Raw genomic sequence first — 288358 nt, 5'->3', positions numbered from 1 at the left:
TCTTCTTATGACTGTAAAGATAATTCCAAGAGCTAAGGACAAAGCCAGATGTCTTTCATGGTGTGTGGAGTGAAATAATTTTCAAAGGAGGAAGAGTTAAAAACAGTTTGTCTCAACACATGGCAAGGGATGGGACACCTTCTTCAGAACTGAAACTAGAAAACCGAAACTGGGCAGCTCAGCTTCCAGCAAATGTTGACTTTGTACAACGGAAAGTTGCCATGGGCCCAGGGTGTCTGGATGTGCGAATAATGAGGCCGTATGCTGGACACGAGGCAGATGATGCATCGTGATTAACTAGGGACACCTTCTATCCAGACAGGGAGCAAGTTGAGCATGCAGAAATGAGGCCGGTGACATGAAGTTATACTGTAAAAATTTGTCTCAGATTGTCAGTTTTATTTTAGAGAAACAGAAGCAAAGAAAAATCAAGGCTGAAAGAAACTGTACCAATATTAAGACATCTGGGCTCTTAAGGAATGTCGTGTCCGATCCCAGTTGGACGTCCTAGCTGTGTGTGCTTTAGGACAATGACTACAGTTTCCCCAGGCCCTTACAATAAGTACTTCAGCCCTTGGCGCAGAGGGAAGATATTGGTGGTTGCAGCTAGTAGTTTGGGTCAGTGAAATGGCAACTGCTCCATGTGAAATGACCAGGGCAGGAGCAGAGACTGACTGGGCCTCAGGACACCAAGGGGAAGCTGGTGTGTGCCTATGTGTGGGACAGAGTGGTGTCTGGAGGTGATGTTTATGAAGGTGTGTGAGCTCCCTGGTCTACCTCTTCCCTACCAAGGTTATGTGTTCCTCTTTCGGTTCCCCTTGGGGACAGGGTAATACTGAATTTAAAACAGAGGGATGACATTTCTTCTTGATCTCTGTGAAAGTAAATTAAGGTTTCCAGAAAGGATGTTCTAAAGGGGCAGGGATCTACTCACATCTAAAGACCCCCAGCATGCTGGCAAAGGTCTCATCTGTGGTGTGTGGTACATGTAGAATGCATTGCTCAGACCCTGCTTGGGAGACTCTATTTGCATGCTAGAACATCGAATTCTAGTGGTTAAACCACGTTCTGTTATACAGCTTTGTAGATTTTGAAATCAAGTTTTAATAACAGCAAAACCTAGGATAGAAAGATAAGATTTATGCAAGTGATGGAAAATGAAGGATTTACTAATCCCAGTAAGCGACCAGCCAGTGGAGGTATTTATATTGATTTTCCATACTGTTTCAATAATTGCCTCTATCTTTCCAACCACCGAAGACTCATAGAAGGCAGCGGGTGAACTGGTATCTGGGTTTTGGACTGGACAATGCTGTTTAGCAGTTTCCTTCCAGGAAGGAGGAAGGAGACAGACTCAGGAGACTCAAAAAGTAAATAAACCTCCCAAGTCCTGGCAAAGCAGAAACCAACAAAGTTCACCTGCGGGGGATGGGGGGAGATGGAGAGGGTGGGGGTGGAGGGGAGGGCACGCCCCACCAATGAGAAGCAAGCAGTGAAAAGCTGCTGGGGCTTGGTGGTGGGGAGAAGGCAGGGGTGTCCAAGAGGAGAGTGGGGAGAAGGAGGCGCCTTTCTCAAGAGCCCAGCTCTTGCAGTTCCTGTGGAGAGCTCCGGGCTTGCAGCTTTGGGAGATGCCATCGGTACTGTGGGCTTCTTCACCATGAAGCTCCTTAACATCTTCTCTGTTCCTGTGAGCAGCATCTCATACACACTCCCGGAAGAAACCCCAGCTGGTTGATTCCATGTTGGAGTTTGGCGGCACTGTTTCTTTTGTCTCTTATCGGAACTGTGCTCTTTCCAGAGTGAGTGGGCATTCTTGTCACATCTTCACAGTAAAAGAATCACATAGCGGACACAAAGGAATGTATCCACACCTTTCCTTCTTAAAGCTTTTTGTTTTGAAGTGAGTCTGAGCTCTGTCGGCCTTGTTTTTTGTTTTGTTGATACAGATACTCATGGATCCTAGGCTGACTTCAAACTTAGTATGTAGCAGAAGATGACCTTGAAATTATCATCCTTTAAGTAGCAGAAGATGACCTTGAAATTATCATCCTTTAAGTAGCAGAAGATGACCTTGAAATGATCCTTTATGTAGCAGAAGATGACCTTGAAATGACCCTCCTTTAACCTCCATCCTTTAGGCCCACACCAGGGGACCGCCATGCTCACTTGTGCCATGGTGCAGGTTGAATCCGAACTTCTTGTACCTCAGACCAGACTCTACCAGCTGAGCTGCGTACTTAGCTCGCTTATGATGGATGATTCGAAGAATCCTCGTTTTACCCATTAATTACTTATTTACTTTACATCCTGATTACAGCTCCGTCTCCTCCAAGTCACCCTCTCAAACCCCTGTTGTCCCCTCCTCTTCTGCTCTGAGAATGGGGAGGTACCCCTGGGTACCAACCCACCCTGGCACCTCAAGTCAGAACTAGGCATATCCTTTCCCACTGGGGTCAGACAAGATGGCCCAGTCAGGGGAATGGAATCCATAGGCAGGCAACAAAGTCAGGGCAGGCCCCTGCTCTAGTTGTTGGGGGACCACCATGAAGACTAAACTGTGCATCTGCTACATATGTGTGTGTGTTGGGCAGGGTAGGTCTAACCCATGTATGCTGTTTTGTTGGTAGTTTGGTCTTTTGGAAGCCCCAAGGGTCCAGGTTAGTTGTCTCTGTTGGTCTTCCTGTAGAGTCTCTATCCATCTCGGGTCCCTCAATCCTCCTCCCAACTTTTCCACAAGACTCCCTGAGCTCTGTTTAATGGTTAGCTGTGGGTCTCTGCATCTGTCTTGGTTAGCTTCTGGGTGGAGCCACTAGAAAGACACTTATGCTAGGCTCTTGTCTGCAAGCCGAACAGAGCATCTTTAACAGTGTCAGGGATTGCTTCTTGCCTGTGGGATCGGTTGAACTAGGCATTGGTTGAACATTTATACAGCCTTTGCTACATCTTTGTTCCTGCACTTCTTGTAAAGAGGACATATTTTGGGCTGAAGGTTTTGTGGGTGTGTTGGTGTTCTTATCCCTACACTGGGGGTCACTTTAGCCTCCATATCCCCCAGAGCTAGGAGTCTCAGCTAGAATCATCCTTTTAGACTCCCTGGTGAAGACTTCTTATTTCTAAGGCCTGCACACACACTGTCATGGCTGTAGGGCCCTGGACACTAGAGACCTTTTCCAAAGTCAACCCTCAGGAAGAAATGGTAGAGGGATTTTGCCAGTTCCACAAGCTGGGAAACGAAATGCAAGGCAGCACCAAAGTGATTGGAAGTGATGTATCATGTATCTTTGACAGCATTGCTCCCCCCCCCCCATCTCCCCACACCTCATCTCTTCTCTGTGTCTGATCTGCCACCCGGTATACATTTGGCTTGGTCATAGTAAATAACCTTCAAAAGAGTCTTAGTGATCTTGGGACCAAAATAACATCACTGGGCTGGTTTCCATAGATTTTCTTCAAGGATATTTGATCTGGGCATCTCCTATGCAACCTAAGCAGTTTGAGACATGGCATCCGATGCTTCAGTTAGCTCTTAATTGAGATCACCATGGTAATTGGTTTGGAAGATCTGAAAGGGCTCTGTTTAAGGTCTAGTAGTGCAGTGAAGGCACAGCCTCAGGGATGGAGCATATGCTGATGTCTGCTTTTTCATAACGACGACTCTTCTGTTTCCAGTGTAAAAATAAGCAAGCCCAAATTAGAAAGGAGCTGATAAGAACAGTTAAACAATACACAAAATTTAAATAATGACTATTACTAATAATTAAACCATAAACTACACAATCCCCAATGTTTTCCTAAAAAAAAAGCATCCTGAAGATTGTATAAATACAAAATTAATAAAACAGAATTTATAAAATAAGGTTGGCTCATTCCCTACTGATAAGAAATGTATATATTTATATGAACGTTGGGAAGATGCGATCTCTCTCTCTCTCTCTCTCTCTCTCTCTCTCTCTGGATGCTTAATAAATAGATGATTATAGATAGGTAGATAGATTTGATAGAGATGATTAAATGAGATGACTTCTTGACACTGCTGCCAAAAGCTAGCTTCTTTTTAGTATATTGACATTAGTGTCATGGGAAGGGTTGGAATCCCAGTCTCAAATTTTTATAAGACCTCTTCATTACTCCCTGTGACACAGCCAGAAAGGACTGGAGACTGAGAGGAAGTGAAGGAGCACGAGGTCATCTTTCCTCCCTACAGGATCGACATGTGCTATGTATATCTAGTGTTTACCCAGAGGCCAGGCTCCTTCTCATACCCTTCCGCCTGTGTCCAGCTGGTCGCAGGACCCTAAGGAAGTTGAATTCCACACCAAGGCTCAGGATTTGAAGAAATTCTGTGACCTTTGGCATCAAGGGAAGTGTCACCCAGGTTTTGAGAACATAGATTATCAAAGTGTCAAAGTGAAAAGATAAAGGGTAACGTTTCGTGTCCTCAGGCCCTCTGCTTGGCAGTCAGAAGGGCCAAAAGGATCCACTCTTCAAATAAAAGACACAGAATGGGTAAAGAAGGAAGGAGAGACAGGGAGAGAGAGAGAGAGAGAGAGAGAGAGAGAGAGAGAGAGAGAGAGAGAGAGAGGGAGGGAGGGAGGGAGGGAGGGAGGGAGGGAGGGAGGGAGAGAGAGAGAGAGAGAGAGAGAAGAGAGAGAGAGAGTGAGAGAGAGAGAGAGAGAGAGAGAGAGAGAGAGAGAAGAGAGAGGAGAGAGAGAGAGAGGGAGAGAGAGAGAGAAAGGGAAGGAAAGAAAGAGGCACCCAGGACATGGGACTCAGAACTGGAAGATTTGGGTAAGCCCCTACCCCCATCCCTGTTGTTTTTCGACTCTGGAATGGACCCAACCTGGGGCACTGCGGTCCCCTCACCCAGAGAAGAGTTCTGAGAAAGGATAGGTAGAAAGTGATAGTGTGATAATTTTATAGTTTTATGATAAGTTAAGCTGAATCCAGTGAGACATTTATATATAAAAAGATTCTTTGTAAGCTATTGCTTAAAGAAGAAATTCACTTTGAAAAACAGCAGCTCTCTGATTTTCTCTGCTTTGTTCTGTGAGTCCTTGGTTACCTGATGAAGGGACCTTGGGTGAGGCAGCACAGAGGAGGGTAGGAAATGACATGAAAGTCTGGATCCTGGAACATAGGTATGAGGAAGGTGAAGGACAGGTTCCAGAGAATGCAGTTAGTTGTGGTTTGTGGTAAAGCAAGCACTATCCCATGCTGAAATAACGGATCTGCCCAGTTCATTAGCAGGTTCTGTTTGTAGTACAGAAAATGTAATGAAAGAAGATATTTCACTACTGTCCATGTAAACTGCTAAGAAACAAAAAACCCCACCTTTTCCCCAGTACATTGTAGAGTTAGTAGAGACTTCCTCCACCTCCTGATGATGAGGAGGGAGAAGGAGAGTCTTTAGATCCTAGAGATGAATTTGACTTAGAGGAGGAGGCAGCTAAATATCATAATCCTGACTGGGCCCCTCTTCCACAACCTCCTCCCATGCCCAAGGAAAGGAAGAAGGGAAGGAGGCCCACTCTGTCTCGTGTTCTGCAAGCAGTGCAGAAGGCTAGGGAACAAGGGGAACGTTTGATGCTTTTTCCAGCAGTAAGCACAGATGATGGAGATCCAGAATGGGACCTATCTCCTTTAAACGTGTTAAGGAATTAAACAAAAGTACCGCTAAATATGTCCCTACTTCACTTTATGTCCTTTTCCTTGTGGAAAATCTGGCAGGCATTTGGCTCCCTCCTGCTGACTGGTTTATCCTGGCCAAATCCTGTATCACAGGGGGATAATTTCTGTTGTTTAAAGCTAATTATGAGAATGAGGTTAGACTTCTTTTAGGTGGAAAAAGTATTGCTAGGAAAGAATTTGAAGACAAAGAATGCCCTACATACATGGGCTTAGAGAAGTGGGTGACTCTAGAAAAACACATCAAACTGCCCAAAGAAATTGTAAAGAAGTGATGAATTGTTCTTTGAAAGCCTGGTGACACCTTCCTCTTAATGGGGCTTGAGTAAAGTCTTGGACTGGGATTCGTCAGAGCTCTTGGACACTGGGACTGAGGTCTCCTGTATATAAGAAAAGGACTCAGTAAACATTTACAACGTTCAACTGACCCTGTAGCTGTCAAAGCAAAAAATAACAGGCTTGGGGTGGGATATACTTTTTCCCCATGGGAGGGTGGTCACCAAATTGACTGCTGATCTGATACTCTGGACCACTGATCAAAGCATCTGGGTCAATCAGTGCCCCCTCCTTTTGAGAAAAGATCCAGGCAGCTACTCAGCTTGTATAAGAACAAGGATAAAGGTCATATCACACATCCACCAGTCCTTGGAATACACCTATCTTTGTAATTAAGAAAAATAATCTGGCAAATGGAGATTGTTACAAGATTTAAGGAAGCTGAATGTAACCATGGAGTCTATGGGGGCTCTGCAACCAGGACAGCCCTCACCCACTATGATTCCCCAGGGATACTCTGATTCTGTTATTCATCTGCAAGACTGTTTCTTTACTACTCCTTTGCACTCAGATGACAGGAAGTTCTTTGCCTTTAGCTTGTCCTCAATAAACTTACAAAGGCCGGACGTATCAGTGTTTTTAATGCCAGGTACTCCCACAGGGACTAAAAAACAGTCCCACTTTGTGTCAAAAATTTGTGAATATGGCTTTGCTTCCCATTCATTAGCAGTTTCCTGAATTGTTGCTTTTTCATTATATGGATGGTATATTCAATTGCTCATTCTTTCTTAACTTTGTTGAATCAAGCTTTGGTAACCTTGTACAAAGTTTATAGAAGTATGGGTCAAAAATGGCTCCTGAAAAAATTCAAAAGGAACCCCCATATAATTATTTGGGAAGAATTATTTATTCTGATTCTATTTCACATGTAGCCTTAATATTTAGGACAGGTAAGTTGAAAACCTTAAATGGTTTCCCAAAACTCCTGGGAGAAATTAACTGGATTAGACCTCATTTAAAACTTATCACTGGCCAATTAAAACCATTTTTTGATATTTTAAAAGGAGATGGTAGTCCCAAATCTCCTCAAGTGTTAGCTTCAGAGGGACAAAAGCCCCTGCGGTTAGTTGAAGAGGCTATCCAGGCACAATTCACTGTAAGAACTGATTTATACAAGGCTTGTGAGTTTGTTATCCTGCATACTTTCCTAACACTCACTGGGGTTATTTGGCAAGAACAAGGACCTTTAGAGTGGGTCCATTTGCCTCCCTCTTCCCCAGACGTTTAGATTCCTTATTGTGATTTGCTGGCTCAGCTGACTCTGAAGAGTAGAGGAAGGATTAGGAAGATGTTGGGTAAAGATTTTGAAGTAATTAGGACATGTTATACAAATGCTCAGTTTGAGTGGCCGTTAAACTTCTCTGACTCCGTTGCATTAGCCTTTGCCTCCTTTATGGGGCAAGTGTTATATCTTCTTCCAAAAAGTCCTCTGTTACATATTTTGAATATACAACAAATTATATTTCCTCTGCCTTCTCTATGGATCCTTTAGATCAAGGCAAAACATTCTTTACAAGTGGCTCTTCAAATGGAAAGACTGTGTAGTTTCTGAAACCGACACCATGACTTTCAATACCTCCTTTACCTCAGCTCAAAAGACAGAGTTACATGCAATTGTTCAAGTTTTCATTCACTATGCCTTGATTCCTTTTAGCCTTTATACTGACTCTAAATATGTGTATAGACTTTTTTCCGTTATTGAGACAGCTGTGACTAGCACAGATAAAACAGCAATTAATTCCTTATTACAAAAATCGGGACAGTTCTTGCATCAACACTCGATTCCTTGTTTTGTGGGACATATTCTGACTCATTCTAGTCTCCCCAAACCTCTAGTCACAGGAAACTCATATGAAGATTCATTGACTCATGTTATTCTTTTAGATGATGTGAGTAGAGCAATTGCCTCCCATACTGTTTCTTATCGAAATGCTTAGGCATTGAGATACCAATTTTCTTTGACTCGTCAGATTGTAAGAAATTCTTCCTCCTGTCCTATGATACTTGCAGCTTCCCTGCCTGGAGTCAACCCCCACAGAGTCAGCCTGGAGTCCAATGGCAGATGGATTCGACACATATTTCATCTTTTGGAAAATTATTCTTTGTTCATGTTACTGTTGATACTGTCTCTGGAGTTATTTTGGCTACATCCAGGACAGGAGAGGCATTGAAAACCCTACAGCTTGCTTTGCATTTCTTGGTATGCCACTACATTCGAAAACTGAGATGGTTCCGTTGATCAATCTAAAGTCTTTGCAAACTTTTGTGTTAAATTTAATATTAAATAATATATTACAGACAGTCCCTATAATCCTCAAGGACAAGCGATTATTGGAAGATCTAATCATTTTTTAAAAACACAATTGGCTAAGTTATAGGGAGTAGAATTAAAATATGTCTCCTCCCGCTCATTTATTAAATCATGCTCTTTTTGTTCTCAATTATTTGAATAAAGATTCTCAAGGTAGATCTACAGTACGGTGCCATTGGGATCCTATGAAACAGCACCATCCATTAGTTTTGTGGAAAGATGTCGTTTCATCTACATGGAGGGAACCAGATATTCCTCTTTCCTCGGGAAGTGGGTATGTCTGTGTCTTTCCGCAGGATGCCGAGTTTCCAGTCTGGGTTCCTAACCGCCTCATCAGATCGTATAATCCCAATGCAGAAAAGCAGATGGTCTCCTCTCAGTTCTGACGGCGAAGGATGAGGGTGGAGCATGCATCACCCCTGATGATGTCAGACAACTTTGATCAGAGCATCTCTTCCAGACTTCAGCTACATGGTCGCTCATCCACCGCACTGTTGCCAGCTTGGGATCAGCTTCCAGAAGTGGTCTCTGCTGCAAGAGAGAGTGTGCTTTCTCTCCCCTACCACTTACTCCATCCAGTCTTCCTGCCCTGCTTTCACTTCTCTTCACCCAGGTAATACTTTTCCAAGATTCTTGTTGGACTTATTTACCGGATCCTCCCTTGTTTCACGTGGCCACCTGGGACTTTGGCCCTGTTAAGGTAACCACTAATAATACTTAGTTGCTTGGAGAAGAAAGTAGTTCTTATTTGAAGGAATGAATTTTGACCGGCTACAACTGTTCTGGAATCTCAGATTCCCTTCCCATATGCTTTACTGTTTACAATGACACCGAAGACTTTCCCTTTAGAGAAGAGAGAGTTGATCTTGGAGTCTCCATCTCCTCTGAAAGATGCCCATGCTGATGATTCCACCGGTCAGTGAGACATTTGGCCTTGAAAATTATTTATACCCTCTGAAGGTAGCCTTCATTATTTTTGTCCTTCCTTTTTGTCTGCTTGTCAGAATGGTGAGGGGCTGTTCTCTGTCTGGGAGAGTATTCCGGTTAATGGCTACTCTTGTGGTCTTGTGGTTTTCCCTCTGAAGCTGTGCATTTTACTCCCTTTAACTTTACAGATCAAGCTTTTAAACTCTTAGATTGGTCTGTTAGTGGTCCAGAACATGATTATACTATACCAAGGAAGAAGTTTCCTTACCTACCTCCCCTGTTAATGCCTGGTATGCCCCTGGATGGGTTTTCCTGTACCTTTTGCCAAATTTTTAATTCCCACTTACTTCCTGTTCAGCCTGATCTATATGGTCTTTTTTTTGCTGCTACTTATAAAGCAAACCTTATTAGACCTTGTTCTGAGGTTAAGAGAATTTCTGCATCAGTTTTAGCCTGTGTGGCTGCTCCTTTCTCTATTCTTTCCTCCAGAGAACATGGGGATTTTCCCTCATTTGGGATAGTTATGGTGTTTAGCAGGTTACTTGCATAAATTGTCAACTATCCAGTTGCCTTACTGTCACAAGGAAAAATGTTCTTGTCATGTTACCTCAGCCTCCTTATGTGTCTTTGCCTGTCTGCATTAATGGGACATGGTTTTCTAATCCTGACATAGAGGTCATTCATCTTTCGTCCTTTATATTCCATAGACGTGGGCGTTTTGTGGCCGCCTTAATTTAAGGTATCACTGCTCTGATTGGTGTAATTTCCTTTTTTTCCTTTGCTATATCTACCACTTCTTTGGTTAAGGAAGTCCACACTGCTCATCATATTTATCAGCTATCCAAGAATGTCAATATTGTTTTATTGATTCAAGAAGGGATAGATAAATGGCTTGAGGACAGTAGAATGCCCTAGAAGAGACAGTTCTATATATGAGACAGGAAATTCAAATTACTAAGGTCAGATTATCAGTACAGTGTCATTCTTTGTTTAGATGGAGCTGTGTCACTCCCCTGTCTTATAATGAGTCTACTCATGACTGGGGAAGTATTGAAAAGCATATTAGAGGTGTGCGGAGTCGTTCATCCACAGCTATGCACACTGATGCTTCACATAGTGAAATTTCAGATATCAGTAATTCCCACTTTGGCCCCCCTCTTTGAAGGAGGTGGCTACTGCCCTCGCCTCCTCTGTGGACTCCTCTGTACAAGATGTGAATAGGGAGTCATCTTTACAGAATGCCACCACTGCTGCTGGGCTTTTCTTACTTTGTCTTATTATTTTTCCAGCGGCCATGTCCTTAGTTCAAGGCTCACTCTCGGCCTTAACTGTGGACGTCCGTACCATACAACTTCTTAAACAAAAAGGGTAGGCATGCTTGTTACGTTGGCAATCTCCGGTTTCCTCTTCTGTTGGATGCAGTTTCAGCCCATGGCATGGTGCTACTGGACTCAGAGGGACCAGCCTGCAGGTGTGGCCTTCCAGGCGAATCCAAATCCAGTTATCTGGACAACGGCTTGTGTGCTTGAGCACCTGGTTCCCAGCTGGCAAGCACTGCCCTGGGGTGCTGTGGAGCCACTCGGACACAGAAGCTAGCTAGCAGAAGCCGGTCACCATGGGTAGGCCTTGAGCTTTATATCTGTCATTGGTTCCTGTATGAGCTCTCTGCTTCCACATCCACCGAGAAGCGAGGAACCCTCATGGTCTCCTACTACAGCCAAGACTCCTCCACCAGGTCTCACACGCCATGGCAGATCTCTCAAACTCTTTTTCCCTAAATTGTTCTGTTGGGTATCTGGCCCCAGTAACTAGAAAGCAACCAGTTGGTGTGTGTGTGTTGTGTGTGTGTGTGTGTGTGTACCACTGAGGATTTTTGACTCATTTTTAGTTCAAAAAATGCAGGAAATACTATCTCATCTATTGCAATTCAATTTTTAAAAAGTTTATTTATTTATTTATTTATTTATTTATTTATTTATTTATTTACATAAATACACTGTTGCTTTCTATGGTCACACCAGAAAAGGGCATCAGATCCCATTACAAATGGTTGTGAGCCACCATGTGATTGCTGGGAATTGAACTCTGAACTCTGGAAGTGCTCTTAACCGTGGAGCCATCTCTCTAGCCCCGTGATCAAATTTTTACTTGTGAAAGTATTTTGCTGTGTTATGAACTCCTTTGAAGAGCTATAATAACAATTCAAGAGAAAGGGGAGTCAGAGGAATATCCGTTTCCAGAGTCATTGACATTTGGATATAAGCTCACAGTTACGCTTAACTGTCAGGAAGTTATAGCCTGGATTATTGCTGATGTAATTATTGAATAATTTGTGATTCAATCAAACCATTATTTACTAAATAAATTAGATGGGCAACAGCCAGGAGAAAGCAATAGAACGGATAGCTAATAAAGCAGAAAGAGCAAGAAGAGAGAGCAGAGCAACTTAGGATGATAGTGTAGGGGAAGGCTTCTGGGAAACTGGAGGACTCCAAACCTTGCCTATGGAGGCTTAGGTGGTGAGAACTCGGGCAGTGGGTTACACTAGCAGATTAGTCTCTTAACTGAATCTCACTACAAGCACTATGAATTGCTAGAGACTTACTGCCGTCAGCAAGTCTTGATGACAGTGGTAAGAATGAAAACTTACTTTTGAGTGCAGACTGTCACAAGCATTTTACACAAGTGCCTTGCTTTCTTTGCCCTCATATGGATGAGCTATGAAAATGAATCCTGAAGAAGTTAGATAACTCACTCCAATGTGCACAGAAAGAAGCTGTGGAATTGGAGGAAGAAGCCAGGCTGCCTTTCAAGGCTAAAGCAGAGGACTTACACAGGAGCACTAGTTGGAACAGAGCATGGGCACAGGGGAGTTAGGGAAGGGCAAAGGTATCTTATGGGCTGTCTTACAGAGTCTCCGCCAACAGAGACTGGCGATGAGACTCAGAGTCTCTCCTTACCTTTAGCAGTGCTGACGTCCTAACCTGGGTAGGGTTAAGGGAAAGCCAGTCTCAATAGTTGCCTGGTTGCAGGTGGGCTCCCCTGTGGAGCCAGGAACCAGTGGGCTGGTGGGTGAAGAGGACTGTCTCCAAGAGATTGGTTACTGGAAAGGGGGAGTTCTAAGTTCTCCAGTTATAAAGGTTACTAGTTGTTGAAATAAATATTAAAATGGAGGACTTACTTCTTTATTGCCCCCCGGGGGGTTTTACTCTGTGGATGCCGCTTTAGTACGAAGCCAAACCCACGGACTCTGTCACTCCGTCCACTAGCTACACTCTCCACGAGATTCCCTTCCAAGGTGGTTCACTCCGCCTGCTCTGTTGCTTCTGCCCCAGGGTGTTTCTTTACCCCACCGCCCAACGCAAACATGACTCTAAGGCCAGATAGCTTTTCATACAGATTTATATATTACATTCTCAGAGGATCATAATTTATTAGTCAGATTTATAACAGAAAATCCTCAACCCCAAAATGCCCACACAAAGAACTCAAAACTCAATTGATATTGATACAAGCTGAACACTTAGACTAAACAGATGTGTTCTACATTATTTAATTGTTCACCTACGAAATCCCCAACTACTTATGGCTTCCAGGACCATGTGGTGCTGTTTCATCTTCCTCTCCTATAGGTTCCATCTTGTCTCCTCATCTCCATCTCTCTCTCTTCTCTGTCCTCTCTCTCTCTCTTAAAACTTTCTTTTTCTATTTCTCAATCACAGGCTCTTATATGACTAACCCAACCTCCTGAATACAGACAGCAATCTACAGAATGAGGTCATTCCTAAGGCATAAATGGAGTAGTTAAGAAAAAACAAAGCACAAACAGAGCTCCCCAAGATTACTTATTCAGGGTCTTAACAACACATTCCTCAGCTCTATTTATCTTGAGCCTACTTCCTAGTCCTAGCCCAATGTCAAATTCCTGCTTAAGCCTACTTCTGGGTCCTGGCCCAACGTCAAATCCCTGCCAAATTCCTAGAAGTGACTTCAAGAGCTTTCCACATTGGGGAATAACCTAGAAACTGGTGTTGGACACAGACCTTATTGGAGGTAACCTGGAAGTGTGAGGTACTGGCCTGTTAGATAACTCAAGTTTAACCTTAGATAAGGTTCTCTAAGATGGAGTCTGAACCCAAAGATTTGGTCTCTCAGCCCCTCGTGGCTTCTCTCCAGTGTGTACACAGATGCGTATTTCTGCCTGCATTACATTTGCACATCCACCCACAGAAAAACAGACACAGACAGTGAAAAACACTTTTGTGGGTTGCCCTGGAGCTGTGTATATTCTGATGGTTATTCTGCTTCCTCAAGACGGGCTGCCCCCAAAAGTGATTTCATGTGAACTTTCTCCCCATTCTAACTGGTCCAATAAAGGCTGGAGCTTGTGATTGGGCAGTAGATGGGAAAGGTGGGGCTGGAAGTTTTAGAAAGTGGAGGATGGGTAGGGGATGATGGAGGAGAAGGACGGAGGAGAAGACAGAAGAAAAGGTGGAAGAAAGATGGAGCAGAACCCCAGGACTTGGACAAGCTGCAAGTAGCAAGAAATTTCATAGCTTGGGAATGGATCGATGTAGTGGTAGATCTGCCCAATCTAGACATACAGCTCATAGATATAATACCCGAGTTGTATTTCTGTGCAGGGTTAGAAGTTTACTGCAACATACACACAGACATGCACACACATGCATGCATACACACACACACACACACACATACACACACACACACATGCACACGCACACGCACACGCACAAGCACATACAAAGAAAATACAAATAAATCTTTAAAAAGCATTTGAAAGCCATGGAACAGTTTAAACTACCCCTCAAGGGTCATACTCTCTGATGCTTAAACTATTGCTTCTTCCAGAACTGATATATACAGGTATAAACACCTTTATGGACTTGGCTGAAGTTGTAGGATTTGGATTATAGTCACCAATTGCCTTGTTATCAGCTCCAGGAGGTCAGAGAACCTTTGTCCATCATTGAGTAATGTGTCAATATGTTGAATATTTTTTCTGCAGTGCTATCATATCAGAACTGGCTACTGTATTTTACTTCTCCACTGATATCAACCTTTATTCTCTTTTGAAAATATTATTTATTTATATGTGTACATGGTAGCTCTCTTGAGACACACCAGAAGAGGGCATTACAGATGGCTGTGAGCCACCATGTGGTTGCTGGGAATTGAATTCAGGACCTCTGGAAGAGCAGTCAGTGCTCTAACCACTGGGCAATCTCTCCAGCACACCCCCCCCCCACCATGCCTCCCTTTTAAACCTTTAGTCTTTAGTAAATATCTATCTAGCACCAGCCATATAACCAACCTCAGTCATAAGGACATAGTGGTTATGGTCTGATTCGAAGTCCTACCCTCAAAGAGTTTAAGGTCTAATGGAAGAGTGGGGGATACATGTATTGAAGGGTCTGAAAATATGCTGTGAGATCCCCAACACAGTGTAAAACAAAGGTGTCCATGACAACAAACATACAGCCAATGGGCTAATCCTAAAAACAGGCCAGGAGGGTTCTCGCTTTGAAAGACAACTGATGTCAAGGCTGGGGACAAGGGGAGGCAGGCAGAGAAGCCCAGAGAGCATCCCAGGTAAACAGACCACAGGCTGAGAAGTACAAAGAAATGCAGGACAAAGTACTTGAATGTCCTCAAGGATTTCATTAGGTGATTAAGCCTACAGGACAGAAGGGAGACGTCCCAGACATGAAGCTTGAGAACTGCGCTGGAGCCATGTTAGAAGGGCCTTGCTGGTCTTGTTAGGACTTTATCTCTGGGCATGGAGGAAACACTGCAGCGTTTCAGACAAAACTGCTGCCTGGCAAGGATTAGTTCTCTGTAGGGAGAGGCTAAAAAGGAAAGCTTGTGCTATATGGATGGCCCAGGTGACAGACAGGGCCTTTAGGAACAAACTGTCATTTTCTGGAGCCTGGAGTCTCGTCTTCTCTAGCTGCATTACACTGACGATCTCTGAGAGGAAAATGCTTTGCTATCTTCTAACTCTAAGGTGTCCCACAGGACAGAAGAGCAGGCCCAGGGCTGGGGATACAGCAGTTGGTAGAATCCTTGCTTAGCAGGCTGGAAGCTCAGGGTGAGTTCCCCAGAACAGTGTAAACTGTCTGTGTGGCCTGTAACCTCGTACATGGGAGGCAGGAATAGGAGAATCAAAAGGTCAAGATCATCTTTGTCTACATAGAAGTTCTAGGTCAGCGGGGATATATGCTATTCTGTTTATAATATATATATATATATATATATATATATATATATATATATATATATATGTATTTATATGTTATACATACATATATACTATAATATATATTTATTTTAAGGAGACTGAAGTCTCTGTCACAGTGAGGATCAGATGGACAGCCATGTTTAACTGTCAACCAACAGTGATGGCAAGATGTGGATGGGAGGCCATGGGCTGGACTGGACTGTTATCCCAGAACTGTCTGTGGAATTGTCCGTATGACTTCTAAAAGCACAGAAAGGCCATCTTGGACCGACTGACTCATAGTATCTACAGGTGGGGTGGGGACTGTGCACTTTCAGAACCTCCATTGGTGATGCACATCCTTTATGATCTTGTATGCTAGGCGGCAAACACAGAGAACAGGATGTGCGAATTCATAAGGAAGTAGAATTTTCAGGGCTTGGCAGCCAATTGGATGCAGCCCAGAAGAGAGAGGGGAGGTACCTGTAATCAGCCTCTGACGTAGGCCCTCTGTGCTCTGAGCTGCTCTTTCCTGAAAAGACAGCATAAGGCTTAACAAGCTGAGCAAAGCTGGGTGTGGGGCCATCCTTGTCATCTCTGCCACACAGTTTGTGTGGCCAAGCTGGCTTCCCGCTCGAGCAGTGGAGGTTTCAGTTGAGTAGGTTTGTTGAGTAGCGAAGACTGGGAGTTTTAGTTAGCGTTATAGAACGTCTGTTAGCAAGGGTTAGAAGAAGGAGGCAGGGATGGCGGTGGGGTCCAGCTTATGGTCAAGGACGGAGCTGAGGGAAGTGTACAGAACTGCAAAGACTGAAAGGGAGGAAGTTGAGCAGAAAACAGAATCTTCTTCTCAAGAGTAAATGGATGGCTGGAAGATGGCTCAGTAGTTAAAAACACTGGCTGCTCGTCCAGAGGGACCTTTCCATCCCCAGCACCCACATGGCAGCTCACAATGGTCAGTAACTCCTGTTCTAGGGGATCTGACATGCTCACACAGACATTCATGCAGACCAAACACCATGAACATTAAGAGAAGGGGGAGGGGGAGTGGAGGAGGGGGAGAGGTAGGAAAGGGGAGGGAGAGAAGGAGGAGAAAGAGTAAATGGTTGCTGTGACATTAAATGCACATGGGAAATGCTGGTGAACATCTCTGTAGAAAGCAACCAGCAAAAGAATAAAAACGCTAGCCCAAACCCTCGCTTTCCTGATAGCCTCAGGACATTTCTGTTAGATTTGAGAAATATGTGACGGGTTGCAGGGAAAAGTATGGAGAGAAATTATTCTTCAGGCTAGAATTCTATTCAGGGATGTTCATGTCATGCCACAGACAGATGGGATTCTGAAGGGAGAACGAGACCTTCAGTCCTAGGGGGCTATGGTTTCTGAGGGAGGGGGAAGGTGACACCCCAGGGGACCATAGAGACCTTTGTACTCCTACAGAGAACTGTGAAAACTCAGGTTCTGCAAGGCACTCAGAGCATGTGGGGTTAGGGTTAGGGTGGGGTCCGGGTCTAGGCGTTATTTCTAATGATGGCACCAACATCCTTTGATCTTTCTAAGTGCTGAGTGTTGGGTTCCGTGTTTTACTGACATGTTCCTTGCTCTTTTGACAGCATTGCAGGACACACATTGTTATCACTGTTTTTGAGATGGAGAAAGTAGTTTAGCTTACAAAATTTGGTCAAGGACAAAGCACAGAATTGAGGTAGAATAAAAGGACAGGGAAAATAAGGAGAACATGAGAAGGTGTTCTCAGATCTGCTTTCTAAGTTGGGGAATAAAGGGTTTATTTCACCTTATAGCTTATTGTCATCGAGGGAAACCAAGTCAGGAAGTCAACAGTAGAGCTTAAAGCAGAACTGTAGAGAACACTGCTTACTGGCTTGCCCCGGCTCATGTTCATACACCTTTTGTGCATGTTGCAGGCTTTCTGCCTAAGGATAGCACCACCCACACTGGGCTGGGCTTTCCCACAACCATTATGAATCAAGAAAATGCCCTACAGGCATACCTACAGGTCAATATGGTGAGAGTAAGTCAACGCCACTGCTAAAGCCACAGTTCTCTCCAGCCATAAAGTGCATTTTCCTAAGGACACTGCAAACAAGAATATTAAAACCACAACCAAACCTGATGTTTGTGCTGATGTAGGGCTAGGATGTTTGAAGCCCCGGGTTTTATATTAGTATTCTCTCTCATCTTTCAATCTAATGGACGTGGCCCGTGAAGCTGACGCATCATTTCTGTTACAGAAGAACACTTTAAAGAGAAGTAAGTGAACCAGCACGTAAACTTTTTTCATTTTGAAAATTTACTGAAATTGTAAACTTTGCTTGACTTTTATGATTTGTTGAAAAGTACAGCCCTCTGAGAAATGTGATTTAGAAGGCTACATGTTTGCTCACACAAGAGCAAACACACAGTCACACTCACACACACACACACACACACACACACACACACACACACATACACACACTCTCTCTCACATACACACACACACTCACATACACACTATCTCTCTCTCTCACACACACACTCACACACACTCTCTCACACACACACCCCTTTGTCTTGAGACTGTTCACTGTCCTTTTCCTAAAAATCCTTCTTTGTCTGAATATTTAATAAACACTAACTTCACTTCTCTCCCTTTTTCCCATCCCTTGTTACTTCTCCCCTCTGCTGAACTGTAGTAAATTACATGTGCTATAATTGTAACAAAGTATACATTATAGAAATTTACCCTCCTAGTCCTACTTATGGTGCAATTTCTGTGACATGAAGTAGAGTTTCATGGTTTTGTGACCATCATTACCATCCATCTTCAGAACTTTTTCGTCACCCCAAACTGAAGGTCAGAATTAATGCTCGTGGAAACAGTGTGAGAGGCAGAGGCTGTGAATGACTCCAAGAAAGCACTGATTCCTGGATGTAACAGGGCAGTGGCACGTGTGAACTTGTCACAGTGGTAGTGACATCATGCAGAAGACGTGTGAAATCCAAGCCAGACAGAGTCCCAGTGGCCCATTGTCTCACACCAACCTGAGGAGCTATCTGTGATTGACAGGTGCTGGGAGGGTAGATTTAGTTTTCTTTAAGGGCATACCCTCTATAGGTGTAACACTCCAGTGGTGCCACACACCTAAAAGAATACAGGCACCACTCATGTGTCACGAAAAATAAGGACACAAAGTTGGGTGTGTTTGGAATAGGAGTGGATCTGAGGAGAGGGGGAGGGGCTGGTATATTAAAGATGCATGCTACTGTGCCTAGCTCAAATAGTATATATATGTTTTATGTACTGCATTTAGCCTATTCTCTCTATACAGTGTGTTATACATACATTGTCTATATACCTCATTTTGTTACCCAGTTATCTGCTGATAAACAATGTATTTTTTTTCTACTTCTTGGCCATATATAAATCCCTGAATATTAAGGTCACTTCACAAAGCTGAATCCCGTTGCTGATACAGAATGTGGGGCCACCGCACCAATGGTACGGCCATTCGAGTATACAGAGCATCCGCTGCAGGCTCCTTTCTGCAGAGGTCACTTGGTTCTCTTCAGGCCTTCGTCAGACGGGATGAGTCACCCTGTTATGGAGGGTGACTAGCCTCATCCCAACCCTCAAATGTGCAGTTACAGTCCAGGCGTACTGCAGAAATGCCCAGAAAAAGGCTTAGCTTAGGATCAGGACTCTTTGGCTCAGTTAAATGGACACATGCAATCAGCTATCATATCAGGGAGAGAAGAGGTGATGTCGCTTTGTTTTTAAATGAGAAAGCTTCAGCACGGACCAGATTGATTAACAATGGATCTTTCTGTGGAGATGTCCTTAGAAATGTCTCTTGTTGACAGCGGCTAGATTTCCTAGTGGAAAGGTCAACCTGGAGAGGCACCATGCAAGTCCCAGATTCGGGTGCTCATGGGATGTCCTCAGATGGAAGCCCCAGCTGAGGGAAATGAGCTCCTCAGGCATGCCCAGATGTAGCTGGTGGCTCCTCTTTGAGTCTCCAGGAGGGTTTCCCAGCCAGAGAAGCAGACTGAGGAGGCTGAGGGCTTCTGCAGCCCACTGAAGACCAGTGGGCTCTCCCTGTGCCTACCTGAAGACTTTCTACCCTTTCCAAGCCTCAACAGTAGCGTGCACTGTGGGGCTTTAGCTAGAGCCTCCAAGACTATGCTGAATTTTGGAAATAGCTAAAAGTGGATTTTCTGTGTTTCTATCACATGGTAACCATCTAAAGAAAACATATTAGTCATCAGCAAAATAATGTGCAATGTGTATGAATTTCTAAATATCATCTTGTATATATCAAATGCAGTTTTTGCTTATCAGTTACAAAGTAAACATTTGCAAAGTACTTCCCATGGAATTCGCCTAATTAAAATAAGAATTATTAGTGATAAGCGGGGTCTGGGAATTGCCACTCAAACACTAATCTCATTCAAATAGGGATGGTATGTTGAGTGCCACACTCCAAGACTGACGGATTAGAGCCACGCTCCAGGCTCAGGAGCTGAACTCTGACACTGAGTTAAGATTCTATAGGGTTTTTAAGCCTAAAATTCACAAACATCTATGCAAATTTATTCCACCAACCAGGATTTAGAGGTAGGTGACTTCTTTAGGAATGTGTCTTTGTTATGCACTTATCCTGTTCCCATTGGTTGGGATATTCAACTATGGCAGGGGACTTGCCTTGTCTAACAAATTTATGTCTTAACTTGTCAACCAGGATGTCAGTTACCCATGTACATGTCTCTTTCTGCCAAATAGAATGTCAGTTCCCATGGACATCTTGGGAACTTAAAATTTACTTGACCCCTACTCAAAATGGAAGTCTTATTCCAAATAGTTTCTTGCACTGGGGCAGGAGTCTTTCTTCTGTGAGGTTCCATCACAGGGGCAGTTTATAAAAGCAAATACCATAAAAGCACAGGCTTAGGAAGTGCTGTTGGGCTGTTGGTTTGGGTCCAAGCTCACTATAGGTAACTATACAAAGCAGTTCTGACTTCTGTTGTGATTGGATTCCAAGAGCACAGAACATAACAGAATATGCAATCTCCTTGGGCATGAGAAAGTTTCCTAGTAACAGCAGAAACAACATAGGAGACAGTTTCCTTATAATTTTACTAACAGAACAAAATGGCTAGACAGGTGCTGCGAAGAGATACCATGACCAAGGCAACTCTTATAAGGACAACATTTAATTGGACTGGCTTACACGTTCAGAGATTCAGTCCAGTATCATCATGGTGGGAGCATGGAAGCATCCAGGCAGGCGTGGTGCTGAAGACAGAGCTGAGAGTTCTACATCTTGTTCCAAAGAGAACCAGAAGATTGAATCTCTCAGGCAGCTAGGAGGAGGGTCTCAAAGCCTATCCCCACAGCAACACACTTCCTCCCACATGACCACATCTATTTCTACAAGGCCACACCTTTTTTCCCAGTTTATTTTTTACTTTAAAATTTTTTTAATTGGATATTTTCTGTATTTACATTTCAGATGTTATCTCTGTTCCCCAATCCCATCCCTCCTCCTCCTCCCATTGCCTCCATGAAGGTGCTCCCTCTTCCAGGGCCTGTGAGTGCTTAGAGGCAGCATGGAGCCGCTGAAATAAAGATGCCCTGCAAGGCATAAGTGCCATGGCCCTACAGAAGCTGCACTAGCAGGATAAAATAATACAAAATGTATAATATAAAATCACAGGATTTTATATTTACTGAAACATAGGCCTCTAAGTTCTTTCTCTTTTTTTTTTTTTTTTGTCTCTCTGTGTATGTGCTGTTAATCCCACTGGGCTAGAATAAGACAACCTTCACCACAGTTTTGAGCCAAACTTGAATCAAATTTTGGGTAAACAGTGGCCTGGATTACAGACCCAGGCCAGGTACTTTCCGGGGCTCCCAGAAAATGGTGACAAGTCGCATTTTACAGAGGCTTATAAAGGCAAACCCATATGACATCTGAACTTCCCATCAGGTCCAATCGGGGGGCAAGCCTGCATCCTGACGTACGTCCGGCCTGCATTCGTTTCCCCTACATGTGATCAGTCACACCAGGGACGGTCCGGCTGAATGTGACCAGTCACACCAGGGACGGTCCGGCTGAATACATTTGTCTAGAGGAGTGCAAACATTCAGCTTGTTATCTTTCATAAACAGCAGCTTCCAATATTTCCAAAATTGTTTGTCCTTGGGCCAGGACAACCATCTGTAATGAGGTCCAATGCCCTCTTCTGGTATGTCTGAAGACAGCTACAATGTACTAATATAAACAAAATAGCCTTTTAAAAATTAAGCCTAATAAAACATTTTGAAAATGAAATCTTGGCTATAAAGTTTTTGTTGAGAATAAGTAAAAAAGAATGTTAAAGAATATTTCTCATAAACTTATTGTAAAAATTGTCCCGTATGTTGGGGCAGCAGTCCCTCACCTGAACGTGATATGTGTCTCTTGCTGTTAGCTCCTGAGCTTTGGGATATGTGTCTCTTGCTGTTAGCTCTGCCTTTGATTCCATCCATTCAATTTTACTCTTATTTCCCTGTATACCTGCTCATGAAAAGTTTTGAATAGTCACGAAGATTTTCAGCCTCCCCTTTTCTTATGCAACTATTTCCAGGGGATTCCAGCCATTTTCAAACATGTCCTGTCTGGGGATTCATATTTCATGTTGTGCTTCTGCCAAATTTTCAGGGGCTGATAAGACATGATCACCTCCGACACTACATTTAAAATAAAGGCTGTCCACCCTGCCGCCCAGCTGCCTGGCCACCCGACCGCCCAGCGGACGTGCTCTTTGCTCTGTGATCTCATCTGAGAATGTCCAAACCTCTCAGCGAGGGGCTAAGCTGAGAGGTTAGGACACCTGTTTGCTTATGGTCCTCTCCCACTAACCATCCCCAGATGCCGACTGGTTAGCAATGCCCGTGACTTCTGATGTGGCATCCCACCTAGGATTATCCAATGGTAAGAACATTTATTTAATCATTTTAAAATATGTTAAAAGCATGTAATACTTTCAGTCCTAAGATGGAGAGGGTGTGCTTTAAGTGGGGGATTAGCTTGCAACAACCCTAAACCATCCTTTCTAACGGTTCCGTTGGCGCAGCTCTGGGCTTCACCCAGGGGCTTTTTCACCCTACCCCCAAGCCAGTTACTTCCCATTAAAGACTCTTTGAGGCTTGCTAAGGACAGGGGGAGACTGTGTAAATGCTTTGCAAGAGAGCCGGTGATCCTGTTCCAGCCAGTCTTTGCAATCCTTTCCACCTGTCTTCTATTATACAACCCCTGCTCTGACTCTTTGCCTCCTTGGCATTTTCCCAAGGGACTCTGAGTCCTACTTCTGTCTCTCTCTGTGTTCTAACTGTCACTTCCTTTGTATTTGTCTCTGACCGACACCCCGATGCACAGGATCCTCTATCTAAAAAGTCTATGGGGACACACAGCTGCCTCACAGGGTAAACAAACAGGAGTGTATAGTATCAAAGGCAGAATATTGCCTTTGGAGAGAATGCCTACACTGGGAAAAGGGGGATAGCTAATGTGAGATCTCCGAGGTTAAGGATGCCAGTGGATAGCAGGAGAAGCTGGCAAACCTAAACTTGGCCATTTTGCTCCATTTCACTTGGGCCCAGACATGCCAGCTGAAAGATGGCCGTAGAGAGCATCATTTTAGCCGACGGGGTAACACATCTCTAGATAAGACAGGGTGACATGAGATATGGCTTGCTTGAGGGTCACTAATCATTGGAAGACAAACCAATGCTGTCACAAAATAATGTACTCACACTATTCAGAGCCTTATTCTAATGCTAGGAAGATTTAATCAGACTGGTGCTGGGGCAACGGTAGGAACAAGGCCGGTTGTTTCCACCTGGCGTCAAGTGTGAGGAGGAACCCAGGAGGACAGCAATGAATTGAGATGCCTTTGTGATGATTCTGGATCCATCTGGGGATCTGGACCTTCTCGCCAGGTCCATGAACCCACACTTAAGTTTTGGGGTTGGAAGGATGACAGGCAGAGAGGAAAGTGCTTTTCTCGCACAGGTAACTTGCATGTTGTGAATCCAGGGCATGCTGGCTACATGTGTGTCAGCTTGTCGCAGACTCTAGTCATCTGAGGGGAAGGAACCTCAACTAAGATAATGCCTCTATAACACTAGGCTGTGGGCAAGCCTGTAAAGCATTCTATTAGTTAGTGATTGGAGGGAAGGTCCAACCCATTGTGGGTAGGGCCATCCTGGGCTGGTGGTCCTGGGTTCAACAAGAAAGATTATGGGGAGTAAGCCAGTAAGCATCACCCCTCCATGGCCTCTGCAGCAGTTCCAGACTCCAAGTTCCTACCCTGCTTGAGTCCCTGTCCTGACTTCCTTTGATGGTGTCAACAATATTTCAACAATAAAGAAAGTGTGAGTCAAATAAACCTTTTCCTACTCAAGTGCTTTGGCCATGGAGTTTCATTAAGTAATAGAAACCCTAGTCAAGACACAAGGTAAGTTGGCTGACAGGGTAGCAAGGGAGGGCATGCTTTCTACATACAGTACCAGGACCCATTTAAAGTCGATCTATGTAAGCTTAACCAGACCCTGGCAGCTAATTTTAGGAGTGGAGAAGGGGCATTCCGTACTGTCTACCAGCAGAATTGTGGGAAAGAGCCAGAGTATAGGGAGAGAAAAAAACATGCATTTGTGAGTGCAGTGAATGTTTGGAACATTGTCTTCCTGGGTCAGGAAAAGTGGAGGGAGCTGGCACTTGCACCCAAGTGTGAGGGGGTGAACTGGAACATTGTGTTCTGTCGATCAAATCACCAAACCGAAGTTTTCCAAACACCTTTCATTGTAAGCACAGTGCAGGCCTTGACTTCATGAAGGAGCTGGCCTGTTGATCTCCCAATTGAATTAGGAGGCTTGCAGATTTCACTTGACACAATCCTGTGAGCAGTCTCGACGAACTTCTACATGCCACTGTGACTTTACCTTTCCTCAGGAAGACTACAAAGACATCTTGTTTTCCTCCCTTCTCAAGTACTTTCTACAGACAGACAAGCTACAGACAGACCCTTCCTATTCTCTTGCTTTCCTTAATCCTGTTGCTTCTCCCCTCAGGATGCCTTTACAGTGTACAGTCTGCTGAGTGTATTTTGTCTCCACATCTGTTGTCAATGGAACATCTCACGAATCACAGCATGTAATTTCTAAGCATCTTTCCTTGCCATCACTAACAATGTCTGCATTTCTACTGCTCTTAAACTCACTTAAGTGCACTGACCTGGTGGTGCCTTAATAGTCTTGTTTGGGATTCCCAGCAAATGCCCAGGAAGAAGGAATGGTTCCTACCCAAGGTCGCAGGCATGTAGGTTTAAGCCTGCTCCACTTCCCTGTTAACATGTCTACACACGGAAGGAAGAACAAACCATGGGAAGTAAGCATTTGTTTCACAGCAAATGCTGACAATTGCACAGAAACCCTCACTGTCCATTGAGAGAGCTCCAACTGGGCTGTGGGGTAAAGGGCTTTTTTCTTTTCCCATAGCATAAATCTCCTATTTTTCTGCCATATCATTACAGGTCTAGATGGTTCTCAGTCCTAAAAGAAGGTGAGCTCTAACACCAAAGCGTACACTGCTCTGGAAGGAATCCAATTGCTCCTGCTGGTCAGGCAGGCCTAGACTAGAACTGTTATGAGGGCATATGGGTGCAGTGTCTAGAAGCCACCAGTATAAACATAGTGAGACACTCCAGTGACATCTTACAAGTCTCTGTTCTTTCAAGAATTGAACTCACTGGGGTTTTTAGTGTTCTTAGGGTGGTGGTTTGACTATGCTTGGCCCATGGAAAGTGGCACTGTTAGGAGAAATGGCCCTGTTGGAGGAAGTGTTTCACTGTGTAGGTGAGGTCCTATGCTCAAGCTCTACCTAGTGCGGAAGTGACCTTCCCCCTGGCCATCTGCACAGACAGTCTCCACTTGGCTCCTCCAATGTGCTGCCATCTTCCTGACATAACTCTAATGGACCGAACCTCTGAACCTGTGAGTCAGCCTTAATTAAATGTTGTCCTTTGTAAGAATTGCCTCAATCATGGTGTCTCTTCACAGCCATGAAACCCTAACGAAGACATAGGGGAAGCCCTGGAAAAGGGGACTGTCCCTGAGGGATAGATGTCACCTATACCTTCAAGGCTGTTGTCCACTTGTTACATCAATTTCAAGGTCTGAAGATGTGATGATGAGTCAAGAGACTCTCCTGGAGCTAACAGTGTTTTTTGAGAACCCACTCACTGGGGTGCTCCGTAGACGTGTTCCTGAGCAGTAAGCACAAACCAAAGGATCTAATAAATTTACAGGGTTCATTTGATAAACACTGATTTCGTCTTACTATGATTTCTGAAGCAGGAATCTCTGCTCCAGAAAGCTGTTCAGGGACGCAGGCTTGCTTAACATGACTTCCCCGACTCTGTTCTCTGAGTCATCCTCTACATATTCCTCCATCAGCTAGCACACACAGTAGAAGAAATGTTTTAAAAAGGAAGTGCTAACCCTGTCTAGGAGTTGGGAAAACCTCCCAGCACTGAAGTAGACTTGGAGGGATGGTGTAACTAGACATTCTGCAAAGGGAAAGTCATGACAGTGTCATAGAATTATAGGGAAACAGAGGGTGTTACAGTAGCAGCCAGAGTCACAAGATGGAACCCAGGATCCTCGAGTCACTTCTTTCCCAGGATTCTGCAGGAGCTTGAGCGGTCTCGTCATGTCTCTGATGCATCTGAAGCCACAGCCACAGTTGTCTATTTCTGTTCCATATATTAATCCATCCGCACGGAGAGCAGCTCCCAGAGGCTTGAGGACTTTACAACTTCAGTTCTAAAGCGAAGCAGAAAAACTTAGAAAAGGAAGGAGAAAAATGAAAGCAAAACCCCAAACTCTCACCTTTACTATGACAGCCTCTAGTTTGCAGTGTAGCAAGGAACACTTACTATCTACGTAACATGCGGATAGTCTACTAATTTGAGCTTCCTGAAGGTAAGTGCTGGAGCTTCTGGGGATTACCCTTGTTCAAGGCACACAGGTACAGATTGTTCTATCAGATCTTTGTCCAGTGAGCGAGGTGGAAATTGCAGACGTTCTGTAATTTATTCTAAGAAATGACACATGGCGGCTAGTTTTAATTGCCAACTTGACACCATCTATAATCACCCAAGAAGAGAGTCTCAGTGAGGGATGGTCTAGATCAGGTTGGCCTGGGAACATATTTTGCTTACCCATGCGAATTGAAATGGGAAGACACTGCCCACTGCACACAGCATCATTCCCTAATCAGGGGACCCTGCAGCTTATCAAGTGTCAAGAGGGGGCTGAATATAAGTCAACACTCATTTATCCATTTCTCTCTGCTCTTGACTGTTGATATGACTAATTGTATTATGTTTCTGCCTTGACTTCCCAGTAATGAAGAATTCCAACCTGGAATAGTGAGGTAAATACATTTTGTTCCTAAGTTACTCTTGTTTAGGGTTATTTTATTACAGTAACATGGATGAAAACAGGACACAGAGCATCATGGTTGCCACATCCAACTTGCCAGAGGCTTAGCCCACACTCAAGGGAAAAGGTGTGCAGAGAGATGTGAACACCAACAGATTTAGCCCATTGGCACCTGGTGTGACTGTAGGTACGGAATGTTACCCAGTGGGCTGGTTAATCTGGATTGCTGACCTGATGGGAACCTAGAAAATCCTCAAAGCACTCTTCTGGCCATATCCAGGATGGGGTTTCCGGAGACAGAGAGTGGACATAAGGACCAGTCATTAACGGGGGAGAACTTGCCCTGAATGTGGGTGGGACTGTCCAATAAGCTTGAGACTTGAGTGGAGCAAAGGCAGAGGGGGGAGGGAGCCAACCAGTAGGTGCAAGCTTGACCACTCTGGGGCAGGTGTGAACCTTGCTGCTGCCATCACTCCTGGGCACAGCTTTGGCTTGCGCATCCTTTCAGAGTAGATGCACCAGACACTCTCCAGGGTGCTTCCAGGCATCAAGCCCCAGACTGGGGCAGCATCATGTCCCGCTTTGTTCTGAGGCTTCCAGCTTCTAGGGCCAAGGAGTTACAGAATTCTCCATTTCTCCACTGTGCAGTCGTGTGGCACTACCCAGACTCCAATTGTGTGAGCCAATCTAATAAAGTCCTTATAGTTATAAACTGAATATACATTGTATGTGAGACCATGACATATGCAGATATCTCTAGAGCCCCGTCCCAGATAACACAGAGCAGATGCCCCAAGAACTGCTTAGGGGAAAGAGTCGAGCTGAATGGAGACACTGACATTGCATAGGGACCACCGCCTAGAGCTGCTTTCTTAAACATATCTTTGTCTCCCTTGACTTTGTTCTGGGCACCCTGATCCTAATGAACAGGGCAGGAAGGCAGAGCTCAGCCAAGCAAGTTACACAAAGTGTCCAGGATATTGCTTCCTTGTCTTGGATTTGGCTTTATTTATAAGCCAGGTGGTCAATCATGGAATAATTGAACGCATTGTACGAGCCAGGCCCAGGTAACACGGGGGAGGGTAGGAAACTGCTCGTTGGAGGATGTGTTGCAGTCATTATTTTCCACTTGGGTTTGAAACGCTTTCTCTGTTGGTCTGGAGAAAATACTACAGACCCTATACTCTGGTTGCATAGTCATGGAGGTGCTGGGGGCCTGTTAGCCCTTAGCAGGAGGTTTACTGTCCTGACAGCCATTGTCCCTGGTCTTGTCTCTGCCAACCCACTCACTCACTTGGACTGCCCCGAGGCAGTGGCGACAAATACAAATTCATTCTCACCCCTGCCTCCCAGTTTTCCTCTCTCACATTTTTGGTTTCTTTTGGCAGAGTATTGCTATATACTCCAGTGCAGGGCTGTCTTGAATTCTCTATGTAGCCCAGGTTAGCCCAAAATTGGAAACAGTCTCCCTACTTCTGCTTTCTGAGAGCTCGGGTCATAGCCATGTGTCAGCATGCCTGGCTGGTTTCATGTTTGTTTTCTGTACATTCGACTTACTGCCTGGTAATGTGTGGATAATTTACTTACCTTTATGGTGTGTGCTTCTGCTCTATCTCTAGATGTCAGTCTAGAGCTCTGTGTGGCTCATACAGTAGGTGCTCAGCTAATAGGAACTGACCAAGGAATGAAGTGAGCCCCATCAGGTCAAGCTTTCAATTCAGGTCCTATGTTGTTGATTAGGAGACATTTATATGAGCAAACTGCTGGCAGTGGGAGACCATCGTGTGTCTGTGTATATGTGAGGACAAGGTCTTGGGTGGAGAGATGACCCAGCGGTTAAGCGCATTCATTGTGTTCTTGTAGAAGATCCAATGTTCCGTTTTCAGCACCCACACGGCGGCTCACAACTGTCTCTAATTCCAGCTGCAGGGGACCTGACACCTTTCTGCATGTGGTGCACAGATATACATATGAACAAACCTATACACTTAAAATAAATACGAAATAAATCTAAAAAAAGAAGTTTCTGTTGTGTAGGCCTAGATGGCTTAGAACTTGTTACTCGTGGCAATCCTCCTGCTTCTGCCTCTAGAGTCCAGGGATTACAGGTGTATGCCACACACCAGACTGAACGATTTTCCTGAAGAAATAATGACCTAGAGAAAACTGGCAAGGCCCTTAATTGTGGCTACTGGTCCCAGAAAAGAAATTGAGTTTAATTTGTTCCTCAGACTAAGAAATGAGAAATGATTCACGAATGTCAAGTGTGTTGGTGATGAATGTAGTCATGGCTGCTTCCTGTGCCAAAGTTCTTCCTGTAGTCTGTCCACCACTTCTGTCCTAATGAGTGTCTGCAGGCAGGGTAAGCGGGCCACTGATGAAGCCTGGGTCGCCTGGGGGTCTGAGGGAGGTGAGTCTCCCTTTGTCCTCTGAAGAATGAGGAGGCCCTGGAAAGCAGCAACTGCTTTCTCCAAGCAGCCAGGGAAGTTCAGTGCTGCAAACTCTCCAGCTCTGCGAGCAATAGGAAGTGCTTCTGGGAAGGGAAGCTGCCCTGGCTGACCTCAGCTCTTGGTTCAACTTTTGTTCTCACTCGTCTTCCTCCCATTGCTCTGAATGCTCTTCTAGCTTAGCACAATCTGTTAGTTAAAGCCCTTAATGTTTAGAATGGTGGAAAACCTAAAATTTCAGGCTCTATTACTGAACTGTACACACACACACACACACACACTCGAGGATAATCAAAGCAGATCTGATTATTTTCCTCTTAAGGGTATAGTTTGGCTCAGGATAGAGGCCCATACCTGTAATCCCATAATTCTGGGGAGTGGAGGCAGGGGGATCAGGATTTCAAGGCCAGCCATGGGTACAGAGTAAGAACCAGGACACCTTTGGCATCACGGGACTCTGTTCAACTTCTTTCCCCTGGAATAAATAGACTCCACAGAAGCCCATTCTAAGGACAGAAGTTGCTGTTTCTATGGTGTGTGAAGGACTCGGGTCAGTGCGTGCTGGAGTGGTGAAGTGTACTTCAGCCTGACCACGTTGCTTTTTGTCTTGGCCTTGTTAAACATCATTTCCCTTTTCCGTTTCTGTTTTAATTTATTTTCAGTTTTATATGTATGAATGTTTTATCTGAATATATGTACTGCGTTTATGTGTGCAGTGTCCTCAGAGGTCAGGAGAAGGCATTAGCTCCCTTGAAACTGGGGTTACAAGTAGTTCTGAGCTACTATATGAGTGCTGGGAATCGAACCTGGGTCCTCTGGAAGAGCATCCAGTGCTCTGAACGACTGAGCTGTCTTTGCAACCCTTTTCTTTGGAGAATGGAGCCATTTATCTTTACAAGACAAGGGAGTGAAAGGGAGAAAGTGTCCTCCAGCCATACAGAGCTCAGAGAGGAGTGTGAGGAGTTCTCCCTGGGCAGCCAGGATTGCTTGGCAAAAACACTATAGTATGATGTGGAACCTCTCACTCTACCCAAGACCGGGGAACTCAGTGACTTTTTAATTTGTAAATTGGTACCCCCTTCATAGTTGGAAAGTATATACTGATGTAAGCCAAAGGGCAGAAAACAGACTAGTGCAATATCTCATCATTCCAATATTATTAATGCTAACATTATGTTAGGCATCCCTGCAGGTCAGTTGCTTGTCTTTACACTATCTAGGACTGAACTTCAAGAATTGCATGTGTAAGGCAAATACTGCGCCCCCATCTCTGTCCACATCCACTCGGTCCTTTCCATTGGTTTTCTTTGTCATTACAACAGTAGAGCAACAGCTGCTCTGTGTTTTCTTAGGGTCCAACAAGGTGAATTATGTTCCCATCTTTGATAAATTGGCTGAAAAATATTCAAGTAGGAGTATAGTCTCTAGCCACATTCTAAACTAAGTGGGGACACTTTTTTTTTTTTTTTTTTAAAGGGCTTTGGTCATGTTTCTTTTGCCCAACTGAGTCAACAGATGAGATTGTGTTCTAATAAAACTTTATTGACAAGCGACAAGTCCTGACTGGCACATAGGCTATGGTCTTTTAAGAGATTTATTTATCTATCATGTGTATATGGGTTCACTGTCGCTGTCTTCAGACAGATCAGAATCAGGTCCCGTTACAGATGGTCGTGAGCCACCGTGTGGTTGCTGGGAATTGAACTCAGCACCTCTGGAAGAGCAGCCAGAGCTCCTGAACACCGAGTCATTGCCCCAGCTCCCTCGTTTAGATATTCTTATTGCAGATTCTGTGATGGAAACTATGCTTCCTCATGCAGGGCCAGATTTGTTGACCGAATATTGAAGGGAAGGTCGGACACCTTTAAATTTTTGCTTCTTCATATTGCCAGTTTTGGCAGTGTAGACAACGTCACTGCACTCTCCTCAGTACGTATTTCAGTTATTTGCTATCAAGTCATGTTCTGGGAGATAAGTTGCTAACTGACAAAAGAAGCCTAGACAGTATATTTTACACAATTAAAGAAATTAAAAGAAAGCATTTTTATTATTTTGAGGGAACTGGAAATTTTGTTTTAAACTGTACCCAGCACTATGAACTGATGAGCCATCTCTCCGTCTTCTTTGAGGGTTTTCAGTCATAATTTGTAGTGCATGGTAATGTATGAAGCATGTGCACGGTCTGCTGTATGCCGTGCACCTTTATCTCCCCTGTCCCCTTTGATACGCCTCTTCCTAGGCAGGCCTGGCTCTCCTAGAGCTCAGTAAGCAGATCGGGCTGGCCTCAGATGTATAGAGCCATGTGCCTCTACCTCTCCTGCTGAGATCAAACGGGGTGACATCATGCTCAACCCATTTTGAAATGATTACAAATGGCTTCTCTTGACAGTTGAGAGCCTATTGTCCCCAAATAGAAACACGATTGGGTTTTCTACACTGGTCTCACATCTTATAATCTTACTGAACTCTTGTTTTAGTTCTCTGGTGTATGTGTGTATGTGTGTGTGTATGTGTGTGTGTGTGTGTGTGTGTGTATGTGTGTGTGTGTATATATGTGTGTATGTGTGTATATGTATGTATGTATGTATGTATGTGTGTGTGTATGTGTGTGTGTGTATGTGTATGTGTAGAGACAAGGTTTGCATGCCAAGGCAGTCCTGGAACTTGAAGCAATTCTCTTGTCTCACTCAGCCTCCCAAATGCTAGTGTTACAGCATACATGTAGATTATGTATATATAAAATGCTGTTTTTTCCTTAAATATTTCATTTAAATTATTTAAATATACTTAAATAACATAAACTCTGCATTTTATTTTAAGTTACAAGGTGAAACTATTTATAGTTTCTCTTTCTTTTTAGATGTTAGTTTCTTAGCCAAAAAGTTTGAGCACAGTGCAGTTAACTTATGTAATTCTAAGATGTAAAGTCTTTGCAGCTCTGCTCTTGAGTCTACTACAGTCTGGAATGTAATTTATAGTATCTGCTTCCTTCCATCTACCTTTGACTTAGACTTAAATTTGAAAACTTATGAGGTAAGTTTCCTGTGACCTGGTAGGAAATTAACTTATTCCTGAAAGGACTGATGATGATGATGATGATGATGATGATGATGATGATGATGATGATGATTATGATGTTTTTCAAGACAGGGTTTCTCTGTGTAGCTGTTCTGGCTGTCCTGGAACTCACTTTGTAGACTAGGCTGGCCTCAAACTCAGAGATCCACCCACTTCTTCCTCCCAAGCGATGGGATTAGAGGCGAATGTTAACCACTGCTTGTCTGATGTGACTCTTCATGAGATTTTAGTCAGCCTGTTTTCAGAACCTGCTCTCCCAGGTTCCGGATTCACACCACCAACTAAAGTGGTGAACAACTATAAAGTTGGCAATTTCATTCCATATCATTTTTTTATTTCTTCAAGATATAAGCTCTGTATCTTTATGTGTATAAAGATATAAATTTACTTTTATAAATAAATTATAATTATATAGTATAAAATAGAGTTGCATAATTAAATCACACACACACACACACACACACACACACACACACACATCCCAACCGTCTTTACAGAAAGCAGCCTGCGGTACCACAGAAGGGCGAATATCACAGACTCTCCACTCAGTCTGGCTGCCATTCCTCCAGACGAGGCCAAAGCCTCTGACTTCACTTTCACTGTGTGGTGTGGGAAGGTGTAAATCACAGAATGAGTCATCGTGGGCACTTTTGTCTCATCATTCTGTTCCTGAGACCTGTAGCTCTCATAGCCTGGACATTCAGATAGAAGAAAGAGCCTGGGCTAGACCAGGCAGGAGAGCACTGTGCATGCTAGAGGTTGAAGAGGCTGAAGAAAGTCAGTAAGTTAGAATATATGTGAAGATTGGGAAGGGGGCATAAGGTAGTTATGCACATGTCAGGGGCAAGGTGTTTCAAAACCTAAAAAGTGAGTTCCTGGTTCTGTTTTAAACTTGGACTTACTGGAGGTAATTTTTCTTGGAACAGTGTTTTTTGGGCATATGTTCAATATATGAGTGTGTGCATGAGCATTCCGGATCAGTGTTTTTGGGCATGTATGTACGTATGTGTGTGTGCATGAGCATTTTAGGTCTTTACTGCTGCATTTAGATGCAGAGGTCAAATTATAAGCAACTTTGTGAAATGCTGTGTGGAAAAGATGTTTGTGGTTGACCAGTAAGTGAAGTCCACGAACTTGCTTTCAACATCACCGTGGTGAGACACAGCTGGGCAGGTGACTCCATGGTTACTTTGTCACTTTTAATCTGGTTTTCCTATAGTTTTAGCAATATATAGGCCAAAGGACACCTTCAGAGGCTATACAGCCAACCCCCACCCTCACCCCCCATGAGCATCTTTGAACGGGCAGTTTGCTGCTGGCCGCCTTCCTTTTGGTGCTATACACATGTTACTGGGGGGCAACTTCTGGACATTACTCTTTGCCCTATAAACTTTTCAAAGTTGAATTCACATCACAAATGTTCTCCAATGACAGAACAGTATTTCCATTTAGTGGTCACCAGAGCCCCCTACTGGGAGAATCAGTTCAACCACCAAGTAGCAGCAGGAAGGGCAGATTTTAGAATCTGCTGGAAGATCTGACTGTTACTTTTGAATAACTCTGACATGATTACAGAAGGGCAGCCTCTCATTTGGCGTTTTCCCAATTACCTTGCATTGAAGACACCTAAAAATTTAATCTTAAAATTGGGCATGGAGAGGTGGCTCAGTAATTAGGAGCACTGGCTGTTCTTTCTTAGGAACTAAGTTCAATTCCCAGTGCCCACATGGTAGCTGAGAACCATCAGTAACACCATTCCTGAGGAACCAACTCCCTCTTCTGACCTCAGCGGGCACAAGGCAAACACGTGCTATACCACATACATGCAGGCAAAACAGTCATACAATGATAAGATGTATATTAAACAGCTGGAATCAATTGCCAGGAGATATTTTGCACCATTGCCTGCTGTAAGAACATCTGGACAGAGTACCATGTCTTCCGTTGCATTGCTATCATTTGTGGGAAAGGACGCTCCCCAGTGGTACCGGAAACAATCTCTGTGTTCTAGTAACTGAACAGGTATTTGATGAAGCTACTTTAAAGAAAAACACGTTTAAAAGTAATTATGGAGTTAACAAAGATTGCAAAGCCACTACAGAGAGAACCTGTGTGCTCTTACATACATCATATTTTTCCACTGTACATTTGTTCCAACTAAAGAATGGATCCACTCTGGCGTGCATCCATGAACAACTCTACACTTTATTTAGGTTTCTGTCTTTGAGTTTTCCCCCTGCCGTCCTCTTTCTCAGGATTCTAAGAAGTCTGACACATTGTACCCAATGGTCTTGGGTGTCTCTGGTCTTTTGCTAACTTCTGAAGCATCATTGAGATGATATCATCTGGCAGTGTTTAGGAGCATTTGAGCGTGTATTGTGTAGAATGTTCTGCAATGTGCATTGGCCTGATAGTTCCATCATGGCTCTAATGTGGTTATTGAAGAGAAAGATCACAGAGGCTATTATGTGATCAATTTTATCCCATTGTCTCAGGGGACCTTACTACCAGCCTGGCAGTCACTTCTGGTAACTTTGGTCACTCTGAGGAAGTATTGTTAGCTATTCTACCACAGTTACTTTTCCCCCTTCCTTTCTGTGCTAGGTTTAAGATTTTATTTTTTGTTTATGTGTATGTTATGCTTTGGTTTATGTATGGGGAGTGTTTGCCAAGTATGTGCAGTTGCCTGCAGAGGCCAGAAGAAGGTGTTTGGTTCCCTGGAGCTGGAGTCACAGACAGTTGTAAACTGTTAGACATGAGTGCTGGGAACTGGGTCCTCAGGAAGAGCAGCCAGTGCACTTAACCTCTGAGCCATGTCTCCAGTACCTTTTAATGTTATCTTAAACATCTCCTTTCTTATTTTATATGGACAGATTATTTCTTACCTTTCTTTTCAGAAGGAAGATAAGTAATAGAATGAGTGTTAATAAATTAGTCTATCATCTATTCATGTGTTTCTATCTATTGATTTATCTATATATTATGTATGTATGTATCATCTATCTATGTATATGTGTCTATCTATCTATCTATCGATATATCTATATATCATGTATGTATGTATGTATCTAGCTATCATCTATATATATTTACTCTATATATAATATATGTATATATGTATATATGTATGTATGTATATATGTATCTATCTGTCTATCTCTCTATGTATCTATCATCTATGTCTGACTGACTGTCTGTCTGTCTATCTATCTATCTATCTATCTGTCAGTCACTGATTGGGATGAAACCCAAGGTCTCCCCCATGCTGGAACTGCACTACATTACCAGCAAAGAATAAGAACCACTTCCAAGAGCCTAAAATAGGCGTGTAAGAGCTGTGGAGCCCAGTCCCAGTAGATACACCTACAAACCAACTCCCACTCCCAACACTCAGGAAATTGTGGAAGAGGGGATGGAAAGATTGTAAGAGCAGAGGATCAGGGAGTTTTCTGTGAGATTCTGTCTGCTAGTAGTTTCATTGGCTACACCCATAAGATGTCACAAACATGAATGTCTAAATGTGACCGAACAAAGACAACAACAATGGACATGCCACAGTGGGCAGGGAAAGACCACGAGGCTCCACCCCCCCCCCAAAAAAAAAACCATGGGTGACTAAGGAATCCTGAGACCGGGAAAACAGCTTTTCCCAGGCAAGAGTACACCAATCACTGAAAATGCACGTACCGGTAGCATGGTATAGACTAAGCATCTTACACTTAGGAATACATGTTTATGCATACACATATGTGCACATAGCAGCAATTAAACAGAAAGGACAACAAATTTGAAAGAGAGCAAGGTGGCCATAATGGAGGACTTAGAGGGAAGGGAAGGGGAAAATGATGTGATATAATTTTAGTAAAGAAGAAAAGGGCATGGACACACGACCAATCTTGTCCCCACTGGCTGTGTGATCAGGGCAGCACAGGGCACTTGGTACTGACAATCAAGTGTTGTTGGATGGACAGCTCCGAGGGTGTCTATAAGGCAGTGCTGATTGTGATCACCATTTTGAGGGTCCTGTTGAGGTCAGTCTTCAAGGCCAGCAGGGCAGATTTTCAATGAGGAAGGTCTATTTACTACTGTGGTGGTCTGCTTTGCTTTTCTATTGCTATGATAAAACACTGACCAGAAGCCACTGGGAGACAAAGAATTTGTTTAATCTTACAGAATTTCTTTAATAATACATTCCATCAGAAAGGGAGCCCAGGCAAGAAATCTGGGCAGGAACCTGGAAGCTGGAACTGAAGCAGGGAGCACTGAGGAACACTGCTTACAGTCTTGCTCAGCCTGCTTTTTTCATACAGTTCAGAGCCACCTGCCCAGAAGCAGTACCGTCCACAGTGGGCTGGGTCCTTGCACATCAGTTGTCAATCAAGAAAATGTCCCAGAGATGTGCCTCTAGGCTAGTCTGAAGGATACAGGCATTTTCTCAGCGGACCTTGGCGTGTGTCAGGTTGACTAAGTGCTAGCAAGCACAAAAAGCGACATGAAAGTGGTTTTGTGGCAACTGTTGGCCTTCTGGTTTCATGTTTATCAGTTTGACACTTCATGAGGTTCTTCCTACACCCTGAGATCTATGTTGGGATCAACACTGTGGCTTCAGCCTGTGCACAGAGAGAGTCAACTGGGCGGCACATCGAGGGTGAGGTTTCACGGGATCCTGCAGATAAAGTCTGAAGTGGTAATCCTTTCCTACTAAAATGTTAAATAGCTTCTAAAATCACAGAAGCAGGAATACCATTGACAAATAAGATTCAGGATTCTCTAAATCCATCATCCCAAAGTCAAAGTAACTCAACTGATGAAAGCACCACTGTATTTCCTTCTTTAATTTTTATTCCCCAAATCAGGGTCTCTGTGTGCAGCCTTGGCTGTCCTGAAACTCACTCTGTAGACCAGGGTGAGTTCAAGCTCACAGAGATGCCCCTGCCTCTGCCTCCAGAGTACTGGGATTAAAGGTGTGCACCACCACTGCCTGGCCCTGCCTTGCCTTCTTAATTGGTGTCTTTGCATCTGAAACCTTAAACAACACTCACGTGTTTTTTCTTCAGCCTTAAGGATATCTTAGGAAACTGGAGGGCTTCTTAGAACACTTATAATATATGCCTTGTCCCTGGTATTTCCCACACTGCCAGTCCTCCGCACTTCCTTCCCCAGTATATCTTGTCTTCTCTTGTATTTTGAGTTTAAAATTTTTCTTATTTTGAGAAAGATCTTGCTATATAGTCCAGGCCAACCTCAGCTTCACGATTATCTTGAAAGTTCTGAGATTACAGGCACGGCAGCTGCTTTGGGACTTTTGATTATGACTTTAGAGTCCTCAGAATCTGGCTTGCTAGCAATTTTTTGAGACCCCCTTTTAGAGCCTATAGCTCCAGTGAGGACCTGCCTTCAGCCCGCATTGTTTGTGGTGCATTACTGGTTTGCAATGATCTTCAGTAAAAGTGGAACTCGTTTGTCCTCTGACACGATGGTCACTGTGTGTGGGAACATCACCCACGTGAGCCCCGTCTATGGTGATGCCGTCCCTGTGTTCTCTAGAGCCAAGGCCAGCACTGGCGAGCAACCCACCTCTTCTAAGCATATCTCATATGGCTTACTTTGTGCCAGGGACTCTGATTCTGACCCTGTCCCCTGTAGCAGAAACACATATCTGCCTTGTTTCCATATGTGCTTTGAGCAAAGAATGATCTGGAAATAAAAAAGCTGTTGGTTCTTAAAAAGCAACAGAAAGGCAAATTCATACCTGGCCTATGAAAGTTAAAATGTTTACATTCTTTAAATTATATATGTGGGGAAAAGCTCATGGAGATGCTGGAACAGGATTGGTGGTGGTGGGTCAGGCAGGGCGGTGATTACTTCTGCGGTCTTGTTCCCTCCTGTAGTCTGCTGTGATTTATGACCAGGTTCTCCTCTCTTTGACCTTCTGCTGTAAGAGCCTCTGAGCTGCAATAGAAGCTGCTCTATGACGTGCTGGCCATGAGCCAGTTTGGAAATACAATAAAACCACTACTTTTATTTTGCAGGGCTGAGTGTAGAAAGTAATAACACACCTTGGGATTTCTAGGGCATTCTCTAGTTTGTAGAGGTAAAACCGGAGAGCACTCATTAGGGACTCACCCTGTGAAATGTGTGTGTGTGTGTGTGTGTGTATGTGTGTGTGTATGTATGTTTGTGTGTATGTGTGTATGTGTGTGTATGTGTATGTATGTTTGTGTGTATGTGTGTATGTGTGTGTATATGTATGTGTGTATATGTGTGTGTATATGTGTATGTACATGTGTGTATATGTGTGTATGTGTATGTGTGCATGTATTATGTGTGTGCATATGTGTCCCTGCTCTTGCAATGCACTTGTAATCATCCTAATTTTCTAGACCACACAGGTCTGCTTAGGCCATCTCTTGACCATACAATAATCTTCCTATCAATGCGTTAAACAGCTACTTTGGTTTTTCCCATTCCTACCCCGAGCTGTCTGAGCTGAGGAGCAACCTGACCATCTCTGGAAGTAACACAGCTCCCCACACAGCCATGACCACGGGCTCGAGACCAGGAGAAGAGTATTAGCCTCGACTCTGCTCCTATAGCAAATGCCCTTTCCCTTCTGTTCCTGCTTTAAACGAAGAAAAGACAAGAAAAGAGAGAAGGAGATAGGAAGGAAGGCCCACTGTCTACTTCTCCTGTGTAATGGAGTATCCCCCGTCCCAGGTCAAGGTCTCCTTACTTGAGGCTTATGGAAAGTTGTGCTGGCTGGAAAGCCACGGGCCCAGCCTAATAGACTGTGGGGTCTTCCCATGCTTACCTCCACTGTGTTCTTAGTCTGGAATCGGCTGCTCTAGCACTTTCATTTAAGTATGGATGTCATTTCTGAGCTCTGATTTGTTCTTAGAAATTTGAGGCTTTTGTCTCCTACAGGATCTATCCTACCAAGGACGGCTCTCCCGCACTCTCGGCTCTCATAGCAATCAATCAGATACGAAGTTTGGCAGTGAAGCTGGCCCCGGTTTCCCTCTTGATTAAGAACTGATCCTGAGGAATAAAGAAGTAGGAATGTTCAAGGAGGCACAGAGGAGGGGATGGGCTGCGGATGGGACTATCTTCAGACCCTCTACATGTCCTCACACAGAGAGGGCCAGGAATGCCTTCCCCTGTGGAAGGACCTGAGGGCTGGAGGAGCTTAAATTCCACCCTAGCATGCTGACAGATGCTGGTTTCCACTTGCTGGTGGCCTGGAGTGGCGTCAGTGGCATCCTTTCTGTGCCCGGATGCTGTGACATCACATGTTGTGGCCACGATGAGCCGAGGGCTCTCTGACAGTTGGAGCACAGTGAAAGGCTGCTGTCTCTTGCTCTTCACACAGACAAGGATTATAGTGGACCATGAGGGAGACTGCGATCAAGTGTTCACAAGTGCAATGGCTGGTTTTGTGTCAACTTGACACAAGCTGGAGTTATCACAGAGAAAAGAGCCACAGTTGAGGAAATGCCTCCATGAGATCCAGCTGTAAGGCATTTTCTCAATCTAGTGGGAAGGGCCCAGCCCATTGTGGATGGTGCCATTCCTGGGCTGGTAGTCTTGGGTTCTATGAGAAAGCAGGCTGAGCAAGCCAGGGGAAGCAAGCCAGTAGGTGACATTTCTCTATGGCCTCTGCATCAGCTCCTGCTTCCTGACCCGCCTGAGTTCCAGTCCTGACTTCCTTTGGTGATAAACAGCGATGTGGAAGTGTAAGCTGAATAAACCCTTTCCTCCCCAACTTGCTTCTTGGTCATGATGTCTGTGCAGGAATAGAGACCCTGACTAAGACAACAGGTAAAAATTAAAGTAATTTCTGTTGTTGAATCACTAAGGACAATAGAACAATTGTTTGAAAATGAATCATAAGAGCACAGCCCCTCAATCACCTGAATTTCTCATCTGGTGACACTCTGAGATGGGTAATTACCACAGAGAAAGAGAATGTAGATTTTTCCTCCACTCCTCCGACTCCTCTTCCCATTCCCCACGTCCCCTAATCTCCTATAACATGTCACACTCCTCCTCTTTTTTCCAGCCTCATCCCGACTCAATCTCACCCTCATCCCTACTCAATCCCACCCTCATCCCTACTCAATCTCATCCTCATCCCTACTCAATCCCACCCTCATCCCTACTCAATCCCACCCTCATCTCTACTCAATCCTACCCTCATCCTGACTCAGTCTCACCCTCATCCCTACTCAATCTCATCCTCATCCCTACTAAATCCCACCCGCATCCCTACTCAATCCCACCCTCATCCCTACTCAATCCCACCCTCATCCCTACTCAATCCCACCCTCATCCCTACTCAATCCCACCCTCATCCCTACTCAATCCCACCCTCATCCCTACTCAATCCCATCCTCATCCTGACTCAATCTCACCCTCATCCCTACCCTGTTTCACCCTCTCTCCAGTCCTCCACTGCCAGACTTTCCCTAGTCCTGTCCATCCCTGCCCCCTCCCAATCCTTACCCTGATGCTACCCAACCTTAGTCATCTTCGGTCCCCTCACCTACTCAGTTCTTCCTCTCACCCCATCCCCATCCCTCTCTTCCACCTCATGCCCCACAATCCTCCTTCACTCAATCCTCTCCCACACCCTATTTCCCTCTAGTCAATCTTCTTCTTGTATCATTGGAATAAGGCAAAAAAAAAAAAAAAATCCAAAAACCTAAAAAACCAACAAAAACTGAACGAACCAACCAACCAACTAAACAACAACAAAACCAAAACAAAAGAAAATAAAAACAAAAACAAAACCCAATACTAATATTGCTTTCAAATACATCAAGACTAACTAAATTTCGTGTCTTTTTCAGAACAACAGTGACAGGCCTGGCTAGCTTACATGAGGCCGTAGGATCCTTCCCTTCTTCAGAGGATGAATGTGTGTCTTTTCAAATAAAAAGCACCAGGTCTCCACTTCCTCAGGAAAATCAGGCAGCATACCACAGCCACATTGCTGTCCACTGCTTCCTGGTACTCGGGTGTTCTGTGCTTTCCCAAGGACATTCCTTGCTTGTCCTGGTAACAGTGCAACCTCAACACCTCCTGACCTGCCTGTAGAACTATGAACAGAGAATTCGATACTTCCCTTGCTGTATATGGCTCACAGTTGGAGGGGAAACTGTATCATGACAGGGAAGGTGTGGCGTGGGAGTTCTGGTTAGTCTCTCACATCTTCATGGCTCAGCAAGTGGAGAGCAGGGAATGCTGTGCTTCAGCTTGCCTACTCCTCTTTCCTCTTGTTCAGTTGGGATTCCAGCCCATGGATTGGTACCAGCCCCATGTAAAGTGTCCCCCAGTTCCGATCAAACTTCTCTGGAAACAATCTGTCTCACAGACCCATCCCAAAGTGTGCCTCATGAATGCTTTTGGTGTCTCCTAATAAAGTCAGGTTGACAATCCCAACCATAGGTAGGAGGGACAAGAGGTCAGTGGGACGTGCAAGACACATGGGTGAAACACTGTCTGGCAGGGAGTTTCAGTTTGAATGCCGATGCATGCGCACAAGAGGTCTTGTTCAGAGCAGGGGAGGACCTCATCCCCAACCCCGGGGCGGAAATATCCTACCAACATTCAGCATTAGGAAGTGCCGGTACATAAAATGGTTACCTTATGACTTTCCAGCAGTCTTTTGAAAGCCTTCCTTAGCTAATATGAACTGCATGGTCCCGTATTCCCACCCTGTTGATTCCAGAACTCTGTGCTGCAATTTTGAACATATGTCAGTGGATGCCCGTAGGAAGCCCCGGTCCACTGCAAAGATGAGAAGGTTGGAGTGATTAATGGTGCCTAGATTCTGGGCACAATAGCTTCACATGTTTATGTGCCAGAGCAAGGTCTAGTGGTCCCACACAGTCGCCATTTCCAATGACCTAGGGAAACTAAGCTGTAAAATCACTGTTACTGACTAACGTGATCCCAGAGGCCACAGCCAAGTGTTTTTGAGTTTTCGACAGTGCCATCTCTGGGGTCCACACTTCTTAGTGGGGACCTTGGGAGATAAAGCTGACCTGCTTCCCAAAAGCATGAGCTGGGGACCATGCATCAGGCTGGGGCTCTGCTGACTTCCTGTGGACGATGCAGTGCTTAGGATGCTCTTCACCTTCCTTCACTTACTGTCCACCTTCTTTCCATTTCCTTTGCCAACCCCTAGCTAATCCCAAGGCTCCGCTGTTTCCAATCATTTAGGAATGGTGGGTTGTGAAAAGGACTCAGTTCTTCAGGCAAGTGTCCTCTGAGTACAAGGGCCTGGATATTAGGTAGCCATAAGAAAAACATGTCGGAGGTGGTAACTCAATATTGTAACCCTAGCCTAAGGGAGGTGGATTCCTAGGGGTTCAAAGGCCAGCCAGCCTTCCATAACTGGTTATGTTTGGACCAGTGAGAAACCCTATTTTAAAAAATGCCTGTGCTTGACCTCTGGTCTACAGGTGTGATGCATCTATACAAACACACACACACATACACACACACACACACACACACACACACACACACTGTATAAATAGTAGTAAGCAGATGTTAATGCTGTGGCTACCACAGACTACCTGAAAGTTCCCTCCAAAGTGCAGCCCTGAATAAAAATACAAACCTGTGGGGATGGAGGTAGACGTCTGGATGACGCCCGAACCCCACCTGCTCAACAGCATCACCACTGAATTTGCTGGTCATTCTTGTGCAAAATGCTAAAACTTTTTCAGTTTTATATCATTCATTTATCTTTTATTTAGTGCACATGTATGTCTGTGCATACCCCCCCGTGTGTGTGCATGTGTGTGAGTGTGAGTGTGCATGTGTGTGCGCATGCGCTCGCATGAGTGTGTAAGGGTGCCACAGTGTGTTTGCTGCTGAGAGAAGATCTTTTAGAATTTGGTTCCTTCCTTCCTTGGCTTCTGGCTCCAGTTTGAACTTGGGTCATCAGGTATGACAGCAAACGCCTTTAATTTCTGAGCCATCTCTCCAGCCCCAGTGTTAACCCTTTCAGTCAGCTCACTTAGAGCTCTGAGGAGGTCTAGCTCCTGCCACGTGACCTACTTAAGAGAAGCGAGTCAGTTGTCCTATTTTGGTCTCTTACCATAATATGATTAACAGCAAGTACTGATGCTTTGACACCCACAGGGCTACCCTGGGGGCTCTAGGAGAGGTGACGGACTTAGGGGACATATAGATGGCACAGCACAAAATCTGTTTGTATTTTATTAAAACAACAAACCAAACAAAACAAAACTTTCCTGGAAGTCACAACCCTTGTGTTGAAATCTTTATAGTCTGATATGTCTTTTGACCATAGGTCAGAACACAGTTGTATTCATTGACATTATGATTTTTATATAGTGGAAATAGTCACATCTGATCGAGTGTCTCTAGTTCCCATCCTCACCATTTCATCACTAGCCCAGGACCAGAGAAATGGTGGTGTTCTCCAAGCACACCAAGAAGCTAAATGAAGTCTGGATTTCCTAACAGGGGATGGATTCCTTTAAAGTCACAGGGGTTTTCCTTCCAATTTTCTTTGTATTTAAAAAGATATAAAGTTCTTAAAAAGAGTAAGGTAGGCATCTGGGGTTGGGAGGAAGGAAAGAGACCTATACAGAAGCAAAGAAACCAAACAGAAAGTAACTGCTGTCCTGAGGAGGCTTGGAAAAGTTCTGGGGACTCTGCAGCAGAAGTGATGTCTTCACCGCTAGGCAGTCGAACTCACTACCACCATATCTCAGCATGAGAAGTGTGAACCAAACTTCCAGTCTAAAGTCCTCCCGTGTGAAGACCAACCAGAGCCAGTTCTTGTGACTGTGGGTCAGAGGGAAGGTCTGTCCTGTCCCGTCTCAGACTACGGGTGAGATGGCCCATCCTTCACTCCACCCACAGACCAGCCAAAATGACCTCATGAGCAAGCCCAAGGCAATACTGACTGTGGGATCATCCTCTTCCACCAGAAGCACAGAACTCCCACTGGACGTTCCCTTTGCTCCTGGGTGATGCTGCTGCTGGCTTATGACATCATGTCTGATTATTCCAGACGCGTAGATCCATTTTTTTGTGGATTTAAAAAAAAAAAAATCACAGACGATGTGTCACACAAGGAGAGTTTTAAAACAATGCTGCCCTACCCCTGCTTTTAAACAGACACTCATTGGTTACAGTCTGCAGGTTACAGACATGCATGCCACAGAAGGTCACACACACACACACACACACACACACACACACACACACACACACACACATTCTGGTTACTCTCCTGCAAATGAGATTTCTTTTTTCTTCCACCTAAGAGTTTTAAAGAACCCCACCCCCACCCCACCCTACCCCACCCCACCCCCACCCCAACCCCTGCCCTGTAATGGATGGAATGTAACTTCACAAATACAAAGTTTATTTCAAGTTTTCTAAACGTAACAGACATCCCACTATAAAAATAACACCCCTCCCCACCCTCTCCCGCCTCTAAATCTCTTCCTAATTATAAAATGGTACAATCGTTACCTATTTGTAAGCTGAAGGCAGGAACTAAACTGATTCTGCACACATATAAAATGCCTTATTTCACACCATTTACATTCACATGGAAGAAGTCCCTTTCTTTATCTTTCTTGGCGACTTCTCTGGAGGAAGTGGAGCTAAGCCAAAGTCACACAGACCTCTGCTGCGCACACCCCAGTCGGAGGGATCTTCCTGGACAGCAACAGAACACAGCAGCGTTTTTAAAAAGGCCTGCTTTGAAGTCTTCTACAGCTCCTTAGGGTTCATGACATTGTCTTCTCGTCTGATAAGTGCCAGACAAGTTCTCCATTATTGAAAGGATGGTACTTATGGAAAGGTAAGACGCTCATGTTGAAGTGGAGACCCACTGCAAATGAATTTGCTAAAAGTATCGCTCCAGCAGAGGGCGCTCTGCCCTTACAGTAGCATCCCACAGACCGGTGAGTAAGGAAGGTGCCAACACACATTTGGATTGCTAAACCCATGCACTGACCTTCAGCTGCTCTGTCCCTAACAGGCGACACTTTGGTATTTACTTCAAAGAGCAGAATACACTACAGTGAGCTAGCTCTTACATGAAAATTCTTTGGCTATTTAAAATCTTCACATTCTCAAAGAAAACTATTCCGAGTTCAGTATGAGTGCTCGATTTGTCTGGAGGTTTTTGAGAAAAGGAAGTTAAACGTGAAAGTTTAAAGATGGCGTGTCACTAAGGCCACAGTCTGCTTTTTAGATTTGTGGATTTAGCAAGGCCAACCAGTAGCCTGAAAAAAAAAAACTAAGTGCTTAAGGGATCCATCTTGATTTTTGTTTGTGGGAACATCAGGAGAAAAGTCAGCTAGCTCACAGATGAACATGTGTCCTTTTGGGTGTTGATCAGTCTTTGGTTTATTTAGCACACACAGTCCTCACATTTTCTCTGCTTCCCCAAGGTGACCACTGGCCAAAGAATGGCAAACCACAGAATTTCTACCTAGCAATGACTTTGGGTCACTAAGATGTCTTTCCTTTCTCTGTAGATTTTTCTGTCTGCCTCTTTAGAGCTTTTACAGGAAGCACATCCCCACCTTATCACCATCATCATCATCACCATCATCATCATCATCATCATCATCATCATCATCATCATCACCACTACCGAGCATCAGACAACACACATCAAGTGGCCAAAGAGCAGGTAGCTCTGCAGTGAGGAAGGGTATCTATAGTGCCACTGGGTTAGAGGATCTGGCCACTAAGATTCATGAAGAAGCCACTTGATTATGAAGGACCTAAGACAGGGGCAGAGTGGGTGGCCGAGACAGGCTCTTACAGAACAAGGAACTGCTTAAACTAAAGTCCACCTATGGGATCCACACTCACTTCCTTAGTTATGGGGTGGTAACATCATACCACCAAAAGGCTCACAGTGGAGCAAAATAGTTCCCTATCTACACGACTTTAACTACTACTGTCACTCCTGTGAATGGCCTGGTGTCAGGAGCTAAGAGGCAGAGAGAAGAGCTATATAGTGATAGAAAACTAAGACCAGAGTAAACTTATTTTTCAGGCTATTCCACTCTTCTTTCTAATCAAGAATGTTCTAACTCATGAATATTGAATTCCTTAAACACCAGCTCTCCCTGGGACTCACTGATAATGTCTGAACCCAGGGGAGCGGCATTTTTCCAGATAGACTTTCCACTTGGCCCAGTCCGCTTTGGTCTGGGATCCTGCCTTCTGGGGATGTCCTTCAGGGTACTGGTCATTTCCCTTGTGGAGTGCCACCATTAACCTGCTCCTAAGTCCCCTCCCCACAGGGACAGAGGTACTGCTCAAGAACTCAGCTAGTCTGATCTTTGAAGGGCGGTGCCTCTGTTCCTCTTTGACAGTGGTTAAGTAGCCCGTATGTCTTGTCCAAGAAGAATGTCATGCTAAGTGGTAAGGACCCTGGGAAAATGGCAGATACAGGTCACAGAAATCCTGCTTCTGTTCACAATTGACCTGTTAGAAGGGGACCAAGTAGCAGGGTTAAAGTAAATGGGATGTAAGATAGGAAAAGTGTGTCTGTCTGTGTGTGTGTGTGTGTGTGTGTGTGTGTGTGTGTGTATGTGCGTGCACAATGCAAAGGAACAGGTGGTCAAAAACACAGGGTGACACAGGAATACACACAAGAAGCCCAAGGAAGAGAAGTTAAGAATGCTATGGGAGCTGGAGAGATGGTTAAGAGCACTGACTGCTCTTCCAGAGGTTCTGAGTTCAAATCCCAGCAACCACATGGTGGCTCACAACCATCTATCATGGGATCTGATAGACCCCTCCTGCACCCTGCCCCTGTCTCTCTATGTGGGGTCCTGGAACTTGCTTCGTAGACCAGCCTGGCCTCAAACTCACTGAGATCCACCTGACTGAGTGCTGGGATCAAAGGTGTGTGTCACCGTTGCCTGACACCCTCTGAAACCTTTATCATCCACTGTCTCCTCACTGTATCCATCTTTTGGTTGTGTGACCAGAATTGACACTGAAGGCACACCAAACCCAAGGGGCTTTGTTCAAATGCTGTACTCATGAGGTTCTTTAGAGCGGTTAACCAGGAGGAAGTCATTCTGAAAGTGTCTTTGAGGGAGCTCAGCTGATCACCATTCATCAAGACAGGCTGGATGGTTTCGAGCCTCAGAGATCCTTTCTAGATGAGGCCACACAGATCGTATGTGAGATTCAGCCTGCGGTTCCCTATGCCTTTCCTGTCTCCCAGCTGTGCTGCTCTAGAACTGGGCAGCCACAAGGAGGAAGAAGTGGGGGTTGAGGTAAATTCTCTTTGGCTACATGTCACACATGAGTCTTGGGACTGGTCATGGTTTGTCCTAGAAGTGAGGGTGTAATTTTGTTTCAGCACCAAATCGACATGCTTGGTTGTCTTGTTGTTTTTAACAAACAACTGGTTAGAGAAGTAACAGTTGCCGGTGACAGTAGATACAATGCCTAGGGAGTTCATAAAGGCCATTTGAACTGCTATTAATTATGACATAAGTACATCCCTGGCCGTCTCCTTGGTAACTTGGTGAAAGCTTGGTTTTCTTTAGGGGAAAAACTGAGGTAATCTTATCCGATTTCTTCTGTCAGAGTTGGGAACATTTCTTGGGCTGTGCTATCCAGCTGGTGGCCTCTAGGCACATGTGACTATGGGAAGCTTGCACTGTGACTAGTAAACATCGAGGTGTGTTGGGTTTGTGAAAGACACAGTGGATTTAGAATAACAAAAAATAGAGAAAAATATTTCCCTAATACTTTCTCTATCATTTGCATATCAAAAACAGTAATATTAGGTTAAATAAACTACTATTAAATTATTTTCACCTGTTTGTTTTTTTGCTCCTTAAAATATGGGTAATAGAAATTGAAAAACAATGTATGTGACTTGGGCTGTATTTCTGCTGGGCAAGTTGGTACAGCATGGTATGCATGCCTGTAAACACATTTTCAGTGTGCATTCCTGGGCTGCACAGCCATGTGTGACTCACCGGGTCCTCAGGTCAGGGTCTCCTCATTGTGGAAGAAAGCAGCAAAGCCTGTAGTAAGAGCTTTTCCAGTTTATCCCAAGAGGAAAACTTTCTCATGAATCTTTCTTTTGCCATGAAGCTCACAGGGAAGCTTTTCAAAACTCTTTGGTAAGCAGACTGTCAAAGACTCAGGGTCTCCATGGAGTTAAATCCACAGGTCAAGGATGGAGCTCTTGGGTCCTTCACCATCCACTTAGCGTCCTGTAGCGTATCCGGTCAAGGGCTTGCTTATGTAACCATCGATTTACCTGACCACTACCAAGAAAACACCACCGACTGCATCTTCTCCTCTCTGGTCATGCAATGTAGTTTTGTATTTCTCTTGTTGTTGAATCATCCTAACGCCATTAGACTAAAAATCAAAATTTGCGGTGTTGTTTCCACAACACAGATCCCTGTGGAGAAGAGGAACGTGAGACTCATCTTCGAAACTTCATTTTACAGAATCTGGTTGAGTGCTCACCTGCTTCCTGCTATAGAGCATGTCAGTCCTTAGAGGCTGCATGAATTATGTGGCGTGCTAGATGGAGGTGAGTTTTCTGAAGGCTGTTATCATTTTCCTTGCCTTGTTCTCCACTCATGTACCATCGAATAGGAACACATTAAAAGTAGGAAAAAAGAAAGGAAGGAAGAAAGAAAGAAAAAAAAGAAAGGAAGGAAGGAAGGAAGAAAGGAAGGAAGAAAAAAGAACAGTGGAGAATTCCACTGCCCTGGACTCAAAATTCCACTGGGCAGCAAGGATTTACAGCCCAACCAGGTACTGTTTGAACGACATTAGTGTAATGAGCTGGAAAAGCCCTAATCAAATACATAAATACAGCTCACTGGGAAGAGCTTGCTTTCCTGGTTAATTCCTGCTCTGCATGACCTTGCCAACTACTACCAACTGCTAGGAAGATGAAGGAGAGGAAGAGGAGGATGGAGAGGAGGAGGTGGAGGAGCAGGAGGAGATTCTCCTGATTGTTCAGAGGGACACAGGTGGCTACCTATGCCTGGAATTGCTGCACGTGCCACAATACTGTCCACTTGAAGGACAGCACACTCTTATTGTTTCAGACAAGAAGAGAATAAAATCATAAACCACTTTATAGTACAGTGGGTTTTGATAGTCATGTGTTATTTTTTTCTCTTTTAATCTTATTTGATTCTCACAATCAGAAGAAACTTGATTTAGCAATTTCCCATGATGCACATTTTGATTCAGACTTTATCAGATCATACTTCATTCTTCTCTTGATATCCGGATGCTCTCGGGAAGACCCAAGATGCAAGCTGTTAAGGACTTATTTAGACGTTTCCATGTAGGCTGGTGAGGGTTAACAGGTGTAACAGCTGAAGTGAGCTTACACCTGGATGCCAGTGACCTAAAAAAAGGTTGCATTTTTTCTACACTTCGTACCCACGGAATCCACTTATGAAGGTGATAAACTGCTAAGGCCTTGGGGGAAACCAGGGAGTCGGGAATCTTCCCTACCCTGGGAAAATGGGTATCAGTATATTTTTAATTAGGCTTATAGTTCCACAAATTCTGAACTTTGTCATGGTGTCCTGTGGGGACCAAGACTCTAAAGTCAGAGGACCCACATTGCTCCCTGACAGTCCTCTCCTGTCAAGGTGCCCCTGCCAGAGTATGGCAAGAGGAAGCCTATGTGACAGAGTGGAAGATAAGGAGCAACCGAGCAACTGGCACAGCAGATCCAGAGCTTGGTGCTGATATCTGGCAGCCGGGCTTACCAAGACCCACTTAGAGGAGGGGTTTAGACACTTGATAATCTGGCCTCTCACTGTTTCAAGGTGCTGAGGCCATCCTTAAAGCCATACACACATCATACTGGTCACTCATGACCACGCATCTCAGAGACATGGTACAAACCGGAGCAGCAACCAGAACGTTTAAACTGGCTGTACACTGGCTGGAGAGAATCAAAGAGAAAACGGAGGGATCGATGTAAACTACACATCAGCTTTAAAAAGAAATTGCCAAGGGAATGAAACCATCTTTCCCAAACAAGGGCAAGAAGACAGGAGAGGCTGAACTCAGGAAGCTGTGAAGGTTTCCTTCCAGTCTGCACAGACACCAAGGAATCCAGCTTCCGACTTCCACATCAAGGCCACAGGCTGTTGCAGAGATGGGAAGCCGCAACCTGACTCAGGAGACTTTGGATATTGCTTTTGTTACCACCCTTGAACAGAGTGCCCTGGGGTTGCCATGGTGATCCAGTTCAATTCTTGGAGCATGCTTCCTTCCTGTCCCCCCTGGTTCCTATGTCTTCTTTTGTCCGTTTCTACCTCCTCAAGATTTCACCTCCTCGCAGTCTTGGTCAGTGGAAAGTTCTACATCGGACAGCCCCACTTCCAGTGCCATAATTAATGAGATGTCCGAATCACTGCTCACCGCTGGCTCTTGATCACCTGAGGGGGACAAAGCATAGTTTATGGTCAACATCAAGCTTCCTCCATGGTATTACTGCTCCTAGCAGTGTTTCTTTTCATGAGCTCTAGTTTTTGTTTTTTTAAATTAAGCGAATGATGTAGATTGTCATGTGAGTCTGAGTGTGTGTATGTGCACACGATTGCAGGTGCCTGTGGAGGCATTGGAGTGATACGCAGTTGTAAGATGCCTAATTTGGGTACTGGAAACTGAACTTGTGTCCTCTGGAAGAGCAGTTTACTGTTTAAAACACCGAGCCACCTCTCCATTCCCATTTGCTAGCATTTCCTTAAGTCTTAGAAAAAATTGGCTGTTTTGTAAAAAACTCTAATATAAATCTTGCATCAAAATAGAGCCCCAGATAGATTTTAATTGGGTCAGAAAGTTAAATGTGAGCCACCATGGCAGGAAACTAATGGAGGCCACTTATGGTGGTGAGTGCTTGTAAAGTCAGCACCGTGGACGTAGAGGCGGGAAGACTGAGTCTGATGTCAGCCTGAGCAGTGTGGTGAGGCCACATCTCAAAAGAGGAAAATCAAAATAGTAAGAATCCAACTGTCCCTTGCTGCTAATGCTCACTGACAGCTCAGTAGGATCCAGAATCACCTAAGAAACCAATCTCTGGGTGGGAGTGTCTGGACTTGGTTACAGAGGTGAGAGGAGACATAGTATATGTTGGTGACAATCTTTCCATGAGCTGGGTCTGGGCTGAATGAGGAGAGAATGTTTCCTCAGTACCTGTGTCCATCTCTCTCTCATGTGATCAGTTGCCTCAAGCTCCCGCCATAACTTTCTTGCCGTGGTGGCTGTACCTCAAACTGTGGCCAGAGTTGTCCCTTCCTTCCTGAGTTTGCTTTATCAGATATTTGATCTCAGCAAGGAGAAAGTAAGAAATACAATACCGCAACAAGACCAGTAACAACAGCAAAAACAAATAGAGTATGATAGCGTATTGTCTTAGTTGTGAAATTAATTTTTAACTGTCTATTCGACACAACTGACAATTTCCTGGAAGAGAGTCTTGGTGAGGGACTGTCTGGATCATCTTGGCCTGCGGCTGTGTCTTTGGGAGATTATCTTGATGAAGGTGATTGTTAGTAGAGGTGGGAAGACCCTGTGTGATGCTGTTCTCCTGTCAGGACTCCTGGACTATGCAGGAGTAGGGGAAGCATGAATACAGGATACCTGTTCCTGCCGCCATGTTTTCCCTGCAATGACAGACTGTAGCCAGGTCTCCCAAGCTGAACGAAGCAGTTTTCCCTCAAGCTGCCATCATCATTATATTTTATCAAGGAAACAGAAAAAAGGGACAAGGACTAAGTGTATTTCAAGAAAGGTAATCGAATAATTAATGGAACTGAGCTTAAATTTTAGGAAATGCTGAAATTATAAATTAATACTGATGGCATATATTAGATGGGGGAACTTTCAAACAAACACAGAGAGTTATTTTTTTGGTGTATGAATACACGCACAGTGTGTATACATACATGTGGAGGCAGAAGACACACAATTGTGTGAACACATGTGGAGGAAGGAGGTCAGCATCTGTTTATTTGAGACAGGATCTCTGGAGCTTGTTGATTAGGGAAGAGTGGCTGGAGAGCAGGCTCCAGGAGACCTGTCTCTGTCCCCTGCACCCCTCCCCTATGCTGAGGTTGTAAGTATATCCCACTGCACATGGCTTCTAGGTGGATATGGCTGAGGATGAAACCCAGATTCCCATGATGGCCAGCTTCTCAGACTCAGGATTGTATTCTTACCACAACAAAAGCCTTTAAGTCATTAAGAAGGATAATGTGAAGGAAGTGCCTCATTGTGGGCATGAACTTTAAGACCCTCTTCCTAGCTGCTGGATACCAGTCTTTTCTAGTCCTACATCTGATAAAGATGTAGAACTCTCAACGCCTTCTGCACTATGCCTGCCTGGGCACTGCCATGCACCTGCCTTGATGATAATGGACTAAACCACTGAACCTAATTATCATATGCCTGGATCTTCAATGATAACCCTTTGTATGCTTAAGAGGACAAGAGACAATTTATATCTCAAGACACAGGGAACTTGTACATTGCCAAAGTAGAACCATCTGATGTGGGCAGTTATACTTTGTCACAAACAAAGAGGCCCATACAAGTGTCCAAGGACCACCTATACCTTTAATGCAGCGCACTGATGTTTGTTTATATAGTGGATTACATTGATGGAGTTTTGTATATTGAGCAATGCCTACACATCCACTGGATGAAGCCTACTTGATCATGGTGAATGACTATTTTGTTGTGTTTTTGGATTCAGCTTGTGAGAATTTTATTGAGTACTGATAAATATCTAGAAGAAGGAAGACCAAAATGTGGATACATCAGTCCTTCTTAGAAGGGGGAACAAAATATTCACTGGAGGAAATATAGGGACAAATAAAGGCGATCCAGAGACTGCATCACCTGGTGAATCCATCCCATATGCAGCCACCAAACTTAGCCATTATTGCTGATGCCAAGAAGTGCTTGCTTACAGGAGCCTGATATGGATGCCTCCTGAGAGGTTCTGCCAGAGCCTTACTGATATAGATAAAGATGCTTGCAGCTAACCATCAGACTGAGTATGGGGATCCCAATGGAGGAGCTAGAGAAAGGACTGAAAGAGCTGAAGGGATTGGCTTCCCCATAGGAAGAACAAGAATATCAACTAGTCAGATGCCTCAGAACTTCCAGAAACTAAATCACCAATCAAAGAGCACATATGGGGTGACCATGACTCCAGCTGCATATGTAGCAGAGGATGGCATTGTCTGGCATCAATAAGAGGAGAAGGCCTTGGTCCTGTGAAGGCTTGTTTCCCCAGTGTAGGGGAATGCCAGGATGTTGAGGTGGGAGTGGGTAGATGGGAGAGGGAGCATCCTCACAGAAGCAGGGAAGGGGGCATCAGAGAGGGGTAACTGGGAAAGGGGATAACATTTGAACTGTAAATATATAAAGGCACAGAAGAATGCAATGCAGATACACTATAAGTAGAAGTAAAACCAAAGCGTTCCTTTTTGCAAATGTAATGGTTACTTTTTAGTAAATGATAACGTTGCAGTTAAAAGTTTATTGCGATGGGCCTGTGGAAACACTGCAAACAGAAATGTAAATCTTTTAAAACTATGAGTTATTTTTAATTTGTGGCACATGATGGTAATCTAATATATGTATGTATCGTATAATAGACAAAGGTAATAAATGTTTCCATGTCTTCAAGCATTATCCTTTTTATATCTGCAGATTTTATATCTTTACTCGTTTTGTAATGTTTTACATCTTGTTTTAACCAACACTTATCCCCGCCTATTTTAAGAAACCCAGAACTAATTTCTCCACTGTGACTATGAAGCCCTTGTTAAAATTTTTTCCATCTCCTCTCCTCCTACCCTTCCCAGTCTCCAGAGACCACTGCTCTACTACATTCTTCCATTAGCGCTATAAAATTTTCACCTTATAATTTTATTTCCAGAACGCTCTAAGGAGCAATAATTAGAAGCAAAAATATTCACTTAACCATTATTTGTGGGATCAACTCAGCAAGTAACAAAGCCCAGCAACAGAAAGTATCTCGGAAACATCACAGTCTGGAGAGATGGCTCAGGGGTTAAGAACACTGACTGCTCTTCCAGAGGTCCTGAGTTCAAATCCCAGCAACCACATGGTGACTCACAACCATCTGTAATGGGATCTGATGCCCTCTTCTGGTGTGTCTGAAGACTACAGTGTACTCACATACATAAAATAAATGCACAAAATAAAAAACAAAAAGGTCACTTTTAAAGGATGATATTCTTATACCCACGTAAGCGAAGTTTTCCAAGAGTTCAGAGTTAAATAAATGACACTTAATGCCATTTTTAGCACAACAATATACCAGAAATGAATTCAGAAGTACTCAGAGTTTGCTCGCTGCAAGGCTGATGTGAGAATGTTGTTATAATTGAAAGCCAGGGACTAAAAAGTTAATGTAAGGAGGAGGAGGAGGAGGAGGAAGAAAAGGAGAAGGAGAAGAAGGAGGAGGAGGAGGAAGAGGAGGAGAAGGAGGAGGAGGAAGAGGAAGAAGAGGAGGAGAAGGAGGAGGAGGAAGAGGTATTCATGCTTTGGGGACTTTCTTTTACCCTTCCTCCCTTTCTTCCTTTCTCCCTTCCCCTTCTCCCCCTCTCTACCCCTCCCCCTCCCCCTCTCCCTCTATGTCTTTCTTTCTTTGAGACAAGGTCTCTTTGTAGCTTGGGTTGACTGAGATTTAGGATTTATATTAATATTTATACTGATGTTTCTTTTAAGATATATTTTTTGTTTGTGTTTCAAAGCAGGGTTTCTCTGTGTCCTCCTGGCTGTTCTGTACCTTACTCTGCAGACCAGGCTGGCCTCGAACTCAGCTGATTCACCTGCCTCTGCTTCCCGAGTGCTGGATTAAAGGTGTGTGCAGTTTTTTCTCTCTTTTTTTTTTCTGGATCTATTTCCAAATACTCTAGAATGAGTACAACCCCCTAATTCTTTCTAAGTGTATGAATTGAGTCTCTGCTGTGAGCTAACAATTAAGCTATCTGCTGTGCATATGGCGGACAGGACAATTCAGAGCTTCAAGGGACTTACTGTCCAGCAGACAGACAGATAAGCAGATTACTGGCTCTGTTGGGAGATGGCTCAGGTACGTTAGGAGTAGGGGAGGAGGCTGGTGGCATATGCTGGGTCACAGGGCATGCGCGTGGGTGCTTTGTCAAAGGATAATATGTGAGTCCTAAGGATAATGTGTGAGTCCTAAGGATACCTAAGGATAATGTGTGAGTTCTAAGGATAATATGTGAGTCCTAAAGATAATGTGTGCTTTAGCCAGATGAGTAACACAGAGCGATGTATACAGATGGCTGCAAGTGATGGGCTGCTGTGGGCACACAGACATCGGACCGTATTCAAATATGACTGGAATGCAAAACCAAGCTAGGGAGTAGGCTGGGGGAGGCTGAAGATGTGCCTAAAGGCAGCTGTAATCCAGAAAGTCATATGTTTTCTATCGCTCTGCCGAAGAACTGTGCAATTAAAAGACCAGTAAAGATGTCTGTGAGAGCAAGACTGATGACAGTTACAGTCCTTCTGCTCTGCCTGTTGCCAATGTCATTTGCCACGTTGAAGACAGTTAAGGAAAATATATGTGTTTAATAAAGAGCAGTGAATCTCTAAGATACTTTAAAAAAGACAGAAATAACAGCATTGTGTCCTGAAGAACCAGTCTTAGAGAAACGAACTGCTTCACACGGGCCATCTCACGAAAGACCAAGCTCTGCTGTGTCTCAGAGTCTGGCCCACAACTCGTAAGGCTCTAGTGGGAAATGCAAGTATTAGTGTTTGAGGATAGTGGCGTTCACGGAATTCCTTACCAAACTCTCCATTCAGTGTGAAGTGAAGTTGGGCATTTGCCTCACACTTCCCAACAGACTCCCTCGGTAGCAGCTCACTGACACACATCTCCTTCCACACTTACTTCCTCTGCTCTAGAACCTTCTGCCCTGCATCGACTGGGGAAGATGAGAGGGCAGGGACTCACAGGTGCAGACTGGGATGGGCCTTCCTTTGGGGGGATGCTCCACCCCTGTTGTCTCAGCAGACATTGTCTCCTGCTGGGCGAGCCCCGTGCCTCTGCCACCACTGTGGGGAGACCACATCAGGCACAGCTGTGTCTCAGATCTACTGGTCACTTGTTGCTCGCTCTCTTTGCCCACTGGCTCTGACTTTGCTTCTGTCTTCTTTCTCCTTTACTCCGTACACGTCAGATCCCATATTTAGTTCTAAAAGCCTTTGTTATGGTTTTAGGAGAGATTGAAAACAGAGTCCCATGTTTCATCCACCCCTCCTACCTAGTGCTTTCATTAAACACGTACAGCGACAACGAGACATAGACATGTAGAATCACACCGACGAGCTGGTGTGTGGGTACCAGCCTGTGAGCTCAGCAGCTGAGTGGTGGCAACAAGAGAATCAGGAGGTCCAGGTTCTCATTGGCTACATAGTGAGTCTGAGGCGGGCCTAGCTCAAAATTGTCTGTCTGTCTGTCTATGTTTCTATCTATGAGAATTGGAAGTCTTGCTTCCTTTAGACATTATTCAAGCCTAACTATTACCAATTACTTGCTACTTGACTTACTTGTGTAAGTCACCGTCATCCTCCAGGATTGGTGTTTAATTGGCCATTAAATGAGAATTTGGGCTGGCTATATAGAGTCAATCTATATGCAGTCCTGTGTTTCACACATGTGGGTTCTCAATGAATAGAATTACTACTGAGAAGGAAGCAAGTTAAACTGTTAAATACATACTTAAACTTTCTAGTCACTTTTAGTTTTCTCAATTTGAAAGCTTACTGTTTATCTAGGAGACATGTGCACGGGTGGAGACATATGCACAGATGGAGACATGTGCACGGGTGGAGACATATGCACAGATGGAGACATGTGCACGGGTGGAGACATGTGCACAGATGGAGGCATGTGCATGGATGGAGACATGTGCATGGATGGAGACATGTGCACGGGTGGAGACATGTGCATGGATGGAGACATGTGCATGGATGGAGACATGTGCACGGGTGGAGACATGTGCATGGATGGAGACATGTGCATGGATGGAGACATGTGCACGGGTGGAGACATGTGCATGGATGGAGACATGTGCACGGGTGGAGACATGTGCATGGATGGAGACATGTGCATGGGTAGAGACATGTGCAGGAATGGAGACATGTGCATGGGTAGAGACATGTGCATGGGTGGAGACATGTGCAGGAATGGAGACATGTGCATGGATGAAGACATATGCATGGATGGAGACATGTGCATGGATGGAGACATGTGCATGGATGGAGACATGTGCACGGGTGGAGACATGTGCACGGGTGGAGACATGTGCACAGATGGAGGCATGTGCATGGATAAAGACATGTGCATGGATAAAGACATGTGCATGGATGGAGACATGTGCATGGGTAGAGACATGTGCATGGGTGGAGACATGTGCATGGATGGAGACATGTGCAGGAATGGAGACATGTGCATGGGTGGAGACATGTGTAGGAATGGAGACATGTGCATGGGTGGAGACATGTGCAGGAATGGAGACATGTGCATGGGTGGAGACATGTGCAGGAATGGAGACATGTGCATGGGTGGAGACATGTGCATGGGTAGAGACATGTGCATGGGTGGAGACATGTGCAGGAATGGAGACATGTGCATGGATGGAGACATGTGCATGGGTAGAGACATGTGCAGGAATTGAGACATGTGCATGGATGGAGACATGTGCAGGAATGGAGACATGTGCATGGGTGGAGACATGTGCATGGGTAGAGACATGTGCAGGAATGAAGACATGTGCATGGATGGAGACATGTGCAGGAATGGAGACATGTGCATGGATGGAGACATGTGCAGGAATGGAGACATGTGCATGGATGGAGACATGTGCATGGATGGAGACATGTGCATGGATGGAGACATGTGCATGGATGGAGACATGTGCATGGATGGAGACATGTTCATGATGGAGAAATCAATTCTCTTAGGTGGAGAGAAACTTGAAGACTTCTTACTCTCAGAGATGAAATTCAGAAGCAGACAGTGACGGTACACACTCAGCATTCCAGGACTTGGGAGTCTGCAAAGGAAGGTCTAGAACCTGAGGCCAGCCTGAGCTACTCTGGATCCAAAACCACCCAAACAATAGCAACAAAAGAGGGACTACACAGGGAATTGTTCCCCACCCCTGACACTCGTCTTCCTCCTCTCCTCCTTTCCTCCTTTCCTCTTTCCTTTCCTCCCTCCCTCCCTCCCTCCCTCCCTCCCTTCTTCTCTTCCTTCCTCCCTCCCTTTACTCAGAATTTCACTCTTAGGCAGCAAGGATTACAGGCAACACACCACACTCTCACGATCTTTATTCTCAATGGTGACTGATTGGCTAATTCAGCTCACATGTCTAGATTCTTAACCCACAGGTTCATGACAAATCAACCAAACAATTTTTTTTATCATAGGTTGATTTCATGATTTTTCTGACTCTAGCCAAAAAGGGGTTTCAAAGAAAGGGCCAGCCCACTATAGTGCTACTGAGTCGGACAGAACTCACCCACCCAGGGACACAACTCACCCACCCAGGGACAGAGCCCACCCACCCAGGGACAGAGCCCACCCACCCAGAGTTCCCCTACGTACAGACAGAGGCAGCTTTACTCCAGCCTCTATAGCCACCAGCACCCCAGATTTCATGGTTTCAAATGTACAGAAGTGTTTTCTAAATTGGAATATATGAGCTGGATTTTTAAAAATGCCTACAGGGTCACAGGGGCTGCTACACTTATGGGCTGCCAAAACCATGGAAATTAAATACTGTCCTTAGTAGCTCAAGGTAAAGGTGGCCAGAAATCAAAAGGGACGTTTGTGAAAAGTGGTTGGTTCAGATTTCCTGTTGTAACATTGCACGCTTCCACCATCATTTTTTTAAAACTTTTTTTTTCTTTATAAAAGAGCTGAAGACGGTGGAAATCAGTCTTTAGTATTTCTTATGTTTTAACTTGAACTTAACAATTGAGGATACACCGCTATCCACAACACAAGCGTGTATTAACTTTGCCTCCTTCCGTTGCAAAAAGCCCACAAAACCTAATGTTAAATAAAGCTTATTTCATACAAACCTCTGATGTGTCTGTTGTTTTCACTTTAGAGATGAAAAATACTTCAAATCTGCATGGCACAGAATTATATACATCTAAAGATATGGAGGGATTTCAAGCAGGGAATAATATGATCCACATAATATTTTAAGAGCTCACTATTGCTGTTAACTAAAGGCAGAAGGAGGTTAGGAGAGTATCGCAGAAAAGCCAATGAACTCGGTGTGTGCCCATGGGATAGAGGCAAGGGGAAAACCGATTTGACAGAAAGCGTTATTGAAAAAGTGATGGTCGGAATCATAGTTCTTTGAGAGGCTGTGGGACCATGTGTTGAGGCAGAGATCATGGGAGGGAACAGGTTTGGAAGCTGGAGAGTTTGGCTTTGAGCATGCTGTGGGAAGGCTTGTGGGATCTTCCAAGGAGATGTGGCAGTGGTGTGGTGCACGTGTAAACACAGGCTTGTGCTGAGGTTGGAGACCTGAGAGTGTCTAGAAAGTGACTGACCTGGAAGATCTCCCACGGGCCCTAATATCTAGGGTCAAGAACACAAACTGGTATTCCTTGAGATGTTTCCTTTGAACACACAATGCGTTTAAAAATTGAGTAACCCATCCCGTGGGCAAGTACCAGTCCCTGACACACCGGAAATGACACTTTAAATGGAGCTTTGTGACCCAATGTGCTGACGCCAATACTGGCTTAGATTTTCACATTTGATGCTATTACATCAGTGTCATAACTGTGGTCAGATAAGACATTCTTAGTGGTGGGATTTATTAATTTCATATGGTCACAAATGTTCACTGTGTTTGGCTTATTCCTTACTTGACTTGGAAAATGGAAGGCTGACTTCTGCTGTGGGTTTGATGTAATTTTCTACTAATGGTGGTGTGTTGATAGTTAAGTTCCTAGCCTCAAAATAGGAGAAAGATCAGGAGATTCCTGCCCCTCCTCCCAACGTGTTTATATTCGTATCAGGGTTCTCTGTGCTAAACCTCATGTTGAAAATTCAGTGGCCTTTTGAATGGTCTTTAGAGGCAGGACCCTCGAGTTCATTAGGTAATGAGGACCCCCCCCTTGTGAGTGAATTAGTATCATAATTGGGGGAGGGCATCCCTCATCAAAGGACATGTTGGGCTCTGCGTCTTGGGCTGAGGTCAGAGGTTGACGCTGGGTATGTTCCTTTATCTCCTCCTCAGTTTTGAGATGGGCCGTCTCTCAGGAAACCTGGCAGTAGCTGCTTCACTTGGCTGGCCAGGGCACCTTTGCGACTCATCTTTCTCTGACCCCAGTGCTGAGGTGGCAGGCATTTGCCACCACACCTGTCTTATTACTGGGTGCTGGGGACACAGTGCCAGCTCCTCCCCAGCCATCTCCCCAGTCCTCTCTGCCATAGTCTCAGTGGGGAAGTCAACTGACGGCAGTGCCATTCCAAGGGGCAGAACTTCTACATGGATTATCTACATCTACGTGGATTATATACATCTGGTCAACCTGTCCTCACAGCAATGCTCCACAACCACTGGGAATCACACACTTCCTGGCTTCTCATGCAAAGCCACCCATTGGTCACTTGATTCCTAACTTTATTCAGATATAACCGAAAGTCCCACCTTCTGAATTTCTGTTGCAGGGTCCCGAGTATGCACAGAATGAGCCCCAGTGAGCGAAACTTTTCTAGTGTTCAAACCAACAGGCTTAACACAGAGTTTCTGCTTTGCTGAACCAGGTGAGGCTAGATCCCCGACACCTAATCTAGATCATGTAGGCAGCCCTTGCCTTGCTGGTTTTCATTCTCTGTGACACTGGCCAGCAGGAGGAAGAGGTCTTCCTTTTGGAGCTTAATCATGGTGTCTTTACCACATGACTGAAGGACAGTTATAATTTTAGTTTCTTCTGTTCTTTTTAGACTTCGACAGGGCACAGAGTGAAATCTAGTGAGAATTTCTGTTGTTAGTGGCTAGTTTCTAATTTCTGGCTAGTTATCAACTGTCCAGCAACTTAAGGATTAAATGCCAGGTACTTGGTGCATGGACGTTTTCCAGGACATGTGAACGTGATTGGAACAACAACAACAACAACAACAACAACAACAAAACATAGGAAAGTTAAAGTTGTCAGAGAGGTCAGACTCATGGGCAGAATCATGTGGGTTTATTTCATATCTATATAAAAGTGTCTGTAGATCTCATTTGTGCTGCATTAACACACTTAACTACTTATTCATACATGTGGATGAGTGTGTATGAGTCTGTGTGTGAGTATGTGTATAGATGAGTGTGTGTGTTCCCACTCGTGCATGTGTGTGCAAGTGGAGATGGGTGCCGAGTGTCATCTGGGATAGCACTTTACCACTGAAGCAGGGCTGCTAACTTGAGCTCAGAGTACTCTGGTTTGGCGAGTCTAGCTAGCTAGCTTCCTCTAGTGTCCTCGTGTCTGCCTTCTAAGTGGTGGGGTACAGGTCAGTCGCCATGCTCCCTTGGCACTCATGGGTTTCGGGGATGCACACTCTGGTCTTCCTGATTGCACTTAAGCATGTCCCTCGCTAAGCTGTCTCTCTACCCTCAACATAAGAGGATTTTGAGATCTTGACTTAAGTTATTTCAGACCCAGACCCAGATATGCGATAGCTGTAATTAAAATTTTTCTAATTTAAGTTTTTAAAGAATCTCCATATACCTTTTCATATTGTAGCAATTTATATTTCAACCAACAGTGTACTATAGACAACAACAATAACAACAACAGACTTTGATAGTGGCCATCTTGATAGATTTAGGATGATTATGCTATGGTGGTTTGATGTGCATTGCCCTGATAATAAATTAATGCTGAAGATCTTTACAAATGCATGGCTGCTTGTATATCTTCTTTGCAGAGCTGCCTGTTCTGCTTGGGAATAGTGTAATTTGTTCCTATATTAGGGAATTAGATTGAATACGATTTTGAAGATTTTTGCATGAATAAACACGAGGCTGGCTCATGGTATCTCTTCCTTATGTTGCCTGTGATTTTGGTGAAGATGCCTCACTAAGTTGAAAGTGTGCTTTTCTCTCCAATTTTTATTGTGGGGGTGGGTGGGGAAAGAGAAGGAGAAGAAGAAGAAGAAGAAGAAGAAGAAGAAGAAGAAGAAGAAGAAGAAGAAGAAGAAGAAGAAGAAGAAGAAGAAGAAGAAGAAGAAGAAGAAAAAGAAGAAGAAGAAGAAGAAAAGAAGAAGAAGCAGGAGGAGGAGGAGGAGGAGGAGGGGGAGGGGGAGGAGGAGGAGGAGGAGGAGGAGGAGGAGGAGGATGAGAAGAAGAAGAAGAAGAAGAAGAAGAAGAAGAAGAAGAAGAAGAAGAAGAAGAAGAAGAAGAAGAAGAAGAAGAAGAAGAAGAAGGGGGAGAAGAAGAAGAAGTTCTATTATTTTCCCATTTTTGAAAAACCTTACAAGATATTCTGTTTTTTTTTTTTTTAGTTAATGTCAGCAATGGGAGAAAATGGGTGATCTGGGCTCAGACTGAGCAAGGATCTGAATGCTAGGTTGAAACATTACAACTTCATTTAATTTTTACAGATGACATCATGCTACTATTTACAGAAATACTTGTACAGAATGAAGAACAGTGGTAGAACATTTGCTTAGCATGCATAAAACCCTGGGTTTAATCTCCAGAGTATAACACACACACACACACACACACACACACACACACACACACATGCACACACACGCACACACACTCAGCTCTATTATTAATATATTCATTGTTGTAACATATTCATCGTGAACGAACCTGCTTTCATCTTTCATGTGCAGCCTCCTGGGCTCCTTCTTTGCTCAGTAACATGTTGGAATTGGAGTGAAGCCTCCCTTTTTAACCACAGTCCCATTGTTTTTATAATGCTGTATTTCTTTACTGTTCTTGGAGGTAGGTCAATGTACCCACATTTCATAAAGTGATCTTTATCACATGACAGTCGGGTACCCATTTCTTGAGAGTTACCCTGTTATATGATAGTACACAAAGGAGCCAGAAGAAACTGGAGAACAGGGATCTGGAGGAACACAAGGTCTGCTTTAAAGGCCCAGATCCTAGGACACAGCAAAGAAGGATCCTTTAGTTTGTACTATGAAGGGTTGAAGAGGAAGGGCCCGAAACAAGAAAATGCCCTATTATTCAGCATGTTCAAAGACAAGGAAGTATTTAAACAGAAGATTTGGGAACTACAGAATCCTTGCAAAATATATAAATAGATTACAAGCTGCAGAGCTTAAGGCAACACTTGAGACTCAGCCCTGACATGTGTGTGTTTGGCTCTGTGCGCAGGACTCACTTTACATCCACCTGCTCAACTGCCAAGGTAAACTTAAGATTGGAGGTAAATTTCTGGCTCTTCTGACAACCCACTCCCTTCAGCAAAACAGAGAAGCTTATTTAAAAGGAGACAGCAGATCTTTCGTACATTAGGAAGCTTGGTCTTATCACCACCTCTGAGGATTGATGCTAAGTTGATACATGGTTAGATAGTGCAGAGAGAGGCAGAGCAAAGGTAGGAAAAATGGAAGAGGAACAGAGATAGGGGAGAAATCAAGATAGAGGCAGAGAAAGCAGACTTAGATCCTGGTGGCCATAATTGGAAATAAGTAGATATGAATATTTTAGGGGAAGCACCCAAGGAGTCACACTCACGTCAGGCCAAAGGTTTGGAGGCTCACTGCTGGCCTTCTAATCCACCTCACAGCTCTTTGGTTTGCTTTCCCTTATGGAACACAGTTGCAAACTTTTAAAAATATGAGTTTTCTTCCTCTCCACGAAGGATTGGTTCATGTGTTTCCACCTCTCCCATCCTTAGGAAGAAATCATTACTATCTTCCCTGAACGAGTCTCCACTGGTTTCGAAGACTGTCAGACTTTATAGTTTGCACTCAAAAACAAAGATTATCATCTTGTGGGTTTTTTTTTTTTTTATATAAAATGGAGCCTTTGGTTAATGAGATGTTTTCTTGAGCATTTTCTGCCTCTTGAATCATTGTCTGGAGAGCTGCCTAAGCAGACAAAGGTTTCTGCTATACCAATCCTGACTATCTGAGTTCGATCCTCAAGATCTACATTCTTCCCTGGCCTCTAAGCATACTCTGTGTTACTCTCCCCACCTCTCCCTAAATAAATGTAAAAGATTGTGGTTCCTAAATTCTTCATCACAGTATGATGTTTTTAAAAGTCTCATGGTAACTGATTTTATTTAGGAGGGGTGTGGAGACATTATAGATCAGTGCAGGAAAGAGCATGGAACATAGTAGGTATTGCACCAATAAGCATGGGTTCTTACTGGTGTGCTCAGGCTAGCCCTTTGACAGCACCTGAGTTAAAAGGCCCTGGGCATTTTCAACCCCTTTCTTGCATGGCCTTATTTTGACTTGATTTTGGTCGTCATATCTTGACAATACAGTGTCTGCTTCTGTCCTGTTCAGTAGGATGAAGTTCCCACTAGCTGTTGGGCTCCCTTCACCGCCACAAATTCCCCAGCATGAAGAATATCCCTTTGACTAGGCTGGAAACAAGGTCCCATCAAATGATTATTCCAGGTTTCCTTTAACAAGGGGACAAGCCAGTGAAAATCCCAGAGCAGATCCCAGGGAAATTCAGCTTTGGTTGTATATCCTTCTCCAATCAAACTAAGCTTTGACATAGGTCCTTGCAGCATGTTACATATGTGCCTCTGTGTATGTGTTTACTATTCATGCAGATAAACACATCAAAGAACAGCCAGTGTTTTGTGGATTACCTATAAAATGAAAACATGTTTTTGTCTATTCTGAAGCATGTTTTCTTTTTAATCTGGTTTTATAAAACAAATCATATTAAACATTTAATTTTTATTAACTTCCGCTGACCAGCTTCTCTATCAAACAATGCAATTCTTTTGCTTTTTAATTTGCTTATGGGCAGGGGGAGGATCTCAGTTTACATCCAGCTGGCCTGGGCCTCACCCACTATGTAGCTCAGGCTGCTACCAAACACACATACAATTCTCCTGCCTCAGCCTTCCAAGTACTGAGATTACAGGCATGAGCCAACATGCCCAACTAACTTGATACATTTTTATTTGTTTCCCAACAGACATCCAAGCCATTTGTAGACAAGACAATGCACATGCTATGTACATATTCAAACTGAATATTCTGTACATGTGGAAAGAGAAAGAAAAAGTATGGGCTCCCAGAGAACCCACAAGACCAAGTTCTCAAACTAAGTTCTTAGCACAAAAGAGATTCATTTGCCCCAGAGGGACAGAGGGCAGGGATAAGGGACCAAGACAGGAGACAGAGGAAAAGGAAAAAGGAGTAAGGGAAGGGAATGGAGGAGAGGAGAGAAAAGGGGCAAGGGAGAGGAGGAAGAGTATTTGTCCCAGAGGGGGACAAAGGACTGCCTATGGATAAGGAGGATGCAGCTGTGACAGACAGGAATATGGAAGTTTAAAAAGTACAAGGGGGGACCCTGTGTTAGGATAAGGTGTTTAATTTTGATTGGGCATGTTGATTAGGTGAGTCAAAGTGGGGTTTTTTGATCGCTGGACTTCAGTACTCTGATCGCTGGACCTTGGTAGTCAGCCTCAAGAGGAGGAAGTGACCAAATAAGGGAACAGACCTTGGTGGCTTGCTTTAGGAATGTGACCTAATGGTTTTCTTTTTCTTTTGCCTTTTGTTTAGCAAGGCAGAGGGAATAATGGAGAAGGGCAAGGCCTTCCAGGGCCATTGCTCACCTTTCATGAGCTGGCTGGGGTCCCTTCACATGCTATGCACATGTTGGTATTGTTTCTCTTGTACATGTAATGTACACGGTAAAACTGTATCCCCTAGTGTGATGTACTATGAGGATGGGCCTTTAAAAGGTCATTAGACTTTGATGCAATTAGTGCCTTATAAGAAACATAAGAGGCTTGATTACACATTCTCACTCAGACATGTGAGGACACAGCAAGAAGGCCAGCCAGGAATCAGAACACGTTGACATTGGGATCTGGCTTCTAGAGTTAGGAGAAGTCAATACTCAGTGTTTAACTCACACAGCCTCTAGTATTTGGGACATTAGCCCGAGTAGACACATACAATGTGAGTTTTTAAATTGGATTATACCTAATTATTGAATGAGAGGTTGCATGCAAGCACAGCACTGTGGATTTTGAGATCAGAAGATAACCTGCAAAGGGAGTCAGCTGTCTCCCTACATGGTATTTCAGGGATCAAACTTAGCTCCTCAGGCTTGGAAGTAAGAGCCTTCACCTTCGAAGGCAGTGGGCTTCTCAAGCTTCCTAATCCTGTGACCCTTGAAAACAGTTTTTCATGTTGTGGAGACACCAATCACAAACTTCTTTTCATTGCTACTTCCTAACTGTAATTTTGCTACTTTTATGAATTAGCACATTTCTGTGTTTTCTGACAGTCTTAGGTAACCCTTGTGTAAGAGTTGTACTACCTACCAAACAGGTTGCAACCCACAGGTTGAGAACTGCTAGATTTAATTTTAATTTTTTAAAAAATAATCTTCTCTTGCTTTTAGAACTTCCTGGAAAGGGCATCTTGGGGAGTCTGGTAAAGCACCATCCAGATGCTACCATGTGGTTTATTTTCTACAAAATAAATGTCGAATTAATGAAAGAAAGAAGGATGTAAAGTACCATTCTATATCCTGGGTCCCATGAGACTAATTACAACAGCAGCTGCTCACCTGTCAGCATCTACCATAGCCTGGGCAATGCCTGGGGACAGAGAAGGAGGGATGGGCAGCTTACAGCACCTGTACAAACGGTAGAGTTGGTGGCCAATAAATAAATCATCAACTGTTCAATTTCTTAGCCACTGGGGAATGCAAATTAAAGTCGATTTAAGATTTTATCTCACCCTATTTGAAATGGCCACCATCAAGAAAGCAAATGAAAAATGCTAGACAGGACCCCGGGAGAAAGGAGCCCTTGAATCTCTGGTGGGATTGCAAGCAAAGCGTTGCAGGCACCCTGGAAGTCAGTCTGAACCAGTACATTGTGTTCTCAGCCCTGCGTGGCCATCCACGTCCACTCAGAGCAGCAGGGAAACGGAACCAGCCCAGACACCTGCCACCGGATGAGTGGATAGAGTCATGGCACGCGGATGCAAACTGGGCTTCTGCAGCTATGGGGCAAAGTGCAACTGTGACACTTGCCACGGAAAATCGTTCTGCTGGACGAAAGATAACTGCTGCTCAGCACGTGACCTCCAGGTGTAGATTTCTACATGCGTGGGCGTATCATGCGTGGGCGAGTTATGGACCTAGAGAGGGGAGGGGAGTGAGGGAGAAATTTTAAGGGAAAAATGATGGAAGAAAGGCAAAAGAGTAAACAAGGGAACAGATGCGACACAGAAGTGGAAGAGGGAATTTTGGGGGAGGAGCAGGGGCTAGCAAATGAGGGTAAGGGGACAGGGGAGGGCGAGGTAGGACAAGTGAGAACAAAGTAAAATGACAGAAACGTAGGAAAATGTCACACAGAAACCCTTACTTCCGTTGCTGTTAGTTTTTAAAGTTAACCCAAAAGAAAATAAACGGACAAAAGCAAGTTTTGGTCAGACCGTTGGAAGCCAGTTTTTCTTGGCATCAACTGTGGTCTTCCATCTTATTCTCCCCTGCCCCGCCCCTCCTTCCTCTGTTTCTCCTTTCCCTCTTCCGCTCTCCCCCACCCTTCTTCATTTCCAATATTCTCCTGCATCCTTGAGGCTGTTTCTCAGAAAAGCCAAGCCACTGTGTCTCCAAGTCTCTGTAAGAACCAAAGTGGCGGAGCTTCAAAAGAGCCAGAAGATTCGAACCCAGCTCTCCTGCGCTTGCCTGCTGTTCTCAAAGCTGTCTAGAAGGACCTAGGGGTGGTTTCTGTTTGTTTGTTGACAGTCCCGTTTGGTTCTAGCCTTACTTTCTGGGCTATTGGGGTGGGGGTGGGGCGGGGTCCCTCTCTGGGCTGGACCAACCCCTGGTTGGCCACTCCCACAACTTCTTTGCCACCTTTACCCCAGCACAGCTCTTAGACAGGACAAATTGTAGGTTGAATGTTGTGTGGCTCCGACTGGGTTGCCTTATCCAGCCTTAACACGAGCAAGCGGAGGTGCCAGATCTTACTGCAGCTTGATATGCTGTTTAGTTGACGTTTGTGGGAGCCCTGCCCTTTTCTGAATAGAAATGGAGAGATGGGGGCAGAGGGGAGGGGCAGGGGAGGGACTAGGAAGAGAGGAGGAAGGGCAAACTGAGGTTAGAATGTAAAAGAATTATAAATAAGTTAATAAAAGTATAAATACCTAGGGGCTCTTCAGAGTTACTCGGAGGGTGGATGTGAGGGAGTTAGTTGGGAAGCAAAGCACAGGCTGATGATGATGATGATGATGATGATGATGATGATGTTGATGATGATGACAGTAGCCAGAACAAATGTCTCTGAGCTGCTTCGTTGCTGACCTGTTGGCTCCCACCCCATGTCCCTCGGTATTTATCACGGTCATATGGTCATATACAGAGGCAAATGACTCATACAGTACTGAGTCTTTGTTGGGTCCATTTGTCAAACCACTTCATTTGCTTTACTAATCAGATCTTCATTTCCTTGGCTAATCTGATTTGTATTTCCTGAAGAGCCAAAACAAAACAAAGCAAACAACTCAGGGTGCCTCTTCCTCAGATGACCCAACAGGAAGGCGGGGGAGGGGGGCAGCGCTCCACCTGACTCAGGGCTGGCTGCTCTTCCCAGATGCATTAGCTTAAAAGCAGCAGCAGAGACTCCAAGCTTACTTCTTCAGTACCCAGCACCGGGGATTGATTTTAGGACTCCCCAAGGACACTGATGTCCTGAGGAATGTTATATAAAAACCCGCAGTGCTTTATAAAGAATGCACAGTCCTCTCGTGTGTTAAAACAATCTTTGGATTATGATGGCACAGTATAGGTGACAGGTAAACAGCTATTCTGCATTGTTGAGGTAATGCCAGCAACAGAAAACGCCTCTGCATGCGCAGTACAGACAGATCCTTTCCCCTTAAATACTTGCCATTCGTGTTTGGCTGAAGCCATGAACACAGAACGCAAGAAAGCAAGAGCTCATTGTGCTGGGTTTGAGTTTGCTGTACAAAACTCAAATGAGGGAATAAGGTGACGGCTCAACTGGAACAGAGCTTGCCTTGAAGGCACAGGGGCTTGGGTTTGAGCCTCAGAATGCATTTACGAGAGTGGCAGTGTGTTTTTAATTTCAGCACTAGGGAGGCAGCGGCAGGTAGAGGAGCCCTGCCTACTTAGTAAGCGCCAGGTCAGTGAAAGACTGTCTCAAAAAGCAAGGTGGACGGTTTCAGAAGAAAAGTGCCTAGGGTTTTCTTCTGGCTCCTACCCCCTCACACGCATGTGTGACACATGCACTGCTCGAAAGAATGGTTGGCTAATTCATGTCTTCCACTCCATTGCAATTGGCACTATGTTAATTCTGTCTCTACTGAATGAGTTGGGGACCCCATGTATCTTGGTTTTGGGGCCCTAACTCCTTTTTACTGAAAAGGAGTTTATAGGGAACGGTGTCCTACACTTCAAAGTCAATGGTGGTTCTTTGACTTCCTTTCCTGAAGAACCTTTGTAATCCCCAAACCCTATACATCAGATTAACAGAACTGCTTCATTTTCGATGAATATCCCAACCACTCAGAGAGCAGGAACCTGTTTGGCATCAGCAGGCAGGACTATCCATTCCAATACTACACAAATAAGAGAAAAGCAACAGTGAGCGCTTGCGTGATGGGGTAACTGAGGAAGGATATCTGGACCAGTTATGTAGACTCGTTAAAGCCCAACACTGGAAGGGGACTTGGTCTTGTAAGTCCAGTACCATGTGGTACACATAACACAAGGCACGCTGGCTAACATAGGCTAGACCCTGAGGCCCAGACACGCCTTGGACATTTATGGTTTATGGGTTTACAGGGTTTATGGGGACAGGAAGCTTCTTCTTGCTTTTTCCGCCTCTGCTGTCTTGCTACGCACTTTTCTGTGTCTCTAATGACCTCAGATTCCTGCTCCGTGCCTCCCTAAGGCGGGAGCACCTTCCTGGACTTCTGTCCTTGTAGCTGGCAGTGGTGGCTGTGAATGGGCCAAGAGTACTGCTTAAGATGGAAAAGGTGCGAAGCTGATAAGGTTCACTGACGCGTGGGCTGTGGAAGGGAAGGCGTAGGATGTACAAATGAACAGTTTCCCAATATTCTGGGAGGAAAACTCATGACAGAAGTGTGCTCTCCCAGTGTGTCTCGATGTGTGTTCACAAGGCCAACCCTCTGGACAAGCCTTCTGGGAGTCGCTGGAATTTATCACAGGGGTCTTAGTATTCCTCCCACAGCCGAGAAACTATCCGTCTTTCTTTCTCTCTTTTAAACTAATGAGGCCTCTCCAAACTCCGTATTATACAGAGCCTGTAGTAGTTCTGGAGAATGAGACCTATTTTTAAGTAACCCTGCTTGGCAGAGTGACTTCTCCTCAGTACACATCTGGGTCGCATCTGTCAGAATCTGCATTCCTTCACAGGAGTGCCCGTCTCATCCCAGATCATAAATATTAGACCAAATCACCCACATCTTGGCGAGGTGGCTTTTTACAAATTAACGGCACCAACTTCCAGATTAGCTTCCATGGAGGTGCCTTAGATATTTTAAGAGTGTCTTAATGGCTTTTCCCTCCAGACTCTTGAGAAGCCTTATGAGCTTTCTGGAACAGAAAGCTGTTTTGAGATGTGCATGGATTCTAAGCTTTAGTTCTGAAGGTCTCATTCTGCCACTCTTTGGTGGGATGACTGGTGGCCGTTGGTACCTTTCTGTTTCTTTTTCTTCTTTTGACTTCAAAATATATGGAACGCTGACATCAACAACCCCCACCTTTATCCTTGCAATTGTTTTCTGGATGCATACAATCGATGTATACTCAGACCTTGTGTTTTTGACAACTCAGCATACATAGGCAGCCCCACTGTCACCAACAGAAGCATTCAATTGCTCACAGATGTTACCCTGTAATTTTCAGGGTCTTTTATCTCTTGTGTGTGTGCTCAAGACACACACACACACACATGCTTGTACCTGGTTTATTTTGCTGTGTCACAAAGGAATGTTTGCTTGAGATTCTTTCCAGTGTTTCCTGCAAATGAAGGATGCTTTGCCAATGAGAGCAAGTACAGCACAGAGTTGGTCAAGAAGCCGCACCCACCTGGAGCTCACCCTGTGTGTGACTGGTGCCCAGCTGTGTGTGAGGTTCTGTGATACCAAGGAAGCATCTTCAGTTCAGGAGATGCTTAGACCCCTGTGTCCCCAAGAGAGTTGCTGGCCTGGAAAATGGGAGCCTGAGCCTTTGAGTATTTCACAGTATAATCAGATTTCTAAGCTAGTGGAGTGAAGGGTCAGGCTATCTTTGGCTTTCTCTCAGTGCCTCTAAGAGAAAATATCTCAGTAGCAGGTCAAAGGGCCAGCAGCATAGAGCTGATGGGACTCCTGGTGCTTCGGCCTCAGTAATTTGTGAGTCCAGCATCAGAGGTAAGGGTGGGTGGTTCCTGTCTGACAGCTGTGGAGTAGAAGATGGATTTATACATACTGTTTCTATGAGGAGGGGATTTATATTTAGACCCCCAGATGACTCTGGGACATGAGAAGTACATTTTATGCATGGGTGTGTAATAGCAGCAGATGCTAAGCTGAGTGTGAATGCATGGCAGAACAGATCCTGAGCGTGAATGTGTAAGCCCAGCGGATCTCTAGCATAGGTTCTTGGAGGGAAAGTTCCAGCCCTACCTTAGAAAAAGAACCTGCATTTGACTCTAGAGAAGATTCGTTGTATATGTTGTAGGAGCCAGAGGCCACATGTTCTTAATTACCTTTACTCAAGATAGAAAACTACAAAGAAGTAGGTCCTACCATTATGATCCCATTCTAAGTATCAAATTCTCGGAGTGGATGGAACATTTGGAGAGAAATTGGATCTTATTGTGTAGTCCAGGCTGGCCTAGGGTTTCTTATGTTGCAAGGCCTAGAGCTCACTGTGCAGCCCAGCCTGGTCTCAGACTCTTTCTGCCTCTACCTCCCAAGTGCTGGGACCCAGCATGTGTTTTCTCTCTCCTATGTTTGGTAGACTTGGAAGACCATGTTAGCAACTAGGTTAATGTTTTTAATTTTGGCTGTGTTGACTCCAAAGAAACTGGAAAGTATAGCATTGTTGCCTCTTTCTCTTTCAGTAGTTAAGTTGTTAAATTTATTGCTCCAAAGCTCCCATTTTCTTACTAAGAATATCAATTTTTTGAAAAACAATAGTTTTTTTAGTTTTATTTTATTATTTTATGTGTATGGGAATTTTGCCTGCATGTTATAATATAGCTGTGCATTGCATGTTTGCCCAGTGCCCGAGGTCAGAGAGAGCATCAGACCTACAGTGCCTGGAGTTTCAGATGGTTGTGACCATCATGTTGTTGCTGGGAATCAACCCTGGGTCCTCTGCAAGAACAGCATTTACTCTTAATCACTGAGCCATCTCTCCACCCCATTGGATATTCTTACCCACTGAGCCATCTCTCCACCTCATTGGATGCTCTTAACCACTGAGCCATCTCTCCACCTCATTGAATACTCTTAACCACTGAGCCATCTCTCCACCCCATTGGATACTCTTAACCACTGAGCCATCTCTCCACCCCATTGGATACCCTTAACCACTGAGCCATCTCTCCACCCTATAGGAGAGCTGGTTTCACTTCTTTCAATCACCTTTTGCTCTGTTGGTTCAGCAACTCATCTCGGTATCTAAGGTGTTTAACATATTTTCTCTGTTCAAAGAACTGCCCTTTTCCAGCATAGTTTAAGAATGAGTAATTGCACTCTCAGAGCAAGTGGATGAAACCACACATTCTCCGCAGCAGAGGAGCAACGACTACCATAAAGAACTGACAGCTTCCTGCTTTTCAGAGCAATGCTGTTTGCCAAAACTAACCTCCATCAGCATCAGCAGTGAGGGATGACAGGACGAAAAACTACCTGTACTTCCCACAATTATTCTTTGGGCATTTGGAGTCCAAGGATCCAATGGAAATGTATAGAAAGCAAATACACAAAGTTACACTAATTTGTTCTTTTTGTATGTTCTCACAGCTGAGTCGAAGAGAAACGCAGTGCTAAAGAGACTGCTCTATTCTAATGCCCCTTTGTGAAATAAGCCTTGGAGTAGTTATGACAAAGGTCTGTTAGGAGATATGGGTAAGAGGTTGTTCTAGGTTCTTTGGCTGGGAATTCTTGAGGCAAGTAGCATCTGATTCCAAACCCTCAGTTTAGAAAAACATCACTTAAAAAGTGCGGTGGTGGGCTGGGGAGATGGCTCAGTGGTTAACAGCACTGACTGTTCTTCCAGTGGTCCTGAGTTCAAATCCCAGCAACCACATGGTGGCTCACAACCATCTGTAATGAGATCTGATGCCCTCTTCTGGTGTGTCTGAAGACAGCTACAGTGTATGTATATATAGTGAATAAATTATTATTTTCATAAGTGCACTGGTTTAGATGTTGTCTTCGAAGGTTCATAGCTTGGTCCCAGGATAGTGATTTGGGGAGGTGACTGGAAAACTTTTAAGTTGTAGGCCCAGTAGGATGTCCTTAGGTCACTTAGAGTTGGGCTCTCAGGAGAGTCTGTGAAGCCTCACTGTTTCCCTGTTTGATTGTATGATCATCTCCGCTCAGTCAGGTTCCTGCCATGATGCTAACATGCAGAGCATGGTAGGGTCCCTTGTAAGAACATCCACCATGCCGTTTGGACTTTCCACATTCCCAACGGTGGGAAAGAATCCCTTCCCTTATCGTGTTAGCCAGTCTCAGGCAGTTCAATGTGGGGTGAAGAAATGACTGTCAGAGGGAGCCATGAAAATGACAATTCTTCAAGGTGTGTGTAGTCCAGAAACTCAGACCGTGTGGGTTACACACAGCACCCAAGGAATGCTGGGTTCCAGGATGGACTTGGTTTGAAGACAGTGACTTAAGCATACGAACTCCAGCCCAAAGGTACCCCATTTCTTCTTGTTTGTCTTGAGACAGAGTCAAACTCACAATCCTCTTGTCTCACCTAAGTGCTCTTGTTAAGTGTGGGATGTAAAATCATGTCAGGAAGTTTGCTAAGGCAGAGCAGGTCGAGACCCGGAGACTTGGTGAGCACACATCTGAGGCTTAGGTGACTTCCAGTTCCCTGTCAGGCTCCTAAGAAATGTGTCCTAAGGTCACATAGGCACAAAACAGAGTTCTCATGCTAATGAGGGACCTAGAGGCCCAGAGGGCCTAGCCAATAAGCTTCCCTTCCCAGACATTCCTCCATGTAAAAGGTATCTAATCTCAGGCCCACCCTGAGAAAAGGGGGTACGGTTTTACACATCCATTTTCCACCATGACAATAAACTGTTTAAAACAGTGGACTGTCTCTTTCCATCAAGATCCTCCACAGGAAGCCATGAAGGAGGCCTTTGCCTACAGAGCCACAGCCTAATCTCCCAAAGGCCTCCCTGCAGTCCCAGACATAACCACCACCAAGCCTGCAAGCTAAGGATAACCATTTCTGCTGGGACAAGCTGGACCGTCCCTCTCCACCCACCCCCCCCCCTCCTGGCTCCAGGCCAGATGCAGACTGGGACCCACAGCTCTACAGTTAGGGGCATGAACCACTGTGTCTGCCGCACATGAAGGACAAGGACTGAGGACAGGGCTCGAGATGTAGCTCAGCAGTAGGGTCCTTGCCCAGCATGTGTAAGGCCCTGAGTTCAGACACCACACTGGAAAAGAAGGATCTTTAAAGATTAAAACAAACATGCAAAGTTCTCTGCAAGATCCTGAGCCCATGATAGTTACTCAATACTGTGAATCTCTCTACTTCTCTTTATACAACAAGAACAAACTAAAAAAAAAAGAATGCTTACCATGAACCAAGTACTCTCACGTATTTTCATGACACATGGAAAATATACTCATTACTTCCCTTCCCTCACCAGCTGGCAAACAAAAGAACGAGCTGGGCCTTGAGTAAGCCTTGTGACCAAGAGCTTCTTGGCAGAGGGATACATCAGGGACAGCTGACTTCAGAACATTCCCTGTTGTCCAGCAAAAGCCACCCTGCGCTCTCCTAGTGTCACTTCCTGAGGGGTGGGAGAGAAATTCCTCAGATGAAATAGTTCTGTCATGAGGCGTGGTGGATCCCTAAAATTAGAGACTATGTTTGCTGTCAGAAGCACGAGCTTGCTGCAGATGTTAGCGAGTCTCTAGGTCCAAGGATGAAATAAGATGATATGCTAATTGGATTTTGGAGTTCTGACTCTGATGAGCTACAGTTTCTTTTGCAGACATAATCATGAGTCCCAACCAGGCACATCAGTTATCCTTGCTGGGACGTGTCTAATGACAGTGACATAAAGTTTAAGATCCTGGGTAATGTGTACATGTGTGTGGGTAGGCAGGTAGGTTATGAGTATGTGTATATCTATCCATATATCTTACATGTAGGACCTATGTTAGGCATATGTGTTTATTATGAAATGTGAACATGCAAATATAGGTTGTACATATGCATTCATATTTTTGTGCATTGGTGTGTTTCCATATACATTTCTATGAATGCATGTGTATACATATACCTTCTGTTTACCTTACTGTATAAATTATGTGCTAACTTTATACCAAGGATGATATTTTCTTTAATTCACTATTTCTGCATTAAGTTTGACTTGTCAAATCAAATTTTCTAATTAGCTGCTTATTTAAGTAACAGTGGATGTGTTATAGTATTATATTCCTGAACACGTGCCCTCCACTGTTTTCTCTGCACAGCAGGTACTTGAGAACAGTCATGGTTCTTTTGCACTGACAGCTTAGGTTGGGGGGGTATAAATCTTCATTTATAGAAACAAATAATTTGTTTATTAATTTTTTTCCACTGGGATTTGAGCCTATAAGTCTACTAATTGCTCTCTCCGCTGTGAACGTTAGTTACCAGGGAGGCTCGAGCTATATGTGTTTCCACAGCCTCCAGGTGCACATGTTTCTCTGCAGGAGTTCACCCACTGCTTCATTTAATGAGCAATAGCAGGAAAATTCCAAACATGGCCTTCTGGGAGACATCAGTCACTGAAGGTAGTTCTGCTGTCCGACACTGTCCCTAAATCTAGGGTTGCAAATCCACAGGCAACTGCAGAAGCCATGGCTTGTCTCATGAGAGCTGCCATGGCTCTGCCGGGAGTCAACTGTTGCCCCAGTAGAGAAGGTCGCCCAGATTGCCAGCATTGTCAGGATTCAGGTTCATCTGCGAACGTGTCATATTGAAATGTTGGCTCCCAGCAGAGCTGCAGCTAGAGAATTGGGATAAACAAAACCAACTCACTTGCACAGTGCCTAGGAATTTGTAATGGCTTTGGATGATGAGAACACTTGCAAACATGAATGTATGAATGTGTGTACATTTGGTGTGTGTGTGTGCACATTTGTACACATGTACATGAGTGTGTGTAAAGGCATTATGGAATTGGGCTTGACTATCACTTTGAATCCTTGTGTACACTCTAAGGGAAGCTTCTGGAGTCTGGAAGTTGGTCTCTCTGTCCATCCCAACATTCCCAGATGTCTAGACTAGAGAGCGGTTATTCAAACTGATAAAATCATACATGGTCCTTGCATAGATATGGAGAGGAGTTCGGTTAAATCATTAGAGCATGATATATTTTCTTTCCTCTAGAAGTGTTCCATGTAATTTTCTCATTCTAAAGGGAGGCAGAAATGTCAGTAAGGACCACCACAGGGGAATTCAGTGAATTAGATATTGTTAGAGGTCTCATTGTTTTTTCTATGTGTCTGTGTGAGCTTGTTTGCTCTAAATTTGGAGATATATATCAATGGGCATTTTTAACCTTTTTCCCCCCGAGTTGTCCTCTGAAATCTAGCTTATTATAGCGAAGAACAAGTGCTGGGATTCTGTAAACCCCACCCCTCAGTTACCTGGCAATAGCCTGGTATGCTCCACCCCAGCTAACTGACACTATGAAAAGGGCTGCTTGCCCCTCCTCTCTCTCTTGCTCTCTCTTGCCCTCTTGTTCTTACTCTTGCTCTCTTGCTCTCCCACCCTTACCCCTCCCCTTCCCCCCCCCATGTGCTCATGGCCTGCCTCTACTTCTCTAACTCTACTTTCCTCTTCTCTCTCTCTGCCTCTACTACCCTCTTAACTGCTCCCCCCACGTGACCTGAATAAACTCAATTCTGTTCTATACCATTGTGTGGCTGGTCCCTCAGGGGAAAGGGATTCCCAATATGGGTCCCCCAGAGGCATCTCCTTTACCCCAGGTCTCATCCCCCCATTCTCTTCATCCTTTTCCTAACAACAAGACCTGAAGATTTGAACTGACTGGTAAATCCATAAATCAGTGTCCTAGGTCAGTGTGCTCAAAGAACCACCTGAGGTTACAGGACAAGCACCTATCTATTAAATATATCTGAACATCACTCTGCCCAGATATGGAATACAAGGTGTCTGCAATTTTCTCAGTGCATGCATAATGCTATAGGCAGAGACTTCCACATCTGACAAGCCATATGCAGGCAGACTGAAAACATTGTACTAGGCTCTGTGGGAACACAACATATAAAAACCATAAAGGTATTTTATGGTTAGACATGAGTCCTTTGTAAAGATACTATTTTATATATATACAAACAGTCTTCTGAAATCTGAATAAAATAATTTGAAACCCAGAACCTGTAGATCTCAGGCCTTTCAGATTTGGTCTACTCAAGCCATATAGAGAGAGCTCTGCACAGAGCAGGCTGTCTGGATAATCTTCTAGGAACTGACTCTAATGGGTTGCTGATTGATTGTTGACCTGAGAGGTTTCACCGCAGGTGATGCTATAGGAAGGTAGTATTTTAAATGACCTCATGCTCGTAAGGACTGTAGTTAATGTCTCCGTAGTTCTCCACGATCAATTAGGGAAAAGATAAGTCACTACAAGCATGCCTTTGGGTCTCTCCAGAGCAAATGCAGTTCTGAGAAGGACCAAGTGACGTCAGTCCTCAAACCCCACAAGCAAATGGTTTAGACTCTAGCTTATAGGTCTTAGGCCTCGGGGAAACATGATCAGGCTATCCAGAAATTTCAGGGATGAGGTGACGGCTCAGTAAGAGTGCTTGATGTGCAATCATAAGGGCCTGGGTTTGAATCCCCAACACCCCCACAAATATCTGAGTATGGTTCTGCCCCTGCCTGGAACCCCAGCTCTTTGACAGTTGGGGACAGTATGACTGGAGTGCACCAGGCTCAGAGAGAGATTCTTCATCAAAGGAAGAAGTCAGGCCAAAGATTGACAGAGTAGGACATCTGACATTTCCACATCCACACAAATGTGTGCATGCACCACACACACACACACACACACACACACACACACACACATGGATATACACATGCACACACATACACAATAACAAAAACAACAAAAGTAATGAAGTTAATGCAATGGCAAAATATCTCTTGGTGGCGTCATCTTCATAATCTGGATTAATATAAAACATTAAGAGTCATGCTGACAAATTCAAAACAAGACCAAAGAGCTTCACGAAGTGGTTTCTGAGCATTTGGTTTCATGGCTTTTCTAAGGTTCTTGCAGAAATTTATGTGCACTTCGGAGCCTTTCTCAGGGGCGATTCCCCTGCTGCGCCTCGGCTCCTTCATCCCTCACCGCAGCTCTTGCTCTCATCCCCGCTGCGTGGCATGCGCCACATCAGTGACTATAAATGATAAATCACCAGTCCACTTTCACAAGGCATTAGTCACACTCTTCCCTGCTTATGACTTGGGGCTACTTTGTCATTGTCTTCCTCTGTCCCATGAGAAACAGGGTCACAGTGTCATTGCACAGAAATTAGATCTAGGGATTTGTGCTCCAGCTTGAGTGCCCTTAATTTATTTAATTTTTGACTAGCAGGCAAAATACATTGTATGCACCATAATATAATCTCCCTCATCTTCAATTACTACCATTGGTCACTTGAAGTTCACTATGTCCAGGCAGTGGTGCACAAGCCTTAATTTCAGAACTTGTGAGGCAGAGGCAGGATGAGCTCTGTGAGATCAAGGCAACCTGGTCAATAGAGCAAGTTGCAGGACAGTTGGGATACACAAAGAGAAACCCTGCCTTAAAAACAAAAAACAAAAAAAAAAAAAAAAAAAACAATGCACTTGCTGAATTCACCCATCCACCCACCCATCCACAAACCCATCCATCCACCCACCCATCTACAAATCCATCCATCCATCCATCCATCCATCCATCCATCCATCCATCCATCCATACAACATTCATCCATCAATCATCTGTATCTGTCTATCATCCATTTATTATCTACCTGTCCATCCAACTACCCATTCACCCATACATATATGCATACATTTAATATGTATTGAATCTAACTGTGTGACATAAACTCTGTTGGGTCTGGGACATAAAAACACAACTTTCCTGTAAGCAGAGGCTCCCAGCAAGAGCCCAGGGCAACTGCGCTGCAGTTTCAGCTGTCTCTGCACACGGTCTTTGTTCACCATACCTGAAGAAGGACAGATGATGGATGCCAAAGAGACCCTCTGCAGACCTAGAAACGTGGCCCAGAGGGAGCAGAGGGCACAGCTCTGATTGGGCTGTGTCAGAGATACTGGAAGGAGGATGATCTTGGAAGTGAGGATGCAAGCTCTTGAGATGGCAATCGGGGTTAAAGTCCTCCTGAGATTACAGATGCTGCCTATAAACAGAGTTACAGGCCTGCCAATGTTCTTAGGGACCATCTGTTGATGTAATTGCCCAAGAGAAAAGAGAGTACATGATTTACCCAAGGTCACAGCAATAACCAGAGACCAAACCAGGAATGAGGCTCAATTTCCTTCCTGGGGCTACTAGTCTTCCCTTGGTATCTGTTATTGTAAGTAGCTCATGGAATGTCGTCATCTTTAACTTTTTCCCTCTATAATTCTGTAACTTACTGAACCCCCAGCCTCTGAACTGTTAGAGTTGATCCTTACCTCTTTAAAAGGCCTCCTCCACTGACCCTGCTTTCTCACTATCCGAATTACAGAATTTGGCATGATTGACAACTGAAATGTGCCATATGTGTGTGTGTGTGTGTGTGTGTGTATGAATATATATATGTATATATATTCACACCTACACACATATATGTGTATGTTATAATGTATAGACCTGGTGCTGTTGGAATACCCACAGGAAGTGTGAACCTGTTTTTATGTTTTCCAGGCAGCCCCAGCAGAGCTGCTGACTTCCTGCTCAGGGTAACATGTTTGTAAAAGTGGCCCTGTACCCAGGTTTCTCTGGTAATAGCAGCTGAACCATGAGACAGCATCATGAGAAATTAATTAAATTAAAAATGGTGCTGAAACCAAATCCAAGAACACATCAAAACAACCATTCACCATAATCAAGTCGGCTTCATCTTAGGGACGCAGGGATGGTTTAATATACGGAAATCCATCAATGTATTCCACCATATAAACAAACTTAAAGAAAAAACCCACATGATTATCTCACTAGATGCTGAGAAAGCATTTGACAAAATTCAACACCCCTTCATGTTAAAAGTCTTGGAAAACTCAGGAATTCAAGACCCATACCTAATCAAAGTAAAAGCAAGATACAGCAAACCAGTAGCCAAACTAAACGGTGAGAAACTTGAAGCAATCCCACTAAAATCAGGGACTAGACAAGGCTTCCCACTCTCTCCCTACCTATTCAGTATAGTTCTGGAAGTCTTAGACAGAGCAATTAGACAACAAAAAGAAGTCAAAGGGATGCAAGTCTGAAAGGAAGAAGTCAAAATAGCACTATTTGCAGATGATATGATAGTGTACTTTAGCGACACCAAAAATCTCACCAGAGAACTCCTACAGCTGATAAACAACTTCAGCAAAGTGACTGGATATAAAATTAAGTCAAACAAATCAATAACCTTCTTCTACTCAAAAGATAAACATGCTGAGAAAGAAATTCGTGAAATGACACCCTTCACAATAGTCAGAAACAATGTGAAATACCTTGGTGTGATCCTAACTAAGCAAATGAAAGATCTGTATGAAAAGAGCTTCAAATTTCTGAAGAAGGAAATTGAAGAAGATCTCAGAAGATAGAAAGATCTCCCATGTTTATGAATTGGAAAGACCAACATTGTACAATTGCCATCTTGCCTAAGGCAATCTACAGACTCAGTGCAATCCCCCATCAAAACTCCAACTCAGTTCTTTATAGAGTAAGAAAGAGCAATTCAAAAATTCATTTGGAAAGAATAAAATACCCAGGATAGCCAAAAAACCATTCTCAACAATTAAAAAAAATAAACAAATAAAAATAAATTCTGGGGAATCACTATGCCTGGCCTCAAGCTATATCACAGACATGGTACTACCTGGGACACACGCTCCACCATGTTCATAGCAGCCTTATTTATAACAGCCAGGAGCTGGAAAGAACCCAGATGTCCTACAACAGAGGAATGGATACAGACATTTACACAATGGAGTACTACTCAGCTATTAAAAACAACGACTTTACAAAATTCCTAGGCAAATGGATGGAACTAGGGAATATCATCCTGAGTGAGGTAACCCAGTCACAAAAGAACACACATGGTATATGATATGTGGACACTAGCATAAAAAGCTCTGAATACCCAAGAAACAATTCACAGACCTTATGAAGCTCAAAAAGAAGAAAGGCCAGAATGTGGATTCCTCAGTCCTTATTAGAAGGGAGAACAGAACACTCATGGGAGGAAATACAAGGTCTAATAGAGGAGCAGGGACTGGAGAAAAGATCATTCAGAGACTGCCTCACCTGAGGATCCACCCCATATGCAGCCATCAAACCTAAGCACTATTGCTGATGCCAGGAACTGCTTACTGACAGGAACCTGATATGGATGCCTCCTCAGAGGCTTTGCCAGAGTCATATAGATACAGCTGAGCATGCTTGCAGCTAACCATCGGACTGAACACAAAGACCCTCATGAAGGAGCTAGAGAAAGGACTGAAGGAGCTGAAAGGGTTTGCAATCTCATGGGAGAAACAACATTACCAACCAACCAAACCCTCCACAACTCCCATGGACTAAAAAAAACGACATCGAGCACACATGGAGAGGCCCATGGCTCCAGTTGCATATGTAGCAGAGGATGGCAGTGTCTGGCATCAATGTGAGAAGAGGACTTTGGTCCAGTGAGGGCATGTTTTCCCAGTGTAGGGGAATGCCAAGGCACTGAGGTGGAGAAGGTGACTGGGAAAGGGAGCACCTTCCTGGAGACAAGTTAATGGGGAGGAGGGGGATGGGAGTGTGGTGGGGGAAGGGGATAACATTTGAAATGTAAATACAGAGAGTATCCAATTAAAAAAAAAGAGAGCTGGTGCTGTCCAGGAGCAGCAGCTTGGAGCATTTGAGACAAAACAAACAAACAAAAAACAGACACACAAACAAATAAACAAAAAAGCAGCAACAAATGGGTTTAATCTGTCTGCACAATCTCTCCAAAGGACGGATTTCTTCTGGTCTGATTGTGAATCAGATCTAGGACAGCACTTCAATTGGCAGTCTGCTGTTTGAATGGATTAATTTTCTCTCAGCCTGTTTGTGAATCTGCAGATTGTCAACTTTCTCAGGCAGAGGCAGTAGACACACAAGACTGGAAAACCCTGGGAGTCTGGCCCTCAGTAGACTTTTTGAGATTGGCAAGTGTTTTTAATTGAGGAGGAATGTTGTCATGGAAAACCCCGTGGATTGAGGAATGGACATCCTCCATCTGGGTGCATTGGATGATTCAGGCATGTGCTGGCTGAAAGACTCTCTGCTCCACACCACAGCTGTGCCTCCGCTGAGACTGTCACCGAGCTGGAGAGCCGAGGAGCCAGGGCTGATACTGCTCTCGGGACCTGACACACAGAGACGTGGAGACCTGTCTGGAACAGAGTCTGCAGCTGCAGACACTCCATTTTGTATAAAAGTAGTCCACTGTGGCTTGCCGGTTTCCTGGAGGTCTTGGGGTCTCTCCTCTGAGGTGAGCAGATTAATTTTTTTGTGTGCCGCATTGGAACATACACACAAATGAAAGTGCTCATCTTGGCCCAGAAAATGTGTATCTTATGGACACGGAGGGAAATCAGCTCATGGCATATTAATCCATGGTGGAGGACAGCTACTTTGACATTTCTGGTTTTAATGCCAGGGAGAAAGGCAGCTGTAGCTACTCAAACTGGCACCTCCCCTGTACCAATGGCATGCTTCATTTCTCTGATCTTATCCTCACGCAGAGCCCGAGAATGGCTACTTTTCAAAAGCAGTGAGTATAGCTGCATATCTGAAATATAATTGGATGTTCATACCAGTGCTCTCCAGTGACTAGATGGCCAGAGTTCACAACCAGGCTCCCTGGGAAAGTCCTGTCTCTTGTGTTTATGTTCAACTTGAGGTCAGAGCAGGCTCCGGGACATTTACAGTGCTAATAATTGCAAGTAATTCATCAAGTGGTCATTAAAAACATCATGGGATTTCAAAAATAGAAGTGAATGTCACCACAAAACAACAAGAGCAAAAAAACTGAGAAGACACTTTTCAGTGTGAAGAAGCCCCAGAGAGCTGTCTGCTGAGTTTTACCCTGGATCAGAGATAGGAAACCATTTCAGAGAGAAACACTCACCCCTGCACTAAGTGTCTCTGGAGGATCCAGACTGGCCCTGTGACAGTAGCCAGAGCTGATGAGTCACTGTCACTTTGAATACTGCAGTTCCTATGTTCAGCAACGACTTCCCCCTTGTGAGAGCAGTTTGAACAGTACGAGTAGGGCACACATGTGTGCATACAAATACACACATGAAGGGTCAGGCATGTGCGTATGCCTATTTTTCCATCAAGTGACTTACCTATCTTTTAAAGTGAGCAATTTCATACCTGATATCACCTAAATATGCAGTCTACATACAAAAAATATTAACACACCCATACATTGTGTGTGTGTGTGTGAGAGAGAGAGAGAGAGAGAGAGGGAGAGAGAGAGAGAGAGAGAGAGGGAGAGAGAGAGAGAGAGAGAGAGAGAGAGAGAGAGAGAGAGAGAGAGAGAGAGAGAGAGAGAGAGAGTTGGTAGCAAGAGAGCAGGAGAGAAGAGCCGGGGGATACTTTAGTTGGAAAACACTTGCTGTGCGTAGAGAGGATCTGAGTTGGAGCTCACGTAAAAAGCTGGACACGGTATCACACCTTATTGATCCTAACGCTCCCGTGGAAAGCAGGGAACTGAGAATGCAAAATTCCTGAAGCTCACAGGACAGCTAACCTGTCACACAAGCAAGGTAAAAGGAGTCCACAAACATCTGATGTCCTTCGGTGTCCACAAGCATGCCGTGGCATGTGTCAACTTGCTTTTACACTGTCCCAGAGGGGCTCCTGAAAGGACAAGAGGCCACTGGTGGCCAAATGACTTGTTTGTATACAGCATGCAGAGACCCTAGATGGTAATCAAGGTAATCAACACAGATCTGTCGCTGTGGGGTACAGGGGTTGAAATGGGAAGGGCACAGAAGAAAATAAAGTTTTCTTTTGATTTGGGTTTGAGTCTCTTAATTGTCAGGTTAGGAAACAGACCGTGCTCGTGCCCGCTGGGATACTTATCCAGGGGCGAGGGAGGGGTGGGGCCTTCTACTTCATGCCACACATTTTATTCACCAGTAAAACAGAAATAAGAATACATTCTGAAGTTGTCACCGGTCCTGTGTGCTTAATGGATCAAGGCTGACGGGAAGTTAACAAATGACATTTTCCAGAGGAAACCCATTTCAACTTTTACTTTAGTTGGCTCAGTTCCATTGGCCTCTGCAGCCACTCACACGTATTGCTTCTGTAAGGCTGGAGAGGCAGCACTTCTGGTCATGCAGGTGCTACTCTGGCTGTGCTGGGCATCTGACACTGCACGCTTCTGCCACCTGGGCCCTCGTCCACTCGGGCTGGCTGCGGCGGGCTGCGGCAGGCTGGTAAAAGGATCACAATCCTTAGGCAGCCTTCTGAGGCACATCCTTATCACAGGCCCTTGGAGTGGTTCAAAGGGGAAGGAAGGAAGCAGATTGTGGAGTCAACAACCCTTTGAAAGCTCAAAGGAAGGTTCCAGAATTTCCTGAGGAGATGCCAAGTGGAGCTGGAGGGATTTGGGAAGGTGTGGTAGTCTTCCTTGGCGTCATTCTCCTTCTCCTCTCTGGAGTCTCCAATGGGGGTGATCGTTTAGCCGTGTTTCCCTTTGTTCCTAAGGCACCCCTTTTCCCTCAGTGGAAGCAAACCCAACTCTCTGCAGTGTTTGAGAACCCGAGGCAAAGGATTTGGCCCTATCAGGCCTGCAGGTAGAGCATAGCAGAGGGACATATGAACACCCGCGCACGGGACTTGAAATGGGATCAAGGAGAAAGAAAGTGGCATGGACTGTCGTGTCAGGAGCACAGACAATCCTCCCCTTCCCCGATCCCAAGCCAGGCACTTCTGACTTAGTAAATACTTTGCTTTACTTTCTCTTCTCTTCTGGGTGATCCTTTAATGCCAGATTTCCCCATCTTCTGTGGTGCTCTGCCTACATTTTCCTGCTAGGTGCGCTCTCTTTGCTGGGGAGATAGGAAGGGAGGTAGGAGCAACAGTGCCTGATGCAGCTAAGTGTGGAGCTTTTAGGGTATTTGAAATGGCAAGAAGTGACTAACTGTATTAAATGGAAGGTGAGTCAGCCAGGGTGCATTCCCTGACCTTGTCCGTGTCTAACATCTGAGTGTATGCAGAGCCAGTAGCTTAGTTTGGATTCCAGATGCACCTGTCACAAGTGTGTGGACACTGGTTAATCCCACTCGACTTGAGATCTCCACATTCACATCAGCGAGAGGAAGATAAGAATAATATTTACTTCAAAGACTGTTTGGAACAACTTATAAAATAGGCTTCAAAGGATGCTGGCTGGTGCCTGTCGCTACAGATGTCTTAACTGCTACTAGCTCTTTATTTTCTGCAATTCTCTGGTTTGTGCAGATGTAAGAACACAGAGTATGGTTTGACACCAAGGTCTCCATTTGACTGCTTGCTGGTGGTTGATAGCAGTATGTCCCCATCTGCTTTCTTTTGCTTTTGGTGCTAAAGGTTGGACTTGGGGCCACACCCATAGCCCTCTACACTGAACCCCAAGCATGCAGCAAGCATTCTACACTGAGCCCAGAGCGTCAGCATCAAGGCTAATGAAGTAATGTTACAAGATCTGGAATCAGCATGCGTTTAACAGCAAGGTTATGTTTGCTCACTTCCTGGTTTGTTTGAAGAGGGCGTGAGAAAACTAGAAAATCTGTACAGAGAATTCTCCCCTTAAGGCATCTATAGTGTCATTTTGTTTGCCCATTGCTGTTAAATCTAAATAAATAGAACAAACCTGAAGGAGGTGGCCTAGGAGAATGTTTTGTAGGTAACATTCAATTTCCATGCTAAGAAATGAGTCCTCCCTGAGCACGTCCACATCGCCTGTCCATCTTCTGAGCACAGGCATGCTCCTTTGCCCCCACTGCCAGTTCACCTCTTCTTTCCCAAAGCTTGCTTCTGAAACATGGCATTTCCCCCTCCCATTGTGAGCAGAGGGTTCCCGCTTCAAGCCCACAGTACATTAAACACTTCCACCGCACGGCATTCAACAGACATCTGACAATGGCCGGCTTTGACCTGCCCACTCCCGTTCTATTTTTGTCAAGGCACTCGGGGGTTATGGCTCACATGGCTCCAGACTAGGATTTTCTGTTTTGTTTTCCATGGAGTTTTAGCTCACAGTGTATTTATAGCTATTTCATTTTGAGTGATATTGAACCACACTACAAATAAACGCTTTTTCATTTGTCGCCTGGCCTTAATTGAGGTCTGTGAGAAGCTTGCCACAGATTTTCAAATTAAGGGGTCCAATAGTTGATGTTGTCTTTGGTCAATCAAACAATCATTCTATTGCAAGGAGAATGACACACTTTTTACTTTTGTTCTTATGGCCTTTGAAAAAACATGCTTGTGGCTTCCATGTTTTTGGACCGCTGGTGGTGTTCTATCAGACCTCTTATGCCCTTCCATAAGTCCCTAGAGCCCAGTTGTCTGATGGCAGCAGTAAGCCCCCAGTAATAGAAAGCCCAAGAGACCCTACTTGCACATGCAGAGAAAACTTATTGCAGCCTTAGTCAGACATGCTCTCTGTTGGCCTATCGTTCTCTTATAGCACAAATTAGAAGCTTATTGTGATTAAAAAAAAAACAAACACCTGGTAGTGGTGACTCATGCCTTTAATCCTAGCACTTTGGAGGCAAACTCAGGGAGAGCTCTGAGTTTAAGGCCAGCCTGGTCTACAGAGCAGAGCTCCAGGACAGCCAGGACTACACAAAGAAATCCTGTTTGAAAACCAAAACCAACTGTTCAATAAAACCAACAACCCCACAAAACAAACAACAAACAAAGACAAACAACCAACCTTCAAGGTTCTTCTTTCACATTCCTGGGAGTTTTGTCTACTCGCTGCAATATGCTAAGTGCCTCTTCCCACAGGACTACCAAGTACTTCTAATGTGTCTATTCTAAATCCAAATACACAGGAAGTATGGACTACACCCCACAATCTGAAGATCAAATTACACTAAAAAAGAATATAAAGTGTTTTGGATGTATTGCTTAAATAATGTGTATTATTCAAGTGAGCATTACCCACTCACATTTCTGTACTATGGTACTAGACAAGTCACGTCACATGCATGGCTGCCATGACATCAGTTTGTGACAGTACTAGGAAAAGAGAGGATCAGATCAGCCTTTAAGGAACCTCGAGTGTCTACCGCTCCGTGCTTCAATCTGAGATCCTTACACCCAGGAAAATCACATGTTTGAAATTATAACTCTTATTTGTCAAAACAAAAACAAAAAACCCCCCAAAAACAAAAAAACAATGCATACACATCATACACAGTACTATGCCCTCCTGATGTGACTTCTGTGGAAGTCCCGTGAGCACAGTGGGTTGATCACAAGGCTCGTGTGGCAGAGAGCTACCACCGCACCTAACAACACACATTTGGTCCTCAGAACACACCAGGTGGAAGGGCAGAGTGTGCACTGTGACACCTGAGCACACCCCACCACAAAACAATGCATGTAAATAAAAGGAGATAGAAAATAGAACATACAATAAAAGTGGCCATTTCTGGACTGTGGTTCCCACCTCAGTTTTCTTTGAAAAATGTCTTCCTCCTTCAATCTTCTAATAGTTTAGATCATATCATTGATCCGAAAAAAATGACAGCCTTTACATCTTAGTATGAAAATTGCAAATTTGTAAAAAGGAGCTTAATTTCAATGAAAAAAAAAAAACCCAAGATGATTCAATTTGCTTTTCTACCTTCCCATAGTGAACATGTTACTTCCATCTCAAGAAAGAAATACACTTTATTTAAAACTGCTCTATCCACCCACTCTTCCCACTTTAAACCTAATTCAGTTAATTTGCATGCTGATTTTCTTAGAACTCCCAAGGCTTTTATCTCGTACTATATTTGACTAAATTCTAGGTACTTCAGATTTTAGCTTCAAACCCAGTGCTCATACAGACATTTAAATATTGCTATGACAACCACCAGCCAACAGCACTGGACTTAGTAAGTATATATATAGGAGAAGGGGAGTGGGATAGCCCGGAAGAATCTAAAATGCTCATCGAAAGGGACGACCGAGACATTAGCTCACACTTGCATCCGGGCTACCCTGGAGATCAACGGACTGATATATCTGAGATCTCAGATATCTGCGGCTAGTGTAGGCAACATAACAGGATCCGGTCTCTTAATGAAATAAAGTGAAATCACTAAAATAAAGACAAGCCATGTACACGTGAGTCCCCCAGCAATGGAAACCTGCACCCAGATCAGACCGGCTTCTGTAGATACAGCCGTAGCCAGGAGGCTCAAGAGCCTCCCCATGAACAATGTGGATGGAGGCCGTGTCTCTCTTACTTGCCCTCTGATGTCAGAAGGCTGGCTGCCCTTCACCTGCCTCGGGGAAGGTGCGGTGGCAGGAGGTTTAGGTAGTGTTCACATGCATCTGCAGCCAGGAAGCAGAGAGCAATGAATGCTAATACTCAGCTCTCTGCTTCCATTTTATTCAGTCTAACCCAAACCTGTGGCACGAAGCCACCCAAAGTTAAAGGATCCTCTCATACCAATTTACTTAATGTAGACAGTGTTTGACAGGTATGCTAAGAGACTTACCTAAGCTACAGGCTTGCCTCTTGGGTAACTGTGAATTCTGTCAAGTTGACAATGCTAACCATCACACAACGATTTTCTTTGTTTTCTAATCCCTTGTGGCAATAGGTTGGTGATGCTCCCTTGAAACACAGTACTTACTGTTAGTTGTAAAGATGGCTTCTCCCTCCTGAGGAGCAGGGTCTGGGTCCTGGACCACTTGCAGGGCGCCCACTGTCCGCACAGTAGGGTCCAGAGTGACTGAGCTTTCATTGACTGTTGTATCACTGGCACCCGTGATCTGATTGGTTGGTGGGCCTCCTAGAGAGCCCTCAAAATCAATGGGCAGGTCGTCCATGCAGTCAGCATTGGGCTGAGGGGAGCAGAGAAGGACCCATCTTAGAACACAGCCTCAGTTTAGAGATGCAATGCCTACATCCTAAGTACTTTGTCTGAATTTAAAATTAATCTCAGTGCTTCATTGTTTTGTTTTTCAGCCACTTCATTTAAAAACTGTTTATATGTAGTTTCATTGTCATGGAATGATCTCAAATTCCCTTTCCAAGAGTTCCTTTCAGATATAAAAATAAGTATTTAGATTCAAGTGTTTCAAAATCTCTATATTTAAACAAGTAGTTAGGAGGAATACGTGATCTTTGTTTATAATGGTAAAGCTAGGACTTCCTCTGATAGAGAGTTTATTCTTCACATGGGATGGACCTGGCAGCCTGCTAATTATCATCAGTCTCAAGCATTGTTTACAAACATGATATGAAAGTAGGCTGGAGAAGGTTCTTAATGGGAATTATACAGTACACACACACACACACACACACACACACACACACACACACAGTGAGGCCGTGTTTAAAAATGTAAGCCAAAATCAACCATAGAAAAATATTTCTAAGCATTTAACATGGTACCAAAGACACATCCTTGACTCTCCTGCTCTTCCAGCTCTTGTTAGAGGCTCCTGCCTTCACCATGTAGCCTTGGCTGCCTGGAACTTGCTATGTCGTTTTTGCTGTCTGCTGGTTCGTTTGCTGACTTCTTTGTCATGAAGCACAATAATTCCTTGATTTCTGTTCTCAGAGTCTGCAGAGGATGACAGTCACGTCCACATGAAGAGCATTCCAGGTTTGCATTGAGTGAGCACCAAAGTGATGCTGTTATAGTCACAGGTCATTAAAAGCAGAATCTTGTAAGTCATGGGCATGTGGGAAACACAGAGATCTGCAGGGCTGTGTGGGCTGTCTCTTGTGGATCACACTTTCACTTGCAACTGTCATTTGGAAGCTTCAACCACCCCACAGTTCCTCAAAGCTAGCTTATGTCATTTCTCTGTTCTCTTGCTCCTTGGTTTTTGGTATCTCTGTCAAAGTGAGCCAATGTATTAACACTCTTCTTGTCAGAAGGCAGTTTATAGAATGACCAACTTACTGTTCATTAAATGTGTTGATTTTGATTTTGAATGGGAACAGTTATTCTTATCAACATTTTCTCCCCACCCTTGGCCTCTCTATCTCCAGCTGGTTTCTTTTTTCCTTTACGCACTCTCACCTGAGGCTCCAATGTAACAGCATCAACAATCACAACACCTACAACAACAACATCATCATCATCAAGCACATCAATCACAACTTCAACAACCACAGCATCAACAGCAAGAGCCACATAATCAACAACCACAACACCTACACTGCATCCACAATAACATAACTACAGCATCAACCACCACAAGAATATCAACAACATCTATAGTAACACCATCAAGAATCACATCTGCCATCACCACAGCCACAGCATAACCTTCACAACAGAGGGATGAGCCCTTTCTCTGTGCCAGGAACAGGATGTATGAGTCAGCATGACAAAACACACCACAGAGAACAGCTTCTTACTCTGGCCCCACCATCAACCTTTGGAAACAAAGTACACACATGTTCCCTTTACTCAGTATTTCACCTTACACGGTTCCTTTGCTCAGACAGCATTTGCCTACCATTTTTCAGCTCACATCCTAAGGTTTCGAACTGACCCCTGGTGACTGCTTAACTCTCTTAAATTCCCAACAGTGTCACCATTCCTAAGGAGGGTTCCCTCCCAGGCAGAGGTCTTTTGTCCTGTGGTACCTCATGTGGTTTGGGGGTAATTGGTCAACATGCTGTTCTCAAGCGCCACATCCACATCATCTTGGTTCTGCTTCCCAGACTTTCACATCATGCCACAACGATTGGATGCTCGGTAAATATCGACTTGAGTATTTTATGTGCTTCTCAGATTTCTGTTCTTAAGACTTGGGCATATTCTTAGAATCTTGCCAGCATCGATGACAGAAGGGTTTGAGAAAATACTTTAAGAACTATAAAGTTCTGTGCAAAACCGAGATGTGCTATGTAAAGGTGCTTATTAAACAAAACACTTAAGGACAAAGCGTTGAGTAGAAGAGGCTTCACTTGGAGCAGGCAATGCTAACCACTCTCACAAATACAAACAGCCCAACGCATGGGTATGTGTTTGTTGACATTGGTGGTTCTCTTTTAAATGCCCCAGCTTTGGTAGAGCATCTTTCCTAACAAATTCTTACTTTGTGGGTTAGGAGAAACTCTGCTCTGTTCTTCAGAGAAAAGGGAGCAGAGATACTTGGATTGATCAGCGGTAGCATGTTTGATAGCAGTGGCTGGGAAGTAACAGATAACAAACCAACCTTCTAGAACCTCACAATTTATATTCAGTCTAAATAGATAACCAGAAAATTTTCTACCTCTTTTTTTTTGAATGGGTAAAAATGCAATTTTATTTTATTTTATTTTTTTAAACTTTATTTTAAAAAACAAAGATAAAAGAAAAAAAATCAACATTTTTGCATAAATGTATACAAATACAATTGTGTCAGTGCTTGGCTTGTTTTTTTTTTTTTTTCATTTTTTTAAGGTTTGATACTCTGCATTAAGGTCTTACTAGTTACAATGAGCAAAAAGTACATGTAAAACAGGGTGTAACCCGGAAATAGTCAACGTTTTCTTGGTATGTAAGGATTAAGCATGACTTTTTGTTTGTTTGTTTGTTTTGTTTTCTTTTCTTTTTTTCTTGAACTTTACACAGTCTGTGAGTTGTTTCTGGGGCAGTCCGAGCCTCTGGGTTAGCATCCCACTATTAGTGACTGCATATTATGTCTGTTCTTTTGTTAGTGGGTTATCTCACTCAGGATGATATTCTCTAGATGCAGCCATTTTCTTAAGAATTTGGTTAAGTCATTGTTTCTGATGGCTGAGTAGTACTCCATTGTGTAAATGTACCACAATTTTTGTATCCATTCATCTACTGAAGGATATCTGGGTTATTTCCAGCTTCTGGCTATTATAAATAGAGCTGCTATGAATATTGTGGTACATGTATCTTTGTTGTATATTGGAGTGTCTCTGGGGTATATGCTCAGAAGTGGAGTAGCTGGATCTTCAGGTAGTACTATGTCCAATTTTCTGAGGAATTGCTAGACTGGTTTCCAGAGTGATTGTATCAGTTTACAACCCCACCAACAGTGTAGAAGTGTTTTTCTTTCTCCGCAACCTCGCCAGCATCTGCTGTCATCTGAGTTTTGGATCTTGGCCAATCTGACTGGTGTGAGGTGGAATCTCAGGGTTGTTTTGATTTGCATTTCCCTGATGGCTAAGGATGTTGAGCACTTCCTTGGATGTTTCTCAGCCATTCAATATTCCTCAATTGAGAACGTTTTGTTTAGCTCTGTACCCCATTTTTAATAGGGTTGTTTGATTCTCTGTTGTCTAGCTTTTTGAGTTTTTTGTATACCTTGGATATTAGGCCTCTATCTGATGTGGAGTTGGTAAAGATCTTTTCCCATTCTGTTGGTTGCCGTTTTGTTTTCTTGACAATGTCCTTAGCCTCACAGAAACTTTGCAATCTTATTAAGTCCCATTTGTTAATCTTTGACCTTAGAGCTTGAGCCATTGGTGTTTTGTTCAGAAAATTTTCTCCTGTGCCTATGTTTTCTAAGGTTTTCCCTACTTTCTCACCTAATACTTTCAGTGTATCTGGTTTAATGTGGAGATCTTTGATCCATTTACACTTGAGCTTTGAACAAGGAGATAAGAAAGGGTCTATTTTCATTCTTTTGCATGCTGAGTGCAAGTTGGACCAGCACCATTTGTTGAATAGGCTGTCCTTTTTCCATTGAATGTTTAGGGCTCCATTGTCAAAGATCAGGTGACCATATACGTGAGGGCTCATTTCTGGATCTTCTATTCTATTTCTGTACCAGTACCATGCAGTTTTCAGCACAATAGCCTTGTAATATAGCTTGAGGTCAGGGATAGTGATTTTCGCAGATGTTTTTTTGTTGTTGAGGATGGATTTCGCTATTCTAGGTCTTTTGTTATTCCAGATGAAATTGCACATTGATCTTTCCAATTCAATGAAGAACTTCGTTGGAATTTTGATGGGGATTGCATTGAATCTGTACGTTGCTTTTGGTAAGATGGTCATTTTTAAAATGTTGATCCTTCCAATCCATGAGCATGGGAGATCTTTCCATTTTCTGAGATCTTCCTCGATTTCCTTCTTTAGAGGTTTGAAGTTCTTGTCATACAGGTCCTTCACTTGTTTAGTTAGAGTCACACCAAGGCATTTCATAGTTTTTTTGACTTTTGTGAAGGGTATCTTTTCCCTAATTTCTTTCTCCATGTGTTTGTCCTTTGAATATAGAAAGGCTACTGATTTGTTTGAGTTAATTTTGTATCCAGCCACTTTGCTGAACTTGTTTATCAGCTGTAGGAGTACTCTGGTGGAATTTGTGGGGTCACTTAAGTACACTGTCATGTCATCTGCAAAGAGTGATGTTTTTACTTCTTCCTTTCCTATTTGTATTCCCTTTATCTCCTTTTGCTGTCTAATTGCTCCAGTCAGGACTTCCAGTACTATGTTGAATAGGTAGGGGGAGAGTGGGCAGCCTTGTCAAGTCCCTGATTTTAGTGGGATTGCTTCAAGTTTCCCATCATTAAGTTTGATGTTGGCTGTTGGTTTGCTGTATATTGCTTTTATTATGTTTAGGTATAGACCTTGGATTCCTGTTCTTTCCAGGACTTTTAACATGAAGGGGTGTTGAATTTTGTCAAATGCTTTCTCAGCATCTAGTGAGATGACCATGTAATTTTTTTCTTTGAGTTTGTTTATATAGTGGATTACATTCATGGATTTCCTTATATTAAACCATCCCCGCATCCCAGGGATGAAGCCTACTTGGTCATGGTGAATGATCATTTTGATGTGTTCTTGGATTCAGTTTGCAAGGATTTTGTTGAGTATTTTTGCATCAATGTTCATAAGTGAGATTGGTCTGAAGTTCTCTTTCCTTGTAGGGTCTTTGTGTGGTTTAGTAACGAGAGTTATTGTAGCCTCAAAAAATGAGTTAGGCAGTATTTCATCTGATTCTCTTGTGGAATAGTTTGGAGAGTATTGGTGTTATGTCCGTAATAAATGTCTGATAAAATTCTGCACTGAACCCGTCTGGACCTGGGCTTTTTTTGGTTGGGAGGCTTTTGATGACTTCTTCTATTTCTTTAGGTGGTATGGAATTATTTAGATGGTTTACCTTGTCCTGGTTTAACTTTAGGATCTTGTATCTGTTTAGAAATTCATCTATTTCCTCCAGTTTTTCCAACTTTGTGGAGTATAGGCTTTTGTAGTAGGATCTGATGATTTCTTGAATTTCCTCGGTTTCAGTTGTTATGTCTCCACTTTCCTTCCTGATTTTGTTAATTTGTATACTCTCTCTTTGCCCTCTAGTTAGTCTGGCTAGGGGTTTATCAATCTTGTTCATTTTCTCAAAGAACCAGCTCTTGGTTTTGTTGATTCTTTCAGTGGTTCTTTTTGTTTCTATTTGGTCTATTTCTGCCCTAATTTTGATCATTTCTTGCCGTCTACTCCTCTTGGGTGTATCTGCTTCCTTTTGTTCTAGAGCTTTTAGCTGTGCTGTCAAGTTGCTGATGTATGCTCTCTCCAGTTTCTTTTTGGAAGCGCTCAGGGCTATGAGTTTTCCTCTCAGTACTGCTTTCATTTCATCCCATAGGTTTTGGTATGTTGTGTTTTCGTTTCATTGAGTTCTAGAAAATCCTTAATTTGTTTCTTTATTTCTTCTTTGACCCTGCTATCGTTTAACAAAGCATTGTTTAGTTTCCATGTGTATGTGGGCTTTTTGTTGTCTTTTTTGTTGTTAAAGACCAGCCTTAGACCATGGTGATCTGAGAGGATGCATGGGAGTATTTCAATCTTCTTCTATCGATTGAGGCTCGTTCTGTGTCCAATTATGTGGTCAATTTTCAAGAAGGTGTCATGGGGTGCTGAGAAGAAGGTGTATTCTTTTACTTTAGGATGATGTGTTCTGTAGATATCTGTAGATATCTATTAATTCCAGTTGGTTCATAGTCTCTGCTAGTTTTACAGTGTCCTTGTTCAGTTTCTGTTTCCATGATCTGTCCATTGGTTAGAGTGGGGTATTAAAGTCTCCTACTATTATTGTGTGGGGTGAAATGTATTTTTTGAGCTTTAGTAGGGTTTCTTTTATGAATGTGGGTGCTTTTGTATTTGGAGCATATATATTAAGGATTGAGAGTTCCCCTGTAATAAGTAAAAAGTGTTCTTCCTTATCTTTTTTGATAACTTTTGGTTGGAAATTTACTTTATTCGATATTAGAATAGCCACTCCAGCTTGCTTCTTGGGGCTGTTTGCTTGGAAGTTTTTTCCCAACCTTTTACTCTGAGATAGTGTCTGTCTTTGTCTCTGAGATGAGTTTCCTGTATGCAGCAAAATGCTGGATTTTTTTTTTAATGTATCCAGTCTGATAGTCTATGTCTCTTTATTGGGGAGTTGAGTCCATTTATGTTAATAGATATCAAAGAATAGTGGTTTTTGTTTCCTGATATTATTGCTTTTGTAGGTTGAGTTTTGTCTGTGTCTCTTTCTTCTTTTGGTGTTCTTGATTAATAGTTTTCTTGTTTTTTCTAGGATGTAGTTCCTCTCATTGTATTGGGTTTTCCACCTATAATTCGTTGTGCTGGGTTTGTGGTGAGATATTGTGTAAATTTAGATTTGTCTTAAAATATCTTCATCTCTCCATCTATGGTGATTGATAGTTTTGCTGGGTATAACAGCTTTGGCTGGCACTTGTGCTCTCTTAGGGTCTACATAATGTCTGTCCAGGCTCTTCTAGCTTTCATAGTCTCTGTTGAGAAATCGGGTGTGATTCTGATTGGTCTGCCTTTATATGTTACCTGACCTTTTTCCCTTACTGCTTTTAGTATTCTTTCTTTGTTTTGGACACTTGGTGTTTTGACTATTATTTGTCGAGAGGAATTTCTTTTCTGGTCCAACCTATTTGGAGTTCTGAAGGCTTCTTTTATGCTCGTGTTCATCTCATTCTTAAGGGTAGGGAAGTTTTCTTCTACAATTTTGTTGAAGATATTTACTGTGCCTCTTAGTTGATATTCTTCTCCCTCTTCTATTCCTATTATCCTTAGGTTTGGTCTTCTCATTGTGTCCTGGATCTCCTGGACATTTTGGGCTAGGAGCTTTTTGGTTTTTGCATCTTCTCTGGCTGTTTTGTCTGTGTTTACAATGTTGTCTTTGGCCCCTGAGATTCTCTCTTCCATCTCTTGTAGTCTATTGGAAATGCTTGCTTCTGTGACTCCTGATTTCTTTTTTAGGTGTTCTACCTCTAAGGTTATCTCTTTTAGTGTTTTCTTTATTGTGTCAATTTCCGTTTTAAATTCCTTCTTCCATTCCTTCATCTCTTTGGTTCTGTTATTCTCTAGTTCTTTGAATGTTTTTTTTGTTTCCTCCTTAAAAGCTTCTGCTTCTTTTTGCTTTTCCTCCCGTTTTTGTTTAAGGATCTCTATCAACGTCTTGAGGTATGATTTTAGGTCTGTGTCTTCTTTTTCTGGAGTGTTTGGCATTCCAGTGTTTGCTGTGATGGGAGAGCTGCGTACTGGTGTTGCTAGGTTGTCTTGGTTTCCCTGGGATATGCTCTTTTGCTTTCCTCTTGCCATCTTGTTGTCAGTGATATGTTCTTGCCTTTCCCTTGTACCTGGTCTGTGTCCCTGGATCTCCACTGGTCCAGGTGGTGGATGGTCCGAGCCTTGTTCTGTGCCCCAAAGCCGCCAGGTGAGAACAGAGGTCCCAATGCTGGGTTTTTGGTCCCTGGATCAGGCAGGACAGGGGCGCGCTTTCCGTGCGCACTCGGCAGAGATCTCTCTGCTCCCTGGCTGCTCGGATCTCCTTCTCACCAGGCCTTAATCTTTGGGAACTGCTGGTCCAGGTGGCAGATGGACCGAGCCCTGTTCTGTGACCTAAAGCTGCCAGGTGGGAACAGAGGTCCCAATGCTGGGTTCCTGGACCCTGGATCAGGTGTGCTTTCCGTGCGCACTTGGCAGAGATCTCTCTGCTCCCTGGCTGCTCAGATACCCTTCTCACCAGTCTTTAAACCTTTGGGAACACAATTTTCTACCTCTTCAAAAAAATCATAATCATACAATCTAAAGACCATACCCCAGGCTATCTGCTAACAAACTGTTTATGTACTGAAATTAAGTTGGCATGGGAAAACTTCTCAGATAAACCAGTGGCCAATAATTAGAAGCTGTGAGTATCCCAGCTTCACAGGGTCTTCTGTTCAATGGTGCTTAGAGTCCTAGTCACATCTGGGACAATGACGGAGGATGTGTTTGCTGGCCTGTGAAACCTGGATCCTATGACAGCTGGGAGGAGGATTCAGGAGAACTACTGTTCTGTAGGGGAAACCTGTGTCATATCTGTAGAAGAATCACTGCAAGAGGGATAGGAAACTTCTGGAAATAACAAACTTTTCCTCTGTAGTTCACTGTAAAACGTGTCATTGAAAAATCTGCATTGCTGAGGATCTCATCTGTCATGAGATAGGCTCTCACTGTTTAGCCCATTGTGGGGAAAGTACAATGTACAATGTTGTCTCCAGCTCTTGAGTTTTGATTCATGTGTATTTACTGATTACCACTGTAGGTTCATATGCACTGGGCTAAAAACACACACACACACACACACAACAAAATATAGTACACTTAAACTTCCTGGATCTGAACAGTCAAATGAGTCAAAATCACAACTAAGTCATTCATGACTTGATACTCTTTGGAGGAGAGTTGGAGTATGATCAATAAGTATGACTCCAAAGGGCTTCAGTTCCTCAAAAGTACTCAGCATAGTCAAGTATACAGAGGTGAAGGGACTGACAGCTATCAGTGTGCAGAGATGGGCTCTTCCCAATGCTGTTTAATTAAGAAACCCCTTGTTCAGTATGGTGGTGCAAACCTGTCCCAGGGATTCTTGGCAGTCGGAGACAGAAGGATCACAACTTTTAGACCAGTCTGAGTTACCTAGTCACAATCTGTCTGAAGACGTCAAGAAAAGACTAGACTAGACTAAACTGATCCAAAATAAACTAATTTAGAATATAGGAAAAAATTAACGTCCTAATTCACACAGCTTTGTGCTGGTTTAGTCGTGGGCGAAGTTTAAGGATGAAACAAATGATTGCATTGGTACACTTTAGGCATAGCACTCTGATAACCGGATGATCGGACCCTGAATTCCTTCCAGATCCTAATCTGTCTTCACTAGGACAAAAGAGAGCCCTGGGAACCAGAAGGACAGCCACATGCCTTGGTGCTTCTCCAGGAGCAGCACACGTGCCTCCTTCTTCACGGGGACGTTCTGTTCTGTGGGCTGAGTATGGATGTGTCATGTTCTTCAGCTGGCTTATCCTTGGCAGAGCCCAGAGATGCTACCAATGTTTATTTTTTCTGGGAGTTGAGTGTGCTAAGTCAAATCTAACAGACTTGTTAGGCATCAGACTTTCAGCCAGAGTGTCCAACTGCTAACAATTAAAACGTTATTTAGTTTGGAAATAAGCCAAAAGGCTACTCAGTATTTCTATTTTAGAAATAATTAACATCAATATTTGGAATCCAATAAGAGGCAGCTTCTGGAGAAATTATACTTCCACAGGGGAGGGGATCTGGAACCAAAAATTCAGCATACATTTTAAGTATGGAGCAAGATTTTTTCATGCCTGTCCTGACCAAAGGGAGCAGGGCTGACATGGAGGTGGAGTCTCAGGGGATGTGAAATGATGCACATATGCAAATATACAACACACCTATGTAAGCACACATGTATGAGCACATACATGTCAACTCACAGTACACACATAAAAGAACATAATGCACACATGTTAGCATATACTCATACACATGCAGGTCAAACATGCATGTGTATAAGGGCACACATACGCATGTTCATGTGAGCACATGCATGCAGGCATGCAAGTGAGAGACTAGAGTTAGATTCCCTTGTAGGTAGACAGCTAGGGAGAAATGCTGTGGCCAAGTAATAAATGGTGAATCTCAGAGATGGTCATTCTTCTTTCTGTGTTTCCCTCTTGTCTCCCTGTGTGCTTTGTGGGTTTGGTGGCCTGGAACGGTTCCTGTCCTCATTGTCCCAAAGAGAACAATATCCAGCAGATGGTGGCTTGTCAGTACTTGTGGTGTGCACTCGGTATAATCCTGGAAAAGGCTTTCCTTGTAGCATCTTCCTGCTGGCTTCTTTCTCCCACCAACCCCATCGATGGACTAACCAGACCAGTACGTACATCCTCACACAACAGGTCAACCATCCTGTCTGTCTTCAAGATAACCAATCCTAAAGTGGAGGAAGAAGAGGCTTCAGGAACGTTAAACCTCCAGCTCTCTGGAAGAGACTGGATGTTTGGTTTTCTGAGTCCTTCTCTGCTGTGCAAGGAGCCTTTTCTCCGAGTTTGCAGTATGTGTGTTTCTTCACCCTCAATAAATGCCTCCCTTCAGCAGCTGATTCTGTCTCTGATGCCACTTCCTGTGCAGCAAATCAATTCCTGCCTTTCAATGTTTTCACTGGTAGAGAAGACAATCCCGATCAAGACCATAACATGCAACATCATATTCAATCATATGCACACACATGCATGCATTCAGTTGCGTACATGTATACAAGCAAACGTATCCATGCATCCATGCAAACATACACACGTGCAAGATACACACTTTCCTTCTTTCTTAAAATAGTCAGTTACAGCCAGAAAGATGAAAATGCAGCCGTTGGTATGTGGCAGACGTGGGTTTCCTCTCATGTGCCACATCCCAGTGTGTGCACAACTCTCATCTGAAAATTTAGTACACTCAAAGCTCCAGGGTCTCCAGTTGATTTGTGTTTGGTGAATCAAACTGCCACTGAGTCAGCTGGCACAGGGCAGGCAAGCCAGCCAAAGCAGGTCTGGGGGACGTTTCCATCTGATAGTCTTAATTAGCCCCTTGGCACACAAGAGCACTTTGATATGTGATCTGGGCCTCGTTCTTTAGTGACTTCCTGAACCATGACCATTCTCCTCATTATTTTTTTGGAATGGGAGTGGTAACAGATAGGTAACAGCAAGGTAGGGGTGGGTGGGCAGGGTTGAGCTGGTTTCTGTGTTCTGTTAGGAGACTCTTTTTAGACAGGGCCTGTGTTTCTTTATGTCTCTCTGTGCACTTCTTGGATTTGGTGGCCTGGCTTATTTCCTGTCCTCATAGGCCCAGAGAGGATGATACCCAGCAGCTGATGTTTACTTGATACAGCCCTGGGAAAGGCTTCCCCTGGAGCAGCAAGCCAGCTGGCAGGATTCTGACCCTAAGGAGAGTCACTAAATGTCAGAAAACACATGGCTTTGAGAAGCAGCTTGGTGGCAGGGGTTGGACTGAAGTGGCTCTGACTCTGACTTTCTGCTGTCCTAAGTCTCTAGAGATGTGAGTTTAGTGGGTGCTTTGAGTTGTGTTTTTGGTCTTAGTCCTTTCCTCCCATTGGATGGGGGTAATGGTGGTGGGGGGAAGAGGGGGAGGGAAAGCTCCTCCAGAATGCTTGGTCATGAAGAGGCAGCAAGCACCCAAACTGAGGCATGTGGATCTCCTCGAGGACATGCAGCTATGGTAACCAAAGAGGCCATTGGTGTTCAGCTGACCCACTGAACCTCACCCAGCCCCAAAGGGATGCCCAGGAGCTGTGCAAACAGCGTCTTGCTTGACTCACAGACAAATGCTGGACAGGGTGTGATCAGACTGAGCAAAGGTGAGGGGACACAGAGATCTTTGGATGATGGCAACAAGGGGGCATGGACAATTCAGGTAAGAGTCTTTCTTCCTGCTTTGGGGCAATGGGGAAAGACAGACGACAAGGTTGTAGGCTGCGCTTACCGGGATCCCTAGGGCCTTAAGAATGTTCATCTTGCACATGGGGCAGGTGCGATGGTCTAGAAGCCAGGGGTCAACACAGGACTTGTGGAAAAGATGCCTGGAATGAGAACCATACGTCTTAGAGCAGTGGTAACTGAGGTCCTCCCTACAGCACTACAGCCTAGCGACCTGTCCAAGGTCCCTCAACTGATGCATGGCAGAGCTAGGATGGCACAAAGTATTCCCTTGAGTTAATTGACCTCAAATCTGCCCAGATCGCAAGAGGGTCCTATAAGGTTTGCAACTGACTCTTCCAAGGTTTTTTTTTTTTTTTAAAGGTGAAGGGTGCAAAACCGAGATCTCTCCTTCCTCAGTGGCAAGAACACAAGGGGAAAACTTTCCTGTAGGATGACTTGTAAAAGCTAGTGTCCCACCCCAACGTTTCTTTGCCACAATCAGAAAATATCTCTAAAGTTAATGCTGATTCCTGTTTGCATTTGAGAGTCAAACACAGAAGGGCAAAGGAGCTCTTGGAAACATTTAGTAACACATGGGGCATCTTAACCAGCTCTGATGGCCTATTGGTTGTCAAGTCAGAAGATGGATAGAACATATGTGGGTGACTTAACTATTTGAACAGCTCTGTGCTCAACTGTATTGTCAGTCCCATGTGCCAGTTACTGTAAGGCCTTGTTAGCCTAGCAGGAAAGCCTGCCTACGAAGACAGTGTCCTACTTGAACATCCACCCTGGGTCAGCTGCTGCTTGGAGACTCCATGGGCTGTGTGCATCAGAAGGTTTCTCACTCAAAAGACTCCCTATGAACAGAAGATGTTACCATTTCCTGCCTGGATCAAGAATAGCTAGAACAAGGTTTTGGTAGGGAGGCTTGTTCAGAACACTCTATCCCTGTCAGAATCTTTTTCATTCTATGAAAACGTGGACTAACTAGGGAGGTTCATGCAGAAGATTTCAGATTCTGAGGACGATTAAGGGGTCCATGGGATAGGACCAGGGCTGAAAGAGCTCAGATGACCCAAGTTGGATTCCCCAGGCATAGGTAACAAGTCAGGTGTGGTAGCCTGTGCCTGTCACCCTGACACCTGTCACCCTGACACCCACTGCTGAGGCAAAACCAGCTGAATCACTAGGGTTCACTGGCCAGCTTAGCCTAAAAATGTCAATCCCCAGATCTTAGTGAGAAATCTTGTTTCAAAACACAAGGTACGTAGCCCCTGAGAAATGACACTTGTGGCTGACTTTAGGCTTCCACATCGTTCACACACACGTGAAAATGCACATCACCAAAACCAAACCCCCAGAAGGTACAGATTGGGGATTAGACAGACAGGAGCAATGCCAGGTCTCTATAGTTCTATTTCCAGCTTACTGTTTAGGACACCCGCAGACGCACTGCTTGGAAACTTGATTTCACACATCTGCTGCTTTCCTGAGGGTATACGATGACATTTGTGTTCAATACTTAGAACGAGCAGTCTGGATGTCAGTGACCTGGTTCCTCTTCTAAGACAGAGGCTGATAAATACATGTCTAAAATAAAACCAAGCCTAAGTATATTACTTGTTGAAAATGAGCGGATGAGTACACAGAGTTCAGGGGCGGGGCTTCCAACGGCAAGACTGAGCAGAACTTAGGTACAAGGAAATGCTGAGGTGATGGCTGGGCTCAGAGCTAAGTGGTGGTCACACGAGGGGGAGGGAAGATAAAACGTTCTTGGCAGAATGAGGGAAGAAAGAAAAATGGCTCTTAGGACACCTTTTTGCTGGGAAGCTGGCCTACCTCACCACTATACTGCGAGGAAGAAAGAGTTCCTTTTAAGCTCCACTATTAGTAGAAGAGGTTGTCTGATACCCAAGTTGGGTGAAGGTGTTCCTTGCTCCTTCACCAAAGCAGTGTTGACCTCCTCAGGTTCAGAATCCATTCTGAGGGTATAAGGTTCACACCTAAACCTGTTGACCACCTTGTGTTGCTCCTGGGAGAAGCCAGCCGTGTTGGTCCATCATGTGATTTCTGCACATATGTAGGAGACATGGTGGCAGCGGGCATAACTGTTAGCTCTTCTTAACACTTAGACAAGTTGCTTAATGTCCTCAATCATTTTTGAAGTGGGGATCTGTCAACTCAAATATGGTAGACTCGACCATGTTTTCACGTGAGCCACCAGTTACTTCTCACAGCATCATCCATCACACGTCTCTACTCAAACATGGTAGGCCAGGCCACGTTTCCATGGGAACCACCAGTTACTTCTCACAGCATCATCCATCACAGGTCTCTACTCAGCAATGCTATGCTGCCCAGTTGTACAATCAACACTGATGCAGTAATTGCTATGAAGATGTGGGTAGATAATTTTCTGATCTAGGTGGATCTTATCCAAACACTTGAAGGGTCTCAACAAAGCTAAGTTTTCCCAGAGAAGATACCCTGCCTTGGAACCCAAAGCATCAACTCCTGCCCAAAACCATGCAGCTCAGACCTGCTAGTGCTACACCTAGGCAGTCCAAATCCTTGAGATTGTCCTTCATCTCTTCCCTTTATGTCCCCCTCGGTCTCCCTGTCTTGGTGTCATCTATCCCTGTGTCTCTCCAATTCATTCTGTTCCTCTCTAGATCCCTTACCAGCACATCTTTTAATGAGTGTACATGTTCCATGAGAGCCAAGTCCTCATTTGCTTCCTGTCACAACACCCTTGGGATTTATAACAGTTTCTGGCAAAGCTGATGATCATGAAACATTTGCTGTGTGAGTGTGTATTTATTCATCGAAGGACCTAACCCTCTTCCCCACCTGCACGTGACTGTCAACTCCATTCAGTGGCCCTTTCTTGTCTCCTCTGTCTCATTTGCTTCCTATCCTCCTTGCTTCCTTCATTCCCTCATTCCTTCCTTTCTTCCTCCCTTCCTTCTCTCATTCATTCCTTTCCTCCTCCTGCTTTTTTTATACTGCAAATTCCTGTCAATCACCTCTGAACGTTTCTCCTGACTGCAGGAGCATCTACACTTCTCTTCCTTTCACAGAGAACAGATCTCCAACCTACTCAACGCGGCCAGATTTATCTTCTGAAAGCAGAGCACGTGTTACATCACCCCCTTCTATTCTGTTCCGCACTGGGACTGAGCACACAGACACATGACTAAGAGGAGAAGTACCACAGTTTTCTTGCGGGTCCTTTTTACATACAGTGGAAAAACCACTGAGAGTCCACACTCCTAGCCTGAAGGTTTTTCTCCTGTTTCAGTCTTAGGAAACTCCTCTCTGTGCTCTAAGGCTCAGTTATAATCTGTAATATTTTATCTTATGGGAATGGGGTTTTTAAGGGAATTAGTCTTTCTCTACTGCTCTTCTCTCTTCCCCCCATTCAGTGTGTGTGTGTATGTGAGAGAGAGAGAGAGAAAGAGAGAGAGAGAGAGAGAGAGAGACAGAGAGAGACAGAGACAGAGACAGAGACAGAGAGAGACAAACATAGAAAAGCAGAGAGAGAGAAAGAGGAAGGGAGGGAGAGAGGGGGAGAGAGAGAGAGAAAGAGAAAGAGAAAGAGAGAGAGAGCACGCTCACTCTAAGTTGTCATAGCACACATTTATAAACTCAGAAATTAGGAAGCCAATACAGAAGAATCATTAGTTCAAAGCTGTGTTACATATAAAGATTCTGTCTAAGATAAAAACCCCAAAATAAAAAAAATGAACTCCAGCCAATCAGCCGGCCAAACAGAACAAAACACAAATGCTAGCATTTCTTAACTGTAAAATATCAATAGTCCCATTAATATTAGTTCCCCCTTCTTCTTGAATGTGACCATAGCATTCAAGTCATGGCTAGTCAGCTTCCTGCAGGTACCATATCTTTCTTACCATGATGACTGTGTTACCCTGGAACCGTAAGCCATAATAAACCCTTCCTCTGAGTTGAGGGTGTATTTTATCATAGCAGAGCAGTAATGAAGACAGCGAGGATGCAGAACTATACAGTGCTGCTACATTGTGAGTAGGTCCGCACGGCTCTTAGTAGTCATGGTAAACCAGGTCAGTTCATTCCCACACCCAGTGCTTTCTGTTGTTTACCCACTCTGTCTGACTTCCAATTAGGTGATATTTCTGTCCTCCCATGGAGAAGAAGGGATACTCTCCTTTTCTTCCTCATGTACTTTTGGAGACTCCTGGACACCACCACCCTGGAGTTAGGATTAAAATTTTGTGGTTCTGGAGGTTGGAGAGAGGGCTCTGCAGGTGAGGGCACTGGGCATTATTCTATAAAGCCCAGTTTCTAGTCTCAGTGCCCACATGGTGGGTGACTCACAACCTTCTATAACTCCAGACCTATCTCCTGGCCTTTGTAGCCATTAGGCACACATATAGTACACAGTCACATATGTAGGTCAAACGCCCATGCACATTAAAAAAAAAAAAAAAAAGATTTTTGTGATTTAGGTACTGATGCAAACTGCTTCACCCTCTTTTCTGACAAAAACTATGAGTCCATTAGAATCCCATTCTATGGGACAATATCAGCTCCTGACAAAGGAGCCAGTGCTGCCATGGGCAGCTGAAATGCCACTTCAGAGTATCAGAATTGTATTTTCAATGTTGTCAGTGGACTGAGTGAAATTTAAGTGAATTTTGCTGCAGACAGTGTCTACCACTTCCTGTGTTCTAAGCATGCCACACACAGAATTGATCCACAATTATTCCTTCAGGTAAAAACTGTTGGTGATCTTCAGAGGAGAAAACTGAAGAATATTGAAGTCAAGCCTCTATGAGCTGAAGAAATGCAGGACTGGCACTTGAAGCACAGCAAACCCTGTCCTCAAACCGGTGCATTGACCTGGCTCTGCACCCAGCTCCACTCCCTCCTCTCTGGCCACAGGGTGGAGGTCTTCACAATCCTATTGTTTTCTTCAATAGCTTTATGCACTTGCTTCAAGTGCTTATTTTCTTTGAACCTCAGTTGCCCATCTATACAACAAGGATAATGCCACCAGGAGTCTTAGCAACTCAACACTGTCCTTCCAGTGCCTAATGACTCTCTGTAAGTCATGTGGGAAGGCCACAGGCTCTCTTAGTGGCAGTCACAGGTATGTGAGCAATACTGGACAAATAACTATAAAGAGAGAATCGAGAGCAGGCTTCTGAGTCAACTCAGCTGTGTCAGTAGAACACTTGGAAGACAGTGAGAAATCTTGGCTGTTCTGAGCCATGGAGAGTAGATGTTTTTGTTAGTGCAGCAAAGCCTAGTGTATCCTGATTAGTAAAATAACAAAAAATGTTTGATCTAATTACGTGTTTCTTTGCATATTGCTTACATGGCATGTTCAGTGAGTAAGTGATATGAACTATTAAGTCACGTGTCTAGTGGCATTAATAGACACAGGTAAAATTGCCATGAAGCTCAGAGAATGGAGCTGTTGTGAAGAACTTATGAACTTACCAGGCACCATAGCGTCTCTTGTATAGCCTAAAGAACGGGGTGGGGGGGTGACTTGAAAGGTAGAAACAAGGAGAAAGAACTCCAAAGAAAAGGAAATTGTTGGGCTCAGGGTAAGGAGACAGTGTTACACATGCATGGGAAATCTAGGTTAGTTGAACTGTAGAATAATTTAAACACTAACCTGGTAAGTAAAGTTGGCAAGGGTGGGCCAGGGCAGCACTGGGTTGGGCAGGTAAGCAAGAGACCATGGAGGAGAAAAAGTATGGACAAACACTGTTTTCTCATTCCCTAAGCTGGGCTCCACTATCTCCCTCCCTGCCATTTCATCTCTCTAGGCTTCTGTGTGTGTGTGGGGGGGGGGGAGGGGTGAACCCATTTGCCACTCAGATGTTTCTCATTGACCAAGCCAGGGTCCTTCTTCCCCAAACTCTGTCCTCCCCCTACTCTAAAGTCTAGAGCCTCATGATGGGCAATGATGAGATCAAGGGCAAGTCATTTCATGTCACAGGTCACTCCATGTCACAACACAAATGCCATTAATATAAAAAGAAAGGGAGAAAAGAACCTGTGTCCAGAAGTAGTAATTGTGCCCTGGTGGTTATGAGTGTTTTTATTCTATGACACAGTGCAACTGAAAAATGGTTTCCATTGATGGAGATATGGTGTATCAGGCATGAGAGACAGATAGAGAGAGAGAAGCAGGAAGAAAAGAAGTGAGGGAGGGAAAGAGAGAAAAAGGAGAAAGAGATTGATGAAGGAAAAGAGGAAGAGAGAGGAAGGGGAAAAGAAGATGTGAGGAAGAAGTGGAGGAAAGAGGAAGGGGAAGAAGGGGGAATGAAAGAAGGAAGAAGGGAGAGGAGGGAGGAGGAAGGGGGAGAGCAATTCAGAAAATTGAGAGACAGAAGGAGGCAGATTAACAAAGAGGAGAAAGAGAACAAGATTCTTGCAGGTCAGAGGGAGAGATCTGGAAGGGAGAGGGGAGGGGGAGAGAAAAGGGGGGAAGAATCAGGTTTAAGAGGAGACAGGGAGAAGTACAGTGGTCAGGAAATTGAACGGAGGTATGTAGCAGTGGGGGATGGGGAACTGTGGGTAGCCACTAAAAAGTAGTAGATGCCAGGGACCCAAGAGGCTCTCAGAACCCAACAGGGATGACATTAGCTGAAATATTCAACAAAGGAGAGGGAGAACCTGTAGAGACCATATCCAGTGGATAGGCATGGACCCCAGTTGAGGGATGGGGCCACCCACTCTTCTCACAGGAACTTGGTGTGGCTGCTTTTTGGGAGGTTAAGCCAGCAACTGACCGATGCAGATGAGGATGCTTGGAGCCAGCCATCGGACTGAGCTCTGGGACCCTGGTGGGGAGCTGGCAGAAGAACTGAAGGAGCTGAGGGTGAGTGTAACCCCACTGGAAGAGCAACATCAGCTGTCTGGACCACACAGTGCTCCCAGGGACTAGACCCCAACCAAGGAGTGTACAGGGAGGGATCCATGGCTCCAGATACGTAGTTAGCAGAGGATGCCTTCTCTGACATCAGTGGTAGGGGAGAACCTTGGTCCTCTGCAAGTTTGATGTCTCAGCATAGGGGGATGCTAGAGGGGTGGGGTGGAAGAGGGTGGGTGGGTGAGGGAGTGCTCTCATAGAGGCAAAGGGGAGAAAGAAGAGGAAAGTTTTGGGATGGGGGCTTGTAGAGGGGTAACAGGAAAGTGGGATATCATTTGAGATGTAAATGAACAGAATGATTAATTAAAAAAAAACCAAAATATTAATCCAGAATGGCTTCTGTCAAAAGGAAATGCAGGGACAAAGAGTGGAGTAGAGATTGAAGGAAAGGCCACCCAGGAACTGTCCCACCTAGGGATCCATCCCATCTGCAGACACCAAACACAGACACATTTGCTGATGCCAAGAAGCGCTTGCTGACAAAAGCCTGGTATAGCTGTCCCCTGAGAGGTTCTGCCAGAGCCTGACCAATATAGATGTGGATGCTTGCAGCCAAACATGAGAATGGGGTCCCCAATGGAGTAGTTAGGGGAAGGACTGAAGGGGTTTGCAACCCCATAGGAAGAACAACAATATCAACCAACCAGACCCCCTCCCCAAGCTCCTAGGGACTAAACCACCAACCAAACAGTACACATGGAGGGACCCATGGCTCTAGCTGTATATGTAGCAGAGAATGGCCTTATCTGGCACCAATAGGAAGAGAGGCCCTTGGTTGGGAAGGCTCGATGCCCCCGCAAAGGGAAAGGCTAGGGCACCGAGGGGCGAGAGGGTATGTGGGTGGGTAAGCAACCTCATAGAAGCATGGGGGAGGGGCAGGAAGTAGGGGGTTTGTCTGGGGAAAACTTGGAAGGGGGATAACATTTGAAATGTAAATAAATAAAATAACCAATAAAATAATAATAAAAAAGGATTCTTGCAATTTTGCTCTGGTTTCCTTGAGGTCTTAGGTGTTTGGTGTAGAGTAACTTGGGTATTAGATGTAGATTTTTTTCCAGCCAAAGCAAAGTCACTTTTCACTACCCCGGCTGCCCCTGAACAGAGCAGGACTGAGCTGGGGGACAGGTCAAGGTCACAGCCAGGGGTACAGACATGGGAGCACAGACTTGGGTGAGCAAACCCTCTGAGGCCCTGTGTCACCAGAGAAAACGTTCTTCAAGTTTTCATTTAGTGAAGCCCAGAGGCCATCTCAGAACTTGCCCTTGTGAGGTTTAGACTGGAAAATAATGTACACACGATTTGTAAAGAGTGGAATGTTTCTCAGAGCTTAGCCAGTCTGATAGCTGTTAATTTTATCAGTTATCTCTCTCCGCCTTGGTTAAACGGCACGGAAGAGAACCCAACAAAGTTAAAAGCAAATGATGCTCGGTTGACTCTTGGATGGCTAACGTTTAAAGTTCCAGTGGCAGACCCTGAGAACACAAGTTGAGAGGTAACTGCGGGGCCCTCTCTGAGACAGAGGAAGGATCTGTCCTTAGAACTTGACCCTGGTCTAATTATATCATTTGGCTGGAGCTGCAAAGCCAGTTGGCATTCATCCTGTGTGTCCAGCTGATTAATGTGACCAGGGACCTGGACGCTTGAATGCCATATTTAACGAGGTTGCTACAGTGCAGGATCTCGTTCTTAAGTTACCTTTGTTTTGTTACAGATGACACAAGTGAGCACATTGTGGTCTTCCAGCCTGGCCACCTTTTTCACGCTCCTGTCCTCTATTCCCTTCAGGAAGTGACATGTATGTGCACATAAACATCTGAGGTAGTCAGAGAAAAATGGTTAAAAAAAAAACAATACCTCCAGCAAAGCTTCTGCTCGAATGTAATGTGATTTCAACCACTGCATAAAGTTTATGGGAGAGTTATGGAATTACTTTAGATGAAGTTTTGCTGTAGAAGTCATGCCTTTGTCACACACAGTGGCCTTTAGGTGTGAGCATGTTCTGTACCCAACACCCAGGTACAGAGCCAAATCACTCTGTCTGTCACTCCTGAAAGTCCTTTCCTCCTCATGGTCAGCAACCACACTGCCACGTAACTCCTTCTGACCTCTGTCCCCAGAGAGTAGTCTTCCTTCTTATTATTTCATGCATACAGAATTATAAAGCATATTTTTCCCCCTGGGATGTCTTGTGCTCAGAATAACGTTTCTCCAATTTATCTGTGCCTCACTGAACGTCAGCATCTCCTTTGGATTGCAAAGAAGTATTCCACTGGATAGATGACCCAAATTTGTTAGATGATTTGCTTGTAGGTAAAAGTATGTTTGTTTTCATATTCTGACCAGTATGCATGGTGCAGTCACATGCAAGTCAGCTTATGAACATATGTATCTTTGTCCTTGGGTACACACTTAAATATTTATATTTGGAACAGGGTTTCCCACGGAACCTGGCTAGACCAGAGGAGCTTCTGGAATTTACTCTCGCCTCTGTCCCTCCCGTTGCCAGGGTTCCACTCTGTCTAGTTTTTTTACGTCTTTTAAATGGACTGCAGGAGATCCAAACAGCCTTTCGTAATTGAGAAGCAAATATTTTACCTGCTGAGCTCTCTCTCCAACCTCTGAAACACACACATCTTACAACATAACTTTTAAAACTCCACTAATCAAAAAGCATCATAAAAATAAAATGCATTCAGGTGAGAAAAGGCAAATTTAAAAAAAAGTCAGAACGAGTTCACATGTTTATCAATTTTAGGTCACAGGTCTCTTTCTAGTCTAACATCTCAAATTAGTAAACAGGGTCCAATCAACATCAACCTATATAAGCTATAAAATAATGTTAGTGAAAGGTAAGATCTCAGAGAAATAAATCCAAACAGAAATTAAATATTCTAATATTTGCCTATCAGAAGAGAGAGCTCTGTGGTTCCAACAGGTACTAATGACTTGCCCCACCCCATGCTACTAGTGAGCTGTCAATCATTATATCTTCCAAGAAAGCAATTTGAGAAAACTTCTCAAGACACTTCTACATCACCCTGGACCCAGTAAATCAACTTTGAAGAGTGTATCCTGTGGCTAAATTTAGAACCTCGAGCTCAGGTTTCTGAATGATGAAATATTAGAAGCAAATTAAATGCTGAGCGATTGACTTAAATCAATCTAAAGAGTTATTTTTGTTTATCTTGTGTTATCACCCACCTAAAGTGCTTACTTTTTAGTGGTAATGGAGACATTAGAATTACAACAGTATCAACTGTTGATTACACAGTATTTCAAGTATGCAGTGGACATGTTATGAAATCAATTTTACCCAACACCTACTAGGCCTAAGAGTGAGGTTACTATCTTCGTCAGCTTCAAAAATCTTCCTTTTATTTTCAACAATTTTCTAGCTGAGCCACAGAGTACTTGAAAGTTATCTTTAAAAAAGCAAAACACATCTGGACTGGTAAGGCAGAGGAGGGAATGGATTGCCACTTCTGTGTTCTAGTGCATGTGTATGTAACTAATAACATCAATATTTTACAGACTTAGTTTAAATATATGTTTGTGTGTGCGGTACATGCACGTGAGTTCACGTGACCTTGGAAGCCAGAGACTATGGCAACTCTGGAGCTGGGGTTGTAGAGAGTTGTGAGCTGCTAGATATGAGTGTTGGGGACTGAACCTGGGTCCTCTACAAGGCCAGTATGTACTCTTAGCCACCGAGTCATTTCTATCTATGATATTTTCCCAAACAAAGTGACATAGAAGATACCCATTTGTGACCAGGAACATGCGTGAGCGAGAGAGGGGTAAACTTAGGTCAGGCTGTTTCTGCCTAGCTGGAAAACGCTCTCCTATATTATGAGCTAAGGGGCTCCTAACCAGAACCTCAGCCACTCACAGCATTTTATAACATTCTTTTGCTACAAGAATCTCTGTTTAGGCTCATCTGATGGTTCTACTGGCCCCTGGGTTTAAAATATTAAGGGCAGGTTTGTTTTAATGTTTGAATCACTGGCTTGTGATTCTCCTAATTTTTCAATTATTAAAGGGATGTTTCTTTTTACACCAGGCCACACATTTCCATGTTAGCATATTTATTACACTCATGTTCCTGTTATGTAGCGTGAGTGAGCGACCCTCCTGCCCCAAAAGGGTGTCTGTACTGGAATGGCGGGATCTAACTTCATTTTACCTTTTACTGTCTTCTGGGGTTCACGGCATGAAAAGCAGTGTGAAAGTACAGTGGGTGGACTCTGTGATACATTAGTTTGTGTGTATATGTGGTGTGCATGCATGTAGATGTCTTTGTGCATGCGTGTGTGTGTGTGTGTGTGTGTGTGTGTGTGTGCACGAAGGCTCAAGCCTGCACTGGGTAACTTTCTCAATTGCTCCCCACTTATTCACTGAGGCAGGGTCTCTCAGTTGAACCCAGAGTTTGCTGAAGCTAATTTAGCTAGCCAGCCTACTCCAGGGTCTGGTCTTTGCTTTCCAAAGGCAGGACTTACAGCTTCCGCCATTCCCTGTTGGCTTTTATGTCAGGTTTTAGATGGGACCCCACTTTCTTGCTGCGTGGTATGTGCTTTACATTCAGAGTCATCTCTCTACCCTAGTGAGTGGGTTAGAAAGCTCAGAAAAGCGTGTTGGAAGCTGCTACTGAGACCAGGCAAACTTTTGAGATATGCTGAACAAACCTTACAGGAGACTCGCCTGCTACACACACTGTTCAGAATTTTTGGTGTAGGCACTATGTTTTCTTCTACAAGAATTCAGGAAATCTCATGACTTCAATTTTAAGGGTGTTTGGGCTATAGCCACAAATCACACAGAAACCTCCGGGTGGGGGATGGTACTTTTGAGTGGTACCAGTGTTTTGGGGGGTCCTGGCTTTTAGCAAGGCCAAGGATCAAATTTTCCCGATGTGGGGTTGGTGATGGTTGAATAATTATGTAGGTGAACTTAATGCCATTCAACTATACACCAGGAAATGACCAGAAGGTAGTGTATGGTATAAAGGCGTTCCAAACAAGCCCAGAAGTACGTTCCAGGATTGGCTGCTGTAACAGATGACGTGGTGTGGAACATCTGTCTCACTGAGAGGTGACAGAAGCCCTGGGACTCTGCTGTTGCTGACAATGTGACACCACTGGACACGTATCCCCTGAGCTTCTGGATTAGTGCAGCATTGCAGGCTAATCAGCAGGAGAACACGTCCTGCCTATAGCAATCCCAGGACAGCTTGCTAGTTGCTAAGTTTCTTCATCTTTCCTCCCCTGGTTCAATATAAAGATCTCTTTACCATTCATAAGGTCCTTAGAGTGCCATAGTTACAGAAAGTGAAAATCAGGGGATATCCACCAGAGATATCAACTTGAGGTGTAGAAAGTTTTACTTAGCAATCAGACACTGGTGATAATAAGTCAGTGGGTCACATTGTTTCTACAGAAGGAAACAAGTACATCCATGTGAGAGAAACTGTTTCTCTACATCTTCCATGGGGGCAGAATGTAGATGTGAACACCTCCCCAGTGGATTACTAAGAAGTAAATTCAACAGAATGGAGTGCCTTCATGGCTTACCTCAGTGGAAAATTCCACCCTGGCCGTGACAGACTTTTGAAGTAAAAGCTCTTTCTACAAAATCCTTGGCATCCCAAGGCTTTTTGGGTGATTTGTGCAAGCAAGAGCTTGATTAACTTCTGGTTATTGCTTCAGAGTCCAAAGGAAGGTCAAAACAAGCCACAAATAACTTAGCACTCTTTCTGGAAAATTCTTACAATGATAAGGAAGAAGAACAGGGCCTTGGATAATGTTAAGGACAATATTCCAACTTGCAAAAGTGAAAGGGAAGAAACATGAGAAAATAACAGTGGCCCGTACCTGCAGGAGATAGGCAGATATTTGAATATTTTGTTCTATAAAATATTTCTGTAATGAAGGTATGTGGGATAAACAAACCTGGATGAAAAACATGAAGATATGGGAGCTAGAGAGATAACTCAGTGGTTAAAGAACTGCTCTTGCAGAGGATCCAGGTTAGGTTCCTAGCCCCCACATGGAGTTAAGAACATCTATGACTTCAGTTCTGGGGGAACCTGACATATTTTTCTGGCCTCTACAGGAACTGCATGAATGTGGTGCACAGACATACATGTAGGTAAGATACTCATATATATGTAAAATAAAAGTAAATAAATATGTTTTAAAGTAAGTCTTAATAAGGGAAAAATAAACCAAAGGGATTTTTCTTTATTTCTTCACCCTATTGTTTTTATTTTTATTACAAAACCTTTCTTAAATTCATTGTGCCTGGTATTAGCCCTGTCATATTTGCAGAAATTTTTCATTATGGACACTCATATCATGCTGTTTCCTGTTTGTCTACCGAAATCCCTGTTTTCCACAAGATCACTCCACTTACCATCCTAAACGTCCCATACGTGGTACCTCCTGCTGTTGCTACTATATGGTTTCTATCGTTCTAAAGGAGTTGCTCATGGGTTACAGCCCTACTATATGGTTTCTATCGTTCTAAAGGAGTTGCTCATGGGTTACAACCCTACTATATGGTTTCTATCATTCTAAAGGAGTTGCTCATGGGTTACAGCCCTACTGTATGGTTTTTATCATTCTAAAGGAGTTGTTCATGAATTACAAACTCATCAGAAGGTCATAGTACCAAGGTGCTTTTGAAGTTGTCCTCAGCTGTGGAGGAGACTGCAGATTAAAGGAAAACACAATAATGCCCCCCTGCCAAATGGTGATAAATTAAAATAGGAAAGAATTTTACAGGGACGATGGCAAGAAAGATGCATTGTTTTGCCTTTTACATATGGAAAATGTGGACTTCTGATGCACCTAAGGAGTACACATTCTTCTTGAGATTTTGTGGTTTTGAACTCAGGCAGATAAGTGGGCTGTAAGAAATAACCACTGGGTACAAGAGTAGGGAGGGCTATGGGGTAAAAGAAGCAGAGAGCGTTACTCATTCTCTGGACAGGAGAAGACAGTGAAGATCAGTATTTCAGAAACACATGTGCTGTGGCCAAGAACTATAACCACAAGCTCCAGTCCACTGCAAAATGTAGCATTGCACACATCTTGATATGTGTACGACATAGCAAGACCCATGTCTCCTGAACCAGGCCTTAGTGGTGAACTGGGATCACATCCAGGGAACAAATGTTAGAAATGCCTGTAGCCAACTGGTTGAGCAAGTCACTGCGTGTCTGCCCTTCACATTGTGTGCATGGGCCCAGGCTCACATCAATGGAACCTTGTGTTCATGTGTTAGGGAGGGACAGGATAAAGAAAGGGCGATGGGAAAAAGCGGGCTGGCATGCGTATGTATGACTTCTCTTTAATAATCACCACGATGACAGATGAGAAAGGAGGCTTTATTCATTTACCATAACTTATGCAGCATTCTCAGAGAGAGAAGACAATGGCACACTTTTGAAAGTGTCATGATGTAAGTGCACACATGGGTAATTGAAAAGGCACCCAAACAGTGGTGATGTATGCAGGATTCAGGGATTATGAAGCCACAGGATGCAGTATTCAAGAAGAGACATATTATGCACTGGAACGATTTTTTTGAAGTAGCTTTTACTTCAAGGACATACAAATAATTCCATGGATGAATAAGTCTGGAGATACTAGGGAGGGAGTCTATGACACCCAGAGGAGCAAAGGTTTAACAACTCCAGAGGGAATGATGGAGCAAAGAGGCGAACACTACTCCGTCTGATTGATAGCATCCGTTAGCACACACTTCCAGTGAGCATAAAAAGTACCTTGATTTTAAAACCAGCATAAAAAAAAAAAAAGAAAACAAAACCAAACCACACACAGGAGCTATTCAAAGAGTGTGACAAGTGTAAGATCAAGAGTAACTCACAACGGGCAATACTTGGTGTGTTCTGTCATTTAATGCAGGGTCTACAATAAGAAAATAAAGGTGGCGAGTAAGGTACATGAAGAATAAAGAAACAATGTGTGACCCCGCCCTTCCTCCCAAGGTTTGTAGGCTATCATGGAAGAAGAGGTGGAAAGACTGTAAGGGATGATGGTCAGGGAAGGCAGGAGTGAAGCCTGGGCAGACAAAGGAAGACATGTCTTCTACATACACACTCATAAATGCCAGCCATGGTTGCCTTTGCAAGAGTGTACAGGATCAAGCCAGTCAGTCCTCCACGTAGTGGGAGGAACTCAGAAGCATCCACCACTAACTGAGGAGCTGTGGTCAGCCAATGGCTCCTGGGGGAAAGAGAGTCAGTTTTCTTCCAGGGTTTAGTCTTTAGCAGGCCAACCATGTTCCAGTGGATGGTCCATGCTCGCGAGTGTATGGAGAGTGGAGGTTGACTTAGTGAGTTACAAGGCAAAAGACAGAAGAAAGGGAGACTGTGGGGGTGGGGAAGGGGTGGGAAGCGTGGTGGATGCTGGAGGGGTCAGGGAGGTGAGTATGATGGAGAAACACTGCGTGCAGATATGAAACACTCAAAGAATGAACAGGAGTATTATGTTGGAAAGATCAGTGCATGAGCTCGGAAACAAATAGTCATAGAACACAGCAGAAACCTGGGCTGGAGAGATGGCTCAGTGGTTAAGAGCACTGACCGCTCTTCTAGAGGTCCTGAGTTCAAATCCCAGCAACCACATGGTGACTCACAACCATCTGTAATGGGATCTAATGCCCTCTTCTGGTGTGTCTGAAGACATCGACAGTGTACTTAAACAAACAAATAAATAAATCTTTAAAAGAAAATCAGAAACATGAAGACAATGTGAGCAGCCTAAGGTAACTAAGACTAATCATATCAATAAAGTTGAGCTTCCAAAAGCGTTTTTAAGCAGTAAACTATTAGCTTTTAGATTAACATTAAAAATACTATAAAGGAGATCTATTTAATAAGAAAAGATTTGAATCTGGCTAAAGAAATGTAATTTCTCATATCAGACACTGAAACAGGCTATGAAAACCACACCATGATTAGGTGGTTTCAAATCTCCAGCAGTTTCATGTAGATCTATAACATTTAGTTATGATAAAGCCTTAGCTGAATAAATTATCCTATAAAGCATGAGTGTGAGAGCAAACGAGACGGCACGTATAAGTCTTAAAAACACTTGCTGATCACACTGGAGTGTCAGAAAGAAGCAGACGTTTAGTTAGTCACAGGCATCTGTTAGTTGGGACCTTGGGAAGCTCGGGATCTGCAGGAAGAGGAGTAAGGAAGCATCTGACGTGCTCCTCACACTGAAACTCAAACCCTTACGGTAAGCTATAAGCAAAGGGGGCCCCTCTTGTCCTCACACTAGTGCTCCTTGAAAACCATCTGGAAATCACTGCATGTGCACTGTATGATGTCTAGAAAGGATGAAACTATGTGTCAGTAGACAGCTCCGTGGGCAAAGGCTTGCCACCAAGCCTGATGACTTGAGTTCCATCCCCAGGATCTACATGGCAGAGGGAAAGAACTGACTTCTAGAAACTATTCTATGACCTCTACCTTCCTGCTGAGGCTTTCGTGCCATCCCTCAAATAAAATCAATCAGTCAATCAATCAATCAATCAATTCATTAAGAATATACTCAGTGTGTGGCCCCACTTGTGGTTCCACTTTAAGCCACAGTCAGGTGTCTGTAAACTGAGACAATTTACCCACACTGCAGGCTCTGCGTGGAGAGCCTTCCCTCACAGTTTTCTAGCAGCAGGTTGCTGTGTTTCAAGAAGGGTCTCTTGAGAGATACCGAGTTCTATCTGACACCCAATCTTTTCATTCATTTTCTCTGTCACTTCTTTGTCCTCTTGAGATTATTAAACCAGTTCCCCAGATGCCATTTTATTCCATTTGTATTTCTAATGAACAATTTTAACATTTGTGTTGTTTGGTGCAGACAATAGAAGGTGCATATCTCAGTGTCATATACTCCTTTCTGCTTAATAGACTTTTTTTTTAAATAGACTTTTTAACTCAAGAATTTTGCAAGCCATTTTCTCTACATGAAGTACCTTTCAGTGAGTCAGTGACATTTTTATTTTTAGGACACTTGCGCAGGTGCAACTAAAAAGGGCTTTTCTATAAAAGCTGTGGTGGCTCTTACGCAACTCTTACTTGCTTGATTTAATTAGGATGTTCAAAGAAAATGCCAGACACTGTAACAGCCACTTAGACTTAGGGAGAAAAGTTAAAGTGATTAGAGAATCCGTTGGGGGGGGGGGGTGGAGTTTCCCCGAGTGTACAGGCTAGAATGTTCCTTCAGATTCTAGAAGTCTGTGGGAATTTGACCCATTCTCTTTCCACTGGTAAAATTTAAGGTAAACAGGATATGGCTCCCTGTTCCCACTGGCCATAATCAGATCGCTGAGTGTGTCCTGGCCAATCACAGTGTTTTCTTTGGACTTTGCTATTTAAGTTGATATAGCACTGAGAAAAGCCAGAAGTGATTCTGAGAATGACGGAGAGAGAGGTCCAAGGAGCAGCCTCTGTACACAGCATGGGTTTCCGCGGTCTTGTCAGGTCTGCCTTTCATGCGGGGAGGGGGGGGTTAAGAAAGAGTTCGATTTTCATGTGGTAGTATGTTTTTCAGGAACTAAGTTACAGGGAAAGAAGGGGTGTTTTGCTCATTTGCAATGCCAGCACAGGAGCCTCTGTCTCCTCTGCACCAGAGAGGGCAGCTGTACTACTCACCGGCAGGGCAGGATCCTGACCACATCGTTGGGCTTGTACCCTTCTATGCAGACTGCACAGTTATCAAAGTCGGACTCCGTTTCCTGCAGAGGAAGAAGCAGAACTGAGCAAACTCTCATAAAACAAGGAGAGCTTGCCTGGGGCTAGCCTGTCAGCCGCATGAACACTGCTCCCCTCCATCAATAATTCACGGGCTGGTCTAATTTTCACCCTTCCAACCGTCACTAGGTTCTACTCAGAGCTTTAGTGAGGAGAATGTCATTCACATATGCTGTTCCTAAAATGCTGTAAATATCTTTCCTCACTCCGAGGACTGATATTTATCTGAATGGTTTATTATCTACCCAGTCCTCTGGCATCTGAAGTGTATAATAAATGTAAATAAAAACATAGTTTTGATGGTATTTTTCTGTATGTAAACTAAAAGTGGCACCTCACAGCTTCCTTATGCCCTCATGCTGGCATATTTTACTCTTCAATTAAGTGGGGGAAAGACACTGATGGAAATATATATGTTATTTCTAAATTCGGTTGGTGTTGGTGTTTATGTGAGGGCACCTGGCTGTGTACGAGTTGCTCTCAAACCTTATCCTTTGTTATTTATTTGTTTGTTTGTTTTTGAGATGGAGTCTCTCACTGAACTGGGAGCCCCCCTGCTTGGCTGGACTGACTGACTTTATCCCAACAAGGGTCAGTGCATCTCACGTTAATGTGAGTCTTGGGAATCAAACTCAGCCAGGACAAGCAACTTATCATTGGAGCCATTGTCCAAAGGCCCTTTTTATCCTTTTAAATGAAGTTTCTCTTATTAATCTGTATTGTCATTCATTTCTAAGGCATCCTTAGAACCCACAGACTTGGGCTGTTGGCCTTTTCACCCATTCTGGAGGTGTGTGACAGCCTTCAGCTTCATGCCTTTGTTCTACAGTGACAGAGGCTGCTCAGCGACTTTGGGGTTCTAAGCCTTACAGTTCGGAAGATCATAAATGCAATTTATGCATTTATACTTTAATCTTTCGTGGTGAGCACAGTTTAGCATGGAAACCCACCCTGTTTTCAAGGACTTTTGGGAAATCGTTCGTGGGTCATGTTACGAGTAACCACTTGAAACAGGTAAGTGGATAATGACTGAAATACTGAATTTTTGTTTCCCGGTTTTCATTTTATGTTGACTGCTGGGAAGCTTCAACTGAAACTTAAGGCCCATTTTTGTCACGTGTTTCAAAGAACATCTTGGTGTGCTCACTTCAGCCACACTTGGTTCATTTTTTTTCTGAGACAGGGTCTATGCAATTCTGGCTAGTATGGTAGTCAGGATGTAGACCAGGCTAGACTGGAACCCCCAGAAGTCCACCTGCCTGTGCTTTGAAAGTGCTGGGGTGAAAGGTGTGGTCTACCACAGCTGGCCTCTCACACACCTTTTGAAGCATGTATCTATTGCATGTGATGCTGGGTTTCACTGTCACATTTTCACGCATGTGTACCACACACACTTCAGTTCTGTTCGCTTCCCACAACCTCCCCACCCCCTTCCCTTTCCACGGGTCTTCTTCTCAAGAAGGGGCCTCTTCTACTTACAAGTCATCTTGCAAAGTCTAGATTCTGGATATGAGAGAAAATGTGGTATAGTCACCTTTCTGCACCTTGCCTATCATGGTGGATATAATAGTTCCATCAGTTATCCTGCAAATGTCGTATTTTCATTCTTCTCAATGTTTTAATAATGCCCCACCATGTATACACATCACATTTTCTTAATCCATGCATTTGTTGGTGGGCGCTGAGGCTGACTTTACAATCTGGCTACTGTTGAACACTTAACTTCATGATTTCTCCTATTTTGTTGCCGGTGAACTGAGTGTATTTTTTACACACCATGTTTAATAAGAACAGTTTAAATGCTCGATGTGTACGGAAAACAGATTAGCATACATGTCTCCTTCCCCTCCCCCTTTCTTCTCCTTTGCAGGGAGTCCCTTCAGTGTGTCCTCATCAAAGGAAAGAGGGTCTCACCTTGTCGCCCTTCCGGATGGTCCTGACCTGGAGCTTGCTGATGGCTTTCTTTGCTGCATCTCCCAGTCGGCGCTGAAAAATGGAAAGCCGCCTGTTAACAACAAAGATGTGTGACTCCTGCCTTCCCTTGTTACAGCCTGTCACACCCTGGAGTGGCTGAAATCACTCACACATGGCATGAACGTGACAGGCAATGGGTGGAAGACATCAAGCCTGGGCATTTGCACGGCCCACTGTTGGATAGAGTTCCTTGTCCCAGGTTTTAGGCTCATAGGACACAGTTAGCGTATGAAATAGAAACTTCCCAGCATAACTTCAGTTCTGGGTATATGCACAGATGGGCAACTAGCAAAAGCCAAAGTACTTCCCAGCTTGTTGAAATAGCTGGCCTGTGTGTGATGTGAGAGAACAGCGCTTCTTTTTCTGCTACCAAGGCCTTGTGCGTGCACAGCCTTCCGATCTGCTCATATAGGCCAAGCGATGCAGCCATCCGTCCTACTGCCCCACTGTCTTCTCCCTATGCACAGAGTAAGGGGATGGCTCGGTGTGTAAAGCTGTTGCCAGGTAAGCTTGCGGATCAGTGTACAGAGTTCCAGGACACCTGTAAAAGCTGCAGCAGCATTCCAAGTGTGTAACTCCAGTGCTGGAGAGTGGGGCAGGTGGACCCCTGGAGCTCTCTGGGCAGTAAGTTCCAGGTTCAGAGGAGAGAAATAGAGATTGACAAAGGAAGGCCCATGTGCCCCTAGCCTCCACATGCACTTGAGTTATTATGTTCCCTTATACATAAATGTGCACACACACACATGAACATGCACATTGAACACACACACCCATAGAATTTAGAATTTAGGTTAGCAAATAATGATAAATCACACACGTGGGGAGCCAGTATCACCCATGTCAAGAAAGAATACACCATATTCCAATATCACATGGAGAAAACTGCTGTCCTAATGAACCCTGTAGTGGTAAGGCAGTGAGAAGGGCCCGGGAACTAACTCCTACTCTGTTGAGGGAAAACAGTATGTCTGTGTGTGCTCACAAGTTCTCTGCACATTTTTGCACTACTCTTAGCATGTGTGCTTCTGTCTTGCAATAGATACAGTTGCAGCAGGGAAATGTGTTTGAAGGATTCAAATTAACTTGGAATTTGTCTTTTCTGTTGTTGCTTTTGTTGTTGTTGTTGTTGTTGTTGGTGGTGGTGGTGGTGGTGGTGATGGTGATGGTGGTGTTGGTGATGGTGATGGTGATGGTGATGGTGGTGTTGGTGGTGGTGATGGTAATGGTGGTGTTAGTGGTGGTGATGATGGTGGTGATGATGATGGTGATGGTGGTGGTGGTGATGATAGTGGTGATGTGGTGATGGTGGTGGTGGTGGTGGTGATGGTGACAATGATAATGATGAACTTTCTTTATATGTCCTAACAAGATCCCCTATTGCACACCCAGTGGTGCCTTGTAGGGCACAGCATGATTTCAGTCTAGTATTTGCTTTTATGACAAATGTCTGTTACACTTTTTTAACATAAGCATCTTAAAAGCATCCTTGTGTTGGTTTTTGTATCCCATTGTTGCCCCAGCATATAAAATAAAGTTGCCTTCATTGATTGGCATCGGTCACTTAACACCCATACATAGGTACACACAAATTTTTATTTTGCCTTTTGCTTTCTACTGTATAGCATGGGTTGGTTTTTAACTCAAAATCTACTCATAGTTTCTGGAGATAAAATGGTACTGAAAAATAATTCCCCCAATTCCCAAGTAGCTTATCTGGAGTTGGTCCCATAGATGATTAGCATACAGAACATTCAAACAATAGACTTTTTCTAACGCATGGGACTGGCCTGAGAAATCTAACTCGGAGGTGGGAAAACGACTAGGAACCATGATGATACATGCTGTAAGGTAGCAAGTGGAGGAACTGACCCGAGAAAGCGGCCAGTCTGACCAGTAACTATCATGTACTGGAAAAGAGAGAAAGCACTGCCATTACTTTGTTCTAAGGAGTTAATGCCATCTGCAGGACCTTACATTTAAGATAAGACATATGAACCAAACAGAAATATATGTATGTGAGCGTTTTGCCTATAAACGTGGCTGTGGGTCATGAAGAAGATACGGGATCCCCTGAAACTAAGGTTACAGATGCTTGTAAGTCACCATGGTGATGCTGGGAATTGATCTCGGGCCCTATGGAAGAAGAGCCAATGCTCTTAAGTGTTGAGCCAATGTCTCCAGTACCATGAAATGTCGGGTATTTTTCTTTCTAAAGTTCAGAAAAATTTCCAATTATGTTTAATTGGTATTTTAGAATACTGTGTTTAGTTCAATCATTTAATTTAAAATTTTTAATTTCCAGTGAGTGAGTGGATAATTACATAGAAAATAGTATTTTCAAACAAATCATTCTGAACTTCAGCTAGACTAGAAGTAATCTATCTTCCTTCCTCTTTCTTCTCCTCCTGGGTTGTTTTGCTGTGTCTCCCTAGGGACCCCAGGATGGCAAGAATTTCCAGTTACTCCTATCATTTTTTCGACTGCAGAGATTAGAGGCATGCTACCTTATACCACCACATCTGGCTAAAAGTAACATTTTCAAAACTACATTTCACTTAGAACAATTTTTTTCCAGCAAATCACATATGCTCTTAAGCATAAGCATGTAAGATAAGTTAGAAGAACATCTTTAAATTTGACTGATCAGCTTTACCTTTGTCTACATCTACATAAAAATTGGAAAGCTTTGTTTGTGGTCCTGAATTTGAACCCAGAGTCTTATGCATATGTGTGTGCCTGCACACTACTACTGACCAGTGTTTGAAGATGTCTCCTTTCCTCCTGAGAAAAGACTCTTTCTATGCCCTTTAAAAAGTCATGGCTATGTTGCGTTTTGTTTTGCATGTACTTTACGCTCATTGTAACTATTAGGTTTTCAATGCATACTGTCAAGCCTTTGAAAAAATCAAGTACTGACTAAAAAATATATTCATATAGTTTTATGCAAAAATTATTTTAAAATCTGAAAAAAGTACTGACAAAAATGTATAATTTTAAGCAAAAAATGTTTAAAATCTGTACATTTATCTTTGTTTTGTAAAATAAAGTTGTTAAAAAAAAAAAAAGTCATGGCTAGCTGCCCTTCCAAAAGAAGTAAAAGTAAAGCCCACGCAGGAAATGAGAAGCAAGCTGATATTAAGGGACCTGGGGTCATAACAGATAGTGGTTAGGGAACTAGGAAGACAGACTCCATTCCTGGAAGCTTTATGAATTCAGTCCAAAGGGCAAACATGGCTTCCTAAAGGATAAACTCATGTAGGAGGTGGGCTCCCTAAATTCCCAGGACTAACCATCTGAGAGACAGAGAGCTAGAAGTGGAGAATTCATGGATGTGTGTGAGACCTTGGATGCCTTCCCTCCAGGAAGCCTTGAGAAATCACATGGCTCTCTAACGTGTGGCAGACACTGGGAGGTTAACTGAAAGTGAGGGAAAGCTTAGCATGCCTGCCTTCATTAGCATGTCTGGCACCATTACTACCTCAAACCTTCAGGTCATTTCCTGACCATTCTGCACATAGGTACGTTAATTATTCAAGAAGCTGGTAGCCCTTGCCCTTTAAGGACAAAGAGCCACTAGGATTTGGAGCTGGAAAGATGGCTTAGTGATTAAAGTGCTTGCGGAACAAGTATGCAGACCTGAGTTTGGATCCTCAACACTCAGGAAAAAAGCTGGGTGTGGTGAGTACACCTCTAATTGTAATGGAGTAGAGTGGGGGAGGGAAGGTTGGGGGGATCCCTGGCAGGGAGCCTGGCTGAAATTCAAAGTCCAGGTCAGTCTTTGGCTTCTATATGTGTTCTTATGGGCAAATGCAAAGACACACTACATACATGTACCCTGCCCTCCAAGAGCCACTGGGATGTACAGAGATATCATCAATAGCTTTTGAGCCTTTACAACATCCTGTCCCAGACTGGATTCTGGGAATGGAGCCTGTCTATCTCTAGCAATTTTCCTAAACTACCTGAAAACAACAAGCCTTGGACAAAGAGCTTGCTTCTGAAAACAAAGACCTTCTCTCCAAATGAGATCTGAACTCTCCCAGAACGGTAAAGACCTTAACTGCCCCAGAGAAACAGTTCTCAAGTAATGACTGACCAAAGCCCACTTTGACCAAGATGTGCAACTACCTGTACTTCTTGTCCCTTCAGATAAATCAGCCATAATCTGCATGAGAGCAAAGGTGTTTGACCCCCACCCCCACCTGCACCCCGACAGCCTTTTTCATTTTTGTTTGTTTGTTTTGTTTTGTTTTTTGTACCCATGTTGAGTAGATTCCTTTCTTGGTCTTTCTGGTGACCTCCTGCTTGATTTGATATGTTAAATCTACCCAATGTCAGGTTCCCTAAGGCCTTGGGACTCTGGTAGCAAAGGTAGGAAGGACATATTTCATCCAGCTGTTCTGAGAAATATGCAATTACTGGTTCATCGCTCTCGTGTTGTCTTTAAACCAGGCCTCACTCCGAGCATTACAGTAGATAACACCTTCTTTGAGGAGGAGGAGATGGCCACCATTTTAGTCATGTTTTAGTAAAGATAGCATGGCCAGCCCAAACTTAAGGGGCCGAACAGACAGCCCAGACTCTAGGGCACAGGAGACTTAGTTCCTGAGCCATTTATCATATACCACATGGTGGTTAGGTAGCCAGGTAGTGTGAGTTTTTGTTTGTTTTGTACATGGAGTAATACAGTAAGGGGGAAAAGCATAATAAAATTTAAAAAATTGTTGCACCCATTTGTATATTATATATTTGTATATGCGAATGTTTATTTTGTGTGTGAGCATCTGTGTGGGTATTCATCATATGATAACACAATTTCTGGTGGTCTCTGATTGTTCTACACTGTGCCAACTAGACTAGATAGGCTAGCCAACGAGACCCGGGACCTGCCCATTTCTACTGCCCCAGTACTGGGTCTGTAACCACACACTAGCATGCAGGGCTTCTTTACTGTTATTAAATGTGGGTTCTGCAACTTGAACTCAGGTCTTGCTGCTTCCAAGGCAAGCATTTTGTAGACAGTGATTCCCTCAGCCTTTTTGTTGCTTCTCAAGAGCCATGAAAATCACACAGAGAAAAAACAAAACAAAACAAGAACAAACAAACAAACAAAAAACATAAAACCCTGCTCTCAATACTCTAAAAAAACACACATTTAAATCTACTCTTTTGGATTTCCAACATGCAAATTAAACAGATGACAAATACAACTGGGACTTCTTTGAGTTCCTCTTGCTCTGCCCCTGAGCCACACGCTCAGGTCCCCAAACATAGGCTATCTTGTTTATTGAGACAGCATGTCAACATGAAGCCCTGGCTGGCCTAGAACCCAGTGTGTAGACTCAGAGTGCTGGGATAAAAGGCATGTGCCACCATTACCAGCTTGGACATGAGACTTGTTCCTTAACAGGCAGTACTATTGGGAGATGCCAATATCCACGAGGATACTAATGTCGGTCCTCATGGCATCCACTGAGGACTTCATAGTCTCCCTAAATATTTAGAGAATACTTTTGTTGTAGTCTATAATCAAACCCATGAAGATAAGACCACACATATTTAATATACTGTGTTATATGGAAATGGAAAAAAATAACTTCAGTGTTTCTGGTTCAGCATGGCTATTAATTTCAATGTGATGAAATGGATGCAGGAACATATCTTCTCCCCCCACCCGATTTTATAGACAGGATTTTTCTGTGCAGCTCTTGCTGTCCTGGAACTTGCTCTGTAGATCAGGAGGGCCTTGAACTCACAGAGAACCACCTGCCGTTGTTCTTGGATTAAAGGCACGGACCACCACCACCTGGCCTCTTCCTCTTCTTCTCTTGTCACCTCACTGTTGCTGTGAACCAAGCATCTTTCTCTCTCACATGATCCTGCTCCCGTGATGTTTTACTTACCACAGACCCACAGCAATGGAGTAAGCCAGCCATGGCTTGAAACTCATGAAACTCTGAGGTAAACATCTTCCCTCTATCTTCGTCCTCTTAGGTCCTCTGTCATAGCACGGAAGAGACACAGAGTGACTGAGACAAACCTCTTGTGCCTTGGAGTTTATGTCTTTTGCCTTCGGTTTGTTTGTTTCTTTTTTTTCATCTTGGTGTTCCTGAGGATTGGGTCCAAGATACCACATGTGCTGAACAGATACTTTGCCACCCAGCTGCATCCTTGGCTTCGAGTTTTCAACTGAACCAAGTACAAAGTGGGCAGCTGCTACTTTCAACCCCTGTGCTTCATGGAACCAGAACAGAGAGCGCACAAGTTGGGACCTGTGGTCTGTCAAGAAGCACCTTTCTTTTGTGATTCTCAGTTAAAGAAAGTGGTGATGGGAGACGTAGAGACCACTTTGGATAGACTGAAGAACCACGATGGGGTATCATCCTTCTGTGTCAGGGGCATCTCCCACCGTGTTGGTATGGTTGGTATCTTGTGGATGTCTTCTAGCATAAGGAGTTTCAAATTCTGCTTTTTAGTAAGGACTGTCAAGAGTAGGGCATGCAGGTAATTTCAGACTTATTCATCAGCTTGTTCTATATAGGTTAAAAAATCAAGGTTAGTGGGGATTTTTGGACTGTAGTGAAGATAAATTGCTTCATGGAAAACAAGGATATATTAAATGAAAAACGTCCTATAAATGTCCACAAGGTTGTTATGTGATTACATGCTCCATCAAACCCAAGGTACTATATTGGTGATCTTCTAAATGTTTAGGAAACAAGGGGAAAATAAGACATTTTCCTCTTCATTTCCTCAGCATTAGGATTTCAGGGACGGGGAGAACAGATACATAACACACAAACGTGGAACGTGGGATGGCAAGATGCGGTTCTGGGCTGAGAAGACCGTATCCACAGCATGGTGTCTTGCTGTGCTCAGTTCTTTGGTCCAAATGACACTTGAAGGCCTCAGTAGCAGTTTCAGAAGCAAAGTTTCATGAGGACCTTTTTCTGTTCCCCTGAAATAAGCCATAAAAGTCACAATCCCCCTTCTCCGAGATGAGTCACAGGATCCAGAGTCCCCATTGCACAAAAACGCAAACAGACATGAAACCTGCAAAGGTTGCATTTGCCCCTCCTTCCTGAAAGCCCTCACTTCTGAGTCTGGCTTGACCTGGGAGAAAGGAATGCCAAACAGGAAAAAATCCAGGAGGAATCTGAGCCGGCTGGGGCTGCTGTCCTCAGTCCACCACCAGGTGGTTGGACGGTTTGCCCGGTCACACGTTTGTCTGGCTCTCCATTTTTCGTTGACACTAAAGACAGTGATGGACATTCTTGCCCAGGTCCTCTGGTCTTCTAAAGAAGACCAATGTCAATTGCTGAGCTCTAATTGCTGTGTTGATTTCTTTGACTTTTCTTGCACTAGTGTTATGCTGGTCATGACCTTTATGATGAATCTTTCCTCAACACTGCTCTGTATCGCTGTAACAGCATCAACAGTGGAGACTGGGATAGATACGGAGTCATATCTGCACAGGCCAGGCTCAGGACTCAGACCTCTTGTCCCAAGTACCTACTCTTCAGGTGAGCCCCACGCTTTTAATGGTTAGGTGGTACCCATAAGCCAATGTCTCCCAGATTTCTATATCCATCACTGGCTCTTCTCCCAAGATGCAGGCTTATAGTAAAAAACCCACCAGGGCATTTCTGCCCCAATAGCTGACAAGCTTCTAAATTTAATGTTGCCAAATAGTGTTCAGACCAACCCCACTGGGCCTCTTTTGCCTTGCCCACTTGTAGTAGATGTTTGAAATTGGGCCAACTGTGCCCTTGATTCTTGCTTTTCTTGAACATATTGTAACTGTACCACTTCTGAACCAAAGTGGAGCCCTCTTGAGAACATACCAAGAGTTAATGATTAGACTGTGCGAGATTGTGGCATATAAAATGAAACACACATCTTGTTCTTTACATTTTGTTCTTTATCTTAGTTCCCCTTGAGAGCTCCCTAAGTCCCTGTAATTTAGTAATGGGAGTGGTGATGTGAACCAGTCTTGTTATTTAAAAAAGGCACCTTGCAGTCACCCCTGGCTTTGTAATAATAAGATGGCTTTTGGAAGGTCTCTAAGGATGGGGACTTTGTGGTTAGAGGTATGGGATGTGTAGACCATTCCACCATGTGTGATCTGAGTGCATCATTGTCTGCTGATGTTATTACAACACAAGCTCTGTGCAGGCAGAGACCTTGACGGTATAATGTATTGGAAATAAACCTGTTCTCTGCCTCTGTCTCTGTCTCTGTCTATCACAAGAAGAGAGGCTGAAGGTTGAGTCTATCACCAATGAACAATGACTTAATCGATATCTTCTCCCTCCCCCCATAGGTAAGAAAACCTCCTTGCATCCCCAAACAGGGATCAGAGAATGACCAGTTTGCTGAGCATGTGAAAGCTGCCCATTTCAGACAGGATAAAAAGATATCTTGCCTTACATACCGAGCATTCTATCCCTTTCACCTGGCTGTCTCCAAGCTGTAGGTTTTTAGACTGAGCACATAAACATTAAGCCAAGAGCTTGCCTATATACACTCTGTCATCCAGAGGAAAAGGTATGTAGCCTAGACTTAACACACATGTATAATAGGATGTCAGTGGGACTTCTTTACCTTGAGGGTTTGACTTTACTTGGGGGTCAGAATGGAGTTAGAGTGTGGGTGTTTGGAAATTGGTTCATGTGAGAGAGACCTATGTTTGGGGCAGAGTATAAGTGTTCTCAATTGAGTTGAGGTTAAAGAGGAAGAAGCAGGGACTTTTTTCCCTTCCCTACGGGAGGAAAAACATCCCAACAGGAGGATGAATTGTACGTTCTGCATTGGATCTAGAAGAACTTCAAACAGTGCCATAACCTGACCTCTTAACCTTTTGAGGACACAGTAGTTCAAACTCACTACTGTCCATGTAACTGCAGCCCTTTCCTTGGAGGCCTCGTGTCTGTTTTAAATATGTTCTTATTGCTGCTGCTGTCATACAAGCTGTGAGACAGAGCCCTTGTCTATGTAACAGACATGAAAATAACAAAAAAAAAATATTTATACAGACACAGGCATTTCTGGAAGCGCCCGCAGGATGTGGTCAGTTTTCCCTCGAGGTAAGACTGCTGGATAATTGCTATGCGAAGGAAAGGAAATCGACTCTGAATTGTACAACTCTCATTTCATTGTTATTATTGTTTTTTTAAAGAATTATTTCTTTATTTTATTTATGTGAGTAACACTGTCACTGTCTTCACACACACTGGAAGAAAGCACCGGATCTCATTACAGATGGTTGTGAGTCACCATGTGGTTGCTGGGAATTGAACTCAGGACCTCTGGAAGAGCAGTTGAGCCATCTCTCCAGACCTTATTGTTATTTTTTTTTTACTCTACCCATACATTATTGTTTGAAAATTTTAAAGTGCTTTGTGAGATATTAATTTTGAACACAAAACAAAACAGAAACAAAAACCTGAAAACCAGCTAGATTTTAGCTCTACAGTGACATTTTAAAACATTTGGTTTTGTTTTCAGGCAGGGCCATGGCGTCTGTTTTGCTTTGAGGCCACGTCCATGCATTGGCTAGGTCTTATATTTATAAAGTTTCCTTTTCCTGTAGTTCAAGAGAAAAGTGGGAAAGACAATCCCATTTTGTTTCAAACTATGTCTTAAAGACTACAAACCTCATATCCAGGCTTACATGTATAAGAAACAAGCTTTTTACACTGAAATACTATTTTCCAAGAACTCTTTGCTCTGACCACTAGAAGCGACTCTAATGACATCCTTCAGATGCTGCCGCATGTTTCCTGTCTGGTTCTCACAGCAGCACCCCAGGCCTGGCACACCATCACACTTTCCTCATTGGAGGAAGCAGGGCCTGGGCTGGAGAAACATCTCATGCAAGTTCATGATGCTGAATATTTGACCCATTCTGACCACCAAGCTGGTACCTTCAGCCTCCACCCTTTCTCAGGAAGCACAGTAAGTAGCCAAGTCTCTTCCCAACTCTCCTTTGTCCTTCCTGTCCTCTGCGTCATCACCTAAACGGCCTTGCTGTGAATACCCAGCAAGCCTCACTTCATGGACAGCAGCTCTGGCAGGACCATCTCTGTGCACCGTTCATCATGGGAAGCATCGTGTAAGATGCTGAGGATTTTTATTTTTAAACTACAAACTTCAAGAAGACCGGTGGACATCTACAACAGGCTAATTCCTTGAATACCCGATAGCAGAATGTTTCCTGATGTGAAATGAACTCCTTTCCTGTTTTATCCCAGGCTGTGATCCTATAAAGAACCAAAAACTCACTTTTTTTTCCTGAAGGCCAGTGATGCCTTAATAAAAATAAATGATTTAAGTCAACTTTCTGCTTTTTATAGATACAGCGTGCACAGCTGTGACATTCTGTTCAACAGAGTGGGACACTGTCTATCAAGATATTTTTCCCCTAAGTTCTTATTCCATCCTTTAAAAGGGCTTAAAATGTAGCATTCACATTGATCAGGAAATAGGGCCAACTTTTAACATGGTCCCATAATCAAGGGATCTTGGTGGTAGCATACTGTAATTCAAGGAAAGTTAAAAATGTTTCATAGAACATGCACAAGCTTACACAGACATGGGTGCTCTATCTATCTGCAGAAGCCAGAGTGATTGACGATTATACAACCAACTCAAGACTTAACTAGTTCACAGCTTAGTTTCGTTCTTGCCTTAAGTACTAACTGGTTGCTTAGATTATACATGGGCATTAAACTGCATGGTTTTTACTAATGGCTGTCTAATTAGCTAGTGGTTATTTTTTCAAATAACCAATGTGTATTGACTTTATATGGAACCTTATTGGAGCCAGTGGGACCCATCCATGCTCATCACCTTGTGTCTAACTGGTGTTCTATCCTGTGTCTAACTACTGTCAACCAACATGGCTGTAAAAATGGATTCCACTCCCTGAGAACCACTATCCAAAATTAAATATCCATTCTTGACCAAAATCTCTGTAAAGTTGAGTCAAGTATATACATAGTTACATGTTGTGTGTTTATAATTATATGTTTTGTAACAGGAGAAATTATCTCAACCTATAAAACTGAATGAAAAATAATGTGGTAGAAAAATCATTTTTAAAATCTTACTAAATTGGGAATATTCCCTCCAACGCCATTAAAGGGAGGATGTCTCATCATACCCGTTTCCTTTATTCAGACACGCCAGTGAAATCCAAGAGGATGTTTAAAATTAGAAACAATTAAACCAGCACATAATAAAGACACACTGGTGAACAGCACGTGGAGACTATGTCAGGCTAACGGTGATAACTTAACAGCACTTCTGGAGACCAAAGAGTCATGAGAAAGGACAAAGACAACTGTACTTAGAGAGGAGATTCAGCATCACAGTTATGAGCTTCTCCCAAGTGACCCTAGAAGTGTGAAAGCTGCTATACCAACTCTAAATTCACACAAACAAACACGTTTGGAGAGAATAGCATGACAGAGACACCAGCAGGGACAGGTGGAAGGTGTGGCATTGTAACTCTTGAGATGCTATGATACTGAGCAGAAAGGCACTGGGAGAGATCGCTGAAACAGGATCAGTGTCATGGAGTCTTTGCTATGTGAAAGGAGGCTACTGCTTCAGAGAGGAAAGAGGAATTTTCAGCGAACGGCAGTTAGAATGGCAGCCATCGTAGAAAATGGTGCACCTCTGCTTCATTCATTGTAATGAAAAGCTCTGTAAGACTTCATTAGAAAGGGAAAATCAAATTAGGTAGAGGAAGAGAGAATGCTTTTCTAAAGCTTTGGTCTGGGGAATATCTACTTATACCAGTCTGGGGAATATCTACTTATATTCAACGCTGGCTTGACTCAGTTACTTTACCACAGCAACAAATGGGACTTCATGAGATTGCAGTTTCTGTAAGGCTAAAGACACTGTCAAGAAAACAAAATGGCAGTCAACAGAGTGGGAGAAGATCTTTACCAACCCCACATCAGATAGAGGCCTAATATCCAAGGTATACAAAGAACTCAAGAAGCTAGACACCAGAGAACCAAACGACCCTATTAAAAAATGGGTACAGAGCTAAACAAAAAGTTCTCAATTGAGGAATATCAAATGGCTGAGAAGCATCTAAGGAAGTGCTCTACATCCTTAGCCATCAGGGAAATGCAAATCAAAACAACCCTGAGATTACACCTCACACCAGTCAGAATGGCTAAGATCAAAAACTCAGATGACAGCAGATGCTGGTGAGGCTGTGGAGAAAGAGGAACACTCCTCCACTGTTGGTGGGGTTGTAAACTGGTACAACCACTCTGGAAATCACTCTGGCAGTTCCTCAGAAAACTGAACATAATACTACCTAAAGACCCAGTTATTTTACTTCTGGCCATATACTCCAAAGATACTCCAACATTTAATAAGGACACATGTTCCACTATGTTCATAGCAGCCTTATTTATAATAACCAAAAGCTGGAAAGAACCCAGATGTCCTTTAGTAGATGAATGGATACAAAAATTGTGGTACATTTACACAATGGAGTACTACTCAGCTATCAGAAAAAAATGACCTTATGAAATTCTTAAGAAAACGGATGCATCTAGAGAATATCATCCTGAGTGAGATAACCCAGTCAAAAAAGAACAGACATAATATTCAGTCACTGATAATTGGATACTAACCCCAGAAAGCTCTGAACACCCCAGAAACAACTCAAAGACTGTGAAGTTCAAGAAAAAAAAGAAAAGAAAAACCATTATGTTTACTCCTTACACACCAAGAAAACCCTGACTAATTCCAGGTTACATCCTGTTTTACATGTACTTTATGCTCATTGTAACTACTAAGATCTTAATGCACACTATCAAACCTTATTTAAAAAAAAGTCAAGCAATGACAAAAATGTATTCGTATACTTTTATGCAAAAATGCTTAAAATTTGTACATTTATCTTTGTTTTTTTTAAAAATAAAGTTCTTCAATTTAAAAAAAGAAATAAAAAAGAAAATATGTTCATTAATAATTTTAACTAATGATTATAAATATGAATTAATAAATATGACATATGAAGTCAGTGTGTTTGATTTGTGTTGCAATGAGTTAATCTCCAAGATCCTTAATCTCCAAGACGAAGTGGGAAAAGTATAGAGTTGTATATACTCTCACTCTGTTTAAAATGTGTGTTTACATATGTGATCATATGCAAATAGATGTATAAAATGTCCCGAGAAGATACTCTATGGAGTGGAAGGATTCAGTTAGGTTCACATGGAAGGAAATTGCTTTTTCTTACATCTCATTGTGCAACATTCATATCATATACCATGTCTATGTGCTCAAAATTTCACTGCTTAGAAAATAGCTTCCTTTAAAAAAATAAAAATCTTATTTCTTCCCCTGTGTCCTCAAGGTGGAAGACTTGGTTCTTTTGGAGTCAGGTTGTTACTGTTAGTAACATCCAGGCTCCTGTCTGTTTCTCCTTCTCCATTCATCTCATTTCTGCTTAAAGAAGCAATTGTTTAAAGTCACCAGTGGGCAGGCGTGGGGATAACTCATCAACATCTTAAATAAAAACATCAGCAAAATATCAGAACAAAAATGCATAAGAAATTTCTGGAAAACCGCACAGCAGATGTTAGCAGTGTGCGTGGGACAGTGTCAGAAGACACTTGTAATCTCATCCGGTAACTTGTGAGGTACAAAGTTTACACCGTGACATGTGTGGCTTGCACTGAGTTTACAGAGCCATGCTTTTCTTAATGAGCTACTCACCTGGTTCCTGTCCCTGGCATTTGCATACCGAAACCTCTGGATATAATAAAAGACCAGCCATGCCAGGGAAATGATCATCAGGACAATGAAGGAGATGGAGACAAACACAACCGAAGTGCGGCTCACATATTTTTGCAAGTTCCTGGTGCCGATGGTGATGTACATGATCACGGTGATGTTCCTTTCCAGCAGGCTCACTATCTCCTTCCCTTTGGGCTCAGGAATCATTATAGCCACGATGTCTTCCACACCTGTGGCGAGAGGGGCGAGGAAGCGGGCAATGAGGGCTGGGCGAGGGGAGGCAATCAGAGTGAAAGGTTTGGGAGGGCACCGTCTAAGTGATGACATCACTTCCTGCTAGCCAGGGCTATACCATTTTGTAAAGTGCCATCATTCTGATTGGCATCCCCCAAATGACAGTCATTTGTTCGTGAGGATTAAAGTCGCTTTATGCCTCTCCTATCACCACCCCTGATCCAGAAACAGACCGCTTTCAAACATGCAGTAAGGACCACCTTCAAGCACAGGATAAAGATTTTCCCCTTTTCTCCAAGGAGCCCCAAGCACTTCTCAGAGCCCCTGTCATGTAAGCTGTCTGTTTCACGGTGATGATGCCTCTGCTAATAAAATTTTCTTATTCCAAAGTGCAACCTGACTCAGTGTTCCCATTGAATCCCAAATCTAATAAAACCTTTCATATCCAGGTGTCTCATTCAAAGCTGAAACACCTAACACACACACACCATCATACACACATACCACAAACGCACACACACACACACACACACACACACACACACACATGCACACCACCTAAGCTACTGCCTAAGATGTTGCCCTGAATCTTTCTGGTCAGAGTGGATCCTTTCATAGATTCCCTGAAAAGAGCAAATAGTTTCCACTCCATGGCAAGAAGCCAAATGCCCAGCTCCCTGACGCCCACTGCACTACATTCTCCCTTTGTCCTGTTAGATACTCTGTATACACTCATTTCAGATCCACAGGTACCATATTTTAAAGTAATTTTACAAACACACACATCACACAATCGTGAGAGACCAAGAAAGCAAAGCTAGGGATTCTTAAAGAGTTCACACAAGATTGCCACACACACAATCACAAATATATGCACACCCTCACACACATGCACATACACAAACACATACCACACACACACATACACACACACACATACACACACACATACACACACACACATACACACACACTTACCACAGGCACAATCATACACACTACACACCATATGCACAAACACACACACACACACACACACACACACACACACACACACACACACACACACACACCACCTAAGCTGATAAACTCCCATGGTACAAAGGTCCCAGATTCATTTTCATTTTTGCTTATCTTACTGAATCTAATGGAAACAGCCATGTGACCTCATGCCAAGCCAAGAGAAAATAAAGGTGACAGCTTGAAGGAAGAGGCTCCTTCCGTGGACCTCAGCCATATGCGCCATTTCACACTGTGTGAAGGTCACATCTAAGAAAGATGTTCTAATTCCTTGTGCACACAGTCTTTTCATACACATATGACATCAGAATCAAAGGAGCCAACCCTACTGTCACTGTGGCTGACACATGGATCAGAAGTTCACAGTTCAATCAGTAGGAAAAGCTGTGAACTGATTGGACTACACAGCCCCACTTCCAGCTGGAAATAGTCACTTGAGGTGACTATGAAATGGAACTCATTAACTAATTAGTGTGTTGTAGATTCAGGGGAAAACTGAAACCATGCTGTAGACAATGCTTGCAGGCTGTAGATGATGCTCACAGACTGTAGATGATGCTCACAGACTGTAGATGATGCTTGCAGACTGTAGATGATGCTCACAGGATGTAGATAATGCTTGCAGACTGTAGACAATGCTAGCTGGCTATAGATGATGATGCTGGCAGGCTGTAGATGATGCTCACAGGCTGTGGATGATGCTCACAGGCTGTAGACAATGCTTGCAGGCTGTAGATGATTCTCGAAGGCTGTACATGATGCTCACAGGCTATAGCCAGGAAACAAGCTGGGACTTAATCACCTGGCTAGACTGAACCAGATTGTGTGTGTGTATGTGTGTGTGTGTGTTGGGGCTGAGGGGTCGGCTGTGTTATAAGTCTCTTTGACTCTGCTCTGTAGTTTCTCACATTTGTGACACTGTTTCATTTGGACTGATTAAACACTTTAAAAGTCAAATGTTGTAGACACATTTATTTCTCACTATGAAGCATTCATTAAAAACCCCAACAACCCATGGACACACAGAAGCAGACTATTCATGGGCTATGTACTGTCACCCTTCCTACTATTGTTGCATTGACGTTGTAAGACCATGAAGCACTGGTGAGTGCTCAGCTTTCCTTGCTGTCTCAAATATTCACAGGAGGAAACACAGAGAGAAGTATAGAGCAGAGACTGAAGAAAAGGCCATTATAGGGATCCATCCCATATACAGTCACCAAACCCAGACAATATAGTGGATGCCAAGAAAGGCTTGCTGACAGGAGCTTTATTTAGCTGTTTCCTGAGAGGCTCTGCCAAAGCCTGACAAATAGAGTCAGATGCTCTCAACCAACCACTGAGCACAGGGTCCCCAATGGAGGAGTTAGAGAAAGGACTGAAGGAGCTGAAGAGGTTTGCAACCCCATAGAAATAACAACAACAGGGGGATTACAGAGGGAAAACCGAGAAAGGGGATAACATTTGAAATATAAGTAAAGAAAATATCAAAAAAAAAAAAAAAAAAAAAAAAAGAAAAGAAAAGAAAAGAAAAAAAAAAAAGAATTCCGGAAGCTGATGGTTTGAATTTGAACTTGGCAGAATTTAACCCACAATCTGGTTGCCCCTCCCCATGTGTGTTTTTCCTGGCTAATGGCTACATGTGGTCTGGGGTTTTTCGAGAGATTAAGGCCGCTCCAGGTTTTGACTCTGCAGAAATATGATCTTCTTTGTACTCTGGACTAAGCTGGCCTGGGGGTGGGGCTCATGCCAGACTTACAGTCATTTTAGAGATGTGAGTCCTAGAGAGAGGTTGTGGTTGTCTGGTTTGGATTCTCTAGGCATGCTTAGTTAAAGCTCCAGATTAGAGTTTTAGAAAGACAGGATGTGGGGGTAAATTAAGAGGCCTGCCACACCCAGGCAGGAACAAATTTGTACTTTAATAGTCAAATTAATTTATCCCTTAATTGCTTTCAGTTTTAATGCTTTGGTTTAAAAGGGTTGTTCCCATTCAAGATCACAGAACTACTCACTTAAAAGCAGCCCTTCTAAACCATATAGTTTTACTTCCCAGATTTCTATCTTTAGCAACCAAATGTGGTTTGGTAACAAACACAGTATTTATTCAGCTCACTTAATGGATAAACAGAAAGGATGGGGATTAGTGTGTGATTTAGTTCCCTCCTAAATTCTCGGCTTCATTTTATACCCTGTGTTTTCTGTGAGGTTGACCTACTTTTTTGCTGAACCTGCCCCAGGCTTTTAGTCTTTTAACCTGTTTCCTACCTGGAGGCCTGAATGCCTTGGCGCTATTTGCTCTGCCTCCAGTGTACAGTTTTCCTATTAGAAATTCATTCTTGAGAGGCCATAGAGTGTAGTCATTAAGACTTGCTCTCTGGAAACAGACTTTAATCCAGTCCGGCACTTTCGAACACACACTGAAAGCTTTGGATGCTACAAAGTTCCAAATTATTCATTATCTTTTCACAGGGATCTGAGAAAACATTTTCTTTTTGTGCAGGGCAAGGTATAATTAACTATTTTAAACTGTTTATTTTAAACCTAAGTGCATAGTGACTGCTTATTGTCTCTGAAACTGTGGGGGAATTCAGGACATACAACATCCCCTGACAAGGAAAAAAGCAGACACAGTACTGGGGCTGGTCTATTCATCTGGACTTAAATCTTATTGCTGAGGTTTGGAATATCTTTCAGGGATGATGAAGAAAAGGATGAGATTCTCAAAGTGTTTCTTTATGTTCTTAAAACTGTATACTATGTACAGTAAAGTTATCCTGGGGATATGAATTTATCACAGTGGAAGTAGTTCCTGAAAACTGGAAACCTAGGGACTTGAGAGAATGCTCGGTGATTAAGAAGAGCATCTGCTACCTTTTCAAAGGACCTGAATTCAAGTCCCATCACCCACATAAGGGGCTCACAGTTGCTTAAAATCCCAATCCCAAGGAACGTGATGTGTTTCTCTGGCTTTGTGTGGTCTTTTGAATGAATGCACACATTGCATGTAAATTCATGCAGGCATACACATAGGTAATAAAAAAGTAATTTGGTGTCTAAGGCATCTCAAAACAAAACAAAGCAAGCAAACAAGCAAGCAGACGAAACCACAAAACCCCAAACTGGTGTAGAGTTTAACCGCACTTGGATGAAGTTTTCTGCTAAGTGCACAAAAATCATGGCTAAGAAGCTGTCTGAGGACCTAACATGTTGAATGTAGGCATGCACTGATGTGAACAACCACACTCTTCTCGGATCATTACTTCATCCTAGAAATTTAACTGCAGTTGTACAAAAGCCAGGAAAGAAGGGAAGCTGTTGGGGTGTAGCAGGGCTTGCTGAGCAACCACAGGCATAGTCCCAGGTTAGATGCTGCTCTACCAATAGGCTTTGTATCTCTGAGACACTCACAGGCCGAGGAGGTGATATACACAGAGAGCAGATGTTGTATGGGTAAAATCCACAGTGACCACACTGTGTAATTCTATGTTTACTGTGACACCTAGGTACTCTCATGCCAAATGCCTCCTCAGTAAAATTGCCTCAGCCTAACAACTATGTTCCGTCCAAATATACCTCAGGCTTTGGAGTGGTGAGTGATTGCTATTACGTGATCCCCGTGTGTTGTGGAAAATCTTTTCAGTTGGAGATAATAATGTGTGACCAGAACAGGCATCGCTCAATTGTCAGAAGCACCATGTATTTTAGCGCTTTTTCTGCCTAGGTCACAAAGCACTCAGCAGTCATTTGATATGTGTGTCTGCATCAAGAATCCAAAGCTTATCAAGTCTGAGAGTGTCTAATGATGAGAAAGCCTCTGCTTACACACTGGAGCCAGGCTGTTTAATGGTTGCACTAGTGAAATCTCTAGGATACCATCAGAGTGCAAAGTTTGGCAGAGAGCTTGTTGCCTTCCTCCCTATGCACCTGGTGTGATGTGAACATTTCCATATCCTCTCTATTTCCCCAATCTGTGCTTTAGTCTGTCTTATTCTTAGCTCTCTAGGATCAGGCAATTATAATAAAATGACTTAGTGTTCATTTGTAAATATTTTCTACTTATACACTTAAAATAGTTCATTTAAGAAGATGTAATCAGTTTCTGTTGCTGTCAATTCTCAAGTTGGATATGTAGGAAATGATTTTAGAACAGCAAAGTATCATATAAACTCAAAGGTATTAATACTTTCTGTACCAACAAACATTTTTAACATACGGATATGCAACTTCAAAATCAAGCTCTTCCAAATAGAATCCAGCAGTACATTAAAACAGTTTTTATGCCCACGTGAAATTTATTCAAAAATGATTTAATGTCAGAAAAAAACATTGGGATAATTTTTAGAACATTAATAAGTTAAAGGAATGAAACATGTCCATCTTTCAGAGCTTGTTATTTGCCTGTAGTATTTTAGCTGGGCATACGCTGGCAGTAAAAATGTTAATACCAAGACTCTCTTGCAGCTAGATGATGCCACATGCTAACTATTTGGCTACTGAGGTGTGAATGAAAACAATGTTTTCCCTTCAGGGTCTTACTCTGTCAAGGAAAGGAAGAATGGCAACTATGACCATGTATACTATTTATTAAAACATAAGATTCAAGGGAACATGCAAAACTGAAGTTTCACACATACCCTCGTCTATGAGAAGCTAAGGAGAAAACAATGGACACTATAAAACTATTAAGAATAAATTAAATAAGCATTGGCACTAACTGAAGAAACCATGCAATAAAGTTTCTCTGAAAGACATAAAAAATTAAAGGGAACAGTTGTCATTTAAAACCCAAGTGTTGCTTATTTAGTACTGTACAGTTTATACCAAGCACATGGTGATTTTCAGTTAGCTATTGGTAGTTATGACTTTGTTGCTTTTGTAGGAGCAATCTCTTTAAATCAGCCATCCTTTTAGGGTAAAGAGTTCTGCTTACTGTTATATATTGTCTTACATATTTATATTCATTATGAAAATAGGGAACTGAATGGCATAGTTAACTCAAGTACAGAAATTACTTAGACATCACAAGATTTTACATGTATAGGTTTTTGAAATACATTCACAATTCCACAATAGTTATCACATACATAATGTCATATATCTACCTCACACTGAAGACACTGAAACATTCAGTCACTACTAAGAATACCAAGAATTCCCTGTCATCTTTCTCTTCCCTAACTCCTAAGAACCATGTATGTATGTATGTATGTATGTATGTATGTATGTACATGTATATATATATATATATATATATATATATATATATATAACAAATTATAAAGACACACATATGTCTATAATTTATATATATATATATATATATATATATATATATATATATATATATATATATACATCTTTTTAATTTTGTCATTTCTGGAATATCGTGTAGATGGAGCCACATGCATCTAACTCTTTCAGAATCGTTTTCTGTCACTTAACACTCTGCCTCCACCACTGGCCCAAATGTCCATCAGTAATTGATGCCCTTTCATTCTTGAGTAGAATTTCATAACTCAGGCTGTGATAAACCACAACTCATTCAGCCACAAGTCGATTGGTAGACACAGGTTTGCTGTCAGTTTTGGGCTCTTGTGAATAAAGCTGCTATAAACTTTGTGTAGATATTTTACGTGAATGTAAATGTTCATTTCTCTGGGATAAAAGCCAAGGAGTGCCACTCCTAGGGTGTATGGTTGAGTGCTTGGGGTTTTATAAACTTTTGCAGATTGGTTTGCATACTTTGCATTTCACCAACAGCGTCTTAATTTTTTAAGTTCTCAACATGTTGTCTAGACTTTGATATTGTTGCTGATTTTTATTTCAGCCATTCTCAATGGTGCACAGCTGAACTTTAGGTCTCTACAGTCATCCTTTTCCATCCTGGCTAATTTGTGAGTTTCTGGATTCCTTTTTTTGTCAATGAGACAAAATACCTGCATAAAGCAATATAAAGAGAAATGGTTTACTCAGGAGCACATCGTGACAGGCTTCAGTCCATGGTCTCCCGGCTCTTATTGTCTTTCTGAGTGTCTTATATATTCATGACAGAGGCACATGACAGAGAAAAATAGGAACTTAGGAGGGATGGAGAAGCAGAGAAAGGTGGAGAGCCAATGTTCCAGTTCCTTCCTTACAGAGCATGTCTCCAGTGGACAAAGTTTTCTCCGTGAATCTTCAGCTGTGAGAGGTCTTACCCATCTCTCCTCCAAATACTGCCACATATAGATCAAGCCTTGGGAGATTTTTAGCACCCAAGCCACAACTGTTTCTCAGGCTGAGAGTTCAGTTTATCAGCTGTATCCATCTCACATGTTAACATATTTATTGTGTTCTGTCCTCAAATTATCATATTTCTCATACTAAATATTTCTCATTAGCTCCCTTCCACAGCTTCTACCTCTTTCTGTGCAACATTGGCCATCGCTTCATGCTTGTGGTTCATCTTCCAAACCACTTCTGAGGAACACAAACAATCTGTCCTATCCTACCATTAACAATGTTAGCAGCTGTCTCCTGAACTTGCTTTTGAGTTCCTGTTCACCCACCTACTATGTCTGGGGGAAAATCCCAGTCAGAGGCCGTGGCTTAATGGCAGCAGGAAATTTAAGAAGGAAGAGAAGTTTGGCTGGCTCCATCCATGTGCAATTAATGAGAAATGCCTCTTCCTTCACTAGGTTCTGCAATGTGCTAGTGGTAGTGTTCTGTCAGATGGTTCTTGTTAGCTTTTACTTGAAGTACTGCTGAACTCTAGGCTTCCTATTTTTTTTCCACATTTTTTAAAAAAGGCAGAGCACATAGCTGTAAATGGTTATAACTGTCTGATACCATATGATTCTTAATTTCATATTCTTGTTTCCAGTCTCTTTCTGGAATGGTCCCTTCACCTTTGTCCAGGAAGTGTTTCCTTGCATTGGGCACAGCTTGCTCTGGATTGTGGTTAAGGGAAGACTAAGAGAGAACTTAATGTACGTTTATCAAGCCCTGCTCCTCCCAGTGCAGGGCCAGGAGACAGTCTGGTGGGCATGCTTCATTTAGGCCTGCTTCCTTTGAATGTCACTGCAGTCACTTCCCAAACTATCTTGAAGTTCCTTCTACTGGATTTATATTCCCCACCCCCTGTCCTTGCTTGCCTCTGCCAAGGTCTTGTTTATTCTTTCTATCATTGCTTTAACTCCGAGTTTAACTTGGCCTGGAATTCCAGTGTTAACAGAGTTAACCCACTCAAAGCTGTGCCCTGACAACTGTGTGCCCTTCAACCACACCTGCCACACCACTCCTTCCTTCCGGTCCCCTTCAGACCTCTTTTCCATGTTTCCTCTTTACCCATGTCCCCTTTAGAGACTCTGCTAGTGCTGAAGCATTCCAAATGCTACTTCCTGTCTTTTGTCTCTGCCCACTCATGTCCTCTGTCACCCATCAGCCCTCACTTGGTGTCTCTCCCTACCCAGAGCTTTCATTCCCCACACTTAGAAACTCTCGCAGGGCAGTGTTTACCCAACATTATTTTGCCCTTCTATTTAGATGCAGAACCCCCCTGCCAACTCCACCTTTATGAGGTGTCCTCATCACTGTGTGAAGGAAGCAGAGACAAAGGCTTCCATTGAAATGCAAGATCACCATGCTCAAATGAGCACTGTACATTGTCCTGTTCTACTGGCTGACCTTTCTCCCTTCTTCCAAACGATGACTTCATACTTCACGTCTCCCTGACAATCTTCCACACCCCTTCCCACCCACCTTCTCAACTACTGACCTTAACCACAAACGTTCGTGTGGAAAAAGTAGCTAGCAATAGGAAATGCCATGTTCTATTATGAACTGAGGTAATTCACATTGAACCACCTGGCACTGGACCCATCTTAGAAAAGCCACCAAGTACATGTTAACTTTTATTGACACCATTACCCCAACAGTGCAAACATACAAACCAGTGAGCCGGCCACCACCTTCCTGCCAGCATGATGAGCCCCAACTGTCACCACATCTGGCTGAGGTACAGAGCTGGCACACAGAAAGTTTGAGATATGGGGAAAATATGACTTGGTTCCACAGCTTACCTACACAAGTGTCCCTGTGATCTTAAATGAGGTGTCCTGAGAGACTAAGGTGTGGTACTTACAACCGCAAAGGACAAAGGAAACCACAACTTCCCTAACAGCAGAGAGCCATGAGGGGTGCTGGAAACAGCTGACATCCGGAATAAGCCGTGATCGAGCTGAATCTGCAGTGAGCCTGGCTCTGGACTCCATTTAACATGATCACTCAGTGGCAAATCCCCAAATGCTGAACCACACGGCCCTTCTGTGTTCCACAATGCAAGCTCGGAAGCTCAAAATATTTTCATGACATCTCAAAGTGTTCTCTAACTTACTTTTCTTTCAATTAAATTATGCAGCATTTGCAGTAGTGCTGGCCTCTAGTGTCTTTATATATTTAGAAAAGAATGTCTACATCCGGCTACATGGTGAACACCTGCCTGGTAATCCTAGACCATAAGAGTAGCCACCCAGCTTCCAGGTATTCTCCCAGCCTTTCTACCACAGGGAGGTGTTTCTGCTGTGTAGAATCAGACATCTTTCATGCACTCTGTACATTTTTGCACATTTTAGGGGGTAGAAAGGATATTGTAGGGAACACACTCTTAGTTGTGACAGTAAATATACTTTCTGCTATGAAAACTCTAAATTTAAGACAGGGCTAATTGAGGATTAAAACTTCATTAGTTGAGACCTGGCCCGCCTGCAGGTTGCTGGGCACCTGTAAGAGCCGCAGGAAGGTTCTGACTCCTGAGCCCAGGGATGAGTCCACACTCCCTCTCCACTGACTATCCCTGGAGAGGCCACTTGGAACTCTCAGGGTGCAGGTGGCAGTGCTGCCTGGGAACAGACACTTCCAGCCCAAGGTCAGAGCAGGCCCAGTTGCATCAGAACTGGGCATTGCCACTGGAACTCACAGCCTACCTAGAGAGCTGAACACCCAGGAGCAATCTTCCTCTGGAGACCTCGGGCCCACAGGCCCACAGGAGAGACAAGCTCCAGTCAGAGACAACAAGATCACCTAACATCACTGATAACAAGATGGCAAGAGGCAAGCACAAAAAATTAAAAAAATGGAAACCAAGACAATTTAGCAACATCAGAACTCACTTCTCTCACCACAACAAATAGTGGGTAAGAACTTCAATTTTCAGAAGGTGAAAAGATCTTCCATGCTCATGAATTGGAAGGATCAACATTGTAAAAATGGCCATCTTACCAAAAGCAATCTACAGATTCAATGCAATCCTCATCAAAATTCCAACTCAATTCTTCATAGAATTAGAAAGAACAATTTGCAAATTCATTTGAAATAATAAAAAATACAGGATAGAAAAAAACCATTCTCAACAATAAAGAAACTTCTGGGGGAATCACCATTCCTGACCTCAAATGTACTACAGATCAATTATAATAAAAAACTGCATGGTATTGGTACAGATACAGACAGGTAGATCAATGGAATAGAGTCGAAGACCCAGAAATGAACCCACACACCTATGGTCACTTGATCTTTGACAAAGGAGCTAAAAACATTCAATGAAAAAAGGACAGCCTCTTCAACAAATGTTGCTGGTTGAATGTCAGTCAGCATGCAGACAAATGCAAACCAGTTCTTTCTTATCTCCTTGTACAAAGCTCAAGTGCAAGTGGATCAAAGACCTCCACATAAAACCAGGTACACCGAAACTAACAGAAGAGAAAGTGGGAAAGATCTTCGAACACATAGACACAAGGGGAAAATTTCTGAACAGAATACTAATGGCTTATGCTCAAAAATCAAGAATATACAAATGTGACCTCATGAAATTGCAAAGCTTTTGTAAGGCAAAGGACACTGTCAAAAGGACAAAATGGCAGCTAACAGATTAGGAAAAGGTCTTTACCAATCCTACATCTGATAAAGAGTTAATATCCAATATATACAAAGAGCTCAAGAAGTTAGACTCTAGAGAATCAAATCATCCTATTAAAAATGGGGGTCAGAGCTAAACAAAGAATTCTCAACTGAAAAATATCAAATGTGTGAGAATCATCTAAGGAAGTGCTCGACATCCTTAGTCATCAGGGAAATGCAAAACAAAACAACCCTGAGATTCCACCTTACACCAGTCAGAATGGATAAGATCAAAAACTCAGATGACAGCAGATGCTGGAGAGGATGTGGAGAAAGAGGAACAGTTCTCCACTCAGAAAATTGGACATAATACTATCTATCCCACTTCTGGGCATAAGCCTAAAGGAAGCTCCAACATGTAATATGGACACAGGCTCCACTATGTTTATAGCTGCCTTATTTGTAATAGCCAGAACTTGGGAAGAATCCAGATGTCCTTCAACAGATGATTGGATACAGAAATTATCATACATATACACAGTGGAGTACTACTCAGTAAAACCTTATGAAATTCCTAGGCAAATGGACGGAACTTGAAGCTATCATCCTGAGTGAGGTAACCCAGTCTCAAAAGAACACTCATGGTATGTACTCACTGATAAACAGTTACTAGCTCAAAAAGCTCAGAATACCTAAGAAACCATCCACAGAACTTAGGAAGCTCAAAAAGAAGGAAGGTCAGAAAGTGGATGCCTCAGTCCTTAGAAGAAAAATAAAAATGTTCATGGGAGGAAATAAAGGGACAAATAGAGGAGCAGAGATCTTCCAGAGACTGTCTCACCTGGGGATCCACCCCATATGCAGTCACTAAACCCATGCACTATTGTTGATGCCAAGTAGTGCTTACTAGCAAGAACCTGATATGGATGCCTCCTCAGAGGCTCTGACAGAGCCATACTGATACAGAGGATGATGCTCACAGCTAACCATCACACTGAACATGAAGACCTTAATGAAGGAGCTAGAGATAGGACTGAGGAGCTGAAAGGGTCTGCAACCTCATGGGAAGAACAAGATCATTAACTAACCAAACCCACCAGAGCTCCCAGGGACTAAAGCACCAACCAATAAGTTTGCCTAGAGAAACCTGTGGCCCCATCTGCATATGTAGCAGAGGATAGCATTTCCTGATATCAATGGGAGAAGAGACCTTTGGTCCAGTGAAGGCTCGTTTTCCCAGTGTAGGGGAAAGAGGGTAGTTGGGAGAGGGAGCACCTTCATGAAGGCAATGGAGGGGGAAGGGAGATGTGATGGGGGAAAGAGATAACATTTGAAATGTAAATGCAGAGAATATCAAATAAAATGATGATGATGATAATAATAATAATATAAAAGAAAGTAAAGCCATTACCCTTCTCTTCTCCAAGACACCCCCCCCCCCAAATCCTTCATTAGTTAGGAGACAAACTGGTTAGGTTTTAGTACAAACTTGTTAATAAGATTTTTCCAGAAGATCTCTAAGTTCAAAACAGGAATGTTTCTGAGTTACTAGATAAACACTAGTTAACCTGGGCCTCCCCAGGTCTCAGCTATAAACTTGAAACCATTAACTGTGGTGCGCCACTGAAGTACATTTTGATCCTTGCCATGGGACTAATAGCAACCAACTTTCTCGAGGTCAGAAAGTCTAAGAGGAGGGTGCTAATCATGACCTGTTTTGCTCTTCTTGGAACGGCTGTCCTAACAACTCATGGAATATACTAGATTTTTCACAAACTTCAGGTATATTTCTATTGTCGAGTCTGTGGAAACTTGTATAAATTTGTGTGGTACACAAGGGGAAGTGTTGAGTACAAACTGAACCAGTCAGAGCCCCTTCTGTAGCGTTTTCCTAGGGATATGATCAGCAAACGAGACTCACAAACAACTTTCTTTCCTAGTTTTTATAACACTGATGATGCAAAGGGTTGAGGTTTAAGTGAAATAAACTTCAGAGCACAGATTGGTTTTATCCCCCGGAGTTTGAAGTAGGCTCACTTTTATCACAGCAACTCAGCTTAAGATTCTTCTGCTCAGCTGTCGAACATTTCACATTTGAATTTTGGTTTGAGCAAGGCTCAGTATCTGTAAATCTCTCTTTGGAGCACATTAATGAAATCATCAGACAAGAGACTATGAGGGACTGAAATTCTCCAGCACATTTTCTTCTCTTTCCAAAAAAAAATCTTAAATACAATTAAATAGGATCATCTAGCTGGGTGAATCTCCAAGACTGATTACACTTTCAGTAACCTTAAAACTAAAGGTTGACTGTAGCTCACAACTTTAACAGTCAATGTTCTCAGTCTGGGATGATGACTGGAGATAGCAATGGACAAATTCAGATGAAGAAAATCAAATTTATATAATCTGTAAATAGAAATCATTATTCTATCACTTTCATTTTTAATATATAAGTGTGTAACAGGTATAACAGGCATTGAAAACCTTGCATTTAGACTACGGTCACAGGGTAAAAAGCATGCTATATTAACTGCTGCTGATGGGGCTGGAGACATGGCTCAGCGGTTAGAGCACTGACTGCTCTTCCAGAGGTTCTGAGTTCAATTCCCTGCAACCACATGGTGGCTCACAACCATCTGTAATGAGATCTGATGCCCTCTTCTGGTGTGTCTGAAGACAGCAACGGTGAATTCACATACATAAAATAAATACATCTTTTTTTGAAAAAAAAAAATGAAATGCTGCTGGGGTGGAAGCAAGCATAGATTTATGGATGGCCTATGACTTCTGGGTCCGATAAGGAGATCCTCCATTCAGTAAGTGGCAAGGAAACGGAGACTAGGCAGTCACTCTGTGGAAAGGATCCTCCAAAGCTCCTGTATTAATGCCTTGTTCCATGGTCCATGATGTTGTTAGGGACTTGTGGCATTTTTCGGAGATGGGAGATGTTGGAAGGCTTCTGTCACATTGGGACATAGCCATGGGGCAGAACTGTACTCCAGGCTTTCTCTCTGTTCCCTCTCTGCCATGAGTTTGACTGCTCCCCCACCACTGTAATTTCTATATGATGTGCTACCCTCATAGAAACACCAAAACAACGAGTTTATTTGGCTATGGACAGAGACCTCCAAAATTGTGAGCCATGTATACTTTTATTCGTATAAACTGATAATCTCTGATATTATATTGTAGTCGTGAAAAGCAAGCCATTTCTGGAATGTCAAAGGGTTAACTCCCACCCACACTGATCAACGAAAGGAAATTCTAAAATAAACACAAAATTCATCTTCAAGATCAAAGAGCAACACAACTGGACTAGTAATTAACTACTTAGTTAATGTCACTCTCTTGAGGTTTTTGGGAAAAAAAGGTATACACTTTAGTCAGAAACTGCTACATGATCAAAGGAGACATGGGCTTATTTTTTGCATTATTTATAACTACTAGAAAAAATCATGTATCCTGCATTAAATTACCTCTAAAAGGCCACAGCAAGAGCCTAGTATTGCGACTAAATGCACTGGTTATCTTGACTGTAACGATTCTCTAGACACGATGTACTGTAACTATGGTACTGCACAAGCCAGGACAATTGGGGAACTGCCTCTCGAACATCTTGCTTATTTGTTAGAGATCTGCAGTTCCCTACTAACCGTCCCATTACGAAATGTCTTATTGCCTGACTCATCTGCTTCTTTTTAGTAGTCAACAAATTGCCTTTGAGACATAAAAGCAAGAATTCCCTTATTCCAGATTCACACTGGGAAATCCCTCTTTGAAAGTCGCCTTTGTTACTTTGATTTCTGGAAAGTGGGAATCCCTACAGAGTCCCTGTGATAAGATGACATGGACCATGAGTTCAGCAACATTAAGGACAGACAAAGGACTAGCCATTGGAATGGGGGAGCACAGCGAAACCTCACTGAACAGTAGACAGGCTTCCGCGGGTCCAAAGCAGTGGAGAAGCTGTACAGGCTTTGGCAGGATGGATAAACATGGGGACTAGGTTAGGCCAGCCTTGCTCTGCACAGGCTTTTGACTCTTAATACACGATTGGTCCCCACATCTCTTTGGTCTTTGTTCTCTCCACCAGAAGTTCTCAGGGGAGATGGTACTTATTGGAATTTCACTTAGATCCTCAGCTCTAATATGGGAGACAGTTGGGCAACAATGCATTGTGAAGCAGATCTATACTCTGCAACATGCCTAGTTTCCATGTCCTTATGGCATATCATGCACTGTAAGTCAGAGTGCCTAGTGGATCAGGTCTATTAGCCTGCTATAAACCCCATGCATGCTTTTCAGTATAGACTGTTCCGATGTTCAGCTGCCACTGCCTGGACCTCATTGAGCGGTAGGCACTGAGTTATTGCTTCCTTGGATGCATCCACAATGATGGAAGAAACGGTGTACTGATCCCACAGCCTCCTCCCAGGGCCTGAATAGTTCTGTACACATTTTCTACATCATTTTTTGCCAACGTTTCGAGGGGCGTTTATCCTCATCCTCACAGGAGGCTGCAGCATATCATGTTGGCTATGGGCACCCTTCTTTCCACGTCTTCATAACCAAACAGGAGTTTCCCAGAACTCTCTCTCAAGCAAGCACCTGGGATCCAAATTCTCATCTTGGTTCTCTCTCTGCGGTCACCAAGGCTTTCTAAAAATGATGTCCCCATGTCTTTCTTTATGGCTTTTTAATGTCACAAATACGAGCTATAGTGGCTTGTACCTCAGCAACACTTCTGTGCTTCTTCAGTGTGATCCTCTGATTTTAAATAGGAAGAAAACAGCTACAATGTGAGATGCATCATCAGAGCCTGTGTGCATGTGTCCATGAGTAACTCAGCACCACATACAACAGGAACGAAAAGTACGTAAACGTGAAATTCGTCCATATTTTCTATTTAAATGGAGACTCATTCCTTAAAAGTGTCTATGTTTTAGTTTCTGCGTCATTGCTCTGAAGATAAGTGTGGTCAGGTAGAGTTTGTGGCTGGAGACTCCAGTCTGTCCTGCTTGTGACTTAAGAGAGAATAGATTTGAACACCGAACAGGTGCCGTGCATGGTTGTTCCTGACTAGGTAGTCTAGCGGGGCACAGGTGCCAGGTCCCACTTAGCCACCTGCCATGGGCATCTGCAGTGCAGCTCCATGGGTCAGGGGATGAATCCTTCCATCTTCGGTTCCAATAATTTGATCTTAAGATACACTTACTGGGGTCAGTTATCAGAAAGCTTTTAAAGTGTGTTTGAAACAACCTTAACATTTGAAATCACCTCTCTTGAATTCTGATGTTCATGAGATCTAAATAAAAGGTTGGCATCTACGTCTCAGTGGAATGCTCTAAAATGCAAAACAACATGGGAATTTGAAGACTCAGTATATCAAAGACTCCACTGATGTTTAGATATTTGAGATAAATGTCTTTTTCTGAGGAAATATCGAAATGAGTTTTGGATATGGTGGGTCACATGAACCAATTTAATGTTTCTATTTCTCTGTTTGTCTATTACAAAACCTGTCTGCTGGCCACTAGTAGTCCAATATTGAATATGCAGCTTATATCATATCGTCCTAGGAAGGCATCACTCAGTCATGCACTAAAGGAGGTGTGTTTGGCAGCCAGTGGCACAGCCTCTACTGTGTGAAAGGGTCAAGACAAGACAGTAGCACCGTCTTTTTCAAGAGTTGGTGTTGTCATGCAACTGCACTGGCTTGGCCCAGTGAAGGGAAACCTCTCAGGCGTGCAGCTGCCCTTTGTACAAGCAAATTGCTGATACTAGTGTAAGTTACGGAAAGTTATTTCAGAAGCAGTAACTACCCTCTGAAAGGTAAAGCCTACAAACTCACTTCTGCTTGAGAGTTCAGGGGACACTTGGCTCTGTGAGGTTTTTGGAATGGGAATGGAAAAGCAGAATTAGGACCTCAGGTGCTGGGGCCGGGGGTGGGGTTCACTGTGTAAGATATCAAGTGTTTCTTCCTGGTGCAGAGAAGGAAAACAGGGCCTAGGCTAGTTCAGTGGCTCGGTCAAGATTTAACCCTGTTTTGTTATTCCTCAACAGAAGAAGAGAGAAAACGCCAGGTTTGGGCCAGTGTTTATACGTCTACAAGCAAAGCTCTCAGCTTTCTGTACACTCAAAGCTCACAGTTCACACTGATGCCCACACTCTGCCACCAACTCTTCAAATATATATATATATATATATATATATATATACATATATATATATATATATGTGTGTGTGTGTGTGTGTGTGTGTGTGTGTGTGTGTATGTATGTATGTATATTCAAAGACAGTGTTTCTCTGTGTAGCCCCTGCTGTCCCCAAACTTGCTCTGTAGACTGGGCTGGCCACAAACTCAGAGATCTGCCTGTCTCTACCTCTTAAGTGCTTGGATTGAAGGCATATGGTACATTTTATTATTACAAGTTAATTAGATGCAAAGACTGCACAATCCCATAAAGTTCCATGCAGTCGGAGTAGCCACTGGAAAGGAAGCTGTGGAGCCTCACGTTCTATTATACTTTCAGTTTAAATTGTATACCTTCTAGGAACATGTTGCCACCGTGGATAAAGTCTTAATGACACTCACTTCTGTCACCCTCAACTCGGTTCTCATCCCTCACTGGACGGATCAGTGTTAATTCAATGCAAATCCAATGCCCCGTTACCATAGTGACATTTGATGGACAGTTAATTGTTCTTTGGTTCTCCTGGAGTTAATAACTCCTCATTTTTTCCATTTGCCTGGCTTCCAAAATTCCCAAGGTTTCTCTTCTCAGGTCTGCTGTATCTCAGCCATATGTTCCTCAAATAATCTTTCAACATTTTTCAAAGGCACTGCTTGCAGTTAACCCTTCCCTTTCTCCATTCTTTTCTCTCCCCCTCCCCTCCCCTCCCCTCCCTCTCTTCCTCTCTCTTCTCTTCTGGATACACCCTTTCTAACTCTTACTACCATTAGCCTCTGCACGGCTTTCCTCTCTCCAGTGCCAGGAGATGGCTATCATCCAGGGCTTATCTTATATAGAAATGTCAAGAGGAGATTTAACTCACCTAAATTTAATTCACCTCAGCTTTAAACTACGTTTTATTAATATCTCACAGAAAGTATTACATTTCAGGATCTCAGTAGTGGTAACACAACAAATATTCCAACATTCCAGACACTTAACATTTGAATTTGTATCTGTGTGGGTTACTTATCTGTCCCTCTGATAAATACCATGAGCAAAAACATCTCAAGGAAAAAAAATTTTTGTTTATGGTTTCAAAAAGCTAGATAGCCACACTGGTGGGTGAAGTGGAAACATAAGGGTTTTGGGGGAAGTTGGTTGGATGGTGTTATGCTGGGGTGAACACGAGAAGGAACATTTAGCTGAAGCAGACACAGGAAAAAGGATGTTTTGCTAAAGCAAGCACGTGAAAGGACACACATGGATTCTTTGCTAACAGCACATATGTATTGGTCTACCTTACATTGTGTAGTTGAGCTGCATTTATTATGACTCTGTAGAGAGAAATGCACCAAAAAGTTCTGGTGGTTGGCTGCAGTTTCCTGCTACTTCATCGGACTCAGGCTGATTGGCAGAGTGACGTCAGCGGAGACAATGCTCATGCTGAGGCAGGACAACCGGAGGGCTCGTGATGTTTGGAAGGCATAGATAGGACCCAAGAGGCAGTGACAGAGGCTGAGCGAGGTTAGCTGTGCAATGCGTGTGGGTCTGGAGATCAGATAAGTTTCCCTGTCCTTCTTGTTAGCTTTGGTCCCTCCTGCTGACTCGTGCCGAGGCTGAGGCCTGGCTGTCTCCGCTGGGCAGTGCCGTCATTGCTGGCTCACGTTTGCTGTCTTTATTGAACTGGATGGCTGGTGTATCCGTGAGGTGTTTGTGAGTGGATCGAAGCCGCTGCTGACCTATGAACTGAACTGCCAATTTTCAGACAACACAGATGGGAGTTGCTCCAGAGAACCTTTCTAAACATGTCCACTTCCCCCATATCCTTTCTTTCCCACTACCTCTGGTGGGTGGTGAGCTACAAGGAAGGTTAAAGCATTTAATAACCGTCATTAAAAGTAGGCTTTAAAACATTAAAGTTACAGGTGGGCAAGATATAACATTAGAAACAGGAAGCGGGGAGATGGCATTTCAACCACACACAGGAAGCAGAGAACAGAAGCAGCAAGTGGAGTAAGGCCACTAACTCTCAAAGCCTGCCCCCAGTGACGTCTTTTCCTCCAGCCAGTTCCATAGCTTTCCAAAACTACCGTAGTGCTCACACGCATATGCCTCTGGGGGACATTTCTTTTTCAAACCAAAACAGTAGCTTTTCTAAAGATGTGAAGTAGGAAATAAGAAAAAAAAGTCCTTATTTGAAAAAATTTTGGAAGATTTGAGATGCCTGTCCAACAGATGTGGACACAAGTTGTAGTGATTAATCCAATTGTACAAAGCTAAAACATGATTCTTCCAAGGTGGTATGGTGACTGGAATACACATGTGTTACTGTTTTCAGACCTTTCCCTGACAATTCTGTTGTGAATTAGTAGCTAGCTCATCACTGTAGGAGACTTTGGGCTGTGACATCTTTACACCAAGGCCATGTAAGTTGAACTGGAATCTGAAGTCAGGACTACATTATCGTTGCCATGGTAATTTTTTCCCTCATGCCCAGCCAAAGAAAATCCCAATGATAAGCAAACCTCAGAAGAGGTTTCAGATGTGGGTGGAGCTAGGGAGAGCCACTGGCTCAGAGGTAGTATTTTTCTTAGAGCCAACTAGGGAACGGTTGCGGAGTCTACCCTCCTCAGTTTGTGAAGAGAGGAGGCCGAGGCCAGGGAAATGGTCCAGGACAGAGGAAGGGTGGGCTGTAGCCTGCAAGTAGCTTTAAAACATTCAGAATAATGGAAAGCACAGATTCCTAACGGATAAATTCTGACCTTACGGATGGATGCTATTGTATGTACAAACTACACCTCCTGGAGGGACAGAAGTAATTTATGTAGTCACGACAATAATAATTCTAATTCCTGGACATGTATCCTTGTACTATTATATGAACGGAATATGAGCGGCTTGTTTTTGTAATGACCACTGCCTTCCCTTTTGTGAAGCCTCGGAATACAGCAAATCCGTGCACCAAGTCACAGCCCTGTTATCTTAACCACTGGAAACACAACTTTCAATGATTTGCTATTTATAGTCTGACTGTCTCGTGTGAGCTAGGAACGGGTGCTGACAGTTACACAGGCCCTAGAAAGCCTCAGCCAGCCACAGAAGACAAAGAGAAGCTTTAGTTCTGTTCAGAGAGAGATTTGTTCTGCTGAAGACATATGCTCTGTCTCTGTATGGAAATCAATGGCGGCCGGTAACCAGACGGAGAGGCTGCTGCCTTCGGGTCTGTTTTGTTACCTCTCGGAATGTTCTAGGTTAGAGATGGGCTACTCAGTGAAGTAGAGGTTCTTTTTCCTTCTTGCAATGGTGCGCAAAGTCAGGGTCCCGGATTCTACCACTGAGCTACAACCCCAGCCTTAGAAAACTGTGCCATGTGAGCTTGTAATCCTACCCATTCCTCACAGTCAGCCCTAGACAGACATGGGAGCTTAACTCTTTCTCCTTAACCAAAGGTTTTCTGCAAGCCGACCCCAGCCCCAGGCAGAGTGTTTTATTGTCTGGCACTGATTGTTTCTGTCTGCTTGTTTTCTTGATGACTGTACCTCCCCTTTCATGAATCCCCAAAATACAACAAAATTCTATTTTCTTGACCTCCCTGATAACTTTCTCTTGAGAAAATATTTCCCAAATAATAATTTCTAAAAACTCAAAAACAAGTCTAGTAAATTAAAACCATGATAGTTCATTTCCTTTCTAGAAATATACATTGGACTTCAGTCTTTAATATGATTCTGATTAAGGCTAAAGATAGTTAACTATTTGGTTGCAGAATAACTGATAAAACTTTTTTTTTCAAATCTGAAAAATATATCCTGACTGAAATTTGAGAAGAATAACTTATGTAGAAATAATGCTAACCATAAATTCAGAGAGCAATGCGACATGCTTCCTCTCTTCCCTGCTATAATTACAGAATAATTATTCAAAATTCAGAGAGACTTGAATCAAGTTAATAATCTGGTCTTTAGTCCAGATTCCAATTCAGTCCTTCAAGAACTGAAATTCTTAAAGTCATCCAAACCCCTTTGGAAGATCTGCAGTCACATGACCCTGTCTCATGCTGGGAGGATGACACATGACTGATACTGCCTAGGAAGTGCTGAAGGTTCTCTGATTCCCTCCCACTGAAGGATGTGGACTCATGGCCCTCTTGAATTCCCTCACGGAAGCTTCCAGTGTGTTTTCCTGTGCTGTCCTTCAGCCTTCGTCTCTATCAGAGAGACAGAAAGTCCTTCACAAGCTGGCTAGGGAAAGTCATATGAAGAGACCCCAGTAAGCTTAGACTTTGGGGTGAGTATGTTCAGGAGCCACAAGAAGTGTAGGGGTGTTTGTTTGTATGTATGTATGTTTGTTTGTTTGTTTGTTTGTTTGACACAGGGTCTCTCTATGTAGCCTGGTGGCCCTGGAATTCACAATGTGACCAGGTTGGTTTGAACTCACAGAGATCCACCCGCCTCTACCTCCTGAGTTCTGGGATTAAAGGTGTGTGCCACTGCGTTGGACTGAAATGTGGTTTATAAAAATGACTAAATGTGTTATTTATGTGCACACCGGTGTGAGAGCGCTCCCTCTGGCTCCATGGGAAGGTGCAGGGTGTAGTGAGAACTGGACTCTGACCCTCTGTGAGAATAGCGAGCCATCGCCCCAGCTCCCTGACCCTCGCAGGGTGGTCTTACCGGGCCTTATCGCTCTCGCTCCTGTGAGATGAGGAGACCCACAGATGGAAAGATACAGCCCAGGGGCACTGCTGATGAATGCACCAAGTAAACCCACAACTCCAGAGTATGAGACAAGCAGTGGTAACCAAGGGGCAGGCAGGACAATGCTTCTCTGTGAGGGGCTGACAGAGAGAGATTATGTCCCTGGCTTTCCAGGTCCCTGACATGGCCTTTGCGCCTCAGCTTGGAGCCATCTCACTGTGACCCCCAATTTCCTTTCCCTATTTCACTCTCTCACACTCTCTGACCTTCTTGTCTCTCTTTTATACGGATTCTTATAATTACAAGAGCATCTCAAGGTTCTAATTCCATTATATCCACAAAGTACCTCTGACCATGACAAGTACTGCATTTAAGCTGCCATTTCTCGCTACAGCCAAGGGTGTAGCAGTGTTATCTCTGGAAAAAACATCTCACAGGAGTGGGTACGGACTTCTGGATCTCCCCAAACACAGTGAAGGCCCCTCATTCCCCCAGCTTTAGATGTGGACTGTCTATGCGGATGGGAAATTGGGATTATGATTTCTCTAAGGTCTGCTTAGGTTGGCATAGACTGGCCAAGCCAAAAACAGACTTCAGAAATACTCAGTTCCTCAGTGTTGATATGGAGAACTCTTTCCTTGATTCCCTCTCCCCACAAAAGAAGACAATTCCAGTGCACCAGCCCGAATTCAGCCACAAGCATGCTCTTGGATAGAGAATTCTAAGAAAGGCAGAGACACATATCATAAACCCTGCCCGGGAAGGACCATGGGTCTGGTTCACTTTGCCATAAATCAAGGTTATATGAGTAGGTACTGCTGGCAAAGGAGTTATGAGTTGCCTTGTTAGATCTAAAAATAGCTGCTACCAGCATCTGGTGAGCTTTCAAATAATTACCTACTCTATCTCAGCTCCCCAAGGCCTTCATAACCACAGCAAGGCACACACACAAGCTTCCTACCCCTCTAAAAGAAACTCCTGGAAAGGCCAAAGCCAAGAAGAAATTCAAGAATCCAGGCAAATCCTGAAGCCACACCCACTCTCTGCACAGGCTGAGGTCTCTGCTGAGCTCCCTGCAGGATGCACAAGGGATCCAGACTGACAGCTGCATCCACATCTCCCTCACTGAGAGCAATGAGGTTGTCTGCTAGACAAAGGCCAAGGCTGAGACAGGAGGGACTGCTAGAGCCTGAGCCACTGTGTGTGACAGACAGCAGAGGGCACAGGACAGCAAGGGTAGCTTGGATCAAGAGGATTATTTATGAAAACATATTGATAGTCTCACACAGACACACACATACAACCACACATATACATACACACACACCACCCACATATCTACACACCCACACATTACACACCCATGAACCACACACACACACACACACACAAACACACATACACACACCACACCTTACCCTACACACCCACATATCTACACACACACACCTCAGACACTCATACCTTCCCCCTACTCTCCCCCTACCCCCCCACAACCCCCCACATACACATGCATACACACAAAGCCAACACACACACATACACACAAGCACTCACGTGCACACACACACACACACACCATTGCCTATTGAACCCGTCCTCACAATCTGAAGCCAGAGGGTAATATCAGAGAGTGACCTTATTGTGGTAGCTGGCCACAGGACAAAGCCACACTTGAAAGAGATCAAGGCCAACAGTTCTGAGAGTAAGGAAGTCTCACCAATGATAAAGTAAGGGAAGGTTCCACACACCCCTCTTCTCCGGCAAAGGGCAGGTGATCCCTTTGTGAGGCTCAGCAGACAAGAGCATTTATTACTCAAAGTTGCTCCCTGGTTTCGCAGGGACCTAACAGGATGGGATCATTTCTCAGCCAGTCTGAATCTCTTTACAAACACTTCATTTCTCCCAATCAAGAGGAACTTCAGCATTATGTATCACAGAGGGAAGAAATCTTGATGGTTAGGAATGCTTAAAACACTCTACTTCACAGGGTAGAAGAGACCCTTCTGCCTCATAGCTGCACCTGGACAGAGAGACAATCACTGCTTCTGCTACTTCAGAAGGTCAGTGATGGGAGAAGTCATGGATGTCAGAGTTCCTAGAGAAATACCTGACTATATTAAGCAGTGGCCGGGGCATCCCAGAGTCAGGCTACTTGATACCAGGTAGCAAAAGTTCACTGTGGTCACAAACCAGGAGCAAAAGGGACATCAATAAAGACACCAGTCGGGGAAATACCTTGGGGGGAAAGAGTGTGAACTGGGGCTAATGAGGCAGTGGGAATGTTCCAGAATGTGAGAAACAGAAGCAGTGAAGCCGCATACTTCATGACTTGCAGGTAACCCCTCTCACTGCAACAGTAGTCTGCCATTGCAGACACACTGGGAACATGCAAACTTCTCTCCGTACAGGAGCACATGACTTTCTACAGAGCAACCCGACTCACGGCAACTGCCAACCACAAAGGCACATGCATGCACATACGTGTGTGTGTGTGTGTGTGTGTGTGTGTGTGTGTGTGTAGTGAAATTTATGCCGGTCCTTGCTGCGGCTTAGTTTTTTGTTAGGAGTATAATATAACCTCAAGAACTGTGCTCGAGAGGCTAGTGAAGGCAGATTGTTCAGATACTCATAGCAGATCCACAGGGAAGTATTTCAAAAACTGTAAAACAGGCAACAACACCAGCTCAGTGTGAATGGCTGTTGACTACAGTGGTTCCTGTTCTCACTGTGAGCCACTTTGAATTTCATATCACACTTGCATATTACTTATTTTAAAACTACTGTAAGAGGCCAGACAGACAGCTCAGCAGTTAGGAGGACGTACCGATCTTGTGGAGGACTGGGGTTTTGTTCCTAGCACCCCACAACTGCCTGTTGTTAAGGTTTAGTCTGTTGCTATGTATTGCCAAATACTGGCCCTGGTTACCCCCAAGGACAAGGAGATGCTCACTAAGGCTCAAGTGATGCTTTGTAATCCCCTCCCCAAGTTATCCCTGATTGGTGAATAAAGATGTCTACAGCCAATAGCTGGGCAGAAGAGAAGTAGGTGGGGTCTCAGTTCCCAGGCTTGGGGCTGGAGGCAGAGACTATAAATGAGGAAAGAGACAGAAGGTGGAGAGAGGAGAAGAAGCCATGGACTAGGTGAGTCATGAAAACATGGCCATGAGGGCTGCCAGGTGGAGTTAATAAGAGCAACCCTAATAAAACAGGACAAGTCATGTCTTGGGTTTACTGGCAGGGAAGTTGAGAAAATAGCCACACAGGGTACATGTCTGGCCAGCTCTAATGCTGTTAAGACTTATAAATGTAAAGGTTTCATGTTTTTTATCGGGGAACTGAATGGTCTAAGGTGGGGTAGAAACCCCTAATTGAGATTAAATATTTAGTACAATGGCCTGTGACTCCGGCTCCAGGGATCTACCCTCTTTTGACCTCAGTGATCACTTGCATTTTTGTGCCACACAATCCCCTACAACCCCAATACACAGAAGGCAAAAAAATACTTTAAATGTGTTTTCTGTTGACCAAGTAGCTTCAGAGACTCCAGAAGAAGGAAACTCCCTGACTTCCATGTAAAAAGTACCCATACATAAAGGTCTTTGTGAAGCATCCAGTTGAAATGTGCTCAGGAAGTTATCAGTGCAAAACAAAACGGCCTGACTCAAGGTCCCTAACTATCCAGGTCCCTATGAGCTTTCCTGGGCCCTTGAATTCTGCTATAGAAAACAAGCCACCCATCTCTGGTGTGTGTTGTCATACAACCCGAGCAGACATGACTGTGGAGAAAGGTAATCCTCTAGCCAGGGCTCAGCTGAGCTCTGGGAGAGAGCGAGAGCCACCCTGACCTACAGAGACACTCTGTTAAGTCAGACTGACAGTAAAAAGAAGGGGAGGTCAGGGTCCTGTTTGCTGATCTGGAAGCTCTCAAATATGATGCTCTTCGACCAGATTTGTCTCCGGAATATGTCTCTGCTTTCTCCCAGTTCATGGGCTCCATGACACACAGATAGAGCATGCATTGCCGAGGCAGCTTCCCAAAATAGGGCAGCTTTCTACTTGTGAGCTATAAACAGCAACTTGTAAGTAGGAGTCCCCACTCCATGAGAAAGCTACTTCAGCTTGCAAACCAGTAGCTGCGACTGCCACAGAGTCCACCTACTGTCCTCAAGGTAGGCAAGGCACATGTCCCACGGTGTCCTCAGAAATCTCGGCCCTTCGAGGAAAAACAGTGCAAACACATTCTGTCTCACTGACGAGAGCACCTCAATCCTTGCAGCTGGCCAGGGGAGAGAGGTGGGGCTAGGCAAACATTCACCCCCCAAAGAAGGATGTGACCGTGCTAATGAGCAGATCTAAGATGGCGCACACCTACCCAGACTTGCTGTGGGCTCTGGCATTAAACGCTGCCATAGAGATGCTGTAGGGTGTGGAGGCAGAAAGACCATCTGAACAAACCACCTTGCTCGTGTTCAACCTCATTCTGGTTCTGTTTACCATGTGCTGTTATGGATCTTGTCTTAGGATATTTTATTTCTATCACTTCATATTTGAGGAAAACTCGTCCTCTATGGAAACAGTAAGGAAACGGGCATGTGTGAACACACAATCCAGTTTACTCATAAGAAAAATCACGTTATGGCTACCCTGCAGTGCCTCGGCTGCACAGGCGGCTACCGTAGACTGCCTTGGCTTCCAAATCGATAGCTTGGGATGAAAACTGCATCCTGGTTCTAGAGATCATTCTTCTCACTTAAGGCCCCTTGTTTTCTTGTTAGCCTGCTTCCTTTTTCTCCCGCTTTGCTGAGGTGAGCATGGTAGATTTGTTCCTAGGCCTCTTTTTGGGAAACCTGTTCATTCCTGAACACGGGTGACCACGACAGTCTTCTCTTAGGTGTGTAGGATTCCTTCCTTGGTTTCATTGTTTTTAAATTGCATTTAGTCATTTGTGTGTGTGTGTGTGTGTGTGTGTGTGTGTGTGTGTGTGTGTGTGTGAAACATTTGGAAGTCAGAGGACAACCTGTGGGGTCAGCTCTCTGTGTCCACCACATGGGTCCAGGGTATTGAACTGCCAGGCTTCGCAGCAGGAAGTGGCTTTACCTCTTGAGCCATGACAGTTTTGATTGTAATTTTTAATCTTAAAAATTTGCAGAATTCTGAATTGAAGTGTTTTCTCCTTGAATCTTTATGGCATTCTCAAAGAAGAAAAATACATGGTTTACCAACAAAATATATTATGTTTGAAAAATGGTAAGTTGGCAATGGACTAACTACTCCCTCAGAACATGAAAAGAAAGGGCAATAAAGCTTTAGTGTATAAATCAATGGACAATGGAATAGACACCAATGTCCAGTTGTGAACAGTGTCCAGTTGTGAACAGTCTCCAGATGTGAACAGTGCCTCTTTTGATTCCAAAATTCTGACTTGGTTCTTACCTTACTCTAATCTCAAGACAAAGAAAGTAGGGTTTTAGTTTTAACTGCCTCTTTACAAGCCAAATATGTTCTTGCTTAAAATCTTTTTTTTTCTCCCCCAAGACAGGATTTTTCTGTGTAACAGGCCTATGTTAGAGCCCCTCTGTGGATGAGGCTGGCCTCAAACTCACAGAAATCTGCCTGCCTATTCCTCCCGAGTGCTGGGACTAAAGGCATGCACCATGACCGCCCCGTTAAAACCTTATCTTTTCATGTGATTTTATTTGGATGGTCAAATCAGTTTTTTGGTATTTTTTATGGATAAATGTTTACCCTTAGGGATAGACATCCTCATTTGAAAAGGTTTCTTCTTTCTAATTTGCTAGAACCACAAATAGCATAAAATGTAAATAATATAGAAGATATTAAATTGACAATGGAGAGCAACTTCAGTGAGCTCTTCAGGTGCAGAGTGTAGCAAGAACGAGGGACCAACACACTCAGTGGAAAGTCATCTGTCACCTTTAATGTTGCTTAGCCGAGCAGAGAACTGAAGATCATCCTGACTTTATTCATACTTCAGTGACATTGCTAAGTAAAGATGAGATGCGGGCTCACCCATTAAGGTACAAGCCATATATTTCCCTTATCCGTGTCCATTGAGTTTATGCTGAACTGTGTCTCCTGTTTATGCCAAACCTTGTACAAAGCCAGCACACCCTCGAACATCTATTTGGAAAAAAGGCAGAATGAACTAAATTCTGTGCTGTAGCATCAGAGGCGACCCTCCAAGCATCTCATCTGCCCTTGTCTTTCCTTTACGTGTTGTTTAATTTACCCCCACCCCGGCTTTTTGTTGGGGTGTTTCAGACTTCCCATACGTCACGAGTTCTCATGATTACGGTGTGCTCTCCTTGGTTCTCAGTCCCTACATCTCCTGTTCAGTCATTGCTAGAGATTTGCATTTTCTACTTTTTAGATGCACAAGAAGATACAGACAGAGCCTAGCTTAAGACAGGTTTGTTTGCTTTTTAGTTTGCTTTTTAGAGTTTCCCATTGATTGTTTTTCTGCTTTTCACTACCTGGTTTTATAACAAAACCCAAATGTACAGACTTGTTATTTGTGCTAGCAATGAGCGCAGGAGTTGGTGTGTTTGGTGGAGACAGAGAGGAAGTGGAGGAGAAGCAGAGCCCTGGTCTGCTGTGTCTCAGTGAGAATGGGCGCCCTGGTCTGCCATGTTACAGTGAGGACGGGCGCCCTAAAAATCAAACACTGTTCTCCCTAGCTGTCCCAAGTCTAAAGTGCATCTGCTTTACGACAAGGGTGACTTTATGGGGTTCGAATTCCCACTGACCTCTTCTGCAAAACAAAGCTTCCAGAGACCGAAGGGCTGAGGGTTCTGATAAACTGACAGCAGGAGCCATGGCCTCTCCAGATAAGTTCTTAGGGACTTTTGGATCATCTCCATACACTGTGTGCTTCTGAAGATCCTCAAACAACTGAAACCACTGGCAAGAAGTGAAAATGCATCTGAGGAATTCATCAGTGCACACTGATGGCATAAATGTGTAAGGAAGAGGGCTCTGTTAATGATGTTTATTTTGCTGTTGTTAAAAACATCAGGAGTTTTTAAGGACATAAAATTAGATTCTAAGAATGACATTAATAATTTAAGTCTCTCCTGATTTTATAAAATAATATTTATGCACACTGTTGCCAAAGAGGGTCTTAAGCTGTGTAGAATGCAACCCGTGCACCTTTCTGTATTAAATTTACTCATTCTGTATGACATTTTGTCTGTATGTGTTTGTGTGTGTGTGAGTGTGTGTCTGTTTGTTCTCTGTGTGTGTATGTCTGTGTGTGTCTGTGTGTACCTCTGTGTGTGTATGCCTGTGTGTGTGTTTCTATCTCTCTTATATTTGTACTAATGACTGGCAGAGCAACTAAAACTAGTTCTTGGCTTGAGTTCCCATTTTAGGTTGGGGAAAACAGTATCTTGGTCCTGATTAATTTCATTACAGGATAGAATTTTGAGCTTTAGAAATAGTTTTCGACCAGGGTTTTCTTTGTGTCCCTCCCCTCCCACACCCCCGTTCCTCTGTCAATAGAGGAACATGAGCAGAGGTTGTTCATGATGAAGCGCTCAGTAGGTCGAGTTATCTGACTCCTACCTTAGCTCCATCAACACTCTCTCCTCCAAGGAACAGATCTATGATGTCAACTCTCACCCATCTGCCACCCTTACCTCCTTCCTCTTAGTCTCGAGCTGTGCCCCACTGAACTATTAAAAGCCTGGGCGAAAACCATGTGGTTATATAAACACTCACTATTTCTCTCTTATGAAAACACTTCCCGTGAGTTATTCAATATGCTTATTGCAGCAGAGGATGTGTGTCCCTCCTGGGATGGCACTGAAATGTTCCCTTTAATCAACACCCCTCCCCGGCATGACAAATTGCTAATCTTTAATACAAGGCTGCTGCAAAGCCACAGGAAATATTAATTGGATTTCAACAAGGTGTGCAAATATTAAGCAAGGTAGAGGCATCTGTAATGTGGTGGGGTAAACTGAGGGAAGGCTAGGAGGAGGCTGGGCTCCTGTTTCAGCCCTGTCACCCGAAGAGTTTTCCACCCTCTTGGATCCACCATTTTCTCAATAGCAAAAGTCAGCTTCAGTGATCTCCGCAGAGTATTCTTTTATGTTTACTCTTGAACCCACAAATCCTGAAACCCCTGGGAAGGGGAGCAAGGCCATAGAGAAGTCTGTTTATCAAGGGGAACCCCAGGACTACATGGTTTTCTACACCACAGAGAGGTGGGTTCTAAGAGAAGCCCTGGGACTTACTTCTTCCTCATCCAACACTCCACTCCCACAGTGCTCTCCTTCTCTTTACTTCCCATTGGTCCTTGAATTGGCCCACTGGAAAGTCCTGCTGACTGCTCAGATTTCAGAACAGCCCACAGACACCACCCAGAGAGAAAGGCTGGCTCTCAAGTGAGCCAGAGGAGGAATCAGGGGGTTTTGACCATGAGCTAATTTGGATTCTAAGTTTAGCTTCTCCGAGAAACACACCCAGGACAGAGGCATCTAGGTTCTCCTCAGTTCCTTTGCTCAGCAAGTATCTACTGGGCATTACAACGCGCTGGGCTCTGTCTGGTATGGATGATAACAGCAAGTCTCCCAATTTCCACAGTGCTTAACGTTCAATGAGAGTGAGAGGTATTGACTTTAAAAACCTCTACTAGCAAATATATAATTGAAAACTGTGATAATTAGTTATATAAAAAATAAGATTTGGTAAGAATATTCTAGAAAGAAGCCATCTGTAGGGCATGAAATCAGGAAAGGCTTTTTGGAGGGTTCCTAAGGCTGAGTTCTGAAGACTGAGCAGGAAACATCTCAGCAGAGAGGTGGGAGGCAGACAGCAGTAACACCTTGAACTTTAAAGTCAAGTCTATAATTTTCTACTTTCTCTTATCCAAATGTCACTAATAGAATTATGTCTGAAATCTTCTAAAGCTACCATTGTTGGTGAGAACATTGTGGTAAGGTCAGAGCCTGAAGATCCAATTCTGTTCTCTTTTCTTTCCCCCTTTCCCGTTAAGATGGGTTCTCCTGGGGCAGCCCAGGCTGACTTTATATTGATGATCCTCCCTCTCCAAACTGCTGTGTCCCGGGGCTGCAGGTGGGTGCCATCATGGTAGAATCGAAATTCTGATCAGTGATCCTTGGGTCCCAAGTGCTATATCTTGTCACACCTCTTTTTTGTGTTTTGTAGATATAGAATTGTTCTTGATGGAATATAATTCTAAAAAGATGTCTTGAGACATGTGGGCTTTAACAGTTACTGTATTTGAAGTGTGAGCATTATTCCTTTTTGTTTTAAAAATATTTTTAACTTGGTTGTTTCTAGGGAGCCTCAGAAAACTACACTCTGCTTGTGTTTATAGGCCTGATGTACTAATAGACCAATGGTTACAGAAGACTATTCTCTTGAAAACAGAATCTCAAGGGAAGAATGTGTGTGTGTGTGTGTGTGTGTGTGTGTGTGTGTATGGGTGTGGGTGTGTGTGTGTGTGTATCCACACGTGTATGGAAACCAGCCTTAGTTATTATTTGTTAAAAGCACTCACCTGTATATTTTAATCTGAATATCTCACGGGGATCTGGAATTTGTCAACTGGGCTAGGCTGGCTGGTCTGTGAGCCCAAGGGACCTTCTTTTCTCTTTTTCTATACTTCTGAGATTATAAACACTAGCCACCTGGATGGCTTTTCATATGGGTGTTGGAGAGCAAACTCAGGACACCGTGCTTGCATGTCAAATGCTTTACTATCTCCTTAGCCTGTGTAAGGAACTTCTGTTTCAACACACAGCATGACCAAAGGCTCCCTGGTTAAAACACAAGAGCATGGTATGTTTGGCAAGTAATGGATAAAAATAGATTAAGAAGAAATCAATGGACAATGAATGGTACATGAGGCATGAGGGAGGAGCGGTAGCAAGAACAGGATCACTATTTCCCATACAGCCAGTCTCTGCGTTGAAGATCATGGGGAAATCTTAGGACGATAGTATAGGTCATGCTGATTCCACAGTGGCACCGGGAATTCAAGTAGAGAAGAGGGTCTGTGGAGACGTTCCTAAGGTGAGAGGTGAACTTCAAGCTGCCTGAATAAAGACAACACTTGAAAGACTGGACAGAGAATGCAGTGTTGGGAATCCCGTCCCCAGTGCTGAGCTGAGTCTCTATAAGAGACAGAAAACGTCCCTTAGAGACTGGAGCACAAGCAGATGCCGCCTGTGCTGAAGTAAGGGCTGAGAGAGAGAACGGCTCTTCAGACTCAGTGGGTCTGAAGGTGAGGCTAGGGGCTAGGCAGCAAGCAAGTGTGTGGGGTCTGTTTGCCGAAGGGCGGGGGAATCTCTGAGAAATGAGATTATTCCACATGGCAATAACCAACCTTCTTTCCCTTTTACTTCACTGAGACCTTAAATGTTCTGAGTAGACAGAATTTTTTGTATGCCTGTTGTGTGTGTGTGTGTGTGTGTGTGTGTGTGTGTGTGTGTGGTGTGTAGATGTTGGTGTGAGCTTATGTGGTACGTGCATGCATCCATGTGTTCATGTACATTTGTATGTGGAGGTTACAGATCAACACCAACCTCTCCCGTGGTTGGTCTCCACTGTATTTTTCTTGTTGTTGGTTTTTTTTGTTTGTTTGGTTGGTTTTTTGGTTTCTCTTTGTAGCCCTGACTGTTCAGGAACTCACTCTGTAGACAAGGCTGGCCTCAAACTTATAGAAATGTGCCTGCCTCTGCCTCCTGAGTGCTGGGATTAGATGTGCACCACTATGCCAGGCCCTGTGTGGAATACTCCATGCTCTGGTCCTTAGTCTTCAGCCACTGAGTCCACTGCAGCTGCACAGGGACAGGTGTGACATCTGATGACTCTGCCGCATGTTGGAATCAAGGCGAGACCAGGCTGCTCTGTGGCTCCTCCTGTGGTTCCAGCGTATGGGTATGACTCACTGGAGCTAGACTATAAATAGAAGTAATGAAAATTTATTACTGTTTTAATTCCTTTATAACCTTAGGAACTCAGTGTATTACATTAAAAACCAAAAAGTTATAAATGCAAAAGAGCCAAGACTGGGAATGTCACTGTGTCTTTAGGAGCTAAGATTGTTTTTCACCGGTAGGGATTAACTTTCTGAGACATCTGTGGGTTTTTTTTTATGTCTTTACTTTAGAACAACACTGCTACTAATATAGTATAAATTCAAATATATATATATTCACCCTTTGGACCACCATGTGCTATGTTCTCAATTGAGAAATACAGGTATTTAGGAGAAGTGCATTAAGAAATTTTTACTAATGCCATAACTAATACCTTTTTAAAAGGCAAGAATTCTTGACAATTTACTCCAGATATAGAAGAATATTGTGTCATTTATTAGGTGATTCTTGGCAATTTTAGTAACCTTGATAATGCTTGGCATCTGCAGGGCAGACTGATGTACTCTTCATACGTTACACTTTTCTCATCTTAAACCAAACTGAGACACTGAAGGCAAACTTCCCAATTATCTCACCAAATTAAAGTTCTAAATACATCTGGTCAAAGGAAGTTTGCTTTCTGCTCACTGGTGTAGCGGGAATGACAGAAACGACAGGTTGCTAGCAGCAGCCTGTCTGCCTCTCCCCTCCCCGCCTTCCTGTGGGTGAATGCTGTACAAGAGTTCTGTGTGAGCTTCAGAATTAACTTGGTTCATAGGCACCTCTTTTCTTCGAGGGCTGAGAAACTGTAATTCAAGATAGGACTCAGCTGAGAACTTGAGAATGCCCTTTCCATTAAGGTCCAGAGGGCCGACAGTATTGGTTTTAGGGGAGTCGCTATCCAGCACAAGCCTGGCTGATTGTAGACGAGGTCCTCTTTCCACTCCCCTTGTCTGCCTCCAAGAGATCCAGTTGCAAAGCTAAGAATTTCTTGAATTATTGAACAGAAATTCTTAATAAGTAGTTTGAGAAGCTCCTTAAGTTTCAGAAGACAGGCTGATAAAAGGATTTCCACGCTAATGCCTCAGGCGTAAGCCGAATAATCTGGGTGCTTGCACACTGCGTGGACAACAGCTCCTATCTTTTAAAGGTCTTTGTCTATGTGGACTAACACAATGGCATCTTCATCTTGGCACTCAGGCTATTTGATGTTCTGTTTGCAACAGCTTGAGAGCTTACAATGCAGTGTGTGTGTGTGTGTGTGTGTGTGTGTGTGTGTGTGTGTTCATGTTCAGTAGCATTAACAGAAGTATGTGGCTGCTCACTGTAACCTTCCTACCTTCCCAGGGAGTGACGTCTCACTAGTGTCATGTGGTCCCACTAAGAGATAAAGAATCACTACCTCTGTTCTTATCTCCAAATAGTAGACGTCCCTTGCATGCAGGGATCTTTAAATTTTTGTGAGCCTGAGTTCCTCTTGCTCAAGTGAAGCCACTGAAGGATCTCGGTGAAGATCCTGCGGGAGGCAAATTGCAACCGCACGTCACGAGGTGCACCCAGTTCAAGCTGAACGGGTTGCAGTGGGACTCAGTCATCATGCCTTGATCCCAGATACAATGAACCAGAAGTTCCTTTATCCATCAGACAGGCACCCACCCTGTCAGGAGCTAAACTTACTCTGTGGCTGCCTGCTCTAGGGCTTTAGGCCTTGTGTTACTACACGAGAAGCACACATTTCAGCGAGTCATTGCAAATTTCTGTTTTTACATAGCTCACCCGCAGTGCTCTAGCCATTTGCTAACTGTAGACTCTCCGTGTTGTTTTTCATTGACTTGTGTTTCTTTATAATACACAGACTTTATTGGCCATGCATAGCGAGTGTATCTTGTCTTTACTCTCAACAGTCTCTTAAGTTCAGAGTCTCAGACCAACTCTGCGTGATTACACTTCCCCCAGTTGATGTTGTTTACCCCCTACCGAGTAAATCCTTATCTAAGATCACAAAGATAGTTGTGTAGGCTTTTGTTTCTCAGGAAAAGAAAATCCACTCATTTAGTTCTGATTTTTAGATTTGTCACCTTTGAAGTTAATGGTTGTACATGACACTGGTCAAGATTCAGGGTCTTTTCTTTCATATGGCTGCCTAGTGTGCTTAACTCCATTCCTTTAGAACCACCCCTCCCTCTCCCGCACTGCAGTTCAGAGTGACCTATATGCTCTGGTCTGATTTTGGACTCTTCTCACTGTATCACATTCTTATCTGTCTATTCCTGCATCAAAACTGTTAATTCAACAACTATGCTTTGATTATTATATGCAACACTACAAAAAGTCATGTGACGATGTCCTCTAAAGCTCAACCTAACTCATATGTCAACCAGTGATGTCAAACTAATAGTTCACTGTGCTACGTTCAGGATACCCCCCTTCTCTTGAGTTTGCAAGACCTTTCCTTCTATATGCTGTGGTTTAAATCATAAGCCTTAGATGGCATTTCCTGAATTCATGTTCTGGGGCTGATCTGCTGCTCTCCAGAGACTTAGAGCAATTCACCCAAGCCTACTGAGATTCGTGAGAACAAAATGTTTAGTCCTCGGTATTAACCACTTTCATTGCATTTGGGAGGGAAAAGTAGATGACAGTCATCTGTAAGGATGACATTTTGCCAAGACCGATGAGATGGATCAACTGAGAAACGGTCCCTAGAAATGTAGTAGGGACTTCAGAAGTACTAATTATCACTAACTTTTCTATCTGAAAGGAAAACAAAAGTCCTCCCGGTTTCCACTGTTCCACCTTCATGAAATTTTCTCCAGGAGAAGAGGAAGAACATATTGAACCTTTACCCCTCTTGACTTCTGACTTAATCTTCTATTACACTGTCTTGGTATTGTCGGCCATGTTTGCCAGGCTACACAGATGGCAGGCATCTCCTGTATAGAAATCTCTACTCGCTGAGTGTCCCTCTGGATGCTGTTTTCTCACACGTTCAATGATGTTGGTTCTATATGTGGCAGCAAATCATCCCTGGATACTGTGAGACACACAGGGACAATTCTGCTTGATGGGTTTGCTCTCCAAGTAAGAAGCATACCGTCTGAATTGCCCCGAGATGCCTGCAATCAACAGAGGAGGCCTCTCTTCTCTAGAGTTTTATTTTCTGTGGTTTTAGTTACTTATAGTTAACTACAGTCTCCAAACATTAAATGAACAATTCTAGAAAGAAATAGCTCATGGGATTGAAATATTAATATTTTATTCCAATTTATTCTCATACTTTGTATGAGTATTTCTTAATGTACCTAATTTAGCAATTAAAGTTATTTAAATAGATTTCTGTCTAGAGGGCAAAATAAAATCTAGAGAGTTCAGGACTAGCTATTATCAGGAATCCACTCTGGTTCTTTGAACCAGCCATGGATAAGGGGGACCACTGTAGACTTTTCCAGTAAGCCAATAGCCAGGCAACCCTCAAGTGAACTAATTTCAGGAACATGGCTCAAATACTGGCAAGAAAATTCAGGGCCAGACTGGAGCAACTAATTGGGTTGCCATATACCCTTTTGATGAAAGCTTGAGGTTAATGTGATTTTCCAAACTCAATTTTAAAAGCAGGAACTGCCTCAGGCTACTGACACATCTAAATGTTCTAACTGGAGACATGGAGTTTTATATGTTGAACTGAATTTTGAGTCTGTGGCTAGAACTTCTGGGGCTTCAATGCCAGGCAAGGACCACCTTCTGCCCAGTGTTTTTATTTATTGACTCTTACATCCCTCAGGTGATAGTTTCACATTCCTAGGAAAAAGCACAAGGAACAATATTTATGGAACGTTAAGATAACAAAGTAGATTTCATCTTCCTATCTCTCTCGAGGTGGAAATGTCAGACGGAAGAGGCTTGTGTTTATGGTTCCTATCCTCTTTGTGTTCAAGACTAGTTTCTGGTGGCCCATGGCTTCTCTATTTCTTCCAACCCAGACTCTGAGAAGAACTGGTTCTTCTGAAAGAACATAAGTTCTTTCATGAACCTGTGTGGATAGACCAAGCACCTGCCACCAAAAGCTGCCTTTGGGATCTGGAGATAATCTTAGAGACAGCATAGCTCAGCTTCTAGATACTACACAAGGCAAGGATGCTGCCTGGGCCCAGGAAATGAGGGTTCTAGGGCCCCGGACATGTGGGTTGCACTAAAAGGGAAGTGATGTCATAGATCTGTGCAGACTCCTGTATTACCTTGTGGAGAGAGTATGACTTTGAGACCCAAGTCAGGTTCTCTAGAGCCTGAAGCCTTGCGTGGCTCTGAGTGGCACTGATGTTTCTAAGAGGTTCTTTTGCATAACCAAGGGATGGTTTTTCTCTTAGGGTATTTAAACATTTGTATTTGCAGGTTCCATTTGTATTCTTAATTATTCACTTTATAGCATTAAATTAAAGTCTAAAAACCACTCTTGCTCACGAAATGGAAACTTTAGAGAACTCTCTCTTGTAAGGAATGGGCTACTGTCCGGGCAGACAGACTGGTTACATGTGTCCTTCTTTGTTTTTTGTTCCCGTCGTCATTCTGAAAGCTGTGGACTTAGTATCTTCCATCTGTCATCCTGATTTAAAAGAAAAGGAGACAAGTGCGGACGGTCACGCTGCACTGGCCCACGATGGCACTGCCATCTGTGAGGATTTCTCAGAAGGTCGCTTTTATGGCTGCTGAGGTCAGAAGATGGCCTTCCTTCAGGACATTACTCTTAAGGGTTCTACTGTTACTTCAGAAATATGGCTTCTAGAACTTATTGTGAGGTATAAAAGCATAGCCTCTATGGCTGAGTATCTAAACATGAAACACTGAACTCATCCAGACTGTCACTGGCTGACATGGATGTGGGGAAGACCATAAAGTCCCAAGAGTGTCAGGATTAAGCAGAAGCAGTCGTTTATGTAAAAGGTCCTGGTGTAATGTCAAAATGTTCAAGAGGCCTATGCACTTTTCCTTCTGGGTCTCCCTGCTGTGTGGGCCTCAACTTATTCAATCACTTGCATAGATAGAAGCCTCGGAAATGGGATGGAAAGTGGCCTTTGAAAGTGACTCTACAACTCTGTTAGGACAGAGCACCAAGCTCCAGATTCACGTGCACAAACATCTCCTTAGAGTGAAAGGAAGCGTGGACGCTTATCCTGGGATGTACTGAGTGGTTCTGAGGAACAAGGAGCCCTTTTGATATGAAATTGAGCTTCAAACCATCATATTCTTAGATTTTTAGCTGTACGTCTGGTTAACCCCATTTTTGATGAGTACAGCTCCTCTTTAGAAATCATTTCCCTCACTAATCACTTCCAATCATATTGAAATTATTGTGAAATAAAGAATCTTTTCTTTCAGCCAGTCCCAATTCAAATCCCAACAGAAGCCTGCAGAGGTCTTCTGGGAGCTCCCGGGCAGCTGCAGTTTGGCAGACCTGCTGTAGCACCCCAGGCGAAGGCCATCCCTGATCCCCCAAGGTCCTGGGCAGGTGCCCGGAGGCTGCTGAGAAAGTGCTCCACTGTCTCAAGCTGCTTATTTGCGTTGCTGCAGGATGTCACTTCTGCCCTTACGTCTGACTGCTGGCTGAGAAAAGAAAATAGTGCCTTACACGTTGTACTACTCCAAGATTCTAAGCACATCTCCATCTCATTTATCTGTCTCCCTCCCATGTCTGTGTGTGTGTGTGTCTGTGTGTGTATGTGTGTGTCTGTGTGTGTGTGTGTCTGTCTGTGTGTCTGTGTGTCTCTGTGTGTGTCTGTGTCTGTGTGTCTGTCTGTGTGTCTGTGTGTATCTGTGTGTCTGTGTGTGTGTCTGTGTCTGTGTATCTGTCTGTGTGTCTGTGTGTATCTGTGTGTCTGTGTGTGTGTGTGTGTCTGTGTGTCTGTCTGTGTGTCTGTGTGTGTATGTGTGTGTCTGTGTGTGTGTCTGTGTCTGTGTGTCTGTCTGTGTGTCTGTGTGTATCTGTGTGTCTGTCTGTGTGTCTGTGTCTGTCTGTGTGTCTGTGTGTGTGTGTCTCTGTGTGTGTGTCTGTGTGTCTGTGTGTGTGTCTGTGTGTGTGTCTGTGTCTGTGTGTCTGTCTGTGTGTCTGTGTGTCTGTGTCTGTCTGTGTGTCTGTGTGTGTGTGTCTCTGTGTGTGTGTCTGTGTGTCTGTGTGTGTGTCTGTGTGTGTGTCTGTGTCTGTGTGTCTGTCTGTGTGTCTGTGTGTATCTGTGTGTCTGTGTGTGTGTGTGTCTGTCTGTGTGTCTGTGTGTATCTGTGTGTCTGTGTGTGTGTGTCTGTGTGTGTGTGTCTGTCTGTGTGTCTGTGTGTGTATGTGTGTGTCTGTGTGTGTATGTGTGTGTCTGTGTGTGTGTGTCTGTGTCTGTGTGTCTGTCTGTGTGTCTGTGTGTATCTGTGTGTCTGTCTGTGTGTCTGTGTCTGTCTGTGTGTCTGTGTGTGTGTCTGTGTGTCTGTGTGTGTGTCTGTGTGTGTGTCTGTGTCTGTGTGTCTGTCTGTGTGTCTGTGTGTATGTGTGTGTCTGTGTGTGTGTCTGTGTCTGTGTGTCTGTCTGTGTGTCTGTGTGTATCTGTGTGTCTGTGTGTGTGTGTCTGTGTCTGTGTGTCTGTCTGTGTGTCTGTGTGTATCTGTGTGTCTGTGTGTGTGTATGTCTGTGTCTGTGTGTCTGTCTGTGTGTTTGTGTATGTATGTGTGTGTCTGTGTGTGTGTCTGTGTGTGAGGGCTGAGAAGACAGCTCATCCACTAACTGCTCTGTCTTTCAAGAATAATAAACCAAGCTTAATTTTTAGAACACATTTCTATTTTTTAAAGCTGCCTGTAGTTCTAGTGTTGGAGTGGGGGATGGGGAAAGGGGACTCCTTGGGTTCACTGAGCAATCTAGGTTAACCTGGTTGGTGAGTTCTAGGCCAACAAGAGACCCTGTCTCAAAAAAAAAAAAAAAAAAAAAAAAGTCTAAGTGAGAGCCAGCAAGAAGTCTCAGAGAAAACTTGTCTCCAACCTGGATGACCTGAGTTTGACCCCTAGAATCCACATGATATTAGGAAATAACAGATACCCACTAGTCATTCCCCGACTTCCATAGTGATATGCATTTGGGTGTGCACAGGCACACACACACACACACACACACACACACACACGAATTATACACATAATTCATAACATAAAAGTGCATGTCATATCAGAGCTGACACACACACACATGTGCAAAACACTTCAACAACTTTTCTATATCTTAGATGCTTTTACTTTTTGACTAAAGGAAGAAAATCCACTCAGGGCTTCTCATTGCTCGACCTCCCCGTGTTTCATTTAAAGGGTACTGTTCAGGGACATTTAAATTCATGCTGTGTTTGCAGTAACTCATGGAGCTTCTAATTGTGAAATAGGATGACCCTGAACTCTATAAAAATAAGCAGGAGTATATACTTTTTCCAGAAACTGTGATTTAAAATGTTTATCATTTCAGTCATTAAAAATAAAATCTCTTGAGGGGAAATTATTTTAAACACTACATTTTGTTTTGAAATTCACCTATAAAAATTCTCTTAAAATAAAGATCCGATTCTTGGTATTCTCCTAAGTCTAAAGCCTGTTGAGCATGATAATGACACTCAAGGAAGGGGAGGAAGAGATGTTCATAATAAATAACCAAGATACAGTGAGAAAACAATTAAGTCAGTGCCTTTAGGCTAGCTTGTTCCCCAGAAGGGAAAGTTTGCCCCAATCCAGTTGCAAGCAAACATAAGAAGATGGTCATCTCAGCCCCTTAGGTGGGAGTGGATGGTTCTGGCTATTTTATGAATTTTAGATATGTTATCATTTTAAGGGTAACTTACAAATGTTGTAACTTTAGAGAGGGAGGAAACAGAGCTTAGACTCAGGGATTTCTACCTTCTCATTCCTCTTCTCTATCTCCTATCTAGACCTATAAAATCCCGCACCATTAGTTCTTCTAATCCCCTTTCTAAGGCTCATTTTTTTTTTTTTGTTTTACTTAGGGCCATGTCTTTGGAGAAGATAGTAACCATTGCAGACAATGGTGATGGACACACCAGCTTCCTTTAAACTCATCTCTTGAGGATCATGACTGAAGCGATAAACATTTTAAATCACAGTTTCTGGGAAAAGTACATACTCTTGCTCGTTTTTCTATTTTTCTCTCAACTTTTGTTGCCCAGGCTAGCCTTGAGCTTTATATGTAGCCAAGGATGACCCTGAACTGCTGAGTGTTATGATCACAGGTGTGGATTGTCATGCCTGTTTATGCAGTGCTGGGGTTCAAGCCCAGGACTTGCTACGTGCTCAGGGGACACTCTACTGAGATATCATACAGTATGTTTTACACAGATCAGTGTCTCTGAGAGTGTTAGAACGACAGCTTAGTTGAGCTGTTTAAAGGATTAGAAATCTGTGCTGAACTTTGAGAATCATTCCCGGTGGGCCTCCTGCCCGCCACGGCCAGCCTGCGGCATGTGCTTAAGGATGAAACTGAGATTTAGAAGTCGCAGTTTGGAAGAGCTTATGCAAACTCCTCACATTTTTAAGTCTGCTATGAGCAAACAACACTCACACATCTTTAATGCGAAGCGCCTCAAGAGGGTTCCCGAACAACAGCTATTTCGGTGATCAGGGTTCCGGAAGTCAGCTTGTTCCTTTGTATGTCTGACAGAACCCATCAAGCTTGCAGGGAAGGTCTCTTTACAACGTGGAGCTGATACTTAGGCTTTGTAAGGTCACTCTCTGAGTTTGACCTGTAGGTCAGCATGAGCCCACCGGGCCTTCATGTCACCTCCAAGTTCAGCTGCTCCACAAACATCACTCTCCTTTACCTCTTTTGCATTTGTGTGCATGTCTGTATCTATGCACATGTGTAGAGATGGATGTGCATGTGTGTACATATGTGCATGTCTGTATCTATGCATGTGTGTAGGGATTGATGTGCATGTGTGTACATATGTGCATGTCTGTATGTATGCACAGGTGTAGGGATGGATGTGCATGTGTGTACATATGTGCATGTCTGTATGTATGCACAGGTGTAGGAATGGATGTGCATGTGTGTACATATGTGCATGTCTGTATGTATGCACGTGTGTAGGGATGGATGTGCATGTGTGTATATATGGAGGCCAGAGGTCCATGTTGTGTGTCTTCCTCAATCACTCTTCACTGTATGTTGTGAGGCAAGTTTTCTCCTTAAGCCTGGATTTGGCTAGCATGGCTGGCCAATGAACCCCAGGAACTCTCCACCCCAGAGGAACAGACTTTTTTTTTTTAAATGTGGGTTCTAGATATCTAGAACTCTAGTCCTTCCTTGATCATGTCTGACTTTGAGCCTCACATTGTCATATCCCCAGTTCATTTTTAAAAATTGTCATGTTGCACCAGAGCGTCGATTACTTAACGTATTAATCCACAAAACACTCTTCTCTCATTTTGGTCACTGAAGCTTTTTTTGTTTGTTTGTTTTGTATATAGTTTTATTTCACCTTATTTCTCCATGATAAATAAAAATCCTTTGTGAATAACTTTTATGGTTTTTTAAAATTGTGCTAAGCTTTTCTGCTCTATTGGCTAACAGGATACTTTCATGATCTTTGTGAGATGATATGAAGATGTTCTCTCTCATTCCCCTTCCCCAGGGGGTATGGGTCTCATTTGGAAAACCTGAAAACAGGTGGGATGGGGCTTTACATCCCAGGGCAGAGCATCGTTACTGTCACATGATCAGGGCACCAGCTTGAGGGGAAAGCAGATGGTTGAGTCCAGCTTACTCTCTGACAAGCAAGACCAGGACCCGGGAGTCTTGGTCACCAGATCCTCTCAGAAGTACAGTTCAGAGAGTATGAGCAGCACTGGAGGATTGTCCCATGCAGGGCATGTTTGCAGTGCTTCTTCCTATTTTCAGTACTAAAGGTGGTGGACAGTCTTTATCCCAGTCTTCCAAAGCAGAAACAAAGGGCAAAGGTAAGCCAGTCATCTAGGCTCTGTGGATGACCACACCCTTCCTACATCCTTAGCTCTCTTAGCAACTCTCGGACTAAAGAGTACGCACGTCCTTTCAAGATATGTCTCAATTAGATCTTCACAATGGAGGTTCTTTCATTTGGTTACAGTGAAGAGAAAGCAAAGCTGAGAGTAAGAACTGAGTCAGGCCCTTTTACACCGGGGGGGGGGGGGGCGGGAAGTGGACATGGTGGTTCACACGTCAAAGACCCCGGGAGCTTGTCAGTCTCTGAGGTGTTGGGAGCTTTCCTTAGGGCTGTCAGAACTGAGGAAGCCTTAGTCTAGAACACAGCTTAATTTAAAGAAAATGAAGTCCGTTAACTATGGGAAGTTTTAGTCAAGGAGTAGGCAGGATACATGGACTGGGATGTGCTCAGATGAAGTACCAAGATGAAGGTGGAAGCTGGCTGAACCAAGTTAGCAGGTTTTTGGGAGCACTCACAATACAGAGACAAATGAACAGATAAAAACTCGGAACACAAGAATCTCTACCTGGTTGTCAGAGCTCAGGGGAGCCTGAGTAGACTTTGCTCAAGGAAAGATTCTTTGTCAGGTCATCAAACAGTAAAAGCCATTTTCAGCTCTCTCCGGCATGGTTGCATGCTCCAACGGAAGAGCAGGTCTCCTTACACATGCCACGGAATAGCATCAGAAGCCAGGGGTCAGAAGTCACAGAGGAAAAGACACTCAGTTGTTAAATCTACACAGGGCTGTCGGGATCTTTTTCTTTCTATGCCTAAGGCTGGGAAACAGAGAATTCCTTTCGTGCAAACTGGAACTAAACATAAGGATTGAATGAGATCATCTGATAGATGTTACAGACAATTCACCTCTGAGGCAGCGTCTCTTTCCATATGCTTTAGCTATTGGATCCATACGCCTGTCTCCTCATTATGTTCCCTGGGCACAGATATGTCCCCTTGCTCTAGGGAGAAGGAAATCAGGTTGTCCCATAACGCCTAAGGCTTTATGCCTTGATGCCCGTCTCTTGCTGGTGTCCTGTTCCTGGTGTTTCTTTGTACCCTCGTGACTCTCTACTCCAGGTCCCTGGGATCGATAGTCTGAGCATGGGAGACGGATGTATGATATGAATGATTTTGTGCAATTGGCAAAGACTCATAGGAGAAGTTCTGAGTCTGAGGCTGAGCTGTTCAGCCGACTCACTAACTGCTCCCTGCAACCCGTGAGCAGGAAACTCGGAGCTGTGGCTCTCGTTCCAGTCCTAGCAAAACAGAAGGCTGTGCCGGCAGTGTCTCCATGGTGGTCACAATGACAACTACTAAGATTTGGAAAGTGTGTAAAGAAGACACTGGTTGCAACTTTCAGGGATAAAGGGTGATGAGAAAACTCCTTTACACAAGCAAAAATGGCCGTGGGGACCTTTAGCTGGCACAGGCCTTCGGACCAAGGTGTGCAATCCCTTAGCGAGATGTTTGCTCAGCCAGAGATTTGGATGCCAGTTCTTGGGAAGCCCCAGCTCTTCTAGCCTGTGTTCATTTTTTTCTTGGCGTTTCTCTCCCTCCCCCAACATTCCTCTTATAGGAAGAACATGTGGACTTGGTTAGCAGGTTGCTGGGGAATGTAGAGAGTGGCAAGGGAAAACTGAGCTCCCTAGAAATGTCACAAAACTGGCTCCCTGGCTATATAGAGCTGGGAGCACGCAGTGTTTTGGGCTGCCTTTGCCAGTTGTAGCTCACTCCTCAACCCGTAGATAATTCAGTGACCAAGCCTATTCGAAAGGTCTGGGAGTAAAGTGATATTCTGAGAGAGCAGGTGGCGTCTTCCCTTTCTAGCACATTCCGACCACCCACGTGGTGAGCAAGTGAATGGAGTCCAAGAGGAGACTGGTAGAAATACTGTGGGAAACATATCCTCCAAATCTACCTCCACTGTTCACAAAAGGTGACATCTTCCTAGAGAACAGTGCTGAAGACGCCTGCCATTCTCTGTTGAATGTGTTCAGCCTCTCCCTCAGCTCCTTTTCTTCTAGATTTGTTGCAATGCAGTCAACTAGATTCTCCTCTCTCACCTCCCCTTCCCACAGATGTGAAACCACAAATGGAAGTCCTCACAGATACGGTAGAGCCTCCACCATCTACCATGTTTCAGAATAATGACAACTAGTCATTCTTCTGCCCTCGCTTACTTACCCAGCCAGCATTTATTGTTCACTTACTGTGTGTGGTAGTGCTGGTCAAAAGAGAGAGAGGAGGCACAGAGAGAATTAAAATGTTTTTCTAGCAGACATATGAAAAGGATTTGGTGAATTAACTTTTATATGTCTTACTTGACTAGCATATATAAAACCATATATTGCTATATCATTAACTGTAATCATTACTGAGATACTTTAGGCCATCAGTCTGAATTCTGCATTTCTTGACATCTTCAGTCCTCGACATCTTCAGAGAGCTAGTGGGTCCCAGGACACAGATTGTGTCGGTATACACACAGAATAAAAACATTCTCCACCCAGCGCCTGTGGCCCTTAATTATAAAGCAAACGAGAAATCTGAATACTGGGTTGGAATTAGCTGACAAACTATATAACAGGCTAGGCTGCCTCAGGAAACTCTGGTAAGAGAAAGAGAGCCTTCAAAATGTGTAGTCCCGAAATGACATCATTAAAGGAGTTGGAAAAAAAAACTCTTGTAAAGAACAAAGAACATAAAGAAAAAAGGCAAAACAAAACAAACAGTCAAACAAAACCAGAGGCTAGAAAACTAGCAAGAAAATAGCATTTGGAGTGTTGAATACAGTCATTCATCTAAGGGAGGAAAGATCCCAACTATGATTAAGTAGTGATTTGGATCGAATTTGAAGATTCATGAACTGGAAGAAAATGCTCTACAGTTCTACCATAGGTGAACCATCATTACAGATTGTGGAAATGTTTTCAGACAAAGATTTTCAGTGTTTTCACTTCTTAATAAACTTCAATTATTCAAAACAAGTACAATCGGCTCTGTGGTGAAGCTCAGTCTAATGGCTAGGCTAAATCTTTACATGTGAAATAAAAAGTTGAAATACCTTTTCAATGTTTAAAACCCAGGCAAAGAGATAAAAGGAGCTACTACTGAATGAGTCCTTCCACAGTCCATAAGATAATTTTCACTGTGTACTGTAGGGCAGGTCCTTGGTGGGGCTTTGGGTTAGGAAGCTGAAACCATTTCTTCCTAGAAGTTGGTCAGCTTTGGAAAGTGAAGTCACTTGAGACAAAGGAGAAAATAAATCCATTGAATATGGTGAATGTGGGACATAGGCTTTCTTTGACTCTAGAGTGATTGACTCCAAAGACATGGGGTTATCTTCTAAACTCCAGGTCCAAAAGATCTGACACCCTCTTACAGCTTCCATGGGAACACACAGTGAACACATGTGCCCAAGGCAAAGCACTCATACACATAAAATTAAATAAGATTAAATAAATACAAAATAGTACAAAGTGGGTGTCTCCCAAGGAAAGCCATCTGAAGTTGGCCTCTAGTTTCTACCTACACAGACAAATGCACATCTGCAAACACATGCCTTCACACATACACATACACACACCTAGGTTTTTCCTTCTCTTTGGAAAGGACTCTGTTCTCCCCATGTTATCTATGGTGCTATATCTACCCCCACACTCTTTTTTTTTATTAGATACTCTGTGTATTTACATTTGAAATGTTATCCCCTCTCTCCCTCCTCCCCACCCCACTCCCCCTACACTTGTCTCCATGAAGGTGTACCCTCACTGGACCAAAGGCCTCTTCTCACATTGATGCCAGACATCCTCTGCTACATATGCAACTGGAGCCATGGATCGCTCAACGTGTGTGCTCAATGGTTGGCGATTTAGACCATGGGAGTTGTGGAGGGTTTGGTTGGTTGATAATGTTGTTCTACCCATGAGGTGGCAAACACTTTCAACTCCTTCAGTCCTTTGTCTGGCACCTTCATTGGGGACCCCGTATTCAGTCTGATGGTTAGCTGCAAATATCCTCATCTGTATCTGTATGTCTCCCAGAGCTGAGCCGATCCTGTTACTGATGGAGTCACTATCAAAATCTCACTTTGCATTCTGCATATATGGCATTGGAGCAAGTTGGAACCCATGGCCACTCCCCACCCCCACCCCCGTGCAGAATTCATCATATTTCTGTGTGAAGCACTAGACAACAGTCCTATTCAGATGTGCTAATGTCAGGAGGAAACAAAGGCTGGTGGGCTTTTAACATTTGACATTCATTAAGAGGCAGTGGCTGAAATTAGTTAGAGTCCCTGGTGATTAATCTCCATTATATGTGACCACAAGAGAAGCCCAGTCAGTTAGCCTGCTCTTTTCTAAGCTTCTGCTGAAGGATGGGGCATGTTTCCAAAACCATTGGCTTAGTCTTAGTCATTTAATAGGGGGCTGTATTTTGCCAACAGCTTGGGAAAGACAGAGAGAGAGAGACACACAGAGAGAGACAAACAGACAGAGAGAGAGAGAGAGAGAGAGAGAGAGAGAGAGAGAGAGAGAGAGAGGAGAGAGAGAGAGAGAGAAGCCCGTTTCCTGCTGGAAAATTCTGGAAGTTTGCCATAACTGTTATAGACATTGTTCTTAGGAAACTCCAGCTTTATGGTTCATTAGGCAAATGGAGTATGAATTTTACTGTCAGTAGGAAATGTTGGAGAAAAAAGAAAAACAAAGCAGGCAGTGTGGCTTGATGCTGCCAGACTCTTTGGTTGTATGAGGACTGTGAAGTTCTGGCTTATTTCCAGGAACCAACTGTTGCTTGTCTAAGATTGAAATGTTAGTCTCAGCATTAGAAGTGCAGAGTCAGTGAGGTGTTCCTTAACTCTAACGTATTTATATGGCCCTCAAGGGTAATTGGGACGTTTTGTTTATATTCTTGCCTTCCAATAGTAAAATCAGTATCATTTTCAATTAAAACCCAAACCTGTCAGCAAAACTCCATGTTCTGAGAGGAAATTGAATATTTTGGGACTGTTTCTGCTACAGTGACTTTAATTTTAGAAATATCTAGAAATGAACAATCACAAACATCAGTAAGATCCACCCAGACCAGCATCATTTGTTAGAATGTACTAGGTTGGGGCTGAGAGATGACTCAATAAATGTTTTCTGTTTACGAAAATGACTTGATCCCAGCATCACTGGGCAAAGCTGGCTGTGTGAGCCTGGAATCCCACCTCTGCTGAGCTGGAGATAGGGGATTCTGGAGATGGCAGATCACCTAGCCTTTCCCATCACTTCCAGACTCCGTGAGAGATCCTGTCTCAGAAAATAAGGTAGTCCATTATAGATGAAGACATGCATTCTCAACTTCTAGTCTCTACATACCTGTGCGTATACATGCACACTCATGTGAACATGCATGCATGCATTCCCTCTATACACAAATGTGCACCACTTATTAATGATCATTTCTTTTCTTAGGAAGCAGGTGATTCTAAGAATGGATGACCTAAATGTTTTTCACAGCTATTCTTACAAGGACCCATGACCTACCTGCATTTAAATGGAGAGGCTGACTATATATAACGTGTGAACACATTGATATTTTGTGATGGAAAATTATGTAGAAACCACAGAAAACACATACATTGTTTTTTAGTGAAGCAAAAAAAAAAAAAAAAAAAAAAAAAAAAGCATTTCCCCTGGATTGTTTACTAGCTACTGAATATTCCATTTCCTTGATTTTTCACAGAAAATAGACTTATATCACATGATATCCATGCAACTTCCTGACCCCCCCCCCACTGGAATGGTCGATATTTTTGTTATGCAGTATGAGAAAGGCTACATAGTGTAAACCAGACATTCTCTGTAACACTTAAGTTCAAGCCTACTGGGTCAAACAAATTCTTTGCACACCACCTCCAACCTCAGGTAAACTTTGAGGATTGTTAAATATAGTAGTTGTTAGCTCTCACTGCATGGGGTGTACTAATCAGTAAAGATTATCTGTTTCTTACTAAAGTGTTAGTGCAAAAGGAAGTCGACAATGACTCTCCTTACATTATCATTATTGATTTAAAAGAAGTTGGATATCTTTATGAAACAATTGTTCCTGACAGTACTTCCCCCAGGCAGAGGAAATCATTGGTTATGCCAAGCAAACACAATTTCTTTATACACTATGGCACCAAATGTCCAGATGAGTTAAAGCAGGCTCTCGGAGACATCTCTGAAGTACCAGAGGTTCATCACACCATTCTTAACAATACAAAAGATGGGAAGTTAACTGAAGTGTTTATCTATGAGTGATGGGTAGCCAAATGCCTCATACACATAAGAAGGACTGTTATATGAAATATGATCCAGTCGTCTAAGGGAAGGAAATGCTATTTACGTTACTGCAGACGAGATAAAAGTTGACATACTGGGTGAGGTCATCTAGTCACAAGATAAACACAATCTACAAATAGTTAAGTGATAAGGACAGAAATGAAAATAGTAGGGTAGTATTGGAGACTGGGGGCAGAGGAAGGTTGGGGTGCTGTTCAACCAGGACAGAGATTCAGCTTTGCGAAGTGAGGAAAGAGGGCTCAGATGGAGAGCTTTAGTCCAATTGACTCAGGGCCCTCTGCCTCTAAGGATTCTCAAAGTGACATTCATGAAGTTATAGGTCCTCTTGGTGGGTGTGAACCAGCATGTGAAAGGCTGCAGGCCAAATGTCAAAGCTCCTTTCTGCTGCTGACTGGTTCACCTTCACAAACCTCAGTGTCATGAGCAGATGAATGCTCATACAGCCTGAACAAAAGGCTAAGGAATGCTTAGTGGAGACACAAGGGAAAGATGTAAGCAATCAGCAACTTTTAACAGCAGTGGAAGAAAATGTATGTGTTCCCAAATGCTGAAGTGGTAAGTTGATATGTGTTAATAATATTAATCACATATTACTAATGTTTCGGGATACATGTTAGTTATAAGAGCATAGCACCATGAGGCAGAGACCCCCATGAAGTACTCTGCCCATCAGGAGTAACACCCTCTGCCCAGTCAGTTCCTTCATGCACCTGGGAGTTGAAGGTTCACAGGACATTCATCTTGAAGCATGGGTGACATCTGGTGATGTGCACACATCTGCTGTTGGGAAATTGAGCCTGTAAACCATTAGGATTAAACTGATGGTGTAACCAGAGAACAGTTTTCCACAATGTTTTCACGGTGACGTTTCTCATTTTAATAAATATTCTTTAGTGATTGCTAGGATGGGAGCCCTGACATTAATCACTGTCGCAGACCTGGGGGAGGAGGAAAGCTAAAGAGGGCAGCACCATTGGAAGTCGGAGGCAAAAAATGGAGCTTTGAAGCTGGGTGTGAATGACATCCCGGATGATTAAGGGCAGCTGTGGTTCTAGAAGGAAGAAGGAACTGAGAGGCAGAGCAACAGGGCATAAGTTCTACATACAGGAAGTACGTGTGTAGGCTTCTAAAAATATCCTTAGTACAGGCATGAGGAACAAGAAAACCATAGCTGCCCTTCCCACCCTAGGGAGATTCGGTTTAAAGTTTGCACACTGGGCTGTGCCTGACCCATTCCACTGCCGCAGGAGATGCTGTCTCCGACATACAGCGTGTGCATGCAAAATGTGTTGTGTGACTAAGTCAGAGATGAGGGGGTCTTGACAGCCGAGGGCCAGGTAACAGCTGTCTGAAAATACCAGACTCAGCACTTGGATATTATCTTTCATATGGTAAACAAAACAAAGCAAGACATACTTTAGCACACTAGGCCCCCTTTGGAAGTGGTGTTAGCTATATGTTCAACAGTTCTCTAGAGGTTTTAGACAACTCACCTCTCATTTAGAATGATGGGTTGTACAAAGGGAACTTCATTGGTTGGTTAGTGAATCTTTATTGCAATGTGGTCGGTATATTCCTTTTTGATAAGGAAATTCTTAGTTGCAATATACTTGTGTGCACTGCTAACTTATAAATTCACCTGAGAAACCTTGATAATACTATGTCAGACAATAGTCAAAGAAAAGGAAAGAAAATATTCATAATATAATACCCCAAACCTGAAAGCACAGCACAGTCAAAGCAAATGAATTGTAATCAACTTATCACACCCTGAAGAAACCCTTACCTCAAAATCGCTGCCGGTCATAGAATGCTCATTCAAGGTTTTTCAATAATTTTTTCTGTAAAAATGTATTTACTTATCTTATTTTATGTGCATTGGTGTTTTGCCTGTACATATATTTGTGTCAGCATGCCGGATACCCGGGAACAGGAATTACAGACAGGTATGAACTGCCCTGTGAGTGCTGGGGGTTGAACGAGGGTCCTCTGGAAGTGCAGGTAATGTTCTTAACAGCAAAGCCATCTCCAGCCCTGCATTTAAAAAATTCCTCATCTGGCTTCCAAGTTCCTTGGCTTTGACTTAGTGCTCGCTAGAGACTTGTCATTTCTCTTTCTTCATTCATTCTATTCGTTATCTGAGCATATGAAGTGATATCTCCAGTGGTGGCTATATGTTAGGATGTGGACTTGCTGCTGTCCTTATTACAAGGAACACTGAATTCTATTTGCCCTTAAAAAACATTTAGAAATTTTATGTGTGTGTGTATGTGTGTACGTGTGTATGTATATGTGTCTATGTATATATATCTATGTTGGTGTATGTATATATGTGTGTGTGCCTTATATATGCGTGTATATGTGTGTCTGTGTGCATATGTGTGCATGCACATGTATGTGCATGCATGTGAGTGCAGTACACTGTCAGAAGAGGTTACCAGTTGGTATGAAGTTACAGGTGATTGTGAGCTGTCCAATCTAGGAGCTAGGAACCAAACACGTGTCCTCTGAAAGACCAGCAAGTGCTCTTGACTGCTGAGACATCTCTGCAGCTCCTTCTATTTCTTTTTTAAATGTGACATTCTGTTTACATGTTGGCCTTCTGCTTTTCTTTAAATAAGATCATGTATTCTAAGCATCTTCCTGTCTCCCCTAGCTGTTTCTAAAGCATGAAATCTAGCACCTACAAATTCACTTCATGCTCATCTCAAAGGCTATTGTAATCTCTTTTTTAACAAGCTGATGCATTGTTATATTTTTATAAAACCACTGCCTGGCACTTGCTGAGAAAACCCTTATTTCAATGTGAAGATTATCTAGCAACAACAAGAAGAATCCGTTCCAAGAAACACACAGTTGGGTTAGAACATTAAAAGCCCCACTTTCTTCTGAAGGAAACAAAGCTGTTTGAACTGATTTGGAATTTTCAAATTGCTTTGACAGCACTAGTTCCAGTTCTCCAACAAAATAATACTATTTATTTTGAATTTTTCATCATGTAAACAGAAGCCTGAATCATTTTCATAACAAACTGTTGGACCAAAAAGGAATTTTCCTCAAGATAGAAAACTAAGACACTGTATGCCAAGGACTGAATTATTCCCATTTGTGAAAGTAAATTTCATCTCTGCTGGGAGGGAATGTTGGGAGAAGTGATCTGTGTCACTTGTATGGCATTAAGAGAAGACACTGGGTAATTAGCAATACAAGTTAGTTAACAAGCATCATGAACATGCAGAGACTTAAACATGGTTGGGAAAATGCTTCAATTTCCATATGGTGTGCCTATTTTAAGAGAAATTATACTTTAAAAGTGAACAGATAATCATGTATACTGACATATGACAGTAGCAATATTTTTTTCATGAGGCTGATGTACTTATAGTTTGTAGAAAGAGTTAAGTAGACTCTGATAGAAAAACATTCATGCCAAGTGCCTCACTATAACTAACTATACGCATATACATTTATTTATTTATTTTTTCACTAAATGGTTCCTATCAATACGACCAGCAGCATGTGTCTGGTTGAGGTTTTTACATTTTAATGTTATCTTTTTGCATTATTATCCAAAATATTTACTATATAAACCTGTTTAGTATTGTGGTAATACTAGAAACATTAATTAATTTATTTATTTAAAAAATTAGTCAAGCACCTCTTATGCTGTACAAAGCCTACATTGAAAAATCTGAATGCAGTTGCCTATGGGCTTAGTTAGGGAGATATTCAAACAAAAAATTAACTTACAATGTTGAGTGTTGTAAGTGCACACCCCAGGAATACTTTCATTAGATAATGGAACAGGACGAAGATGGAAATGGAATACAGATTGAGAACTCTGAAGTCAGCAACAGTGAATGGGGAATCCAAGAGTAGGAGAGAAAGGCAAGAGGTGGGGTTGGGGGAACTAGAGAACACACAGAGAAGGAAGAGGTGCAGCAAAAATCATCTAAGTCATGATGTCTTACCTGGGTAGATAAAAATCATTTGCCCACAGAGCTCAGAGTGTCCCAAGCCACACAGACAAATATCTCCAACTGGAGATTAAGTCTTGCATAAAATGTAAGATGTTACTTAAAGAATGAAATTGTTCCAGACAAATAAAATTCCCTTTAGCACACTCAATAAAGGCAAATCAAGCCCCCAGACATGTGTGTGTGTGCGGAAGCTAAATATTGACATCCACTGTCTCCTTCTATCACTTTCTACAGTCTTTTCGACAGTCTCCAGACCAGATCAAGGTTTCACCAGACTGGGTGAAGCCCCAGGGATTAGCTTGAGTTTGCTTCCCCACAGGACTGAGATTATAGATATGCAGATGAGCCTGGCTTTCTACATGGGCTTGGGGACCTAAATTTAAGTCCCCTCGCTTGTGTATCAAGTCACCAACCTAGTCTCCAGGTCTCTTTACTTGGCCGCCTCTCCTCCCCTCACCCAGTCACAGAGGAACATCCAAGATTCTCTCAAGAACTTTTTTTTTATTATTAATTTTTGCTTAGTCTCAGATACTGTGTTACAGTAGATGAAACAGTCTAAGGAAGATACTGTAAATATTAAGTGAGACACAATATACAAAGAACCTAAGTACTTAATAAATGTTAGTAGGGTTGAGCCTTCCTGTTCCGTGAGGAACCCATAACACTCCGTGTGTCATGGGGAGGCAGATGATTCATTTAGGAATCTGAGATGGGAGTTGCAGACTGTGAATCCCCAGTATTATTTTTACTTTTGCATCTACATTCACTTGGAAGAAAACCTCTTTGTCTCTCTCCCATAACACAAGGGATATGAGCGCCAATTAAACCATTGGGTTTTCCAGATTCAAGCATTTGGTCAGGGACACACTCAGCCACCAGTCATCCCGGGAGGTTGGCTTGCTCTCCTTGTGGTTGTAAAACCTATAAAACAATGTGAGCAGCCTGGCAACGTGGGGTTTCATTAGTAACCCTTTCATTTTTGAGGTAACAATAGCTGTGTAATCGGATTAAATAGAGCTCGGTAGGAGGGAATTATCGTCCAGCACTATAACCCTGATTAAGTACTCATGGCCTGAGAGACATGGGCTCTATTTTCTTGTATCAGTATAACTTCTAATATCACTTTAAATACCTATTCCTTATCCCCATAGATGCTTGTGGTTCTTACTCCTCATCAACGAAGTTTCTTTTTGCGGCAGATGGAGACAATCACAGAAATCTGCAACTTGTCACAGTGCAGAGAACAAATAAGCCTGAGATCCCAGCTCCAACAAATACATCTATGATGTAATGCCCACAGCCAAGGTTCGGGGGGGAAAACCACAAAAATGGGGTGGAAAGATTATAAAAACCCAAGGACCTAAACACCTGCTGGGAGACAGAGCCCTCTAGACATGATAGAGAAGCTGCACCCATGAAATCTTAACAATAAAAAGTCCCAAAGAAAGACCCACATAATGACAACACCCGTTAACATGCCAACATAGACGGGAGAAATTTTACAAGTTTTCCCCACCCCCGCCACAGATGAAGAGCTATAGGCGATCCATGGGTGCAGAATGAGGAAGAATAAATTTTCTTCAGAGATGAGGAGCTTCCTAATAGGCTACCTAATCCCAGCAGGTCAGCCCTAAACTCACAGAAATACTAGCAACAGTAAACAGAGTCGGCTGATGTGTGTGTGTGTGTGTGTGTTTAAAGAAGATATCAGGATTTTGGGAGTGAGTAAGGGGATATGGGAGAATTTGAAAGTGGAGAAAAAGGCATGGTATAAATGTACTCTGCATATATGAAATGCTCTAAAGAAATTAAAAATATAAACAGTCTTTGTGTAAACTCAAGCTGAAATAAAGAATAAATTAAGGAAAATTTATGTCTGTGATTTGTCAGGAAACCCACAAAGAAGGGTTGCCCTACAGAAGGGAAACTGTGGGCAACAAATTACATTGACAGAGATGAGATCAGTGCCCCAGGTCAGCAGTTCTGAAGCATAAACTTAGTCTTATGAATGGCAGGTGGCAAAGCCTGTCCTCAGAACCGAGGAGGGGGCTGGGCAGTTGCATTTCTATACGAAAATGGTGGCATTTCTGTCTCCTATCTGAGCAGACTGCTGTGTAAAACGAACATCTCCTGTTCTATCATCCACGTCTATGGCTGGACTTCAGCCCACTCTGCAGTCGCTAAGTCATGTGGCTGTTATAAAACATGTTATTAGAGCATTCTAGGAAACACACCACCACAGCCTGGAGCAAGCTGTGGGGTAGGCTCTACTTCCATACAACTGCCATTTACTGACACCCACCAGGGCCAAAACAGATGCTCAGGCTCATGAGTCATTGACTTCACGTCTTTGGAAGCATAGCACACAAAGGAGTCCCAAACTGCTGATGGCTTCCGTGGCATCCAAACATCTGTGCTGCTTGGATCCCATCACATTTCTCTGCTTCATTTTACCTTTGCTAGCTGAAGAGTGAGTCAGACCAAAAGGCAAGCCATTGTGTAGAAAGACTATTCTGAGTGCTGTATGGATGTATCACCTGTCAATTAAAATGTCTGTGGCCTATGACTTAGGCAGGAAATAGGAGGTGGGGCATCCAAGAGGGTAGAGCCAGGTGGAGATTCATCCAGGAGGCGGATGTATGGTACCTGAGCCCAGGTGACCAGCCATATGGCAGGATGTGAGTTAATATGGGTTAGTCTAGTCAAAGTAGAGCCTAACTATATGGCCAGGTATTTGTAAATATATTTTGAGACTGAGTCTTATTTCTGGGAGCACAGGGCTGGCAGAGAAAGGAATCTAACTTCTACACCATTGTATTCAGCTTCTACTATCTTGATCCAGCTGGCTGCATAGTTACCACTGGATAGCAACACTTTCCATACGGGGCCTGGGAGAGAAATGAAAGTCGTCATTCATTAGAAACACATAAGAGGGTATGAAGATTTCCTTGAGGTTCACTGTATCTAAATTGCTTTTCTTACTTAACACTACCTTAGACTCCAATAAAACCTTCTCTCTTCCCCTCCCCCTCCCTCACTCTTTCCTGCTCCCTCCCCCTCCCCCTCCCTCATTCTTTCCTCCTCCCCCTCCCTCACCCTTTCCTCCTCACCCTTTCCCTTTCCCTCTCCTTCTCCCCCTTTCCCCTCCCCCTCTCCTTCCCCTCCCCCTCCCTCCCTCCACCTCCCCCTCCCTCCCTCCTCCCTCTCTCTTTCATATGTATGTGCATATATGGTCTCCTCAGATCTAATATGCTGCAGCTTGCCTATATTGAAAATATAACAAGCACACAGAAGGCAGTCTGTCTTTCATGCCAGCTTTTCTATACGTTAACTGTTGTGACAGTGCTCTGAATGAATTTGCCAGGAATGCCTCCGGTCTTTCTCACTGCATGGATTCTGGCCTGTCTTGCACCAGCCTCCATGAACAGGTATCATATGCAGCACAGAAAGCCAGAGGCTGATCCAGATAAAGAATCTGGTCTTTCATAAGCACACATTCCTGGAACTGATCAAAGACTGATGTGCAAACACATGGTGAGTCACAGGATAAACTTTCACCAGAAATAAATAAATTCAAGTAATCCAACAGAAGATATTTATTATAAATCATTTACCTCGAGGAACAGAAGCTAAGGGAGACACAAAAATTTAAACGTCTACGTTCAAGCATTCTCACAAAAAATACAATCAACACAGGGCAACATACCAGCAACTTGGTGTGCGTGCGAGTGTATGCTTTTGCATAGGTGTGAGTACATTTCTGTGTGCATGCAGACCCCAGAGGTTCTTGCCAGTGTCTTCCTCAAATGCTCTCTATCTTATTTGGAAAGATGGGACCTCTCACTGAATCTACGACTCAGTGATTCTGCTAGACTGGATAGACAGCTCCAAAGATCTCCCAGTCTGCTATTTATCCCTATGGACACAGGCACCTCCTATAGTGCCTGCCTTTTCTATGTGGCTGTTGGGATTCAGACTCAGGTCCTTAGGCTTTCACTGCATCCCAGACAGTTTACTAAGTACTGGAAACACACACACACACACACACACACACACACACACACACTTTTATATATTTTAAGAAAAACCCCATTTTGCTTGCTTATGCAAACTATCCAGTTATGAAATCTTTAAACTGCCCTGAATCTTCCACCAACCCATGTCCTCTATCTGTGTCCAGTTCTAGCATTTAGCAGCTTATTTTGCATCCTGGAATAAACTCTTAAACAGTTTTTTTCACGGCTTCTTTATCCCATAGCCTCTTAACTGGAAAAAAGGTAGCAATAGCAACAACTATCTAGAAAGGTTATAGTGAAGAGTAAGAAATGTTCCAGGCTGCAGTGGCTCACTCCTTTAATCCAAGCACTCAGAAGGCAGAGGCAGGGGCATCTCTGAGTTCAAGGCTGGCCTGGTTTACAAAGCAAGTTCCAGGACAATCAGGGGAGATGGCTCCGCCCATACAACGCTTTCGTGCACCATGGGGACCTGGGTTCAGATCCTTAGCATCCATGCAAAAGCCAGACTTTGTACTTGTGCACCTGCAATTCCAATGCTGAGGGGGTGGAGCAGAGATGTGAATGTTCCGAGCTCTCACTGTGAGTGAGTGTTACACAGGGATGTACACACACAAACGAACACACAAACATGCAAACCACACATACATAACTGAATAAGTGACAATGTTTTACCTATTATTTATCAAACATGGTGAGTGCTCAAAACAGTACAATTTCCATAGAATGGTAGGTATTTGTCCCCTGTACACTTAAACCTATTGGGGCTTCGGAGCCACTTATCAAGTTTTTGGCTACACAGTAATGTGGACCTGTCCTCTGAGATGAACTGAAAGCAAGATGCCTACCTATGTTAGCCATCTTTGCATTCCTCTAACAAAATACGAAGGTGCTAAACTTAGAAAAGTATAATTTTTATTGGCTCACAGTTTGGGGGTTCTAGTCCAAGAGAGAGTGGGTTTCCTGCTTTATGATAGGGTGCTTGTCTTTGAGCTTGTCACTCTGCAATCTTGGTGAGGTTTCAGGATGACAGCAGTGAAGAGCATGTGGCAGGGTAAAGTACTCAGCATGGGACTAGAAAACCAAAAGAAAGTGCCAGGTACCCACAATTCCCTTTGACAGCTTGCTGTCACTTGTCAAAGTATCTCCCATAGTGCCTACCTCCTAAGTGTCCAACGACATTCAACACCGTTTTGAGCACCAACCCTTTGAAAAACTGTCACCTCCTGGGGGAAAGCTGACAACCAAGTACAGCACTGTCCTTGTCAGTAAACAACTAAGGAATCAGCACACTGCACACAGCAAAATTTAAGATGCAAAGTACAACTCTGCCACCCTGCCAACCGACGACACTGGAGAATCAACTCAAGCAGGTATGCCAAATTCAAACAAGTCTCAGTAAATGTAAGCAAGAACAATAATAAAACTAGGATCCTTCACACATGGTGGATCATAAGCCAGGGCATGCCTTGAGGCCACACACAATGGCTTCCCTGGGGGACACAAAAAGTATGTAGCCATTGTTGGGAACAATGGCAAATAATTATTTAGTGAGACAAGAGAGTGAAGTATGTGTGTCAGGTTCCCTGGGTCTCACAGAATTGTGGAAAGGGTTTGAGAATGAGAGAAGACCGGCTCTGGGTCCTGAGGGCGAGTATAGATGAAGCTGATGAACAGTAAATGCAGAAGAAAATGAGAGGACCCGTCTAACCCACTGCATCTGCCAGAGTGTTCCCCTCGGGTGAAAGATGCGCTGAAACTCTCATGTCACACTGAAAGCCTGTCACCCGCCCCACAAGGCTCCCTCGATGGCCCTTATCTGTTCCCACCCTTCTTTCCTCACTCAAAACAAACCAAACCTGCACTTGTGCTGTGAAAACCAAAGCGACATTGAAGGGAAATAGTTCACATGAATAAAACTATCTTGAATTCCCGAGACCAACATAATTCCTTTCCTTCCTACAATTTTCTGTCTTTTCTCTGGCCGTCCACCCACAGACTGTTTGCAGAAGGTAACTGAGCACACTCAGTTCTATTACCTGTTTTGTTTGCTTTGACATTGACCAGGATTTCCCAGGCTCCTATCAGCACTAACTCCAAGTCTCTGACAGTCTGTCAGCGCTGCCTCTCTATTTATCCACACAGTGGTCACTGCCACAGTGGCCATGTTTCCTCATTACCGAAAGTGTCTCAGTGGGCATCACTGTGCTCATGACTTTTTATTTGTATTTTAGATGGTGTTGGACTATTTTCCCAGGTTACATCTGAAAGAGTAACATGACATTAACTATAAAAAACTTAAACTTCCTTCCCTAGTTTTATATATATATATGTAATTACATATAACAGACCTGGGGGGGGACTTGGAATGTGCAACCACCGACACTTGCCCTGGAGGTGACTTTTACTAAGTCTCACTTCAGTTCTAAAGATCACCCATGACTTCAGAAATACTTAAGCACACTAGAAACTGGGTCTTCCCTGACTATCAATACGGATCATTTCCCCTAATCCTTCTTATAACTTCAATGTGCTTGGTGGACGCATGGCCCAGGAGGGAGTTGGCAGAGGATCCACAGGCCTGTAAATCAAATAAACAAAAATTATGCAGCATTGGGAAGTGTGAGCAAGGCACAGCCCTGAGCTGTTAGGCAGTAATATAATAAAGGCTGAGGTGAGTTATGCTTCAAATTAAAGCCGTATATCATCTGCTCTGCCGAGAAACTGCCAAAGCAAAGGTGGTAATCAAGAACAAAGCTGGAGTTAGAAACTCGCAGCACTGTTGAGGAGCCGGGAGCATAGACGGGCTGCGCTCGGCACGTGGTATAGACTCGCTGTGTTAAGATAAAGAGACCTCTCAGGGATGATTAGAGAATCCTGCTCCATGCACTGTAAAATAAACAGTGGTTGGTCTCTATCTCCACTCACTGGGGGGGCTACACATCCCATTCTGATCGTGTGACAATTGCACTCAACCATATGGGGTACGGAAACAGTAATTTACCGTCAGGTGTCCATATGCATTCTGAGATGCCCCTAGAATAAAAAGAAGCATGTGCAGAATAAAAGCAAGGTGTGCCCCGCCCTTGGCTGTCCCCTCCACAGGCCTGGGTGCTCAGCAGCTTCCGTAGGCACACAGCAGTTTTCTCTGATGTTGTGTGACACACCAGCTACAGCTCAGGACCCTGTTTTCTTAAGATTTTGTATCTAAACTGGTCTAAGGGAGACTGTACTACTAAAGCTCTTTTACAGCATACAGTTCTGAGATACATATGTATTATGGAATTGCATATGTATATATAATATATACATTATGTATAATGTATACAGTATATATAATAAATATAATTTCATGTGCATAATTACATATCTTATATGATACATAATACATGCATCCATCACAGTGGTGATTTACGCTGTGAAGGTGCTCCTGAGTAGGAAACATCCAGAACTAACAGGACATGAATGTTTTCAGAGCCACAAGCTTGAAAAGAGCTATTTCCCTGGGAGCAACACTGTGGTGGGAGATGGAGGCTGGGGTAGAGCCAAGGTTGCAGGGTCCAGCCTCAGATCTCCGGATTCAGCTTGAGATGGCAAATGTCTTGAATAGACCAAAGCATCAAGTCCCCCTAGCAAGCAAAGGAGCATCTTCACAGGGCAGCAGGGTGACTGGAACGGGTATGGGGGGCGGGGAAAGTGCAGTTCAATCCTTGGGACCCACAGAGTGGATGGAGAGAAGCAAGTCCTGTAGATTGTCCTCTGAGCACTACATACATACATACATAATACATACATACATACATACAGTAAATGCAATAAAAACAAACAAACGAAATAGAGATCTTTTCCCGCAGCAGATGCTGGTGAGGATGTGGGAAAGGAGAACACTCTCCATTGCTGGTGGGATTGCAGGCTGGTAAAGTCACTCTGGAAAACAATCTGACAGTTCATCTGAAAATAAGAAATAGTTCTACCTGAAGACCCAGCTACACCACTACCAGTACATACTCAAAAATGCTCTACCATCTAACAAGGACACATGCTCCACCATGTTCATAGTAGCCTTACTCACAATAACCAAAAGCTGAAAAAAACCCAGATGTCCCTCAACAGAAGAATGGACACGGAAAATGTGGTCCATATACACAATTTACTCAGCTATTAAAAATAATGACTTTATGAAAATTTCAGGTAAATGGATAGAACTAGAAAATGGATGGAACTAGAATGTATCATCCTGGGTGAGGTAACAGAGACACAAAGCAACACACGTGGTATGTACTCACTGATAAGTGGATATTAGCCCAAAAGCTCGGATTACCCACAGTACAACTCACAGATCTCAAAGCCAAAGTAGAAGGAAAGACAACGTGTGAATGCCTCATTCCTTCTTAGAAGGGGGAACAAAATAATCATGATAGGTAGAGGAAAAAAGCCTGGGAGGGAGGGAGGGAGAGAGGGAGGGAGAAGGCATGGAAGGGGGGGCGGGACAGGATCAGGTGTGGGAAGGGACAGGAGGGAAGTACAGAGGGTTAGGAAAATGAGTAGAAATGTGTAGCCCTGGAGGGTGGGGAAATGGGGGTAGCCACTAGAAAGTCCCAGGCTCCAGGGATGTGAGAGGCTTCTGGGACCGAATGAGGATGACATTAGATGAAATATGCAGCAAAGGGGAGATAGAACCCGTACGGACCACCTCCAGTAGATAGGCTCCCAGTTGAGGAATGGGGCCACTCACCAATCGTAAAAATTTTAACCCAGAATTGTTCCTGTCTAAAGGAAACACAGAAGCAAGGAGTGGAGCAGAGGCTGAAGGAAAGGCCACCCAGAGACTGCGCCACCTGGGGATCCATCCCATCTGCAGACAACAAACCCAGACTCTGTTGCTGATACCAAGAAGCACTTGCTGACAGGAGCTTAGTATAGCTGTCCCCTGAGAGGCTCTGCCAGAGTCTGACTAAAACAGATGCTGTTGCTCACAGCCAACCATCAGACTGAGCCCCAAGACCACAATGGAAGAGTTAGGGGAAGGAACAAAGGAGTTGAAGGGGATTTGCAACCCCATAGGGAGAACAACAATATCAATTGACCAGACTTCCTGAGCTCCCAGAGGCTGAACCACCAACCAAAGAGTACACATGGGGAGCCATGGCTCCTGCTGCATATGCAGCCTTATCTGGCATCAGTGGGAGGGGTGGCCCTTGGTCCTCTGGAGGCTTGATGCTGCAGCATCAGGGGATGCTAGAGTATGGGGCAGGAATGGATGGGTAGGTGGGAAAGCACCCTCATAGAGGCAAGGGGGGTGGAATAGGGGTCTTTGGGGAGGAGACCAAGAAGGGAAACATTTGAAATTTAAATATATAAAATAACCAATAAAAATCAAGATAAATACCCTTCGCTTAGCTCTTCCACATTTCCACATTTGTGTGTGTGTGTGTGTGTGTGTGTGTGTGTGTGTGTGTGTAGGATGTGCATGTTATATCTATGTGCATGTGTGTGCACATGCATATGGTGGCCAGAGTTTGGCCTCCAGTATGTTTCTTTATCACTTTGAATTTGGGGCCCAGCAGACACAGCTGGTCTAATGACCATTCTCCCCCAAGACGCCCTGTCTCTGCCTCCTGAGTACCGGGGTAGCAGGCAGGCCAGCAGTCTCTACTAGCTTTTGGGGGTGGGCTAGGGATCTGAACTGTGGTCCTCGAATTTATGTGGAAAGCACTTAGGCCACCTCCCCAGCCCTTTCTTTACAATTTTGTGTCAGCTGCATCTGAAATACATTATGAGCCAGGGCAGAAACAACAGAAACAGTTTTAGACAACAAGGCTTTATATGTGAAATAAAAATATCTGCGGGAGTACTTAAAACCAGATTGAGACATGAAAATAAGCAAGCAATAAAAAAAGATAATAAAAGAAGAGAACGGAAAAGGAGAGCATTAGAAAAACCATGACTGCCGACATAGAAACATTCAATAATTTTATTCACAGAGGATCAGGAAACACACACAGCCTACTATCTGCGTCCACCACATTCTTTATCGCTTACATTTGAAAGCCATTTTATAAGTGATAAATAGGGTGGAAAAAGGATTCAGTGGAATCATGAGAACTCTAAGTGAAAATAGATCTTGTTTTATTAAAAATTAGTAAATCTTCTATCAAGCTTCTGGGTGGTTCCTCAAAAAATATGAAAGGTCAGAGAATGTCAGTTATTGAAAATAGTTAGAACCAAACAACAGAAACTCAGATGCACAAATTGAGTACAATGACCCCTAAAAGCCCGAGGACTTACACAGAATTAGCCAATAGAATAATGGACCAGAAGAATTGGCCCTGAATGTAGCACAGTTTGGAGACAGAAAATATTCAAGAAAAGATAAAACCGTGGTATCTCAACTGGGGTTTTCCTTAGTGTTTCTGTTTCTATTTTCACGTCTGTTTGTTTGTGTTCCCAGATTTCATTAATGGATTTATTCATATTCTCTTTAAGGTCCTTGAACATATTTACAACAGCTCTTGTGAACTCCTTCTCTTGTGCTTCAGTGGTTTCGCATTGCTCCGAGCCTGCTGCAGTAGGGTTGCTGGGCTCTGGTGGAAGCCGGTCATCTGGACTTGTTAATGGCTGTGGCCCTCTGCTTGTGTTCCGGCATCTGGTGTTGGGATCAGAATGATTGAGGTGACTCTAAGTGTCAATATCTGACCCTGTCTCAGTTGGTGGATGTTTTGTTCCTTGGGTTCCTTTGCACTCTCTGGATCTTAGGAAAGTGTGGTGACAGAGTTTCAGGTCAGGAGTAGCAGAGAGGGATAGAAGTGGGCTAGGAGAAGGCTGGGAGGGGTGTCATGAAAGGGCTAAGGGCATCCTGTCCAACCCAGAGGCTGGGAAGTTTGGAGTAGAGATCCCGCAGGTGCTTCTTATGATTTTTCTCTGTCCCTTTGTTTATTTTATTTTGTTCTGGGTTGTAGGTTTATTTGCCTATTTGTTTTCTAAAAAGGAAGAGAAAGAGGGCATGTAGTTAGATGGGGGGGGGGGGGGCATCTAGGGCAATGGTTCCGAACCATCCTGATGCTGCCACCCTAATACAGGTCCTCATGCTTTGGTGACTTCAACCAGAACATTGTTTTGTTGTTACTTCATAATTGTGATCTTGTTACTGTTATGAATTATAATGTAAGTATCTTGTATACAGGATATCTGATATGTGACCCTGTGGTGGTCATCGCCCACAGTTGAGGACCATTGGCCTAGGGGATTACGGGAGGCAAAATCGTGATAAGACTATATTATATAAAAATGTTTTCAATTAAAAAGGGGTACTAGAGAGAAGAGAGAGAAAGAAGCTTCACTAACTGTACAGTGGGAATCTTAAGGAGCGATAAGTTAGAATGGAGAAGAGACTATATTTGAAAGACAAACATTTGGTGATTTTCCACCACTGATTCAAAAAGTCCGAATGTGCAGGAAACGTGCCTATTTGAAAACTAATTTGAGAATTCACACAGAAGAAATATTTTCACACATATATCCAAGGTATAGATATTCATTTTGAAAGACTCACATTCCATTCTAGGCTGATTTGTAAATGTCCCTGTGCCTGGCTGACACTAGCAGGCCAGAGCAGCTCATGAAGTAGGTGTGTGCGTGACACCAAGGGTTAACCCTTCATGGACTAATTTTTTAAAGGCAAGATTATGTGTGTGCACATGCATGAATTTATATGTATGTGAGAGAGCATATGTGTGTGTGCACGCACACTCGAGTGCGTGCACACATGAGTATATGTACATTGTGTGAGTATAGGTGCTAAGGAAGAACAAAGGCTCCCCATTACCTGGGGTTACAAGTAGCTATGAGCTAGTAACTAAACTTTGGAAGATCAGCAAATTCTCTTAATTGCAAATTGCTCTCCAGCCTCCTGTATGCACTGTGTTTTTGAACTATGTTTTAGAGGAAAGCAGTACATTTTTATTTTTAAACATTATATTAGACAGTTCCTATTGAACAACGAGATTGGGGGATATTTTTCTCATGTGATTCATTTTCTGAAAACAGGTATAAAGCTGTGAAAGAAGTTATTTATGATCACCATTATATTTGAAAATTTCTAGTACATGTCCAGAACCCTTAAAACAGGCTGTGTATGAGGACAGAAAATTAAAACAGGCTCTGATTGAGGATAGACCCTTAATACAGGCTGTGATTGAGGATTGACCCTTAAAACAGGCTCTGATTGAGGATAGACCCTTAAAACAGGCTCTGATTGAGGATAAACCCTTAAAACAGGCTGTGATTGAGGATAGACCCTTAAAACAGGCTGTGATTGAGGATAGACCCTTAAAACAGGCTGTGATTGAGGATAGACCCTTAAAGTGCACAGTGACTAAGAATAGGACGGGCTGCTGGCCCCGAGGACTGGGGATGTAGCACTGTGGGTCCTACTAGATTGTCAGGGATCTAAGGAGTTGCATATGTCTTCCCACTCTTTTTTCTCTTCCTAAGACTTTCTCAGACATTTAAAAATGTACAAAAGAATGAAGAAGGCACAACCCTTGAATTCTTTTCTCCTACACAAAATGTTTAATGCTTCAAAAAAGAGAAAATCAAAAATAAACAAAGCCCCACCTTGTTCTCACCTCACTCCCATTGAAGCACCCAACCTGAAGGTGTTGGGGTCTCTTGGCCTGTCAAAGCCTCCTAGCCTCAGTTTCCCCTCCTGCATCCTTCCTATTTGACAGTTGCAATAGATACAGTTTTAAGGAAACAAAATTTATCCATATAAATTATATACTTAAAAGTATACTTAAAATCTTATACCTTAAAAATAATCTGTAACTCGTAATATTGTAATTCCATGAAAATGAAGACTTGAGCACATGGGGACTGTCAAACACCAGCAATGTGCTTTTGCAAAGTTAATGAACAGTTTCGTGTTTCAGCTTCCTCACCACTGCAGTGGTGAAAGATGCAGCGCCTAGCTCACAGGGCTTTTGTGAGAGGTAAGTTATGTCTTATTGTATCCAGTCTTAGTTTGAAGAATACATTCTGTAACAATTGACACTTAGAACAAAGCCTGGTGACAGAAGGAATTCCACAAACATTAATCCTTATTTACAAAAGCCATACTTATTTGATTTAAGATTATACAAAAATTATATTCATGTGATTAAATTATAAGCGTAATTATGATTGATACATTATTTTAAAAAATAAGATAGGAGGTAGATAATGACCCAAAAGGTTCACTGTAGTTATTTCTGAATCGTGAAGCTGACAACAAATCCCTCCCCCACCCCAATATTGGGTGTGTTTATGTGATTTATCTGCGGTTAGGTATATATCAGTAGTATAGTTAATCAAAGAGAATTTCATTAAAAACATAGTGATTCAATAACCATCATTTAAGTCTGGCTTCCACAAATATGAAAATACATTGCATTTCCTTATATGACTGAGCTACTTAGCTTTCTGAAATGGGATTAAAACCTTGTGGTTTAGCTGGGCACGGTGGTACAGCACTTGGGAGGCAGACAGACAGATTCTCATGGAGTTTGAGGGCAGCCTGGTCTACAAAGCAAGTTTCAGGGCAGCCAGTGCTACATAAAGAAACCCTGTCTTAAAACAAACAAACAAACAAACAAACACTTTTGAAAAGCACCCTGCTTACAAAAAAAAAAAAAAAAAAAAAAAAAAAAAAAAAAAAAAAAAAAAAACCACTATGTTTTCTTAGGTCAACATGTGTTGGATCACATCAATGCAATGTCTCCTAAGTCCTTACTGGTTTTATTAACAATGTACACCATGGCATAGCTGCTACTATGTTCAGAACCTTACCAACAATAGAAACAGTTCTGCATGCCAATGTGAAATTTGCAGTTTATTATTTTGTGACCATTCTGGGGATCAAATCCAGGACCTTGCACATGCTAGACAGTGGTCTGAGCCAAACAACATTGGCCTCATAGTTTAGTTCTAAACCTGAAAAGCCAAGATACCACACCTCCAATGTTGTTGCCAAGACTAAGAAGGAGGGAGAGAAGGAGACATTCTACCCTGACCTGTTGGATCCTCTGACATTTGACTAGGCAAGATGATTTTAAACCATAGAAGACTGGCTAAACCAAGCATGGAGTTACACGGGACGGTGTTGCCAGCCACGGGGACAGTACTAAGATGGAAGAGAAGGCAGATGACAAATCGGCACTGAACTATCCCATTTGGCTCTAGAAAGTCACTGTGATGCATGTTTTCAGACTTACTATCATAATCTAGGAAGCACCCAGTAGCACGGTGATAAATCCAAAGGCCCTGGTCAACATTCAGTCTGTTGCTTGAAGGGACAAAAAGCAACTAATTCTCCTAACAGTAATTAAGAGCATCAGGTTTTATTTGCATTCGGTGATCTGCAATGGTATAAAAGACCCTGGAAGAACAGTCCACTTGAATAACCTGTCTTTGTTCTTTGAAAGAACACAATGAATGCCTCCACATCCCAAGGAGGTCATTGTCGACTGCACGGCCCTCACCCTCACGTGGGCCCTTTCCTGCGGTAGAATGTCTGTTGTCCTCATAACTCTACCTCTTTCACACTGACAGGTTGGTTTTTTTCTCTGCTTGGTCCTGATTCTGTCCTCTGCTTTCCTGGACTTCACACACGACAGCCATCCATGCAAAGCCTTAGTAAGAGAACTCAGACCCCACATCCCAGTACGCTGCAGAAAAGTCGTCTGTGAAGACAGTGATGGGTGGGAAGTCTAAGTTGTAAGACATGGTATGTCAGAGTAATTTTCTCCCGGTTAAACCCAATTCCTTTGTACCTTAATAACATAGAAATAACTGGTTTCTCATTGGATCATAGGAAGCCCTAGTGATGGAGTATTTGGGCCCTGAACTGGCTATCCTCTGTGACCAGGCAAAGTTTGTAGTGTGGGACTGGGAAATTATCCAGCCACAAAACCTTCACCTACAGTCGATCCCTCCTTTAAAATGCGCTAGGGCAATGGAGCCATAGAACTTGTGGAAGTGGCCAACCCATGACTGGTCTAATTTGATGCTCACACCACAAAAGGGAGCCTGTGTCAGATACTGCTTGGCCAACCAGAGGCTGGATAGACCAAAGACCCATGGTAGGAGAACAACAACAACATTAATAATGATAATAATAATAAAACCATTTCTAATGATATTCTTATATACTCATAAATTGGTGGCTAGCCCAATTATCATCAGAGACAATTGATTCCATAGGCAGCTGATGGCAGCAAACGCAGAGACCCACAGTCAAACATTTGGCGGAGAGAACCCTAATTGTTCATTTCTATAGGGTATTTCCCTTGGAACTTGGGGAATACCAGGGGAGGAGCAGGGAGAATTATAGGAGATAGAGGAGTGGAGACATCAAGAGACGCCATGGTCTACACAACAAAGCAGGGCTCGCAGAGACGGAAACGGCAATCACGGAGCCTGCGTGGGTCTACACCGGGTCCTCTGCATGCTTGTAATGGTTTAGCTTGGTGGTTTTGTGGGACTCAACAGTGGGAGTTGGGGTGTCTTTACTCTCATCTGCTCTTGGAACCCTATTCCTCCTAATGGGTTACCTCACCAGCTTCGATATGAGGGTTTGTGCCTGATCTTGTATCATGTCACACCACATTCAGTGGATGTCCCCTTGAGGGTTGCCGTTTTCTGAAAAGAAATGGAGGAGGAGCGTATCTGCTGAGAGGGGAGGAGGGCAGGTGGGAAAACTGGAGCGCAGAGAAACTGTGGTCAGGATGTACTGAAAAACAATTTTTGAAAGAAGCTGAAACGGGTGGAAAGTTACCTGAAAAGGCCAATATATGCATAAAATAAGAAATACATATTGCCAAAAACCACATATGCTTGATTTGTGTTTTAGTCCTGATTTACTAATTTAACACATTTATATTAAGATGAGTATTACCTTTATTTCCCCTTATATAAGAAATGTGTCCTTAAAGGAAACCCAAGACAATATATACACTGTTCTTAAATTAATACATATTTATTGTAAATACTTGGAAAATACACAAAGGGAAAGAGACTAAGAGAAGAAAATCTATAAGAAGAAGCAGGAGGAGGAAGAAGAGGGGGATGGGAAAAGAAAAGCAAACTTAAACAGCAATCCTACTCTTCAGGGAGAAATAACAGGGACCTTCCGCATCATTTAAGACGGAATGTGCCCTGGACCATGACTCTTCCTTTTAGCCCATCAACTATTCTGAAAGCACATTGTAGTGAGTGCGCCATTTCTGACATCATGATGAACTGCACGGGATTCTCTTCCGTGTGTGACTACACACATATGTGAAGCTGCAGGAGCGTGTGTGCACATGAGGAGGCCAGATGATACTCTTCTTCCTCAGGGACACTTACACCTTTCAGATGGAGTATACACTGGCCTAGAGCTCTCGCTGGAGGCTTGGCTGGCTGTCCGTGAGACACAGGGATCATGCTGTGTCCAGCTGATCAGCACCCAGATTGTAAGAATGTGCTACAGAACCCAGCGGTGAATGCGGGTCCTGCGGTCCTTGTACTTGCCTGGTAAACACTCCACCAGCCAAACCTTCTCCCCTGTCCCATGCAAAACACAGTACAGCTGGTACATTACAACGAAGGGCATGGGTCTGAAGCCAGACTGTCACTGTCCCAACCCAGCAATGATGTCACCTTGGTGAGCAACTAAAGTGCCCCATGACTCAATTTCCTTTGTCTTATAAAAGCGGTGATGACCACTTCCCAAGATGGTTACGAGGATGAAGATCTTCACTGAAATCTTTAGCTCAGTGTCCTGTACTTAGCTCCATCCTGTACTTAGCATGAGTTACTAATAGGTTTCTCAGCTGCTGTAATCTCTCTGTCACCACACTGCTACGCCATATCTTCAAAGCATTAAGCCTGTCCTTATGGGATCTGGGTTTGTGGTCCCTGTCCGAGTCCAAGCAGGATGGACTGGATGAGTAGCCAGCTGTGTTAACCCCTTCCTTCCCGACAGTAACCATTAGAAAAAAGGAGCGCATACAACATCTGCAGAGGACAGTCGGCTCCCCCTGAGCTTCCTCTCAGTGTTTCCAGAGCAACAGGAAGCGGCATCTTGCTCTCCCCTGCATCCTCTTGCTCTTTCAATTGTTCAGATGAAATCACCTTCCCCAAAGCCTTGTTACAAAGCCTGTTTTGCAGGTCCCAACCTTCCCTCCAGCCCCCTTCTTAGTGCAGGTCTGATGGTAACTACAGAGCTGTCCACATCAACAAGTCACTCACTCCCTAATCCCCGGCCTCGAGGTCTCTCAGCCACTCATCTCTGTCAGACACACAGCTCAGTGGTTTGGCAAAGTCTAAGTAATGCCCAGAGAGACTGTGGACGATGTAAGGAGTCATCAGACTGGCTCTTTCCTGATGGTTTGGGTTTGCTTTTCAACCACAAAGACACACACACGCACAAGTACACACACACGCACAAGTACACACACACACACACACACACACACACACACACACACACACTTCTTTTCTGACAAACTGTGTGTTTTTATTAGAAGTTTGTTGGTTTTTTCAGTACCCAATTCTATATCTTTTTTTATAGTTTTATTTATAATTGTCTACTATTTTGCAGCAATTTAAAAATAACAACAACAAATTCAAATTCCCATTATAGATGGCTGAGTGGCTAAGAGAACTGCTACTGTTGCATGGGACCTGGGTCTGGCTCCTGACACCTACACTGGTCAGCTCACAGTAAACTGTAGCCTCAGATCTAGGAACTAACATTCCATAGTCAAAAATAAAAATACATCTTTAAGAAAAACCCTATTTACCATCAAGTGCACATGAAGAACTCTGGTTATAGGAGCTTTATCCATATGAATATACCAACGGAGGCAATTTGTCCGACAATCTCCTCACACAGTACCAGCAGACATGCCTGACAGCATGCTAAAAGTGATGCTTGTTATTTATGTCCAACGTGACACAAAACCAACAAGATGTACCAATCCTTCAGAAGCTGGAAAAGTAAACACAATGCATACGTGTAAAATATTCCATCAAATTCTGAAGAAGAAAAGAAGGAAGGAGGGGAGGAAAGTCTGACTTGCATTAGAAAGTTAGTTACAGTATATAAAAAAAGTGTGATTAGCTCTTAAATTGCTCCTAAGGACGTCTGGCAATCTGGGCATTCTGTCCCGAGAGACCAGTGAAAATTACTCATGGAAACATCTAAGAAATAATACCCTCAATAACCCAATGTTTAAAGAATTTTATCATACTTTAAGGGAGCCATTAGCAACATGACAAATTAGAACACAAGCTACCTACACTCAAAAAGACCTGAATTAAGCAAGGTTTCCCTCAGAGGGTATACATAAGCCCAATTTCAAAACTGAAGTAACCCCAGATTTTGAAATTTGTTAAAATGTTTAAAGAAAGGGCATAAACTGAATGGACTAAAAGGCAGAGCACAGAGCGTTCCACCAAACAGTCTGGAGCCCAGTGGGTTTTTAATTACTTAAAGTTCAAAGAATTGTGAGGCTTATTTTTTTATTTTTTATTTTTTATTTTTTTTATTTTTGCAAGAGGGCAGAAAACCAATCCTTTTAAAATACAAAAACATTGCTGGAGAGGCGGATCAGTGCATGAAGCCACCACAGGTGTGTGAGGACCTGAGGTTGAATACTCAGAACTTTGGAGCACTGGACATGGTAGCATGTCTGCAATCCCAACGGTCCTATGGAAAGATGAGGGAAGACACAGGAGAGTCTGGGAAGCCCAGTGGTTAGCTAGCCCGGTGCCTGCAGTGGTGAACAATATGGGTCCTTTTAAAACAAGGTGCAGGGTCCGGACCACCACACGGAGATGTCCTCTCACCTCCACAAGCATTCTGTTGCAAGTGCATACCTACAGCTACACAGACAGACAGACACACTCACACAGACAGACAGACACATGGGGAGGAGGGGAAAATAAAATTCTGTCTATTGTGTCCAAGGTAATAGGAGATATGAAAATAAAATTGAAAAGCTTTATTTAAATCTGTTTTTGAAATGAGGAAGTGATGGCTTTTCAAGTCTCTCTCTCTTAATTTCTTTTTTGTTGTTAAATTCTGTTTTGATTTGCTTTTTTGTTAACAGGTAAAGCATGAAAATCACTAGAAACCTGGGGAAGGAAAGGGTCTTTTTCAGCTTGCAGGCTGGAGTTTTTTATCCAGGGAAGCCAGAGCAGGAGGTCAGGGCAGGACTCTGAGGGCAGGGGATGAGACCGTGGAGGAGACAGCTTAGGGGCTTCTTCCACACTCAAGTTCAGCTGCCTTTCTTATACAGCCCAGGACCACCTGCCCAGGAGTGCCAGTGGCCATAGCGGGCTGGCCCCCCTCAATCACTTAGCCACCAAGAAAATCTGGCCAATCTGATGGGGGCAGTTTCTCTCCTGAGGCTCCTTCTTCCCTGGATGGTGGCTCTACTTTGTGTCTTGCTGACAAAACTCACACAGGCACACAGCTCTTATGTGTTATAAAAGATACATATGTGTACACATATCTGTAAACGTGTAATATGTATGTGCAAATATGTATGTTAAACATGCATCATGGTAAATTCTGCAAGGCATCTACATGTCTGAAGTAGTGAGTGAGGATCTCACGCATGTTTATCATTCTCAACGGCAGGGCCTTTGAACAAGTCGGCACTCATACGGCTGAACTTGTTCCTCGTGTTTATACAGCACAGGCCGCACTTTGCCCTCACTATAGACAGGGAAGTCATGGCATTACACAGGGGAGATTCTAATTTGTCACGAGTGTTTCTGATACATCTCTATTTGGTGTTGAAATATGTTTTAAAAATGTTTTAGTGACTGAAATATTCACAAACTTATACAAATAAATATTTCACTACACGAGTCATTAGGCAATTAATTTATAGCATATTCTACCTCCTATAAAAAGTAACTTGAGTTAAACATGTTCTCTATCTTCATTGGCATGAGTAAACCACATTTCAAAATGGAAAGAATTACTTTCGAGAGAATAGGTATTTCAAATTCTACTGAGGCATCCTTGGTTGGGTCGCTCGTCTGCCTTGTTCCGATTTAGGGACGTTGACATTTAATAAACCTACAAATAAACATCTCGGTGCTAAAGTTGTTATTTTATTAGGTGATCCTTGTGAAAAGTTCAATGGGTAGAAAAATTGAACAAATCCTTTCCAAGAACGTTTTCTTTGGGGAGAGGGATTGTTTGTGTTTTTCAAGTTTTGAGGCAGGGTCCTACTGAGTGCCCAGATCAGTTATAACTCACTCTACTTCGTCAGGTCTTGACCAGCCTCCTGCCTCAGTCCCTAGGTAGCTGGGTTACACCCCCATCCATGGTGCTCAGTTTTCTCAAGGTTCCTGGAAAAAATAAGCCAACTGCTCCACTTTGAGAACACAAGAACGTGCTGGGGTGAAACGGATATCATTTTAGTTCCTTAAAAGAGGAAAAATGGGATTTCCAGTTCAGTGAACCAATTGAATTTTTAGAGCTTTATTTCTTGCAAACAGCTATGCAATGCTTCGGGCTCACAAAGCCCATTGCAGGGATGTAGACTCTAGCTGTCTTGTGTGCTTGGTGTTTGCTTTGACTCCATGTGTGTGTTTGTGTGCATGTCTGTGGTGAGTGTGGGCTATAAATACAGAAGTGAAATGGTCAGTTGTCCTGCCCTTTACCATTTAGACATTTCTGGCCATCGCATTAGACCAACATGACTCAGCATTTCTTCTCATTCTTTCCTATGTTTAAAGTTCTATTTAATAAGACATATATCACCGAGTCTAGGCACTCAACACACTGTAACCAAATTACTGCCATAACAGCTCTGTATTCGCCACTTTCATCATGGCCAGAACTAATTACCCAGCTGGAAGGAATGTAAGGGAGGGAGAGTTTATTCTGAGTTACAGTGGGAAGGGACCATTTCTTCATGTGGAGGAAGCCATGGCCAGGAGTGGGAGTTTGGCCGGTGACATTTCATCCACAGTCACTGAGCAGAGAGTGAACAGGAAATGGAACCAGGATATAAAACAGCCCACTCTCTGCAGACAGGCTCTGCTGTTGAAAGGTTCCTACCTACCCAAGCCACACCATTCGCTAGAACAGGGCTCAGATGTGTGATCCTGTGTATCTGGGAGCTAAGTACTATTAATTCTATAGTTTCCGATTGACAAATCCACAGCCACACAGCCAGACAGTGGCAGAGGCAGAGCTTGTACCTTTGTAAATTAAATTACGTGCACTGTTCATAGACGAAGAGCTAGGGAATCTTAGCATCATTGGCCGTGCATGTTTCTGTTTGGCCTGGTGCTGTGAGCATTATGGTGTCAGTTTGTTATGGCTCAGAATGCCTTGCACATGGCTTAGCTTTCCTTCATTATAAAGTATATCTGATAATAATTATATCATACTCATTAAAAGCCTAGTAAATATAGATAAAAGAAATTAAAAAAACACTATCAGTAGTGATGGGTGTAAAGAAGGTGGGGGCTGATATTACCAAGGTGAGGAGTGGTGTCCTGCAAGCATTATTTGTTGAATTAAAAATAATGCAGAAGGAAGCTGAAGACTTGGTTCAGTAGCTAAGAGTACGTGTTCTCATTTCAAAGGACCCAGGTTCAATTCCCAGCACCCACATGGAGGCTCACCACCTTCTCAATGACCAGTACATGTAGTGCACAGACACATATAAAGACAAAGCTCTCACACACAAAATAAAATCCAAAATATTAAAAACGCAAGGCAGAAGGTTTCACACCATGATATTGCTTTATATGCTGCTAGCTCATTGGCTTGACAAGTCTTAAGTTTCATGTGCATCATTAGACTTAGTGTCTGTGGGCCTGCTTGGTCCTGCAATTTCATCAATGAGTTTTTCCATTCTTGATTAGCTGTCTAAGGTATGAGACCCTGTCAGGTTGTGAGGGGTGGAGCCAGGGAAGTGAAGGTAGTGTGAAACATTTCCCAAGATTTTTAATCTGTGAGTTCTTTTGGGGGGGAACTATATGAAACTCTTAGGAACAAAGCAGTTTCCAGAATAAAATACATGATGACCCGCCCTTTGTTTGTATAGTTCTAGTTTTCTAAATGAAAAGTCAAAATTTAAAGGCAGCAAGATCACTTATTTACGAATGAGATAAGGAAATAATTACACATTTCTCTTAGAAGATAAAAGGAAGTTGGAACTTGACAACGGTATCTCTATCTGTTCAGGTGAGCATTATACAAATTTACCCGAATGTCCTCAAGATCCCTGACTATGAATACTGACATGTTACCTTGTTTGGTCTATCAAGTGGCACCTCCTGTCTAACCACATCTTGCATACCATCCCTAATACAGCTAATGCTGAGTTATACAAAAAAACAATATTTGGATGCTGAGATGGACATGTGGGGTCCTAGATCTCTACACGGGAACCCTGAAATGTCATCTTTCCAAAGTCTGCTTACATGGAGGCAATGCACTGCTGCAGTCCCTCTGCAAGGCATTTTGCTCTCCTCGACCGGTCCGTTCTGAGCGTTAACTCTTCTCTCTCAGTGTGAGGCCTTTCATGTACAAGCGTGTCCCACACTTCTTCCTCTCATTGTTCTTCTTTGCCTCTAGATGTGGGAAGAGCGGGCCGATGTTTACTAGATGCTACGATTTGTCTGGTTGCTGTACAAAAGAAATATTTAAATTGTTCCTCAGGGATGTCTTTTCACGTTTTTGAGATAAGGTTTCATGTAACCTGGGCTGGTCTTGAGGTCAGCAACATTTGAGAAGGTCCAGTTTTCCTACTGCTACCTCCAAGCATGTGGATTACAGGCGTGTACACTACTGGCTGCCCCGGGAGTTTTAACTCTCCAGCCGTTCCGCACTCTGCGGAGGCAGAGGGCACCAACACTTGGGAGAGCATCTTACCTTTTCCAGTGGCAGCATGTTTCCTTCCTGTAGACAGTGGTTTGAAGACTACAGAGCTGAGCACAAGTGAACCAACGGCAACTCAGACACGAAAATTTAACTCGGAAAATGATGCCCGTTAGTCTACACCTCTTAAACGTTCTGTGCACACTGGGATGGCTTACTACCAGGTCAGTTCCCTACAGACAAACTTTTCTGACTGTGGCTTAGAGCCCCCCATGAAGAGGTATAGCCAAACACGAAGACCATGAGTGAGTCAGCAAAAGTGAAGGGTTTTGGAACTCACAGTGACCAAAAATTAATTAAGAGTCAGAGATGCGATAAATCCAAGGTGTTTCTGTCAGAGCTTGCTCATGTCACACCCCATGACGCCACTGCAGCCTTGGTTCTGAACACATAATAATGTGTGCACTTTGCACTGTGAAAGCCATCAAGCCACACGAAGATGCCCGATAAGATGAGAGGCCACTGGATGCTGTAAACTGCAGTGTCTTCGATGTGCGTTCAGAGTTGTCTGCTCTTATAGATGTGTAATAATTTAATTACGGAAATCAGACTTCACGTTTTCCTGCCATCATTACTCAGCCCGTATCAACTCAGTGTGCACTGTATACACTAAACACACTGCTCTTTTTTCTTTCTTTTTTAGCAAATGGTAAAATTATTTATACACATATCAGAGAGTTGTTTTAAATAATTTTCTTTTAGATTTATTATCAGTAAATATTTGATTTTCATTTATATCTTTATAGTTATATACTCAGGCTGCATAGAATTTCTTGGATCAAAAAGAAAGTATAAATTTAAAGATGTGTAATAGTTTAAATAAAGTATATACGTCCTAATCTTCTCTCTCTCTCTCTCTCTCTCTCTCTCTCTCTCTCTCTCTCTGTGTGTGTGTGTGTGTGTGTGTGTGTGTGTGTGTATGCATTTGCATGTGTAAACTAATACCAAGTGTCTTTGATTAGCACCCTGTAGCTTATCTCATGAGACAAGTCTCATTAAGTCTCTTACTAAGCCCAGAGCCCAGCAGTGGCTGGACTGACGGGCTAGTGAGCACCAGTGGTCTCTCATCTCCTCCTTAGAGCTTGGGCTACAGAGCTGTTCAACCACACCTGGATCTTACATGGGTGCTGGGATTTGAACTTGAGTCCTCATGCTTGCCTGATAGGCACTTTAATGACTGAGCAACCTCCTGAGTCCTCTGTCAAATTTTCAGAGCAAACATTACTGGTAAGCAAACTCCGTTAAAAGATCTTGTGCTATTGATTCTGTTCCACAGCATATCATTTCTGTTCAATGTTAATTTTACAAAAATATTAAAGAATACATTCCCCTCATTGTGGTAAAAGAATGAAAACCATACAAGAGAAACAATGGAGAACATTTATCTATGAATCTAAATTAGTATAAAGTGAATCACTAGCCATGTGCACCTGCAATCTACATTATGTTTTTAAGTAACTTTATACTGATTACTTGCAAATACATCGAGGTATTTGCCAAGATATACACCAAGATAGCTCGCTTTTGTGCAGAATTGCCTTAGTGCTAGGCAAAACAATCTGCTGTCAGAGTGTTCATTGCATTTTCAATATGAAATAATGTATTTAAATAACTAAAATTTTCTTTAAAATGTATTTTCGTATAACATGTATTTTTTATTGTGATGGGGGAACATCAAAATAAGAGATCCTTGTACAACCATTACAACACAAGATCCTTACAAATTTTCAAGCAATTCAAACCAGTATATGTCCGAATTACTTACTTTATTAATATTTCTGATTTGGTAGTTCTAAAGCTTGAGACTCTGCTTCTCAACAAGTTCCCAGTGGTGTGGATGCTGCCTAGGAACACATGTGGCTACTAGGTTCTAAGGCTTAACCACTGAGCAGCTTGTCTATCCACAACTGTCAATCAAACACTGCCATGGGAATGGGGAAGCAGCTTGCCTTCCACTATGAAGAGGACAGTGATTGTGCCTGTATGGTAGAAAGCTGAACATTTCTGTTAGACACTGAATTTCTGAAAAGTGTGTCATCACAAACTTACGCTTAGCAAAGTGCTCTGCTGGGTTGCTAAGGAAAACATATAGTAAGAGACAGACTAAGCAAAGGGTGATGGTAATTCCAATTTCCACTTCTGTAGCATTTTGTTGTATGGACATCATGTTTTGAGAATGACAAAAAGGGCCCGAAAGGGGGCTCACCTGGTAAAGGTGCTTGCTGCCAAGTTTGATAACTTGAGTTGGAACTCTGGGACCCATATGGTGGTAAGAGGAAACTAACTCCATGGAGGTTTGAATAAGAATGGCCCCTACAGGCTTATATATTTGAATTCTTAGTTACCAGGAAGTGGAACTGTTTGAAAGGATTAGAAGGATTAATTAGGAGATGTTACCTTATTGCTCTCTCTCTCTCTCTCTCTCTCTCTCTCTCTCTCTCTCTCTCTCTCTCTCTCACTCTCTCTCTCTCCCTCTTTCCTAATCATGATGTAGCTCTCAGCCACGCACTGCTCTGTGAGCCTGTGTGCCCACTGCCATTCTCTCTGTTATGATGATTATGGACCAAGCATCTGAAACTGTAGGCATGCTTTCAATTAACTTCTTTCTTTCATAAAATTTGCCTTGGCCAGAAGGTATCAACATATCAATAGAGCAGTGACTAAGACAGACCCCATGTCTTGTGACTTTTCTACATGCTCAGTGGCTGTGTGTACTCATCCCTCACATACACTCAAACACAAAACAAATAAAATGTAATGAGCAAAAGAAGGTTGGAATTCCTAAAGCTTACCTCGCCCTTACTAACTTACATTTATGGTGTATCCGAACTGCAAAACACCAGGTGTTATGCTGCCGTCGAGTCAGAAAAAAACTCTGACACCATCAAGTGGTATATAAAAAGGCAAGCAGAAATATAGCCTCATTTAAAATAGTTTTACTTTAAATATTTTAAAGCTGTGAGTTATAACATTTAGCAGATGTGAAAAGAATCCATTTAACTTTCCATTCCTGTTCAAAGTCACTCCAGTGTCTGCCTCATCTTCACGTGGTTCACAGCATCTGTGACTATGGCAGCCCCAAGCTCAGCTCAGTTCCTCATGGCATTAGCAGAATCACCTTCAAGAATCAAAGACTCAAAGTAAAGAGGGTTGCATGCAGAGCTGAATTATGATCTTCTGCCCTTCAGAAAGCTACAACTTCTCCTTTGGAAGTTTCTCTTTTTTCCTGTTTATTTTCCAGATATGGTTGTCATTGTTATCTGCCTGAATTGTTGGAGTGATTGATGATCACTCTTAACTTGACATCAACTAGAATCACCTAGAAGAACAGCCATTTGTCACCCGTGAGGAATTACATGGGTTAGGTTTATTGAGTCTCTGACTCACTACAGGCACACAGAAATAGTCTGAAACCTCTGGAAACATGAGACAAAACAAATCCCTCCCCCTGAAACTGTTTCTCTTATGTATTTGTGATAGTCATGAAATCCGCACTTGGGTACTGGGTTGGTATAATCCATCACAAGGTCCAGCTGCTGGAGAACACGGGCTGTGAAACCCCAATCGGAGCACAAAAGGAGTGACAGCACATGCAGAGAGCAGAACTGGGCTCAGGTAAAGGGACAATGTTTCGTGGCCACAGCATACTTCTCAGCTTCCAGAAATTAGCCATGGAAATCAACCTTGGTCACCTCAGAGACAAGACCCAAGAAGGACAAGTGGAGACCTGGCAGGAAGCGCAGACCCTGAAGTCTTCCTAAGTGTCTGCCACCAGGTTGAAGCCAGTATTCTTGGGGAGAAATGTCAGAAGGTCAACCATTCATTATCTGTCCCCGTAGGTCTCTATCCATCTTTTCCTTCAGCTTTACTACCATGAGAACACCTCAACACAAGGATTGAAACTGAATGTGGTTTCATGTATGAAGATGCTAGAATGAGATCAGTCATAATGGTTCTAACTGCTGTTTTCCAAGTACATCAGCCAAAGAATTAACTAAATTCTTGTGCTCACTGATAAAACAAGGTAGGAAATGAGAGGTGAGCGCAGTTCCCAAACAGGAACACCACATAATAGTGGCTTTTACATCAAGTTTGGTGGACATCTCTATAATCTGTTTATAAAGTATAGATGAGGGAAGTCAAAGTCTCAGCAAAGACTCGAGGGATGAGGAGGGTTATGTTGGCTAAGGGACAGTAGAAAAGGATTCTGGGAAACTGAATGGCAAGGGTTAGGTCTGATAATGCATTCGGTTCAGGAGGCTGGGGAACTGGGTGAGGGAAGCAATCAAAAAGGAAGACTCCTGAGTGGAAGATGTTTTTCCTAGGACATTGCTCTTTCTAGACTTCTGGGGCAAGCAGAAGAGTCTGCCATTTTGTAAACAACGAAGGAAGGAACAGCCGAATTATATGGAGCATGTTGTACTTTAATGTGATGACTAATCCTGACTGTTCAGAGATTTTCCTAAAAATAATACATACTGAACGGAATATGTTAACCTCAGAAGTGGATGACATGGAGGGAGAGCCTGTGAACGGAGAATCGAGGTTGCACACCATCAGATTCATACAGTCACAGTGGTTCTCAACCCAAGCAAGCCTTGCTATGGGGTAGCATTACTTCAGACTGTTAATAAAAGGACAGATGGGCCCAGACATGAGGTGAGGGGAATTAGGACAATAAGGTGACTCTTGGGACATTCTTGCCAGCTTAAAGCTTGAACCAGTCTAGCTCATGTCTGAACATTAAACAAACAAACAAACAAAAAAAAAAAAACGCTCTTACTATGTTAAACAAAGATAATGGGCTCATAAGGAAAAGCTGAAGAGCCAAACAAAGGTTGGATGCCCCCATCCCCCAGGAAGTTCTTTTCCTCCCAGTATTGGGAAGCACAGAGATTGGTGGGTGAGATCTAGGTCAAAATGGAAATGCACACCACTCCAGAAATGCTGCTGAAGATGAAAGAAAAATACCCCACACTCTTCTTGCCTGGTGTTACACCACTACCCATGACACTAGCAGGCAAAGGGAATCTGAAATCCCCTGGGATGCAGGGAAGGAGCGGCACACCTGAAGTGACCTGGCGAAAGGTGATGTCAAAGATTGGCTTATGTTGCTATAAATCTGGCCTTTGTTGTAGACCTTACGAATTGCAGACAACTGCCTAGCCACCATTTGCTTAGTGGGTGGAAACCAGGAGCCTGTATATTCTGTATTCTGTTTCTCTTAGCTGCTAATTTCTGGCTGTAAAATAACAAAGTAGAACTATCTTGTCTTAAATATAGTGCCCTCTGTGTTTTGTTGGAGTGACTCAGTCTCTTAAGGTCATGATCCTGGCTGAAGAATCTAGACCAGGACCTCCTAAGAAAAGAAGGTACAAACTTTACCCATTGTTTCTGGATAGAATGAAAAACTCACCGTGTAAAATGGAGAAACATCCAAAAATATTTCATATAGTGAGTGTGAAATTACCTATCAATTAAAACATATTGATCTTTAAATAGTCAGTAGCAGTGGTCAGGATGGTCCTAGTATACAGGAAGCTATGACATCACCATATTCCAGGCAACAGATGCTACCATAATTGCTATGTTCCTGCCATAGCCACAAAACATAAGGCTAAAGAGGTTAGGTAGAGAAGCCACAGGTCATGAAAAAGTTGTCCAGTCTGGAATTGGGCCAATCTGATGTCTTCACTAAACTTCCTTCTGTTTACATGGAAGAGAAACACAAAGCACAGTGGCGAATTTCAAAGAGTGACACCAATTTAAACTGAGAGGACACCCAAAAGAAATGAAACTTTCATGGGAATTTAAAAAGTCAAGGTTGAGCGATTAATTGTACAGATTATAAAGGAATAGGGTCTCTAGGGGAAGTTCTTGTGACCATAGAAATCAAAACAGCCACGAAAACAAAACGCCTCCACTGTTTAGTCTAACCTGAGGAAGACTCTGGTTTCTCTATGGGTTCACTTCCTGGCTGAATGCCCAGGCACACAGTCTCTACCACATGTAATGACACATGACTTCCACAAGGCTTTGCTCACCCAACTTTACCATACCAAAAGTGATTAACACTCCATGACTGTGGGGACCTAGGCCAGGGTTGGACTCACTTGAAACCTTGCTCTGTTTCTGCCTCTGCTTAGGGTCTTGTTCTATTCCTTTGGCCTCCAAGGTTAAGTTGTTTCTAGACATTATGACGTCCTTGACACTTTCTTGCACCAGCTTTGCAGCAAAAGAAACAAATCCCAATCAGTTGTTGCCTCAGCAGCCTCGGGTTTTAATGAGGAAAAGAATTATGCTTTTACAGAAATCTGAATTCCAAGAGATACACAAAGGTCTGAGCTCAGTGTTCTATAAAATTCTATCATGGTGGGAAGCTGAAAAGGCTGTATAAAAGGTACAAATGGAGTTTATCCTTTTCCAAAATGAGAGCTTGTTTAACTGGTAGATGTATTGTATGTGACCATCCTCTGCTTCTATGTGTGGAAACTTAAAAAATATGATAGGAATTTGCTCCTAGCCAGCAAGGGGTCTCACATTAAAGCAGTGAGTCTTTTCTCTCACCTTTTTTCTAGTTAAAATCCCAGAAGGCTTCACTGGATCTTGAGAAGCTGTGTTGGGGCCTGGGGCAGGCAGGAAGAGCTGTATCTTAAGGGCTGCTCTGTTTGGGGTATTGATGATTTTCCTGAAGCCCATATTAATTTACTCTCAAGCTTTCTTTAAGAATCAGAGGAGTCACAATTTCAAACGAGTACTAAGATTAAAGATATGTTCATCAAAAGACTTTCTCCATTTCAAACACAAGACAGCTGAGCCAAGCTCACAGAGATGGCAAGGTTACTAGAGCCCCGCCACACAGAAAGGCTTTGTCTCGTATTTATCAGCTGTCAGGTTCAGACGCAGGAAGTTGCTTAACGGATGTGTGTAATTTTCTGTGAAAACGTTAAGGAATGTATGGCTACCGGGATGCATTCATGATGTGATGCGTGATTGTAGAGTGTGACTTCGGGCTGTGAACACGGGCTTCCTACTCTGGCCAGCTCAGCGAACAAACCAGGGCTGTTGCAGTTCCAATAATACCAGCCAATAAAAACTCCCAAGACAGCACCAGGCAGTTTTGATATTAAGTTTTCCTTTCAGTTTTCACATGTATCTTTTGAGGAAAATACAGATTGAGGATGTCACAGACTAAGATTCTAGCTCTACCATCTGTGACCTTGAACCAGACACTTGAAGCTCTTGTCATCCTCCTCATTTAGAAACATTAGCAAGAGCAACAAGCAGTCACCCTCTCGGTTCCTCAGTCAGGATTCGGGGAATTTTTTTCAGATCTCCAACCCCTAATGCACCATTCAAGATAGTTATTTTTAGATTAACCCAGAGACATAGCTAGTATTCTCATGATCCAATCACCCCTCGGTATGGTCATTGTAACCACAGTAGGGTCTGTGCAGCTCTCCCGGGCCATCTGCACAGTCAGTTCCGAGAGCCTGAAGTAGGCAATAGAAGACGCATGCAGCCTCTGGGCTTCCCCTTGGTGGCTCACAGTCTAGAAAGGGCCGGGGCTAACTAAGGACATGTCAACACTGGGGAGTTCTATTTTGTACACAGCCTTTCAGTCACTACAGCGAGTGACATTTAGATGTTACTTGAGCTGTTATTTTGATTGAGATACTGTTCCACCTTTCTCCGAGGCCTTCTCAGCACGCCATCTTAACTTTATGCACAAAACAACTCACTCTGAACCATAAAGGTGGCAGGACAGAGAGAAGGAGGGGAGACTGGGGGAAACGCACTTTGTCCACAGCGGAAGTACTTACAGAATTCTGCTTGGACCAGACAGACTTGAGGAAACCGTATTGTCCAGCAGATAACACAGACAGATTCATGTCGCAAACTTTAGATTCATAAGTTTAAATGTTGAAAAAATTACAGCTTTATCTTTTAAAGTCTATTGAACAGCAACAACCCCGACCACTTTGAAGATTGTAAATGTATAGACAAAGACAAAAACAGGGGTAATGAGATGTTTAATTTGAATTTTATTTAGTTTTGGCTCCCAAGATTGTACACTCTACCACTGAACTATATAATTCTAGCACAGGATCCTTTAGAAGAGATTAATTAAACAATTCTTTAATGCATGGATCTACCTATATTTAGAATACATCAACAAATTAAAAAAAATATTCCTTTAGGGGCTGGAGAGATGGCTCAGTGGCTAAAAGCACTTGTAATTCCCAGAACCTACATGGTGGCTCACAGCTGTCTGTAATCCTGTTTCATGGGATCAGATACCTCTTCTGACCTTCAGGGGGTTCCTGCACAGAAATGGTGCACATACATTCATTCAAGAACACACACAGAAACGCACACATAAAATCACAAAAGCAAACATTAAAAATTCCTTTAAAGATGCAAAGTTTGTGTGCACACATATGGGTTCAAAGAAGCAGTTAGATTAATATCATTAATAGATTTTGTATAGCCATACACTTTTGTTTTTGAGACCAGGGCTTACATATTCTGAGCTGGACAAAATCTTGCTATGTAGACATGGATGAACTTGAGTACCTCCTGAATTTGCCTCCTGACAACCAGGGCTACAGAAGTGTATGTGATGACATCAGGTTTGTGCAGTGCTGGGACCAAACTTAGGGTTTCACGCATGTTAAGCAACTCTACCAACTGAACCACATCCCAAATACCATTCATTATTAATGGAATAAAAAGGCTTTCGTTTTCTTCCATACTGTGACTCCCTGTGGAGAATTCTGTTTAATTTCTAAGCTGTAAGCAGTTCCATTTGCCCCTGCGGTTCCCTGAACTTTATGGTCACTCTGCACCCAATACCATCGGGCTTTCAAGCTATAATTATGTGTTTGTAGCAGAGTGAGCGAGTGCAGTTGCTTCCTGAAAGGCAGTTCCAGCTTTGTCATTTGTGTTAATTCCTAGTCACAACACTCGGGTGAGAGGTACCACCAAGATGGGATAATTTGAGCTCAGAGTTCCTCCACTGTTCTAAACTCTTCAGAGAAAAGGGACTAAAATAATTCAATGTCACCATGCATATTATAGCCCAAATTCCCTGAAGGCTTAAAAACGGAACCCCAAGGCACGTTAGGAAAGAGCCGAGAGACTAAGCGGTAGTTGATGCAGTCCATCATCGGCACTGTGAGCTACAACTGAATCCTGGGAACACCATAGCTTCATAACTGTAGGGTAACTCAGGTGGTGGACTCAGTTCCTAAGCAGTACCTCTCCTAACCACTCTGGCTTCCCATAGAATATCTAAATTGTATACAGCTTCGGAGACCAGGAATTCTGGGAAGCCTCGGTGTGCCCTGAATCCTGACTTTCCACCTCATTCTTCTGACTGAGCAGTCAGCAAAGCTGGTGAGGAGTGTAACCCGGTTCACAGACACTGTTCAAGAGTGGCTGTCCCTAGTCTTCAAGTGGGTATAACATACATATGGAAACCCGCCACCGTTTGTGTTTCCCAACTTTCTTGACCTCTGTAGAGACTCCGTAGTCTACAGTTTTTTCTATGTCTTCTGGTTTTTAGGTGCCTGCAATAAAAGGCATCCTCTGGACAAGCTGTTTAAATGTTTCATAAAGATGTTGAGTCAAAGAGGACACAAACTGCCCCCAAACCATACATTTACATGACAAATCTTGATTTTTCTCTTTTTACATTTTTTAAATTAGAAACCCTCTGTCTTTACATTTTAAATGTTATCCCCTTTCCCCCTTCACACCTCCCTCCTTGTTCACTTGTTTCCATGAAGGTGCACCCTCTCACAATCACCCTTTCCACCCCATTGCCTTGGCATTTTTCTACATTGGGAAAACATGCCCTCACTGGACCAAAGGCCTCTTCTCCCATTGATGCCAGACACTGCTATCCTCTGCTACATATTCAACTGGAGCCATGGGTCTCTCCAAGTGTTCTCAATAGTTGCTATTTTAGTCCACGGGAGTTGTGCAGGGTCTGGTTGGTTGATAATGTTGTTCTTCCCATTAGGTTGCAACACCTTTTTTGCACCTTCAGTTCTTTCTCTAGCACCTTCCTTGGAGTCCCCATGTTCAGTCCGATGGTTAGCTGCAAGTGTGCTCAGCTGTGTCTGTGTGACTCTGGCAGAGGCCTGAGGAGGCATCCATATCAGGTTCCTGTCAGTAGGTACTTCTTGGCATCAGCAATAGTGCTTGGGTTTGGTGGCTGCATATGGGGTGGATCCCCATGTAAGGCAGTCTCTAGATGATCTTTTCTTCAACCTCTGCTCCTTTAACCTTGTATTTCCTCCCATGAGTGTTTTGTTCTCTTTTCTAAGAAGAACTGAGGCATCCACATTGTGGTCTGCCTTTTGTTTGAGGTTCAAAAGGTCTGTGAATTGTTTCTTAAGTATTTAGAGCTTTCTGGGGCTACTATCTGCTTATTAGTGAGTGCATACCATGTGTGTTCTTTTGTGACTGGGTTACCTCACTCAGGATGATAGTTTCTAGTTTCATCCATTTGCCTAAGAATTTCATAAAGTCATTGTTTCTGATAGCTTAGTAGTACTCCATTGTGTAAATGTACCACACTTTCTGTATCCATTCTTCTGTTGAAGGACATCAGGGTTCTTTCCAGATTCTGGTTATTATAAATAAGGCTGCTATGAACATGGTGGAACATGTGTCTTTGTTATATGCTGGAGCATCTTTTGGGTTTATGCCCAGGAGTGGTATAACTGGGTCTTCAGGTAGTACTATGTCCAATTTTCTGAGGAACCGCCAGACTGATTTCCAGAGTGGTTGTACCAGCTTACAACCCCACCAACAGTGGAGAAGTGTTCCTCTTTCTCCACAATTTCGTCAGCATCTGCTGTCATCTGAGTTTTTGATCTTAGCCATTCTGGCTAGTGTTAGGTGGAATCTCAGGGTTGTTTTGATTTGCATTTCCCTGATGACTAGGGATATTGAGCATTTCTTTAGGTGCTTCTCAGCCATTCAATATTCCTCAGTTGAGAATTCTTTATTTACCTCTTTCCCCCATTTTTTAAATAGGGTTGTTTGATTCTCTGGAATCTAATTTCTTGAGTTCTTTGTGTATATTGGATATTATCTATCAGATGTGGGATTAGTAAAGATTTTTTTCCAGTCTGTTGGCTGCCATTTTGTCTTTTTGACAGTGCCCTTAGCCTTACAGAAACCCCCCAATTTCGTGAGGCTCTCACTTGTCGACTTTTTATCTTAGAGCATAAGCCATTGGTATTCTGTTCAGAAAAATTTCCACAGTGCCTATGTATTCTATGATTTTCTCCATTTTCTCTTCTATTAGTTTCAGTGTACCTGATTTTATGTGGAGTTCTTTGATCCACTTGAACTTGAGCGTTTGTACAAAGAAATAAGAATGGATTGATTTGCTTTCTTCTGCATGCTGACTGCCAGTTAAACCAGCACCATTTGTTGAAGATTTTGTCTTTTTTTCCATTGAATGTTTTTAGTTCCTTCATGACAAACCTTTAAAACACCTGCCCATGGTTAATGGAATCAGATTTTGTCTAAGTAGGAACTGAGATAATGTTCTTAGAAAATGGCATTTGTTTCTACTTGTAAGAAAAACATCATAGATATAAACGAAACAGTCAAATGACTGGGTTGAAAATACTTGAGCCCAACTCTACAGTTTTGATCTTAAAGTTCTCATTCCCCTTCCCTGTTCTCACCATCTTTTGTTCTGTATCTCTAAGTTATAAACAGGGTTGACTTAGTTCTGGTGTTGCTTTAAAGAGAAATTCCACCTCTGTATTGTTTGAAGGTTAAACTGCTGAGCTATAGGCATAGAACCAAATCAAGGGGCAGAGTCTTCAGAAGACATTCAGACATGAATGACAGAGTAAGGAGCTTGGTCGGTGGGAAACCAATGTGACAAGAGGAACACTATGTCATATGTCTTGGTTTGTCTCTTCTTTTTGGTCAAAGACATAGGGACCCTGAAAAAAGGCTCAAGGCTGTCCATGAATATGTACACACGTCTCTCACATGCACAAAGCTGTATAGTTTAAGTCTCTCATATCATGGGATCCTCTAATGATGGTGGAATAAGGCATCACCAAAATATGCATAAATGAGTACTGAGTGTAATGATTAATACTGCCTACTAGATAGGATAGCTGGCCACCAAGACAGATCCTGGCCTGCCTGTGTGGGATTATCTATATTAGATTAACTGAGTTGAGAAAACCCACCCTAAATATGAGGGGTGTCACTCCGTTGGTTAGGGTAATGGACTGAATATGAAGGGGGCAGGTAACTGAGCAGCAACATGTGTCTCCATTTGCTTTTGGACTGTGGATACAATGTGGAGAGCCAACATCATGTTCTAGTCTCCAGTGTCCCCTGTCATGATTTCCTGAACCTTAGGCCTGTGAGTCCCCAGCCATGGTGCACTGAATTTTGGGCCTGTGAGCCTAAGCAAACCTTTCCTGATGTTGCATTTACCAGGTGCTTTGACAGAGAAATTACTGGAACACGGTTTAATAATGGAGTCCTACAAGGGGGAATTCTGAGGGCTTGTGAGAAAGTGCCCAGAAAACAAGAGTCTTGTGACCCAAGTTTCTTCAAAGCACAGAACTGCTCTTGGAAAGTGTTTTCATGTCTCTCCCAGGTATGACAGATTAGGGTTAGTTTACTTCAGATCACTCATTACAACTGGTGATTATTTGTTCGTATGGCTCTACAGGAAAACGCGCTCTCATCACGAGTCTTTTGCCTTCACTTGCTGCTTGTCTTCAGGGTTGAACACTTAACTCATGTGATTCCTTTTAACCCCCAGTGTACAAATTGTCTGATGCTCTGAATAAAGTTGGCTATTGCATGACACTTAAGTCTGCTTCAGTTGTTGGGCTCCATATTCCCAGGTCCCACCGATAAACAAAAGTAGCAGACAAGAAATGAGATCAGCAACCAATACACCAAATAAAGATCAAAATCGTGCATTTGGAAAACTAAAAAAATCTAATTAATAGATATTATAAATCTTTCCGTATTTCTATCTCTTCAGATATATCCCCAATTTTCATTTCTTAATGTTTACGAGTGTAGTAATGGCAAGGCTACCCATTACTTAAATCATTATATTGAAATTCAAGTGGGTGGTATATCCAAAGGTTACACAGTCATTGCAGTCTCTATGCATGAGTGACAAATGAAATGACATATGACAGCCCTTTCCTTCTGAGGGCCTAGAATTTTAATGACCATTTCAGGTTAGCACCAACTCTTTCTAATAACTAATATACCATCATTTTCTCCTCAACAAGAGGGAAAACATTAGTGCTCTTCTGCAACTTGAAGCAGTATCATATATTCTGAAATGTCTGCTCAACTAGCTATTCTAAAAGACAAAGGATGCACAGGCTGTAACTGTTCCCCAGACCTTAAAATAGAATGACAGTTTTACCTTTTATAGGAGGAGGTTTGCAGACCGAAATAGTTTTAATCTCCCACAATGCTGAAATCCAGGGTCATGGCATTTTGAAAATAATGTCATTGTAGATTATCACTCTAATTATTTATTAAATTGTTCCAACCTTAAGAAAAAAGATGGTCACGTTGACAAGAAAACGCTTTGGTCTTTCTACTTAGGGTATTGCTGATAGTCTGTGGAGTAAATTGGAGTTGAACAAGAATAGCTTTCTGATCAGCAGATATGAGGCTCACAAACAATCCTAGAGTAAGGGCAGCATGAAGCCAGGCATATGCTCAGGAGAGCTGAGAGGTGAAACAATGTACATAAAGAACATGCGTTGGGCATCATGGGAGGTCACACAGTCCAGGGAATCCTGCAGCACCACCCCTCTCATCTGCTCTTGCCAGTCACATGAATCATGACTGTGCAGATAGACGTGGTGCTGAAGACGTGGATGAGAGTTCTACCTCGAGATCTACAGGCAGCAGGAGACTGTGAGCCACAGGGGGCATAGCTTGAACATAAGAGACCTCAAAGCCTGCTGTCACAGTGACACAGTTATTCCAACAAGAATACACCTCCTAATTGTGCCACTGCCTGTGGGCCAAGCATTTAAATAATATCCTATGATGAGTCTGTGGGGGCCATTTCTATTCAGACCACCACAGTCATTTTTAGGATATGACTTAAGAGCCACCGAAATGGTACAAATGGCTAACGCCAATTGGAATTCTCCCCCGAGGGCTTGTACCCTGACACTTGAATGTCTTCACTTTCTCCTCCTTGACAAATCCGTGCACACATTCTCAGGGCTTGATTTCTTCTGAGAGCCTTTCTTTCTTTTATTCCTTGTGCTTAACCTGTAACAGATAATTCTTAATACAATCCAACTCTGCAACATCACACGGTATAGGCCTGAAGCTCTCATCTGCACCAGAGTCGCAAACCCTGGGTTAGCCCGAGATAAATTCCTTTAAGCTTTAGGGAATTTCTCAGTCTGGTGAAGGTGGCATCGAGGAGCTGTGTCTCCACCTCCCCTCTGATGGTAGGAACACTAGGATGGTTTTATCTTCTGTCACGATGAACTGTGCCCATCTTAGGATGACATTTCTCTGCTACATGTTAAAAGGACTTCAAGCGTGAGCATAGCATTCATGTGGCATCCACATTGTTAAGCTACCAGTCAGTAAATAAATATAAAAACAAATACGCTGTCAATCACATTGTGACAACCCTTGCCTGTTTGACGACTTTCAAAACATTTAACTTTATTAGGATCAGTTGATGCCGCCTGTCTTCATTCAGCAGCGATTTCGAGGCCCTCCTATTTCATGATGGATGTAATGAGGGAGGTCCTCAGAATACATGGCTGAAATCCCAAGAAACTTCAAGAATAAAGGGTATTATATTTCTTCTGTTCCAAAATGACTTCAAAATCCCTTTGTTTGGTAACAATGGGTGTGAATGAGCGTGAGTTCATCTGGTATCTAATGTTCTCTGACCTTCCGGTGGGTCTAAAAGTCTTCCGAGCTTCATGAAAACAGCCATGTCCTCAGCTCCTGGACTAGAGCAGTTGCGCTCACTATGCCTACCTGCCATGCCTACCGGGGACAGCAGCGGGGGTTCTTTTTAAGCTTTCACTTTTTAAAAAGTGACACATCCCTTCATTACGTTCTTGTTGACAGTAACTGTGTCTTGCTTAGTTCCTAGGGTTCATTTCTGTGCCAAAACTGTCCACGTGATGGGTAAATTTTTAGGACACCCATTGTCAAATGTGAAGAAGACTTCGAGGACTTGTTTCCATGGCAGCAAATCCCACAACCCACTGATGCTGTTCTTAGTGTTTTAATGCTTCTGAAAATCATGAGCCACCTAATGCTCTATAACAACTTCCAGTCACTACAAGGCAGGTGACAGCTGCAATGCTATTGTCCCCTCCTGTGCCACCTTGCAGCACACACCTAACAACCATGTTAGAAGAACTATGGCTGTAGGTTATACAGACATCTTGGTATCTCCAAAATCAAGAGAGTGTCACCCCTGAGTCTTACAGGATGGGTATCATTGGCTTGGGGAAAGCCCCCAGAGACTAAAGCAATGCTCTAGTGACATTGCGTCTTAGGGAATTTCAAGAAAGCATGTGGCACCCAAAGGGTGGACAAACATGAACACCAATGTTTACATTGCCAAGTGATTCAGAAATGGTAGAGTCTGAGAAAAATTATTTAAAATATTTTATTTGCTTAACTTTGCTTATAATTTCTTCCTATCTGTATTCATAATCAATAATCAAAGTCTTTAAGTAATACAAAAAGAATAGCTTAGATAAATTTAAGTAGTAAAATACCATTGCTCATCTTATACTGTTTTTCAAGGTTCTACATATCAGATACCCACTTTAAACATGACCAAATCTTTGGATGTGAAAAATGTCCCGTTCCATGTGATAGGATTGATGAATGGCCACAATTCAGCATAAGACTGTCAATCAAGCCGTTGTGTATGAATTCACAAAGACCACTTCGTTCTCCTCTAGTGTTTTCTCCTGGAGTTGTTCCTGATTTTGTTACCAGCAGTCATCCAAGTCCATTGTGAATGGTTTTGCTTTGTTTCTTGGCCAAGAAACACTTAATTCTGAAAGTCTTGTGAGAAGACACAGCCAGAAGCTTTGTCAAGTGCACTGTGCACAACAGAAAGAAAGAGCCAGTGTTCAATTTAATTGGTAAAATCCATATGTATGTATGCATGCATGCATGTATGTGCGCATGTGTATATGCATACATTTGCATGTGCTTGTGTGTGTGTGTGCCACTGAAGCACTTGCAGGGGCCAGAAGAGGACATTAGATTTCCTGAAACTGGAGTTACAAGGCAGTTGTGAGCTGTCGAACCCAAGTCCTGGGAACTGGACTGAGGTTGCCTGGGAAAGCAACAAGTGCTCTTAAGAGTGGAACCATCTCTTCAAACTGGATTTCACTGGAGAATCATCAACTACTGGTCTTTATGTGCACTGTCTGTTTTTGTGTATTTGTGTGTTTTTCTACTGAGGCCCTTATCATTTCTTGCTAATGTTTGCAGTATTTTATTTTTACATGTTTAAGGAATACCAAATCTTTATGAACACAAACATTTTTCTCAGTTTCATCCATCTTTTGAGCTTTGCTAATGGTAGAGTTGCACATTAGAGACAAATTCAGCTGCTAAGGGTTGTCAGGCAATTTCAGCCCTGACAGCTGCCAATTGCTTTCCTTCTAGACTGAGGGAGAGGGGGCACACATACATATGTAGCCACTAGCATACAAAATTTTAAGACATTCTCACCTAGTCTTTGTCTTTGACCCCTGAAAGAAGAATGTTGCAGGTTGCTCCGACCAGCCACTCCACATTTCTTCAGAGGCTGCACAGAAATAATCTTGTGTTTGCCAGAGATGATTATCACAAAACTGATCTAATGAGAAACAGCCTCTTCCAGTCATTCCTAAGCACCCAGAGCCCCAGCATTTGGCACAGGCCTCCAACTGTTTCAACTGGGTTAGCCAGACATCAGTAGGCTGATCTAGCATACAGTGCCACCCAAACTCTGTGACTCCAACAGTGGACTGGGACCACTGGTGTAGTTGGCACAGCTGCATTTCAGGATCAGCCATGGCAGGTCTAGAGAAAAAAAAAACATGATTTGAGGTTCTGAGTTTGTTTTCTGATCTTATTTCTTAGATAGATGCAGTAGTGTTACTAAAATCTCTGATAGTGCTGCCTCCGGGTCTGTTCTTTCTGTTCATCTCAACTCTCCTCTCTTGATAAACAGTGTCAGGCTGGAGAAACAGCTTGCTGGACAAGCATGAGGATCTGATTTCAATCTCCATGACATCTGTCTGTCTTCTATCTTTCTATCTATCTATCTATCTATCTATCTATCTATCTATCTATCTATCTATCTATCTATCTACCTATCTACATACCTACCTACCTACTTACCTATCTATCTATCTATCTATCTATCTATCTATCTATCTATCTATCATTTCTTCTCGCCTATATTACTTCCCAATCACAGTTTCCCCTTCCTGCTTACAATCTCCCTATTCCCCCAGGTTCACTTCTCCTCTGTTTTCTATGACATATATATGTATATATATATACATATATATGTCATTTAAATCCAGGGAATGGCAGCTTGTGTTTGTGGGATAATCCTGTCTCAAAAGCTGAGATGTGAGGCTCTTGAGGAACCCTATCCTGGGTTTACTTTTTATCTGCACATGTACACTCACATAGCCTTACGCAATAAACATATATATATATATATATATATACATGTATGCACACACGAAAATAAAATAAAGTAGGAGCTGGAGAGATGGTTCATTGCAAAATAATGCCAACTATTCTTGTAGATGAGAAGAGTTTGGTTCCCTGCACCCACTTGAAGATTCAATGCCCCTTTTTGGGCTCTATGGGTACCTCCTGCATTCCAATATGTGTGCATGTGTATGTGTGTGTACACACACACACACACACACACAAACGTACAACCTAAAAAGTAAACAAAACTTAAATAAAATCAGTATCAGAGTCAGTCAGGCATGTCTTTCTCCACAGCTGTTGTTCCTGTCTTTGTGACAGCCTCTTTAGAATCTTCAGGACACCATTCCTGTCTTTGTGACAGCCTCTTCTGAATCAACAGGACACCGTTCCTGTCTTTGTGACAGCCTCTTCTGGATCTTCAGGACACTTTGCTTTATATTTGCCATTGCACAAGGAATGGGATTTCCCTCTGAAATGTGTCTGTTTAGGGTTACGCCCCGAGCATTGAACTGTTACTACTTTTGCCTCTCTTACCCAATTGGCAATTGATGTCAAGGATTGTTATAGCTTTACTATGGTTTGTGTGATTGTACTATACTTGTAGAAAGGGATGGAAACACATCACTTTTGAACAAAAGGGCCCTGGGAAGCAGGAAATGCCTTGTAATAGAACAGGCAGGAGCACTCAAGAGCAGGACACTGCAGGCCTCTGAACTTCAAGGAGAGGGTGAAACCTCTTTGTGATAAAGCAGAACAGAAACGTTTGATTGCAGAGAGGAAACTGGGGAGGAGAGAAAGGCCAAGGAGGAAGTCAGGTCGAATTCTGCATGAGATAAAGAGAGAGAACAACTTCCGGTGACCAGTGGCCAGTCATATTCAGCTGTTTTAAAAAATGTAGTCCAACTATGTGCCTCCATGTGGAATGAAGAACATGGGATTTCTACCAAGTATCCTACGAAGCCTCCCAAGGAAGCAGAAGGGCTGGCGAATAGCAATATTATTTTAACTTCAGACACAGTGTCTACTTCGTGGAAGCGGAAGGAGAAAGCAGAGGCCAGAAGTTCCACTTTGAATGCAGGGTTTATACCAAGGAGTTTGTCACTGACAGTGTGACAAAGGCCAGAATGTGTCATTCACATTACCAAAGGTTAAAACACCCTGGAGAACAGTGTTTTGTCATGTAATGCTTAGCCAGACACTGTGTGACGGGCTCCCCCAGCTTTCGCTGATATTCTATACACAGAAACAAAACTGTCTGTAGAGATGGCTCATTGGTTAAGTCAGGACAATCAGGAGGACCCGAGTTCAGATCCCTAGAACCTAAATAAAGCTCGGTGCAGATAAAGATGTATATTTGAAATCTAAATCAGTTTAATCTAATGCATCTGAGAGAGATTATCAAGTAACCTTGTTAATCATAAAAATAGCAGCTCTGTGGAAAGTCAAAATTCTCTTAGAGATGTGTTTACAGTTCCAAACACCATAGAGATTAAAATCACCATGATGGAGACTTCAGGGGTAAGAATGCCCAACTCATAACTAGGTTTTATTCCTTTATCTAAGTATTGCTTACATAACCCTGCAGCAAGCCAACTGTGCCAATTATGGTGCAGTCTTCTCTTGAATACTTTCAGCATATTCAAAGTTTGTTTTCAAACCAGTAATTTCCAGAAAGGATCAAAGGAATTATTCTTTCGTGGAAGAATGAGGTGAGAGGGTTTTTTCTTTTTCTCTCTGTTTGAAGATGTAATTTTGGATTAGGTCCTGGAAACTTGCCTAATGGTCTAATGGAACCCAGCATTATCTTTTCTTTCACCACATCCAAAGTGACAATAAAACTGTGGATCTGATCAAAAAACATTGCACAACTACTATTAAGTAAAGAACAGTGCCGGGAATGTTCCAACCTCCACTTTGTAGACTGATCCACAGTGATGCAAAGTCAGCGGAGGAGCAGGATTTTATTGCACCCTTTCCCACTTTGACATTTACTCAGCTCAGCCATCTCTAACTTGGGATTTATCTCCTGAGCCTACTGTGCAAAGATGCATGCTAGGGAAGTGGGGAGATTTATTACGTTCAGCTTTCCAGTGTGTCCACAATCGGTGAACAAAGAAAACCGCATTGCAGGCTTCTTTTCGAATCGTTTCCCCTCCACTCTGGCCAGCACTATTAGCAAGAAGGAAATATTGATTAAAATCTCTCTGTAGAGTTCCCTGTTCTAAAATTTTAAGATGACTGAAAGACATGGAATGTTAGAAGCTGGGGGGTGAGAGGGAAAACACAATGATCTAAATTGAATGCTTGCCTCTGACCCAACCTCTGTCTTTCTTAAAGGCAGTTGGCACACTGGCCTCCTAGAACAACACTCAGCCAGATGAAGACTTCCTGGTCATGTACCACCTACTCCCTGTCACTGCAAACTTGAGTTTATTCTTGTCTGAGGGAGTGTTCAGACAAGAATAGCTCCACCCAGAAACCTCTCCTGCTTTGCTGGTGCACTCAGGCATTGGAAAAGTAATGGCAGGCAAATGTCACCGCTCAGAGGCCTGCAGGGAACTGGAAAGGAAGAGCCTCTGAACTTCCACTAACACAGCAGCGGACAGGATTTAGTTCACACCCTGGACTGCACACAGCCTACCAAATGGTTGTCTCAAGCAACATAAGCAACTCACTAAATAAAAGTAAAAGGAACGGACCTAAGGATCAGTGGAGTCTGATCTTACGTTATGTCTGTGGCTCTCGAAGGCCTTACCGAAATGCTGCGGGCAGTGCTGGGGCAGCTGGGTCTTTCCCTGCACCCAGTTTCTCTGCCAGTTCACCATCTCCAGGCACAGTGTGCATTGGCATCTAAGGTATTGATTGCAGTATTTTTACATGACCATCCGTAATGGGATGGAGATCTGAGCTTCACCCAACTGTACACTGTGTTCTCTCCACCGATTGCACTTTCTTGGCTCTACTGATCCACATGGAAGAGAGAATCATTGGAGACCCTTCTCTCTGGCAAACCCATAGCCCTCTGCTGCTGATAAAAAAAAATGTCTACAGACACTCTTCCCATAAAATTGAAGGAAAATGTTTCAGGTCTCCCTGTCCTTAAGTTGGCAAAGAATGTCCTCCAATGTATGCTGACTCTCCTCTTTAGTTAGTAAGTAATGGGCTAAAATATAAATGATAGAAAAGTGATATGAAAAAATAAAAGCTACAAGTAGTTGCCTTTAGCTGACATTTGGATGGCAGGGAGCCACACACAGCTACCTACCTTCTGGATGACAGGAGAGAGGACCTGAGGCCCCTGGAGATACTTTTCAATATGGAAGAACCAACAAATGAATCATTGAAGTCTTCACTTTTAGTGTTTGAGCCTGAAACGTCCCCCATAGGCTCCTGCGGGTGGGACTATCTGAGGAGACCATGTGACCTTTGGGACAAAAGGCCCAGTTGACAGAGCTAGGTCACCGTGGGTGGGAATTAGACGCTTATGGCTGGACCGCAGGTCCCAAGCCTGCTCTGTTTATTGCCTGCTATGATGGGAACAACATCCACCAGACCCCTTCATCACCATGAAAGACACCATGACACCATGGCGACCTTCCCTGACAAGATGGGCTGTAGGCTTAGAAACCTTGAATCAAAATAAACCTCTCTGCCTTTATGTTGTTTCAAGATGGTATTGTGACCATAGTGTCCCAAGTTAGCTAACATAACTGAGATCCCAGTTTTAAAATTCATAGTGACAACATATATACCCATTGTGGGGATGCAAAGAGACAGGTCTCACAAAGCAGTAACTACCCGCCTTACATGCGATTAACTGAAACATTTTTCTCCAGTCCATTTCAAAAGTATTGTTTAAGCTTTCTTAACGTTTAGTTTCTGACCTGCAGGTAGAAAAGTTCCCGTGGTGCAGGGAGACAGGTGGGATGCAGTTAAATGGATTATTTGCAAGTAATTTTAGACACATTAGTATGTAAGTTTGAGATGTAACAGTCTGTTCCTGGGGTCTGAGGATTCTTCCGTTTACACACAATTCCAAATGCACGGGTCTGGAAACACCCTTTAATTCTTTATTAAAGGGAAAGGCAATAAAGCTACGGTGAAAAGCAGTGAGTTTTACATCATCTCAGAGTCAAGCCACACTCATTTAGGCAGGTCACACTGCAGGAGGGATGCACTTAATGAAGATGGGGTGCTTCCAGCAGTGGCTTTAAAGGAAAGCAGAGGGGGAGGAGGCTTGGCTGCCTCAAGGAACATGATAGAAGTTGTGTGGTGCCTGTCACCTAATTGGCTCACTCCTAATCCCAGTGAGAGTATTGGGCAAGGGCTGCCCACAGCACAGAAGGAGTGGGTAATGCTTGCAACACAGGCGAGAGGTTCACAACACCCCCCTGGGGAGGCCTCCGCTTGTCACAGGACGCTGGGCATAACAGTGAGAGCCATCTTCCCAGCACGTTCCTAGCATCCTTGGCACAGACATTTTTTATTTGATCAGATCACTTCTGATACTGCCCAGTGGCACTAGTGGGATTCAGAAATGAGCAACCAGCATCAAAAAGACCATGAAAGGCATCGGTTCTGTAGGGAGAGGGTATTTAATAAGGAGACTGCAAGATTCCAGAGCCAAGGTGTCCAAATCAGATAGCTTCATGCCTTGTTATGTTTATAGGTGAAAAGAAGACTGCTTGCCCTGTAGTGGTCTTTGGCTACTTTGTGGGTTCTTCTTTCTTCTGCCCTTCTCCACCCTTTCCCTACCTTTTTAACCCCTAATACTAGATAAAAGAGAAAAAAGGACAGAGAGAAAAGAAAGGAGATCCCTGAATAAAGACAGGTGTCAGAAAGGGTGAGTTATCCATAGAGTACTTGCTGCTGATTATGGAAGTCGAGTTCCTTGGGGGCAAGTTTTATCTTCACTACCAGGATAGCAAATTTCTTCTGGTTATTTCTTTTTGCACACAACTACTTAACAAACCGAGACCAACAGTCAGTGGGCAAACAACGACCCCCATGCCTCTGGGTCCTAGCTTTTATATATCCTCTGAAAAGTCCCCAGAATTCCAAATGTCACAGATTTTCAGAAACCCTCTGCAGCTGGTAAAATAACCCACTGCTAGAGCACGAGGCAAATCATAGTCAACTGCTGTGGACAATTTGAAGCAGCCCCATCTCCCACATCTGGGGTTAAAAACAAACAAACAAAAAAAGTTGTTTCTGTTTTTTTTTTTTTTTTTTTTTTTTTTTTAAGGAACCAACATTTCAAAATTGTCACTCCATTATTTCCCCTCTTAGAAACTGTTGGAGTTAAAATACTGGCAACAGTAACTGAGGAGTCCATTTAAGGTTCTACACCTACACTGGTTGCACTCACAAGAAAAGCTAGAAGCATCAATTTTGCCTTGTCAAAAATGTAATGCTCTTAGCCCAGTATAAGCACTGGGTTAAACAATGGTGACCATTCAAAATCTGATTATTCTAGTGTGCCAGTGCACAGCCTGTACATTTAGAAAGAAAGCACATCCTCATAAGGTCTACATAGGGACTGAGATATTTCTAATACCTTTACTGCGTGCAGCAACTCACTGTGCAGCCCAGGTTGGTTTCTGACTGGCAATAGCCCTGTGTCAGGTGATGAGGTTACAGACCTGCACCCCCACACCCAGCTTATGACTATACCCTGTCGACAGCCTTATAATTGCAACCCTATAGGCTATTGTTTAAGGGGGAGGAAGTTAAGTTAAATTTAGATTGTTCTAACTTCTTTGTATCAAATGTGAAAACATTCTGAAAATTCTTTAATTGGCAGAGTTAACAATGACTGTACCAACCTCACCCCTTCATGCAGGGAGCAGCTTCGTGAATAAGGCCTCTGGGGGTAGTTTCATGAACAAGGGATTCTCCAGGCTGCCTAGTCACCCATTATTTGCCCTAAGAGAAAGCTATGAAAACTTTTGAATTAAGGGTTAGAATGGGGATGGACAGCACTTTTATGGTTACCTTGTCTGACAGGGTCATGTGCTGAATGACAGCATTTTGGTTGACAACGGGCTGCGCATCCAACAGGAATTCCATAAGATTATAATGGAGCTAAAAATATTGGTATTGCCTAGTGACACCGTAGCCTCCAAAACACAACACATTCGTCTCCTGTTAGAAGGAAGCTGGTGTAGACAAACCTACCCCACAATCACGTAAATAACTGTGCTGTGGACTACGTCTGGTCACAGAGAACTGCAGTAGATACAGTGTGCACAGAATACTATTTGGTGATGAAAAGGACTTATGCTTCATATTCTTAACAGAAAGCTAGTTCTTATTTTATTATTTTAATTTTATTTTATGTGCACACATGCTTTTCCTACACGTATTTCTGATAACTATGTGCATGCCTGGTGCCTGCACAGGCCAGAAGAAGGCATTGGATGCCCTGGAGTTACAGAGAGTTGTTAGTTACCACGTGGGTGCTGGGTATCAGACTGAGCTCCTCTGTGAGAGAAACCAGTGGTGTTAACTGCTAAGCCATCTCTCTGTGTCCTTTTACTACTGTTTTAGGGGATGCTCATTACACACATGTTTAAATATATACATTGAATGTGTGTATATGTACACACACACGAATACACACACACACACACACACACACACACACACACACACACACACACACACACACACACACACACTGTAAAGCAGCCTCAGGAAAGCCCCTCAGGAAGTGTTTTAGAAAGCAGTTTCGTTACAGGAGAGGCTCCATGCATGTCACTGCCCTAAAGTCCTTCCGAGATCTTCCAGTGGGACAGGATATGGAGGTGGGAGACGGTAATATTGATCATCCTGACTTAGTGTGTGGCTCATCTAATTTGGTTATTTGTGTCAGAATTTTTTAGCAAAAATGTTCACTAACTTAAAATAATTTAAAAGAAAACACACACACACACATATATGAAGAAAATACATTCTGTAGCTGGGCAATGTGTTTATTGTGCTTTAAGTTATATTTATCACAAAAGCAACGAAGGGTTTAGAAACCTTAGCATTTAAAGTTAAAAGTAGAAAAGGTGCATTGTGCTAAGATTGATTTTTCTTAGAGAAAAATTAAATTAGTATGAATCTAGTATTGCCCATGTAAATGAGGGTCACAGGCAACAAACAGGAAGCAGCATACGTCCCGGGCCTTCTGCTTCCGTGCACTCAACCACTCACATGTGACTTCAGTTTTGAGGGGGCCCTTCACACATGCATCATGCTTTCCCCTGTATCTTGTATAATTTTTGAGCATTTTCCTTATTTAAGAATATTAGATATTCAAACACACAGCGCTGTGTCACAAAGTGCCTGTAGCACAGGACGGTGCTGGAGCATCCCCTACTACAAGAGTTGGCCCTTCTATGGTGTTCTCGGTGATTAAATTTCCTAGTTCTCAGATTTATCCTCACCGCTAAGGAATGACTCAGTGCACTTTGGCACGTATCAAATATGGCAGCCCCAACCCCTTGGCCTCTCCGCAAAGCCAGGCATTGTAAAACACCACTGTCCTGAGATTCTTTCAGTCCTTGGTTTCCACAGCTTTACTTTGCTTTAATTAAACGTTTCGTTTGTTATCAGTCTCTAAATGCCATTTCCTCCCAAGTCCTCCCTTCAGCTTGTATCTCCTCCCCGCCACCATGACCGGTTTAACCACCCAGAATCAAGCAATAATGTGTGTGCCTTCCCTCCATCTCAACTTCCAGTGCCGAGCACGGAATGATGTCCTTCCCCCAAACCTCGTCTCTTCCTGTGACTCCATTTGCTTCTCCCATCACCTACCTATCACTCTCCCAGTCCTTTTTGTTCCACTCTAATGTTCAAATATGGATTTCCAGAACGTGTTCCTGGTGGCTTCGGCGGTGCTAGCAGACGATTTAGTGAGCATCTCTCAGAAGCCCACTGTCGTCCGGGCGCGGTCCTCACTACACCTGCACGGCAGTTTTCTGAAAATAGCCAGAATTCTGACCGGACTTGTTTTAAAAGCCTTTTCTGCTTTCATTTCACCTCTAAGTGCTTGAGTTCTTCAGTTCCGTCCCTGCTTTGCAGTCTCACCTCGCCACCCAGGTCTTCAGGCTTGTTAGCCTCACCCTCTCTTCACTTGCTCCCCACTCCAACTGTTGCCTTTGCTCAAGTGCTTTGATATCCTCCCTCAGCTCTGTTTGCTTTGCAAATGCTCCCACATATTTAAAGCCTCTCTCGAAGCTCTGGTCCATGTCATCGTGTCTGAGGGTTTAAGCAGTACTTTCTTCATACTGATGATGTCATGGGTCCATGACTCTCTTCCTTCCAAGATGACATTATCCCTTAGGAAGATGCTGTCTTGGTTTCTCTGTTGAGCTAGGATTGCACGACCTCAGCTCAGTAGGTACACACTCAGTGACTATGGGTGAATAGATACTCAGTGGCCAACTTTAAATTGAGAGTGAAGGAATATCTGAGCCCTCTGAGAAAGCAGGGACTCACACTCTGCAAGACTCTATCTATAAGATAAGCTAATTTTCTTTCCCATCTGTGAAGTGTGTCAGGACTCAGACTAGGGTGAGGGAAAACACTGTGTCAAATATCGACTTCCATAACAAGGTCCTTCCCATCTTCTCATTTACCCGACATCTACTGAAGACGGGAGATGATGTAATGGCAGTGCCCAGACTGAAGAGACATAGAAGTGTCATAGAAACAGACATAACCCCACCCTGCGTCCTGATGCTGCCACCCCTCAACTGTGACATTAATTTAGTGTGAGCTGTGCATAATACCATGGCAACAAGCAGAAGCTTACCACAGAGAAACATGCACCAAAAGGAGTATTAACCTAGCCTTTGCCAGCAAATGGCTTTACAGCACACACACACACACACACACACACACACACACACACACACACACACACACACACACACCACACAGATGAAGCATCTATGAGTCACCACCAGAAAGCAGAGTATGCGTGCATTACTATGTGTGTGCACGGTTGAAGTGCATATGCAGTCTGAATGTGAAATGTCACCTTCATGCACTTGAACAGTTGGTCCCCAGCTTGTGGCACTGTCGTGGGAGATTCTGGAAGTCTATAGGACATGAGTTGAGGAAGGGGTCTGCCATCTTTCTTCCAGTCTGGTTCTCTGTCTTGCTCAGTGTTAGCTGGCAAAAGCTCAGTCAGTGTCCAGACTCTGGTACCACTATGCTTTCTGTGCTGTGATGAATTGAAGTCCCCTGGAATTATGAGCCCAAGCAGCCCGACCTCTTCTAGGGATGTTCTCACGGCAACGAGAAACATAACGACCAGACAGACAGTTGTGAGACAGAGCTGCAGTCCGTGACCCAGTTAGGTTGTATTCACTCCAGCACTCTGTCTAATAGCATGACCTACTGCAAATTCTCAGCACGGGACAGTTTCTTCTGCTTTTATTCGAAACGGAGCTTGGGTGATGACTCAGCATGTGGAAGTTGAGTTCTGCCAGTCCTTTGCTGACAGAATTTTTATACCATTTGGGTGCCGTGAAGAAAGGTAATTTACCCATAAAGTACATTACCTCTTAAAAAAACAGAAGGGGTTTTTTTAATTGGGCATTTTATGTATTTACATTTTAAATGTTAACTCCTTTCCTCCTTTCCCATCCCTTCTCCCTTCCCCCACTTCTATGAAGATCCTTCCACTCCCATCCACCCACTCACACTCAACACCCTGGCATTCCTTCTCAGAACCAAGGGCCTCACCTCCTATAGATGGCAGACACTGCCATCCTCTGCTACATGTACTGCTGGAGCCATGGGTCCCTCCATGTGTGCTCTTTGGCTGGTGAATAACTTCCAGCAAGCTGGAAAAGCTCAAACCACTTTAACAAGCTGAAATTCAGCTGTTCCAATGGGAAAACCACTGACTTCTTTTGTCAACTCGTTAGAATTCCATCACATGGTCCTGGGGCAAAGGTAGAGGATTTGCCAATTCTTCTTTAATAGATTTTTCCCATTGTCTTCTGAAAACTCCCGGGACACCAATTCCATTTCTATTAAAACCACAGGGCTCCCCGCATTAACCTGCCCAGTTCCCCTTCCCTGATGATTGCATAGTGAGATGCCGCACTTTCCTGTGTGGCAAGGCATTTGGGACGGGATGCTGTGAACGTGCTCTCGCCCCAAAGCACAGGGTCTCCACCTCTACAATGTCCCCACTGCTCCTAACCCAGGGACACATGTGCTTGCAGCTTAAGGGACACATGTCTTCACAGCTCTTCCAATCAGAAGGGCTAGTTTTCACCCAATCCTCTTGCATCCGGAATGCTCTTAACTGCTTTCTTAAAATGTATTCTAGAGCACGGTATTCTGTTTGAGTGAACTGCCAGTGTTTTCAGTGTCAGCTGCTGACGGCTTCTTAGATTATTCACCGGTCTTTATTGCTAGCTTATATTTTTATATTTAAGGGTCATTTCTTTAGTACTTCCCATGTGCCAGCTTCTATACTGAATCGCTCCCATCAGCATTCTGTAGCATTTCCCCACTAAGCATCTCACGTATCTCATCAGTCCAGAGGAGATTAGGAAGCCCTGAAATAAAGATGCGTCCTTCTGACAATGCCAGCCACAGCTGAATTGTGAAGGGGGTCACAACACGGTTAGTTCCTTGCATTGTGACATTTTAGAGTGGATGGAACTTTAAGCACCATATTTCCTCCCATTGTAAAGTTACACAAATGAAGCCTCTATACACTCAGAGATTTTCTTGGGTTTTGGTGAGTTTGCACAAGTTGATAAGCCATTCCATGTGTCATTGGAGGGGACTCATTTGTCCCTTAACCGCAGCACAAAGACAGGTTCATCCTGTGACACCCTGGCGATACCCTGGTGATACCCTGGTGATATCCTGGTGATACCCTGGTGATACCCTGGTGATATCCTGGTGATACCCTGGCGATCCCCTTCACCACTTATCTCCCAGTCCTCAGAACCCCTGGGACTATGTTGGCTAAACCTCATCTGTAAAACCCAGAAATAACCGTAATCCTAAATTTCTGAGACAATCACTGAGATTCTCCTCTCGAAACTTCTCAGCGCCACGAGCAAGATACAACTATGGTACTTGGTAGACAGGAATCAAGGGTAAGGAAGACATTCTTCTTCTGAGTCCTTTGAAATCTAATGTGTAAGAATAAACACACACAGTAGAGATTCTTGTGCAATGACAACGCTTTAAAATACATGAAAACTAAGCACCAGAGAACTTTGTTTTCAAAAGCATCCACATCTAGAAGGAGTCACATTGGAAATCTTTAAAATGGAGATAGTTCTTCAGATGTCTCTTGAAGACAAGATTATATGGTAGATCCTAAGAACAGAGGGAGTCCGAGCAGACGGAGGGACTCCTAGGACAGAGGGACTGCTAGGACAGAGGGACTCCTCAGACACACAATAGCATAAGAAAAAACATTAAACTTATTTATTCTTCCACCTATGTTGGAACAGCTCATCTCAGAATAACCTTCCCAATAATGACAATGAGTCAGTGTAAGATGTGTATCGGGCTGGAGAAACAACTCAATGATTAAGGACGTTTGCCATCCTTGTAGAGCATTCATATTTGGTTCCCCATTACTATGCCAGGATCCTTAGAACTCTCTGTAAGCCCAATTCCAGAGTGATCCAGCACTCTCTCCTGGCTTCTGTGGGCCCTCTGTGTACACAATGCACACACACTCGGGCACATTCATGTGTGTACAAGATTAAAAATATGACAGGCAGCTAGGTTGTTTAAGTTGACAGCCACAGTGAAGATGTGAAGGACAAGGGGAGCCAGATCCTAGAGAGAACCAGATGCACTGGGATGTATGCTCAGCCCTGCATTTGCTGCTGTTCTTTATCTCATAGGCTTTGCTAAGCTGGTCTCCAAACACGAGGACCAAACAGTGGCTGCCTAGGGTACAGTCCTACTAGAACAGACGGGAGAAAATTGGAGTGTAAGATGGTGAGAGATGAAGGGTTTGTGTAAAAGAAAACCATAAGGTGATTAAAAAGGCTCTGTGGGAGAGGATCAACCCCACAGAGACTTGATGTGCCTGGGTGAGGGGATACAGAGGAACCCCCACTTTCTTGGAGGAGGAGGGGAGAGACTTGTGAGGAGGAACCAGGAGGGAGCAGCAATTAGAATATAAAATGAGTAAATAAATAGATTTTTAAAAAAAAAGGCTTTGTATGTGATTTCCACTTGGTCTCTGGTGACAGCATGGCTTGCTCATTATCACGTGAGGTATCATGAAAACTATCAACCTATTGAGGTGAAAAGCTGTCTGGTGATTCAGGCAAGCTGGGACTGGACTAAAGGGTCTGAGGACAGGGCAGATATTGCTGCTTGGAATCCACCAAGGAGAAGCAAGTGCAACTGTCTGGGACCACACAGATCGGGTGTAGCCAACCAGTCACAACCTAAGCTACTTCCACATGCAGACAGCTGTAATTCACAGTGGGAATCCTGTCACTCATCTTGACTTTGAAGTAACATTTTCAAATAAGGGGATAATATGGGTTTGCATATGTAATACTAATGTATACATTTTGAAAATCACAGTAAGGGAATATGAATAGAATGGTTTTTTTTTGTAAAAGTAAAATTAGCATTCAGTACGAAGAATTTGCATAGACCTTTTTTAGATTAATAGGATCATGGGTAGGAGTGGAACTCATTTTTTCAAGAACTTCATCACTTTTGACTAGCAAGAGTAAATCATCTATGAGAATTGTACCTATCAATTCAGCCAATGTATACAGACAATGAGTATAATCTATCAAAGGCATCACCATACATCTGAGGGCAAAGTATCACTTGTGAAATATGGAATAAATCTGTAACAAGAAGTGTGTCTTATTCAACAAAAAGATGTGGAGTTCTGCAAATTCCATAAGTAAAATGCCAATGGAAAATTGTTACGTTGCCTAATTTTTGTGGGGAACAGTATTCCCAAACAGCTTATTAGCTTTAAGAAAAATCTGCCTCTATCAAATACTATAACCATAAAATCCATGGTGAATTAAAATCATTATCCATCTCGTAACACAGCTGAAAGTCTACATGCTCTAGATTAAGACCACAGCTTTTCTGTTCTTAGGTAAACCTGTGACACAGGACAAGTTTTCCTGTGAAGGGGGTGAGGAGGAGGCATTTTAGCTGCGTCAACTGTGGGCATCACTTTGTGGCTACATAAATAAATGTGGGGGGGTCCCACAAAACCAGTAATGCCAACATTATAAGTTCATAATAACCACAAATTAATTAAAAAATGAAATACATAATGAATCCCAAGTGTGTTTGGTTGCATTCACCTGTGTTGCAACTGGAGACTTCACTGCAGCCCCCATTCCGAACACACAACACATAAGCTTTGCACCACACTCGCTGGCCAGCATGCAATGCCAAACACACAGGTTTAAGTCTACTGTGTGTTGTGAACTTCACGGCTTTGGCTGCACATGTGACATTTTCTGTTCTTACCAAAGAACAATAATGGAATACAATTCAATAATGGAAAACCCAAAAGAAGGTGATTTTTTCCTACTGTTCTTGTTCAGCATGTAAGTACATTAGCTTATCTTTATATTATGCTATATTAGAATCCTTGGTTTTAAAAATTTCTACCTTATGGGGCTGGAATGTTGATTCAGTAAGTAAAATAATTGCCCCCAAAATCATGGTGAGCAAAGTTTGGCTCCTCAGCACCAGGTAAAAGCCAGGTATGACATTAATTGCTGATCTGTAATTTCCGTGCTGGGAGGAGAAGGTAGATCTCAGCATCCCATTGGCTAACCAGCCCAGCCAAACTGGCGAGGTCCAAGTTCAGTGAGAGTCCCCATCTTAAAGAATAAGGCAGATTGAGGAAGATGTTCAGTGTCGACTTCTGGGCTCCATATTCACACAGACTCCCGCACACCCCTCTACGTGAGTACGTGTTCACACCCATACACACATACATATTTCTGAAGTGACTTTACACATATTTTGACATTTTGTACTATGCGTTGGTTATCATCCCTGACGACTACAAAATCAAAATATTGATCAGTTCTGAAAGCTGTCCGTGATGTTTACATTCTAGGTCCTGTGATATTAAAGATACAAACAAGATCAGACATAAAGGCACATAAGCACATGTATGCATGTCTTATTTTGTTCCCCATAAATGAAGGATTATATGTAATCAAAGAATTGGCTTAAAATAAATGTTTTATGATTATCAAAAGTATTTGATTTGTTTATCTTTCTGTGCCTATATGCCTGAGTTTTCACAGGTTCCTTGGGTTGAAAAGGGTTATAAATAGAAAATATTTGAGTAATCTTGACGTAGAGAATATTCTCACTTCTCAGAGTAAACAGCAAATGGTTCTTCTTTCTGGTAAGTATTTAATCCAATACAGGTTTTCTGAGATCCTCTAATAACTGAAGTAACAATTAAATATATAAGCCTGGAACTGAAAAAAATTGTAGAAAGAATATCTTGGCTTCTTTCTCCTTCACAATGAGGTTTCCTGAATGAAGGGAGTCAGAGGATGTGGAGGCGGAGCTCTGGGTATTAGAGGGGCCAGTCTGTCCATCAGAGAGTAAAAGTGGAGCTCTGGGTATTAGAGGGGCCAGTCTGTCCATCAGAGAGTGGAGGCGGAGCTCTGGGTATTAGAGGGACCAGTCTGTCCATCAGAGAGTAAAAGTGGAGCTCTGGGTATTAGAGGGGCCAGTCTGTCCATCAGAGAGTAGTGGCGGAGCTCTGGGTATTAGAGGAGCCAGTCTGTCCATCAGAGAGTAGAGGCAGAGCTCTGGGTATTAGAGGAGCCAGTCTGTCCATCAGAGAGTAGAGGCAGAGCTCTGGGTATTAGAGGGGACAGTCTGTCTATCAGAGAGTATAGGCAGAGCTCTGGGTATGAGAGGGGCCAGTCTGTCCATCAGAGAGAGGATGCTGACTAGTTTCTCCTCAGTCATCTTTCAAACCCTTGGTGGGAGCTATGCAGACTCCACCCTGGGGAGCTCATGTGTATGCTGCTGTAAGGCTGAGTTCATGGATAATGAGACAGGTCTGAATTGGGGTTTCAGGGGGGTTGATTACAGGAGAGACACTGGGAGGTGGAGAGGATTACATCATACTCATCTGTGTTTGATGTAACTGACCCTGACAAACAAGACCCACTTGTAGATGATCTGAGGTTTCTTGTATATAGATTTTCCCCTGAGCCTGGAGCACTTTAAAAAACCAGACCTTCACATTTTTGGATGGCATCTTATTTGCATTCCCACTATTTCTAGAAGGGTGACATATTTGCTGTGTCAGAAATTATATATATATATATATATATAATGAATAGAATTTGAGACTGAGACTCACCCAAGTGCATAGGGCTTTGGAAGGACTGGGTTCTCAATCTGTTTCCCTGCATGACAGCACAATCTGTTGTTTGTTTATTTATTTTAATATATGGAAATCACCAAGTAAACTAATCAAGAGCTGAAATCAGAGCTGTGTATATGTGTTTATAGTTTCTTATTTAAATTGGTTTAGTGGTAAATGGGATGAACTACTAATAAGAGACAACAGAAGTTGTCTTCACAACTCAGTGAGTTGTAATTGCTTTAACACAGCATTGGAATATATTTTAATCTATTAACCAACCCAGAAACTTAATTTTAACACCAAATTCCCACTCATTCTCAAGTTCACAAAATCCACTGTAGCAATTATGCACCCAGTTTTCAAAAATTGAGTGTAAAAGCGTGGAGCAGCATCAGGGTTATGCTAAGGTTCAAAATGAAATCTAATTGGCAGCACTAAAGAGAATGGCCTTTCTTCCTCTTGCTTACAATATATATCCCCACCCTATGACTAAATTAGGAAACGTAGATGCCGAAGGCTTTTGTGAATAACAGGTTACTAGTTAATATGCTAGCTCAGGACAAGAATGTAGAGATTCAGATAGGAGGAAGAAAAATCATAAGAATTACTTAATTAGTGAGACTTTCTAATTTGACTAGATTGAGTTGTAATTGGGTGAAGAGGATTTCAAGAAAGTCACGAAGTTCAAGAGGCTGAAAAAAGAGTAATGACTTCTTGATCTGCAAAATACAACTTATGGTCAAGTATCCTTCACACGTTCATCGGGTAGAGTCCTAAGAGGGGTAGGGCTTGCGCTGCAAGGTGGACCTGGCAGATTTGTGTTTCTTTCTTCCTTCCAACGTTTGCTCTTACAGCGAGGTGCCTCCCACCAAGTAAAAACCACCTAGAGGGTGAGAGTTAATCAGAACATTGGTTGCTATTCTTAAATATTGAGACTCATCACAAAATTCATACTAGTTAACCAGTGTATAAGGGCTTTGTGTACAGAACTCTTTGAGGAATATGTGTGTGTGTGTGTGTGTGTGTGTGTGTGTGTGTGTGTGTGTGTGTGTGTATTTATATGTGTGTGTGGATCATTGTTTTGGTATCATTATCGAATATTCCAGATTTATAAAGTTGTTTAAATAATTATACTTTAAAAATTTGGGGGAAAGAGGTTTCTAATGGCCCTGGGTTTGGAACAAGCTTAAACTATGTGAGGTAAGAAGCAAAGACCACTTAAAAAGGAAAGAGATTCATGGGAGGAGGATGTTGGACAGACTGGGTGGAAGGTCAGGAGGGAGTAGATAGAACAGGAGCTGTCCACTGTGGGGAGGGAGGACAGAAATCCAGGAAGCTATGATCACTGAACTTACACAATGGCCAGGTGAAATTGTCTTCAGAATACAATTTTTGAGTGATCATTATAGCTTTCATGTATTCAGTCCTCGGAGTTGACCTGTTGCTACATTACATCCTATAGGAGACAACAGCTCTGATAGAGAATGTGCTGTGTTCATTTTACAAACAATGGCTCCAATGTTGGGGTTAAAGTTTGGCTTCCTGAAAATCTGGTCCAGCCGGACATTAAGTTCCTAGTGCTTATGTCTTACCTTTCCCTCCTAGAAAGGTAGCGGGCAAGCATGCTCACCAGCTGCAGACTTCAGACTTCTATCTCCAGCCCCCTGTGGCTCTGGTGACAGTGAGCCATCTCCACCACCCCTTTCTATTCTGCCCCCTAACCTAGGTAAGGACAACTGTGAGAAAGAAGAGAATCTGCCCTAGTGGTAAAACAATGTGGTATTTCACTCTCTCCAGAGTGAAAAACTACAAGAAAAAAAACATAAATATTTAGCATATAAACGATTTATATCAAACATCACTTCACTTCGTCATTTTGTCACTGTCATTCATGACTCCCTGCTCTCTAGCACTCGCGGTGCACACCATCTCTTGAGCTCAGTGAGCTCAGTGCTGGTTGCCAAAGCCCCATTATTACTGTGGGGCCGCTAATTCACAGTTCAATAATATTCGCTGAATGTGTGGACTCCATCATGGTATGGCTTTAGAAATTAATAAATAAAAACTGCTGCACGTTATCAAGTGGGATTTTGATACTCTCAAAACAATCACCTACTTTTTTTTACATCATTAACAATGAAGCACAAAATAGAGGAACTAATACGTGGTTGAAGATACTCTTACCCTGGTTCAAACAACACAATGTACACATATAGTTAAATACCACATTATACCATATTCAAATATGTAGATTTTATGTATCAGCTAGAAAATATAAAATTAATTAACACACCTATTTTATATAAATGATAAAAAAATTAAGTTAATACAAAATAGAGATTCTGTGGGGTGGGGACTCGACTGTGCATTTTACAATCTTTGGAAGAGGGAACTTTAACTCCACAATTTTATTTTTGGTATTATTTTTGCATCAATTAAAAAACAGCACCGAGTGACAGCAGCAGCAACCAGACAATTTTGAGGGGACTTTTGTATGGAGTAGTGGCTGTCAGTCTTGGCTGTCAATCTTGGCTGTCAGTCTTGGCTGTCAATCTTGGCTGTCAATCTTGGCTGTCAATCTTAGCATCATCCCAGGGCTCTCCTCATGCCACACTGATCCCAACAGACTCTCTGTAGACTGGTCTGGGGAGCAACAATGTCCAGCTTTGCAGCTGACTCCAGTTTGCAGCCAGGGGGAGGAAACTGATGGAAACCAAGATCCCGTTCAGGAGGGTCCAATGGTAGAAAGTGGGACCCAGAAGGGGGGGCGTGCCCTTCTAAGGGTGCAGCCAGTTTGAGGTAGAACCCCAAATGAAAATGGAGTTTCCTAAGCACTACTGCTATTTTGTATTAATGCCCCTAGACACAGAACTATGTGGTGAGGAAGGAGACAGCACAGTCACAGCTGGACAGTTCTATCATTACTCTTTGGATGCTCCACCTTCTGTGACTTGTACCAGCTGCCAAACTACCCAGCTGGCACCATGCAGTGCTATTAAGCTAGGATGAGAGTGCTCAGCCTCAGCATCACCACCAGTAACTGAAACATTGTTTTAGTCCTCTAGTGAGAGTACCCAAAGAGTTGACTAACAGGCTATAGGATAAAACGGACACTCCAGAGTCCTGCTATGATCCAAACTTGGAAAGCCTTTGACTAATGGAACCATTCGGTAACTTGAGCTTGGTCACATCAGGAGGTTTCATCCATGTCAGAGGGAGGCAAAAATGCCACAGAAAACCATGCGATATCAAAGAAATTCCAAAATATACCATCAACACTGCAAATACATATATTTTTATAATACACATAACACATTCTTAAGGTGGTTAAAAAATTAATATAATGAAATGAGTAAAGAAACAGAGTAGAAACTGGAGGGATAATTCAGAAGTTAAAAGCACTTGTTGCTCTTCTAGAGGACCTAGGATTAACTTAACAGCACCTGTCCATAAGTCTAGTTCCAGGGAACCAAGGCCTTTGTTTGCCCTTAGCAGGCACCACACACACACATGGAACAGCCAAAACACTCACACACACAAAAGTAGGTGAATAGTTAGATTGTGGGTGTTTTTTAAAATCTTCCTCTGCCTTTTAAAATATTCAATATTTTCAAATGTTCTATTTGGCACTGAAATCACATTGAAGACAAGATTTATACTAATTTTTATCTGAAGCAAAGAAAATGGCTGATGTGTCTGTTGAGTGTATTAAGATATATGTTTGCATTTTTCCCTTAGCCACAGATAGCAAATAATACATGTTTATATGTATATATTAGATTTGTGTGTGTGTGTGTGTGTGTGTGTGTGTGTGTGTGTGTGTGTGTATGTATCACACTTCCTTTTGTATTGTGACAAAGCACCATGACCAAGGCAACTTCTAGAAGGAAGTGTTTACTTGAGTCTAGGCACTCCAGAGGGGTAGGAGTCAACCATTGCCACAATAGTGAGGCAGGGGGACTAGGCGAGTGAGACATGCACCAAATCAAGCAGGCACTGCAGCAGGAACCGCTGACCGCAGCATCTCTAACCACAATCAGCACACTGGAAGGTGTTCATGGCTTGTAAAACCTCAAAACCCCCCCCCAGTGACACACTTCCTCCAGCAAGGCCACCACTCAACATACACAGGCAGCGTCAACAACTAGGTATCAGTGTTCTGATGCCCAGCACATAAGAAAGATCTTCAAACCACCACAATGTATAAATGAATAATTTTGCTTTTTATTTTTACTTTTTGTTTTCTTAAATTTATTTATTATATATAAGTTCACTGTCGTTGTCTTCAGACACACCAGAAGAGGGCATCAGATCCCATTACAGATGGTTGTGAGCTACCATGTGGTTGCTGGGATTTGAACTCAGGATCTCTGGAAGAACAGTGAGTGCTCTTAACCACTGAGCCATCTCTCCAGCCCTACTTTTATTTTCTTTTTGGTTCTTCAAGACAGGGTTTCCATAACTGTGTATCCTTGTCTGTCTTGGAACTCTCTGTAGTCAAGGGTGGCCTTGAAATCAGAGATCCGCCTGCCTCTGTCTCTCAAGTGATGGGATGCCACCCCCACACAACACTTGATTTTAAAATTTTTAACATTTTTTTATTAACTGAGTGTGGGTGTTCTGTCTGCATGTATGTGTGGACACTATACACAGTACCATGGAGCAAGAAGAGAGCATTGGATCCCCTGAGGCCATTTGGGCATCAACCCTGGGTCCTCTAGAAGAACAACCAATGCTCCTGACACCTAGGCCATCTCTTCTGGCCTCACCTTATTTTTAATTTTTTACTTTTCCTCTTTCGGGAAGAAGCCAGAGAAATATTAAATCATCCACATGCAAACTGTTGCTTTGCGGCTCTAACAAACAATATGATGAAACCCTGGTTCTTTGAAAAAAGTTTTGTCTATTTGGCATATGTACTTAATTTAAAACACCTTTAAAGACGTGTGTGTGTGTGTGTGTGTGTGTGTGTGTGTGTGTGTGTGTGTGTGTGTTTATTCATCAGGCTGAATGACAATAAACAGTACACACATCTAACCACAAACACTTTTGATGTCTGTTGCCAGCACGCCCTTTTCCTCTTAGATGAAAACCGAACCAGGATCCTACTTTTATTTTACAAAATGAACACACATTTGTGTAGGAGTCTCAACTGAAACTCTAACGTACTACATGTATATGAGCAAGAGAATAGGAGTTTAATGTGAGAATTAGGTTTTCCTGTGAAATTAAGATTATCATCTAATGTAACCCATCTTTCTGGTCTCTAGGCTACTTATCAATATTTACAGAGCCCTGTCTGTGTGCCAAGGGCCCTTTAAGCCTTGGGGAACTTAACCACAAAGAAAGAAAGGGTCTAGAAGTCTCACTTTCATGGGGCTTAGGTCCTGTCAGATGATGGCACAGAGACCAATGGTGGTAAGATGAAAAGTGTTCTGAGGGAGAGAAGCAGCTGCTGCTGTTCTCACTGGAGAGAGCAAGGGTGTGTTTGTGTTGAGGGAACAAAACTGAAGGGGCAGCTAACTCCGGGGCATCAGAAAAGATGAGTATTACACCTGATAAATGAAGGGCAAAACATCTTTTGCTGTCCCCCTACCTGCTGGGTCACTTGGAATTACATTTCTGATGTCAATGTGGTCAGTTTGTAATGGTGTGATAGCCAAATAAGTCCCTTCTGTAGGAAGTAGGGAGCAGAAAAACAAAAGGGAGACAAAAATAGTGAGTGAATGTATGTGTAGTATGTGTTTTTCTGTCTATGTATGTGTGTATGTGTGTGTGAGTGTGTGATGTGTGTGTAAAGTGTGTGTGTGTAAAGTGTGTGTACCTGAGTGTCTGTGTGTGCCTGTGTTTGTGATAAGTGTGTGCATGTGTGTGTGCATTTGTGTATGTGTGTAGTGTGTGTGCGCATGTGTGTCTGTCTATGTGTGTGTGTGTGTGAGTGTGTGATGTGTGTGTGTGTGCACGAGTGTCTGTTTATGTTTGTGTGTGCCTGTAAGTGTTTGTGATAAGTGTGTGTGCATGTGTGTGTGTGCATTTGTGTGTGAGGGTGTGTGTGTGCACACACGCACATGCACACTGACAGTATAGCCCTCTTTGCTTTGTCCACAGTGCATCAGTGAATGATGCAAACTAATGGCTTTCAAAAGCTACAGTTGAGACATACCAAGCTGATTGGTTAAAAGCCAGAGGACCTACTTCCTAATATGGGCCTTTATGCACTGTCTTAGAAGTCATACATTTAGTACAATATTATTTTTAAATTAAAAAGTCCCCATTGTTATTAAATATAAGTTCACACCTTGCATATAAAAGTGCCAAACACACCAGGAGTCAAGTTCCTGCTTCCTGACAAATGTGTTTTCTGCACAGCACTGTTCATTATGGGACAGGCAAACAGAGAAGCAAACCTTTTGCCCAGAAATTACTCCATCATTTGAAACAATGAGGACAAATAATTTTCTTTTATTGTAGGAAAACTAGGAATTACAGTTTCAATACTACTCAGTGTGTAAAGGTGCTCAGTGCCAAGCCTGGGGACCTGAGTTCCTTGTGCACCCACATGAAGAAAGAGAAGCATCTCCCGGAAAGTTGTCCCCTCTAACCTTTACACACATGGCAGGGCATGTACACTCCCACACATATATCCATGCCTACACACACTAAATCAATCAATAAAGCAATCAATCAATAAATGGACAAAAGAAGGCAAAAAATTAGATCTAACCACAATTGTTAATAATTTGCACTATAGGAGGCACATGTATCTAATCACATCCAAGTTTAAAGTACGAGTCCATGTATCCTGAACACATTAAAAGGCCTTCGTTTAACACAACAGTCATAACTAGAGTTTGGGACCACCCTGTCTTGTTTCTTGGAGTTTGTGTTACAGTAAAGCTTCAAGGTTTGAGATACTCTTAAAATTTTAATTTCACCTTAACTAAAGTTTACTGTCTCTCAACTTAGGAGAGATACCGGTCGCCAGCATCTCTAGTCACTCAGGAATAATAAGATCCTTTTTAGAGCACATCAAAATGGAAGTACCTCTTTCGGGGATAAACTAAAGACTGTTAGGTGTTGCCAAGATACCAGATCATTACATGCTACTGTTCCTAACCAGAACTGTCAACTACAATTCTTGAGCTTCTTCCTCTTAAATGAGGAAACTAGCTTCTCAGCCGTTCATGCCCCTTTTCAAAGCTAAAGATGGGCTCTGCAGAGAGAACTCTTCCAAGATCTTTCTAGATTTCAGGGCCAATAAAACTTTCTGTCTAGAGAATTCAGGGGATTTCTGAGGAGAGAGAGACCTGGAATGATGACCAAATTCTTACTAATAATTAGAAAGAAGGGGTGGGAGTTCGTCCAAGTCCCCCACACATGAACTTCTGTGACCGGAAATGTGTAAACTGGTCATTCAGTTTCTGGAAATGTCTAGGCCTAGAAAATTACACTGCCAAGAATGGTATTTAACACCACTGATGAATTATGGCCTTTAATAACAGAGGTTGCAATTCCTGACTATTGGACTGCTATCTTCCAGGAAAGATGGGGAAGAATTATCGGTTTAGTGTAAAAACAAGGACACAGAAACATCCCAGAGGGTGAATGAGTGTGTGAACTTAAGATCTAGGAGAAAGGAGAGTTCATGTATGAATCTTAGCAGAGGGCTGAGGTGAATGCAGATAGCTAAACAGCAGACCATGCGATTGAAGGCCTGGGAAAGCCCTTATAAAGTTACTGGTACCAGAACACAAGGACTGGTAGTTCCACAATGTTCAGGTCCCTAGTCAGAGACCACATCCAGTGCCAGAGAAAGCTTGGCATTTCAAAGAAACCCCTTCCATTTCTAAACACTTTTACAGTGCAAACATGTAACCTTCTTTGAGCCACGTCTGTTCTTTGCAATTTCATCTCCCCAACCCTAGTGGGATCGTGATAAAGCCGAGGTTGCAAGCATGCTTAACTTGTGCCAAGGCTGAGAGCCCAAGCGAATGAAGCTAGCCAGATGCCAAGAAAGATGTTGGGGACCATCTAGAGAGCACAGAGCACATGCTAGGTGCAGCCTGCTTCTTGCCAGGGAAGGAGACAGTCATGTGACTGATTTTTCTGAACAATAAAATTTTAAAAATTGAATTTTAGTTGCTATATCTTGATGTTTTAAAGCACAGAGAATGCATTTCTAGTAGTTCTTAGAGATCAAGTCATCCAAAATTTACAGTCCATGAAGAAGAAAACTGCAGCCAAGGACAGACGGTGACCAAGCCAGGCCAAAAGATGAGCTGGAGGTAGATGTGGAGGAGGAGAGCCTAAATGTAAGCCCCCCCCCCCCGTCTCTACTGCAGACATGCTGTTCTACGGTTGGTTTGGTGATGGGTTGGCCTGCCGACTCATTAACATATTGTAACAAGAGTGAACCCTATAGTACTGTCCTATGCTCAGTGTTAAGTGACCACTGTCCACGGCCAGATTTTGCAATAGCTTTTGAGTTGAGAGGGAGCCTGAAAGAGTGGCTGTGAGAGTATGTCTAGACTGTGAGCATGAACTCCTCGGGCAGGGAACCCGCATCTCTGGCTTAGTTCTGTGGCTTAGTTCTAATCTTCCTGTCTGTGTGACCCATCTGTAGACATGGGAATGGCTAGAGGAGCTGTTTCAGCCTGTCAGATTAAGTTAATCACAGAAGTTCTTGGGTTATTCCCAACACAGAGAATGGACTATTTGGTCCACATTAGCACCACCCTAAGGAAGAGCTAGGGTATGCTGAAAGACATGTGTGAACTTTAATGGAAAATATGAAATAAAAGTGCATGGTGGACAATCTAGAAGCTCAAGAGCCCTAAAAATTGATTTCAGCAGAGCAGCTAGCTCTTATATGGAGGTCAGGGCAGAAGGAGACTAACCATTAAAGCAAGGGCCATCAAGGTAGCAGAAATGCATGCAGTAAAGTATCAGAACACATCTGCCTGCACAGGCAGGGCTTCCATGGTCTCCTTGCTCCTTCTACACTTTGAGAAGTCATGGGGATGTATGCATTCTCTCCTTGCTGCCTATCCAAGAACTGAAGCGGATCTGTATCTTCTGCAGCCTCCCCCTTCCCCATCTCTCAGGTGCCATCAAAGTCCTTCCTAGGCAACTGGAAATGTATCCTTCTCCTAACTATGTACTAATGGTCAATAAACAGAAAGCTAACAGCTAAAGCCTTTGAAACAGGAGGAAAATATAACTTCTTCCAGGTGTGTAACTCAGATAGAGGTATCTGCATACATGGGGAGTCACCACAGGTAACATGCTGTTCCCACTCTGGTGGCAATGAAGTTCCAGCCTAGAGAAGGCACTGGAGTAATCAGAGAGTAATAAGAAGCTCCCCAATTATCAGGAGAGCCCAACATCTTCTTTCAGACAATGGAGGTGGCCAATGGAAGTGGGTTGAGTGCTCTCTCTCTAAAACATGACAAATTAATTAAGGGTTCCTTTTTAAGGTCACTGGAGGCTTGGCCAGCCAGGGGATTTGGTGATTTATTCCATAGTTTCTGTTGCTATGTGTAACCCAGTTGTGAGTTAGCGTTGGGGCTGGGGAGATGAGCCAGTGGACCTGAGTTCAGATCCTCAGCAACCACATACAAAAGTTACACCAGAGGGCTCTGGTGATCGCCAACCAGCCATTCTACCCAAAATAGCGAGCTCCAAGTCCAGTGAGAGATCCTTGCCAAGTGCCAGCCCAGACGTAGCTAAGATACAGATATCTACATGCTAACCCACGGAAGTCACACAACAAGCAGACTCTGCTGCCCTCTGTCACCATATAGGATGCTCAATGCCTGAGAGGCTGACTAAATTGCTCAAAGTCACAAAGCATGACAGCAGCAGAGGCTTACAAGGCAAGTGGTCTCTAAACCTGTGCTCCAGGTAACAGGCTCTCTACAAAGGCCTATAGAAGGCTTTGATGTCCTTCCCTCAAAGGACACTGGAGGAAGGTCTTGGCCAGATGTCCCAACTCCAAGAGGTCTCATGACCTTTATGTGCATCTAGATGTTCGGTCAAGTTTTGCACAGGGGAGGCAGCATTCCTGGATGGCCCTTTGCTCTTGTCCATGGATAGATACACTCTCTAGAGGTGCTCTACCTCCTACCACTCTATTGAGGGCCTTTAAATGCAATTATACCCACCTCTCTTGGACAAAAGCCACATGGATTAAAAGTCTAGGAAAGAAGAATGAATGAAAGGCCAAAGGGGAAGGAGAACAAAATGAAAGGGGAAAAGTGACTTGAGAGTGTGTTTTAAAGAAGTCACTTTTGAGTCAGCTTTAGTGTCACAAGCTTATATAACCCTGGTGCTCTGCATCTGGTGCTAACAGATTGTGGGTCTGCAGCGGCCTAGGCTGTGTATCAAAACCATGTCTACAAAATGTAACTGTCATCAAAATGGAGTGGTAAGGAAGACACCACCTCACACTGACCTTGATTCAAAGGTGAGAAACATAAGCTCCAAAAAGCGGGTTCTGGAACTGACACCTCGTAACTATTGGAAGTGAATTAGACACTTAAGAAATGCCCTCGTCTGCTTTCTATTGCTGCGAGAGAGACCACAGTCAAACACAACCTGGGGAGGAGAACATGTTCATCTTATAACTGTCAGGTTACAATCCATCACCAGGGAAGGAAGAGCAGGAATTAGGTCATGGGGGCAGAGACCAGAGAGGAAGACTGCTTAGTGACTTGCTTGGCAGGGCCGTGTTTCTTATACCTCCCAGGATCATCTGCTAAGGCATGGCTCTGCCCACACTGGACTGGGCCTTTTTATATCAATCATTAATCACAAATATACCTGATAGACTTGCCTACAGGTCAATCTTATGGGGAAGTTTCTCAACTGAGGGCCCCCCCTTCTCAGATGACTCTAACCTGTGCCAAGTTGACAAAAAACTAACCAGCATGAGAAAGGAATTTGGGAGTTCCTTAAAGTCATAGAGTGGCCGTGTAACCCAGAAATTCTGCTTCTCAGTACAAACCTAAGAGAAACACACACACACACACACACACACACACACACACATACACACACACTCTCTCTCTTTCTCACACACACACACTCTCTCTTTCTCTCTCACACACACACATACACACATACACACACACACATACACACACACTCTCTTTCTCACACACACACACTCTCTCTTTCTCACACATACACACACACACACACACACACACACACACACACACACACACAGCACCATTCATTAAAAACCCAAAGTAGAAATGACCTAGTTCCCATCAACTGACAATAAATAAAATGTGGAATGCTTTTTTGGCAGTAAAAATGAATGAAAGAGTGACCAGTGATGTTTATTACAACCATGCGAACACTGGGAAGAGTGTGATATGTGAGAAACTAAACCAAATCCACATATTAAAGGATTCCATCAGACTCCATGAACAAGAGACAAACACAAACATGGAAGGGAGGGAAGGAGAGAGGGAGCAGACATGGCAGAAACTCAAAACCATGGATTCAGAAAAAGAAAAAAAGCTGAAAGAAGGAACATAGAAGAGAGAGAGACAGAGAGAGAGAGAGAGAGAGAGAGAGAGAGAGAGAGAGAGAGAGAGATGAGACAGAGACAGAGAGATATTCTATTGAGTACAGTTTTATCTGTCGGGTACATTAAGGCTCCAGCACAGACAACAAATACTATAGATGGGATCTAGAATTCCAAACCCAAGTCTTCTCTGCCCCAAGCTATTGTCTCCTTAAATCAGGCCACTGATGGCAACATTAGCTTTTAATTTTCTTCTAAACTCAGGGACTAAATTTTAAGAGGCCACAACCATGTCCCCTGGTGTCCTGCGTTCCAAGATCATGAAATAACCATATTCCATCGACATCTAACCTGTATATGATTTCCTAAGTGGATTCCCAAGTCTGACTCATGTTTAATGAGGAGAAAGTTGAGCCTTCGGGTCCTAGAAGGAAGCATAGGACATTGCCTGACAGTCAAACTCATATGCTCTCCTTGGTCAAACATAGCACAGTCCTATAGACGGCTCCCCTCTGACTAACGTAGGAGTGTGTCTAAGGCATGACAGGGGCTCAAGGCTAACAGCAGACACAACTTTTTTTACATTGAGAAATATTACATTAACTTTTAGACTCTCACCAAACCTTTCTTTCTCAGTATGCCTTAAGCATCCTTTGTGTAGAAAATCAAATTACAGCTTTCTTCAAGACTGGTGAGCCATTAATTGATCCAGTGCGCCTGCTGTTCTGAAAGAAGCTTCTTAGACAGAAACAAATGATAACTATTAAACTGTGCACAGAGAAACTCCACACTCAGACACAGAAATGCATTTATAGAATCTGTAAATTCCACTAACAACCTTGATGTTTACAGAACCCAAAATACCTTCTGTATACCCTACTTCCCACTCCCTGAATTCATATGTTCCATATTAAATGTTAATTGGAAGATACCTGACATGACTCAGATATTCTTCTATAGGGCAAATATCCTTGGAGATTGAGTTTAAACAGGGGTCCTATGACTCAAGGTCAGAACATAGGCCTCTCCCTGCGAGACTGGTTAAACTCAAGGAAATACAGTAAATGTCTCTAACATTCAAGGTCAAAAGTTTTCTAAGAAGGTAATAGCCTCTCTTCATGAAAACCATGCTGTTTTGTGGCTTATTTTTCATAAGCCTCTGACATTCTGCCTCCCAACCTGTTTTCCAGAAAGTTAACAAATGCCCTTGCCTACAACAGCTGGTGTTGATTAATCTGGGCAATTTAACAGTAATTTCACTAATAGGTGATAAGAACTCTTGAAGGGAGGCCTGTCTAAAGCACACATGTCTGCACGTACAGCCAATCTGGTTGTTCCATCCCAGTTCCTTGCTTATAAAACCCTGGCTTAATTGCAACAATCGTTATGATTGGACGACTCTGGCCAGAACAACAGCACTCCAGTCATTTCTCCCACCTCCTGCCTGCAGGAGCCTCACTGGGTAAATGCTGTAAGGAAAAAGAAAAGACCCACCTCTCAGGTACCTCTGCAGTAGCTTGCACTGAAAGAAGGCTGTTTCTGACAGCCAGTGGCTTGTGCTAACAACTATGAATAACATACTTCTATCACCAAAACACTGCTTATAGGCTGTGTTGGATTGGGCAAGAATGTTTATTTTTAGTCCTGGCCCCTGTGATCACTTTCTTTAGTGCATCTCGAAACCAGGCAGGCAAAAGTCAACACAGCAGTAGAAAGTAATGCTAACTTTGTGGCTATTCTTGGCTTGTTGGGTATTGCAATGGTTGACTCTCTGTCGGTTCTTTTCTCTAGATGACAACCCGGGTGGAGCTGATACTTTGAACATTGTTTACTTATGGTCCCAGCAAGGGGAAGGGCTCCTGAGAAGGGCTGAAGCCTGACTTCCTGGGAGCAGTTTGCAGGTGGTCAACCGCAGGCAGGTAACTTGACCTGCCTCTTGATACCCAAACACTTGCACAGGGCATGTATATCTGTTACACACAACGAAGCACAAAGATGAGTTATCAGAACTTCCGGATCCAAACAGGTGGTGAGACAGGTTACTAACAAGAACAATCACCCAAAATCTCCTGGGAGAAGACACCCCGCCACTCTGAACCCTGTCCAGAACCAGAACCAGAGTGTCTGATACTCCCCCAACATACTGAAACCTGTCCTGCTTGTAACTTCCTTCCCTGTCCCCAAGCGACGCACCACAAAACTTAATAGGTTCCTACACAAGAGACCTATCTCTGGAGCTGCACGGACTTCCCAGGCGGAGGTGCCCCGGAGGCGGTGCCAGATCTCCTTAGACGCTTCTCGAGCTCCCCTCCCCCACGTCCGCCAGGCACCCCCCCCCGGGGGGGGTTGCTCACCTGCGTGGGGCATGGTGATGGTCTCATTGGTGTTGGAGCCCACGTTGAAGATGACCACGGCGGAGGCGTTCTGCAGGAACGCGTTCCGGATCTTATCCCTGTAGGTGCAGTTGCCCTTGGGGATGAGGGCTATCCAGTGCTTGCCGTGGGCCGGCGCGGCGAACTTGGTGTTGGGGTCGCAAGCCAGGCGGTCGTGGGCTGAGCTGGCCATGACCACCTCGCCGCGCGCGTCCTGCTTGGGCGAGTGCTCGCCGTATCGCCCGCACTCGCTCTTCTCCGTGTGTAGCTCGGCGCCGCCACTGCCGCCCGCCACCGCGGCCCCAGGCTCGGGCTCCGTATAGGTGATGTTCACGAAGGCGGTGTACCATTCCTCCTTCTCCGCCACGGTGAAGTCCAGGCAGAGCAGATGCACGAAACAAAAGGAAAGCAGCCATGTTGAGAGAGCCAGGCTGCGGCACGCTTGGATGAGAGACATTGTCATCTCTCTCCTCCGGGGTCCCCTCCCCGCCCGCTGCGCCCTCCCCGCTGCTCCGTCCCTCCTTTCCCTGCCCGGGCCAACCCCGAGCCGCCGGTCCTCCTGTCGCTGCGACTCACTCCCGGGCCGGCGGAGCCCCGGCTGGGACGCGCAGCCGCTGCAGATACCAGATCCTGGGCTAGCGGGAGAAACCCGCCCTGTCCCCTCTCAGCCGACGCGCGGCGCTGGCATCGGGCTTCACGGGTGATCGCGGCGCGGACGCGGAGCGGGCGCCGCGCACTTGCGGGGGAGTCCGGCTGCCAGGCGTTCTGCTCCTTTGCCCCGCGTCGCCTTCTCTCATAGAGGTGGTGGGGTCCTCGGGTTTGGAGAGGGTGGCGGCTCTGCTTGTCGCGGCCGAGCGGGGCGGGGGTGGGTTGCTGGAGATCCCCGGTGCTGGGACTATAGGTCCCGCTGCAGTGGCGGTGGTCGCTTCTGTTTTGCGTGGGTTCCCTTGGGCAGTGGGCGCTGCGCTTCTGGCCAGACTAGGTGGCTACGCCTGGGACACACTCACTAGCCGAGGGAGGGGGCGGGACGGGACGGGACGGATGGGATGGGGGAGAGCGTAAGAAGAGGTGTATAGCGGTTTGTGTGTGTCTGTATTTGTGTGTGTGTGTGTGTGTGTGTGTGTGTGTGTGTGTGTGTGTGTGTGTGATGTGTGCGTGAAAGGAGGAGCTTAGTATGATGTCAAAGCTCCTGGGCTCCCCTTGCCACGCTCACTCGCTCACTCGGTCTCTCTTCCTGGGTGTCAGCGACCTCTGCTGGGCCTCAAATTCAGGCTTCGACCCGTTTGGGGCAAAAGGTAAAAAGACCTTCTGACCTTTGAAGTCTTAAATGTGTAGGCACCTCTCTGGACCAGTATTTCCATATGCTAAAAGATGTGTAGGGGGTTCTCTGGCATTCACCCCATGGCTGACTGGCCATGCGACCCCTTCCCCCAGACTGTCAGAATCCCAGTTTTAAACCAGGACTGATCAGCTTGCATTCAGGAGACTTTCACATTTATTAAGTCAGGGCTGGGTCCTTGGCGATGCGCACTTTGCTGGTCTAAGGACCAGTCTGTGGTGTGGGCAGAAGTGACTTCTTTCCTCTCCCCTGGAAGTCAACACGTGGCTTAGTTTTCGTAGAAAATGGCCTTTTCCTCATACTTTAAGACTCTGAGGCATTTTGCCACCATCTTCCCTCCAATACCTGCGACAAAGGACTCAGGGTCAGGAGGCAAAGGGGGCCTGTTTCAGTTACTGTTTTAACGGGTGTTTTCCCGTTGTGACAGAGATTAAAGGAAGTCAGTGGAGAATAGTTTTCCTGGAGTCCTGTTCTAATAAAAGAATTCTTTAACAATTAGATATCTACTTATTAAATAGCCAGTTGTGACACTTTCTCACTAACAGTTTCTGTGGCTTCAGAAGCCAATAAGATAAAGTACCTACTTATCTATTTATATACCTACATGATAATTCTTAATCATTTACATAATATTTTCCACACCGTTCTCTTTCTACCAGTGCCCTTAGGAAAAAAGTCCGTTTTCCCCGGGACCTTAACACATGTACAGTCTTCCCACCTACCACCTCAGCTTCTCCTTCTCTGAGCAGCAGAATAGGCAGCTGGTGGCTGCCGGGGGAGCACAGAGAACCCCAGCTGAGTACGAGCTAGAAGCAGGCACAGAGTGACATAGAAGAATCTGTCTATGGATTTGATGCATTGGATTTGTATGTGTCTAGTTTATTCCATATAGAAAGTATGCTTTTAGTTCATTAGAGCAGTGCCTTTTGTACAGTGTTTCTGAATGGTGTGGATGCCTGCCCATGGCTTAGAAAGGCTCTGCCTCCACCTGAGAGTGTTGATGGCTTCGAGTGGGAGTCATGGGTAGATAATAAAGCTGGGGGGTGTATATGATGCTAATCAGAATGTTAACCAAATATCTTCTTTAAAAAATGGTTTACAAGGAACAGGTGGTATTTACTGAACGGAACCTTGGAAGACTCAGGATGCAGTTCACGAGCCATGGAATGAATAGAAGCCTGTGTCCCCCTATGAAAGGCACTGAGAAGCCCCAGGAGGTTTTGTCACAGTATACACATCCCAGGTCTGTACACCAGGAAACACGAGATGGACTCTGGATCAATCCTACATCCATAAAGGGTTGTGCTAACACTCTTAGGCTAACCAGAGACAGAAGTAACAAATCCAACTTAAAGAGACCCAGCTGCTAAACTCAGCAGAGAATTCTGGATGGGGTCCTGGACAAATAAAACATTGAGAGACATTTGAATGAAGTCTCTAGACTGCACAGTATGTTGTTCATTGAAATCAGGGGTGATTTCCTGGTTTGCAAGTTTACTTTACAGTTTTGTGGGAAAATAGCCTTGCAAGGAGTCTATATATGTCCAAGGTACTTAGCGGTGATGAGGCAGTCTTTTCTGGATGTCCGAGGTACTTAACAGTGATGAGGCAGTCTTTTCTGGATGTCCGAGGTACTTAACAGAAATGAGGCAGTCTTTTCTGGATGTCCGAGGTACTTAACAGTGATGAGGCAGTCTTTTCTGGATGTCCGAGGTACTTAACAGTGATGAGGCAGTCTTTTCTGGATGTCCGAGGTACTTAACAGTAATGAGGCAGTCTTTTCTGGATGTCTGAGGTACTTAACAGTGATGAGGCAGTCTTTTCTGCATGTCCGAGGTACTTAGCGGTGATGAGGCAGTCTTTTCTGGATGCCCGAGGTACTTAGCGGTGATACGACAGTCTTTTGTGCAGCTTGCTATTATATGACTCTGAGAAAACAATTAACTAGAAAATCTTAGTTTCTCCTGGGCAGGCATGTAGGGTGCCTGGGACACAGTTCATGATATTGATGTGCACTAACAAACTTCAGCCTTGTGTTAGCCATGGGTTTCTCTCAACCCGACAGCATACTTTTCCTGTGTGACAGCTTGGAGTGTTGAACCAGTGGCTCCTTGAAAGAGGAAAGACAACGTTGCTGTGTCCCTCTCCCAGCCTGTCGCCTATAATCATACACCCTTCCAGAGTAGACAGCTGGGGTCAGAGCAAGATTCTTGCATTCCTAGTGGAATGAGAGAAAAGAGAGTTCCAAAGTTTCAGATTGTGTTGAGAGTTAACCACACATGTTCCAAAGAGAGAAGAAGCAATAGATCGGGAGAGGGTGATTTACTTCCCACAAGAAGACAGCTTTTGCCAGAGTCAACGGCTACGAAAAGACAATGGCTGAATATGGTCCCCCAAAAGTGAAGGATTTGAGTGATATTTGGGGACCAGTTGTTGGTAGCAGGAAAGAGATGTAGGTACAATCGCTCAGGTAAGATGGTGTTTGATGTGCTCAGAAGGCGTAGTGAGCTCGTCAAGGGTAGAGAGGGATGTGTGATGAAGACACTGAATGAATGGGTGCAGAGCATTGGAAGGGAGGTTCTTCATGGCCTTGTAGTTTAATCTAGGTGAGAGGAGGATTCCCGGGAGATCTCTGGACAGAAAAAAAAAATGCTATTATTAGAGAACATCAAAACTTTATTCTGACAGAACTGGAGGAAGTGTAAAAGGAAGGAGGGCACTTAAGGAGCTACAGAAAAAATCTGGGGGAGTTGTCAAGAGAAAGTAATGCTGGGAAAGTGGCAGAACATGCTGAGGAGTGATTGGCTCCATGGAGGCCTTTGGGGGTGGACCAGGCACTGTTCTCTGATGCATTTGGTGAGGGTGGAAAGAGAACTACAGAAGTCAGGAAGCAACTGGTGTAGAGAGACTCTCAGAAGCATCATCTGTCAATAAAATGTCTGTGGTTAGTGAGCCGAGGCAGGAAATGGGAAGTGGGACACTGGCAGGAAGAGAGGATTCTGGGAAACAGAGAGAGAATAAATAGAGATTTGAGGAAGATGCTCAGGAAGAAGCTGAGGATGAAGCAGCCTGGGACTGAAGGAGAGGTAATTAAGCATGTGGATGGCACAGAATAGTGTGAGTGGGTTAAATGAGCTAGTCAGGGAATGAGCCACAGCTTATGGCCCAGGCACTGGTTAGTAAACAACTGGACTCAGAATAGTCCTTCAAGTAGGAGCCAGAAAACAGGGAAAAAAAGATTTACTTACTTATTCATTTATTTTTACAAACTGGAGTTATTGTTTTGTAAGATGGGCAAGATTGCAATAGGAGCTTTGGGATTAAGAATCAACAGAGTTAGTTATACTCGGTGACCAGAGTTACCAAGACTGTGGTTTGATACAACTTGCCACAGTATTAGATTGCAGAAGAGAGAGCGTTAGGTCAGAGCATGTGAAGAGTTTTTGTTATTGTCCCACTAATAAGACTGTCAAATTGCATTTTAAGGTTGGCTTCACTAAGCACTAAAGAAGGCTCTTAAAAGAATGCTTAAAATAACAATGATTATGAGTCACCTCCAGTTGGAGGATTCTCTGCCAGTCTAAGTTTCTGTAGGACTCCTTGGTGAACAGAACAGATCTTCAGGATGCTCAGGTCTGAGTCAGAAGCAAAGAGCAGCCACGGCGAGGAGGAGCCTCGGTTCTCTGTGTACCAGCCAAATGAACTTTCTGTAGGTACTCTCACCCTGACATCTGTACTGGCCCTCACCACCACTGTACCCAACGTGCTCAAAAAGACACTGACCTTAGACAGATTACAAAGTGGGTTATGCCATTTAGAAATACAATTTATTCTGAATTTATACACATGCCTTAATAGTTTAATAGAAGTCTTATGTATAGAAGTTTCAGTGTCTGGGTTTCTTTTGCATTTTTTTTATTCTATATGGATTGACCAGTCCCTCTTAACAACACTGATGATCATTCATTAGCGTGTATCTTTTCATTATAATAAACTCTTAGATAACTTGATCTGCCTGAAAATAAATCTTTCAAAACAGATTCAGTGAGGCCATGAAAGAGGAAAAGTCCACCAAATACCACAGACCACTGTTGGGATAGCTAAAGCACTAAGACTGCCTTGACTATTTTTACAGCCAGCTTCCTATGTCTGGGTACACTATGTTACTTTGATTTGCTGTGCCCCGAGCTATAGCTAGCCCCCCTTTGTTCTGGAGCATTTACGCGACAGAAAAATTCAGTGACGCAGGGGGAAAGACCAAATTTAGGCATCAGATAAATCACAAGTAGAATCTCAGGCACCGTGCATCCAATTTTACTTGTGCTGAACCACCAATTTCCTATTAAAACTGAAGAGATTGAGACTTTCTATTAAGACTTGGAAATTTCTAAAGGACAATGTAGGTTGGACCCATGGAAGTGTGAGGGAGACATTAAGATGAGATCAGGGAAAGAAGTGGGGATGGAGAGATCAAAAACCAAATCAACACCCCCAAACTAAAGAATGTCAGTTTACTCATTTATGTGTAGAGATTACCTGCTTTTAATGAGGTTGTTACCCTATAAGTTTACTTATAAATCACCATTAAAACAAAAAGCCATTTGCAATACTTGGCCTAACGGAACTCCACTGTTTAATAACAGTGTAATACAAAATATGGGAGCTTCAACCTCGTGACTTCATGGCTGACCCTAAGCCGAAGCTTGCTATGATCTCACTTCAGGAGCACACCCTTCATGCTCCTGGCCTATGGAAGGCCAGGATTCAAATTACCATGTACAGTAACACACAGTCCTGGTAGTTCATAACCATAAAGCAAAACCTCTGAAAAATCAGACCATCCTAAGTTGGCCTCTCAGGGGATGGTCAGCTCGCTCTTTTAGGTGGCCTACCCTTATGGATACCTAGAGAATTTTGATATGATCCTGTCTATCAAGGACTTACCATCAGATGTAATAATCTGAATTAATGATGAATGTCAGTTTTTCAGATAAAAAACCATATGCATCAGAATAATAGAGTGAGAATAATAATTCTATGTGTAGATAGGAAAAAACCAGGAGTGTTAAGTTAGATTGATTTCTTTTTACATATTTAGTGATGATAATCTCAGAGGAACAGACTCATAGAACTCAGCAAGGCTGGGTTTCCTACTAGTGCTTAGGGTTCAAGCATCTGCCACAGTGCCTGGCTTAGAGAAGATGTTGGTATATTACATAGTAACAAGGAGCTGAGGTTTCTGAGGACTGGACGCCAGACTAGAGCTATTGCTCTAAGCTCGTACAGAGACTGTCTGGCTTAGTGCTAAGAAAGCTTTCGTTACACTCCCGTTACACACAAGATAAGGTAACATGAACTAAAAGAGGTAGAGTAGCTTCCCTGAGATCATAAAACTGGTGTGTGTGAGAGTGGGACTTTCTCTCCAGAAACTGGCTCGGGGCTATGGTTTTAAGGACCATACAATTGCTCCATAGGCTCTTGTCTCTGGTGTTCCCCAGTTTCTCAACTTTACTCTGATGTATAACTTCACTTCCTTTGCCTATGGCTAATTGTCTGTTCCTGTCTTTAGGTTGTTCCTCTTACCGCACTTACTCTTTTAGGGAAAATGACAGTTTTCTTAAGTGGTTTCTTGCCACCAAGGGTGGGCTGCTTTGTTGCTCTGAGGTAACCTCCAGGCAACACAGCCAGACAACGTCTTTGACTTCTGGTACAGGCACATTGGATATAAATGGAAGAAGGCTCCAGAAGAGTTCTCTTAGGGCATAACATGACACTAATACCATGTATGTCTTTCCCCTTCGTTCTTTTATTAACTTCTCAAATTTCAGAACAGTACACCTGCTAAAATAGCTATTTTTATGTTTCACTGTTTTTAGCTTGTCAAATGCCTCATTTTGTTACAGTCCTTAACAAACTGTTGAGGTTTCATTTGGGCTTCTTTGCTCTTACCAGAAACTTTCCCAACAACTTCACATCACAGATACGCTTTGAGAGACTGGATACAGAAAGCAAACTTAGGACAGTTCATTTGGGACTTCAGCCAAAACCAACAGAAATGTCTTTACCACAACACATCCTTTTCTTTTTTTCTTCAAAAAAATTTCACACGGATGTGTTTTATTGTTTTTTTTTTTTCTTCAAAGTCACTGCTTTCCTTTGGATATGTCTAAGCACTGGCTACTTCTCCGATATTCTTTGTAGGACCAGCTCGTCCTTTCATATCAGAAAGCTGGAACGGGGGAGAGCATGTCTGTGGGTCAAGACACTCAGCGTTTTACACGCTGATGAGCTTGGCAGCTGGTCGCATAGCTGTTGAAGTATCTTCACACTCTTTGTCAGAATTGGCAGAGGGGAAGACTTCCGGCCCTCTCCCTGCCCTTTCTGTTTGGCCGTTTAGAAAGATGTTACTTAGAACTAATTTTCATTTTACAGAGAAGTCTCTTTATCAGCCACAGGGCTGATAAAGAGGCGTGGGGCACAGTGAAGGGAGAGATTCCCTTCCACTGCAAATGTGGGTGTCAAAGCTTTAATCCTGGCTCTACGCCTCATTTGCTATTTAGGTCAAGACTGCTGCTAGACTAATCACTCCTTTTGGCACACTTTGCTATCCGTACTAATTCCTAAATGTCTACTGAACTGTAATCACCCTCAGTTGGTCTCACATCAACAGCCTTAATATATTGCCATCACCTGATTTGATCACTGTGTGATAAGGCCACAGGGAGAAATAACATTTGTTTATCATTTCCCAGAAGTCTTTACAAGCTTTCACAGAGTAACCTAGAGACCACTTCCCCCCAACCCCCTGCCGAGAACAGTTTCTTCTTAATTCAGATTGTTTGTTTTTGCTTGCTTGTTTGTGTCTGCCTGTAATCTTGGAGACTGAACCCAGGACCTCACACTTGCTATGATTATCCTCCACCACACTTCCAACACAGGGCCAGTTTCCTTAAAACATGGAGCAATTGCAATCCTAGGAACTGATGGTGTTTTAACCCCTTTCCAGTGCTAACATTCATTCTCTTGGGTCACAGCAGCTGTGTCTGTGTTCTGCTCCTGTTGCCAATATGTGGATGGCAGCGGTTAAGGACAATTTCCTTCCATCTATTATTATTATTATTATTATTATTATTATTATTATTATTATTATTATTATTATTATTAATCATCATCATCATCATCATCATTCAGGATGACTCACTATGAAATCAAAGGGGATCTGCAGAGGGTACTTGGAATTTGGGATGGAGGAAACCATCCACTCAACCCACTGATACAAGAACAGATTTCCTCTCTCTGGAGAAGCTTGCCTTGTTGACCAGGTGTGCAAGAACTGCAAGGAAAGAAGAAAGCCCCAGTATAGTACTTTGAATGTCATTGGCCTCCATGGGCCCATGAGGAGAGGCACCATTAGGAGGTGAGGCCCTGTTGGAGTGAATGTGGCCTTATTAGAGTAGTTGTGACACTGTTAGAGTAGATGTGGACTTAGAGGAAGTGTGTCACTCTGTATTCACCCAACAATTAAAGTAAAATTCTTAAAAATCTATGTCCCTAGTCACACTTAATAAGTCCATATATGGCTTAAGTTTTCTGCCTGCTGAGAACTTGTGTCCCCTAAGGGTATTAATGTATATCAATAACAAACCAAGTGTGAGTTCAAATTAGATTGAAATGCAGATTTGGTCATTTAAGAGAGTGCCTTCATATTGTGTGTTACCTATGCCAGAAACAGTTAATATGGGTGTCCAAAAGGGAACACGATTCTGTTGTGGGTACTAGCAGAAGACAGCTTTAATGGTCCTTTCATTATGAAGTTAGTTGTGCTAAGGTCTTGGGTCTGGGGCCCTTTTATATTTTCTATTGAAAGTAGATCAATAGAAAAATAAAAAGAACAAAATTAGTGTAAAACAATAGAAAAATGTGGTCATTATTTTTATTTAGTATTCTTCTTGAGAGCTGAATTTGTTTAGAATTTCCTAATCAGACATAAAGTGAGATATATTGAATTAAATAGTTTTTCATTTGTTTCATGAGAAAATAGAGATTTTTACATTATTGCTATATACCTGGCTTTTCTTATAGTAGATTGACATATAATGAAGCAAAAAGGTTTCTGATAGTGAAGTAAAGATACAAAGTCATAAAATAACTTTAAAATAGTCATTGTGATTATCTTAAAATAATCAACTTCTCTAACCATTTACAAAAAGTGCAATCACATGTTCAGAAATATTTTGACATAAGCTGTGGTCATCTGGGAATGGAGAGCCTCAGTTGAGAAAATGTCCTTGTCAGATTGGCCTGTGGTAGTTTGAAGGACAATGGCCCCTATATGGACATAGGAAATGGTGCTGTTTGAAAAGACTAGGAGGTGGTCTTGTTGAAGTAGGTGTGGCCTTGTTGGGGGAAGTGTGCCACTGGGGAAGAGGTTTTTAGTTTTCAAAAGACCAAACCAAGCCCAGTGGTTTTTTGTTTTTCTGCTGCCAGTGGATATGGATGTAGAACTCCCAGCAACCCTGTCTGCCTGTGTGCTACCATGCACCCTTTCCCACCCTGAGGACAATAGATTAAAGCACTAGACCTGTAAGTAACCCTCAGTTACATGCTTTAATGTATAAGAGTTACCATGGTCACGGTGTCTCTTCACAGCAGAGGAACACCAACTCAGAGAGCTGACTGCACTAGTGAAATCTGTATGACTGACGACAGAAGATGTGCTCTGCTACTTTGTGTGAATGAATGATATGGCCCTGTTCAAGGAGTAACTGAACTATTCTCAAAGTCCAGTCCCAGTAGTCAACTATCGAGGGGGACACAGTTGTGAATTAGGGCCAAAGAATGATGACCTCTAGCCTTGTAATTTCAGAGAAAAAGAAAAAGAAGGTCAAGTATACACACACATACACACACACACACACACAAACACACACATTCTGGCCAGGCCCAACTACCTGTTTCACCATCAACTTCACAAGTGCACATGTGTACTTATATACACATATATATGTATATATGTGCACATCAACCTACATATGTATCTAAGTACATACATATAGACACACACAGACACACAAAGACACACACACACACACACACATACATTTGGTAGATGGAACAGAACTCCAAAAGTCGCACTTTCTTTCTTCTCTCTGGCACTTTATACTTTCTTAGACAAAAGTTCTTTATAAAATCCTCATAGATGAAATGTTACACAAAAGGGAGGTTAATATCCAATGTATACAAAGAACTCAAGAAATTATATGCCAGAGAACAAACAATCCTATTTAAAAATGTGGTACAGAGCTAAACAAAAAAAAAAAAAAAAAAAAAACATAATTGAGGAATATCAAATGGCTGAGAAACATCTACATTGGATACTAGACCTCTATCAGATGTGGGATTGGTAAAGATCTTTTCCCATTCTATTGGCTGCCATTTTGTTTTCTTGACAATGTCCTTAGCCTTACAGAAACTTTGCAATCCCATTAAGTCCCATTTTTCAATCTTTGACCTTAGAGCACAAGCCATTGGTGTTCTGTTCAGGAAAATTTCCCCTGTGCCTATGTGTTCTAAGGTTTTTCCTACTTTCTCTTCTAATAGTTTCAGTATACCTGCTTTAATGTGGAGATCTTTGATCCACTTGCACTTGAGCTTTGTACAGGAGATAAGAAAAGGTCTATTTTCATTCTTCTTCATGCTGAGTGCCAGTTGAACTAACACCATTTGTTGAAGAGACTGTCCTTTTGCCATTGAATGTTTTCAGCTCCTTTGTCAAAAATTAAGTGACCATATGTGTGAGGGTTTATTTCTGGATCCTCTATTCTGTTCCACTGATCAACAGTGGCAACTCTTATAAAGGAAAACATTAGTTACAATTGGATTACAGTTCTAAGGTTCAGTCTATTATTGTAATGGCATGAAGAATGGCAGCATGCAGACAGAGTGGTGCTGGAGAGGGGCTGAGAGTTCTATATGTGGATCCTTAGGCAGCAAGAAGTGACTGAGACATATTTTCTACAATATGGCCACACCTACTCCAACCAGACCACACCTCCTAATAGTACTATGTCCTGTCAACCTATGAGAATTATTTATATGCAAAACACCACGTTTCACTCTCTGCTCCCCATAGTCTCATGTGCATATCATAACACAAAACTGCATTCAGTCTAGCTTCAAAGGCAGCCATAGTCTATCAGTCACAACTCTGTGTAAAAGCCCCAAGCCTCATAGAAATCTCTTGACTTTCTTTTTTATTGATTTTTTAAATGGATATTCTCTGCATTTACATTTCAGATGTTATCCCCTTCCCATAATCCTGTCCTTTTTCTCCTATTGCCTCAATGAAGGTGCTTCCTCTCCCAACAATCCTCTCCCACCTCAGCACCTTGACATTCCCCTACACTGGGAAAACGAGCCTTCACTGGACCAAAGGCCTCTCCTCCCATTGATACCAGAAAAAGCTATCCTCTGCTGCATATGCACCTAGGGCTATGGGTCTCTCCATGAAAATTCATTGGTCTGCTTGCCTGTCTCTCTACCAATACCATGCAGTTTTTATCAAAATTGATCTGTATAATACAGCTTGAGGTCAGGGATGGTGATTTCCCCAGAAATTTTTTTTTTTAATTGTTGAGAATAGTTTTTGCTATCCTGGGTTTTTATTATTTCAAATGAATTTGCAAATTGTTCTTTCTATCTCTATGAAGAATTGAGTTGAAATTTTGATGGAGATTGCATTGAATCTGTAGATTGCCTTAGGCAAGGTGGTCATTTTTACTACATGGATGCTTCCAATCCATGAAAATGGGAGATCTTTCCACCATCTGAGGTCTTCTTCGAATTTCTTCTTCAGAGACTTGAAGTTCTTGTCATACAGATGATTCACTTGCTTGGTTAGGGTCACACCAAGTTTTATTTTATATTCTGTATGACTACTGTGAAGAGTGTCGATTCTCTAATTTCTTTCTCAGTCTGTTTATCCTTTGAGTACAGGAAGGCTACTGATTTGTTCAAGTTAATTTTATATCCAGCCACTTTGCTGAAGTTGTTAATCATCTGTAAAAATTCTCTGCTGAAATTTTGGGGGTAACTAAGTATACTATCATATCATTTGCAAATAGTGATATTTTGACTTCTTTTCCAATTTGTATCCCTCTGACCTCTTTTTACTGTCTGGTTGCTCCAGCAGTATATCCAGTACTATTTGGAATAGACAGGGAGAGAGTGGACAGCCTTGTCTAGTCTCTGATTTTAGTTGGATTGCTTCAAGTTTCTCTCCATTTAGTTTGATGTTGGCTACTGGTTTTCTGTATGTGCTTTTACTCTGTTTAGGTATGGATCTTGAATTACTGATCTTTCCATGACCTTTGATGAAAGGATGTTGAATTTTGTCAAATAATTTCTCAGCATCTAAAGAGATGATCACGTGTTTTTTTCCCTTTGAGTTTGTTTATATAGTAGATTACATTGATGTATTTCCATATATGGAACCATCCTTGCATCCTGGGATGAAGCCTACTTAATCATGGTGAATGATCATTTTGATATGTTCTTAGATTCAGTTTGCAAGAATTTTATTGAGTATGTTCATGAGGGAAATGGTCTAAAGTTCTTTCTTTTAGGGTCTTTGTGTGGTTTAAGAGTGAGTGTAATTGTGGCTTCAAAGAATGTGTTGGGTAGTGTTCCCTCTGTTTCTAATTTGTGGAATAGTTTGGAGAGCGTTTGATAACTGCTTTTATTTCTTTAGGGATTATGAAGCTGTTTAGATGATTTATCTGATCCTGATTTAACTTTGGTACCTGGTATCTGTCTAAAAAATTGTGCATTTCCTCTAGATTTTCCAGTTTTGTGGAGTATAGGCTTTTGTAGTAGGATTTGATGATTTCTTGAATTTCCTCAGTTTCTGTTGTTATGTCTCCCTTTCCTTTCTGATTTTGTTAACTTGGATACTCTCTCTGTGCCCTCTAGTTAGTCTGTCTAAGAGTTTATCAATCTTGTTGATTTTCTCAAAGAACCAGCTCTTGGTTTTGTTAATTCTCTGAATAATTTGTTTCTATTTGGTTGATTTCAGCTCTGAGTTTTATTATTTCCTGCTGTCTTCTCCTCTTGGGTGTATCTGCTTCTTTTTGTTCTAGAGCTTTCAGATGTGCTGTCAAGCTACTAGTGTATGCTCTCTCCAGTTTATTTTTGGAGGTGATGAGAGCTATGAGTTTTCCTTATAGCCCTGCTTTGATTGTATCCCATAAGTCTGGATATGTTGTGCCTTCACTTTTGTTAAAGTCTTTGATTTCTTTCTTCATTTCTTCCTTGACCAAGCTATTGTTGGGTAGAGCATTGTTTAATTTCCATGTTTATGTGGGGTTTTATTGTTTTTATTGTTATTGAATAAGAGCCTTAGTCCCTGGTGATCTGATAAGATGCATGGGATTCTTTTGATATTGTTACATCTGTTGAGATTTGTTTTGTGACCAACTACATAGTTAATTTTGGAGAAGGTACCGTGAGGTGCTGAGAAGAAGGTATATTTTTTGTTTTAGGATGAAATATTCTATAGATGTCTGTTAAATCCATTTGGTTCATAACTTCTGTTAGTTTTACAGTGTCTGTGTTCAGTTTCTGCTTTTATGATTTGTCTAGTGATGAGAATGCAGTGTTGAAGTCTCCCACTATTATTGTGTGTGGCATAATATATGCTTTGAGTTTTGTGGAGTTTCTTTTATGAATGTGGGTGCCCTTGTATTTGGATCATAGATGTTCAAGATTGAGAGTTCATCTTGGTAGAGTTTTCTTTTGATGAGTAGTGTCCTTTCTTATCTTTTTTGATGAATTTTGGTTGAACATCTATTTTACTCGATATTAGAATGGCTACTCTAGCTTGTTTCTTGGGACCATTTGCTTGGAAAAATTTTTTCCAACCTTTTACTCTGAGGTAGTGCCTGTCTTTGTTACCGAGATGAATTTCCTGTATGTAGCAAAATGCTGGATCCTGTTTACATATCCAGTCTGAGAGTCTATGTCTTTTTATTAGGGAATTGAGTCCTTTGATGTTAAGCAATATTAAGAAATAGTGATTGTTGTTTCCTGTTATTTTTGTTGTTTCTGTGCTTTTCTTCTTTGGGGTTTGTTGCAAGAATATTACTTTCTTGCTTTTCCTAGGGTGAAGTTTACCTCTTTGTGGTTTTTTTTAAATCTATTATCCTTTGTAGGGCTAGATTTGTGGATAGATATTGTGTAAATTTGCTTTTGTTCTGTAATATCTTGGTTTCTCCATCTATGGTGATTGAGAGTTTTGCTGGATATAATAACCTGGGCTGGCATTTGTGTTCTCTTAGAGTCTGTCTGACATCAGTCCAGGATTTTCAAGCTTTCATGTCTCTGTTGAAAAGTTTGGTGTAATTCTGATAGGTCTGCCTTTATATGTTACTTGTCCTTTTTTCCTTACTGCTTTTAGTATTCTTTGTTTTGAACGTTTGTTGTTTTGACTATTTTGTGTCTGGAAGAATTTCTTTTCTGGTCCAATCTATTTGGGGTTCTGTAGGCTTCTTGTAAGTTCTTGGTCATCTCATTCTTTAGGTTAGGGAAGTTTTCTTCTATAATTTTGTTGAAGATATTTACTGAGACTTTTAGTTGGGAGTCTTCAATCTCTTCTACACCTATCATCCTTAGGTTTGGTCTTTTCATTGTGTCCTGAATTTCCTGAATGATTTGGGTTATATGTTTTTTGATTTTTACATTTTCTTTGACTGTTGTGTCAATATTTTCTATGGTATCTTCTGCCCCTGAGATTCTCTCTTCCATCTCTTGTATTCTGTTGGTGATGCTTGTGTTATGACTTTCCATGTCTTTCCTAGGTTTTTCTAACTTCAGGCTTGTCTCCTATTGTTATTTCTTCATTGTTTCTATTTATGATTTCAATTCCTTTTACCTGTTTGGTTGTGCTTTCCTGTAGCTCTTTAAGTGATTTTTTTTTGTTTCCTGTTTAAGGGCTTCAATTTGTTTGCATGTATTCTCCTTGCTTTCTTGTACTTCTTTAAGTGTGTTATTATGTTGCTCCTCAAGGATCTCCATCATCATCATCATGAAGTATAATTTTAAGTCTAAATTTTGTTTTTCTGGTGTGTTGGGAAATCCACTACTTGCTGTGGTGGAAGAACTGGGTTCTGATATTGCCACGTTGTCTTGGTTTCTGTTTCTTAGAGCCTTGTGCTTTCCTCTTGTCATCTTATTATTGGTGATGCTAGGTGATCTTGTTGTCTCTGACTGGAGCATGTCTCTCCTGTGGGTCTGTGGACCATTGTCTCCAGAGGGAGATTGTTCCTGGGTGTTCAGCTCTCTGAGTAGGCTGTGAGTTCCAGTGGCACTGCCCAGTCCTGATGAAACTGGGCTGGCTCTGTCCTTGAACCAGAAATGTCTGTTCCCAGACAGCACTGCTACCTGTGCCCTGAGAGTTTTGGGCAGCCTCTCCAGATTAGTCAGTGGAGAGGGAGTGTGGACTCAGCCCTGGGCTCAGGAGTAAGAGCCCTCCTGTGGCTCTTTCTGGCACCCAGCAACCTGTGGGCAGGCCGCCAGTCCTGATGAAACTGGGCTGGGTCTGGCACTGGTCCAGAAGTGTCTGTTCCCGGTCAGCACTGCTACATCATCTCTTAACTTTTATCTCCTATAAAATCAGAATGAAAAAGCAGTCACATATTTCCAAGAAATAATGGCACAGGATATATAATACTGTTCTAAATGGGAGCAAAGGGAGCACAGTGAAAAAGCACTGGGCCAAAGCAAGACTGAAAACCAGCTGGACAAACTCTAAACTTTGCATCTCCATGTCTGGTGATAGATGGTCTGTCATCCGGGACTCAGAACATAAAATGCCTTCCTGGTATAAAAAGTTTATGAGATGTGATGGACACATCAGGGAGACTTTAAAATGTGTTTTCATTTTTCTCGGTAACTGCTCCCAGACTAACAGTTTTGGCTCGCAGATGGCAGCGTGTTCCACATCTCTTCTCCAGAGAATCAAAATGCCTAACCACAGTGTTTTCATATCTTAGCTCTTTATTCTTCTTCCATCTAAATGCTCAGTGACTTAACAAAATCTTATTTTGTGTTGTTCTTAATACTTCTGAATTTAAATGTAATTACACCATTTTCTCTTCTTCTCCATCCTCCAACCCCTCCTATCTCCCATTGCTCTTTTAAATGCATAGCTTCTTTAATAGTTGTTACACACATACAAACATTATCTATTTATTTATTTATCTTATTCTATCTGTCTGTCTGTCCATCCATCCATCCATCCATCTATCCATTTTTCTACCTACCTACCTATCTACCTATCTATCTATCTATCTATCTATCTATCTATCTATCCATCCATCCATCTATTCCTAGTATGGATTTTAAAATGCTATTACTACTTAGCTAATAGCTTTTGAAGTGGTCCTTTAACAAACCTCCATCATCCTCTATGGCTTCAGAGTCTACTGCTGAAAACTAGGGAAGTCACAAGCTGGAAGGTGGCACTCGGGGATTTGTACAGACCAATTTGTAGAGGTCACATGCATAAATGCAATTCATATTTTTTTGACTTACAGCCTGGTCACATGATCCAACTTAATGAAAGGCAGCCTGGGTAATTTAGTCTATATGCTCACAAGACAAAGAAAATAGATTTTGGTGGAAAAAACATAGCCATTTTGGCTAAAGTAACTAGATGTCACAGATATGAATTTACTATGATGTCTTCTCTGATTTTAGCTAACCTCTAAAAAAGAGCAGGTGAGTATTTCAAGGGTAGGTTCTGCCTCACAGAGCACAGAGCGTAGCTGAAGGAGATACTCCCAGTGCTTAGCAAGGCAGATTCCAGAGAGGGGAGGAAAGGCTTGGTTTAACATGGTCAGTTTTTCATTCAATCTCATTGTTCAGAAGAATGAAGAAAAGAGACTTCTAAGGTGTTGTCATAGGAACTTTGTCTACTAGAAATATGAAGAGCACAAAGAAAGTGTCTCCTTCTCAGGCCAGTAACTAAGCAATTCCATGAACCAACAGCATATCATCTTTTGATATATTCTTTCCTTCAAAACCATCTCATGAATACTCCTACTTTTGGAATGCATTGTAATAAATATGGTATATAGACAGCCTACTTAGATTAGTAATAAAATTGCCCTTAATATATCTTTGAGTTTGGTCTTTAATACAGAGTCTTATCATGCGGCCTCAGGTAGCCTGGAGCTTGTAATGTAGAGGAGGTTAGCCTCTAACTCACAGAGAGTCATCCGCCTTTGCCTCCCATATGCTGGGATTAAAGATGTGTACCACTGTGCCCAGTGTTGTATAGATTTAAGAATGACTTAGTGTTCATGAATGTTTGCCTGCATGTGTATGTGTCCACAATGATATCAGAGAAGACCAGAAACTAGTCTTAACCTTCTAGAACTAGAGTTACAAGTAGTTTTGAGCTGCCACTGAACCCATGCTCTCCATTAAAGCAGCAAGTCCTCTTAAACTCCAAACCATATCTCCAACCCTCGTCCTTGGCATTTTAAACAGGGTTTTATGGATACTTTTTTGTGTTTGTATTTTTCATTGTTGTTTGTTTTGACATAGGGTCTTTTATAGCCCAGAATAGCCCTGACATTTTGATCTTCCTGATCCCACCTTCTAAGTGCTGGATGATAGCAATAAACCCATGTCCAGCTATTTCAGTAACTTTGCCATATATTTACGTATGTTACACATGCACACACACATGTACGTATTTATATTGAAAGTTGAAGTTCTTCAAGGAACAAAACACCATAAAAACTAGACAGGTCCCTGTAGACTGAGCTTTAGTCAAGTGTGGCAGAGGATGGATGGTCTGTCAGCCGGAGCTCAGGACACAAAATGCTTTCCTGATATAAGCAGTTTATGGGATGTGCTGGGCGCCTCAGGAAGACTTGAGAATGTGCCTTTATTTTTCTCAGTAACTGCTTCTGAACAAATAGTTTTAGCTCACAGATGGCAGCGTGTTCCACATCTCTACTCCAGGGAATTAAAATGTCTAGCCACAGTAGATGGCAGCGTGTTCCACGTCTCTAGTCCAGGGAATTAAAATGTCCAGCCACAGTGTTTTCTCCTTGTATCTCAGTCACACAAGTTTGAACTCAAAACTGTCAAAAGTAAAGGAACGATGCTGGCCTTTTCTCCTCCAACTACCTACTCCTCCACAGCTGCTTGCTTTCTGGTCTACCTCCTTCTCCAGAAGAAACTCCCCTGGGAACTAAAGAACAATGGTTGTATTCCCAAGTGGCCACTGAGGATGTAAGGTGCTGATGCTACACCTTGGTACCTGATGCTCCAGTGTAGTGTTCTCTCCTGTAGAGGTCTGATGGGTGTTTGCTGACCCCTGCTAAGGTGCCCAGTACTAAGCTGCTCTCTTTTAGAGATACAGGTACTTTTTAAAAGTATAGTTATCAAGGTTCTTTGAGATATAGTATTTTAGATGTTATTGGTAATCTGGAGCAATCAGATAATTGTAATAATATTAAAAGTAAGTTTGGGTTTGGTGGGAGTATACACTTTCAATACTAGCATTTGGGAGGTGTGGGCAGACAGATCTCTGTAGTTTGGGGCTAGCCTGGCCTACATGGAGAGTTCTAGTGTAACGCTTTACCTTGGGGACTAGAGTAGTTTCTGACATCATGAGAATTGTTTTCATTTGATGGCTCCACATTAATTAGGTTTTGTTTTTTATTTTTGTTTGTTTTGTTTGTTTTTTTTTTTTGTTTTGCTATTTAATTTCATGAGCAAGGAAATACTATAATAATTTTCAACATTTTGTTATTTACAAAAACTTGAAGTTCTCCTGGAAACTCACAAATGCGCTCCCATTATAAAAAGTAAGATTCCACAGAAATAAAGTATTTAATAGCTTGCCACACATTTCATTTTGGTGAGGAAACTTGTTTAACAGATAAACAGGTGTTCTTAGAACACCACAGGTCTGTCCTCTTCCGTTGTCCCCATGGTCTCACTGTTTTGCTGGTTAATGTTATTATGCAGTTATGCTGCGGCACAGGGGTCCTTCGGTGTGAGGAGCAGCACCATGCTGATGCTCACTTAAAGACTCAAGATTGCTCTGGGGAGGATTTAATAGCCACAGCGTAAAGAACACTGTCCAGTTGTGTCCAATGGGGAAAAAAAGAAGCACCAGCCTTGTTTTTTCAAGAGCATTAAAATTTTTAGTTGCCTATAGCTGTGTGGTGTTGCGAAAAGTGATTCTAGTGTCTTGAAAAGGAAAACTTGAAATACTTAACTATTTTGAAACATAACAGCCTATAAAGTACCATTCACTTTGCTACATGTTTTCTTGTCTAAATGTATTGTTTCTTTGCATGAAAACATGTGAAACTAATTTACAGGGTCACTGTCCTGTCTGTCACAGCCTCGGAGAACAGACTCACTGTGAATCATATAACGAGGTCGCCCCCAGGCTTCTGTTCATCTTTCTCACCATATGTAGGACCCAGAAGTTTATCCCGTCCCAGAAGCTATTTGACATACCCTTACTATTTGTGGGTGGTGTAAATCTGGGAAAGTTCATTCTATGTTTTGGTAGGTAAATTTCCCTTATTCATTAAACCTATGTAACATTTTTAATAAGAAAAATGCTACATTAGCCTATGGAAACAGCTAAAGATGGTGACTCTGAGTAGCCAAAATGTGGCCTTTCCCCAGGAAACCTTCACAACATCTTAGCTGTGTGCCTTGTCTACACCATGCAGAATTATGTTGTGTCCCTGTCTCCGGCTGGGAAAGATTTTAAAGTCTTCTTGTGTGTCTGTGTGTGTTGAGGGAAGGGGGGCAGACAGACATGTAGTCACTGTAGAAGCACTTTATGGAGATATTGGTGGAGAGATATTAATACAGTATTATGAGCTGAGTTGTAACCCCTCCACCCACTATATAAATACATATATCCTTACTAGTAACTCAGAATGTAAGTATAACAGAAGGCACCATTAAAGAGGTAATTAAATTAAAACAAGGGCGCCAGGTATGCCCTTAAGTATGACCAACATTTTCATTAAAAAAGAAGCTTGGACATAATCCCTTGAAGATCCAGAAGCTCAGATAAGTGGCTCAGAAGAAGCAAAGCCAGCTGACATATTGATCGTGGACTTACAAGAAAGCAAAGCTCTGTTGTTTAAAGCTGACCAGCCTGCTGTGTCTGACATAGCCCATGTAGACCAAAATCAAGCAATAAAGCTAACGAGGAAGAGGGCAGAGGAGGCAGGCGGCTCTAGAATGTTTCAGGGGAAGGAGGCTCTTCAGTATCTAGTTCTTCATTTGTGAGATGCTGTAGAGACAATGTGTGATTTGCCTTTTACTCCTAATTTGTACATGGTAAATGATCAGACAGTTAATTAAGGCAGTGGTAATTGATGGAGAAGGTGGGTTCCAGAGTCACACCATCTGTGTGACGTGTGGGGGAAAGAGTGGGTGGAGTCTCTTGTCAGGAAGCCACACACCGCAGATCTGACGCTCATCTCAGCTTTAGTCTCCCTGTGCCTCGATTTCTCTCGCATGATAGATCAGCATTATACCTACCATAGTGTTTGCTATGAGTCTGGAAGGTTCTAGCCCCACCCCCATCCCCACACCACGAGCTGCTGAATGAGTCATTTTAACAATGTGGAAGGACATCTCTGCTTAATGGTTGACAGGAAGCAGAAAGACGGTCAGGTGGCTTATACTGCTGTCCATACTTTGGTCAAATTCCAACTTACGCTATTTCCACATAAGAGGCCAGACACTCCTACTCTGGGTAGCAGATGGAACTTTTATAAATCTTCAGAAGAACTCCCAAGACATCTGAGATAAAAAGAGAGGGCGTTCTGTTCTGTACCTTGCCTGTGCAGCATTGTGTTACATGTTAGCACAGATGTTAAGATTAATGATTCCCATTATTTACTGACTAATGATGGCTTGCAGGCTAATGTTGCTGAGAAGAGTCAGAGAATTTGGTACGTGAAGAGATGAGGATCACAAACCCCCAGCTACTAACCTGGTTTATATTTAGAGAGGGAACCGGCCCTCACACACCATGTCTGAAAATGGAGTTGATCTGTTTAGACATCAGGCCACAGACTTGAGCCCAAAGGGAACACAAACCAACAGCTGGACTTAACACAGTATGCCATGACAACATTTAGTTGGGGCTGGCTTACAGGTTCAGAGGTTCAGTCCAGTACCATCAAGGTGGGAACATGGCAGCATCCAGGCAGACATGGTGCAGGAGGAGCTGAGAGTTCTACATCTTCATCCAAAGGAAGCCAGGAACAGACTGAGCATCCTCAGGCAGCTAGAAGGAGTGTCTCCAAGCCCACCCCCGGAGTGACACACTTCTTCCAACAAGGCCACATCTTCTACTCCTGCCACTTCCTGGGCCAAGCATATGCAAACCATCACATTCCACTCCCTGGCCCCCATAGGCTTGTTCAAACACATGAGTCTATGGGGGCCAAACCTAAACATAGCATAATAAAAAGTACATTTAGTCCAACTTCCAAAGTCCCCATAGTCTGTAGCAGTATCAACAATGTTAAAAGTCCAAAGTTCAAAGTCTCTTCTGAGATCCATCCAATCACTTAACTGTAATCCTTGAATTAAGTCAGGCAACCAGCTCGGCAAACTCCAAATTCCGCCATCTCCATGCCTGATGTCAAAGCAGTCTTCAGATTTTCAACTCCTTTTTCATCTTTGTTGACAGCAACAAACTTCTTTCTCCTGGGGTGGTTCCACTCCCTGTTAGCAGCTTTCCTTGGTAGGTATCCTGCTGCCCTGGCATCTTTAACATTTTTGGGTCTCCAAGGCAGCTTCAATGTTACAGCTTCTCATTGCAATGTCTGGGATCCACACATGACCTTCTGGGCTCCTCCAAGGGGTGACCTCACTTCTCCAGCTCTGCCCTTTGTAACACTTCAAGCTCAGGTTGATCCACTACACTTTTGCTGTTGTACTTGGTGATCATCCCATGGTACTGGCATCTCAAATATACTGGGGTCTTCTGTTGCAACTAGGCTTCACCAATAGCCTCTCATAGGCTCCGTTCATGGTACCAAGCCTTATATCCTTTGTATGACCCCTTCAATCCTAGATTGTCAACAACTGAGGCTGCACTTTCACCAGTGGCCTTCCATGGCCTTCATAGTGGCAAACTTCAGCTGTTCTCCAAGATGCCTTCATGCCTTCAAAACCACCTGGGTGACTCTTACACATTACCAAGTACTGCTGCAGCATGAGGTACAACCTTAACTATCTCTGGAAAATAGTTTTTTTTGTCCTCTCAGAAAACACTTCCTAGAAGATTTAACCTCAGTGATGCTGGTCTCTTCTTAATCACCACTAATTTTTTTAGTTCCAACTGACCAACATCAATTGTCCCAGTGATCCCTTTCTCCTCTTATATGTAAGGCCAGAGGCACATGGCTGAAGCTGCCAAGTTCTGCTGCTTGCAGGAGCTGGAACATGTCCCCCTTGTTCTAATACATTATCACTAGATTCCTCTTTTCTAGCTCCTTCACTACCTAAACTTGGATGTCCTGGGTCTTTCTCTGTAGATTGACCTTGAATTTAGAGATACGTATGCCAGTGTCTTGGGATTTAAGGTGTGGACCACCACACCTGGATTTAAGCTTTTCTTCACCTAGAACTTGCTCTGTCCTAGGCTGGTCTTGAACTCAGACATCTGCTTGTCTTTGACTCCTGGGATTAAAGGTTTGTACTAAGTCTCCTGGAGCTAATTTAGCTGGGTGGAGTCTTGTCCCAAGTTCTTACTTCCTTAATTCAATTTAAAATCCTTGAACACAGGATTTAGCTCCATTTCACTTCTTCGTGTCCCTTTAGTACTCAAACCATATATTTTGTATCTTTCCTTTCTCAACTTGCTCCTTTTCATTAATGTTCTTCATAAGGGTGAGCTTTAGTAACCACACAACAGAATTTACACCAGGCTGTTTTGAGAAGTCCTTTTTCAAAGCAATTAGTTTAAATCTCTCCATCTTAAACTCAGGCAGACTCTTTGGACAAGGGCAAAAAGCATCCATGTTCTTCACCAAAATACTACAAAAACAGTCTCTTGGCCACATACTGAAATTCTCCACTGACACTGCTTGATTCAAGTCAGCACATTTCAAATCACTCTCAGTAACAAAGTTTTCCATATTCCTACTAGGATACCCCATTAAGCCCCATTTAAAGCCTTCCACAGCTTTCCAAATCCAAAGTTCCAAAATCCACATTCTTCCAAACAAAAGCATGGTCAGGCCTATCACAGAAATACCCCACTCCTGGTACCAACTTCTGTCTTAGTTAGGGTTTTATTGCTGTGAACAGACACCATGACCAATGCAAGTTTTATAAAGGACAACATTTAATAGGGGCTGGCTGACAGGTTCAGAGTTACAGTCCAGTATCATCAAGGTAGAAACATGGCAGCACCCAGGAAATCATTGTTCAGGAGGAGCTGAGAGTTCTGCATCTTCATCCAAAGGAAACCAAGAACAGACTGAGCATCCTCAGGCAGCTGGGGGGAGTGTCTCCAAGCCCACCCCCAGAATGACACAGTTCTTCCAACAAGGCCACACCTTCTACTCCTGCCACTCCCTGGGCCAAGCATATGCAAACCATAACAAAAACCAAGACATGAATTTTATAGGAATAGGGATGGAACTTGAGAATATCATCCTGAGTGAGATAACCCAGTCCCAAAATGACATACATGGTAGGTACTCACTTACAAGTGGATATTAGCCATAAAATGGAGGCACCATGTCACAGTCCACAGACCCAAAGAAGCTACAGGAAGATTCGAAAGATTCGAACCAAAAGTCCAAGCATTCACAAGCAGGGAGGTCTCCGACTGTGGCAGCTCCTCGTGTTGATGGTAGAGATACAGCAGCAAGTGGCAAGATTCTGGGTAGGACTAGGATCAAGAGCAATGGACTTCATCTCTCAGAAGTTCAGAGGGACCAGTCTTAAGGTTGTCTGAGTCCACAGTACAATGCTACTGTCGAGAACTCAATGCTTAGGACCTTTCTGTATCTGCACACTTCCTGGTACCAAAAGACCTGGGATGCTCTCAACCTTGATATGTGAGACCAGTCACTGGAGGGATGCAGAACTGACTGCTCTAAGGGGGCACATGCATTTCCTCCCCCAGCGAAAGAATGTAAGAGCTAGAGAATGGGGAGTGAGTGCTGTGAGATGCTGCCTGCTGGGCAGGATGTGTCTGCCACAGTCCTGAGCTCCAGCAGCTGCTGTTACCAGTGTAAGACCTACAGAAGATGAAGGCAGCCCAGCCTGAGGAGAGTTACAGCATAGGGGGTTCAGACTAGCCAATGGTATGGCTTGCTGGGGAACTATTACAATGGCTGGGGGAGGGAGGTTCATTCGTTATTGTGGATGTGACCCATGGTAGGATCCCTATGGTCCAATGGATGGCTCCATACCCATGTGTGTATGGGCAGCATCAATGGCTATAACCAAACAAAAAAGACATGGAGTTGAGAACAGATACATCGGGAGGTATGGGGATAATGGAGCGGGCTGATAGAATGTTTTATTGCATTGTGTACAAGATTCTCAAAAATAAATAAATAATTTGGGTGCTTTCTATTTTTCTCTCTGTCCCCTTCATCGTGTTGTCTGTGTGTCCTCTTGTGGTCATAGAGAGCAGTGAAGCTTTGTTTCACACATTGAAAGTGGGGATGGAGAGAAAGACAGACAGACAGACACAGACACAGCGACACAGATAGAGCACATAATGCTGCTGTTAGAAATACCGAGAGTAGAATTGGTCTCCGGGGAAGACACCGTAATCGGTTATCCGGTACAAATACAGTTGTCAGTCCTGGGATCATATACATACAAATAACTCTGTATGGACTGAGCAAAGTGTATTTGTATGTTTAGAAATGAGTGTGTGTGTGTGTGTGTGTGTGTGTGTGTGTATGTGTGTGTGTGTTTGAGAGACACACAGAGAGAGAGAGAGAGAGTGTGTGTGTGTGACAGATAGACAGACAGAGAGTGGGGAGAGAGATAACAAAAAGATAGAGGACATGGATTTGAAAAAGAGCAAGTGCTGGAGGGAGAAAAGAGGCAGGGAATTTATTATTTCATTTTAACTTCAAAAATTAGATAGATAGACAGACAGACAGACAAACAGACAGACAGACAGACAGATAACAATAAAAAGAATTCCTGGGATGGCCATTTAAACTACTGCTCTTGAGAGAACTTCCGATCCCACCAGCCTGGGTTTGATCTTTTAACTGCAGCCAAATTTGGTTGCTGAGGAAGAAGAAATACTGTGGCTTGGTGACGGGTGAGACACGGTAATGGGGAACCAGCAAGCAGCGGTAGCCCACAAGGTGTGTCTTCACCAGAATCAGGAAGACACTGATTTTGCTTCCCTGTGCCCTTGGGCTCCACTTAATGTTTAGATTTCAGACAGAGCTGTCCCCTCCGTACCCAGCTGTTTTCTTACTCATCCCTATACTGATTCTGTATGTCCTAACAGGAGTTAGGACATGATTCATGATATGGATAAAGAAGCTATACACAACAACACCCTGTTACCACTTCTTGTTTACAAATGTACACGCTGACACATGGTTACTCAAAAAGACTCTGAGATGCTCAGGGCTCAGGTCAGAGATAAAGTTTTGGGTGTCGGGTTCTGGCTCATCACAATATGCTACCTCCAAGATCCACCTATGCACAGAACTGTGCCAACCACCAATGTCACTCTGTAATGTCTTGTCAAATAATAGAAATAGCATCTAAAATCTAGAAAAGGTACTTCCTGGAGATTCTCCACCCCCAACCCCAGGTGGCTCCCGGACTAAATTCGGGTTATTTGAGTCAAAATGCCCAACAGTCGGGACATGAAACCTGAAAAGACCACCTCTGGTAGACAGACAGGACCACCAGTGGAGAGATGGGGCCACCCACCTAACTATAACACTTTCTACCCAAAATTACTCCTGTCGAGAAGAAATGCAGGGACAAAAATGGAACAGAGGTTAAAGGAATGGCTGACCAAGGACCGTCCCAACTTGGAATCTATGCCATGGGCAGGCACTAATCCCTGATGTTATTACTAATGCCATGCTGTGCTTGCAGACAGGAGCCAGGCGTGGCTGTCCTCTGACAGGCTCCACCCAGCAGCTCCCTGAGACAGATGCAGACGCCCACAGTCAAGCACTAGATGAAGGTTGGAGAGTCTCATGGAAGAATTGGAGGACTGATTGAAGAAACGTAAGGGGATGTTCAATCCCACAGGAAGACCAACAGTGTCAACTAACCTGGACCCCTGGGAGCTCCCAGAGACTGAGCCACCAACCAAAGAACATACGGGGAGAGGACAACCCACTCAGAGGCAAAGGAAATAGAAGATGAGGGGGTGAACTCTGCAACATTTGGGGTGTAAATAAAGTTATTAATTTAAAAAGTAAAAAAAAAAAAATCTGAAAAAAGGGGGTGAAATCAAATTATGTCTGTAATTCCCCTTTCTAGCCACTGGATGGCAATGTTTGTTCACATGCGGAGAATGTGCCTTTTCAGCAAACCAAGCTTGATCCAATTAAAAATTCCAAAGGAAATGACATCAGTAGTTGTTGGGTCACAGGTATAGATTCCCCAAGGCTTTAGGAATTAAAACTTTACACAGCTTATCCTTAATGGATGAAACATGAACACAAACATCTCCTAACTAACTTTTAGCTGATGTTTGTTTATCATCCCCACCCCCCACTTCCCCCAAAAAAAACTGTGTAGAGAGATGGTGGGGTTATATTTTAGTAATGGGTATCTCACTCTTCCTTAGGAAGGAACTTTGGAGGATGTTTGGAATTCATCCTTTTCACCGGGACATTCACACACAGGCAAACTGAAACCTCACCTTTAGTTAGCTCTTCCTTTCTGTTTAACATTAGACTCAGTGATTCATAATGAAGTTGCCAATTTGATATGCCTTGAGCCAGACACAGCAAGAGATATTCCACAAAGAAGAAATTCTTCAGCAAAGTCAGTTTAGAACACTCTGCACACTGCAGCAAGAGACTCTTTCTGAGTTTGTGGCCAGAGGCCAGTGGTCACAGTAGGGGCCAGATAAGGAGGTACTGTATCTTCTCAATGCACATCTGTATGACAAGAAGCCTTCCCAGCAGGGTAGCTTTGCAAAATAAAATACATTACATGGATGTAGACGATGGTGCACTGACAACTTTTACATGTAACGAATGTAGACCTTGGCACACTAACACACTTTACATATGAAAGTATACCTCATGTTTGCTTCCTTTAAACACATCCATGAGATATTTTCTATGAAATTATTCTCAAATTATCATGTACCAAACTACATATGTACATATATACATATGTACATGTATATACACACATATTATATGATATACACACATATTATATGATATAGAGACAAAATGAAATGAATTGAAAGACACACATTCTTTGGCCATGGGTTTCTGATTTGTTTCTTCTTTCATTTTGATATTTGGGGAGAAGTTAGTTACAAACATGAACATTTTGTTGTTGTTGTTAAGTCAAATTGTATACAAGTGTAGGTGCTATTCCTATACATTCTAGTTCGCTGTAGCTGCTAACATAACACTCCCTAGAGCCATCTGCTAGGAAAGCTTTGGTTGAGAATTTGCCTGTAGGGGATTGTTTTGATTCCTAATCGAAGGAGGAAGGCCCGGCCCTCTGTGGGAAAAACTGGTCCCTGAGCAAATGGTCCTGAACTATGTAAAGTAGATAATGTGGCTTGGTGCTCTTGTTGGGATCCTAACTGTGGAGCAGGGGCCGTCCCTGACTCTTGCCTACTTGTGGGACCTATTCCTTCTGGGTAGTCTTGTCCAGCCGTGATGTGAGGGTGTGTGTCTGGTCTTATTATAGCTTGTTGTGTTGTGTTTGGTCGATGTCCCCAGGAGACCTGCTCTTCTCTGAGGGGGGCTGGGTGTAGGAGGTTTTATCCTTCGGACTCCACATCCAAAGAGACCTGATGGCATGTTTCTCTTGTCCCTCTGTTAAGAAGGCAGTCAGGCTGAGGCTGAGTTTGTAAACCTAGGTGGTCCCAGTTTTCCACATTGGATCCTTAAGAGTCCACTCAACCCAACAGAAACTACAAAAAAAAAAAAAAAAAAATTAAAGCAGGTAATGACACATTCTCAAGGAATTAATAAACATTATGTTATCGAAAACTTTAGAATAAAATAAAATTAGAAAGATTTAAAAAGAAAAGAAAGATAGATAAGCATCCTCCCGGGCACCCTCCAAGGTTACTGTTGACAGTCTATGGCTGTGGGTGAGGTCCTTGGTCAGAGGTAATGTCCTGTGAAATAGCAAGTGGCCCTGCAGCTTCTATCTTGACTTTTCCCAGTGACAGACTGTGACCTGGAATTGTGAAATGAGATGAGCCATTGTCTCCCGTTAGATGCTTTAGACAGGAGGATATCTGTCACAATGCAAAAACAAAATGAGAACAATGCATAAACTGTATGTGTGTGCATGTGTGCATACTAGCACGTGTGTGCATGCATGTGCATGTGTGTGCATGCTTGTGTGCATGCACGAGTGTGTACATGCATGTGTGTGTGCCATGAGTACATTTCTGTGTGCAGGCATGTGCATGTGTGAGTGTGCATGCATGAGTGTGTACATGCATGTGTGTGTGCCATGAGTACATGCCTGTGTGTGTGCATGTGCATGTGTGAGTGTGCATGCATGAGTGTGTGCATGCATGTGTGTGTGCCATGAGTACATTTCTGTGTGCAGGCATGTGCATGTGTGAGTGTGCATGCATGAGTGTGTACATGCATGTGTGTGTGCCATGAGTACATGCCTGTGTGCGTGCATGTGCATGTGTAAGTGTGCATGCATGAGTGTGTGCATGCATGTGTGTGTGCCATGAGTACATGCCTGTGTGTGTGCATGTGCATGTGTGAGTGTGCATGCATGAGTGTGTGCATGCATGTGTGTGTACCATGAGTACATTTCTGTGTGCAGGCATGTGCA

General features: G+C 43.1%; 1 protein-coding gene and 1 long non-coding RNA gene across 2 annotated transcripts; one reads left to right on the top strand and one right to left on the bottom strand.

Moving 5' to 3' along the window:
• Positions 1-44992: 44992 nt before the first annotated feature.
• On the bottom strand, positions 44993-260034 carry RNF150 (ring finger protein 150). Its single transcript, XM_080937465.1, has 7 exons — positions 258922-260034; positions 135699-135949; positions 121887-121958; positions 119874-119956; positions 102323-102419; positions 90176-90386; positions 44993-50980 (listed from the first exon to the last, which is right to left on the bottom strand). The coding sequence occupies exons 1-7, from the start codon at positions 259400-259402 to the stop codon at positions 50862-50864; spliced, it is 1314 nt and encodes a 437-aa protein (XP_080793591.1). The 5' UTR covers positions 259403-260034; the 3' UTR covers positions 44993-50861.
• LOC308436522 lies at positions 259609-285716 on the top strand. Its single transcript, XR_013975530.1, has 3 exons — positions 259609-259740; positions 261388-261521; positions 285446-285716. It is a non-coding gene; the product is annotated as an uncharacterized lncRNA (long non-coding RNA).
• Positions 285717-288358: the final 2642 nt, after the last annotated feature.

Source organism: Micromys minutus, assembly GCF_963924665.1.
Source record: "Micromys minutus genome assembly, chromosome: 24".
NCBI classification, from domain to species: domain Eukaryota; kingdom Metazoa; phylum Chordata; class Mammalia; order Rodentia; family Muridae; genus Micromys; species Micromys minutus.
This window is presented reverse-complemented; position numbering and strand designations above follow the sequence as displayed.

What these genes read in the sequence shown, in the direction of transcription:
- RNF150 (XM_080937465.1), bottom strand. Translation starts at nt 259,402, where the DNA reads ATGACAATGTCTCTCATCCAAGCGTGCCGCAGCCTGGCTCTCTCAACA. An exon ending in ATGCCAGGGACAGGAACCAG is followed by an intron (nt 121,959 to 135,698) that starts GTGAGTAGCTCA and finishes TCCATTTTTCAG; the next exon opens with CGCCGACTGGGAGATGCAGC. An exon ending in GTCAGGATCCTGCCCTGCCG is followed by an intron (nt 102,420 to 119,873) that starts GTGAGTAGTACA and finishes TTCTCATTCCAG; the next exon opens with GCATCTTTTCCACAAGTCCT.